We start from the raw sequence: 288,358 nt of genomic DNA on the forward strand, positions 1-288,358 counted from the left end.
TGCTTTACTTTCCTTTACTACTGTTAGTTTTAAGCACATTGCACTGCCTCAGGCAGGTTTTACTTTTTCAAGACTGTATTTTTGCAAAGACATGATGGAAATGAAACAGCTATTTTGTTCAAAAAGGTGTTACATTTGTACTTTCTACGTATCGCATCGCGTGGCATCACATAACAATGTGAATGAAATTGAACTTCGTTTGAAAATTAAGCACTTGCATCGTAATAATCAGGTAGTGAACCGACTTACAACTCGATACGCAAAACAAAGAAACTCGATAAGCTAACCAAGTGCGAGCACAACTCGATAAGCAAAGTAAAGACTTAAAGAGAGTGAAATACAACTTGATAAGCAAATATGCAACAACTCGATAAGCCAATAGGCGTGACTCCGCAAAATCAATCACTAAAGACACTGGAAGTGGAACCAGTCACAAGTTTTCAGCATTTTCAGCAGATGGACAACTCTGAGGATAAGAGAGAAGGTCACCGGCCATTGTCACTAGCCGATCGGCCAAACATGGTGGTCGGTCGGCACTATTTATGGCCGGCCGGTCAAAAATGGCAAGAACCACCAGAATGTTGACACCTGTCCTCCACCCACCTTATCCTCTACAAAAGGCCTCAGCTTCGTAGTTTTTCTCAATTCAACACTGATTTGCTCCAAATGGAAGAGTTTCTTGCCCAGAATCTCATAACGATTGCCAACTTGGACGGCTCGGAAAAGCTGAATTTCTGGGGCTTCGACATAAATTCACTATTCACTCTAAGTCGTACCCCGCTACACTTTTTGTTCCTTCATGCCGTGGCGAGGTTTTAGAACCCGGTAACACATGTCTTTAGCTTTGGCGGGCAAGAGGTATGTCTTACCTTCGAGGATTTCCAAGCTTTGATGGAATCTGAGTGCAATGAAGAAGTCTTGCCTCAGCTTCGTTTCGGCCACGCCCAAGCCTTATGGCGAATGTGTGGGCTCACGATGCACGATGCTCGCTCTTTGATTTGTGAAGGAATGCTGGATGTTCCGAGTTTGATTTGCTGGTTTTCTGATGCCGGTGACCGCAGCGACCATCATTGGCAGGGCTTTCGGCGACACGCCCTCTGTTTGTGCATGCTATCTTACTTTTTGCTTGCCTCAGGCTCCAGAGGGTCTAGTGTCCGGTTGATCGAGGTTGCCCAAGGCTTAAAAGAGGGCAAGAGCTGTATTGCCATGACTCTGGCTGAGACGTTGAGGGGATTCGACACCTTTTATCGCCGAGAGACGACCAGATTTGCGGGGAGTCCGCCACTGCTGCAGGTAATGTTTCCCACCCAATCTCACATATGTATTTGCTCACATCACTCGGCCCTCAAGCTCGATTTTTCTCACAAAATCCTTTTCTCACTTTTCTCTCAACGTACATCTCTCTATTCTTTATTCTCTCATTTTTCATCCCTTCCCAGGTGTGGTTGATGGATAAGTTGCGGGTTATGGACTCTTGCCCAGCATACTCAGGTCGCAGCTACTTCTTTCGGCAATGCCTAGTCAATGCCCTTGATGAGGGCTGGTGGTTCGACTGGATGTGCAGTTTGTCCACAGACCGCATTGCTTGGCGGTGCCATTGGCTCAATCTACCAGCAATGGGCTACAACATGTCCCGGCAGACTGGGATTCAGTTGATTGGCTTAACTCACTGTGTGTTCTACTTCCCATTCCGGTTCCAGCACCAGAGGGAATAGAGTACCCAGCTGCATTCCCAGTCCGAGGTGCGCAGCTTGCTCGGTACGCCACATCGTGGAGGACTAGAGAACTCTTGGCCCCTGCTCCTACTTTCAATTGCACTTTGTCTGATGAGTGCATAGATTGGCTCAATGAAGAGGCACAGATTGGGTCCAGCTTGGCATCAGAGGCTTCGACCAACTCTAGGAGGAGGTGCAAGAGCACCTGACTTATCTATGCCCCGAATTTATTGCTTTATTATTACTTTCAAGTTTTCTTTATGAATGTGATAAAAAAGCAACTTCAATTTGTATGCAAGAGTAGGAGAACTCTGTATTGAAATCAATGAAATTGAAGGTTATGGGTACTGAAATTTTTTTGCTTTGGTCCAAAAATGGTCTAAGTTGTAAAAAGATTAATTTGAACAAAGTCAACTTTTATCAAAACTTTTCAAAACCATTTTCGATATAGATCAGAACTAGACACGCCTGAGATCTGTCACTGAGATGCACAACCCCAGATCCCAGCAACTGGAAAGTTGCCCCTAGTCTGAATAGCACTGTACCGGAGATCACTACCGAAGCTCTTGAATGCTGAATAGACAAAGATGACCGAGGTGATCAAATGGACAAAGTTGATCGGGGAAAAGTTTATGGTTGAACTTCAGGATGAAGTTGCCTATGTATCCCAAAGATGGGAATCAAGCCTTACATAGTTCAGGCTTGGGTTCACTCGAGTATTTTCACTCTCATTTTACGCTCTAACTTTTGCCAAGGCCGCCCTTTGCGGGTTTTCAACCTTGCGAGCTCAGTTTTTGTAATTTTAAATTTTCTATGCTCTAACTTTTGCCTAGGTCGCCCTTTCGGGTTTTCGGTCTAGCGAGCCTCTTAGGGGTAATATTTCTTCAACTTGTCCATATTGATCGGCTGTGAAAACTCTAGGCCATCTAGGTCCATCAGAACCACAGCTCCACCTGACCATATAGATTTGATGGTGTAAGGACCGGTCTAATTGGGTCTGAACTTGCCCCTTGGGTCGTGGATGGGAGCTTGGTTGTCCTTGAGCACCAAATCCCCTTCTTTCAAATTTCGAGACTTAACTTTCTTGTTGAAAGCCCGGGCAATTCTGCACTAATAACCTTGAACATGGTACAGTGCTTTCAGTCTTCTTTCATCAAAGAGCATGAGTTCCTCAAATCTGCTCTACTGCCAATCTGCTTTGGCTATCTGACACTCAGCCAGTACTCGCAAAGACGGAACCTCAATTTCAACAGGTAGAACGGCCTCCATCCCATAAACTAATGAATGCGGGGTCACCCCAGTAGAAGTTCTAATCGAAGTCCGGTAGCCCCACAGAGCAAACGGCAGCTTATCTGGCCAATCCTGGTAGGTTTCCACTATCTTCTATAAAATGCGCTTGACATTCTTGTTGGTGGCCTCAACCGCTCCATTGGTTTGAGGCCGGTATGTGGATGACTTGTGAAAAGCCATATTGTATTTCTCTAACAAGTCAATCAATTCCTTTTTGAAGTGGGAACCATTATCTGAGATAATCTCGTTCGGGACTCCATAGCGACAGATGATGTTGTTCCTGATAAACTTTGCAACGTGTGACGCTTTCAACACAGCATAACATTGGGCCTCAACCCACTTTGTAAAATAATCTATCGCAACCAGGATGAACTCATGCCCATTTGACCCCTTTAGAGTAACAGCTCCGATCACATCAATTTCCCAAACTGAAAATGGCCATGGCGAAGTCATATTGTACAGCTTCGACGGCGGGATATTCATGCAGTTTGCATGGATCGGACACTTGTGGCATCGCCGAACAAAACCGATACAATCCTCCTCCATGGTGGACCAGTAGTAACCTTCTCTGAGAATTTCCGCGCTAGCATTACCCCATTCATATGCGCACCGCATTCCCCTCCATGGATGGCCTCCATCAGGCGTTTTGATTTTTCAGCTTTAACACACAACTTATGCATTCCCAAATGATCTCTCTTATACAATTTACCTCCTCAGATGATGAACTGAACGACCATTCTTCTGATTGCCCTTTTATCCTTGGCATTTGCCCCTGGTGGATACGCCTCTTTCTCCAAGAAGTTCCAAATGTCATAATACCAGGGGTTGTCGTCCTGAACCTCATCTATGGCAACAATTGATTCATATGCTGGCGCAAACTTCTGGTCAATGATGACTGGACGCATCCAGACTCCAAACGGGATGTCTATCATGGAAGATAGAGTTGCTAGTAAATCTGCGAACCTGTTGTTCTCTCTTAGCAGATGAGCAAAGTTTAGCTTCTCAAACCGAGGAATTAACAAGTCCAAGGTCTGGTGGTACATTATCATCTTTTCTTCTTTGACTTTCCAGTCTCCTTTTGCTGGAGACACAACAAGGTTCGAGTCCCCGATGACGTCCAACCGTTTTGCCCCTAGTTCCAGGGCTGCTTCTAGACCAACAATGCACGCCTCATATTCTACTTCGTTGTTTGAGACTTTGAATCAGAGTTTGAATGCTAGAGGGATACGAAAATTGTCGGGTGCTATCAGCAACACTCCTACCCCACACCCGTGCTGGTTTGACGCTCCGTCAAAGTACATCATCCAAGTTTTATCCTCGATGTGCAAAATGGCCTCATCTAGGTATAAGTACTCAACTGCTTCACCTCCTTCCACTGGATGATCGGCTAACAATTCTGCTACTGCTCTTCCCTTGACCGAATTGCGCATCACATATTTCAGATCGAATTCGGAAAGCAACAGCAACCAACGAGCTAGCCTACCCGTAAGTGCCGATTTCTTGAAAAGATATTTGATGGGATCTAACCGTGAAACCAATATTACAGAGTGAGCTAACAGGTAGTGCCGTAGCTTCCTGGTAGCCCATACCAAGGCTAAGCAAGCCTTTTCCAACGGTGTGTAGCGAGTCTCATACTCTAGCATCTTCTTGCTCAGATAGTAGATGGCTCTCTCCACCTTGTCCTCTGATTCTTGCGCGAGCATACAGCCCATTGTAGTCTCAGTTACTGAAAGGTACAATATCAACGGTCTCCCCGGTTCTAGTGGTGACAACACGGGTGGGTTCTGTAAGTATTCCTTGATCTGTTCAAAAGCAGCTTGGCATCGGCCGTCCCACTGGAATTTCTTTCCTTTCTTCAGGAGACCAAAAAGTGGTTCACAAGTCAAGGTTAATTTTGAGATAAACCGTCTTATGAATTGCACTTTACCCAGAAAGCCTCGCACCTCCTTTTCAGTCCTTGGTGGTGGCATTTCTAAGATGGCCTTGATTTTGGAAGGGTCGACTTCGATACCTCTCTGTGTAATCAGAAACCCCAGCATTTTTCCTGCTGTAACACCGAACGTACACTTCTGAGGATTCAGCCGCAATCGAAATTCTCTGATCCTTTGAAAGAACTTTTGCAAAGCGGTGTAGTGGCCCTCTCTTTCTTTGGACTTGACAATCATCTCGTCCACGTACACCTCAACCTCTTTGTGGATCATGTCGTGTAATATCGTGGTCGCGGCCCGTTGATATGTAGCTCCAGGTTCTTCAACCCAAACGACATTACTCTGTAGCAGTATGTCCCCTACGGGGTAGTGAAAGCAGTCTTCTCTCGATCTTCAGGTGCCATCACTATCTAATTGTAGACTTAGAAGCCATCCATGAATGAAAGCAAAGCATGCCCCGTTGTGAAGTCGACCAACTCATCGATATACGGTAAGGGAAAGTTGTCCTTCGGACTAGCTCTGTTCAAATCCCTGAAATCCACGCATACCCTGATCCTGCCATCCTTCTTCGGCACCGGAACGATGTTGGCCAACCAAGTCGGGTATTCGGATACCAGCAGGAACCCTGCGTCGATTTGTTTGGTGACCTCCTCCTTAATCTTGAGGGCCCAATCTGGGCGGATTCTTCTGAGTTTTTGCTTAATGGGTCGGGCTTCGGGATCAAGAGGGATCCAGTGTTGTACAATCTCAGGATCGATTCCAGGCATGTCTTCGTAGGACCACGCGAAAACATCTTTGAAATCTTTTAATAAAGCGACTAAGCACTCGCGTTCCTCCGAAGACAACGTGGACCCGATCTGGACCAGCCGCGGGTCCTTCTCAGTATCAACATTCACAGTAGTGATTTCATCAACTAAAGGTTTAACAAATCTTTCCTGCTCTTGTTCAATTAAGCGTTGCAAAACCGGAGGAATTTCTTCCTCGTCGTTTTCATCAAAATTTTGGAAGTCTGAGTTAATGCAATAAATCAAGGGCACAGAAAAGTACTCAGAAACCACATCCACATCATCCTCATTAAGCACATCCAAATCGTCCGATTCTTCTGTTACAATAGACTCAAAAGAGAAAGAAAAAGACGACCTAGACAGGACTGTGGCATCCAGGTTATCATCCCTAGGATTACCCGACTCAGACTCGGTCGAGCTGGAACCTGATTCCGACTCACAAGACTAGGTGGAATCAAATTCCGACTCACTACCTGACTCGGTGCTACTTGACAAAAATCCCTCTTCATAATGCCAAATGAGAGAGGGTGCGATGGATGTATCCAAAATGTTTGCCGGTAGGCCCGCAGCCGTTTCATTCCCGATCATGGACACCGAGAAGTTATCCCCCAAGCACTTCTGTTCGATCGGAGGATCTGAAAGTAGACATGCCAGCGCTACCTCCATTTCACTTTCGACGTCCTCAAACTCCACTTTCTTGCTCTGCTTAACCTCAACTGTTGGGTCTGTCTGCTCTTCGGCAACATCATCCCTGGATAATTGCAGGTCAAAAAAGATCTCAAAACCTGGCACGCGCTTCATTTCCGTGTTCAGCCACGGCTCTGGGAAGCCACAAAACGGAAAGTCCTCCCCCTCCCGGACGAAGCGTCCGTTTAGGGTACCCTGGATGGGCCGGTGCATTAGCTCAAAAGGCTTCCCTGCCTGCTTCGCTCTGGCTCTCCTAGCCATCTCCTTGCCTTTCCTTATCCAATCCTCTTTGGTGGGCAGATAACCCAAACCAAAGGTATGCAGGTTGTGTGGCACTTCGGACAATGTTGCAACGCCCTTCCGGCCGCTCTTTCTCAATCCCATCCTGGGGATGTGTTGGAGCTTGTTCATGAGGTACACTAATTGAGCACTGACATACAACCCCTCATTAACAGCCAAAATGTTCTGTACAACCTGGGCCTCAGCAAGGGTAAAACCCGACATGAACACATCCTCCATAGCGTGCTCAATTTCCAAAACTGGCATAGATACTTCTGGTGGTAGATGGATCGACGAATTTCCAAAAACAATGGCTACTCCCTTCCCATGAGGGTATTTCACCATCTGATGTAAGGTGGACGAAATTGCCTTTACCTGGTGCAGCCACGGCCACCTCAGGGATAGATTGAAAGTGGCGGGAACCTCTAGGACGTGAAAGTCTATCTCATGCTGTCCCGGGCCAACCTTGGTCTGAATTTTCACTGTTCCCATTACTTCTCTGCTCGTGTTGTCATATGCCCGAATCGCCTGGGCTGCCAACACAAAGTTCGCGATTTTTAAACCGATTGCATATGTAGTTCTTGCCGGGCACACATTGATGGCGGACCCTGTGTCGACAAGTACCACGGGTATCCATTTGTTTCTACACTCCACAGAGATGTAGAGTGGCTTGTTATGGTTCGCACCCTCAGGTGGCAGTTCTTTGTCGGAGAAAGACAACATCAGGGTAGCTCCTCCCGGAAAAACTAAGCCCACCAGCTGTTCGGGCGTGGTGTCTATTGCGAGCTTGGCCTTGTCCATGGCCGATAAGACAGCTTGTCGATGCACTCGCGATGCAATAAGTAATCCCCAGATAGAGATGTCTGCTTGTATCTTTTTCAACTATTTCAGTACAGCCTCATCTTCAAGTTGCTTCTCTTTTTGCTTCTCTGCCTCCTTATCTTTCCCAGATGCCTCTGGCTGATCTAGGTGTGGAGGCTTGAAATATCGTCCACTCCTAGTCATGTGGTCGACTTCACCAATATACCAGGTATCGTCTGGTTGATTGCTCCCCCAATCCTCATCCGTGTGGGCAAGACATAAATCATCATCCTTTCACCACATTCCATCGGCAACCGACAGACACCTGTCCGGCTCCGTTTCTACTGTCCTTTTACTTACAGTATTTTCAGTCCCCTCATGGGCTTTAGCCTTTCTGATTCTCTCAGAATCCTCAAACCTTTCCTGTTCCAACTGCGTCAGTGCAGCCATCTGTTCCATAATTCCCGTATTCAAAGTGCCTAGATCCCGAGCGAAATTCTTAACATCGGTGCTCTCCGGCGATGCGCTCCGATCCTCGGCCCTTCCGACCACAACTGATGTCCTTGCCCCTGACGGGCCCCGTTCCAACTGAATTTCTTCGACAATGTCTGGTAGGTCATCAAGCCACCCGGTAGCCTCTACTAATTCCTCGAAATCTGACCAGTTGACGGCCATGTCCCCTGGGCCTTGTTCGTTGAAAAATTGGAGGTCAGCAAAGTCCCCTTCCACAGCCGCTAAGTCCTCTGATCTCTGATCAAATCTATCCCCCTGTATCACACAAAGCTCTGCCATTTCTGGAAATTTCACACTTGATCTATCTTGGCCTACCAACAAAATGTAGTCATTCGGGTTGTACATCTCTCCGGCAAAACTCCCCGATTCCTCAGACTCTAACTCAACAATCCCATTCTCCTCTGAAATCTCCCCTGTTCCGTCTTCGACAGTCACCACCATTAGTTCGGGTTGGTTTCTGGAGATGTCCAACATGCACAAGTCAGTGCAGTTAGGAAGGAGCACCTCCGGCTTGGGTAGGTGGGATGGGGTGATATATATGCTAGGATCGTAAGACACGACCCCAGTCTGGATAAATTTGATTCTTTTGGGAGGTAGAGCTTGGTGGTGCGGTGGAAGAGGGTTTGTTGTGACATTGGGTTTTTCGGAAGGCACAATCACCCCATTATCAATGAGATCTTGAATCTCATGACGTAATCAGAAGCATTGGTCGGTGTCATGACTGTGCTGTTGGTGAAATGCGCAATATTTGGCTAGGTTGTGGGTAGGGGAAAGTTTTCCCAGCAATGGCCACGGCTCTAGGGGCTTCAAGTGCCCTTTTCTGATTAAAACCCCTAGAGCTTTGGACAGGGGCATATATAGTGGAGCGAAGGTTTTTGGATTTTTGGACGGGTATTTGGCTATTTGTGTATTGCTTCCGGACGCACCAGAGAATGGCGTAGCTGCCATGGTTCTTGGAGGGGGAATGGTGGTGACCATGCTCACTTCCGAGGCTCTTGTAATTGTAGCACCGCTTGGGCCTGCATTAGTGTTGCGGTTAAAGGTTCTCCTGGGTTGCTCTCTGTCATTGTTGATCAAGCCTTGTTTCAAGGCATCCTCAATCTGTACTCCCATCTCATGTAGATCTGAAAAGGTAGGGAAGGGGAGCATGATCATTTTTTGCATTAGCTTAGGCTGGAGATTGCGCACAATCATCCGAATTTGATCTTTATCGGTGGGCCTTAGGGTCATCATTGAGGCCTTGGCCCTCCATCTGGTTACGAACTCCGAAAAGCTCTCCTTAGGCTCCTGCTTTGTCGTCTCGAGATCAGGGGTCGTAATCTCGATTTGCGTGTTATATGAGTACTGTGCAATGAACGCCTCAGCCATCTCATCCCAGTTCCTCTTAACATCATCTTCTAATTTGGCGTACCAGATGGCTGCCACACTCGACAGGGTCCGGTCGAACAAAAATAGCTTCTGTAATCTGGTGAGGCCCATCGGCCTTAAGATATCTGAAAACAACCTCAGGTGCACCATGGGGTCCCCGGACCCATCAAATTGGTCAATATGCGGCATCTTGAATAGGTCCGGCAGCGTCACAGCTGTGTCGGTATACCCGTCCTCAATATCAGGGATGGTCTTGACTCCCTGGGATTTCTTAAACATCTTTTCCAGCTTGCTCAGCTTTAATGCTATGGGGTCCACTTCGAACTCGAAGGGAGAATCCGGTACATTGATAGGCGTAGGCGCCTTGGATAGTTGCGGTAGAATCGAGGGCGGAGCCGGCCCCGTTGGAATGTCTGTATCCTCTTGAATATTCTGGACATTTCGTGTCTTCTCGGGTATCGGAACCCTTGGTGGGGGTGGAGCTTGATGTGAGGCAGATGCCCTAGTTTGCTGCTGTAGCCTTATGATTAACTCTGCTTGTTCAATCATAATCGTGGCCTATTGTTTAGCGAACTCTGCCTGTCGGACAGTGTCTTGCTGCATAGTTTTCATGCTCTCTTGGAGCTGGCGCACCGTCTCCTCTAAGCTTGCCATACTACTCTGCTTTGATTGAATTACCGGTATATATTCCCTTTCTGTGGTGAAAACTGAGGCCTCGGCCTGACTGTCCACTAGTAGGGTTGACCACTGCTTTGGCTATCTCTGCTCGGATACACTGCGTCTTCTCGACCTTCGTCTGATAACCGAGGGTAGAGAATAAAACACTGGTTGTCCGTCGACCAGATCCTCAGATCGATTAAGTCAGCAACCTCTAGTCCAGAGTGCTTGGGGAATATCTGCTGGGTCGGAAGCAATTGTGCTAAACTACCTAGCAAAAAGATAAATAAAGTAATAATAAGGAAATAAATAACTAGACAAACGGACAGGATAACAGCGTAAAATAAACACACAACACACAGTTGGGCATCACAACACACGGTTGATAAGCTGAATACACTGTTCCTCAATACTAATCATTGTCCCCGAATCATTGCCCCAAAAACTGAATCTGATACCCGCAGATAACTGATTCCCGAAATGCTGAACTGGTGCCTGCAGTCCTGATACCCAAATTCGTAAGCTGATACACGCATTCCGGTAGAAGCCAACTCTAAAGCACATAACAGATAAGTGAGAGCCAAAACACCCCTATGTTGGGGTAGGGTTTCCCTGTCCTATTTTGTCAGGAGCTAGGGTTTCACTACGCACGCAGCGGTTTCAAACAACATATAATCGGGTAAGCAACCTGTCCTAGTTTGGAATGGTCAAAAAGGGTGCCCCAGTAAAAATCGGGGTTTGTGTTCCCATACTGGCAGAGCCCGTAACTGGTCAACCTTATGGCACGCAGCCTCAAGCTAACCGCTCAGGAATAGTAGATAGCAAACACTGTGTCCTAGGTGCACCAATGCACATGCAATGCAAAGAAACACATAAGTGTAATTAAAACAAGATATCACGAGTTCGAGTCAAGTTCTCTAAATTCCCAGCAGAGTCGCCAAAAACTGTAGACGTCCCCGAGCGTCCCGGGAGGGAAATCCCGATTTGTTCGTTTGGGCTCACTACAGTTCAGGACTCAATGTCACGGTCCTGTATCTAATCTTGCAGAGTGCAATGCAAGACCGATGAATCATCAACGAGTCCAAATCCGGCAAATCATTTTTGAAAATAGATTTTTTTGAAAGAAGTGCCAAACATGGACTGCTTTGCCAGATACAGAGTCGCCACCTAAATATTTTATTTTTGGGGAAATTAGGAAACCCTGACTCGTGACTAAGGCCACGTGTCCGTCATCACCAAAGTTACCTCGGCTCGGGAACTTGGGTACGATTGGGGAAGGTCACTTCGTGAGCACCCTCGCTCGCCCGATCAAAGATCGGCCTCTACTAACCATGATATCTACTTTTGAAAACATTATGCGTTCTTATTCCGGTTATTAGCCTAGATTTACTATGTGATGCGCACAACATACAAGTATAGACTGGATCGCCTAAATTGGAACAAAACATTTCATGTTTGTTTTTGAAAGCGGTTTGCTACTCGCAAGTAGGCTAAAAATGCAGATTTTGCCACCCTCGAGTGGGCTTAGAAAAGATGGTTTTGCCACTATCTAGTGGGCTTAAAACTCACAGTCAATGCATTGTTCCAATTTAGATAACCCGACCTTCACCCACAGGCATTCATGCAGTTATAACACATAAGCACGTAGCCTCATGGTAAGCATGCTATCATGGCAGACACTCACACGCATGCAAGGATGCTAAAGCATAAAAGCTTACCTAGTACTCCAAGCTAAAATAGAAACTAGTTAGTAATCAAATGCATGATCCTAGTTCATGTTAGCAATTAGGACAGGCTCGGCTAACCTAAAGATGGCATATGAAATGCAACAGATAACATGTATTCAACTTGGAATTGAAATACCATGCAGTTAGTATGATGCGCCAAGCCCGGTGCATGCAATACAGATGAATGGATGCACGCATGCATAACATAAGGTATGCTAATTGAAATATGCCCTAATACTACCCATTGAAAGTAGGTAAGTAAAAAGGAGAGAGAAGTGGGGGTTGGGAGACATACACACACTCACACACACTTATTACACAATTGCCCTCGCTTGGAGGGTCCGAAAGAATAATACAGACCGAATAACGAACCAACTATCCTAGCTAATTAATTATTACAAAACTTCTAATTAATTAACAAATTAATTACAAAAACAGCCTAAATATGAAGCTAAAAGAGACTGTCGCAGCTCTGTCTCGGGATGCGTAGATGATGCATGCTTGATTTGCCTTGCTCGGAAGCCCGCTGCCATGCCATTGTTGCCTCTGTTTGCACTGTCCTATACCTCTGAGGACTGTGAAAACCCTGGAGATGCCTCTGAATTGCTCCCTGAGCATTGTGAGATGCCACCGACCACGACATAAGATCACCGGCCATTGATAAATGGTCATTGACCAATTTTTGAGCCAACGGCTAACTGTTTTTGGTCGGTTGGCACTGTAGGTAGCCGGTCAGTCAAATCTTCCTGCAGAATCCTGTTTTGACAGCAACAGAGGACAGACAAGGCATGGCATGGAATTTTCAAGCAAATGTGTGCATGTCCACTCTCCCTATCATGTTATGGACTCAAGGGGGTGTGGACCTCGATACTCGGGCCACCAATCACGCATTTTGATGCATGAAGGCCAAATGTACCAAGCTTGCAGGTCAATGTAAATGAATGCAACAAAAACACATGAGTGCTATATGCCCTATCATGTTGAGATCAAAGGCATCGGCGACCGAGGATTGAGACGTGTTTCGTCACTTTGAGTACGAACACATTTCATTCCTCATGCATGGTTTGACACCCCAAACCAAGCAAAATGTAATGCATGTATGCAACGTGGCTCACGTATGTACATGATGCTAAGGTACAAAACATGCCAAATGCAATGTAACCTATCATGCAAGTGTGCAATGTTCCAAGCATGCAATGCTACAATGCAACCTAGATAGGCAACTAGGCAAAGTGATAAGCATGTAATAATGCACTAACTACAAGGATGCAACAATCATACAATGTAATGAGCATGCTACAAGATGCAAATGCATGATCCATGGATCTACACTAAGATGAAGGAACCTCAGCCACACCCCAAAACAGTGGCCAAAAGTACTAAAATGATGATGCCAGTCATGCAAAATAGACATGCAAACCAATAAGCCTAAGGCTAAGGTTTGAAAGGCAAGTTTCAAGAGCACTCACATGATGACAAACATGGATGCTTGACTAACATATTAAGCTCTGAAAATGTATAGAGGATGATGCCAAATCAACCATGTCATGCAAGTAAGGCATGCAACCATGACCAAAACTTGAAGCCAACAAAGGGGTCCAAACCATAGCTATGTCAACCAAACCCCAAAGGGCCAAAATGACTTAAAGCAGTCCTAAGGCACTCCAAAACAAGACTAAAGCATGCATAGATCATGGTCAAGACATGCTAAGAAATGGATGCAAAACAAAGGGGGATTTAGGGCCACAAAGAGGGCACTCTATTACAACCACCCCAACCACACGTGGCATGGACTAACCAATGCAAAATCAAAGTTTTAACATACAAAATAATCCCCCAAAACCCACTGATATGGCAGCCCAAAGACTAAACATGGTATCATACACAATGACCAACTCTTGAGGCACATAACTACAAGACTTTCAAGCATTGAAAGAGAGCCAAATGCAAGTGCACAAGCATGGATTATGGATTGAAATATGGTCTCCTATGATGCCAAATCATGAGAATAAGCTAAGTAAAGCATGCTAATGACCCACACACTCAAGGCTCGCAAGCCAAAATACAAAGGGGCTATACCAAACATGGCAAACATGATCAAATCAATACTCAATAGACCTCAAGCATGATGAAATATGACCAAAAGCTTCACAAAGCTAGGCAAAAACATGCAAGCATGATGGTCTAATGGCAAGATGCATTTCTAGGCAAAATAGAGGATACAAGGTAAGTATATTATGCATGCAAGGGGGCATTAATCCGACCAAAAACAGAGGTATATTATGACCAAATATCACCCAAAAACCTTTGAAATGGAGCCAAAAACAATTAAGCATGCATGCTACCCTTATGAGCCAAAAACTTGAACAAATGAGACACAAAGGGAGAGGGGTGTCCCTCCCCTATGAAAGACCTCAAAACCTCTTCTTCACCACTAAAAATCCTCTGGATTTCAGTGGTGAGAAGGCCAATGCACAAAGGTTCCCAAAGCTCGACAAAGAAAGCACAAAAAGGGCCAAACAAGGCCTAAGAGGGGGAGGTCGACCCCCAACACCAAAATGACCTTAATGAAGTATCTTAAACACAAAAAAATAGAACTTTTATATGTTATACACAAAGCTCAAAACAGCATACAAAGGGGGTTAAAATCTAGTGCAAAAATGGGGAATATAAAGCAATGGTGTTACCCTTGGAGAACACTTCAAGAACAGCAAGTCCAGCCCCCTTCTTCTGATCATAACCAGCTCAAAACTCCAAGAACAAACTCTCAAGACCTCAATAACCCAAGTATGGTGTAATACTAGGTGCCTTAGTGCAAAACTAAGAACAAAACACCCTTTTAATCCCTCTAACACACACAAATGAAGAGAGAGAGGGAGATATAGAGAGAGAGTAATGTATATATGCTATATAACTTTGATTTTGCTGAACCTCCTCAAAGGAGGAGGGAGGCCTCCTTATATAGACAAGGCAAAGGCCTAAGCTTCCAAGAGAAGCTAAACAAAAGGGGTCAAGGCTTCTTAAAGAAGCTAAGGCAAAGGGGCAAGGCTTCTTGAGGAAGCTGAGATAGGGGTCCAAGCTTCTTGAGGAAGCTAAGACAAAGGTCCAAGCTTCCTTAAGAAGCTAGACCAAAAGGGTGCAAAGGGTATAAATTCCTCCATACACGTGTATGGAGGACAGGTCCGTGCACTCCAGCTGGCGTGCATAATGCCTTAAAAAGCCAAAAAGGTGGTACCGGTCAGAAAAAGAGTCCATCGGCCAAATAAATGGTCGGCCGACCACATAAAGTGCCGACTGGCAAGAAGACACGGCTGGTGACCTCAAGCCATGGCCGGTGAGGCGTGGGGATTGCCAACAAGACATTCTCTACCTTCCAAAGCAAAAACCAACAAGTGTTTGATCCAACCAAGCACAAGACAACCGAGTTGAGAGATCCTAAGGCGAGGCGCGTAGCCGAGACCTCCGGGAACTCAAAACGAACACGAACATAGATGATCACTAAGTGTTCAAACGGTGACGTCCAGGTCTTGAGGACGGTCAAAAATGGGGTGTCTACAAGACTGTTCTTGATGTTCCTTACACACAGACTCCTTCTGGTTCCGTCACCCAGATTTGTCAGTATTGTCAGAATCGCGGTCTGAATTTTAGTCATTCTCTTCTTCATTGTCCAGTTCGGGATTGTCGTACTTGTCACAAACAAGAGCCTGGTCACTTTGAGCATCACTGTCCTTAGAAACAATCTCGAAATAACCACTCTTCTAGGAACTCAAGAGGGGGTCACTATAAATAAGGGTCTTGGTATAAGCCTGCCTCTCAATCTACTGTTGCTGCCACTGCTGCTGCTGATGATTCCACTCCTCCCATAGATCTATCTGCTCCATATTATTCTCAAAATGATATGAAGGCCATGTTTCAACAGGCACATTCTAGTACCTTTCATAACATTGCCTTGTCCGTCACCCCAAGTAGCTCTTCTTGGTTCTTTGATTCTGTATGTTGTAATCATATGACATTAGATTCCACAGCTTTTTTCTCTTTTACTTCTTCTAGTACCTTACCTATTATTCATACTGCTGATGGCATTCATATGTCTGTTAGTCATATTGGTAGTGTCTCTACCTCCACTGTGTCTCTCTCTAATGCTTATCATATTCCTGCCCTCACCCTAAATCTTATTTCTGGTTTGTGAACTTGGTTTAACTGTTCTCTTCTCCTCCTCTGGTTGTCAGGTTCAGGATCCGCGAACAGGACAGACTATTGGGATAGGGCGTAAAACTGGACGTCTGTTTGAGCTCATAAATCTCATCTATCAATTTCTACACCTACTCCTCAGCATGTCGCATCCACTCCTTCTCTTGATCTTTGGCATTCTAGATTAGGGCATGTTTCTTTTAGTTAGCTACGTACTTTAGTATCTAGTGGCAATTTAAGCTCTGTTTCTTCTAATTATCATAATGATTGTCAATCTTGTCAACTTGCTAAATAGCTAGCTTTGTCTTTTAATATAAGTGATTCAGTTTCAAACTCTCCATTTGTTTAGTTCATTCTATGTTTCGGGACCTTCTCCCAATACCATAATGGGAGGCTCTAGATACTTTGTCAGTTTTGTGGATGATTATTCCCGATTCACTTGGATTTATATTTTAAAACAACGTTCGGAGTTACCTCAAACCTATTGTGATTTTGTTAAAATGATTAAAACTCAATTTGGTTATTCTATCAAAGTCTTCCAATCTGACAATGCTCAAGAATATAAAGAGACTAGTTTTTTTAAAACTTCTTCATGAGTATGGTAACCTTCCCCATCACTCTTGTCCTCACACCTCCCAGCAAAATGGTCATGCTGAACGCAAGCATAGGCACATTCTTGATACAGTCAGAGCTCTTCTCATCTCTTCTTATTGTCCTGAGCGTTTTTGGGGTGAAGCTGCCCTTACAGCTATTTACACTATTAACCGTATCCCCTCTCCTATCATTAACAATGAAACCCCTTATGAATGTCTCCATGGTACATCTCCTTCCTACACAGACTCCGAGTCTTTGGGTGTGCTTGTTTTGTTCTCCTTCCTCCCCATGAACGCAACAAGTTATAACCCCGGTCTCGATTGTGTTGTTTCTTAGGCTGTGGTATAGAACATAAAGGGTTTTGATGTTGGGATCCTATCTCTCACCATCTTCGTATCTCTCATCATGTCATTTTTTAGGAACATCAAATGTTTTCCTCTCTCTCCAAATTCTCTCTTCCTTCAACTTTCACTATCTCATGTTTTATTGATCCTTCCGTTGATCTTTTTCCTGATGATGCTCCTACAGATGCCTTTCCATCCAGTGGTTCTCCGACTATTCCTGATGCTCTTGTTCTGCCTGCTGATCCTGTTCTGTTACCATCTTCTGAGAGTACTGATATTACCTATTCTTCAATGTCTCCTCTCACTTCTAGCAGTGACTCTCCTGAAGCTCCTTTTGTTGTCCTTCTTTCAAAACGGGTCTCTAGACATCCAGGTTATTTACAAGATTATCATTGTTTTTCTACCATTTTAAGTCACCATGAACCTCATACCTATCATGAAGCTTGCACTAATCCTCTTTGGCAGCAAGCAATGGCAGATCAGTTATAGGCTTTACATAAGACCCATACATGGGATATGGTTGCTCTTCCTCTTGGCAAAACTCCTATTGGTTGTAAATGGGTCTATAAAATCAAAACTCATTCTGATGGTACAATTGAACGTTACAAAGCCCATCTGGTTGCTAAAGGCTTCACTTAGAAGTATGGTATTGATTATGAGGAGACCTTTGCTCCTGTTGCTCCTCTTACATCTGTTCGTAGTATACTTGATGTTGCTACCTCACGTCAATGGGGTTTATCACAGATGGATGTCAAGAATACATTTCTCAATGATGACCTGACTGAAGAAGTTTACATGCAACCTCCTCCAGGCTATGAGCAGCCCCTAGATACTGTTTGTCGCTTTCGTCGTGCTCTCTATAGCCTTAAGCAGGCTCCTCGTGCTTGGTTTCCAAGTTCAATACTACCATTACTCAGTTTGGGTTCTCTTCAAGTTCCTATGATTCTGCTCTTTTCATTCACAAGACGCCTCGTGGCATTACTCTTCTTTTGTTTTATGTTGATGATATGATTATTACTGGTGATGATCTTGATGGCATTCATGAGCTGAAACATTTTCTCAACTCTACTTTTGAGATGAAAGATCTAGGTTCTCTTGGTTATTTTCTTGGTCTTGAGATTTCTTCTGCTCCAAGTGGCTTGTATCTCACTCAAGCCAAATATGCATCTGATCTCTTATCTCGTGTTGGTCTCACGGATAGTAAGACTGCTCCTACCCTGCTTGAATACAATGCCCGTCTTACCTCTTTAGAGGGCACTCTCTTTTCTGATGCCACTCTATATCGACAATTAGTGGGTAGTCTGGTCTATTTGTCTGTTACTCGGCCTGATATCTTTCATGCAGTTCATATTGTTAGTCAGTTTTTGTCTGCTCCACAATCTACTCATTGTGCTGTCGTTCTTCGTATTCTTCGCTATGTGAAAGGAACTTTGTTTCATGGACTTCATTACTCTACTCACACTCTGCTTGAGTTATGTGCATATTCTGATGCTGACTGGGCCGATAATAGCACTGATCGTCACTCTATTACTGGTTATTGTTTCTTTCTTGGAAGTACATTGATTTCTTGGCGAAGTAAGAAGCAAACTGTTGTCTCCAGGTCCAGTACTGAGGTGGAATATCGTGCTCTTGCTGACACCACTCAGGAATTTTTATGGCTTCATTGGTTACTTAAAGACATGGGTGTACTTTATCCCACTGCTACTACTCTTCATTGTGATAATCGTAGTGCCATTCAGATTGCTCACATTGATGTTTTTCATAATTGCACCAAACACATCGAGATTGACTGTCATTTTATTCATCAGCATGTCAATAGTGGCATTATCCAACTCTAGTCTGTTTCTTCCGCTGCTCAAGTTACTGATCTGTTTACTAAAACTCATCTTCCTGGTCATTTTCATGAGTTACTTTCCAAACTCCAGTTGGTCTCTTTGAAACCATCTTGAGTTTGAGGGGGGCTGTTAGTAATATATATTAGATTAGGATTACATTATATTTACATTATATAATAGGATTAGGATTATATTACAGAATAGTAGGATTAGGATTCTCTTTCTCCTTCTTGCCTATATATATGGGCCTTTATTGTATTGTATGATATACACATAGTATTATTCAATATACTTTTCTATTTGTCTAATTGTATTAACACTGTCATAAGTGAAGTTCATTTCTATGTGGTTTTCTGTCCAAAGTTCAGTTGTATAACACGTTTGTTCTGTGTATCTTTTGCAGCATATGCAATTGAACAACAAACTTCAGCTTCAGTAAGGATTTGAAGGCATTCCTAAATTTTGTATTTACAACTATGGTTTAAAATATTTGTTGATTTTTTCTCCTTTCCCCCTCTTTGTTTCCATGTAGTTTCCTTTGACCCCAAATCAACTTTCTAAAATTATAAAAAAGACCCCACAATTGTGTCGAGAGTCATCTCCAAACATAGGACACAAGTCTGTGAAGTGTTTCCCATTTGCCCTATGTGACAACCCCGTCATGTATAATATTTTATATTTGGTTAATTAAGGAGATTTGGGATTTTAATTAGTCGTTATCCTAATTTAGTTTGGGATTTATGATAATTGTAGAATCTGATTCGTATATGATTCTATTAAAGATTTATTTTGCAATTAGAAATTAAGGGTCCAAATGGCTTAAGGACGTGAAATTAAGAAGTTGAATCAATTTAATTTTTAATTACGGACCCATTTGGGAGTTTAATTAAATATTTGATTCAGTTTAGTAGAATTGAGATTCGATTACTTAGGTCTGAATTGGAGTTAATTAGGTTAATTAAATTATGAGGATTGAGAATTGTGATTATTACGAATTAAATTTATTTATGGGGTGTCCAATTTGAATATGTAATTTATTGACGGAAATTTGGAGTCTGATTAGAAATTGAAAGCCTAAATGGTTTGAGAAATCAAATTTGATGATGACAATAAGTTTAATTTAATATTTGGAGCCTTTTGGGAGTTTGATTAAAAAAAAAAAATCTGATTCAGATTAATAAATTTAAATATTATTAATTGGGCTCTAAAGGAAGTCAGATTAGACTAATTAAATTAAGTGGGATTTGGGATTAGTCGTGATTGATTTAATTATGTGTTAATCAAGATTTATTAAGACTAAGTGTTGCTTAGTTAAATTAATTTTGATCATACAGTAAATTGTAGAATAATCTAGAATTGGGTGTGTTTGTGGGTGTGTGTGTGTGTTGAGAAAATCTGGATGTGAAAAGAAGGCTGTGTGTGTGTTTATTCATTGTTTATACGTTGTATTAGATAGAGCCCATTGAATTCATTCTTTGACATTCAGGAAAAGAGCTTGAGCCGTAGAGAGAGAGAGAGAGAGAGAGAGAGAGAGAGAGAGAGAGAGAGAGAAAAGGAAGGAACTCAAGGCTTGAGAATTCAAGGAAGAACAAAGGAGAAGAGGGTTTTGTGGGATACCAAAAGTCAAGCAAAAAATTGTGAAAAAATCATCATAAGGTAAGAAATTTCATCCTTGTTTTAGTATAGTTAATATAATCTAGACATAAATTGATTCAAGATGGATTTTTAGAGGATTAAAAATGAAAATTTGAAGATTAATTATTTAAATTGGGTTTTACATATTTTGAGTTTAAGATGATGAAATTTTTCTATTTTAGATCTATTATGATTTGGGTTTGATTGCTGAGTTTTATACTCTCAATTAGTTTCTATGAGTGTTTTACATGTAGAAAAATGATCAATTTGATGGTTGTTTTTGAGATTAAGATTTGGGTTAATCTGGGGTTTGAATGTGATGTAAAAATTGGGAATTTTGGTGTTAGGAAATTTATATGTTGAAATTGACTTGATAAATGGTAGATTGGGTATCTCTATGTTCTATGGAGGAATTTTATAAATGATTGAAGTGGTTTTACTTAAGTTGTTGAGTTTATGAAAATGTTGATTTTTGACTTTTGTAGTTAATTGATGGTGGTATTGTGCATATAAATTGATTGGATATTTAAAAAGTTTATTAACTCAAAAAAATGTACAAAGGATGGGTGTTGTGGAGATTGGATAAGAAGTTTGTTTGGGTGACTTGAAGTTGGAGGAGTTCTTTAGCTTGTCATTCCATAGCATGTCTTATTTAGGATAAATTTTGTAGATGTTGTAATTTTCATTGAAAGCTTTTCCTTAATTTTAGATCCTTTTTACCAATTGTTAGGATTGGAGGGAGGCGTCTCTACACCTCTTGGGAATTAATTCGTAGAGTTTCAATCTATGCTTTTACTAATTTGGAGGTGAGTATACTTACCATGAAAATTTACCTTATCTCTATCTTTAATACAAAGTTTGAAAATATTTTTGAATCAAAGGAAGTAACACATTTCATCATGATATATGTATAAGAAGAAAATCTATAAATTTATTGAGGTCAAATGTTGAGTTTAAATAAATATATGATTTCATTTGTATAATGAAGCACTAATTTTTTATGAGAATTTATTCAAGTTGAGTCCTTCAAAGTTTATGATGATGATGATTAAATGACAATGAAACGTCATGCGAGAGTATTTATTTTTATTGGTCATGTAACCGAATATAGCCTTTGGGGCCACAAGGGCCGAAATGCATAAGGGGTCCTGGGGATCGAAATGTTTTAAGGACCATAAGGGTCGTTGTACATAAGGGGTCCTGGGGACCGAAACATTGAAATGAGAATTGAAGTGCTACCATGGCATGAGTTATGTTCCTATGGTTATGTTTTGAGTAACGGTACCGTCACCACCTAAGTCGCGAGGTAACGCGACCCTAAGGCTATGTAGTGGTTCATATGATGGACATGAAATCTTAATGTATTAAAAAGTTGTATTTTTGTTTACTCTCCTTATTCAAATGTATTTTTCCTGCATTATGAGATTCTTTGGAAAAAAAAATCTTGATAATGGTTTATGCAAAATTTTCTCATTTTTATAAATTTCAGTTCAATTAAACTCGTGTTTATTATCTTATTTTGAACCCAATTGCAAGGAGCAAGCTTTATAACTCCATGGGATTGGTATACTCATTGGGCTCTAGCTCATTCTTTTTTTTAATTATTTTTTTTTTTCAGATTCCTAGACTTTTGTGTGGCTCGCCTCAACTTGGAAGATTAGAGTTTCTGGAGGATCAATTGTGAACATCTGGTAGTTGAGGTTTTGCTTAGGGTCACTCTTGGATGTAGTTTTATCCTTTGTTTTATGTAGGTTGATTGTAAATTTTTGCTTGTGAAGTTGGACGTGTTGATGGATTCACGAATAGTATGTTTTATTTTGGGGGTAGTGGTGCATGGGAACTATCTTAGTAGCATGAGGATATTTTTTGTCTTTGAATGGATCATCTCATATATGTTGGCCAATCGAAGGGTCTTATGCACTATTGGTGATGTGATATAAGAATTATACAGGTGATTATTGTGTACAAGTGTTATAGCGTTGAAGTACACCCTCTTGGTGGGGGTTGCCTTGCCGAGTTTGGGTCGTGACACCCTGCAAAAACATATTAATTAAAAAAACAACATCCTCAGTGGCATGCCCGACATGAGGACATGCGTGCTGGTGCGTGTGTTAGTGTTCGGTACATGTCGGACATGGACACAACACCCATTTTGAAGTGTCCATGCTTCCTTGTTTTGGGTGTAGGATCTTCCTTAATATCATTTGGCACGTGTGTTTTTTGTCATAATTTGTAGATTTTTTGAGATGGGCATTCCAAATATTGAGGTTACTGTAAAAAGTTTCTAAGCCAAGAAAATCAATTCCTGAGGTGCCGTTTGGTAACACTTACGTTTTCAGTTTTCTATTTATATTTACAAAAATTTTAAAAAACTCAAATAAAAACTTGTTTGGTAAATTTTTTATTCATAGATCAGTGGTCTCAGTTTATAAATTTGGCCAAAAAATGTAAACTCAAAAAATGTGTTTCCGTTTTGATTTTTGAGTTTTGAGTTTTTTTTTTTTTTTTACCACCCAGCACTAGCCACCACCCGCCACCATTTTCCACCATCGTCTTCTGCCACCACCACCCACCCCCCATAACCACCTGCCACCACCATTCACCACCCACCTGCCACCACCACCCACCCACCTGCCACCTGTCATCCACCCGCCACCACCTACCACTGCCCGCCACCACCACCACCACCACCCACTCGCTACCACCCATCACCCGCCACAGTCATCCACCCAGCCACCAACACCACCACCATCCATCTACCCGTCACCACCCCCCGCCATCCGCCACCCACCTGCCACCACCACCACCCACCACCCGCCATCCGCCACCCACCTGCCACCACCACCCGCCATCGTTACCCACCCACCCACCCACCATCATCACCCGCCACCTACCCACTACCACCACCCACCTGTCACCACCCATCACCATCCGCCAGCCACTCGCCACCATCCGCCGCCACCACCACCACCACCACCCACTCACTATCACTCACCACCCGCCACTGTCACCCACCCACCATCACCACCCGCCACCTACCCGCCACCACCCACCCTCACCTGCCATCCGTCACCTTCCTGCCACCACCATTACCACCACCACCCACCATCCGCCACTCACCTACCACCCGCCACCACCACCGCCACCACCACCACCCACTCGCTACCACCCACTACCACCCACCACCACCGCCACCACCACCCACTCACTACCACCAATCAACCGCCACTGTCACCCACCCACCGCCACCACTTTCCACCACCGTCTTCTACCGCCACTTGCTACCACTTGTCATTTCTCACTCTTTTTTATATTTTTAAATTTTTTTAAACATTTTGTCAATTACCAAACGCGTTTGCAGTTTATGTTTTTCTAAAAATAAACAAAAAATAAACAATAACAAGTTTATAAAATTTTTATAAATATAAACTGAAAACGTAAACGTTACCAAACAGACCCTCAAGTGATTGCAATGTGAACCCATAATAAAGAGGGATCCAGGTTCATTACTGGAATTATGGAGGATAAGAAACTGAAATTGCTCAAGGGCAACATAAAAAATGGAACAAGGGCTATGGTTTTCGGTGCAACAAATATTTTTTACTGTCTCTAAGTTTGATGCAATTTGTTTTTCCTGTGTACATGGTAGAAAGCCAGAGTTGGCTGTAGAAGGGAAAAAGTCCTATCAACTAGAGCGTTTTTTTCCCCCGATCCAAAGAAAGCTTCCTTGATTCTATATTCCTTCATATATATAACGCAGTACAATTATAACTACCCACAACTCCATGTGGTTACCCTGCACTTGGAAGAAGTAGAAAAAGGAATAGACATAGTGATACTTTGATTACTATGGAGCCCACAAAGGGGTTGTAGATACTGTTGTACAAACATCAGATGTGGGATATTTCACACGCAAACTTGTTGAATTCAAGTAGAAATAAGGGTTACTTTTTGATAGCAGCCAAGGCAAGAATGCCACGAATGGTGGTCATTTTAGTCGAAAATGTTCCCCTATCAGTAAATGAGTTCGACTCAATATTCTTGAAGGAATCATTTGGCTACTAATCTAGCTTTGTATCTCTCTACCGGGAGGACCTATCTGACCTTTGATTCTCTTTTTTCTTTCTTTTCTTGTTCCATCATGCAATAAGCAAGCTAGTCCTTCATTCTTTGCTCAAGTAAGTGAGGAAAAGCCCCTTTCTTTTCAGTCATAGTTCTTATATTTACAAGACATCAAATAAAGAAAAAATCTAATTACCACCTATTTCCAAAACAACTTTCTAGTTCCAAGAGCATGCAATCAAAAAGTCATATGAGACTTATAGATTGACATTACTTTAGTAAAAAGTTCAAACAAAGGCCTAGATAGATGGCTCGAAAACATTAATAATTTCAGATTTGGAATCAGTAGGAAGAATAGGCAAAAACAGGCTTGCTCCAAAGCTGATGCTATCCATTCTCTTCTTGAACACTTATTTTCCATTTCTTGAGAGGGAAACAACATCCTTTTTTAACCCTAGGATTTTTCTTTTTAGTATATTCTTCATCACAAATTTTAGCCATTAGCATTTAGTTCTTCTTCTGCAAACTTAGTAATACTTTTATCACAAACTAAGCTTTGTAATGCTGGTTAATTTTGATTGTGGGCATCTGAAATCATGTTTGATATATATATTGATAAGTCTGAAATCATGTTTAATATGATTTTTCTCATGGTCTTGTTTTTTTGTTTGGTCTGGATTTTAAAAGAAATTCGGTTAAGGAACTTGAGAATGAAATGTGACTTGGTTTTTGTAGTGTTGCTTCCCTAGTCCTTTAATCCTGTAGAGAGAGAGAGAGAGTAATTTGAGCTCACTTCTCTTCTTTTTTTTTTTTTCTTTTTTGCAGGCTTTCATGTGCTTACTGATGTGCCGAAACCATATCGCAAAGCAAATGTATGTATCTATTAGAGTGATTGGCTAAGTTTTGTCATCATGATATTTTTTTTTTGGTCAATGTGTGGGCATCATAGATCATGATCAACTTTAGAATCTATTTCAGGGCACTAGGATTGGTGGTATGGTTGCAGTCTCTGAATATATGAAAGGTGTCACTGATAAGAGTGAAAAATCATGTGAAGTGAAATTTGGGAGCTACTGTTTATGGCGTCAAGAACATAAGGAAAAGATAAAAGAACATTTGGTGAAGAAATTGAAGGACTGACTTTATGTGGCTCGAGCTTACTATCCTAGTATCGCAAAGCTTCCAGCACATGACAAATTGTCCCGTTAATTGAAGCAAAATATTCAAGAGTTTGAACGAGTTCTCAGTGAAACTGACACAGATGCAGATCTTCCACAGCAGTAAGTGACAATCACTCTATGAAATTACCTAATTGTCCATTTATTGATCTAAGCTTACTAAACTCTTGCTTGTTAGTAATGTGACTACTTATTTCCTATAAGTCTTCCTGATGAGTACCATATTAATTGGGCATGCTCCCTAAAACTATTAAGTTTCTCTCATGCTGCACATTGTGCATTTTCTTGTTACTCGAACTTGATATCTCTATTTCAAGCCTTAAAGAAGTGATTGTAATTTTCATGTATATACACAAAAAGCATATTTATTTGTTGTCCTGTCCTTGCCATAGTGAGTTCAATTTACCATGTTGACATATCTATATCATGTCATGTTCATGTATCGGGTCTGTGCTTCTTAGATCCCATCCATGTCATATGAATCGACATGGTTTATATTTAAAAAGCTTCCAGCCACTTGTGAAGTGCCACCTCAGCTTCTGGTCCTCACCATTCTTTCAAATCCTAATTTGCAATATTAATTCTTCTCTTATGCATATTAATTCCTCTGAACCCGAAATTTGGTTGCTTTCAGTCATTGACATAGGTTTCCTTTAATGGTTCAGGAAAGTGGAAATCAAGTTTTTCATGTGCTGATAGATGGACAGAATTACTTTGCCATGAAGCTATGGTTTTCAGAAATACTTACAAGGAAGCTACAATTCAAGTATTGAACAATGATGATCTTAATCTGAATGACCATGATAAGGCAACTCCATTACATCTATCATTGGCTGAGGAATTTCGTATTTCCATTCACAGCATTGATAAACTATCTAGAACTCAAATTAGAACAGAATAGATATATATTTTTTCTCAATCACAATATCTCCTTCCTAAAATATTCTGAACCTTGAAGAAAGTTGTGGTTTTGGATGACGATGTTATTGTCCAACGAGATTTGTCTGCCCTATAGAGCCTTGACATGGAGCGAAAAGTGAATGGTGTTGTGCAGTTCTGTGCAGTGAGATTGGGTCAGCTGAAAAATTATTTGGGTGAGAATATTTTTGATGGAAACTCTTATGCTTAGATGTCTGGATTGAATATTGTTGATCTAGCTAGGTGGAAGGAGTGAGATCTTACATAAATGTTTCGGAGGTTAGTACAAGAGGTGAGTTGCAGTTCTTTTTAGCCTGTCTTCTCTCATATATAAAACCAAACTGAGGTCCTATTAAATGGGGTCGGCTACATAAATCCTTCTTCTCTACGCGGCCCTGTCAAAGGCTATTTCGTTAGTCAAATTAAGTAGATTCATATCTCTATTTACAACACTAGCCAACATTAATGTAGGCCTAACATGTCCCCTAACACTCTCATCTGCTGTTACAACATCGCATCTCTTCACTACTGCCTCTGTTGGTCTTCGTTGAATATGACCAAACCATCTCAATCGATTCTCTCTCAACTTATCTTCTATCGGTGCTACTCCTACCCATTCCCGAATACACTCATTCCCAATTCTGTCTTGTCTAGTCTTTCCATACATCTACCTTAGCATGCTCATCTCAGCCACATTTATCTTATCTACATGTTATTTCTTGGTTGCCCAACACTCCGTCCCATACAACATCGCTGGTCTGATAGCCGTTCTATAAAACTTACCTTTTAGTCTAGTGGGTATTCATTTATCGCACAGTACCCTTGTAGACACCCCATTTTTGACCGACCTTAAAACTCAGATGTCATCGATTGAGCGCTCGGTGATTGTGCATGTTGTGCTCGTTCTGAGGTTTCCGGAGTTTTGGCCGAGAGCCTTGCCTCCGGGCCTCTGAACTCTTTGTGGTTTGGCTCGGTTTGTGGACCAAGCCTTGTTTCTCTTCCCTGAAGGAAGGGAGTGGTCTGTAAACCACCTCTCTGTGGTCGTAGACCACTTTTTGCGCTTGGAGACTAGTTTTCGATTTTCAGAGCCTTCGGCCATGTGCCTTGTCTCGGGACCGCTTAACGTTCTCCGTTTTGCTTGGTTTTTGAACCATGCCTTCTTGCCCCTACCTAGAGGGACACTGTGGTCCAAGAGACCACTTTTGGTGCCGGTAGACTAGTTTTTGAGGTTTCCGGCTGCGCGTTTTGCCTCCTAAACTTTCGTCTTGCATCCGTTTTGGTTTGTTTTTGGTAGAAAACTTGTTTTCCTTGTTTGGAAGGTGATACAAGTGTGGAAGACCAGTATTTCCCCTTGGAGACCACTTTTGTTCCCGCCAGCCGATTTTCTGGTACTGGTTTTCTTGGTCTTTGGGCCACCTATTATGGTCGGCCACCACACCACCACCTTGCTTTCAGTGTGTAGAACACCTTTGCACAGTGGCCGATCACTTCAACTGGTCAGCCACTTTCCAGCTCATTCCTGGAGACATTTTCTTCTAGCTGGCACAGTTGGAAGTCACTAAAACCATCCTCCATACACGTGTATGGAGGGATGGCCTTGGACCCTTAGCTTCCTCAAAAGGATTACACTTTTGTTCTCTATATAAGAGAACCTCCTCCTCCCTCCTCTAGGTTCACAAAAATTGCCTTGAGAGATATAGATACACCCTTGTATCTATCTTGCCCTTTACTTCAGTTTTGTGCTTCAAAAGTGTAGTTTTGTCATACTTTAACACACAAACACACACTCAAACACCATCCTTTGGTTGCTGAGGTGCTTAGGAGCTGGTTTTGGTGTTGTTGGTTTGGTTTGAGCTTGAAAAACCTGCTAGAGTTATGGTTTTGAAGGTGGTCTTCAAGGGTGAGCCTTTAACTTCTTAAACCCCTATTTTTGCTTAAGCTTTTAGCCTTACTTGCATATTGTTTTAAGCTTAATTCTAAACTACAAAAAGTTCTAATTTTGTATGCTTAAGATCTTTATTTAAGGTCACTTTTGTGTTGGGGGTTGTTTACCCCCTCCTAGGCCTTGTTTGGACTTGCTTTTGTGCCTTCCTTTTAAGCCTTTGGGACTACCTTGTTTTGGTCTTCTCACCACTAAAACTCAGAGGAATTTTAGTGGTGGGAAGGGTGTTTTTAGGTCCCAAAAAGGAGAGGGTCATCCCCTCTCCTTGTATCTTAAATACTTGCTTCTTTTGGCTCATGTTTGAGCATGTTTGTTAAGCTTATGTTAGCCATATCTTAGCTTGTATTTGGGCTTATTTTAACATGACATGCCACTTTTTTTACTTGGTTGTGTCACTCCATGCATGCCTAATACACTTGTAGTGTATTTCTCATAAACTAGCTTTGTGTGCTTTATGAAGTAGCATATCATTTTAGCTTGTTTTGTTTCCATTTCAGCATGTTTTTGGTGATTTTTTTCATGTCATACCTCTGTTAGGGTTTGGTTTGGTCACTTGTTGCATGCCTTATGCACTTGTAGTGCAATTCCATGAAATAGCCTAACATGCATCATGCTTTAACATGTCATTCTAGCATGCTTTAGGCTTAACTTCAAGAAGCTTTTGTCTATGTTTTAGCATGCTCTAGCTCTAATTTGTGTTGTTTTTTCCATGCATGACTTGCTTTGTATAGCCATGATTCAATCTAGCTTGTTAGCTTTGTGTATCAAGTCCACTAGCATGCATTACTTAGACTATTTGAATGATTTGGCATCATTTGTAATGTGATTTCCGTCCATGTTTCATGTTCATGCACTTACATTTATCATTCATTCAATGCATTGGAGGGTTTGCCCCATTATGCCTTAACATGAATCATTGCGTATGTCTTCATGCCTAAGCTTGCGACCTATCATTTCAATGTGTTTTTGGGGTTATTTTGCCATGATATAACTCTAATTTTTATTGGTTAAGTCATCTTATGCTTGGTCTCAATAGGTGTAGTGTAATCCACCTTATTTGCCTTCTATGCATCCATGTTTTGGCCCTTCATGTTGGCTTATTTTGGCTTCCTTCCATACATATTTTAGACTCATTTTGACGTGTTCTAGGACTGTTTTCGGTTGCCTTTACCATATGCTTCATGCTTTGTATAGCTGTAGTGCAATGGGCCATGCTAGCCTTATGTTTTGATGCTTCTTGCATACTATCTTTGAGCTATTTAGATGATTTGGTATCATTTAATACTTCATTTCAAAGCATGTAGCATTTCCATGTTCCCATTTCATTCACCCTTTGAGTGCCTCTAAGGGTTGTGCATTTGTTGCCTTGTTTTGGCCTAGTGTGTATGCTTGCATGCCTAGGTCTTTGAGCCCCCATCTTAGCATGTTTTGGTCTTTGTTTAGACCTAATTTAGCTTTGTCCATGATTGGTTCAATCATTTGTGCCATGTATTACATGCCCTTTGTGTAGTCCCTTTAATGGCTTTGTGCCTTAGGCCCTCTCGCATGCTTTACTTGTGTTGTTTGAATGATTTGGCATCATTTCACACTTGATTTCAGAGCCTTTAGTGTTGTCACACTTACATATTTATTGCTTCTTCATCATGCTTCAGAGTTGTGTTCTTAGGCCTAGTTGATGGGCCAATACTTGTGCATGTTTGCCTTGCCCTTTTGTGCCTTTATTCTAGCATTATGGCCTCTGTTTTGGACATGGCTGAGGTCTATCCATTTCGGTTTAAGTCCATTGAGCATTGTGTATGCCATGTAGTTAATCACATTGAGTATGCCATGTTGTTCTTAGCATTGCGCATTATGTATGCCATGTAGTTCATCGCATTGAGTATGCCACATTGTTTGCATGCTTAGGTTACATTGCATTGAGTATGCCATGTTATTACATTGTATTGCTGCATTGTGTATGCCATGTTCTTTGCATTGCGTGTGCTATGATACCATTTGCATTGTGTATGCTAGTTGCATTGCATGTTTGTATGCTTAAGCTGCATTGCATGTTTGCATGCTTTACTTATGTTGCATTTTGTTTGGAATAGGTATTAGTCCAAACACGAGAAACGAAGGACGTTTCATACTTGAAGTGATGAAACGTGCCTCAATTCTCGGTTGCCGACGCTCTTGATCACACATGATAGAGTTCTAGGCATTATGTGTTTATGTGTGCATTCATTTCATATTAAATTGTGCAACTTCGCCTCTCGGCCATCATGCATTGAAATGCGCAATTGGTGGCTCGAGGGTCGAGAACCACACTCCCTTGAACTCATGAAATGATAGGGAGGGTGGTTGTGCACACATATCTTGCAAATACATTGCCATGCCCTTTCTTGCTCTCTGTTGCAGCAAATTGCAGTCTGGCAGCAACAACTGGTCGGCCAGCCAGAAAAACTAGCTGGCGGACCACTTTTTCTGGTCTACAACAAAGATAGGTGGTCGGCCATGGCTGGTGGCTTCCCTAGGTGGTCGGCTACCCTCCCTCAAGTTCCCAAGGTGGAGTTGAAGCCTTCTGGAGCTTGGTGCAAGGTTCTGAGAACAAATGAAAATAGAGGCAAATCGGGGCATCGCATTGGATTTCCGAACGAGGCGACCGGGCATGCATGCACTCCTCTTCCCGAGGACCTCTGTTTAATGCTTTCCTTAGCTAGTTTATTCTTTGGTTCTGTACGTTAAGTAGTTAATGCGTTTAGCTGCTTATTTGTGTTGTAATAGCTAATAAGTTAACTTGTTAGTTAATTAGCTTGTTTTGTAATAATTAGTTAACTAGGATTAGTTAATTAGTTGGGTTGTAATAAGTAGTTTAATTAGCTTGGATTAGCTAGTTAACTTCTTACTCGGTCCCTCCGTCAAGAGGGCCAAATGTTGTAATAAGTATGCATGTGTGTGATGCATGTCTTCCAACCCCCATTTCTTTCTCCCATTTACTTAACCGCTTACAATGGTTAGTTTTAGGGCATATTTTGTTTAGCATACCTTATGCTTGCATGCGTGCATCATTCATCTGTATTGCATGCACCGGGCTCGGTGCATCATGCTAACTGCATTGTATTTTCAATATATTTACTTGAATACGTGTTCAACACCATGTTACCAAGTTGCATTTCACATGACATGATTAGAATAGCCGAGCCTATTTTAGTTGCATTCTCGCATGCGTTGCATTAGCCATCTTAACATGAACTAGGATCATGCAAGATTTCTAACTAGTTCTCTATTTTGACTCGGAGTACACTGTGAGTGTTTACGCTTTAGCATACTGCATGTGTGTTATTGATTACCATGAAAGCATGCTTGCCATGAGGCTAATTGCTTATTTGATATAACTGCCTGAATGCCTGTTGGTGAAGGTTTGATTACTTGAATTGGAACAATTCATTGAGTCCCGAATTTAGCCTACTTGCGAGTAGCAAACTTCAAACCATTTTCAAAAATGAACATGCAATGTTTTGTTCCAAATTAGGCGATCTAGTCTATACTTGTATGCTGTGTGCATCACGTAGTAAGATTAGCTAATTAATCGAAATAAGAGCACATGTGTCTTCAATAACAAAATATCATTTTAGTAAAGGCCGATCTTTGATCGGGGGAGCGGGGGTGCTCATTGCATGACCTTCCCCTCTCGTACCCAAGTTCTCCAGCCGAGGCAACTTTGGTGATGACGGACACGTGGCCTTAGGCACGAGTCAGGGTTTCCTAAATTCTCTCAAAATAAAATATTTAGGTGGTGACTCTGTATCTGGAAAAGTAGTCCATGTTTAGCACTTCTTTATAAAAATCAGTTTTCCAAAACGATTTGCCGGATTTGGACTCTTTGGTGATTTATCGGTCTTGCATTGCACTTTGCGAGATTAGATTTAGAACCGTGACATTGAGTCCGAACTGTAGTAGCTCAGAACAAAACGAGAATTCGCACCCTTGTAGGCGCGGATATCGGAGAGTTCCTGAGGCGTGTCTACCATTTCTGGCGACTCTGCTGGGGATTTAGAGAACTTTACTCGAACTCATGATATCTTGTTTTGATTACACTCATGTGTCTCTTTGCATTGCATTTGCATTGGTGCGCCTAAGACACCGTGTTTGCTGTATGCTATTCTTGAACGGTTTGCCGGTGTAGACACCCCATTTTTGACCGTCCTCAAGACTTGGATGTCACCGTTTGAACACTCGGTGATTATCCATGTTTGTGTTCGTTTGGAGTTCCCGGAGGTCTCGGCTACGCACCTTGCCTCAGGATCTCTGAATTTGACTGTTTAGTGTCTGGTTTCACACCAAACACTTGTGTTTTGCCTTGGAAGGGGAGGGAATGCCTTGTGAGACATCCCCACACACCACCGGCAGTGGCTAGGGGTCACCGGCTAGTTTTTGCTTCCATCGGCAATCTTTTCTGCCGGTCGGCAAATTTTGTTGCCGGTCGGCACTCTTTTTTGTCAAAATAACATTTTTGGGCAGCCGACCACTGTTCATCTACTTTATGTAGATATTTTGTGCCAACTGTGATAGCTGGCACCAACTCTGCCTCCCTCCATACACGTGTATGGAGGGATCTCCCTCTAAGCAAGCTTGTTGTATAAGCTTTGCAAGAGGGAGTTCTATAAGAGGACAAGCCTCCTCTTGGCTCTAGGTTAGAAAGTTTGAAGGCAAAAACCAGAGCTTCCATAGATAGATACACCCTATCTCTATATCTCCCTCTCTCTCCTCCTTTGTGTGTGTTTCTTGGCCTAAAAGTGTGATTTTACCTTACTTTTGCACCATTACACACACTATTACACCTATCTCCGAGTTTGAGGGACTTGGGAGGTTGATTCTTGAGTTTTTGGACTGATTTTGATCAAAAGAAGAGGGCTGGACCATTTGTTCTTCAAAGGATCTTCAAGGGTGAGCACTTTACTTTAGATTCCCCAAACTTGCAATAGTTTTTTACCTATCTTGCTTGCTGATTTAGCTTTTGTGCATAACATAAAAAAAGCTTACATTTTCATGCTTTAGAACTTTCATTAAGGTTGTTTTGTGGTTTGAGTGCAAACTCACCTTGTTAGGCTTTATTTGGCCCCTTTTGTGCTTCCCTTGTGAGGCCTTGTTTGCTTGAGTGTGTTGGTCTTTTCACCACTAAAAACCAGTTGATTTTCAGTAATAAGGAAGGTGGTTTGAAGTCTTGCATAGGGGAGGGACACCCCTCTCCCTTTATTGTCTTATTTCCTTGCATTTTGGCTTAAAGGGTAACATGCATGCTTGCTTGATTTTTGCCTTATTTCAGAACTTTTTAGGTGTTTTTAGGTCATATGTAATCTCTGTTTTTGGTCGGATTTATATCTCTTTGCATGCTTAAAGTACTTGCTTTGCATTGCTCCTTTTGGCCTAGAAAGGCACCTTGTGTTTAGGCCATGATTCTTGCATGTGTAGGCTTAGTTTCATGAAGGTTTTGGCATTGTCTTACCATGTTTAAGGTCTGTTGGCCCTTCATTTCAGCCATGCTTGCATAGTTTGATGTCGTCTCTTTATGTTTTAGCTTGTAAGCTTTGAGCATTTTGACCTCTAGCATGCATAACTATGATCATCCTCATGATTTGGCATCATTTAGGACCCCATTTCAGTCCATAAATCATGCTTGCATGCTTGCGTTTGTGACCTCTTCCATGCCTCGAGGGTGTGCCCTTTTATGCCTGGATATGAGCCTTGGTGCACACACCTCTTTGGAGCCACTTTAGCTGCCATATTAGGACGGTTTGGAGTCCTATTTTGCCTGTAAAAATTCTGTTTTTTTACTTGTCTAAATCATGCCATGATTGGTCTTGTTGTTGGAAGTGAAGTGGCCCTTTTTGTGCCTTAGCCTTGGGACCATTGGATTGCTTGTTGGCATAGGTTTTTGTCCACCCTTTTAGGCACTTTTGGCCGCTGTTTTGGGGTGGATTAAGTTCTGCCCCTTTTATGGTTTGAGGCCCCCTTGCATGCTTGTCTTATGACCATTGCATGATTGCTTCGTTAAGTGTTGTAATATTTTGGTCCCATTGCTTGAATTGTTCGTATTCGCATTGCATTTCGCATGCCTAGCATTGCATACTTGCCATACTAGTTACATAACATTTGGCATGCTTTGCATTTCCATCTCATTGTTGCATTTTGAGCCATGTTTGCATAACATGCATTGCACTACTTGGTTTGGGGTGTCAAACCAAGTGTTGAAGGTTAAGGGGCGTTCATACCATAAGTGATGTAACGTGCCTTAACTTTCGGTCGCCGGGGCCTTTGACTTTGACATGATAAGGCTTTGGTCCTCATTTGTATGTTGCATGCATCTTTACATCAAGTGGCAAACTTGATCCCTTGGGCTATCATGCACCATTGATGGCCCGAGGATCGAAGGCCATGCTTCCTTGAATTCAAAGCATGATAGGAAGCATGACCATGCTTACATGTGCCTGAAATCCCATGCCATACTGTCTGTCCTCTGTTTGCTGTCAAAACTGTCTTCTGCAGGAGGTTTTTGCCGACCGGCATAATTCTGCGCCGGCCGGCAATCTGTTTACAGCCGATAGATCCAAAAACGGCCGGTGGAAGTTGTCCATTGCCGGTGGGAATTTCCTCTAGCCGGTGGTACTCTGCAGTATGCAAGGAACCTGTCCTAGGGCTTTGGAAATTTTCAGAGAAGCAGGGCAGTATAAATAGAGGTGGCAGTGATGTGGTACGGGTTTTTCAGGCGAGCCGGGTTTCGAGCATGCATCATTCGCACATCCCGAGGCTGAGGCTGCGGCCATCCCTTTCCTTTCTTTTTGCATTCTTCCCATTAAGTAAATTAGAAATTCTGTAATAATTTTATTTGCTTATTATTTGGACTGTAATATTTATTTGTGTCCTCCGAACGAGGGCAAATCTGTAATAAGTGTGGGTGAGTGTGTGTATGTCTTCCAATCCCCACTTCTTTCTTCCCTTTTATTTACCTGCTTATGATGGTAGATTAGGGCATTTTTGAAATTAGCATACCTTATGCTATGCATGCGTGCATTCATGCATTTGTATTGCATGCATTAGGCTCGGTACATCATGCTAACTGCATTTGTATTTCAAATTCCAAATTGAATAACGTGAATCAATTGGTTGCATTTCACATGCCATATTTAGGTTAGCCGAGCCTACTCTAATTGCATCTTGCATGTGTGGCATTAGTCAACTTGACATGGACTAGGACACGCATGTTTGCTAACTAGTTTATTATTTTGGCACGGAGTACGATGTAAGTATTTATGTTTTAGCATCCCGCATGCATGTGAGTGTTGCCATGACAGTATGCTTGCCATGCGGCTAAATGCTTATATGATAAATTGTTTGAATGCCTGTGGGTGAAGGTTAGATTGTTTGAGTTAGAGAAACTCGCTGAAATCCGTATTTTAGCCTACTTGCGAGTAGCAAATTCCAGAGTGTTTTCTAAAACAAACGGATATGCAATGCTTATTTCCAAATTAGGCAATCTAGTCTATACTTGTTTGCTGCGCGCATAACATAGTAATTCTAGGCTAACAATTGAAATAAGAACACATAATGTTTTCAAAAACGGGTATCACGGTTAGTAGAGGCCGATCTTCGGATCGGGCGAGAGGGGGTGCTCATAGCTGACCTTCCCCAATCGTACCCTAGCTCCCGAGCCGAGAAACTCCGGTGATGACGGACATGTGGCCTTCGGCACCGAGTCAGGGTTTCCTAAATTCCCCCATAAAAAAAATATTTAGGTGGCGACTCTGTATCTGGCAAAGCAGTCCATGTTTGGCACTTCTTTTCAAAAAAATCTGTTTCTCAAAACGATTTGCCAGATTTGGACTCTTTGGTTCAAGATTAAGAACCGTGACACAAAATCGAGTCCGAACTGTAACGGGGCCCCACGCGGGCGCGTCTACAGCCGGAGGCTCGCTTTGAGAAGCATGCCATAAGGCTAACTAGTTGGGGGCTCTGCCACAACGGGAACACAAACCTCGATTTTTACCGGGGCACCCTTTTTGACCATTCGACCTAGCACATATCGGAATCCATAGTGACTATTCCAAACTAGGACAGGCTACTTACCCGATTGTAGGTTGTTTGAAACCGCTATGTGCGTAGTGAAACCCTAGTTCTTAACGAAACTAGGACAGGGAAACCCTACCCCTCCATAGGGGTGTATTGGCTCTCATTTGTTTGCTATGTCCTTTTAGAGTGTGCCTCTACAGGAATGCATGTATCAGTTTGCAAGTCTAGGTATCAGGCTTGAGGGCAGCAGTATTTGGGGAATCAATTTTATCTGTGGGTACCAGATTTGGATATCAGATTTGGGGCAGCAATTTGGGCACAGTAAACAGTGTTTGAGAACAGTGCATTCAGCTTACAAGTGCCAACTGTGTGTTGTCTTTATTTAAGCCGTTATGCTGTCCATTTTTCTAGTTGTATGTTTCCTTATTATGCTTTATTTATCTTTTTGCAAGGTAGTTTAGCACAATTGCATCCGACCAAGCAGATATTCCCCAAGAACACTGGGTTAGAGGTCGAAGACTTAATCGATCCAGGGATCTGATAAACGGACAAGCAGTGTTTCTTTCTTTACCCCCGGTTACTAGGCATAGGTCGAAAAGGCGCAGTGTATCAGTACAGAGGTTTCCAGATCAGGGGTCCTTAAGGAATCGGGCTTAGATTTCTGAGTCCACTGTAGAGACAGATATACCGGTTGTTCAGTCGGATCAGGATAATATGGCAAGAATGGAAGAAATGATGCGTCACCTTCAGGAGAGTATGCAAGCCATGCAACAGGATGCTGGCCGTCAAGCAGAAGTAGCTGCACGCCAAGCTGAGGTCATGGCCCAACAGGTAGAGTTAATTGCCAGGCTACAGCAGCAGACCGGAGCATCTGCTTCGCACCCAACTCCACGCCCACCAAGAGTTCCCATACTCGGGGAGACCGCTAACGTCCAAGAAAATACGGATGTTCCAACAGGGCCAGCTCCGCCCCCAATCCTACCCCAACTGTCTAAAGCGCCCACCAATCTAGTGGATTCACCATTTAAGTTCGAGGTGGATCCAATGGCGTTAAAAGTGAGCAAGCTAGAAAAGCTTTTCCAGAAGTCTCAAGGCGTGAAATCCATTCCAGATATAGAGGATGGATATACCGACTCGGCTGTGATGCTGCCGAACCGGTTTAAAATGCCGCACATTGACCGCTTTGATGGGTCTGGAGATCCTATTGTGCACCTGCAGCTATGTTTAGACATCTTAAGGCCAATGGGCCTCACCAGACTACAGAAGCTTTCCTTGTTTGGCTGGACCCTGTCGGGTGTAGCGGCCATTTGGTATGCAAAACTAGAGGACTCCGTTAAGAGAATTTGAGAGGAGATGGCTGAGGCCGTCATAGCTCAATACTCCTACAATACATAGATCGAGGTCACAACTCGTGATCTCGAGACCACCAGGCAAGAACCGAATGAGAGTTTCTCCGATTTTGTGACCCGCTGGAGGACTAAAGCCTCGATGATGACCATCAGGCCCGTTGACAAAGATCGGATTCGGATGGTTGTGCGCAACCTCCAGCCCAAGCTCATGCAGAAGTTGATCATGCTCCCCTTACCCACATTTGCAGACTTACATAAGATTGGGGTGCAGATCGAGGATGCAATGAAACAGGGTCTGATTGACCATGACAGAGAGCAGCCCAAGAGGGCATTCAACCGCAGTACGAATGCAGGCACAAGCAGTGCTGTAGCTGCCAGATCTTCAGATGTGGGAATGGTCACCACCACCCCTCCCAAAACCCTTGCAGCTACACCCTTTACTGGTATGTCCGGAAGTAGCTCACAAACAGCCAGATATGCCCCCAGAGGCCAAAGAACCTTCACCCCACTATACATGCCTTTGTCCAAGGCTTTAGGGGTTTTGATCAAGAAAGGGCACTTGAAGCCCCTAGAGCCGCGGCCCTTACTAGAAAAACTTCCTCCTTCCCATAACCCGGCAAAGTATTGTTCCTATCACCAACAACATGGTCACGAAACCAACTAGTGCTTTTGATTGCGTCATGAGATTCAGGATCTCATCGACAACAGGGTGATTATGCCTCCGGAAAAGCCGAATATCACAACCAACCCTCTCCCACCACATAACCAAGCTTCACCTCCCAAACGCATCAACTTCTCGCAAACTGGGGTTGTGTCATATGACCCTAGCATATATATTACCCCTTTCCACCTACCCAAGCCGGAGGTGTTCATTCCTGACAGTACTGACTTGCGCATGTTAGACATCTCCCAAACCCAACCTGAACTGGTGGTGGTGACCATCAAAGATAGAATTGGGATCACTATTGAGCCAGATGAGAATGATCAGTCAGAGCCTGAGGGGTCTGCAAGCTTTGAGTACAACCCGAGCGGTTATATTACTTCAACGGATCAGTCTAGATCGAGAGTAGAGCTCCCTATTGGGGCAGTGATCTACGTAGTTCAAGAGGATGGACCTAATCAAGGGATAGATGACCTAACGGATCTGGAAGAGGACATTACGAATCTCTAATTCTCTGAAGAACAAGATTCAGGGGACGTAACTGTCAACTTGTTTGACATAGAAGGGTCTGCAGAAGTTACTGGGTGGCTTAGTGACGAGTCGGATGTTATTGAGCTGTCTCAGCCAGAACAGGGTCCGTTAGAAACGGAGACATCAACAGTGGCCGGAATGGTCAGAAATCAGAATGGACTGCCGGAGAGCACCGGTGTTTAAAATTTTGCTCGAGATCAGAACAGTTTGAGTACAGAAGATGCTGAGTAGCAGGCTGCGCTGAAACAGCTTGAGCAGGAAAAGATCGAAGATCTGGAGAGGGCTAAAACGGCCAAAGCCCCTGTGGGGACAGAATATGCTGTGAGCACAGGAACGAAATGTACCCTGGGCACAAGAACAGTTGTAACAGAACCAGGTAGCTGCTTGTCGATGGCCGATGGCATGTGGTGGGAAGATGACGACCTATGTCTTGCCCACACTGACGAAGACTGGGGGAACAACCAGCCGGATGATACCTGGTATGTTGGAGAGGTGGACCACATGACCAGAAGTGGGCGGTACTTCAAGCCCCCACACCTAGATCAACCAGAGGCGTCCGAAAAAGACACAGAGGCAGAGAGGCAGAAAGAAAAGTTACTCGATGAGGAGGCTGTGCTGAAACAGCTCAAGAAAATCCAAGCAGACATCTCCATTTGGGGACTGCTCATGGCCTCAAGAGTTCATAGACAGGTCGTCCTTTCTGCAATGGACAGGGCCAAACTATCAATTGACACCACGCCTGAACAGCTGGTAGGGTTAGTCTTTTCGGGGGGAGCTTCCCCGATGTTAACCTTCACTGACAATGAGCTGCCACCTGAGGGCGCAAACCATAACAAACCTCTCTACATCTCTGTGGAATGTAGAGATAAATGGGTACCTGTAGTTCTTGTCGATATAGGATCCATCATTAATGTGTGCTCGTCGAGGACAGCATATGCAATCGGGTTGAAGCCCGCAGACTTTTTACCCACTACCTAGGTGATAAGGGCATATGACAATACCAACACAGAAATGATGGAGACTGTGCAGATTCAGACTCAGGTCGGTCCAAGACATCAGGATATTAACTTTCATGTGTTGAACGTTCCCGCGACCTTCAATCTACTCCTAGGGCGGTCGTGGCTGCACCAAGTAAAGGCAGTCTCTTCCACCCTGCATCAAATGTTGAAATACCCCCACGGGAAGGGGGTGGCCATTGTTTTTGGGAGTTCTTCAATCCATCCGCCGCCAGAGGTGTCTACGCTAGTTCTAGAGATCAAACATGGCGCGGAGGATATGTTTTTGTCAGGATTTACCCTAGTCGAGGCTCGGGTTGTACAGAATATACTGGCTATTGATGAGGGGTTATATGTCAGTGCACAATCTATGTACCTTATGAACAAGCTCCAGCACATCCTCGGGATGGGATTAGGTAGAAGTGGCCGGAAAGGCGTTGCAACATCGGCCGAAGTGCCGCATAACCCATATACCTTTGGTTTAGGTTATCTGCCTACCATAGAGGACTGGACCAGGAAAAACAAAGAGATGGCTGGAAGAGCCAGAGCAAAGCAGGCCGGGAAGTGTTATGAGTTGATGCATCGGCCTATCCAAGGTACCCTAAACGGACGATTTGTCCGGGAGGGGGAGGACTTCTCGTTCTGCTGCTTCCCAGAGCCATGGCTAAATACAGAAAGGCGGCGCCTGCCGGGGTTTGAGATTTTCTCTGACTTGCAATTGTCCGGGGATGATGTTGCTGAGGAGCAAACAGACCCACCAGCTGAGGTTGAGCAGTGCAGGGAGGAAGATTCCGAGAGTGCAAAGATTGAAATGGGGGTAGCACGGCTTGTCTATTTTCAGATCCTCCAATCGTACATGAGTGCTTGGGGGATAACTTCTCGGTGTCCATGATCGAGAATGAAACGACTACGAGCCCATCTTCAAACATTCTGGATGCAATACGATGAGGGATTCTTATCGAGCAGCACCGGGTCAGGTAGTGAGCCAAAATCTGATTCCACTGAGTTCGTAGAGTTGAAATCAGGTTCTAGCTCGTCTGAGTCTGAGTCCGGTATTCTTGGGGGTGACAACCCGGATGCCACAGTCCTGTCTAGGTCGTCTTTTTCCTTTTCCTTTGAGTCTGTTGTAACAGAGGAATCAGGCGACTTGGAAGTGATTAATGAGAATTGTGCGGCTGTGGCCTTCAAGTACTTTTTTGTGCCTTTGATTTATTGCATTAATCAGGACTTTCAAAATTTCGATGAAAACGACGAGGAAGAAATTCCTTCGGTTTTGAAATATTTGCTTGATCAAGAGCAGGAGAGGTTTGTAAAACCCTTGGTTGATGAAATCACCCAAATTAACGTTGGTACTGAAAAGGACTCGCGGCTGGTCCAGATCGGGTCCACGTTGTCTACGGAGGAGCGCGAGCACTTAGTCGCTTTGTTAACAGATTTCAAAGACGTTTTCGCGTGGTCCTACGAAGACATGCCTGGAATCAATCCTGAGATTGTACAGCACCGGATCCCCCTTGACCCAGAGGCCCGACCTGTTAAGAAGAAACTCCGAAGGATCCGCCCTGACTGGGCTCTCAAGATCAAAGAAGAGGTCACCAAGCAAATTGACGCAGGGTTCCTGCTGGTATCTGAATACCCAACTTGGTTGGCCAATATAGTTCCAGTGCCGAAGAAGGACGGCAGAATTCGGGTATGTGTGGATTTTAGGGATTTGAACAAAGCCAGTCTGAAGGACGACTTTCCTCTGCCGCATATCGATGAATTAGTGGACTTCACTGCAGGTCATGCGTTGCTCTCATTCATAGATGGGTTTTCAGGCTACAATCAGATTCTGATGGCACCCAAAGACTGGGAGAAGACTGCTTTCACCACCCCGTGGGGAACCTATTGTTATAGGGTGATGTCGTTTGGGCTAAAAAATGCTGGGGCAACGTATCAACAGGCTGCGACCATAATATTGCATGACATGATCCATAAAGAGGTGGAGATGTATGTGGACGACATGATTGTCAAGTCCAAGGAAAGGGAGGGCCACTACACCGCCTTGCAGAAGTTCTTTCAACGGATCAGAGAGTATCGGCTACGGCTGAATCCTCAGAAGTATACGTTTGGTGTTACAGCAAGGAAAATACTGGAGTTCTTGATCACACAGAGAGGTATCGAGGTCGATCCTTCCAAAATCAAGGTCATCTTAGAAATGCCACCACCAGGGACTAAAAAGGAGGTGCGAGGCTTTCTGGGTAAAGTGCAATTCATAAGACGGTTTATTTCAAAATTAACCTTACCTTGTGAACCACTCTTTGGTCTCCTGAAGAAAAGAAAGAAGTTCCAATGGGACGGCCGATGCCATGCTACTTTTGAATAGATTAAGCAATATTTACAAAACCCACCTGTGTTGTCACCGCCTGAGCCGGGAAAACCGTTGATTCTGTATTTTTCAGTGACTGAAACTACAATGGGCTGCATGCTTGCACAGTAGTCTGAGTACAAAGTGGAGAAAGCTATCTACTACCTGAGTAAGAAGATGTTGGATTACGAGACCCGTTACACTCCGCTGGAGAAGGCTTGTTTGGCCTTGGTATGGGCTACCAGGAAGCTACGGCACTACCTGTTAGCTCACTCTGTAATACTAGTTTCGAGATTAGATCCCATCAAATATCTCTTCGAGAAACCAGCACTTACGGGTAGGCTAGCTCGTTGGTTGCTTCTGCTTTCCGAATTCAATCTAAAATACATGACGCACAAGTTGGTGAAAAGGAGAGCGGTAGAGGAGTTCCTAGCTGATCACCTAGTCGAAGAGGATAAAGCAGTTGAGTACCTATTCCCAGATGAGGCCATTTTGCATGTCGAAGATGAAACTGGGACGATGTACTTTGACAGAGCGTCAAACCAATATGGGTATGGGATAGGGGTGTTGCTGGTAGCACTCGACAAATCCCGCATACCTCTAGCATTCAAACTCCGGTTCAGAGTGTCGAACAACGAGGCAGAATATAAGGCATGTATTGCTGGACTAGAAGCCGCCATAAAACTAGGGGCAAAACGGTTAGATGTCATCGGGGACTCGAACCTTGTTGTATCTCAAGCTAAAGGAGATTGGAAAGTTAAAGAAGAAAAGATGAGAATCTATCACCAGACCTTGGACGTGCTAATTCCTTGGTTTGAGAAGCTGAATTTCGCCCATCTGTTAAGAGAGAACAACAAGTTCACAGATTCACTACCAACTGTATCTTCTATGATAGACATCCCTTTCGGAGTCCGGATGCGTCCGATCATCATCGAACATAAATTCGTGCCGGCCTACGAGCTGATTGCAGCCATAGATGAGGTACAAGATGAGAACCCTTGGTATTACAATGTCTGGAACTTCTTGGAAAGAGAGGCGTATCCACCAGGGGCAAATGCCAAAGATAAGAGGGCAATTCAAAGAATGGCTGCTCAGTTCATCGTCTGTAGGGGTAAACTGTACAAGAGAGGTCATCTCGGGATACATAAACTGTGTGTTGATGCTGAAGAATCCAAGCGCCTGATGGAGGCCATCCATGGAGGGGAGTGCGGGGCGCACATGAACGAGGTGATGCTAGCCCGGAAGATCCTTAGACAGGGTTATTACTGGTCCACCATGGAGGAGGATTGTATTGGCTTTGTCTGGCGATGCCACAATTGTCAGATCCATGCAAATCGCATGAACATTCCCCCATCGAAGCTGTACAACATGACTTTGCCATGGCCATTTTTAGTCTGGGGGATTGATATGATTGGGGCTGTCACTCCAAAGGGGTCCCATGTGCATGAGTACATTCTGGTAGCGATAGACCACTTCACGAAGTGGGTTGAGGCCCAATCTTACACGGTGTTGAAGGCATCGCATGTCACCAAGTTCATCAAGAACAACATCATCTGTCGCTATGGGGTCCCAAACGAGATTATTTCAAATAATGGTTCCCATTTCAAGAAGGAGGTGGTTGACTTGTTGGAGAAGTACAACGTGGTTTTTCATAAGTTGTCTACATATCGGCCGCAGACCAACGGAGCAGTTGAGGCCGCCAACAAGAACATCAAACACATTCTACAGAAGATGGTGGAAACCTACTGGGATTGGCCAAATAAGTTGCCATTCGCTCTGTGGGGCTACCGAACTTCAATCCGAACTTCTACCGGGGCGACTCCGTATTTCTTGGTTTACGGGATGGAGGCAGGTCTTCCTATCGAAGTTGAGGTCCCGTCATTACGCGTATTGGCTGAGTGTCAGATAGCTGAGGCAGATTGGTAGCAAAGCAGGTTCGAAAAACTCATGCTCTTTGATGAAAGAAGGCTGAAAGCACTATATCACGTTCAGGGTTATCAACGAAGAATTGCCAGGGCTTTCAACAGGAAGGTTAAGTCCAGGAAAATGAAGGAAGGGGATCTAGTGCTCAAAGACAACTGAGCTCCCATCCACGACCCTAGGGGCAAGTTCAGACCCAATTGGACTGGCCCTTACATTATCAAGTCTATCTGGTCGGGCGGAGCTGTTGTTCTGATAGACCTAGATGGCCTAGAGTTCTCCCAACCGATCAACCTAGACAAGTTGAAGAAATACTATCCCTGACTGGCTCGCTAGGCTGAAAACCCGAAAGGGCGACCTAGGCAAAAGTTAGAGCATGAAAAATTTGAAATTACAAAAACTGAGCTCGCAAGGTTGAAAACCCAGAAAGGACGGCCTTGGCAAAAGTTAGAGCGCAAAAGGAGAGTGTTAATACACGAGTGAACCCGAGCCGAACTACGTAAGGCTTGATTTCCATCTTTGGGATACGTAGGAAACTTCATTCTGAAGTCCAGCCATAAACACTTCCCTGATCAACTTTGTCCGTGTGATCATATTGGTCATCTTTGTCTATTCTGCATTCAAAAGCTCGGTTGTGATCTCCAGTGCAGTGCTATTCAGACTAGGGGCAACTTTCTAGTTGCTGGGATCCGGGGTTGTACATCTCAGTGATAGATCTCGGGCGTGTCCAGTTGTGATCCATATCGAAAATGGTTTTGAAAAGTTTTAATAAAAGTTGATTTTGCTCAATTTAATCTTTTTACGACTTCGATCATTTTTAAACCAAATGGAAAATTGTCAATACCCACAACCTTCAATTTCATTGATTTTGGTACAGAGTTCTCCTACTCTTGAATACAAATTGAAGTTGTTTTTTATTACATTCATAAAGAAAAATTGAAAGTACTGATAAAGCAATAAATTCGGGGCATGGATAAGTCTGGTGTTCCTGCGCCCCCTTCCAGAGCTGGTCGAAGCCTCTGATGCCAAAGTAGGCCCAACCTGCACCTCTTCGTCAAGCCAAGCTATGCATTCATCAGAGAGAGTATAATTAAAAGTGGGAGCAGGGGCTTGGAGCTCTCTCGTCTTCCATGCTGTGGCATACCGAGCTAGATGTGCGCCTCGGACTGGAAATACAGCAGGATACTCTATCCCTTCCTCCGGGCGAGTCTGATCATGTCCGAACTGGCGTCGGAATCGGCGCGGGAAGTAAAGGACACAGTCTGTCAAGCAGATCAACTAAATCCCAAGCTGGCGAGTCATGTTGTGGCTCATCGCCAACAAATTAAGCCAAGGGCAGTGCCAAGCAATGTCAAGGGCGGACAGACTGCACATCCACTTATACCACCATCCCTCATCAGGGGCATTGACTAGACGTCGTCGGAAGAAATAGCCGCGAGCTGAATATGCTGGGCATGAGTCCACGACCTTCAATTTATCCATCAACCATATCTGGGGAGGGATAAAAGTGAGAGATTAAAGAATAGAGAGGTGTACGTTGAGAGGAAAAGTGAGAAACAGGTTTTGAGAGGAAAAACCGAGCCTGAGGGCCGAGTGATGTGAGGAATATACGTGAGTTGGGGTGTGAAACATTACCTGCAGCAGTAGTGGACTCCCCGCGAATCTAGTCCTCTCTTGGCGATAAAAAGCGTCCAAACCCATCAACGTCTCAGCTAGTGTCATGGCGATACAGCTCTTACCCTCTTTCAAGCCCTCGGTAACCTCAATTAAATGAGCGCTAAACACTCCAGAGCCTGGGGCAAGCAAGAAATGTGACAACATGCACAAGCAAAGCACATGTCACTAGAAACCCTGCCAGTCATGGTCGCCACGGTCGCCGGCATCAGAGAACCGATGAACCAAGCTCAGAATGTCCAGCACCCCGTCACAAATCAATAACCGAGCGTCATGCAAAGTAAGCCTGCACATTTGTCCTAAGGCTTGGACGTGGCCGAAGTGGAACTGGGCATATCTCTTGTCCGCCAAAGTTAAAGGCATGTGTTACCGGATTCCAAAACCTTGCTGTGGCATTAAGGAACGGAAAATGTAGCGGGGTGTGACTCAACGTGAATAGTGCATTTATGCCGAAGCCCCGGAAGTTCAGCTTTTTCGAGCCATCTAAGTTGGCGATCCAATTTGTAAGATTTTGGATGAGAAACGCCTCCATTTTGGTGCAAAACTGAGTTGGAATGAGGGAACCACGAAGCTGGAACCTTTATAAAGGATAAGGCATTGTTTGAAGGACAAGTGTCACAAAACTAGAGGTCCCTAGACCAACTAGTCGGCCGACCACTTTTTCTGGTCGGCCAGCCAGTTTTTCTGGTCGGTCAGCTACTTAACTGGTCTGCAGAACAAGAAACTGGTCGGCAGGCTCCTATGGTGGTCGGCCATGAGCAAAAAGGGCTCTGCAGCCTTTTCCTTGTCTCAAGAAGAGAGTCTTTAGCTTTCCTGTGTACTGAGAGTGCTGAAGGTCTGAGTTTACCTATGTTTCGGATGCATTATGTGGCTTAGTTTGCCTAAAATGCATTTGCTTATCGAGTTGTTGCTCTTTTCTTATCGAGTTGTTGCTTATTTGTTTATCGAGTTGTCGCTCATTTGTTTATCGAGTTGTTGTTCATTTGTTTATCGAGTTGTTACTCTTTACTCTTCGAGTTGTTACTCTTTACTCTTCGAGTTGTAAACTTATTAAGTCTTGTTGTCACTTATTGAGTTGAGTTGTTTAGTTTGTTGTGTTGGTTCATTACTTGACTTGGCAATACACAATGTTCAATTTCCATTCAATCTCATTTTTTTTGGGTGCAAAATGATGCGATGCGATCCTTAGAATACAAATACAACACTTTTTGAACAAAAAGCTATTTTCATTCCATCATGATTCCTTTTTACAACATTTTACAATAGGGTACAAGTTTTGAAGAAAATAAAACTGCCTAAGCTGTACAATGTGCTACAACTACATGTAAAAAGAAAAATAAAGAAGGAACATCTGCATCAGTGCTATCAAGCTCAAGACCGACAGGCTCTCTTCATCCTCTTCGGCCGAGCAGCCTCTGCACCACCACCATTTGAATCGGAGCCACCATTCTCGGAATCCTACTCGGCGTCACCTCCGTCCTCAGAACCGGAATCGGAATCATCATCCCTACCTGCAGATGTCTCTGACAGTGGATGCGCTGACTCCTCCTCCTCGCTAGACTCCTCTTCCTATCTAGCAGGTGCTCTACGGCCGCGAGTCGAGGCCCCTCTCCTAGTTGCTCGGGAAGGCCTGGATGGCCCGGGTGGTACAGGTGCGACCTGAAAAGACAATTTGAATACATCAGCCAAAGTATGTACATCAAATGTAAGAATGGTGCATAGAATGAGTGCATGCAGATATAGTGTGTGAATGTGTTGTGACAGATGTGCTCTACAGATGTAGTGAATCAGTATAGTGAAATGTTCAGGTTTTCGTATGTCATCAGAAGTATGATAAATGCAAAGAAACTGGAAAATACCGGAATACTGTAGGAGTGCAGCAACGTCTCCCTCTGCAAGACCATCCTCTCAAGTGAGGCCACCACTCCGAGCAACCGCTCAGTGTACTCTCTGGGAGGCTGCAGATGCAAGTTCAATTCATCAGTGAATGAATGAATGTCTAAATATCTGAGGGATAAATAAAAATAAAAAAATAAAAAAAACTGTGGAGCATACTGGTGATGACTCAAGGTCGCTGACATATCAATGATTGGGCAATGGAGGCTCCAACGGAATCTAGTAAGATGCCTGTCGACGCACCGTCGGGCTTTGCTTCTACAGTTCACACTCAAATGTCACGGTTCTAAATCTAATCCCGCAAAGTGCAATGCAAGACCGATAAATCACCAAAGAGTCCAAATCCGGCAAATCGTTTTGGAAAACTGATTTTTAAGAAAGAAGTGCCAAACATGGACTGCTTTACCAGATACAGAGACGCCACCTAAATATTTTATTTTGAGAAATTTAGGAAATCCTGACTCGTTGCCTAAGGCCACGTGTCCGTCATCACCAGCGTTGCCTCGGCTTAGGAACTTGGATACGATTGGGGAAGGTCATCTATGAGCACCCCCGCTCGCCCAATCGAAGATCGGCCTGTACTAAGCATGATATTTTGTTTTGAAAACATATGCGTTCTTATTCCGGTTATTAGCCTAAAATTACTATGTGATGCGCACAACACACAAGTATAGACTAGATCACCTAAGTTGGAACAAATCATCTCATGTTTGTTTGTTTGAAAATGGTTTGAAGGTGTTTCTCGCAAGTAAGCTAAGACGTAGATTTGCCACCCTCAAGTGGGCTTAGAAAACATGATTTTGCCACCTCAAGTGGGTTTAAAACTCGTATTTTGATGAATTGTTCCAATTCAAGTAATCCAACCTTCACCCACAGGCATTCAGGCAGTTATATCATATAGTTAGCCTCATGGCAAGCATGCGGTCACGTTAACACTCACACTCATCTAAGATGCTAAAGCATAAAAGCTTACCTAGTACTCCGAGCCAAAACAATAGCTAGTTAGTAATCAATGCATAATCCTAGCTATGTTAAGATACTCAATGCAACACATACAAAAATGCAACTAGAATAGGCTCGGCTATCTAAGAACGGCATGTGAAATGCGACAACTCGAAACACATATTCAAGTTGGAATTGAAATGCTATGCAGTTAGTATGATGCGCCGAGCCCGGTGCATGCAATATAGATGAATGATGCAAACATGCGAGCATAAGGATGCTAATTGAAACATGACCTAAAACTAACCATTGAAAGCAGGTAAGTAAAAGGGAGAAAGACGTGGGGTTGGAAGACATTCACACACTCACGCACGCTTATTACAAAATTCTCCCTCTCGACGAAGGGTCCAAATAAATAATACAAATCAACTAATTAACTAACTAACAAGCTAATTAATTAATTACACAACCAAATCAAAATAAATAACTATTCTAAGTTATTAAAACATTGAAATGGCCTCGAGACGAGGGATAAATGCATGAGTGGATGGCTTCGCTTGGAAATCCATCGCCATGCTCCATGTTGCCTCTATTTGCACTGCTCTGTACCTCTAAAAATGGTGCCAACTTCTGTGACACTTCTGAACCACCTTGTGGGCATGCTGAGAGGCCATCAGCCAAAAGACAGGGCCATCGGCCATGGGAAATTGGTCATCGACCAAATATAAGGATATCGGCCAAATAATGTTAGCCGACCGGCACTGAGTATAGCCGATCGGCCATCTCTTCCCGCTAAATGCTTCTTTTGCTGCAACAGAGGATAGCTAGAGCATGGCAATACATTTGCAAGACAATGTTTGCAGCTACACCCCTTATCATGTTTGAGACTCAAAGGAGTGTAGTTCTCGACCCTCGGACCACCAATCACGCATTTCAATGCATAATGGACAAAGGAGCCAAGTGTGCAATTTGATATCAAATGAAATGCACAAAAACACACAAGGGGTCCCAACCTCTATCATGCTTGATCAAGAGGCAAGGCAATACACACACAATGCGATGCAACCTAAGCATGCAAGCAAACATGCAAACAACTCAAGCATGCAACAACATGCAACAATATCATGCAATGCAACTAATATGCAATAGACATACAACCTATGCATGTAAAGATGCATGGCATAGGTATGTGACAACAATACCAACAATAAGCATGAGACAACATGTAATCCAACAAGTGTGCAAGATGGATGAATATGCAACAACATATCAATTAGCAAGCATGTAACAACATGTAATGTGCCAAGTATGCAACAAGCATGCAACAACATGCAAGGCAAGCATGCAACAACATGCGAAGATGGACTTAAACTAAAATGGACAGCTCTCAAACACACCCAAATCAGTGGCCAATAGTGCCGAAATGATGACTTGAAAAGTAAGGAAATGCATGCTCATGCGTTGGCCCATGACTTAAGTATAATAGCACAACTCTCAAATATGATGAAAAGGTGACAAATGTGAGAATGTAGCAATGAAGTAAGCTCTGAAATTACATTCCAAAGGATTCTAATTCATGCATATATGACAAATAAAGCATGCTAGTGGACTCAAAGCTTAAAACTAACCAAGGGACTTGCACCATGGCCATAACAAGCAAGCCCCAAAGGGCCAAGGTGACTTAAAGCAGTCCCAAGGTAGGCCAAAACAAGGCTAGAAATATGCTTGAACAGGGTTAACTCATGCTAGAATGGAAGGCACAAAACATGACGCATACAAGGCCAATGAGGAGGATTGCACTACACCTACCAAAACCAAGCATGGGATGACTGTACCAACAAAAATCAGAGTCATGGCATGTCAAAATAACACAAAAAATGCACTGATACCAAGTCAACACATGCTAGAATAACAAACTCACCCATTAGGCATGCAAGACTAGTAAAGAGGACTTACACTACAAGCGTAAGAAGCAAATGAGGGATGCTCTAACCAAGTAAAAACAGAGCTATATCATGGCAAAATAGGACCAAATACACACTGAAATGGTGACCCAAAAGCCTAGGCAAGACGGCATACACAATGACCCATTCTTAACGCATAAAACACCAACTCTTCAAAGCATTGAAAGAGTGGAAAATGTGAGGGCATGGAAATGAAACATGCTCTGAAATATCATTCCAAATGATGCTAAATCATGCAAATAGCCTAAGCAATGCATGCTGGTGGCTTGAAAACTCAAGGCTAGTGAGCTAAAATGCACTATGGCTATACAAAGCATTGCATGCATGACCAAAATAACATAAATCAGACCTAGAGCATGCTAAAACATGACCAAAATCTTCTCAAAGTCAAGCCAAAATCATTCTAGAATGATAGTCAAAAACATGATGCATGTTAGGCTAGTGTGCAAATTTACACGACAAGTGTATGGAGCATGCAATCAACAACCAAACCAGCTTAAAACAGAGTTAGAGAAGGCCCAAAAAGTCCCAAAAACATGCTTGAAAAGAGCTAACATAAGCCACAAAAAGATGCTACTTTATATAGCTAACAAGGCATGGCATGGAGAGACAAGGAGGGGAGGCTATCCCCTCCCATTTAGGACCTCAAAACATTTTTACCACTGAAATCCAAGTGGTTCTAGGGCCACGAAAAGTTGTTTTGAAAGGCCTTAGATGATGGCTCAAAAGCTATACAAGCTAAGAAACAAAAGGGAGAGACAACCCCCTAGCCAAACAAGGCTTAAACCAACACTTTTAGGACTGAAAAACAGAGATTTTCTCAGTTCAAAACCAAGCCAAAATCAGTTTAAAAGGGTGGCAAAATAAGCATGAAAAGTTGGCCAAGAGAGAGTACAAAATGAGCTTAAAAGAGAGAGAGGCTTACCCTTAAAGCACAGCTGCAAAACAGGTCCAAACTCTGAGCTAAAACTAGCTTTTGGAGCTCAAAATGATCCTCAAAGAACCTCAGCCCAATGGTGGTTGAGTTTGATCAAGGATGCCTAGGCAAAGGTGAGGTACATCTTCAAGTATACCTCTTGCATGCACACAAGGTCAAGAGGGAGAGCAAGCTTTAGTGAAAAGCTAAACTTTTGCTCTGAAATTTCTAGAGAGAGAGAACTTTTCTAGAGAGAGAGGCTCCTAAAACTTGTTCAAGAAGTTCCCCCTTGGAAAATGGGAGATATATCATCATATATAGCAAAAGCAAGACTCAAGGTCGAAAATATCTGATTTGGGACAGGTGGCACAAGCTGGAAACAGTTGGAGGATAAATATCTATCAATTCTGGGCTTTCCGGACACTTATGGTTAACCGACCATCTTTGGTGCCGATCGGCCACCATTTTTGGCCGATAAGGTTCACTTTTGGCCGACTCATAGCTGCTGAGGTCAAATTGTGGCCGATGGACCTCCATAGAGGCCGATGGAAAAAATCAACCCTAGTCCCTGACTTGAAGCAAGCCTAATTCCTTCATCTGGACTCCTTTTACAGGTCATTCTTGAACCTAAACTGTAGCCCCGGAAGTCTTCTTTCCAAATTTGGAAGCCTCACCTCAAACTTCCAAGTGTGCTAAGAGATATCCCTCTTTTAGTGAAGGTTGCTCAGTTTCAGTCCAACTGGAATGATGCCCAACTTCAACCAATCATATCTCCCCCATCCGGACACGGCTTTAGGAGATTCTTAAGTGAACAATGAAGCCCTGGAAGTAAGATTTCCAACGGTGGTGGCCTCATAGTTGAAATCCAAGTATTCCAAAGGATAGGCCTGATTTAGGGAGGGCTGCTCGAGTCTCTCTTAGCGATTCATACCCAACTTCTTCCTCAGCTAGGTTTCTTCCCTCTTCTCCTCTTTTCTTCAACTCCAAACCCCTAAACAAGGTGTTTTGAAGGATTTTTCAAAGATTTCAACTCCCTTTCATTCATTTCCACTTTGTCCTTGCTCGGTTTACCGAAAAGCGCAACGTTTGACAAAATGGGAGCCTCAGAACATCATAGAAACTTTATTTCAAAAATATTTTGAAAAATAGGGTTTTAAGGTCTAAAATCTTTTGATCAAGATGGGGTGTGAGGTTTGGATTTGACTCTCTCCTTGCCGAAGAAATCGAACTTTTGCTCTGCACATCTTTCACCATCAAGTAAGCCATTAGTAGAGCCTAAGTCTTAAGGTCGGTCAAAAATGGGGTGTCTATAGTTGCCCCTCTTTGACAGAACTCGAAAGTCATAAGATGACGGGAGTGAATGTCAAAGCCTAGAGACGACCCATTTTTCACAAGGCCAAAGACTTAGACAAGCATATAAGATAACAAAGATATGCGCCCGCAGGCTGGGGCAAGATGCAAATGACATGCACAATGCCGAACATAACTTATGATCATGCCAAGAGAGCTGTGATGAAGCAATTATGCAAAATAAATGCAACATTTTAAGCGAATGCTATACAAGCAAATAAACACGAACCAAACTACATCTCATGTAGAAAGAATGTAAGAAAATTATGCAATCTTAGTGAGCATGTGCGATAGATACACAAAGCGAGCGTGTGATAGATACACAAAGCGAGCGTGTGGTAGATACACAAAGTGAATGTGTGTGATAGATACACAAAATGAGCGTGTGATAGATACACAAAGTGAACATGTGATAGATACACAAAGTGAACATGTGTGATAGATACACAAAATGAGCGTGTGATAGATACACAAAGTGAACATGTGATAGATACATGAAATGAGCGTGTGATAGATACACAAAGTGAACATGTGATAGATACATGAAATGAGCTTGTGATAGATACACAAAGTGAACATGTGATAGATACATGAAGCGAACGTATGATAGATACACAAAATGAGCGTGCGATAGATACACAAAGTGAACATGTGATAGACACATGAAGCGAACGGAGTGTGATAGATACACTTAGCAAACAAAGTGTGATAGATACACTAAGCAAACATGTGGTAGGTGAATGAAGTGTGATAGATACACTAAGAGTGAACACAAAGTGTGATAGATGCACTAAGTGAACAAAGTGTGATGGATACACAAAAGGTGAACACAAAGTGTGATAGATGCACTAAGTGAACAAAGTGTGATGGATACACAAAAGGTGAACACGAAGTGTGATAGGTGCACTAAGTGAACAAGTATGATAAATACACTAAAGGTAAACACGAAGTGTGATTGTAGACACCCCATTTTTGACCGTCCTCAAGACTTGGACGTCACTGTTTGAACACTCGGTGATTATCCATGTTTGTGTTCGTTTGGAGTTCCCGGAGGTCTCGGCTCGCGCGCCATGCCTCAGGATCCCCGAATTCGACCGTTTAGTGTCTGGTTTTGCACCAAACACTTGCATCTTGCCTTTGAGAGGCAGGGTGGGGCTTGTAGACCATCCCCACCCATCACCGGCAGTGGCTAGATGCCACCGGCTAGTTTTTGCTGCCACCGGCAATATAGTTTGCCGGCCGGCACTCTTTGTTGCCGGTCGGCACTATTTGTTGCCGACCGGCACTCTTTTTGGCCAAGATGGAATTTTTGGCCGGCCGATTGCTGTTCATCTGCTTTTACAGATATTTTTAGACAGCTGTATTGCTTTTGCTCCCCTCCAAACACGTGTATGGAGGGATCTCCCTCTTGCAAAGCTTGTCTTGTAAGCTTTACAAGAGGCATATAAAGAGAGCTTTTAGACATTTTTGGGAGCAAAAGACAGCCATTGTTGAGCTCTTGTTCTAGGGTTTGGGTGAGATACATTTTCTATCTCTCTTTCCCTCCCATTTGTTCACTAGGTGCTTTGTGTCTTACTATTCCACACAAACACCTAGTGTTTCACCTTCCTCTTGAAACTAGGGTTCTAAGGGCTTGTTCTTGAGTTTCTTGACTGGTTTGGAGCCAAAGGAGGCCATTGGAGCATCATTTGTGAAGGAGGCTTCAAGGGTGAGATTCTAGTCTTTTTTTTCCCATTCTTGCATTAATTTTATACCTATCTTAGAGCATGTTTGGTTTGTTTTTCATGCTTATATATCTATAATATAACATGATTTTAAGTTGGTTTTGGAACTCCATGCATGTTTAGCATAGTTGCCATGTAATGCCTTGTTTATGCCTTAATGTGCCTTAGGTTGTTAGCCTTTGTTGGAGCATGTTTTTGGCTTAGTCTTGTGAAGATTATGTGCTTATCTTGACATGTTTTAGCTCTGTCCATAGTCGTTTGGGTTGATCTTTGCATGCTTGACATAGCTCCTTTGTATTTGGGCTTGTTGGCCTTGAGTATGTGCATGTGTAGCATGATATCTTTGCATTGTTTTGGTGATTTGGGGTCACTTTATATGTTATTTCAGTCCCATTTCCATGCTTGCTTGATTGCCTTGCATGCATCTTTAATGCCTCATAAGCATGTGTTGCATGCCCCATGTTTCGGCTATTGTGTATGCCTTTGTATTTGGGCCACTTAGATGCCATCTAAGGAGTCCTTTGGCCTTGTTTTAACATGCTAAAAATCTGTTTTTAGTTGTTTAATGCATGCCATGTTTGGTCTTGCTAAGTGTAGTTCAATCCCCCATTGGTTTGCTTTGAACACTTGGACTATTTGTTGCATGTTTTGGCTTGATTTTGTTGCTTGGTTTGGCACCATCCTAACATGATTTCAAGGCTTATAATGCATACTAATTGTTCATGTTTGTCCCTTTCAAGTGTGCTTGAATGTTGCTTGATTTGTGCTTAAGTGTTGGTCCTTATGTGCATGTGTGTGTGTGTGCCATTTAGTCCTCACTCTTTAGCACTTTTGGCCACTGTTTTAGGTCTATTTTAGAGCTGCCTAATTCATGTATAAGTCCATCTTTCCATTTATTTGCATTGCCATATGTATGCTTGTATGCTTGCATAAATGCTTTGCCATGCCATGTTGCATCCTTAGCTTGTATGCCTAGGTTGCATTGCATCTTGCATGCATTCCTTGTTCCTTGACTTGGTGATAGGAATTGGGCCTTATTTGGTTTGTTTGGTTTGCATGCATTTGAAATCAAAGTTGCATACTTGGTTCCTTGGGCCATCATGCATGGAAATGCGTGATAGGTGGTCCGAGAATCGAGACACATGCCCCTTTGAGTCATTACAATGATAAGGGACATGGTTGGTGCATACATGCCTTGAATTGTGTTGCCATGCTTTGTTTTGCCCTCTGTTGCTGTGAGTTGCAGGTTCTGCAGGAATACTCTGCCGACCGGCAGTGTAATGTGCCGACCGGCACCATTTTCTCTGCCGACAGATTCAATTTTGTGCCGATGGCCATACCACACTGCCGGTGGCAATTTCAATCAGCCGGTGGTGATCCTCTCTGTCCAAGGGATCAGTCCTGAGGCTTTGGCAGCCTCCAGAGGAGGAAAGGAAGGAAAACAGAGGCAGCCCATGCATGGTGGCACGCTTCCCGAGGTGTTTTCCTGTTTTAATTAATTTATTTAATTCGTTAATTAAATTAGTTAATTTGTAATATTAATTAGCTTGCGTAGTTAATTAATTTGTAATATTTATTCGGTCCCTCCGAGTGAGGGTAAATCTGTAATAAGTGTGTGTGGGTGGTGTGTATGTCTTCCAACCCCACTTCTTTCTTCCCTTTTATTTACCTGCTTACGGTGGTAGATTAGGGCATGTTTAAATTCAGCATACCTTATGCTATGCATGCGTGCATTCATGCATTTTGTATTACATGCATTAGGCTCGGTACATCATGCTAATTGCATTCGTACTTCAAATCAAAAAAATTGAATATGTGATAATTGTGCATTTTCACATGACATGTCTAGGATTAGCCGAGCCTATCTTAGCGACATTTTGCATGTGTTCCATTAGCCATTTTTAACATGGACTTGGATCATGCATGTTTGCTAACAAGTTCTTTGTTTTGGCACGGAGTACTATGTAAGTATTTCCGCTTTAGCATATCACATGAGTGTGAATATTGCCATGACAGCATGCTTAACATGTGGCTAGATGCTTATGTGTTAAACTGTTTTGAATGCCTGTGGGTGAAGGTTGGGTTGTTTGAGTTGGAAAAACTCGTTGAAATCCGTATTTTAGCCTACTTGCGAGTAGCAAATTCCAAAGCATTTTCAAACCGAACGGATATGCAATGTTTATTTCCAAATTAGGCAATCTAGTCTATACTTGTTTGCTGTGCGCATAACATAGTAATTCTAGGCTAATAATTGGTTTTAAAACACATAAAGTTTTCAAAAACGGACATCACGGTTAGTAGAGGCCGGTCTTCGGACCGGGCGAAAGGGGGTGCTCATAGCTGACCTTCCCCGATCGTACCCAAGCTCCCGAGCCGAGACAACTCCGGTGATGACGGACATGTGGCCTTCGGCACCGAGTCAGGGTTTCCTAAATTTCCCCATTTTAAAATATTTAGGTGGCGACTCTGTATCTGGCAAAGCAGTCCATGTTTGGCACTACTTTTTCAAAAATCTGTTTCTCAAAACGATTTGCCAGATTTGGACTCTTTGGTTCAGATTAAGAACCGTAACACAAATCGAGTCCGAACTGTAGCTTAGCGAGGTCCCTCGCGGACTTGTTACAGTTTCTGGCGACTCTGCTGGGGAATTTAGAGAGCTTGACTCGAACTCGTGATATCCTATGTTGATTTCATTTATGTGTCACTTTGCATTGCATGTGCATTGGTGCGCCTAGGAACACAGTGTTTGCCATCTGCCATTCTTGAACGGTTTGCCGGAGGCTTGTCTTGTCAAGGCATGTCCATAAGGCTGACCGGCTATGGGCTCTGACAGCATGGGAACACAAACCCTGGTTTACCGGGGCACCCTTTTTGACCATCCGACCTAGTGCATATTCAGATCCGTAGTGACCATTCCAAACTAGGACAGGTTGCTTACCCGTTTATAGGTTGTTTGAAACCGCTGCGTGCATAGTGAAACCCTAGCTCCTGACAAAATAGGACAGGGAAACCCTACCCCAACATAGGGGTGTTTTGTTCTCTTTACTTGCTATGTGCTTTTAGAGTGTATCTCTACAGGAACGCATATACCAGTTTGCGAGTTTGAGTATCGGGCCCGAAGGCGCCAGAATCAGTATTGTTGAGAATCAGTTATCAGGAATCAGTTATCCGCGGGTATCAGATTCAGTATTTTGGGAATAGAAATCTGGGAACAGTGATCAGCAGTAGGGTACAGTTGTTTGGCTACACCCGTGTTTGATCAGTTTGGGCTGAAATGCTGTCTATTTTTCTTTCAGTTCAGAGAGTTGCAGAGTTGATACAGAACAGCCAGTGTCTCCCCTTTGCTGAGGCAAGATTTATGGCGACACAAAGTTCAGAAGAAATTGTGGTTATGACAGCTGCATTGGAGCAGGGAACCGCTCCGCAGAGTGAGGCCAACATCAGTATGTCATACCCGCCTAGGTCACCCGTTGTGCACCCGGTTTGGGCTCCCCAGTTATACCAGGCTCGTGAGCCCACCACCTTCGAATTAATGGGGATGATAGGCGATCTCCAAAGGTCTGTGGCAGACCTCGCCTATGGAATATCGACTTCACCTCCAGCGGTGCCATATGCCGGGAATTTTGTACCACAGGAGCCCCCGCTACTGGGGCGGATTGTGATAGAGCTCAGCCAGCCAGAGGTGGCTTCCGGCTATAGCCACGACATGCCAGCACCAACCCCGACCCTTGATCAGGCTGAGGCTAGAGGAAAAGACAAGGCAAAGATAGATGCCGACCCCATTGAGCAACTGCTGTGGGCAGTCGAGGCTCTGAAAGTCAGAGGGATGAACAAGCAACAAACGTCTGCAATAGTGACCAAAGCTGTGGATGATGCTTTCCCCACTCCGATCAAAGGCAGTTCAAGCCAGGCAGAAAACCGGGATGGGCCCCGTCATGCCCAGACAGTTCCTGTAGTTCCCAACCCTGCACCGGGAAAGGTTCAAAAGGCCAAGGCAGCGCCAGCTGATCCTTTCGCCAGCGCATCTGGCAAGAATCCTCAAACTGCAAAGTACCTGCCCCGAGGGCGCAGGGTCTTTCACGACCTCCACATGCCTTTGTCTAGGGCATTGCTAATATTGGCGAAGAATGGGCATCTTAAGCCTTTGGAGCCCCGGCCACTCCTGAAGAATCTCCCCGCCACTCATGATGCTACCTTGTACTGCGCGTACCACCAACAGTCCGGTCACAGCACCGATGGATGTTCCCGCCGTCGTCATGAAGTGCAGGATTTGATTGATAACAAGGTTATCCTACCACCCACCTCGGGCAAGCCCGTCACCACTCAGTTGTTGGATTTCGAGGGCTCAGATACTGCGAGTATGTGAAGTGAAACGCCTGCGGGCAACATTTGGTGTGTTTTTGAAGCGTCTGGCACGCATTTTTGAGCATCGGTGAAACCGAGTTTTGTAAATCCTGACTTGGATATCGAGTCAGTCTTTTGTTTTGAGTCTGTCTCTTTGTCTTGAGTCAGTCTTTTGCTTAAGGGTGTAGACACCCCATTTTTGACCGACCTTGAGACTCAGTCGTCACCAGTTGAGCGCTTGGTGATAGTGCATAATGTGCTCGTTCAGAAGTTTCAGAGTCTTAGCCGTGAGCCCTGCCTCCGAATTTCCGAACCCTCTTTTGTGCCTTGCCTCGGTTTGCGAACCAGACTCAGTTTTCTCTGTTTCTTTTCCTGAGGGGAGGGAGAGGTCCCGTAGACCATCTCTCAGTGGCCGTGGGCTACATTTTGTGGCCGCAGGCCATTTTGCCCATTTCGGAGTCCGGTTTTCGGTTTTTCGGGACCGTTGGCCGTGTGCCTCGGTTCGGGACCGCCTAACCACCTCTGTTTGTTCTGATTTTTGGCATACATCTTATTTTCTCCCTTTTGAGGGACACTGGGGTCTGAGAAACCCACTTCGTGGCCGAACGCCACTTTCAGTGTTTAACGGGCAGTTTCCGGGACCCCGAACTGCGTGTTTTGGCCCCCGAACGTTCGTTTTGCATCAGTTTTTGTTCATTTTTGGCAGGTACCTCTGTTTCATCACTAGGAAGGTCATGGAAGGGTGGGAGGCTAGTAATTGTTTCAACAACCAATTTTTTACTCCTCCGGCACCCTCCGACGCCCGTTTTTCGCACTTCCGGGCCAATGTTGAACACCTTGGAGCCATTTTCTTCAAACCCAAACCACATATTTGTGATGTACACACTTGGGAGGATCCTAAAAAGTGGTGGCCGGCCATTAATTCAATTTGACCCTTTTGAACCCCTCCTTCCGGGCTAATGTTGAACACCTTGGGGCCATTTTCTTGAACTTTGAACCACATATTTGTGATGTACACACATGGGAGGACCCTAAAAGTTTATGGCCGGCCATTAATTCCTTTTGACCCTTTTGAACCCCTCCTAAAATTGGCTTGTTCTCTCTCCTGTTTTAGAATTTCCAAATTCGAACCACAGGGTTGTGAAGAGGAGACCTGGGAGGCCACCAATATGTGGTGGCTGGCCACTAATTATACTTGACCCTTTTGACCCCTAGCTGGCCGGCTAAGGGGGGTGGCTGGCCGGCCACCTGCAACAAAAGTAAGGGGCCGGCCTGCTTCCTCTCAACTTGCACTTTACAGCTGTGCAGCTGTTTCCCCCAGAAAATATCCCAATCCGGGGGATATTTTGTGGGGGAAAGCTTACCTCCTTTTTGCCCCACCTTTACACCCTCTTTTTGTCCATATAACCAGCTGGTGGCATCACATTTGGGGGTTAGAAAATTTGTTCTTCAAGCCTCAAGATCCATATCTCCCTCCATCCTTCTCATTTTCCTAAAAAACCTTAAGTCCTACATCTTATTTTCTTCATCACCACCAAGCTCTACCACCACCACTTCATTTCTAGCAACAAGGAGGGCTTCTCAAAGGCTAAAGGAGCTGCAAATTGCTCCAAGAAGCAACAAAAGACTTGTCTCCAAGGGTGAGTTACCATTTTCTCTTTTTTGAGCTTTTCTTTGCAATATTTCTTAGCCTCTCCTCCTTATACATTCAAGCTCTGGCCCTAACTGAAATGGGCCCTATTTTGAGCTCATTTTCACTTTTTATTAAGGGCTCAACCCTGTTTGAGCCCTCCATGATGCACTTGCTTCATTGATCCTCTCATATGTCATAATCTTGCATGCTATTTTTGGCCCATGGGTAATCTGTTTTTGAGCATGTTGTAATCTGTGAATGTGCTTATTTTGGGCCCTTCTTCAACATTGTTGAAGGGCCCCTCACCATTTGATGCCTCCATGTTATACTTCCCTTTATATCCCTTATTTGGCCCCATTTTTGCATAAATTGGTAGCCCCCTTTGCTTTTGTTTTTGGCCATTTTACAGTTCTGAAAAAGTGCTTATTTTGGTCCATTATTCATGTTTCGTTTAGGTCCTTTCATGGTTTGGGGCCTCCATAGGTCACTTCATGTTATATCTCTCTTTTATTCCCCATTCTTGCATGTTTAGTTAGCCTACCATGCTTTTGTTTTTGGCCATTTTACAGTTCTGGAAAAGTGCTTATTTTGGTCCATTCTACATGTTTTATTAAGGGTCTTTGGCTGTTTGGTGATTATTTTGTATACTTCATGTTATAGCACCTTTTTAGCCCCAATCTTGTGCTCATTTTTTTAGCATGTTTGTATACTGATTTTGAGGCTGCCATATACTGTAAATATTCATATTTTTGGTCCCTCTTCAGTGTTGTAGAAGGAAAATTTTCAGTTTGGGTTTTGCTTATATCACTTGCTTCATTACCCCTCTTTTGGCCCCTATTCTTGCATGCCATTTTTGCCATACCTATGCTTGCTGTTTGGCCATGTTTATAACTGTGAAAGTGCCTTTTTTGGGACTTCCTAGCTTCTGTCTTTGCATTGCATGTCCATATTGTGCATGTTTGGCATAGCTATAGGTCATTTCGGGTGCCTAAATTCGCATTTCGGGACAATTCCATGCATTTCATGTCATTTCGCCTCATTTCGGGACTGTTTTCCCCCATATTTTACTGCTGAAATTCCATTAGAATGATTGCTATCATTTCCATGTCATTTCATCACATTCTGCCACCGCCTCGGTTTGCGTGCCCGTGTGCACGCATTTCGAGGCACCCCTTTTTTTTTATCCGACGGCATCCTATGTGAGTGTGGTTGAGGCTCACTCATGTTGGTATAAGCCCATATCATGTTTTCATGTCATTTGCATCGCATTCTATCATTGCCTCGGTTTGCGTGCCCATGTGCACGCATTTCGAGGCACCTCATTTTTATCCGTCGGCATCCTATGTGAGTGTGGCTGAGGCTCACTCATGTTGGTATAAGCCCATATCATGTTTCCATGACATTACATCGCATTTTGCCACCGCCTCGGTTTGCGTGCCCGTGTGCACGCATTTCGAGGCACCCCATTTTTATCTGCCGGCATCCTATGTGAGTGTGGCTGAGGCTTATTCATGTTGGCATAAGCCCATATCATGTTTTCATGTCATTTCATTGCATTCCGCCATCGCCTCGGTTTGCGTGCCCATGCGCACGCATTTCAAGGCGTCTCATTTTCATTGCATTGCGTATGTCATTGCCTCGGTTTGCATGCCCGTGCGCACGTATTTTGAGGCACCTCATTTTTATTGCATTCTGTCATCGCCACGATTTGCGTGCCCGTGCGCACGCATTTCAAGGCATCTCATTTTCATAGCGTTCTATCATTGCCTCGGTTTACGTGCCCGTGTGCACGCATTTCGAGGCACCTCATTTTCACGCATTTCGAGGCATCTCATTTTCATTGCATTCTGTCATCGCCTCGGTTTGTGTGCCCGTGCGCACGCAGTTCAAGGCGTCTCATTTTCAGTGCATTCTGTCATTTTCTCGATTTGCGTGCCCGTGTGCACGCATTTCGAGGCATCTCATTTTCACATCATAGTGCATACTAGGTTGTATTTTAGATCACGTTCTGTATTTTCTCGATTTGCGTGCCCGTGTGCACGCATTTCGAGGCATTTCATTTCCATAGCATTGTATATGTTAGGATTGTATCTTAGTTGCATTTCATGCATATCATGCATATTGCATCATGTCCGGAATAAGAGTTAGCCCGGGCACGGGAAACGAGGTACATTTCGTACTTCGAGTGACGGAATGTGTCTCAATTCCCCAGTCACCGACACTCCGGATTATCCATGATGGAGTTAGGTTTTAGCTGTAGTTTCATGCGCATTCATCCTATATTGAGTTGTGCATTTCGACTCCTCGACCATCATGCCTCGGTATGCGTGATTGGTGGCACGAGGTTCGAGACATGCATATATCTGTGCAAATACATTGCTATGCCCCTTTCCTGCTCTCTGTTGCAGCAAAATCAGGAATCAGCAACTTTTTGGGGCTTGGCACGCATTTCAAGAACAGGTGTAAACAGAGGCTAATTGGGGCATTCTGGTGGATTCCTGCGCAAGGCAACCCGGACATGCATCATCCATCAGAAGCAAGGCAGTCCCTGGCTTGCACGCCAGTTTTTATTTGCTTTCTTAGTTAATTCAGTAATTAATTAGGATTTTGTAATATTTTGGACTGTAATGTTCTTTTATTCGGGACTGTAATATTTGGACTGTATATTTATTCGGACCCTTTGCGCGAGGGCACAACTGTAATAAGTGTGCGTGAGTGTGATGTATGTCTTCCAACCCCACGTCTTTCTCCCTTTTATTTATCCGCTTATGATGGTTAGATTAAGGCATATTTAAATTAGCATACAGTATGACAGCATGTTTGCATTCATTCATCTGTATTGCATGCACCGGGCTCGGCGCATCATACTAATTGCATTGTACTTTCAATTCCAAATTGAATACATGTTAGTTGTAACATTCCATATGCCATCTTAGAAATGCCAAGCCTACTATAGTTACATTTTGCATGTGTTGCATTAGGCATTTTTGTATACTTAGGATTCATGCATGATTTCTAATGTAGTTTCTGTTTTTGGCTTGGAGTACTCGGTAAGTTTTATGCTTTAGCATCCTTGCATGCGTGTGAGTGAATGCCATGATAGCATGCTTACCATGAGGCTATGTGCTTATCTAATATATCTGCCTGAATGCCTGTGGGTGAAGGTTGGGTTATCTGAATTGGAATAAATCATCAAATGTTTCAAGCCTACCTGCGGGTAGCAAACCATTTTCAAAAACAAACATGAAATGTTTCGTTCCAATTCAGGCGACCCGGTCTATATTCGTATGCTGTGCGCATCACATAGTAACCTAGGCTAATAAACCGGAATAAGAACTCGCAATGTTTTCAAAAAATTGATATCATGGTTAGTAGAGGCCGGTCTATGATCGGGCGAGCGGGGATGCTCACGAAGTGACCTTCCCCAATCGTACCCAAGTTCCCGAGCCGAGGCAACTTTGGTGATGACGGACACGTGGCCTTTTGGCACCGAGTCAGGGTTTCCTAAATTTCCCAAAATAAAATATTTAGGTGGCGACTCTGTATCTGGCAAAGCAGTCCATGTTTGGCACTTCTTTCAAAAATCTGTTTTCTTAAAAACAATGTGACGGATTTGGACTCTTTGGTTCAGACTTAGAACCGTGACAATTTTAGAGTCCTGAGCTGTAGTGACCCCAAATGAACAGAACGGGACTTCATCCTCCCGGGGCGTTCGGGGACGTCTACAAAGGGTCTGTCTTGTTGTATCGAGTCAGTCCCCGTTGTATATAATACCTGGTGATTCTGGGGTTGTTGTCCCGAACACCGTTTTGTTTTGTAATTATCTGTTTTTGTTTTGAGTCTGTTTCTGCCGAGGGGCCAGTTATACCAACAAATCTGAATGAAACAGCTGTTGCTATCTCAAACTTCATGCTTGCTTTCAGCATAAGTGCCAGAGAATTTGATTGGGCTGACAGTACATCTCGCCTGCTCTCCTGTGCGCCAAACTCATTGCATTAACCTAAGATTTTCAAAAAACAAACCTTTTGAACACTGCGGTGATAAAAACGAAGAGGAAGGAATTCCTCGGGTTTTGTAAAATTTTGATCATTTTGAGAGAAAGAGAGGCGTGCTAAGCCTTTTTATGAATAAAGCCATGCTTGTCGGCGCGAGTACTGAGAAGGATCCTGGCCTGATCCAGATTGGTTCCACACTATCTTCGGCGCGAGCGATTTGTCGCTTTCTTAAAAGCTTTCAAAAACAAATGTTTTACACGGCCCTGCGAAGACCTGTGTGGAATCGCTCTTGAGATTGCACAGCCTAGGATCGCTCTCAGCCTCAAGATTCAACCCGTTCAAACTTTGAACCCGTTCAGAATGTTCAGAAAGTTCAACGGACAAACGCCGTGAAAGGTCTGTATGGCCAGTTTCGAAGTAGCCCTCGAGTAAGAGGCACCAAAAGTCAAGTCAGAAGGAGTGGATCTCGCCAAAAGAAGCTCGTTGAGCAACCGTGAAGGGTTCTTCTGCAAATCAGTGCAACAGCCGTTCTCCTGGACACAGAGAGGCTTCAATTCCAAGAAAAAAAAAACCATTTGGCATGGACTCGCTACACTTTTACCCTTTGAGAGGCTCGCTGGGCCGAAAACCCGGAAGGGCGACCCAGGCAAAAGTTAGAGCAAGAGAAAAAAGAAAAAGACAAAAAAAAGAAAAAAAAAAGAAAAGCAGAAAAAAGAAAAAGCAACAAAAAAAGAAGAAATAGAAAATGAAAAGAAGCTCGCAAGGTCGAAAACCCGCATTGGGCGCCTTGGCGAAAGTGAGAGCCAAACAAAGTGAAGGTTAAAATACCCGAGTGTACCTTAACCGGAACTACGTAAGGCTTGATTCCCATGTTTGGGATACGTAGGCAACTTCATCATGAAGTCCAGCCCCCAACGCTTTCATAAGCGTCTCAGTCCATGCAATGGTTTCGATTTCATCCCCAAAGTCCAGTGGCCAATATCCTCCAAAGGCGACTGTGTCCATATATTTGTTGTGACCGTCTTCGTTATCTCTGTGTCCAAGAGCTCGACCACCGCCAATGAAGACTGTCTGCGGATTGCTGCGGCACCATCCAAACAACTGGCAACTTTCCGTTGCCACGAGCCACTGTGACCCGCCTTCCAAACTAAGGGCAACTTTCCGTTGCCTCCCACCCCCCTTCAAACCAGGGGCAATTTTCCATTGCCTCCGATCCGAGGTTGCGCATCTCGAAGGGTAAGTTCTGTGCTTGTTGAGCATCAGCTGTTTGAAAAATAGTTTTTGAAAATTTTTACTGAGGTTGACTATCCTCTCGAAAACTATTCCATTTTCCAAAATCGGACCATTGTCTTGGACCCAAAAAGGAAAACTTTCAGTGCTTGCAACCTGACTTGCATGATTTTCAAATCAAAAGTCAAACAAGTATGTTAATCTAACTCTCATATTGGTCAAAATTGTTTTAGTAGAAAACAAAATAAAAAATGGTTAAAATGATGAACTAGGGACACAGTCGAGCCAGGCGTTCTGTCTTTCCCCCGTCATCGACGTACTTGCCAGAAGAGCGCTCTACCCGCCAGAAGAAATAGCTGTGAGCTAACGGCATCGGGCGTGAACCCACACCTTTCTATTTATCCGTCAATCACCCCAGGGAGGGATGAAAAATGAGAGATATGAAGAATAGAGAGGTGTAAGTTGAGAGAAAAGTGAGGAAAAGGGTTTTGAGAGAAAATCCGAGCTTGAGAGTCGAGTGATGTGAGGATCACAAATGAGAAAGGGTGGGAAACAATACCCAGATTGAACTGGCTCCTCGTGGTCCGAGGTCTCCCATCTTCGTTTACGCGTCTGTGTGCCGTGTCTCTTTCATTTGACGGTCTCGTCTTTTGTTTTGAGTCTCTCCCGAGCGTGTCTCGTTGTGTTTAGGTCGTGTACCTCTTTGTTTGAGTCCTCCCCGCTGTGTTCAGTGGTAGGCTCGATATCCCGGTTTAAAAAAAAAACCTCATTCGATTTCAAAAATCGTTTATGCTCAGAATGCTGTGCCATTCTCTACATTTGAACGCATTTGGACTCCAACCGGTTCCATCTTTGAGGTCCGTCCTGTTAGATTGGGCTGTTTGTTTGAGAATTGCCGTGTGCAGAATGAAACGAATGCTGTGTTATGGGCTGTGTGCAGATTAATCCCCAGTAAAGCAAGGGCTGTGTGTCCAGAATCAGGCAGTGGGTTGCTTGGGTTATTTTGCTGTTGGCTGTTTAGTTATCTGATTATTATAGTGCAAGTGTTTAATTTTCAGACAACCAATCAGTTCCATTTACATTGAGGTGTAACATGATGAGATGCAATGCAATATATGAGATATGTAAATGTAACACTTTTTTAAGCAAAAATCTGTTCATTTCATAATCTTTTTCAAATGTACAAGTTTTGGAAACAAAATCTGCCTGCGGCAGTACAAGGTAATCTATCTACCAACAAAAAGAAAAGTACAAGAAAGAAGAAAGATAACAAAAATCTGCATCTCTGTCGAGCACTCCGAGGGCTGTCAGTCCGTCCTGGTCCTCTTCCTGGACGAGGGTCCAAGAGCATCATCAGCATCGTCGTCAGAGCCCGAGCTAGAACCGCCTCCGGTCTCCTCCGACGACGACTCGGACTCCGCCTCGGCCTCCGCCTCTGACTCCTCGTCGTCGTCATCATCCGGGACTGGAGCTCGCGAGCTACTCCCGACGTGAGTACGCCCTCCCCTGGTACGGGGAAATATCCTGCCCTCCTCATCTCTCCTCCGAGCAGGGACAGAAGGTCTAGCTGGAGCACCTCCTGCCATGGGAATCTGGAAAGGAGGCTGAAAAGTACACGAAAAGGAAATGCATCAGTATACTGTAGGCAGTTTATCAGTGTAGGGATGCCGTGAGCAGTTTATCAGTGCAGAATGCAGTGTGTGAGTACAGTGTATGAATGCCGTGAGCAGTTTAACAGTGCAGAATGCAGTGTATGAGCACAGTGTAAGAACGCCGTGAGCAGTTTATCAGTACAGAGTACGGTACAGAATGCAGTGTATGCAGTGTGTCAGATGCTGTGAGATCAGTGTATCGGGTGTTGTGCCGTGCATCAGATTATGCAAATCAGTGTATGAATGGTTTGAGGCCAGTGTCAGAAGGACATACCGGTATGCTGTAGACGGCTAGGAGATCAAATGTCCGCTGGAGCATCCCCATCATCGAGGCATTCATCGCCAACGACTGACGGGTGTACCCAGAAGAGGCCTGCAAAAGTATCAGACGCATCAATATTCTGTGGAATATCAAGTAAACTGAGATGAATGACTGTACAAAAATGCAGTAATACGTACCGGAGGTAAGTCGGGGACATCAATGAACTCGTGACCAGCCGGTGGAGGGGCGAAGGGGATCTGATAGGTCAACCCACCCTGCCCCTGGAAAGTCAGTACAGCAGGCAGGGCAGGCCAGCCAGCTCCCCCTCCTCCCTGCACTCCGCCCCTACCACGGACCCGGGCCCTCTTCGAAGATCCAGCCCCTACTCCCGCTCCGGCCCCAGCCGCCGATGCTACAGGCCTGGCCCCCTCTGCTCGACGGCCGCTCAAGGTACGCATCAGGTACGTCCGCACGTACTCCGGGTAGTCGCCGGTGCCTCGGAAGCCGGCCTCCTCCCAGCCGATGGAGTAATCATCCAGCTGCTCAGTGGTGAGCCCCTCGGTCTCCCTCATCTCTGCAGGAGGGTGAGCCGGGACTATCTGCTCAGGTAACCCGCGGGTCTGGCGTAGAAAACGCTCCCCCAGGTACCAAGCCCGACAGACCGGGCCCTCAAGCAGAATCCGGAAACGCGAGGTCTCCTCAGCACCAGGGAACCGACCCCACATCGCCGACGGCAAGGAAGCCCATGGCCGCCAAGTGATCTGAAAGTGACAGACAGTTTGTTATCTACTGTTATTGAAACATGCAGTGGGAAAGCGAAGCTAAATGAACTAAAAGAAAAGCATACCTCGGTCGGGGTGATGGTGTCAAAATATCGGCGGAAGAAGCCGAATGTCTCCCGTGGTCGCCGGGTGCATCTCCCGTCGAAGCGACTCGAGAACGGGACAGCCGGAGGAGGCTCCGCGACTGGTACGGGTGCAAGCCTAGGGAAGTAGGCGTAAACCCACAACTGCAAAACAGATGTCAGTATGACTATCAGAAAAAGCAGAATATACAGAATGAAGCAAAAATGGCAGAGCCGTGTGTTGTGCAGTGTATTGTGTACAGTGTACAGTGTGAGCAGTGTACAGTCAGTGTAAAGCAGAATGTATGTGTGTGCCGTGTGTACAGTATACAGCAAGTATAGAGCAGACCACAGTGTGTGCAGTGTACTGAGTACAGAAAGTACGAGACAGGATTGAAAAAGTGGAGAAGAAATGTACCTCCCAAGCCCGCCAGTAACCTCCAAGTAGCTGGCCGCTGCCGCGAGAAGCCGAGCTCATATATCCGTACAGGGTGGCCAGAGCAGCGCCGCCCTAGTCATAGTGCAGAATATCCCGGACGTCCACCAGTGCGCTGAGAAGGCAGAGAGGCACGGTGTTCGCCCGGTCGGCGAAGATGGTAGTCCCGAACAGGAACATGAGGAAGCCGCGAGCATACCTCTCCTCGTCCTCTGGGGTCATCTGCACCTCCTCCAAAACGGGCTGAACCCTGAACTGTGTCTCGAACCAGGAGTACCGCACGAAGCCTGGACGAGCTAGTGGTGGGGCCTCCCCCAGTAAATGGACCTGAGCGGCGGTCCACTCATCCATGTCGGTGTCGAAGGGGATCGGATAACCCCCTACCCCGATGCCTGTGAGCATCGAGAAGTCATAAGGGGTCATCGTCATGTCCCCTACAGCAGAAAAGTGGAAAGAATCGGTGGTGTCCCACCACCTCTCCGCCAGAGCAGCAACAAGAGGTCTGCATGTGGACAACCTAGAGAGCCCTCGGCAGAAGGTGCCGAAGCCCGCTCGGTCCACGATGCGCTGGACCGCATCAGGGAGCTCATCATACCATTCCCGTGCACCAGTATTCCCATACCCGCGAATGGTATGGGAACCCTCCTGCAAACAGAAAATGACAATTGCAAGACAACATTCAAAATGCAGTTTTGAAAGGACAGATATGGCATGTATGCAAGTTTGTCAGATTCAGGAAAATACCAGGTGCCGGTGTGCTTACAGTAAAATACGTGTGCTGTGTCAGCATGTTTGGGTGTTTCAGAACAGATGTAGCATATGTGCAAATCTAACAGATTCAGACAAATACTGGGTACCAGTGTGTGTGCAGTAGAATACAGTGAGTACAGTGTGTTTGAGTGATTCAGGGCTAGTGCAGTGTGTGTGCATGTGTCAGTCTCAAGCAGATATCAGTTGTATGTATGTTTACAGTCAACTACGGTCTACGGCATATCAGATTTCAGCAGTTAGAGAATACGACTAACTATGGCAGTTTTGTATCCTACATTGCAGAAAGTAAAGCAGAAGATGAAAAGTTACCTCGGAAGTGCTGAAAGACAGATGGGAGGTAGGCACGCGTAGTAGTAGCTCAGGCGCCACATACCTCTCAAAGCTCCGGAACTGACGCAGGCCGTCTGGGGGCAGAACGTGGATCGCCGGCCGGTAGGTCGCCGGGTCGAACGGGCGCTCGCTCAGTGGTAAGAGCTCGACCCCGGGATCCATCTCGTGGTCCGGGGGAGTCCCGCCACGTGGAATGTCGTCCGCCATGAAGAGAGTGGTGTGAAAATGGCCCGAAAAAGGAAAACCGAGTCGGAATACGAAGAGTCAACCGGAAAGTCAACTCCCGAGAAGGTCGGAAATGGCCGGGAAGGCCGGAATGTGAAAGGGCACGGAAATGAAGAGGAAAGTGAGGGGAACAAACCCCGAAAAGGCGAGAACGCCAAACGAGGTGTAACAGCGCCCGCGGAGGGGGGCCTCGTTGCTACAGTTCGGACTCCCGATTTTTGTTGTCGCGGTTCTTAATCTGAACCAAAGAGTCCAAATCTGGCAAATCGTTTTGAGAAACAGATTTTTGAAAAAGTAGTGCCAAACATGGACTGCTTTGCCAGATACAGAGTCACCACCTAAATATTTTTAAAATGGGAAATTTAGGAAACCCTGACTCGGTGCCGAAGGCCACATGTCCGTCATCACCGGAGTTGTCTCGGCTCGGGAGCTTGGGTACGATCGGGGAAGGTCAGCTATGAGCACCCCCTTTCGCCCGGTCTGAAGACCGGCCTCTACTAACCGTGATATCCAGTTTTGAAAACGTTATGTGTTCTTATTCCAATTATTAGCCTAGAATTACTATGTTATGCGCGCAGCAAACAAGTATAGACTAGATTGCCTAATTTGGAAATAAACATTGCATATCCGTTTGTTTTGAAAATGCTTTGGAATTTGCTACTCGCAAGTAGGCTAAAATGCGGATTTCAACGAGTCTTTCCAACTCAAACAATCCGGCCTTCACCCACAGGCATTCAAAACAGTTTAACACATAAGCATCTAGCCACATGTTAAGCATGCTGTCATGGCAACATTCACACTCATGCGATATGCTAAAGCGGAAATACTTACATAGTACTCCATGCCAAAACAAAGAACTTGTTAGCAAACATGCATGATCCAAGTCCATGTGAAGTGCCTAATGCATCGCATACAAAATGTTACTAGAATAGGCTCGGCTGTCCTAAACATGTTATGTGAAAATGCACGATTATCACGTATTCAGTTTGGGAGTTGAAGTATTGATGCAGTTAGCGTGGTGTACCGAGCCTAATGCATGCAATACAAATGCATGGATGCACACATGCATAGCATAAGGTATGCTAAATTAAACGTTCCCTAATCTACCATCGTAAGCAGGTAAATAAAAGGGAAGAAAGACGTGAGGTTGGAAGACATACACACACTCACGCACACTTATTACAGGTTTGCCCTCGCTCGGAGGGACCGAATAAATATTACAAATTAATTAACTACGCAAGCTAATTAATATTACAAATTAACTAATTTAATTAACAAATTAAATTAATTAATTAAAGCAGGAAAACGCCTCGGGAAGCGCGCCACCATGCGCAAGCTGCCTCTGTTTTCCTTCCTTTCCTCCTCTGGAGGCTGTCAAAGCCTCAGGACTGACCCCTTGGACAGAGAGGATCACCACCGGCTGATTGAGATTGCCGCCGGCAGTGTGGTATGTCCATCGGCACAAAATTGAATCTGTCGGCAGAGAAAAGGTTGCCGGCCGGCACCTTACACTGCCGGTCGGCAAATAAAGTCTGCTGGACCTGCAACTCACAGCAACAGAGGGCAAAACAAGGCATGGCAGCACAATTCAAAGCATGTATGCACCAACCATGTCTCTTATCATTGTAATGACTCAAAGGGACATGTGCCTCGGTTCTCGGACCACCAATCACGCATTTCCATGCATGATGGCCCAAAGAACCAAGTATGCAACTTTGGTTTCAAATGCAATGCAAACCAATCAAACAAAACTCCCAATCCCTATCACCCAAGTCAAGGGACAAGGAATGCATGCAAGATGCAATGCAACCTAGGCATACAAGCTAGGAATGCAACATGGCATGGCAAGGCACTTATACATGAATTAGGCAACTCTAAAATAGGCCTAAAACAGTGGCCATAATGACCAAAACAAGAAGCCAAAACACATGCACACTTACACATGATGGAAGGCCTACACTTGGGCACAATTTAAACAACCCTCAAGCACACTTAAAAGGGATAAACAAGAGCAATTATCATGCAACATAAGCATTGAAATCATGTCATAAAATGATGCCAAATCATGTTAAACAAGACAAGCAAATGCATGCAAGCATGGTCTAAGTACTTAAGGCAAGTCATGAAGCTTTGAAGCATGTTTATCACAACAAACATGGCATGCATTAAGCAACCTAAAACAGGTTTTTAGCACCTAACATAAGGCCCAAAAGACCACTTAGATGGCATCTAGATGGCTCAAAAACAAAGGCATGCGAAGGCACCAAAACATGGAGCATTGCAACACATGCTTTCAAAGCATTAAAGAGGCATGCGAGGCAATCAAACAAGCATGGAAATGGGACTGAAATGGCATATAGAATGATCCCAAATCACCAAAATAATGCAAAGATGGCATGCTACACATGCACATACTCAAGGCCAACAAGCCCAAATACAAAGGAGCTATATAATGAATGCTAAAATCAACCCAAATACTTATGGACAGACCTAGAACATGGCAAAATAAGCACATAATCTTCACAAGACTAAGCCTAAAACATGCTCCAACAAAGGCTAACAACCTAAGGCACATTAAGGCATAAACAAGGCATTACATGGCAACTATGCTAAACATGCATGGAGTTCCAAAACCGTCTTGAAATCATGTTATATTATGGATATATAAGCATGAAAAACAGCCTAAACATGCTCAACACACACTCAAACATAAGCTTCCTTTAGAGGCCAAAACATGCCCTTTTCAAGGACAACAAGGAGAGGGGGTGGCCCTCTCCTTCTTGGGACTTCAAAGAATCATCTTCACCACTGAAATCCCTCAAGATTTCAATGGTGAAGAGACCTCAACACCAAAATCCCGGAGCTAACACAAAATGGCTCAAAATGAGGCCTTTTGAGGCCTAAGGGTGGTCAACAACCCTCAAACAACAAAACACTCTTAATAAACAATAAAGAGGGCCTAAAAACAGAACTTTTTTATGTTATACAATAAGCACAAAAACAGCTCTAAGATAGGTATAAAATTAATGCAAGAATGGGGAAAAAAAAGGACTAGAATCTCACCCTTGAAGACCCCTTTACAAATGGTGCTCCAATGGCCTCCTTGAGCTTGAATCCAACACCAAAATCTCAAAACACACTCTTTAGAACCTCAGCTCCAAGAGGAAGGTGAAACACTAGGTGTTTGTGTGCAATAGTGAGACACAAAACACCTAGTGTACAAATAAGAGGGAAAGAGAGATAGAGAGTGTATATCTAACCCTAACCCTAGAAAAACCAGAGCTTGGTCTGTATTTTCCTCCCTCAAAAATGTCTAAAAGCCTCTTTCTTGCCTTAGAGAGAGACTCTCTCTATATGCCTCTTGTAAAGCTTACAAGACAAGCTTTGCAAGAGGGAGATCCCTCCATACACGTGTATGGAGGGGAGCAAAAGCAATACAGCTGTCTAAAAATATCTGCAAAAGCAGATGAACAGCAATCGGCCGGCCAAAAATGCCATCTTGGCCAAAAAAAGTGCCGGTCGGCAACAAATAGTGCTGACCGGCAACAAAGAGTGCCGGCCGGCAAACTATATTGCCGGTGGCAGCAAAAACCAGCCGGTGGCATCTAGCCACTGCCGGTGGTGGGTGGGGATGGTCTACAAGCCCCACCCTGCCTTTCAAAGGCAAGATGCAAGTGTTTGGTGCAAAACCAGACACTAAACGGTCGAGTTCGGGGATCCTGAGGCAAGGCGCGCGAGCCGAGACCTCCGGGAACTCCAAACGAACACAAACAAGGATAATCACCGAGTGTTCAAACGGTGACGTCCAAGTCTTGAGGACGGTCAAAAATGGGGTGTCTACACGAGGCACCGAAACGAGAATGTGATCGGTCGAAAACGTCCGAAACGCGAAGAGAAACGCGAATCCGACGACGAAACGGGCATAGAACGCGAAGAAACGGAGAAACGGGGAAGACAAAAAGCTCTAGAGAGAGAGAGCAAGGGATTTCGGCGTGGAGGAAATGAGGAAATAGGGCTTGAAGCCCTATTTTATAACACCCAAGGTGAAAAGTCAAAACTGCCCCGCATCAGCAACTGTTTGCCGGTCGGCAACGTTTTGTGCCGGCCGGCACTTTTTTGTGCCGATGGAATTGTTTTTGTGCCGATGGCCAACCGGTGGCCTCATCTTTCGGCCGGTGGGGTTCCCACGGCCTTGTTTAGGCCATATGAGAAGTTCGTGGTCTTCATAGCTCAAGAAAGTGCAAGAAAGTGCATCTCCGACATTCAACCGGCCTCCGTTTTGACTTCGGGCCGTGTCTCTAGTGCGTGGCACTCGAATTCATGCAAGGTGTATCCTTTTTGTATCCTTTTTTTAAATTCAAAAGTTGCCCCATGTGTGTTTCACGAGTTCATCACACTACTTCGGTGCATTACATTGCGCTGTCATGCGCCACACATTGGCATTGTTATGCACGTGTTACATGCGGTGCAACACGCACCCCTTTGCATTATCGTGCACATTTCTCATGCATCATCATTGCATTTCCATTCCATGCATTGTCATGCATTCTGGAATACGGGCGTTGTTGCGCATTTAAGCCCATTTACATTCCGTGTGGCATGCATGTCGCACTTAGCATTGCACTGTTTTGTGCATTTCAAACCTTGCGCTGTTCTGCGCATCGCACTGTTTTGTGCATTTCAAACCGTCGCACTGTTTTGTGCATTTCAAACTATCACACTGTTTTGTGCATTTCAAACCATCGCACTGTTTTGTGCATTTCAAACCGTCACACTGTTTTGTGTATTATATTTCACTCGCGCTATCTTGCGCACCTCGCTTGTACTTGTAGGTACATTGCATTGTTTTGAACACAAACCGGCTTCGCGTAGCGTATAAGTCCAATTGTCAAAATCTTCTTTCATATCATTTTTGCATCTTATGAGGCATGCGTGGCTCATTTTTATCATCTTACATTCCGTATAGCATGCACGTCGCACTTGCATCATGTGCATCTCAAAAAACAAAAAAACAAAAAAAACAATCATAGTGCATTGTCATGCATTTGCATTGTAGTTTGCATGCATTCATTGCATCGCATTCCGCCTATGGCTTGCTCCTTTCCAGGTTGAGCTTGGTCTGGTATGTGCCCTTACTTTTCATGTTAAAACACAGTTCTGCATGTGTATCGCGCCGATTCCACGCTGATATGTTGGTTGAGGGTTGCGGCATCTTTTCTGTGTTACACATGGCTCGTATGTGTACATGCCTTTCCTAGGCAAGATTTGGTTTGGCTTGCGTGCCATATCCATTGTAAACATCCATCCCATTGCATATTTGTAGATATTGCATTATAGATTGCATGCATTCATTGCATCGCCTTCCGCCTATGGCTTGGGCCTTTCCAGGTTGAGCTTGGTCTGGTATGTGCCCTTACTTTTCATGTTAAAGCACAGTTCTGCATGTGTATCGCGCCAATTCCACGCTGATATGTTGGTTGAGGGTTGCGGCACCTTTTCTGTGTTACACATGGCTCGTATGTGTACATGCCTTTCCTAGGCAAAATTTGGTTTGGCTTGCGTGCCATATCCATTGTATCCATATCCATTTCATTGCATATTTGTAGATATTGCATTGTAGATTGCATGAATTCATTGCATCGCCTTCCGTCTATGGCTTGCGCCTTTCCAGGTTGAGCTTGGTCCGGTATGTGCCCTTACTTTTCATGTTAAAACACAGTTCTGCATGTGTATCGCGCCGATTCCACGCTGATATGTTGGTTGAGGGTTGCGGCACCTTTTCTGTGTTACACATGGCCTGTATGCGTACATACCTTTCCTAGGAAAGATTTGGTTTGGCCTGCGTGCCATATCCATTGCCATCTTCCTAGCATATCCATATATATTACATTGTAGTGTAATTTTTGCATCCGGCATTAGAATCGTAGTCCTTTCTCCAGCGGGTCGTTTCCCCACTTGTGTCATTCCACCCAATACTTGTTCTTGTGTCTGTCTATAATGCTCATAGTTCAGTTGACCGTTCTATGGTAGACAGACTTGTTATCTCCATCAATCTATTTGACATAGGTATGGTTTCGAACCGCTCGTGATTGGATCGTGATTCAATTGCTTTGCATGTAGCTTGCATTGTTTCAATTACATTGCATCTTCATTTGCATTGTTTATACATTATTTTGTATATATTGCATTTCGTTTTGCATCCATTTTGCATTGTCATGCATGTTGCTAACAATATTGTACCTGTTAAGTTTGTTTTCTTTGCAGGCACGACATTGTATGTACGGTTCATTTGAGGCTGGTGCAACCAGACGAACCGCACAGGTATTGTATCCTCCGAGTGAGAAGTATTGAGAATTGCTTAATTCTCTTACATCCTTCCTACATTGTAGTGTAGTTTGGTGTATGCTAGCTTAAAATTGTCGCATGTTTGCTTCATTACAGCTTTCTTTGCATAATCATAAGTTATGCTCGGCTTCGTGCATTGTCTTGCATTTTGCCCCTGCCTTCGGGCGCATATCTTATTTGTCTTGTATGTTTGTCTGAGTCTTCGGCCTTGTCAAAAATGGGTCGTCTCTGGGCTTTGACATTCACTCCCGTCATTGTTATGACTTTCGAGTTCTGTCAAAGAGGGGCAACTGTAGACACCCCATTTTTGACCGTCCTCAAGACTTGGACGTCACCGTTTGAACACTCGGTGATTATCCATGTTTGTGTTCGTTTAGAGTTCCCGGAGGTCTCGGCTCGCGCGCCATGCCTCAGGATCCCCGAATTCGACCGTGTAGTGTCTGGTTTTGCACCAAACACTTGCATCTTGCCTTTGAGAGGCAGGGTGGGGCTTGTAGACCATCCCCACCCATCACCGGCAGTGGCTAGATGCCACCGGCTGGTTTTTGCTGCCACCGGCAATATAGTTTGCCGGCCGGCACTCTTTGTTGCCGGTCGGCACTATTTGTTGCCGACCGGCACTCTTTTTGGCCAAGATGGCATTTTTGGCTGGCCGATTGCTGTTCATCTGCTTTTACAGATATTTTTAGACAGCTGTATTGCTTTTGCTCCCCTCCATACACGTGTGTGGAGGGATCTCCCTCTTGCAAAGCTTGTCTTGTAAGCTTTACAAGAGGCATATAAAGAGAGCTTTTAGACATTTTTGGGAGCAAAAGACAGCCATTGTTGAGCTCTTGTTCTAGGGTTTGGGTGAGATACATTTTCTATCTCTCTTTCCCTTCCATTTGTTCACTAGGTGCTTTGTGTCTTACTATTGCACACAAACACCTAGTGTTTCACCTTCCTCTTGAAACTAGGGTTCTAAGGGCTTGTTCTTGAGTTTCTTGACTGGTTTGGAGCCAAAGGAGGCCATTGGAGCATCATTTGTGAAGGAGGCTTCAAGGGTGAGATTCTAGTCTTTTTTTTTTCCCCATTCTTGCATTAATTTTATACCTATCTTAGAGCTGTTTTTGTGATTATTGTATAACATAAAAAATTTCTGTTTTTAGGCCCTCTTTATTGTTTATTAAGAGTGTTTTGTTGTTTGAGGGTTGTTGACCACCCTTAGGCCTCAAAAGGCCTCATTTTGAGCCATTTTGTGCTAGCTCCGGGATTTTGGTGTTGAGGTCTCTTCACCACTGAAATCTTGATGGATTTCAGTGGTGAAGATGATGCTTTGAAGTCCCAAGAAGGAGAGGGCCACCCCCTCTCCTTGTTGTCCTTGAAAAGGGCATATTTTGGCCTCCTAAGGAAGCCTATGCTTGAGTGTGTATTGAGCATGTTTGGTTTGTTTTTCATGCTTATATATCTATAATATAACATGATTTTAAGTTGGTTTTGGAACTCCATGCATGTTTAGCAGAGTTGCCATGTAATGCCTTGTTTATGCCTTAATGTGCCTTAGGTTGTTAGCCTTTGTTGGAGCATGTTTTTGGCTTAGTCTTGTGAAGATTATGTGCTTATCTTGACATGTTTTAGCTCTGTCCATAGTCGTTTGGGTTGATCTTTGCATGCTTGACATAGCTCCTTTGTATTTGGGCTTGTTGGCCTTGAGTATGTGCATGTGTAGCATGATATCTTTGCATTGTTTTGGTGATTTGGGGTCAGTTTATATGTTATTTCAGTCCCATTTCCATGCTTTCTTGATTGCCTTGCATGCATCTTTAATGCCTCATAAGCATGTGTTGCATGCCCCATGTTTCGGCTATTGTGTATGCCTTTGTATTTGGGCCACTTAGATGCCATCTAAGGAGTCCTTTGGCCTTGTTTTAACATGCTAAAAATCTGTTTTTAGTTGTTTAATGCATGCCATGTTTGGTCTTGCTAAGTGTAGTTCAATCCCCCATTGGTTTGCTTTGAACACTTGGACTATTTGTTGCATGTTTTGGCTTGATTTTGTTGCTTGGTTTGGCACCATCCTAACATGATTTCAAGGCTTATAATGCATACTAATTGTTCATGTTTGTCCTTTTCAAGTGTGCTTGAATGTTGCTTGATTTGTGCTTAAGTGTTGGTCCTTATGTGCATGTGTGTGTGTGTGCCATTTAGTCCTCACTCTTTAGCACTTTTGGCCACTGTTTTAGGTCTATTTTAGAGCTGCCTAATTCATGTGTAAGTCCATCTTTCCATTTATTTGCATTGCCATATGTATGCTTGTATGCTTGCATAAGTGCTTTGCCATGCCATGTTGCATCCTTAGCTTGTATGCCTAGGTTGCATTGCATCTTGCATGCATTCCTTGTTCCTTGACTTGGTGATAGGAATTGGGCCTTATTTGGTTTGTTTGGTTTGCATGCATTTGAAATCAAAGTTGCATACTTGGTTCCTTGGGCCATCATGCATGGAAATGCGTGATAGGTGGTCCGAGAATCGAGGCACATGCCCCTTTGAGTCATTACAATGATAAGGGACATGGTTGGTGCATACATGCCTTGAATTGTGTTGCCATGCTTTGTTTTGCCCTCTGTTGCTGTGAGTTGCAGGTTCTGCAGGAATACTCTGCCGACCGGCAGTGTAATGTGCCGACCGGCACCATTTTCTCTGCCGACAGATTCAATTTTGTGCCGATGGCCATACCACACTGCCGGTGGCAATTTCAATCAGCCGGTGGTGATCCTCTCTGTCCAAGGGATCAGTCCTGAGGCTTTGACAGCCTCCAGAGGAGGAAAGGAAGGAAAACAGATGCAGCCCATGCATGGTGGCACGCTTCCCGAGGCGTTTTCCTGTTTTAATTAATTTATTTAATTCGTTAATTAAATTAGTTAATTTGTAATATTAATTAGCTTGCGTAGTTAATTAATTTGTAATATTTATTCGGTCCCTCCGAGTGAGGGTAAATCTGTAATAAGTGTGTGTGGGTGGTGTGTATGTCTTCCAACCCCACTTCTTTCTTCCCTTTTATTTACCTGCTTACGGTGGTAGATTAGGGCATGTTTAAATTCAGCATACCTTATGCTATGCATGCGTGCATTCATGCATTTTGTATTACATGCATTAGGCTCGGTACATCATGCTAATTGCATTCGTACTTCAAATCAAAAAAATTGAATATGTGATAATTGTGCATTTTCACATGACATGTCTAGGATTAGCCGAGCCTATCTTAGCGACATTTTGCATGTGTTGCATTAGCCATTTTTAACATGGACTTGGATCATGCATGTTTGCTAACAAGTTCTTTGTTTTAGCACGGAGTACTATGTAAGTATTTCCGCTTTAGCATATCACATGAGTGTGAATATTGCCATGACAGCATGCTTAACATGTGGCTAGATGCTTATGTGTTAAACTGTTTTGAATGCCTGTGGGTGAAGGTTGGGTTGTTTGAGTTGGAAAAACTCGTTGAAATCCGTATTTTAGCCTACTTGCGAGTAGCAAATTCCAAAGCATTTTCAAACCGAACGGATATGCAATGTTTATTTCCAAATTAGGCAATCTAGTCTATACTTATTTGCTGTGCGCATAACATAGTAATTCTAGGCTAATAATTGGTTTTAGAACACGTAAAGTTTTCAAAAACGGACATCACGGTTAGTAGAGGCCAGTCTTCGGACCGGGCGAAAGGGGGTGCTCATAGCTGACCTTCCCCGATCGTACCCAAGCTCCTGAGCCGAGACAACTCCGGTGATGACGGACATGTGGCCTTCGGCACCGAGTCAGGGTTTCCTAAATTTCCCCATTTTAAAATATTTAGGTGGCGACTCTGTATCTGGCAAAGCAGTCCATGTTTGGCACTACTTTTTCAAAAATCTGTTTCTCAAAACGATTTGTCAGATTTGGACTCTTTGGTTCAGATTAAGAACCGTGACACAAATCGAGTCCGAACTGTAGCTTAGCGAGGTCCCTCGCGGACTTGTTACAGTGATAGATGCACTAAGTGAACAAGTATGATAGATACACTAAAGGTGAACACGAAGTGTGATAGATGCACTAAGTGAACAAAGTATGATAGATACACTAAATGAATGAAGTGTGGTTGATACACTGAAGGAATAAAGTGTGATTGATACACTAAATGAAGAGAGTGAAGTGTGATTGATACACTAAATGAATGAAGTGTGATTGATACACTAAGTGAGTGAAGTGTGGTTGATACACTGAGTGAATGAAGTGTGATTGATACACTGAGTGAATGAAGTGTGATTGATACACTAAAGCAAATGGAGTGTAATGGATACACTAAAGAAAATGGAGTGTGATGGATACACAAAAGGTGAACACAAAGTGTGATAGATGCACTTAGTGAACAAAGTGTGATGGATACACTAAGGGTGAACACGAAGTGGGATAGATGCACTTAGTGAACAAAGTGTGATGGATACACTAAATGTTAATGTGTGTAATGGATACACAAAGTGTTAATGTGTGTGATAGATACACAAAATGTAAATGTGTGTGATGGATACACAAAGTGTTAATGTGTGTGATAGATACACAAAATGTTAATGAAGTGTGATGGATACACTAAAGGAATGATCTTAAATGGAACTTCTTTGAATAAACCGTACATACAATATCGTGCATGAATGAGAAAGAATCTTGATAGGTACAATGCAATACAATGCATGATGTTTAAGGAAACATAGAGGTGCTTTAGAAAGCACCTCATGAGATGAGTGGCGATGAACCGCTCTACTCTGATGGGGATCCCCCCTTGTGTTCTTCGAACACTTCCCTTGCATTCTTTGAGCTCTTACCTTCGACTCACAGTACAAAGGTTCTGATATGCTGACAAGGATTCTTCACGTAGAACACTTTGGATGCCGCCTTTCTTCCTGACCATATTCACAACTTTCCCTATTCTCCAACGGGGTGGCAGACTAGGTTAGTTCAGTATCCAGAATTGAGGCGCGCACACGCTATCTCAACCTATGGGGCTTCCATATAGATTTCAAGCCGGGGACACACCCCTGGGTATTTAAACCAGACTTTAGTCTCAGAAATCCCGAACCTTTGCATTCTAGGCATCAGCCATTCAAACTCTAGTGTCCACCGTCGCAGTTGGTCTCCTAGGAACTCATTGCAAACACAGCCAAGATAACTTTGGCAGGGAATGGTACTCAGGGAGAACACTTCTGATTGCCATTCTGTCTTGAAGCAAACTTGATCTTGAGCTTGAGGTAGAGGCACACTCATATTTCGGAGCATTGACAAGGCCCTGAAGAGGTACATCCGGAGTACAATCACGGAATTTTTTGAAGTTGAAACACACTCAGATGCTCCAAATTTTCCCTCTTTTCTTTTGCTTTGCAGTCTGGAACCTATATAGCTTCAAATAGGTCCTGGTTTTACTATTCTCACATGACCTAGGTTGAACCCTGCAGTTTTATGAAAGAACAAATCCTGTTTTGCACAAATGTAGAGAACGGCACGGCACTCTGAACACAAAACGATTTTTTTGAAATTGAAATGAGTTCTTAACCGGGTATTGAGCTTACGACTGAACACAGTGCACCAGGACTCAACAAAGGGAAAGACAAGGTAAACAACCTAAACACATCTATTAACACTTGAAACGACTCAAAACAAGAATCGAGACAAACAAAACACAAGACTCAAATGTGCACAGGGAGCTTGTTCCTCTGGATATTGTTTCCCACCCTTTCTCATTTGTGATTCTCACATCACTCGGCCCTTAGGCTCTGTTTTTCTGAAAAAGCCTTTTCTTCACTTTTTCTCTCAGTGCACATCTCTCTATTCTTCAATCTCTCATTTTTTATCCCTCCCCTCGGTGGTTGGTGGATAAACAAGAAGTTGCGGGCTCTTGCCCCTAGCATTCCGCTAGATTCTTCTTCTTCTGCTCACAACAGTGAACTTCTCCCACATAGGGATTCCGGTGCGACCAGATGTGTAGCAGATCTGCAATTGACATCGGTTGACGATGCACTTGGCCAGTTTGGATATGATCAGACATGTCCTAATGAGGGAGTGGAATATCCTGATCCATTCCAATTTGTGCTTCGCACGTGGCTTGAAACCTCGCTGCTTGGAGGATGTGAGAGCTTTCTGCCCTTTTGTTGTTAGCTTCAGTTTACCCTTTTCTGGCAGGTAGAGTCCCCTTTCTGGCAAGTAAAGTGCCCTTTCTGGAAAGTATGTTGACAATGGGGGAAAGACAGAACACCTGACTCAACTGTGCCCCTAGTTCACCATTTTGACCATTTTTTGTTTTGGTTTTCTACTAAAACAATTTTGACCAATATGAGAGTTAGATTAACATACTTGTTCACTTTTCTGATTCAAAATCATGCAAGTTAGGCTATGAGCACTGAAAATTTTCCTTTTGTTAGGGTCCGAGAAATGGTCTAGTTTTGGAAAAATGAAATAATTTTCGAGAAAACTAGCCAACCACAGTAAAAATTCTCAAAAAAACTGTTTTTGCAAACGTCGACTGCTTAACGAGCACGGAACCTACTCTTAAGATGCACAACCTTGGATTCATAATAATGGAAAACTGCCCCTTATCTGAAGGGCACTGCATGGCAACAGAAAGTTGTCCCTTGTTTGAATAGCAACGCGGCACATTGTAGGGCAATGGAGAGTCGCCCATTGTCTGAATGGCACCGCAGCGCATTGTAGTCAATCCTCTGAGTGACAAACACAACCAAACTCTCAGATATATAGAGAAAATTAAGATGATCAAAACCATTGCATGGACACAATCAATTTGGAAGTGTTTATGGCTGGACTTCAGAATGAAGTTGCCTACGTATCCCAAACATGGGAATCAAGCCTTACGTAGTTTGGGTTAAGGTACACTCGGGTATTTAATGTCACACCCCAAATCCGGGCATGACCGGCCGTGGCCCACAGGGACTCGGACCTCGTCTAAATGATGAAATGCAAGATATGTAACTCGAGAAACAGCAGTGTTAAGAGATGTCTGTAGATCTTGTCAGATAAAGATGGATGGTAGAAATTTTCCAGTGGATTTGATTTCTTTAGAGATGAAGGATTTCGACGTGATTTTGGGGATGGATTGGTTAACGAAGCATCATGCCTCTATTGATTGTTTTAGAAAGAGGGTAGTTTTTGTTATGCCAGGGCAACATGAGTTTTTCTTTCAGGGAGATGGAAAAGGGTCTTCTGTTTGTTTTGTTTCTTCCCTTCAGGCTAACCGAATGTTGAGAAAAGGGTGTCATGGTTATTTAGCTTGTGTAGTGAGTACTGAACAACCAGAGCAGAGGTTAGAGGACTTTCCTGTAGTGAGGGAATTTGTTGATGTTTTTCCAGAGGATCTACCTGGTCTTCCTCCAGACCGTGAGGTTGAATTTTCCATTGACTTGAACCCTAATACAACACCTATCTCTAAAGCACCCTATAGAATGGCACCGTTGGAGTTGAGGGAGTTACAAACTCAGTTACAGGAGTTGCTAGACAAAGGTTTTATTAGGCCTAGTGTTTCACCTTGAGGAGCACCTATGCTGTTTGTGAAGAAAAAAGATAGGTCTATGAGATTGTGTATTAATTATAGAGAACCGAACAAAGTCACAGTGAAGAATAGGTATCCTTTGCCACGCATTGATGATCTATTTGACCAGTTACAGGGAGCTCAAGTATTCTCTAAAATTGACTTGAGGTCAGGCTATCACCAGTTGAAGGTAAGGGATGAGGATGTTCCTAAGACTGCTTTTAGAACCCGTTACGGGCATTATGAGTTCTTGGTGATGCCTTTTGGTCTCACAAATGCACCAGCCGCATTTATGGATTTAATGAACAGAGTATTTAAGCCCCAACTGGATAAATTTGTGGTAGTATTTATTGATGACATCCTAATTTATTCGAGAAGTAAGGAGGAGCATGAGCAGCATTTAAGGGTAGTACTGCAGATCCTTAGGGAGAAGAAATTGTATGCAAAATTTAAGAAGTGTGAATTCTGGTTGAGCAGTGTATCCTTTTTGGGTCATGTAGTGAGTAAAGATGGGGTATCTGTGGATAGCACGAAGGTGACAGCAATTGTTGATTGGCCACGACCTACTTCTGTGACGGAGGTACGTAGCTTTCTAGGGCTTGCTAGGTATTACAGACGATTTGTGAAAGGATTTTCCCGTATTGCTTTGCCACTTACCAATCTCTCCAAGAAATGGGTAAAGTTTGAGTGGAATGATGATTGTGAGCGTAGTTTCCAAGAGTTTAAACAAAGGTTGATATCAGCTCCAATCCTTGCCTTACTTATAGGTGGTGGTAGTTTTGTGACTTATAGTGATGCTTCACAATGGGGTTTAGGATGTGTGCTCATGCAGCATGGGAAGATGATTGCTTGTGCGTCATGACAGTTGAAAATACATGAGAGAAACTACCCCACGCACGACTTAGAGTTAGCAGTAGTGATATTCACTCTTAAGATCTGGCGGCATTATTTTTATGGAGAGTCATATGAGATTTACACTAATCATAAGAGTTTGAAGTATATTTTCACACAAAAAGAACTAAATTTGAGGCAAAGAAGATGGCTTGAGTAACTAAAAGATTATGATGTGAATATTTTATGTCATCCGGGGAAGGCATATGTGGTTGCAGATGCCTTGAGTAGGAAGGTCGCAGTTGGAGATGTAGCTGCTTTGTCTATTGAGAGTTGTTTGGTGGAAGACATGAGAAGTTTGAGGCTTGAGGTTGTTACGCCTAGTGATAGGGCTTATTGTAGTCAATTGAAAGTTCAGCCGACCTTGAGAGAACGGATTCGTTTAGCTCAGGAGATTGACCCCCAGTGTGAGCGTATTAAAGGAGAGTTGGCAGAGGGTAAGTATGTAGATTTTGTGGTTAGTGATGTTGGGTTGCTTAGATTCCGTAGCCGAATAATTTGTGTTCCTGTTGGTGGTGATTTGAGGAAAGAGATTATAACGGAGGTACATAGTTCTAGTTATAGCATTCATCTTGGAAGTACTAAGATGTATTGGGATCTTTATGAACATTTTTGATGGAATGGTATAAAAGGAGATATTGCAGAATTTGTGGCTCAGTTTTTGGTGTGTCAACAAGTTAAACTAGAATATTAGAAACCTACGGGGAAACTACAACCCTTACCTATACCAGAGTGGAAGTGGGATCATATTAGCATGGACTTTGTATGTTGGTTCACCTCGTATTAGTAGTAATCACGATGCAGTTTGGGTTGTTGTTGATAGATTAACCAAGTCAGCACATTTTATTGCAGTACAGATGACCTATTCTCTAGCTTGATTTGCACAGTTGTATGTGAAGAAGATTGTTAGATTGCATGGTACACCTGTGTCAATAGTGTCAGATCGGGACACTCGTTTTGTGTCTAAGTTTTAGGGTGCGTTACAGTCAGCTATGGGCACTCAGTTAAATTTTAGTTCAGCTTATCAACCTTTGACAGATGGGGTATCGGAGAAGACTATTCAAATCCTTGAGGATATGTTGAGGGCTTATGCTTTGGAGTGGAGAGGTAATTGGGATGATTATTTGCCGCTCATGGAGTTTGCGTATAATAATAGTTATCATTCTAGTTTGGGAGTAACTCCTTATGAGGCTTTGTATGTGAGGAAGTGTAGGTCTCCTTTGTATTAGTATAAGATTGGTGAGAGGCAAATGTTGGGACCTGATTTGGTGGAGGATGCTACACGGAAAATTATCACCATCAGATAGAGATTATTGACTGCTCAAAGTAGACAAAAAAAAAAAGTAATGCTGATCATCGTAGGAGAAATTTAGAGTTTCATGTTGGGGTTATGGTATTCTTGAAAGTATCACCATGGAAAGGAGTCATCAGGTTTGGAAAGAAAGGAAAGTTGAGTTCTAGATACATTGGACCGTTTGAGGTATATTAGAGAAGGTTATTGAGGTTGTGTATTGTGTTGTTTTAACCCTAGGTTGGCAGGAGTGCATAATGTGTTTCACGTGTCTATGCTGAGGAAATATGTGCATAGTCCGTCGCATGTGATAGATTACGAACCGCTTTAGATTAGAGAAGATTTTTCGTATGAGGAGATGCCTGTTCAGATTTTGTATTCGGAAGAGAAAATGTTGCGTACAAAGACCATTAAATTGGTTAAGGTACTGTAGCGTAATCATCTAGTTGAAGAGGCAACTTGGGAATGCGAGGACGGGATGCGCAAGAAGTGCCCACATCTATTCTCATGATTTACTCAGGTTAGTTTCGAGGACGAAACTTTTTTTTAGGAGGGGAGAATGTGAGAACCCGAATATAAAAATTTAGTAAATAATTAAATAATAATATTACAATCTCAAATATTTTGGTGGTGAATTCTAAGGTGCAAATTAAATATTATTGGAGGATCTTTTAATTAGTTTTTAAACCTAAAATAAATTTATGGTGAAAGTCTTTAATTTAGAGACAAGGTTTATTATAAAAAAAAAAAAAGAGAGAGAGAGAGAGAGAGAGGAGGGTGTGACTTGAACTCTAGACCACAAAGTTAATATATAAGACTCCTACCATTTGAGTTGCATATAACTTATATATATGTTTTGTATATTTATCTATTTATTTGACCTATGTATGCCCACCACTAGTATAAAATAAAATAAACACAAACCCTACTCTATTATTTGTTCACCACATAGGGCAACAACACAGCAGCCACGGGAGAGGGTTTGAGAGAAGGAAAAAAAGAAGAAGATGTTGCAATCAAAGAACTTTTGGGTGTGTTGTGTTGTGTTGTGTGTGATCATCAAAGGTTAGCCCTCCTAGGTTTTCTTCTTTTCTTTCTTTGTTCTTCATCCTCATTCTATAATTATTTTATTCATTCATGGAGAGGTTGTAGGTTTATGTATTGTGTATATAGATATCCTATTAAGAAACTTGAGGAGCTAAATTTATGTGTAAAGATTGGGTGTAATTTTCAGTCCAAAAATTCTGTGCAAAGTCACAAATTTTAAAAATCAAGAAACCATATCAAACGGATGAGTTTTAATCTGAAATTTTTACAGTAGATCAATTATATATTGAATTGCATATCTGAATGTTTTCATAATTTTTGGGAGTCAAAATCCATATAAATTGTGGTATCAGAGCTATAGTTTATCGAGTTACATATCTTGCATTTCATCATTTAGACGAGGTCCGAGTCCCTGTGGGCCACGGCCGGTCATGCCCGGATTTGGGGTGTGACATTTAACCTCTCTTTTTACGCTCTAACTTTTGCCAAGGCCGCCCTTCTGGGTTTTCAACCTTGCGAGCTCTGTTTTTCTTTTCTTTTCAATTCTTTTCATTTCTTTTCTTTTTGCTTCTTTTTTTTCTTGTTTTTCAAACTTTGCATTTTTTCTTTTCTTTTCTTTTTTTTCTTGCTCTAACTTTTGCCTGGGTCGCCCTTCCGGGTTTTCGGCCCAACGAGCCTCTCAAGGGTAAAAGTATAGCTTTGTCCATGTCAAATGGTTTTGGGATCTCGAAGCCATCTAAATCTAGGAGAATGGTTGTTGTTTGCTGATGATGTAGAAGTCCATCCAATGGGGGCTGAATTTGCCCCTAGTGTTGTGGATAGGAACTTAGTTGTCCTTCAACAATACTTTCTTCTTTCCTCCCTTCTGGGATTTGGCATTCTTGCCGATCTTCGTTAGCTTGAGAAACATCCCAATTTTGACTCTTCGAGCAGGCCTAACATTTTTGTCCCTAGTTTGAGGGGTGCTTCTGGTCTAGCTTCGCAAGCTTCCTTTGATCATATCTGACCTTCTTGCCCTTAGTTCATGGGCTGCTTCAAATCTGGCCATACAGGCCTCACATTGTGGTTGACCGTTGAACATTCTGAATCCAAGTTCAAGGTTTGAAAGCAAGGGGTCGGGTCTCAAGGCTGAGAACGATCCTAGGCTGCACAATCTCAAGAGCAATTCCACACAGGTCTTCGGAGAACCACACAAAACATTTTTTGAAATCTTTTAAGAAAGTGACAAATCGCTCGCGCTGAAGACAGTGAGGAACCAATCTGGATCAAGCCAGGATCCTTCTCAGTACTCACACTAACAAGCATGATCTCATTCATTAAGGGCTTAGCACGCCTCTCTTTCTCTCAATTGATCAAATTTTACAAATCCCGAGGAATTCCTTCCCCTTTATTTTCACCACAGTGTTCAAAAGGTTTTGAAAAACTTAGGTCAATGCAAAGACTTGAAGGCACAGAAGAAGTAGGTGAAAATGCCCTGTCATTTCATTCAAACTTATGGCACAACCCACACAAGGCAGAAGCAAACACAAAAGTATGAAAGGCATTGTTGTTTCATTCAGATCTATTGGCACAACTGGCTCTAAGGCAGAAACAGACTCAAAAGAAAATGAAAAGACAAACACAAAACAAAATAGTGATATCCGAGGCAACGCCCCCCGGAATCACTCGACTCCTATGCAGCAGGACTAACTCGATACAACAAGACAGACCTAACTGACAGAGTTCAAAAGAGACTGACTATATACAAAACAACAAAACTAACTGAAAACCTAAGTCAAAAAGTACAAAAACTAACATTCGCAAATGCTCAAAATAGTGTGTGCCATATGCCACATCTGGAGTAAATCGAGCGCCATCTGCAGGTGGTTCATTCTCCCGATCACATAGCATTATCCCCCCACAAGTTCATTGATCGAGTGCCGATAGACTTTGCAAGATTGGTGCAGCGATGACCCTGTTGTCAAACAGATCTTGTACATCATGGCGCAGATGAAAGCAACTGTCAGTGTCATGACCAGTTTGTTGATGGTAGGCACAGTACTTAGTCTGGTCATGCTTTGGAGGAAGAGAATCGGGTAAAGGCCGTTGTTTCAATGGTTTCAGGTGTCCCTTCCTGAGTAAGACCCCCAGAGCCTTTGACACAAGCATATAAAGCGGGGTAAAAACCCTTTTAACTCGGGGTGGGTATTTGGTTGTTTGAGAGCTACTTCCGAACGCACCGGTGAATGGGATGGCTATTTTTGATGTGGTGGTGGTGACCATGCCCACTTCAGAAGATCTTGCAGCTGCATCACCACTGGTGGTCGCATTCGAACTGCGAGAAAATGCCCTCTTGGGCTGTTCCTTCTCCTGGTCAATCAGGCCTTGTTTCATTACGTCCTTGATCTGCACCCCGATCTCATGTAAATCTGCGAAGGTGGGGAGGGGGAGGATGATCATCTTCTGCATGAGCTTGGGCTGGAAGTTACACACAACCATCTGAATCTGATCCTTGTCAACGGGCCTGATGGTCATCATCGAGGCTTTAGCCCTCCAGCGGGTCACAAAATCGAAGAAACTCTCCTTTGGCTCTTGCCGGGTTGTCTCAAGATCACGAGTTGTGACCTCGATCTGAGTGTTATAGGAGTATTGAGCTATGAAGGCCACAGTCATCTCCTCCCAATTCTGTTTCACAGAGTTCTCCAATTTCGCATACCAGATTGCGGCCATCCTAGACATGGTTCGGCCGAATAGTGACAGCTTCTGGGCCGTGGTCAAGCCCGTTGGCCTCAAGATATCAGAAAACAGGTGGAAGTGCACCATTGGGTCTCCAGAGCCATCGAAACGGTCGATATGTGGCATTTTAAACCGGTCCGGCAATGTCACCGCTGAGTTGGTATAACCATCCTCTATATCTGGAATGGAATTCACACCTTGAGCCCTCTTGAATAGCTTCTCGAGCTTACTGACCTTTAGGGCGGTTGGGTCCATCTCAAATTCAAACGATGTATCTATTGAAAAGGCCGGTGCCTTTGAAATCTGTGGTAGAACTGGTGGCAGAACTGGTCCTGTTGGGGCGTCCATATCTTCCTGGACATTTGCAGTCTCCCCAAGTGGTAGAACTCTAGGTAAGGGTGGGGGTGGATGTGAAGTAGATGCTCCAACTTACTATTGTAGCTTGGCAATTAACTCTGCCTGCTGGGCCACTACTTTTGCTTGACGTCCAGCCACTTCTGCCAGGCGGAAAGCATCCTGCTGCATGGCTTGCATAGTCTCCTGGACCTGACGCATCATCTCCTCCATTTCGACTGTAAAGTGTGGATTTGACTGAACAAGTGTGTATCTCCTTTTTGAGGTGGAAGCAGATATCTCAGCCCAATTACGCACAGACGAGGTGGATAATGACCGTTGAACTGGAGACTGTTGAACTGGTGATCTATGCCTGACTAGCCTTTTTACCCTGCCTCTGGCGAAGGAATACTGATTGCCCTTGAACTGAATCTCTGACCTGACAAAGTCTATCAGCACAAGTCCAATGTACCCGAGGGATATTGGAGCCTTCTGAAGCTATGGTTCCAGGACTACCATGCAAAAGGGAAAATAGGCAGCATCTCAGCCCAATTTCACCAAAACAGATATGAGCAAAGCTAAATGACTGTGCTCTCCACTGAATTATGCCCCAAATTCTGCCTGTAAACTGATACCCTCAGGTAAAATTGATTCCCAAATATTGGTGCCCTCAAGCCTGATACCCAGACTTGCAAACTGATACATGCATTTCTGTAGAGGCCAACTCTAAAAGCTCATAATCAAGCAAATAGGAGCCAAAACACCCCTATGGAGGGGTAGGGTTTCCCTGTCCTATTTTGTCAGGAGCTAGAGTTTCACTACGCACACAGCGGTTTTCAAACAACCTACAATCGGGTAAGCAACCTGTCCTAGTTTGGAATAGTCACTATGGATTCTGATATACACTAGGTCGAATGGTCGAAAAGGGTGCCCTGGTAAAAATCGGGGTTTGTGTTCCCGTCGTGGCAGAGCCCGCAACCGATCAACCTTATAGCACGCTTCTCGAAGCAAGCCTTCGGCAAACCGTTCAGGAATATCATACGACAAACATGGTGTCCTAGGCGCACCAATGCAAATGCAATGCAAAGAGACACATAAGTGTAATCAAAACAAGATATCATAAGTTCGAGTCAAGTTCTCTAAATCCCCAGCAGAGTCGCCAGAAACTGTAGACGCGCCCTTAGGCTTTGCTTCTACAGTTTGGACTCAAATGTCACGGTTCTGAATCTAATCTTGCAAAGTACAATGCGAGACCGATAAATTACCAAAGAGTCCAAATCTGGCAAATCGTTTTGGAAAATTGATTTTTAAGAAGAAGTGACAAACATGGACTACTTTGCCAGATACAGAGTCGCCACCTAAATATTTTATTTTGGGGAATTTAGGAAATCCTGACTCATTGCCTAAGGACACGTGTCCGTCATCACCAAAGTTGTCTCGGCTCGGGAACTTGGGTACGATTGGGGAAGGTCATCTATGAGCACCCCCGCTCGCCCGATCGAAGATCGGCCTGTACTAAGCATGATATTTTATTTTGAAAACATATGCGTTCTTATTCCGGTTATTAGCCTAAAATTACTATGTGATGCACACAACACACAAGTATAGACTAGATCGCCTAAGTTAGAACAAATCATCTCATGTTTGTTTGTTTGAAAATGGTTTGAAGGTGCTACTCGCAAGTAGGCTAAGACGTGGATTTGCCACCCTCAAGTGGGCTTAGAAAACATGATTTTGCCACCTCAAGTGGGCTTAAAACTCGCATTTTGATGAATTGTTCCAATTCAAGTAATCCAACCTTCACCCGCAGGCATTCAGGCAGTTATATCATATAAGCAGTTAGCCTCATGGCAAGCATGCGGTCATGTTAACACTCACACTCATGCAAGATGCTAAAGCATAAAAGTTTACCTAGTACTCCGAGCCAAAACAATAGCTAGTTAGTAATCAATGCATGATCCTAGCTATGTTAAGATGCCTAATGCAACACATGCAAAAATGCAACTAGAATAGGCTCGGCTATCGAAAAATGGCATGTGAAATGCGACAACTCGATACACGTATTCAAGTTGGAATTGAAATGCTATGCGGTTAGTATGATGCGCCGAGCCCTGTGCATGCAATACAGATGAATGATGCAAACATGCGAGCATAAAAATGCTAATTGAAACATGACCTAAAACTAACCAATGAAATCAGGTAAGTAAAAGGGAGAAAGACGTGGGGTTGGAAGACATTCAAACACTCACCCACGCTTATTACAAAATTCTCCCTCTCGACGGAGGGTCCGAATAAATAATATAAATCAACTAATTAACTAACTAATAAGCTAATTAATTAATTACACAACCAAATCGAAATAAATAACTATTCTAAGTTATTAAAACATTGAAATGGCCTCGAGACGAGGGATAAATGCATGCTCGGACGGCTTTGCTTGGAAATCCATCGCCATGCTCCATGTTGCCTCTGTTTGCACTGCTCTGTACCTTTGAAAATTGTGCCAACTTCTGCGACACTTCTGAACCACCTTGTGGGCATGCTGAGAGGCCATCGGCCAAAAGACAGGGCCATCGGCCATGGGAAATTGGTCATCGACCAAATATAAGGATATCGGCCAAATAATGTTAGCCGACCGGCACTGAGTATAGCCGATCGGCCATCTCTTCCCGCTAAATGCTTCTTTTGCTGCAACAGAGGGCAGCCAGAGCATGGCAATACATTTGCAAGACAATGTTTGCAGCTACACCCCTTATCATGTTTGAGACTCAAAGGAGTATAGTTCTCGACCTTCGGACCACCAATCACGCATTTCAATGCATGATGGCCAAAGGAGCCAAGTGTGCAATTTGATATCAAATGAAATGCACAAAAACACACAAGGGGCCCCAACCTCTATCATGCTTGATCAAGAGGCAAGGCAATGCACACACAATGCGATGCAACCTAAGCATGCAAGCAAACATGCAAACAACTCAAGCATGCAACAACATGCAACAATATCATACAATGCAACTAATATGCAATAGGCATACAACCTATGCATGTAAAGATGCATGGCATAGGTATGTGACAACAATACCAACAATAAGCATGAGACAACATGTAATCCAACAAGTGTGCAAGATGGATGAATATGCAACAACATATCAATTAGCAAGCATGTAACAACATATAATGTGCCAAGTATGCAACAAGCATGCAACAACATGCAAGGCAATCATGCAACAACATGCGAAGATGGACTTAAACTAAAATGGACAGTTCTCAAACACACCCAAATCAATGGCCAATTGTGCTGAAATGATGATTTGAAAAGTAAGGAAATGCATGCTCATGCATTGGCCCATGACTTAAGCATAATAGCACAACTCTCAAATATGATGAAGAGGTGACAAATGTGAGAATGTAGCAATGAAGTAAGCTCTGAAATTACATTCCAAAGGATTCTAAATCATGCATATATGACAAATAAAGCATGCTAGTGGACTCAAAGCTTAAAACTAACCAAGGGACTTGCACCATGGTCATAACAAGAAAGCCCCAAAGGGCCAAGGTGACTCAAAGCAGTCCCAAAGTAGGCCAAAACAAGGCTAGAAATATGCTTGAACAGGGTTAACTCATGCTAGAATGGAAGGCACAAAACATAACGCATACAAGGCCAATGAGGAGGATTGCACTACACCTACCAAAACCAAGCATGGGATGACTTTACCAACAAAAATTAGAGTCATGGCATGTCAAAATAACACCAAAAATGCACTGATACCAAATCAACACATGCTAGAATAACAAGCTCACTCATTAGGCATTCAAGACTAGTAAAGAGGACTTACACTACAAGCGTATGAAGCAAATGAGGAATGCTCTAACCAAGTAAAAACAGAGCTATATCATGGAAAAATAGGACCAAAGACACACTGAAATGGTGACCTAAAAGCCTAGGCAAGACGGCATACACAATGACCCATTCTTAACGCATAAAACACCAACTCTTCAAAGCATTGAAAGAGTGGAAAATGTGAGGGCATGGCAATGAAACATGCTCTGAAATATCATTCCAAATGATGCCAAATCATGCAAATAGACTAAGCAATGCATGCTAGTGGCTTGGAAACTCAAGGCTAGTGAGCTAAAATGCACTATGGCTATACAAAGCATGGCATGCATGACCAAAATAATATAAATCAGACCTAGAGCATGCTAAACCATGACCAAAATATTCTCAGAGTCAAGCCAAAATCATGCTAGAATGATAGTCAAAAACATGATGCATGTTAGGCTAGTGTGCAAATTTACACGACAAGTGTATGGAGCATGCAAGCAACAACCAAACCAGCTTAAAATAGAGTTAGAGCAGGCCCAAAAAGTCACAAAAACATGTTTGAAAATAGATAACATAATCCACAAAAAGATGCTACTTTATATAGCTAACAAGGCATGGCATGGAGAGACAAGGAGGGGAGGCTATCCCCTCCCATTTGGGACCTCAAAACAAGCATTTTACCACTAAAAATCCTTTGGATATCAGTGGTCCTAAGGCCATGAAAAGTTTTTTTGAAAGGCCTTAGAAGATGGCTCAAAAGCTATACAAGCTAAGGAACAAAAGGGAGAGACAACCCCCTAGCCAAACAAGGCTTAAACCAACACTTTTAGGACTGAAAAACAGAGATTTTCTCAGTTCAAAACCAAGCCAAAATCAGTTTAGAAGGGTGGCAAAACAAGCATGAAAAGTTGGCCAAGATAGTGTACAAAATGAGCTTAAATGAGAGAGAGGCTTACCCTTGAAGCACAGCTGCAAAATAGGTCCAAACTTTGAGCTAAAACCAGCTTCTGGAGCTCAAAATGATCCTCAAAGAACCTCAGCCCAATGGTGGTTGAGTTTGCTCAAGGATTCCTAGGCAAAGGTGAGGTATATCTTCAAGTATACCTCTTGCATGCACACAAGGTCAAGAGGGAGAGCAAGCTTGAGTGAAAAGCTGAACTTTTGCTCTGAAATTTCTAGAGCAAGAGAACTTTTCTAGAGAGAGAGGCTCCTAAAACTTGTTCAAGAAGTTCCTCCTTGCAAAATGGGAGATATATCATCATATATAGCAAAAACAAGACTCAAGGTCGAAAATATCTGATTTGGGACAGGTGGCACAAGCTAGAAACAGTTAGAGGATAAATATCTATCAATTCTGGGCTTTCTGGACACTTCTGGCCGACCAACCATCTTTGGTGCCGACCGGCCATCATTTTTGGCCGATAAGGTTCACTTTTGGCCGACTCATAGATGTTGAGGTCAAATTGTGGCCGATGGACCTCTATAGAGGCCGATGGAAAAAATCAGCCCTAGTCTCTGACTTGAAGCAAGCCTAATTCCTTCATTTGGACTCCTTTGCAGGTCATTCTTGAGCCTAAACTGTAGCCCCAGAAGTCTTCTTTCCAAATTTGGAAGCCTCACCTCAAAATTCCAAGTGTGCTAAGAGATATCCCTCTTTTAGTAAAGGTTGCTCAGTTTCGGTCCAACCGGAATGATGCCCAACTTCAACCAATCATATCTCCCCCATCCGAACACGGCTTTAGGAGATTCTTAAGTGAAAAATGAAGCCCTGGAAGTAATCTTTCCAACGGTGGTGGCGTCATAGCTGAAATCCAAGTATTCAAATGGATAAGCCTGATTTAGAGAGGGCTGCTCGACTCTCTCTTAACGATTCATACCCAACTTCTTCCTCAACTAGGTTTCTTCCCTCTTCTCCTCTTTTCTTCAACTCCAAACCCCTAAACAAGGTGTTTTGAAGGAGTTTTCAAAGATTTTAACTCTCTTTCATTCATTTCCACTTTGTCCTTGCTCGGTTTACCAAAAAGCGCAACATTTGACAAAATTCGAGCCTCGGAACATCGTAGAAACTTTATTTCAAAAATATTTTGAAAAATAGGGTTTTAAGGTCTAAAATCTTTTGATCAAGATGGCGTGTGAGGTTTGGATTTGACTCTCTCCTTGCAAAAGAAATCAAACTTTTGCTCTGCACATCTTTCACCATCAAGTAAGCCATTAGTAGAGCCTAAGTCTTAAGGTTGGTCAAAAATGGGGTGTCTAAAACGCCCCATACTCCCAGCCTGTCAGCTCAGTCAGAAGATCGGGCCACCCAGCATACTGGTAAATCGAGGGCATCCTTCTAGCCCTGCCCCTCGATATGCTAGCCCTGCTAGTGGAAAGGATATCTGTAGCTCGAGCGCGACTCGATGATGGAACGTCAGCAGCTCTCCTCGTAGGGGTACGGACACCTGTCAATGGGGGCATCAAGTATGTATGGCGATATGTCGCGTACTCCCCCTCCTCCAGGAAAAGAACTACGTCAGAACCCAACATAAGGTCATCGACCTCCTTAGGAGTGAGCTTCTCTATGGACCGCATGTCTAGTGGAGGCGGTGAGGGGATCTCCTGCTCGGCGTTGCCCATTGTCTGACGCATGAAGCAATCCCCAAGAAAGCAGGCTCTGCCGACTGGTCCCTCAAACAAAATCCTGTACTGGGAGGCGTCCCATGCCCCAGGGAACTGGAACCGAGCATACCCTGATATGGCTATCCATGGCTGCCAAGTGATCTACGGATAGCAAGTGCATAAACTGGTTAGATGTCATAAATATGCAGGATGAATCAAAGCTGAAAGCATGAAGAACTGAGAGTTCTGGTTTACCTCGGTCGGCCGCATTGTGTCAAAGAACTGCCTGAGGTATGGCAGAGTCTCCCCAGGCCTGGGTCGGCAACGACCCTTAAATCTGCGTGAATAGAGGATCTCAAGAGGTGTCATAACCTCCAGCTCAGAGGCGAGCATCAGGAAGTATGCGTAAACCAACAGCTGTGAAAGGCAAGACAGTGGCGGTCAGAATACAGAATGTATAGAAAACGCAGAATGCTGAGTGCAAAATGCAAATACAGAATGTATAAAAAACGCAGAATGCTGAGTGCAGAATGCGAATACAGAATGTATAGAAAACTCAGAATGCTGAGTACAGAATGTCGAGTGTAGAATGCTGTTGTAGACGCACCCTCAAGGGCTTCATGCTACAGTTTGGACTCAAATGTCACGGTTCTGAATCTAATCCCGCAAAGTGCAATGTGAGACCGATAAATCACCAAAGAGTCCACATCCGGCAAATCGTTTTAGAAAACTGATTTTTAAGAAAGAAGTGCCAAACATGGACTGCTTTTCCAGATACAGAGTCGCCACCTAAATATTTTATTTTGGGGGGAATTGAGGAAACACTGACTCGTGCCTAAGGCCACGTGTCTGTTATCACCAAAGTTGCCTCGGCTCGGGAACTTGGGTACGATAGGGGAAGGTCATCTATGAGCACCCTCGCTCGCCCGATCAAAGATCGGCCTGTACTAAACATGATATTTTGTTTTTGAAAACTTATGCATTCTTATTCTGATTTATTAGCTAGAATTTACTATGTGATGCGCACAACACACAATTATAGACTAGATCGCCTAAATTGAACAAAACATTTCATGTTGGTTTATTTGAAAATGATTTGAAAATGCTACTCACAAGTAGGCTAAGACGTGGATTTGTCACCCTCAAATGGGCTTAGAAAACATGATTTTGCCACTCTCAAGTGGGCTTAAAACTCGCATTTCAATGAATTATTCCAATTCAAGTAATCCAACCTTCACCCATAGGCATTCAGGCAGTTATATCACATAAGCAAATAGCCTCATGGCAAGCATGCTATCATGGCAACACTCACACTCAAGCAAGGATGCTAAAGCATAAACACTCACCGAGTTTTCCAAGCCAAAACAAAAACTAGTTAGTAATCAATGCATGATCCTAGTTCATGTTAAGATGGCTAATGCAACACATACAAAATGTAACTAGAAGTAGGCTCGACTATTCTAAAATGTCATGTGAAATGCAATAATTGATACATGTATTCAACTTGGTATTGAAATACAATGCGATTTGTATGATGCACCGAGCCCGGCGCATGCAAGACAGATGAATGATGCAAACATGCATAACATAAGGATGCTAATTGAAAATGACCCTAAACTAACCATCAAAAGCAGGTAAGTAAAAGGGAGAAAGACGTGGGGTTGGAAGACATTCACACACTCACGCACACTTATTACAAAATTCGCCCTCTCGACGGAGGGTCCGAATAAATAATACAAACCGAATAAATAATCAACTACCCTAGGTAATTAAATATTACAAAACCGTTAACTAATTTAAACAAATTAACTAAGCTATGAAACTAAAGAGGCCGCCGCAGCTCCGCCTCAGAATGATTGAATGATGCATGCTCGATCGCCTCGCTCGGAAACCCGTAGCCATGCCACATGTTGCCTCTGTTTGCACTGTTCTGCACCTCTGAAAATTGTGCAAGTCTCAAGGATGCTTCTGAATCACCTTCTGGGTGCTGTGAGAGGCCATCGACCAAGTGGAAAGTCCATCGATCAAGGGGAACTGGTCATCAACCAATAACGGGGCTCTCGGCCAGACACATTTAGTCGATCGGCATTGAATATGGTCGACCGACCATCTATTCCTGCAGAATGCTCCTGTTACTGCAGTAGAGGACAAACAGAGCATGGCAATGCATTTTCAAGACAATGTTTGCACAACCACCCTCCCTATCATGTTATGAACTCATGGGAGTGTAGTCTTTGACCCTCGGGCTATCAATCACGCATTTCAACGCATGATGGCCAAAGGAGCCAAGGGTGCAAATGAATATGGAATGAATGCACAAAACACATGAAGGCCTCACACTCTATCATGTTGGATCAAGAGCGTCGGCGACTAAGGATTGAGGTACGTTTCGTCACTTCAAGTACGAACGTTTCTCGCTCCTCGTGTTTGGTTTGACACCCCAAACCAAACACAATGCAATGCATGCAAGTATGCCAAATACAATGCAACATGGAAATGTAATGTTATGCAACCTAAGCATGCACAAGGTTAAGGTAACAAGCATGCCAAATGCAATGCATCCTAATCAAGCATGTAACAAAATGCAAACTAGCAAGCATGCAAAATGCAACATAAACGTACAAACATGCAATGTAATAGGCATGCGACAATGGTACCAATAACAAAGATGTGACAACATATAATGCGATAAGCATGCAACGACACACAAACCGCATGATCCATGGCCTTACATTGAAAATGGATAGGCCTCAGCCACACCAAAAACAATGGCCAAAATGCTGATGTGATAGAATGAAATGCACAATGAGCATGCACATGCAATGGTCCAAGAGTTAAGGCATAAGGTCACAACACCCAAACATGAGTGAGGGGTGACAATCATGGTAGTATGGTGACACCATAAGCTCTGAAATTATGTTAAGAGTGATGCCAAATCGAACACATGACACAAGCAAGGCATGCTAATGGACTTCAAGTTCAAAGCTAGCCAAGGTACTTGAACCATGGCCATATCAACCAAGCCCCAAAGGACCAAGGTGACCCAAAACAATCCCAAGGCAATCCAAAACAAGGCTAGAACATGCATGGGATGAGGCCAAAACATGCTAGAACGGTGAGCACAAAACAAGACGCATACAAGGCCAAAAGGGGCAATTACACTACACCTATTACAACCAAACATGGCATGACTTAGGAAACCAAGATTAGGGTTATGGCATGTCAAAGTAAGCCCAAAAACTCACTTAGATGGCATCCCGAAGACCTAAGCATGATGGCATACACAATGGCACATTCATGAGGTATAAAACACAAACCCTTCAAAACAATAAAGGAGTGACAAATGCAAGTATATGAGCATACTATATGGACTGAAATAACATTACAAGTGATTCCAAATCACTAAAATGAGCCAAGTAAAGCATGCTAGTGACTTGGACACTCAAAGCTAGCAAGCTAAAATGCATGGCAGCTATACAAAGCATGGCATATATGGTCAAAACAACTCAAATCAGAGCTTAAGCATGTTATAACAAGACTAAAAGCTTCATGGAGTCGAGCCAAAATCATGCTAGAAACATGGCTTAAAGCATGATGCATGTTAAGGAAAATCATAGGATTACAAGACAAGTACATGAAGCATGCATGGTATGTCTAAACCAAGTCAAAACAGTGATATATCATGGCAAAACAAAGCCTAATATATGCTGAAATGAAGCTAAAACAAGCTAAGCACACATGCTACAAACATAAGCCATTTATGCAAGCTTTCAAGACAACAAGGAGAGGGGATGACCCTCTCCTATTTAGGACACCAAAACCACCTCTCCACCACTGAAAATCCTCTGGATTTCAGTGGTGGAAGGGTCATGCAAAGCTCAAAGCAAGGGCCAAAAGGGATGGCCTAAAACAAGGACTAACAAGGCCTTGGAGGGGGGTAAACAACCCCAAACCTCAAAATGACCTAAACAAAGATCTAAAGCACACAAAATCATAACTTTTATCAGTTATAAACTAAGCTTAAAATAATAAGGAAGAATGGCTAAAAGCTTAAGTAAGAAAAGGGTATCTAAAGCAAGGAACTTACCCATGTAGAACCTCTTCAAGAACAAAGCTCCAGCAAGTTTTCTGAGTTCAAACCAACCCAAGAACTCTGAAATCAACCTCAAGAGACCTCAGCTCCAAGAGGATGGTGTTCTAGTGTGTGTTTGTGTGCAAAAGTAAGACAATACTACACTTTTGAGCACAAAGGAGGATCAAACCAGGGAGTATAGATACAAAACTATATCTAACTCTCCTCCCCTCATCTTTTTGAACCCCTGAGGAGGGAGGAGGAACTCCCTCTTTATAGAAGTTCAATCTAAAGCTTCTAAGAGAAGCTAAACAAAGGGTGTAAATCCTTCCATACACGTGTATGGAGAGGGTTAATTGTGGATGCCAGCTGTGCCAGCTGGCACAAAATATCTGCATAAAGTAGATGAACATAGTTCGGCCAGCAAAAATGGTCGATCGACCAACACAATGGACGGCCGACCAAAAACAGTGCTAATCGGACAACGCACTTGGCCGATGGCAAGAAAAAAGGGCCGGTGGCCTCAAGCCTTGGCCGGTGGGTTGAGGGCATGGTAAAAAAGCTGCCCTCTTCCCTCAGAAGCAAAAACACAAGTGTTTGGTTCACAACTAAGCACAAAACAGACAAGTTGAGAGATCTTGAGGTAAGGCGTGTAGCCGAGACCTCCGAGAACTCAAAACGAACACGAGCATGGAATGATCATCGAGTGTTCAAACGATGACGTCCAAGTCTTGAGGACGGTCAAAAATGGGGTGTCTACAGCTGTGTGCAGCATGCAGTGTACAGATATTGAAAATCAGAAAATGTAGAATGCTGAGTGCAGAATGCCGAGTGCAAAATGCTGTGTGCAACATGCAGTGTACAGATATTGAAAATCAGAAAATGTAGAATGCTGAGTGCAGAATGTTGTGGGCAACATGCAGTGTACAGATATTGAAAATCAGAAAATATAGAATGCTGAGTGCAGAATCCTGTGTGTAGTGTACAGATAATGAAAAGCAGAAATATAAATCAAGAGGGCAGAATGTACCTCCCAGGCTCGCCAGTAGCCACCTACTATGGTCCCTCGCTCACAGGAGGCCGTGCTCATGTACCAATAAAGAGTAGCGAGGCCAGCGCCACCCCAATCAAAGGCCGGACCTGTGATAGGTCTACCAGAGCACTCAGTAAATACAGTCCAACAGTGTTCCCCCTGTCGGAGAACACTGTGGTCCCGAGGAGGAACATCAAAAATCCCAGGGCATACGGCTGTATGGCCTCATAAGTTTTAGGCATAAACCCTCTGTATCGCTCAGCAAACCAGGTGTACCTGACCCTGCCTAATGATCTGTCGGTCGGCAGATGGGCCCCGAGCAGATAGGTCCAAGTTGCCTCTCGCTCACCCATATCGACATCGTATGGAACCGGCCGGCCTGCCACGTCAAGGCCTGTCAGCATAGAGAAGTCGTACGGGGTCATCGTCATGTCCCCGGTGGCTGAGAAATGGAAGGAGTTGGTGGTGTCCCACCATCTCTCTACTAGTGCACCTAAAAGGGTCCTGCTCGCTGGATGACGCGACAACCCCGCACAGAATGGGCCAAACTGTGATAACCCTGTTCCGTATTATGTTAATTGGTCTTTATTATGAATGTGGTTACGTGTCTAATATGATTTTGTGTGCCATTTATGTGAATATATGTGGTTTTAAATTTTTATCTGTTCACCGTAGGAAAATCTGTTTGACTTTCTGCTTTGAAAATTAAATTGAAGGCCTTATCGGCGACCAAACTCGAAATCGACTACGCCATTGTGATTAGCGTAATTTTTAGACCCTATAGTGAAATTTAATTGAAAATTTATTCGGATCAAAATAATTAGATTCAGAACGATTAATTAAGTGCTCCATTATTTAATATTAAAATAATGTGATTAAGATAGGCTATATAAGGGCCATTATATGTTCAATCCTTCTCTTTTATTCAATTTGGCTGATGTTAACTCTAAGAAGAGAGAGAGAGAGGGTCAGCTAGAGAGGGAGAGAGGGAAACAATTGAAGTTTGACCTTGAAGCTTGAATAATTTGAGGACCAACTCAAGATTTAACCATAAATTGGGGAGATTGAGATTCTAGGTGAGTAATTGATTATGAATTCATGAGTTTAATATTGTAATTTTGTGAATTCAGAGTTGAATGGTGATCAAGAACAAGGGTTGTGTTGTATTTGATAAATTTGAAGTCAATAGATGCATGCATGAAAGAAATTGCTATGGATTTCCATGTTTGAGCATAATGTGTGTGATCCTTGTTGAATTTTGATTAAAGTCCATGTATTTGATCATCTCTTCACCAACTAAATTGAGAGTATTGAGTATATCCCACATTCAAGTACGAATCATGGAGGTGTGAGTCTTGAATGTTTGAATTTAGTATGTTTGTGATGAGTTTGGGACAATTTGAGTCATGCATGTAATTGATTCATGAAATTGAGCTTCATAATGTAATGAATTTGGTGTTGGACCATGTTAGTACATGTATATGTGAAGTTTGAGCCATAATATGCAAGATATGTTGATTTGAAAGTTGAATTTGAGCTCAAGAACAATTCTAGATTTTTTAGAATTTGGGATGTCCACTCGAGCGGGGAAGGCGCCGCTCGAGCGGGAAATGTGAGCTCCCAGAACTTTTTGCAGACATGATGTCCGCTCGAGCGGGGAGCAATATGGAATGACCTTCAGCTCGAGCGTCCGACTTCACGCTCGAGCATAAAAGTGAGGAAACCAGTACTTTTGCAGACCTAATGGGTCTGCTCGAGTGGGAAAGTCCACGCTCGAGCGGGGACCCCTGTTTCTGAAATTTGGTAAATATGTTTTGTGTTTCATTTTCCGTTCTCTTTCACTTCTAAGTACTCTTAGGCATGCATTAAGCATTGTAAATGAGTTAAAAGGATAAGAATGAAGCTTAAAAAGGAATATGTAAATTAAGAACGGATTGATTTGTTTGTGACCCATTGTGTTCATGGAATGTGTAGGGTCGAGCTCTAGGGCAAATCATCCAGCCGATCACTGTGCGTAATATCTTATTAAAGATATCAGAAGTATGTTATTTGTCCAATTACTTACTTCTATGTAAGTCTTATAAGTTCGTTAATTCGAATGAAAGTATGAATGGGCCAAAGGCCAGTTTGACATGAATGAAATGATGAATGGGCAAAAGACCAGTTTGACATGAATAAAAGTATGAATGGGCCAAAGGCCATTTTGACATGAATGAATAAATGGACCGAAGGCTAGTTTGACATGAATGAAAGAATGAATGGGACGAAGGCCAGTTTGACATGAATAAAAGAATGAATGGGACGAAGGCCAGTTTGACACGGATAAAAGAATGAATGGGCCAGAGGCCAGTCTGACATGAAAGATAGAATGAATGGGCCAAAGGCCAGTTTCACATGAACGAAAGAATAAATGGGCTGAAGGCCAGTTTGACATGAATGATATGAATGAATGAGCCAGAGGCCGTATGACACGAATGAATTGGGCTCGAGGCCATATGATGTGTTTGGAACCGCAGTCACTTGACCTATATTTATGTATATGCTAGATAGAAATACGAATTGGGCCTAAGGCCGTTTGAAGCACGTTATTCTAAATACCGCTTGTGTAACTTCTTTATTTGATATTATTCACTGGGCTTTCGCTCACACTCATTCATGTGTCTGTAGGTGAGCCAAGGAAGGTCCAAACCCAGCCTCAGTGAAGTTTGTGTGGAACAACCAAGGTTTTATAGAGTCAGCCCTTACGTCTCACGGACGAGACTTGTCTTCACCCTTTTGCTATCTTGTTTTTTTTTTGTCATGTTGGCGAGGACTTTAAATATCGTTTGTATATAGTTTTGATTGGCTGACCTAGACTTGAATGATCCTGTATGTACATAACTTTGTATTAGTACATATTTTGATGTACATATCTTGATGTGAGTTATTAACATGTATATGTGTGGCTTGTTATGACGTGCCATGTAAGCACAGCTCTATGGACATAAGTTTGAAATTGCTTCTATTTGGCTCCTTTACTCTATTGAGTTATGTCTGAAATGGCTTGAGGCCGTAGGTAATCCCTTGATTACTGGCTGGTTATGTCCTTAATCCATAGGGGCGGGTTCGGGTCACGACAGAGTAGTATCAGAGCACGAGTTAATAACTCACACGCTTGTCCAAATGAGTAATAAGCGTCTAGAAAAGATCTAGGATGCATTCATGTGATGAGTATGAATTTGAAAGCATCGAGAATATGCTTAAATGTTCTAATATGAACGATTATGTGCTATAAGTTTGTGATTTGCGTGCATTGTAAATTATTTGAATATGTATGCTCTTTAGTATAATGCAAGTTTAATCAGATGGTGAGAAGAAGAGGTGATGAGATAGAGGAGTCCTCTACTGCCAGAATGGATAGAATGGAAAGATTGAATCAGGAAATGGCAGAAACATTGAGCCAATAACAAGAGTGGCAACAACAGTGGCAGCAACCACATCCTCCACCTCCACCTCCACCTCCGGCACCACCCGTGCCAAATAATTAGAATGATGACTGAATAATAGCTTTCACCAAAGAGTTTAAGAAAATGAAACCACCACAGTTCCATAGGGGATTAGATCCGTTGAAAGCTGAAGCATGGGTCCTCGGCATCGAAAAGTTGTTTGAAGTGTTCTCGTGTTCGGAGACACAAAAAGTACTTCTAGCCACTTTTATGCTAGAAGATGAAGCAAAAAGATGGTGGATGTTAATGCATGAGAATCATAAGGATGTTAACTGGACCAAATTTTTCGAAATTTTCTATGATAAGTACTTCTCACAATGTGTTCGGGACAGGAAAGTATCAGAGTTCATGGAACTTAGGTAACACAGTATGACTGTAGCTGAGTATGAGGCCAAATTCACTGAATTGGCCAGGTTTGCACCACATGTGATTGATACCGATTATAAGAAAGCGAGGCATTTTGAAGGTGGACTTCGAAGTGACATTTTAGAAAGGGTGAATGTCTTGAAGTTGGAAACCTATATTGGGATGCTAGACTGGGCCATAATATGAGAAGCTAACATAGCTAGATAGGCTAAGTCAACAACTGACTGGAAAGGCAACAAAAGGCAAGGCTTCTTCTCAAAGAAGAAATTTTTGAAAAAAAAAAAATGAGCTCCTCAAGTACTTCGAATTCTTCCTGAGATAGATCTCCTGTGTTCAATAGTTGTAGTAAAAGGTATCGTGGGTTTGTTACCATGTGTCAGGAGCCTGTTTCAAATGTGGTAAACAAGGGCATATGGCCCGAGATTGTAATCAGAACAGTGGGAAGATAGCTGCTAGTTCCACTGCATCGATCCCAAAACTGGGAAATACTATCAGATCTACTACCACCAGAGATACCGTGAGGCAAAGGAGAGTCTTCGCGCTTGTTCTGGGCGATACATGGAATGTTAACGCAGTTGTCTCAGGTACTATTTCTATATGTAATCAGGATGCTTTTGTGTTAATTGACTCCGGATCAACCCACTCTTTTGTGACATGTGCATTTGTATCTAGACTAAGTAGACCTCTAGAATTATTGCCATATCTGCTATGTGTATCTGCTCCATCCGAGGAATCTGTGTTATGTGAATCTGTATATCGTTTTTGTGACATGCGTGTTGGGAATGCCATTTTGTATGCGGATTTGCTGCCCCTGAACTTTAGGCACTTTGATATAATTCTGGGCATGGATTGGTTAACCAAATATTATGCCACCATTGATTGTGTAACAAAACAGGTTATGTTTAGACCACCAAAACAGGAAGAAATTATATTTGTGGATAACGGGGTAGTACCTCCACCTTACTTAATATCTGCAATGAAGGCATGTAAACTGATCAGGAAAGGGTGCCAGGGTTATTTGTGTTATGTGTTGTCTGAACAATCTGTAAATGTTGAATTGAATAGTATCCCTATTGTTAGAGAATTTCCAGATGTGTTTCCAAATGAACTACCAAGGGAATTGGTGGACAGGGAGATAGAGTTTACAATTGAGATTATGCCAGGCACCCAGCCTATTTCCAAAACTCCCTACAGAATGGCTACTGCTGAAATGAAAGAACTAAAAAAACAGTTGCAAGACCTACTTGACAAAGGATTTATCCGACCTAGTACTTCACCATGGGGTGCACCGGTGTTATTTGTGAAAAAGAAAGATGGAACCTTGCGCCTGTGTATTGACTATCGAGAACTGAACAAGGTGACAATAAAGAATAAATACCCTTTACCTCATATTGATGACTTTTTTGACTAGTTGCAGGGATCACAGGTGTTCTCCAAGATTGATTTGAGATCTGGGTATCATTAGTTGAAAGTAAAGGCAGAGGATGTTGAGAAAACAGCGTTTAGAACGAGGTATGGTCATTATGAATTTCTTGTTATGCCATTTGGGGTTACTAATGCTCCTGCAGCATTTATGGACTTAATGAACCGAATTTTTAAAACCTACCTTGATGAATTTGTTATTGTTTTTATTGATGACATTTTGATATACTTCAAGAATAGACTTAAACATGAACATCATTTGAAAATTGTCCTGCAAGTACTTAGGGAAAGGAAATTATTTGCTAAACTAAAGAAATGTGAGTTTTGGTGGGATGAAGTTGTTTTCTTAGGGCATGTTATCAACAAAGAGGGGATTTCAATGGACCCACAGAAAATAGAAGCAATTGTGAATTGGCCTACACTAACTAATGTGACAGAAGTCCACAGCTTCATGGGCTTAGCCGGGTATTACAAGAGGTTTGCGAAAGACTTTTCAAGGATAGTTGTACCTCTTACCCAGTTGACACGCAAGGGGCAATCATTTGAATGGAGTGACGAAAGAGAATCTGTCTTTCATGAACTAAAAACGAGACTGACCACTGCACCAGTATTGACATTGCTCACAAGTACGGAAAACTTTGTAATTTTCAATGATGCATCCTATAAAGGTTTGGCTTGTGTACTAATCCAGAACGGAAAGGTTATTGCTTACACCTCCCGACAGTTGAGACCACACGAGAAGAACTACCCAACACATGATTTAGAATTGGCCGCAGTTTTTTTGTTTTCAAAATCTGGCAGCATTATTTATATGGGGCAAAGTGTGAAGTCTACACGGATCACAAAAGTCTGAAATACTTCTTTACATAAAAGGAGTTGAACATGCGACAGAGGAGATGGCTCGAACTGATAAAAGACTATGATCTTGAGATTCAGTATCACCCCGGGAAAGATAATACAGTTGCTGATGCCTTGAGCAGAAAATCAACAGGGAGTCTGGCTTGTTTGCTTACTGAATAGAAAGAAATCTTGCAAGATTTTGAGAGGTCTGAAATTGAAGTGGTGTTGTGTGAACAGGGCAGATTGATAGCCGCTATTTCAGCTGAACCGGCAATCATTGAGAAAATTAAACAGAAACAAAAAGAGGTTGAATTCCTCAAGAAAGTGATTGATGAATTTGAGACAAGTCCAAAATCAAAGTTTAGTGTTGAAAATGAGGTCTTGAGGTTTCAAAACTGAATGTGTGTCCCAGATATTCCGGAACTAAAGAAAAGGGTTTTAGATGAAGCTCATAAATCAGTGTTTGCTATGCATTCGGGTAACAATAAAACGTATCGGGATTTGAAACAAAGCTATTGGTGGCCTAAAATGAAAAAAGAAATTGCAGAATATGTGTCCAAATGTCTTCAATGTCAGCAAGTTAAAGCTGAACATCAGAAACCGGGCGGTCTACTTCAACCTCTCCCTATTCTTGAATGGAAGTGAAAGCATGTGACTATGGATTTTGTTGTTGGTCTACCTCGAACGCCTCGAGGTATGGATTCTATTTGGGTTGTAGTTGATAGACTAACTAAATCTGCACATTTTCTACCAGTTAGAACTACATTTAATGCTTATAGATTGGCTACTATTTATGTTGATGAGATTGTCCGTTTACACAGAGTTCCGGTATCTATTGTGATGGATAGAGATCCGAAATTTGTATCTCGATTGTGGAAGAGTTTGCAGGAAGCTATGGGAACAGAACTGAGATTTAGTACTGCATTCCATCCGCAGACAGATGGGCAATCAGACCGGACCATACAGACGTTAGAAGATATGCTAAGGATGTGTGCCTTGGATTTTCAGGGGAGTTGGGAAGACTATTTGCCACTTGCAGAATTTGCATACAATAACAGCTTCCACTCCAGCATCGATATGGCACCATACGAGACTTTGTATGGTAGAAGGTGTAGATCACAAATTTGTTGGACAAAAGTCGGGGATAGAGCTTTACTTGGGCCTGAAATTGTGCAAGACACTTCTAAGAAGATCAAAACCATTCAGCAAAGGCTCAAAACAGCTCATGCAGATGTTCGGAGAAGACCTCTTGAGTATGAGGTTGGTGACCATGTGTTTATTCGTGTGACTCCAATGAAAGGCCAAGTCAGGTTTGGAAAGAAGGGCAAGTTGTCGCCCCGTTACATTGGGCCGTTTCAAATTCTAGAAAGGCTTGGTCCAGTTGCCTATAGAGTTGCTTTGCCACCGGGGTTTGAGCAAATCCACAATGTGTTTCATGTGTCAATGTTGAGGGGTTATCTGCGAGACCCGTTTCATGTGATTGATTATCACCGGGTAGCTCTTGACGAAAATATGGAGTACGCCGAATGGCCGGAACGAATCGTTGACTGGCAAGTGAAACAATTGAGAAGCAAGTCCATCCCAATGGTGAAAGTGGAATGGAAAGAATACTATGGGACGGATGCCACATGGGAAAGAGAGGATGAAATGCGACTACGCTACCCATATTTATTTATCGACGAAGATAAATTAAGTTTGGATGACCAAACTTCCTAAAGGGGGGAAGACTGTGATAACCCTGTTCCGTATTATGCTAATTGGTCTTTATTATGAATGTGGTTATGTATCTTATATGATTTCGTGTGCCATTTATGTGAATATATGTGGTTTTGAATTTCTATCTGTTCACCGTATGAAAATCTGCTTGACTTTCTGCTTTGGAAATTAAATTGATGGCCTTATCAGCCACCAAACTCGAAATCGACTACGCCATTGTGATTAGCGTAATTTTTAGAGCCTACGGTGAAATTTAATTGAAAATTTATTCGGATCAAAATAATTAGATTCAGAACGATTAATTAAGTGCTCCATTATTTAATATTAAAATAATGTGATTAAGATAGGCTATATAAGGGCCATTATATGTTCAATCCTTCTCTTTTATTCAATTTGGCTGATGTTAACTCTAAGAAGAGAGAGAGAGGGTCGGCTAGAGAGGGAGAGAGGGAAACAATTGAAGTTTGATCTTGAAGCTTGAATAATTTGAGGACCAACTCAAGATTTGACCATAAATTGGGGAGATTGAGTTTCTAGGTGAGTAATTGATTATGAATTCATGAGTTTAATATTGTAATTTTGTGAATTCAAAGTTGAATGGTGATCAAGAACAAGGATTGTGTTGTATTTGATAAATTTGAAGTCAATAGACGCATGCATGAAAGAAATTGCTATGGATTTCCATGTTTAAGCATAATGTGTGTGATCCTTGTTGAATTTTGATTAAAGTCCATGTATTTGATCATCTCTTCACCAACTAAATTGAGAGTATTGAGTATATCCCACATGCAAGTACAAATCATGGTGGTGTGAGTCTTGAATGTTTGAATTTAGTATGTTGGTGATGAGTTTGGGACAATTTGAGTCATCCATGTAATTGATTCATGAAATTGAGCTTCATAATGTAATGAATTTGGTGTTGGACCATGTTAGTACATGTATATGTGAAGTTTGAGCCATAATATGCAAGATATGTTGATTTGAATGTTGAATTTGAGCTCAAGAACAATTCTGGATTTTCCAGAATTTGGGATGTCCGCTCGAGCGGGGAAGGCGCCGCTCGAGCAGGAAGCTATGTAGGATGACCAACAGCTCGAGCGTCCAACTTCACACTCGAGCGTAAAAATGAGGCAACCAGTACTTTTGCAGACCTAATGGGTCTGTTCGAGCAGGAAAGTCCACGCTCGAGCAGGGACCCCTATTTTTGAAATTTTGTAAATATGTTCTGTGTTTCATTTTCCGTTCTCTTTCACTTCTAAGTACTCTTAGGCATGCATTAAGCATTGTAAATGAGTTAAAAGGATAAGAATGAAGCTTAAAGAGGAATATGTGAATTAAGAACGGATTGATTTGTTTGTGACCCATTGTGTTCATGGAATGTGCAGGGTCGAGCTCTAGGGCAAATCATCCAGCCGATCACTGTGAGTAATATCTTATTAAAGATATCTGAAGTACGTTATTTGTCCAATTACTTACTTCTATGTAAGTCTTATAAGTTCGTTAATTCGAATGAAAGTATGAATGGGCCAAAGGCCAGTTTGACATGAATGAAAGTATGGATGAGCCAAAGGTCGATTTGATATGAATGAAAGTATGAATGGGCCAAAGGCCAACTTGACATGAATGAAAGTATGAATGGGCCAAAGGACAGTTTGACATAAATGAAAGAATGAATGGGACGAAGGCCAGTTTGACACGAATGAAAGAATGAATGGGCCAGAGGCCAGTCTGACATGAAAGATAGAATGAATGGGCCAAAGGCCAGTTTGACATGAATGAAAGAATGAATGGGCTGAAGGCCAGTTTGACATGAATGATATGAATGAATGGGCCAAAGGTCATATGACACGAATGAATTGGGCCCGAGGTCGTATGATGTGTTTGGAACCGCAGTCACTTGACCTATATTTATGTATATGCTAGCTAGAAATACGAATTGGGCCCAAGGCCGTTTGAAGCACGTTGTTTTAAACACCGCTTGTGTAACTTCTTTATTTGATATTATTCACTGGGCTTTCGCTCACGCTTATTCATGTGTCTGTAGGTGAGCCAAGGGAGGTCCAAACCCAGCCTCAGTGAAGTTTGTGTGGAACAACCAATGTTTCGCAGAGTCAGCCATTACGTCTCACGCAAGAGACTCGTCTTCGCTCTTTTGCTATCTTGTTTTATTTTGTCATGTTGGCGAAGACTTTAAATACCGTTTGTATATAGTTTTGATTGGTTGACCTAGACTTGATTGATCCTATACGTACAGAACTTTGTATTAGTGCATATTTTGATGTATATATCTTGATGTGAGTTATTAACATGTATATGTCTGGTTTGTTATGACGTGCCATGTAAGCATAACTCTATGGACATGATTTTGAAATTGCTTCTGTTTGGCCCCTTTACTCTGTTGAGTTATGTCTGGAATGGTTTGAGGCCGTTGCTAATCCCTTGATTACTGGCCAGTTATGTCCTTAACCCATAGGGGCGGGTTCAAATCATGACATAATGGTATCAAAGCACTCTGTCATGACCCGAACCCGCCCCTATGGGTTAAGGACATAACTGGCCAGTAATCAAGGGATTACTTACGGCCTCAAACCATTCCAGACATAACTCAATAGAGTAAAGAGGATAAACGGAAGCAATTTCAACTTATGTCCATAGAGCTGTGCTTACATGGCACGTCATAACAAACCATACATATACATGTTAATAACTCACATCAAGATATGTACATCAAAATATGTACTAATACAAAGTTATGTACATACAGGATCATTCAAGTCTAGGTTAGCCAAACAAAACTATATACAAACGGTATTTAAAGTCCTCGCCAACATGACAAAATAAAACAAGATAGCAAAAGGGCGAAGACAAGTCTCGTGCGTGAGACGTAATGGCTGACTCTGTTAAACCTTGGTTATTCCACACAAACTTCACTAAGGCTGGGTTTGGACCTCCCTTGGCTCACCTACAGACACATGAATGAGCGTGAGCGAAAGCCCAGTGAATAATATCAAATAAAGAAGTTACACAAGCGATATTTAGAACAACGTGCTTCAAATGACCTTGGGCCCAATTCGTATTTCTATCTAGCATATACATAAATATAGGTCAAGTGACTGCGGTTCCAAACACATCATACGGCCTCGAGCCCAATTCATTCGTGTCATACGGCCTCTGGTCCATTCATTCATATCATTCATGTCAAACTGGCCTTCGGTCCATTCATTCCTTCATTCATGTCAAACTGGCCTTTGGCCCATTCATTCTATCTTTCATGTTAAACTGGCCTCTGGCCCATTCATTCTTTCATTCGTGTCAAACTGGCCTTCGACCCATTCATTCTTTCATTCATGTCAAACTGGCCTTTAGCCCATTCATACTTTCATTCATGTCAAACTGGCCTTTAGCCGATTCATACTTTCATTCGAATTAACAAACTTATAAGACTTACATAGAAGTAAGTAATTAGACAAATAACATACTTCAGATATCTTTAATAAGATATTACTCACAGTGATCGGCTGGATGATTTGCCCTGGAGCTTGACCCTACACATTCCACGAACACAACTGGTCACAAACAAATCAATCCGTTCTTAATTCACATATTCCTCTTCAGGCTTCATTCTTATCCTTTTAACTCATTTACAATGCTTAATGCATGCCTAAGAGTACTTAGAAGTGAAAGAGAACGGAAAATGAAACACATAACATATTTACAAAATTTCAGAAACAGGGGCCCCCGCTCGAGCATGGACTTTCCCGCTCAAGCGGACCGATTAGGTCTACAAAAGTACTGGTTACCTCACTTTTACGCTCGAGCTGAAGGTCATCCTACATAGCTCTCCCCTCAAGCGTGAACTTCCCCGCTCGAGCAGACATCATGTCTGCAAAAAGTTCTGGGAGCTCGCATTTCCCGCTCGAGCGGCGCCTTCCCCGCTCGAGCAAACATCCCAAATTCTGGAAAATCCAGAATTGTTCTTGAGCTCAAATTCAACATTCAAATCAACATATCTTGCATATTATGGCTCAAACTACACATATACATGTACTAACATGGTCCAACACCAAATTCGTTACATTATGAAGCTCAATTTCATGAATAAATTACATGCATGACTCAAATTGTCCCAAACTCATCACCAACATACTAAATTCAAACATTCAAGACTCACACCTCCATGATTTGTACTTGCATGTGGGATATACTTAATACTCTCAATTTAGTTGGTGAAGAGATGATCAAATACATGGACTTTAATCAAAATTCAACAAGGATCACACACATTATGTTCAAACATGGAAATCCATAGCAATTTCTTTCATGCACGCATCTATTGACTTCAAATTTATCAAATAAAACACAATCCTTGTTCTTGATCACCATTCAACTTTGAATTCACAAAATTACAATATTAAACTCATGAATTCATAATCAATTACTCACCTAGAAGCTCAATCTCCCCAATTTATGGTCAAATCTTGAGTTGGTCCTCAAATTATTCAAGCTTCAAGATCAAACTTCAATTGTTTCCCTCTCTCCCTCTCTAGCTAACCCTTTCTCTCTCTTCTTAGAGTTAACATCAGCCAAATTGAATAAAAGAGAAAGATTGAACATATAATGGCCCTTATATAGCCCCTCTCAATCACATTATTTTAATATTAAATAATTGAGCACTTAATTAATCGTTCTGAATCTAATTATTTTGATCCGAATAAATTTTCAATTAAATTTCACCGTAGGCTCTAAAAATTACGCTAATCACAATGGCGTAGTCGATTTCGGGTTTGGTGGCCGATAAGGCCTTCAATTTAATTTCCAAAGTAGAAAGTCAAATAGATTTTCCTATGGTGAACAGATAGAAATTCAAAACCACATATATTCACATAAATGGCACACAAAATCATGTTAGACACATAACCACATTCATAATAAAGACCAATTAGCATAATACGGAACAAGGTTATCACAGCCCTACCTCATCCACAATATATCGAATGGGATCTGGGAGCTCCACGTACCACTCCCTCGCGATGATAAACCCGTAACCTCGTGTGAAACGGGAAGATACTTGCGGGTAGAATGAACAGATGTAATCAGTTTCAAAAGAAACAGAATGTTGTGTTATGAACTGTGTGTTCAGATTGAGCAGTGTTATATGCCGTGTGCAGAATAAACAGAATGCTGTGTTATGAACTGTGTGTTCAAATTGAACAATGTACTATGTTATGAGCCGTGTGCAGAATAAACAGAATGCTGTGTTATGGATTGTGTGTTCAGATTGAACAGTGTACTACGCCGTGTGTAGAATAAACAGAATGTTGTGTTATGGACTGTGTGTTCAGATTGAACAGTGTACTCTGTTATGAGCCGTGTGAAGAATAAACAGAATGCTGTGTTATGGACTGTGTGTTCAGATTTAATAGTGTACTATGTTATGAGCCGTGTGCAGAATAAACAAAAGCTGCGTTATGAACTGTGTGTTCAGATTGAGCAAAAAAAATTGCATTATGAACTGCGGGTTTAGATTGAGCAAAAAGTGCGTTATGAACTGTGTTCAGATTGAGCAAAAATAACTACGTTATGAACTGTGTGTTCAGATTGAGCAGTGAAATGAGCTGCATGCCCAAATGTGCTGCATGCCCAAAATGTGCTGTGTGTCTAAAATGAGCTATGTGCCCAAATGTGCTGTGTGCCCAAAATGAGCTATGTGCCCAAATGTGCTATGTGCCCAAAATAAGCTATGTGCCCAAAATGTGCTACATGCCCGAAATGAGCTGTGTGCCCAAAATGTGCTACATGCCCAAAATGAGTTGTGTGCCCGAAATGTGCTGCGTGCCCAAAAGAGCTGCGTGCCAAACGAACAAAGTGTTGCATAGTGAGCTGCATGCCAAATGAATGGAATACTATTTCGTAAGCTGCGTGCCAAGTGAGCAAAGTGTTATGTTGAAAGTTGTGTGCCCATATGAACAAAATGTTGTGTGCGAATCGTGTTCAAGAATGAGCAGAAATGTTGTGTATGTAAATGTGTTCAGAACGAGCATGCAAAGTACATTGCAGAAAATACAAAGATGAAGTACGCACCTCTCGCGCATGATGAGATAGGTGAGACTCCGGCTCCCGTAGTAGTAGGTCTGCGGGTGCTCGGGGCGCAAAGTTTGTAAAATAGTGAAAGGTGCTAGGAGGAAGGATGTGCTCCTACAGGTGGTACTCCTCTGGGTCGAAAGGCCGTATCCTTGGCGGCAACGGCATAATGTCAGGCTCATCCTCTACCCGTGCAGAACCTCTTCCGTGGCAAATGTGACCAGCCATCTGACAAAAGATGCGAAAATGAGCAAAAATGAGCGAAATGAGCCAAAATTGCAAAAAGTCTACAAAAGTCAACTCTCGGGAAGAGAAAAAGTCAACAAAAGTCAACGCCCAGGAAAAGATGCCAAACTTCGAGACAAACTTACCTCAAGTGGTGAATATGGAGAAAGAAGCTCCAAAAACAAATTCTAATCGGTTCAAAATGTAGAGAATTGAAAGTTTTCGCGAAACAACTTCGCGTGGGGCATTGGAAAACGTGTATAAAGTGCAGATCTGAGAGGAAAAAGAGTCTAGGGAGGAAGACAAATGTACTTCGGCCTTGGAGGTGTGATAAAAAGTGATTTGGAGTTGTGTACTTAAAGATCCGGCCTTAAAAGGACAAAACTGCCCCTGTTTTCATAAACTGGTCGGCCGACCAGTTTTTCTAGCTAGCCGACCACTTTGGTGGTCAACAACTGGTCGTCCATGGTTCTGGGTGGTCGGTCACCCTCCTGGATGATCCTCAGGTCTCCATTGTTCTCTCTGTGTGTTTTGGTGATGATTGAAGTCCTCGGCCCTCGAGAAAGTATAAGGAAAGTACACTTTCGGCTCAGAAATGTCCCCGCGGGAACTCCAAATTTAAGTCTTCGATGCGTGGCTCATCGTTACTCGTCAAGAGCAAGGTGTATCCTTTTTAAGTGCGTCGTGACCCCTGAGAGGTAAATCGGAGGTTCCGGTTGAATTAATCTCGTTAAGGCTTATGCTTCTTTAATCGACTTTTGGTTTCAAACATGCTTTTGAGGTTGCACTAAAATGCATTTATTATGCTCATTTCTCTCGCATTATCACCCACGCTTTGGTTGCTTTGTTATGCACCCATATTTTGCCTACATTGTCACGCACACTCCACTTGCATTGTTATGCACCCCTTTCACCCACGTTGTTACGCACACTTAGGTTGCATTGTTTTGCACACCACTTTCCTTGCATTGTCATGCACACTTCTCGCATTGTTATGCACACTACTCGTTGCATTGTTATGCACTCTACTTGCATTGTCACGCATGTTTTACTCGCATTATTATGCTCACTTTGGTTGCTTTGTTATGCACCCATACTTTGCTTACGTTGTCACGCACTTTTCACTTGCATTGCTATGCACCTTTCCATCAGCATTGTGTATGCATGCATTTATCTCGCATTGGAATTGCATCTTGATGTAATGTTGAGTATGTGCTTCTAACAATATTGTGCCTGTTAAGTTTCTTTCTTTTGCAGACACGATATTGTATGTACGGTTCATTTAAGGCTGGTGTGACCAGATGGTATTGTATTTACTCCGCGTGAGACAGCGAGAATTGTATAATTCTCTTACATCCTTTCTGCATGTAATGTAGTTTGGTTCATATTTATTCACTTGCTTAAACTGTTGCATTCATTGTGTATAATTGCTTCATTACATCTTTTTCGCATGATCATAAGTTATGCTCGGCTTTGTGCATGTCATTTACATTTTGCCCCAGCCTAGGGATGCATCTCTTTGTTATCTTGCCTGTTTGTTTAAGTCTTTGGCCTCGTCAAAAATGGGTCGTCTCTAGGCTTTGACACTCACTCCCGTCACTTCTCGACTTCCGAGTTCTATCAAAGAGGAGCAACTGTAGACACCCCATTTTTGACCGACCTTAAGACTCAGACGTCATCGATTGAGTGCTCGGTGATTGTGCATGTTGTGCTCGTTCTGAGGTTTCCGGAGTTTTGGCCGAGAGCCTTGCCTCCGGGCCTCTGAACTCTTTGTGCTTTGGCTCGGTTTGTGGACTAAGCCCTGTTTCTCTTCCCTGAAGGGAGGGAGTGATCTATAAACCACCTCTCTATGGTCGTAGACCCCTTTTCATGGTCGTAGACCACTTTTTGCGCTTGGAGACTAGTTTCCGATTTTCGGAGCCTTCGGTCGTATGCCTTGTCTCGGGACTGCTTAACGTTCTCTGTTTGGCTTGGTTTTTGAACCATGCCTTGTTGCCCCTGCCTAGAGGGACACTGTGGTCCGGGAGACCACTTTTGTGGTCGTAGACCACTTTTGGGGCCGGTAGACTAGTTTTCGAGGCTTCCAGCTACGCGCTTTGCCTCTCAAACTTTCATCTTGCATCCGTTTTGGTTTGTTTTTTGTACAAACCTTGTTTTCCTTGCTTGGAAGGTCATACAAGGGTGGGAGACCAGTATTTCCCCTTGGAGACCATTTTTCTTCCCGCCAACCGGTTTTCTGGTCAGACAACTGGTTTTCTTAGTCTTTGGGCCACCTTTTCTAGTCGGCCACCACACCACCACCTTGCTTTTAGTGTGTAGACCACCTTTGCACAGTGGCTGACCACTTTTTCTTCTGGCCAGCCACTTCAACTGGTCGGCCACTTTCTAGCTCATTCTTGGAGATATTTTCTTCCAGCTGGCACAGCTGGAAGTCACTGAAACCATCCTCTATACGCATATGAAGGGATGGCCTTGGACCCTTAGCTTCCTCAAGAAGCTTACACTTTTGTTCTCTATATAAAAGAACCTCCTCCTCCCTCCTCTAGGTTCAGAAAAATTGCCTTGAGAGATATAGATACACCCTTGTATCTATCTTGCCCTTTACTTCATTTTTATGCTTCAAAAGTGTAGTTTTGCCATACTTTAACACACAAACACACACTCAAACACCATCATTTGGTTGCTGAGGTGCTTAAGAGCTGGTTTTGGTGTTGTTGGTTTGGTTTGAGCTTGAAAAACCTGCTAGAGTTATGGTTTTGAAAGTGGTCTTCAAGGGTGAGCCTTTAACTCCTTAAACCCCCATTCTTGCTTAAGCTTGTAGCCTTACTTTCATATTGTTTTAAGCTTAACTCTAAACTACAAAAAGTTCTGATTTTGTATGCTTAAGATCTTTGTTTAAGGTCACTTTTGTGTTGGGGGTTGTTTACCCCCTCCTAGGCCTTGTTTTGCCTTGCTTTTGTGCCTTCTTTTTAAGCCTTTGGGACTACCTTGTTTCAGCCTTCTCACCACTGAAGCTCAAAGGAATTTCAGTGGTGGGAAGGGTGTTTTTAGGTCCCAAAAAGGAGAGGGTCATCCCCTCTCCTTGTGTCTTAAATACTTGCTTCTTTTGCCTCATGAAAGCATGTTTGTTAAGCTTATGTTGGCCATATCTTAGCTTGTATTTGGGCTTATTTTAGCATGGCATGCCACTGTCTTTACTTGGTTTTGTCACTCTATGCATGCCTAATACACTTGTAGTGTATTTCTCATAAACTAGCTTTGTTTGCTTTATGAAGTAACATATCATTTTAGCTTGTTTTGTTTCCATTTCAGCATGTTTTTGGTGATGCTTTTCCATGTCATACCTCTGTTAGGGTTTGGTTTGGTCACCTGTTGCATGCCTCATGCACTTGTAGTGCAATTTCATGAAATAGCCTAACATGCATCATGCGTTAACATGTCATTCTAGCATGCTGTAGGCTTAACTTCAAAAAGCTTTTGTCCATGTTTTAGCATGCTCTAGCTCTGATTTGTGTTGTTTTGGCCATGCATGACTTGCTTTGTATAGCCATGGTTCAATCTAGCTTGTTAGCTTTGTGTATCAAGTCCACTAGCATGCATTTCTTAGACTATTTGAATGATTTGGCATCATTTGTAATGTGATTTCAGTCCATGTTTCATGTTCATGCACTTATATTTATCATTCATTCAATGCGTTGGAGGATTTGCCCCATTATGCCTTAACATGAATCATTGCGTATGCCTTCATGCCTAAGCTTGCGAGCTATCATTTTTGGGGTTATTTTGCCATGATATAACTCTGATTTTTATTGGTTAAGTCATCCCATACTTGGTCTTAATAGGTGTAGTGTAATCCACCTTATTTGCCTTGTGTGCATCCATGTTTTGGCTCTTCATGTTGGCTTATTTTGGCTTCCTTCCATACATGTTTTAGACTCATTTTGACATGTTCTAGGACTGTTTGGGGTTGCCTTTGCCATATGCTTCATGCTTTGTATAGCTGTAGTGCAATGGGCCTTGCTAGCCTTGTGTTTTGATGCTTCTTGCATACCATCTTTGAGCTATTTAGATGATTTGGCATCATTTAATATTTCATTCCAGAGCATGTAGCATTGCCATGTTCCCATTTTGTTCACCCTTTGAGTGCCTCTAAGGGTTGTGCATTGGTTGCCTTGTTTTGGCCTAGTGTGTATGTTTGCATGCCTAGGTCTTTGAGCCCCATCTTAGCATGTTTTGGTCTTTGTTTAGACCTAATTTAGCTCTGTCCATGATTGGTTCAATCATTTGTGCCATGTATTGCATGCCCTTTGTGTAGTCCCTTTAATGGCTTTGTGTCTTAGGCCCTCTCGCATGCTTTACTTGTGTTGTTTGAATGATTTGGCATTATTTCACACTTGATTTTAGAGCCTTTAGTGTTGTCACACTTACATATTTATTGCTTCTTCATCATGCTTGAGAGTTGTGTTCTTAGGCCTAGTTGATGGGCCAATACTTGTGCATGTTTGCCTTGCCCTTTTGTGCCTTTATTCTAGCATTATGACCTCTGTTTTGGACATGGCTGAGATCTATCCATATCGGTTTAAGTCCATTGAACATTGTGTATGCCATGTAGTTCATCGTATTGAGTATGCCATATTGTTTGCATGCTTAGGTTACATTGCATTGAGTATGCCATGTTATTACATTGTATTGTTGCATTGTGTATGCCATGTTCATTGCATTGCATATGCTATGATACCATTTGCATTGTGTATGCTAGTTGTATTGCATGTTTGCATGCTTAAGTTGCATTGCATGTTTGCATGCTTTACTTATGTTGTATTTTGTTTGGAATAGGTGTTAGTCCAAACACGAGAAACGAGGGACGTTTCATACTTGAAGTGATGAAACGTGCCTCAATTCTTGGTCCACGACGCTCTTGATCACACATGATAGAGTTCTAGGCATTATGTGTTTATGTGTGCATTCATTTCATATTGAATTGTGCAACTTCGCCTCTCGGCCATCATGCATTGAAATGCGCGATTGGTGGCTCGAGGGTCGAGAACCACACTCCCTTGAGCTCATGAAATGATAGGGAGGGTGGTTGTGCACACATATCTTGCAAATACATTGCCATGCCCTTTCTTGCTCTCTGTTGCAGCAAATTGCAGTCTGGCAGCAACAACTGGTCAGCCAGCCAGAAAAACTAGCTGGCGGACCACTTTTTCTGGTCTACAACAAAGATAGGTGATCGGCCATGGCTGGTGGCATCCCTAGGTGGTCGGCCACCCTCCCTCAAGTTCCCAAGGTGGAGTTGAAGCCTTCTGGAGCTTGGTGCAAGGTTCTAAGAACAAATGAAAACATAGGCAAATCGGGGCATCGCATTGGATTTCTGAACGAGGCGACTGGGCATGCATGCACTCCTCTTCCCGAGGACCTCTGTTTACTGCTTTCCTTAGCTAGTTTATGCTTTGGTTCTGTACGTTAAGTAGTTAATGCGTTTAGCTGCTTATTTGTGTTGTAATAGCTAGTTAGTTAACTTGTTAGTTAATTAGCTTGTTTTGTAATACTTAGTTAACTAGGATTAGTTAATTAGTTAGCTTGTAATAAGTAGTTTAATTAGCTTAGATTAGCTAGTTAGCTTCTTATTCGGTCCCTCCGTCAAGAGGGCCAAATATTGTAATAAGCGTGCGTGTGTGTGATGCATATCTTCCAACCCCCATTTCTTTCTCCATTTTACTTAACCGCTTACAATAGTTAGTTTTAGGGCATATTTTGTTTAGCATACCTTATGCTTGCATGCGTGCATCATTCATCTATATTGTATGCACCGGACTCGGCGCATCATACTAACTGCATTGTATTTTCAATACATTTACTTGAATACGTGTTCAACAACATGTTACCAAGTTACATTTCACATGACATGATTAGAATAGCCGAGCCTATTTTAGTTGCATTCTCGCATATGTTGCATTAGCCGTCTTAACATGAACTAGGATCATGCATGATTTCTAACTAGTTCTCTGTTTTGGCTCGAAGTACACTGTGAGTGTTTATGCTTTAGCATACTCGTGTGTGTTATTGATTACCATGAAAGCATGCTTGCCATGAGGTTAATTGCTTATTTGATATAACTGCATGAATGCCTGTGAGTGAAGGTTGGATTACTTGAATTGGAACAATTCATTGAATCTCGAATTTAGCCTACTTGCGAGTAGCAAACTTCAAACCATTTTCACAAACGAACATGCAATGTTTTGTTCCAAATTAGGCGATCTAGTCTATACTTGTATGCTGTGTGCATCATGTAGTAAGATTAGCTAATTAACCGGAATAAGAGCACATGTGTCTTCAAAAACAAAATATCATGTTAGTAAAGGCCGATCTTTGATCGGGTGAGCAGGGGTGCTCATTGCATGACCTTCCCCTCTCGTATCCAAGTTTCCTAGCCGAGGCAACTTTGGCGATGACAAACACGTCGCCTTAGGCACGAGTCAGGGTTTCCTAAATTCTCCCAAAATAAAATATTTAGGTGGCGACTCTGTATTTGGCAAAGCAGTCCATGTTTGGCACTTCTTCATAAAAATCAGTTTTCCAAAGCGATTTGCCGGATTTGGACTCTTTGGTGATTTATTGGTCTTGCATTGCACTTTGTGAGATTAGATTCAAAACCGTGACATTGAGTCCGAACTGTAGTAGCTCAGAACAAAAGAAGAATTCGCGCCCTTGCAAGCGCAGATATCGAAGAGTTCCTGGGGCGCATCTAGAACCCTAGACGCACTTCTCCACTTATACCATCCCGCCTTAATCCTATGGGCCACATCCGCATCAATCTCCCCCACTGTTGTGATAATTGATCCTAAATAACGAAAATGTTCACTCTTAGACAGTTCTTGGTTCTCAATCTTCACTTCTCATCTGTTTTCATTCTTACTGTTACTAAATTTACACTTCATGTACTATGTCTTAGTTCTGCTTTCTCGGAATCCTTTAGATTCAAGAGCTTTTCTCCAAATCTTCAATTTTGTGTTAACTCCTTCTCTAGTCCCATCCACTCTGCAAAAAGCATACACCATGGCATGTCATCCTGAATATTTTTCGTCAACTCATCCATAACTAAATCAAAAAGATAAGGACTTAAGATAGATTCTTGGTGTAACTCTACAATGATAGAAAATTCATTTGTTGCTCCAGCAGGCGATCTAATAGGAGTCACCACCCCTTCATACATGTCCCTAATTACATTAATGTAACTTTTTGTCACCCATTTCTTCTCTAACACCCACCATATTATATCCCGGGGCACTCTATCATATGCTTTCTCAAGGTCGATAAACACCATATGAATGTCTCTTTTCTTTTCTCTTCTCTATACTTTTTTATTACTCTCCTCAAAAGATAAATCGCCTCCATTGTTGACCTGCCAAACATAAACCCAATTTGATTCTTTGATACCTCTGTTATATCTTGCAATCGGCGTTCCATCACCCTCTCCCACACTTTCATTATATGACACATGAACTTGATTCCTCTGTAGTTGTTACAATTCTAGACATCTCATTTATTCTTATAGCACTAAAATACTCTTCCTCCACTCATCTGGCATGTTCCTAGTCAACAAAATTTTGTTAAACAACCTAGTCAACCAAGCAACCCCCTTTTTACCCAAACACTTCCAAGCTTCAATAAGGATATCATCGGATCCTAAAGCCTTATTTAATTTCATCTTCTTAAGTGCAATCTCCACTTTAAAGTTCCTAATCCTGCGATAAAACCTATAGTCTTGGTTTATCGCATTACTGGTTGTTTCTTCCCCTATTGCCGTACTTCCATTTTTCTCATTTGATAGTTTCTCAAAATAATTCTTTCATCTTTCCTTAATCTCTTCATCCTTCACCAATACCTTAGAATCCTCACTCTTGATGCACTTAACTTGATTAAAATTTCTTGTTTTCCTCTCCTGTATCTTAGTAAGTTTGTATACCCTCTTCTCTCCCTCTTTATTGTCTAGTTTAGTGTGTAGGTCATCATAAACTTTCAACTTAGCCTCTCTCACTACTTTTTTGACCTCCTTATTAGCCAATTTATAGCTCTTAAGGTTTTCCTCAGTTCTATCCTTCTACCACTTTTTAAAGAACTCTTTTTTTGCCTTAACTACCACTTAAACCTCTTTCCTCTACCACCAAGTTTCCCGAGAGCTGGGTCCCGTCCCTTTCGACTCTCCAAGCACTTCCCTTAAGATTCTCCTCATACAATTGGCCATCGAGTTCCACATAGTGTTAGTATCATCTTCCAAGTCCCAAGTACCTTCATTGTCCATTATATTCTTAAATAATTCTAGTTTATCCCCTTTTAGGTCCCACCATCTCATCCTACGACGCCCACCACCCTTTCTAACTTGGTATTTCCCTCTAAAACATAAATCTAGTACCAAAATCTTATGTTGAGAGGTCAGAATTTCTCCAAGAATCACCTTAGAATCATTGCATTTTAGGCGGTCCACTTTTCTCACTAAGAAGTAATCTATTTGGCTCTTAACTGACCCACTCTTAAAGGTTATCAAATGCTCCTCCCTCTTCTTATACATAGTATTGGCCACCATAAGGTCAGAAGCCAATGTAAAATCTCTAATATTTTCTCCAGCCTCATTTCTGTCACCAAAACTGTATCCACCATGCACCCTTTCAGAGCCTAGTTTATCTATGCCTACATGGCCATTAAAATCTCCAGCTATAACCAGGTTCTTTCCTACAGGTATCTTCTGTAAGATCTCATCCAGTTGCTCCCAAATATCCCTCTTAGTTTGATCATCTAATCCTACATAAGGGGTGTATGCAATAATAAAGTTCACTATATTCCCTCCAATAACTAGTTTAACTAAAATAATCAGATCCCCTTTCCTAATGACCGCCACTATATTCTCCACAAGACCCTTGGCAATTATGATTCCTACCCCATTCCTGCGTCTATCCTTACCACTATAATACAGTTTAAAACCGGTATCCTCAATTTCCCTAGCTTTCTCACCCGTCCATTTAGTTTCTTATACACAAGCTATACTAACTCTCCTCCTAATCATAGCATCTACCAATTCCATCGTCTTACCAGTTAAGATTCCTATATTCCAAGTAGCTACCTTAAACCTGTAGTCTTGGACTAGCTTCTTTACCCACGCTTGACTAGAAAAACGCGAGAACCTTTGCCCATTTTTCACCGCACCCAGGCGTCAATGCGGCACCCCATGCTCACTTTTCGAAACACCCAGAGGTAGGCACAACGCATCACTTGAGGGGAACGACATAGCATTTAAACGATTCAAAGTAGGATTTATTGTCATAAGGGATCCGAGGAGCTTTTTTACGTGTTGGCTGTCGGCTACCTAACACACAACCCTCCTCCTTAACCTGGGCTTGGGACTAGCGGAGTTGTTAACAACCCCGGCGGAGTTCTTCTCTCATATATATATTTTAATTAATTTTTTTAACTGCAGTTGTGCTGGGATTTTTTTTGAGGTTTGAAAGCTATTTTAAATAATATTTCTTCTTTGTCCTTTTGTGTGTGTGTGTGCGCGTGTGTGTGTGTATGTGTGTGTGTTTGTGTGTGAGAGAGCTCAAATTGGCTATATTGAGTTTATAGAATAGTCACCAATCTGAGTTGGACTTGTATTTTATTATGTGTGGCCTTAGAATATAGGAATCCTTGTAAGACCATGAAGGAGCTTGTTTTTGTCACAAGACATGGTAACATAGGGTATTTTGTTTGTTTTTTGTCACAAAACATTTACTGCCTTTTCTAGTTAATCTTGTTTCTTAGTTGAAGGAAAGTTGCTCTTTTAGAAGATGTATTTTTTTGGTTTTTAGTGTAATAATCATTACAATTATACCACTTTGTTAAATATTCCATAAATGAAACTGTTTATAGCATAAGCCAATGGCCCTATAGGGTCAGCCAATTTAGTTTTCTGACCTTTTTCTGTTATTCCTCTTGACATGTGAACACCGGGCTGTTGGAAAATTGGTTTTTATATGGCTTATTTTGGGCCAACTTTGAGCCCAAAATGGAGCGGGCCCCAAATGTCTTTTGGGGTGGGTCCGAAAAGGTGAAGTGTTCCTTGCCGCGTGGCAAGTCACACGATGAAGACGGTTCGTCAAAACCATTTATGAGTGAATGGGAACTTGACGTCGTTTTCAGGTTCGTAGAATTGAACATTTAAGTTTTAAATGTGGGTTTCCTTGTGTGGCTTGTCCCACATTGAAACTTTAAGAGAGTTTTGTTGAGTATATAAGCTCTAGCCTACAACACTTGGGTTGGGCCCCAAAAGGCACCCCAAGTTTGTAGAAGGAAGAAGTTATGGACAAAGTAAACCTTAGCCCAAACCACCACACACGCGCGCCGCCACCGCAGTTTGTCCGGCCGAGCCGAGCCGGGTGTGGGTCGGGTCAGTTCTTGTATTAATTTTTTGGACAAAAATTCTTTTGAATTTTTTTCAAAAATTAATTGCGGGAAAATTTAATTAAATTCAAATTTGAATTTAATTTGTGTCCTAAATTCTTTCCTTATTAGGTCCATGACAAAACAGGTTCAAAAAGTCCATAACAGATTCAGTTTTGAGCAGTTTCTAAACAGATGACTAACTGCTGCAGTTATCTATTGAAACAGTGCCTGATCTGTTTGAAATTCAAACTATACTTGTATAGTTTGAAAATGCACCTGTTCAGGTTGTTTTCATACATGTTCGGACAGCATTTTGTGCCTATAAATACTTGACACTTCTAACAGTCTTGTGTATCCGAAAATCAGTCTGAAGATCCCATCTTGTGCTGTTCAACTTTTATCTTTGGTGCATTATTCTTCATATTAGTTTTAGAATAAATTTCAGAGAGTTAGAACACATATTTGGTTCGCCGTTCAATTTGTTTTGGAGTGCTACTACAAATTGGTTAAGATCATTGTATCTTGGGAGATAGACGCCATATAACCGTAAGCACCGTAACGGGGCGAATCTGTCTTTAGGACAGAGTGTCACACACTAGACTTGGTCTTTTATTTTTCATTTGGTTCGACAAAATAAATTCAGTAAGTTTTATTTTATTTTATTTTGAATTAGTTTCTATTTATTTTATTTACACAGAAGATTATTCCGACAATCTTAAGACAAAATCGAATTATTCCATTTACAGAATTTTTCGTTTGTTTCCCTTTCTCTTTCTTATTTTAAGAAAATTATTTTCTGTGAATTTACAAAACAATATTCTGGTTAGAAAAACAAATAGTGATTATATGCTATTTGACAGATAGTAATAATATACTGTCTATTTTCTTTGACAACTAGTAGTAATATATTGGTGTCATTAACAATTCAGAATATTTATTTGTGGAATTTTATCAGAAATTAATTTTGATTTTTAGAAATTATTTTCTGAGTGTTCATTAATTAAAATTCTATTTCAGTATGTTAATTATTGAAGTGTTATAGAAATTTAATTTTCTGTGTGAAATTAATTTGGTTAAATAAAATGTTATTTTATTTCCAAATTAATTGGAAAAATAAAAGTTATATTCTTGTTTCTTTTATTTTTACAGAATTTAATTATGTGAATTTGGATTAATTTTCTGTATAGTATAAAATTATAATTATAATTTAGAATTTATGGCTACTGAAACTGGTCAAACTAATGTTCAAACCAGTACTGGTATGGTAATTGCCATCACGCCAACCCCTCCTTATGTTGGGACTGTACCAGTGAATCATGGTGAAAAATCAGAGAAGTTCTTAAGAACAGTTTTTAAAAATGGCAAAAGAAAATGCTATCTAAAGGAGGGGAAACTAAGAAGTATAAATTTAATGGCAACTGTTAAATCTGTGACAAAGAGGGACATCAGGCCAAAGATTGCTGTAGAAAAGGCAAAAGCAAAAGAAGAACAAGTAAGAAATCTGCTCAAGCCCATATGACCGAAGTGGACAATATTTCCAATGGTGTAGATGACATCAATCTTTCTACAGTTGTTTCCGAGGCAAATCTTGTTAGAAATCCTAAAGAACGATGGGTGGAGACTGGTGCTACACGCCATATCTGTGCCGACAAAAAGATGTTCACATCTTATTCTATAGTGGACAATGGTGAACAACTTTTTATGGGCAACTCCTCAACTTCCAAAGTTGAAGGACAAGGGAAGATTGTTCTCAAGATGACATCTGGAAAGGAACTCACTCTTAACAATGTGCTGCATGTACTGGACATTCGCAAGAATCTTGTTTTCGAATCTTTGTTGAGTAAGAATGGGTTTAGGCTAGTATTTGAGAGTGATAAATTTGTACTTACTAGAATAGGATGTTGTTGACGTCCCCGAACGCCCTGGGAAAATTCCGTTTTGTTCATTGGGCTTACTACAGTTCGAACTCAATGTTACGGTTCTTAATCAGATCTCACAAAGTGCAATGCGAGATTGATAAATCACCAAAGAGTCCAAATCTAGCAAATCGTTTTGAAAAACTGATTTTTAGAAAGAAGTGCCAAACATGGACTGCTTTGCCAGATACATAGTCGCCACCTAAATGTTTTATTTTGGGGGAATTTAGGAAAGCCTGACTCGTTGCCTAAGGCCACGTGTCCGTCATCACCAAAGTTGCCTCGGCTCGGGAACTTGGGTACGATTGGGGAAGGTCATGCAATGAGCACCCCCGCTCGCCCGATCAAAGATCGGCCACTACTAAACATGATATCTTGTTTTTGAAAACACATGCGTTCTTATTCTGGTTTATTAGCCTAGAATTACTATGTGATGCGAACAGCATACAAGTATAGACTGAATCGCCTAAATTGGAACAAAACATCTCATGTTTGTTTTTAAAAGCGGTTTGCTACTTGCAAGTAGGCTAAAATGCGGATTTTGCCACCCTCAAGTGGGCTTAAAAAACATGGTGATTAGCCACTCTCAAGTGGGCTTAAAACTCGCAATCAATGAATTGTTCCAATTCAAGTAATCCAACCTTCACCCAAAGACATTCAAGCAGTTATGTCACATAAGCAAATAGCCTCATGGTAAGCATGCTATCATGGCAGTCACTTACACTCATGCAAGGATGCTAAAGCATAAACACTTACCGAGTACTCCGAGCCAAAACAGAAACTAGTTAGTAATCAATGCATGATCCTAGTTTATGTTAAGATGGCTAATACAACACAGGCAAAAAAGCAACTAGAAATAGGCTCGGCTATTCTAAGATAGCATATGAGATACTACAGATAACATGTATTCAACTTTGGAATTGAAATACAATGTAGTTAGTATGATGCGCCGAGCCCGGTGCATACAAGACAGATGAATGAATGCAAACATGCGAACATAAGGACGCTAATTGAAACATGCTCTAAAACTAACCATCGTAAGCTGGTAAATAAAGGGAGAAAGAAATGGGGGTTGGAAGACATGCATCATACACACGCACACTTATTACAAAATTTGTCCTCTCGACGGAGGGTCCGAATGAATAATACAGAGCCAACTAACTAATCTAGGCTAATCTAATTAAACTAGTTATTACACAACCAGAATGAATAACAAATTACAGCTAATTATTACATAACCCTATCAATTGACAAATTAACTAAGTAAGCAGTTGAACTAGCATGGAAACTACATAGAATGGGCTGCATCAGCTCTGCTTTAGATGACAAAAGATGCATGCATGCTCGAATCACCTTGCCGGTAAATCCATCGCAATGCCCTGTAGACGCGCCCGCGGAGGGGGGGACCTCGCTGCTACAGTTCGGACTCGATTTGTGTCACGGTTCTTAATCTGAACCAAAGAGTCCAAATCTGGCAAATCGTTTTGAGAAACAGATTTTTGAAAAAGTAGTGCCAAACATGGACTGCTTTGCCAGATACAGAGTCGCCACCTAAATATTTTTTATGGGGGAATTTAGGAAACCCTGACTCGGTGCCGAAGGCCACATGTCCGTCATCACCGGAGTTGTCTCGGCTCGGGAGCTTGGGTACGATCGGGGAAGGTCAGCTATGAGCACCCCCTTTCGCCCGATCCGAAGACCGGCCTCTACTAACCGTGATATCCTTTTTTGAAAACTTTACGTGTTCTTATTCCATTTATTAGCCCAGAATTACTATGTTATGCGCACAGCAAACAAGTATAGACTAGATTGCCTAATTTGGAAATAAACATTGCATATCCGTTTGGTTTGAAAATGCTTTGGAAATAAACAAGTATAGGCTAAAATACGGATTTCAACGAGTTTTTCCAACTCAAACAATCCAACCTTCACCCACAGGCATTCAAGCAGTTATAACACATAAGCATCTAGTCACATGTTAAACATGCTGTCATGGCAACATTCACACTCATGCGATATGCTAAAGCGGGAATACTTACATAGTACTCCGTGCCAAAACAAAGAACTTGTTAGCAAACATGCATGATCCAAGTCCATGTTAAGTGCCTAATGCATCGCATACAAAGTGTTGCTAAGATAGGCTCGGCTAACCTAGACATGTCATGTGAAAATGCACAATTAACACATATTCAGTTTGGAATTTGAAAATACATATGCAGTTAGCATGATGTACCGAGCTCAATGCATGTAATACAAATGCATGGATGCACGCATGCATAGCATAAGGTATGCTAAATTAAACGTGCCCTAATACTAACCATTAAAGCGGGTAAGTAAAAGGGAAGAAAGACGTGAGGTTGGAAGACATACACACACTCACGCACACTTATTACAGATTTGCCCTCGCTCGGAGGGACCAAAATAATAATACAAATTAATTAACTACACCAGCTAATTAATATTACAAATTAACTAATTTAATTAACAAATTGAATAAATTAAATAAAGCGGGAAAACGCCTCGGGAAGCGCGCCACCATGCGCAAGCTGCCTCTGTTTTCCTTCCTTTCCTCCTCTGGAGGCTATCAAAGCCTCAGGACTGCATCCTTGGACAGAGGGGATCATCACCGGCTGATTGAAATTTCCACCGGCAGTGTAGTATGGCCATCGGCACAAAATAGGGTCTGTCGGCAGAGAAAATTGTGCCGGTCGGCACATTACACTGCCGGTCGGCAGAGTATTCCTACAGAACCTGCAACTCACAGCAACAGAGGGCAAAACAAGGCATGGCAGCACAATTCAAAGCATGTATGCACCAACCATGTCTCTTATCATTGTAATGACTCAAAGGGACATGTGCCTCGGTTCTCGGACCACCAATCACGCATTTCCATGCATGATGGCCCAAGGAACCAAGCATGCAACTTTGGTTTCAAATGCATGCAAACCAATCAAACAAATTAGGCCCAATTCCTATCACCAATTCAAGGAACAAGGCATGCATGCAAAATGCAATGCAACCTAGGCATACAAGCTAGGAATGCAACATGACATGGCAAGGCACTTATGCAATCATGCAAGCATACATATGGCAATGCAAATGGATAACGAGATGGACTTATACATGAATTAGGCAACTCTAAAAAGGCCTAAAACAGTAGCCATAAGTGCTAAAGAGTGAGGGCTAAATGGCATACACACACACATGCACATAAGGGCCAACACTTAAGCACAAAACGAGCAATATTCAAGCACACTTGAAAGGAGGAATCATGGACTAATTAGCATGCAACATAAGTATTGAAATCATGTTAGGATGGTGCCAAACCAAGCAACAAAATCAAGCCAAAACATGCAACGAATAGTCCAAGTGTTCAAAGCAAATCAATAAGGCATTGAACTACACTTAACATGACCAAACATGGCATGCATTAAACAACTAAAAACAGATTTTTAGCATGTTAAAACAAGGCCAAAGGACTCCTTAGATGGCATCTAAGTGGCCCAAATACAAAGGCATACACCATGGCCGAAACATGGAGCATTGCAACACATGCTTTCAAAGCATTAAAGAGACATGAAAGGCAATCCAACAAGCATGGAAATGGGACTGAAATAGCATGTAGGATGATTCCAAATCATCAAAACAATGCAAAGATGGCATGCTACACATGCACATACTCAAGGCCAACAAGCCCAAATACAAAGGAGCTATATAATGCATGCAAAGATCAACCCAAACGACTATGGATAGAGCTAAAACATGGCAAGATAAGCACATAATCTTCACAAGACTAAGCCTAAAACATGCTCCAACAAAGGCTAACAACCTAAGGCACATTAAGGCATAAACAAGGCATTACATGGCAACTATGCTAAGCATGCATGGAGTTCCAAAACCAACTTGAAATCATGTTATATCATGGATATATAAGCATGAAAAACAAACCAAATATGCTCAACACACACTCAAGCATAGGCTTCCTTAAGAGGCCAAAATAGGTCCTTTTCAAGGACAACAAGGAGAGGGGGTGGCCCTCTCCTTCTTGGGACTTCAAAGCATCATCTTCACCACTGAAATCCCTCAAGATTTCAGTGGTGAAGAGACCTCAACACCAAAATCCCGGAGCTAGCACAAAATGGCTCAAAATGAGGCCTTTTGAGGCCTAAGGGTGGTCAACAACCCTCAAACAACAAAACACTCTTAATAAACAACAAAGAGGGCTTAAAAACAGAACTTTTTTATGTTATACAATAATCACAAAAACAGCTCTAAGACAGGTGAAAAATCAATGCAAAAATGGGGGAAAAAGGGACTAGTTTCTCACCCTTGTAGTCCTCTTCAACAATGGTGCTCCAATGGCCTCCTTTGGCTTGAATCCAACACCAAAGCTTCAAAACACACTCTTTAGAACCTCAGCTCCAAGAGGAAGGTGAAACACTAGGTGTTTGTGTGCAATAGTGAGACACAAAACACCTAGTGTACAAAATGACAGGAAAAGAGAGATAGGTGAGTGTATCTAACCCTAACCCTAGGAAAAACCAGAGCTCTCCTCTGTCTTCTCTCCTCAAAAATGTCTAAAGCCTCTTTTTTGCCTTAGAGAGAGCTCCTCTCTATATGCCTCTTGTAAAGCTTACAAGACAAGCTTTGCAAGAGGGAGATCCCTCCATACACGTGTATGGAGGGGAGCAAAAGCAATACAGCTGTCTAAAAATATCTGCAAAAGCAGATGAACAGCAATCGGCCGGCAAAAAATGCCATCTTGGCCAAAAAGAGTGCCGACCGGCACAAAACAGTGCTGACCGGCAACAAAGAGTGCCGGCCGGCAAAATATATTGCCGGTGGCAGCAAGAACCAGCCGGTGGCATCTAGCCACTGCCGGTGATGGGTAGGGATGGTCTACAAGCCCTACCCTGCCTCTCAAAGGAAAGATGCAAGTGTTTGGTGCAAAACCAGACACTAAAAGGTCAAGTTCGGAGATCCTGAGACAAGGCGCGCGAGCCGAGGCCACCGGGAACTCCAAACGAACACAAACATGGATAATCACCGAGTGTTCAAACGGTGACGTCCAAGTCTTGAGGACGGTCAAAAATGGGGTGTCTACATGCCCCGACTCGCCTTTGTTTGCAATTGATCTCACAAACTTGCACAAAGCTCCAGAGAGATGAAACTCCACCCTAGGAATCTGTGGGAAGGCTGCCGACCAGCTATTGGCCTTGGAGACCACCTGTCAACCACCTTTTGTGGTGAAAACCAGAAAAAGTGGTCGGCCTGCCACTAAATCTGGTCAGCCGACCAGTTTCTTCTCCTGGTTTTTGGTTTTCTGCAACAGAGGGCAAGAGAGAGGCATGGCAAAGTATTTTGTAACAAATGTATGCACAACTATCCTCCCTATCATTACATGAGCTCAAGGGAGAATAGCTCTCGACCCTCGGGCCACCAATCACGCATCTCGATGCATGATGGTCGAGGAGCCGAATTGCACGACTCAATGTGAAATAAATGCACATACAAGCACCTAATGCCAACAACTCCGTCATGGGTAATCAAGAGTGTCGGCGACCGGGAATCGAGGCACGTTTCATCACTTCAAGTATGAAACGTCCCTCATTTCCCGTGTTTGGGCTAACTCCTATCCCAAACACAATGCAAGAAACAATGCATGCACAAATGCAACTCTAGTATGCAATCTTAATGCAATGCAACTAACTCATGCAAATATGCAAGGGATATCATGCAAACATGCAACTAGTATACACAATGCTATGAACTAACAATGGCATACTCAATACACATGGCACTTAGCATACACAATGCACGTGGAAACTAACACACATAATGAAATGAACAAGGCATACGCAATGCAATGATCAATCATGTGACAACATGGCATACTCAATGTTATGAACTACAATAGCATACTCAATGCAAAATGGACTTAAACCGAGATGGATAGGCCTCAGCCATGTCCAAATAAGTGGCCAAAGATGATGAAATCAAGGCAACAACACACATGCAAGCATGCACAATGCAAGGGCTCCAAGCCTAAGGCACAAGATAAAACTTGTGATATCCCTGTTCCGTAATATGTTAATTGGTCCTTAATATGAGTATGATTATGCGTTTAATATGATTTTGTTTGTCATTATGTGAAAATATGTGGTTTTGAATTTCTATCTGTTCACCGTAGGAATATCTGTTTGATAATCTGCTTTGGAATTTAAATTGAAGGCCTTATCGGCCACAGAACCCAAAATTGATTACGCCATGTTGATCAGCGTAATTTTTAGAGCCTACGGTGGGATTTAATTGAGAATTGATTTGGATCAAAATAATTAGATTCAAAACGAATAGTTAAGTACCCAATTATTTGTTATTGATATTTTTTTATTAGTGGGACTTACCTTAAAGGCACTATACACTCAAAATCTCTCCTTCTTATCATTTGGCTGATTTTTGGCTCCAAGAGAGGGAGGGGGGTCGGCTTTAGAGAGAGAGAAAGGGAGAGAATTGTGCAATTTAGCTCAAAGCTTGGTGATCTTGAAGATTATTCAAGAATTTGCTATTGATTGGAAAAATTGAGCCTCTAGGTAAGCAATTGATTCTTGAATTCATGAGTGTAATGTGTAATCTTGTGTGTTCAAAGTTGATTAATGGTCAAGAACAAGAATTGAAATGAAATTGAGTTGATCATGTTGAATTGAAGGTCAATGTTGCATGCATGTATGTAGTTGCTTTGAATTTGCGTATTTGAGCACCAAATGCATGATTTATGTGAGTTTTTAGTTGAAGATTATGTTCTTGACAACCTCTTCATCATATAAGTTGAGAATGAGAATAATATACCACATGCATGTGCAAATTACAAGGGTGTAAGTGTTGAATGCATGAAATTGTTAAATTGGTAATGAGTTTGGTGGAAAATGAGCCATGCATGTGTTTGAGTCATGAAATTGAGCTCCATGTTGATGTGTTTTAGTGTTGGTACCATGTTAATACAAGTATATGAGAAATTGGAGCCATAATATGCAAGGAATATGGTTGGAATGTCGAATTTGAGCTCAAGAACACATTCTGGAAAACCTAGAATTTTGATGTCCGCTCGAGCGGGGGAACCGCCGCTCGAGCGGGGATTTCGAGCTCCCAGCATTTCCTTGCAGACATGGTGTCCGCTCAAGCGGATAAGTTCACGCTCGAACGGGGATCTATGTAGGATGAACTTCCGCTCGAGTGTCCGAGTTCACGCTTGAGCGTAAAAATGATACATCCAATACTTTTTGCAGACATGGCGTCCGCTAGAGCGGGGAAGTTCACGCTCGAGCGAGGAGCCATGTAGAGAGGCCTTCCGCTCGAGCGCCAGAGTGCACGATCGAGCGTAAATTCGACATATCCAGTACTTTTGCAGGCCTCAAGGGGCCGCTCGAGCGGGGAAGTCCACACTCGAGCGGGGACCCTGTTTCTAAAAATTTTGTATGATCGTTCTGTGTTTCGTTTTCCGTTCTTTTTCACTTGCAAGCACTCTTAGGCATGCATTAAGCATTGTAATTGAGTTAAAGAGATAAGAATGAAGCCTAAAGAGGAATATGTGAATTAAAGAACGGATTAAATCGTTTGTGACCCATATATGTTATATGATGTGTAGGGTCAAGCTCCAGGGCAAATCCACAAGCCGATCACTGTGAGTAATATCGATATTTGAAATTTGTCATTTGTCCAATTGCTTATTTCTTTATAAGCCTTATGAGTCTGCCAGTTTGAATTATGGACAAATGTTTGATATGAATGAATAGATGGGCAAAAGGCCGTTTTGACATGAATGGATGGGCCAAAGGCCGTTTTGACATGAACGAATGGGCCGAAGGCCGTTTTGACAGAAATGGATGAGCCGAAGGCCATTTTGACATGAATAGATGGGCCGAAGGCCGTTTTGACATGAACGAATGGGCCGAAGGCCGTTTTGACAGGAATGGATGGGCCGAAGGCCATTTTGACATGAATGGATGGGCCAAAGGCCATTTTAACATGAATGGATGGGCCAGAGGCCGTTTTGACATGAATGAATGGGCCGGAGGCCGTTTGACATGAATGGATGGGCCAGAGGCCATTTTGACATAAATGAGTGGGCCAGAGGCCATTTTGACAGGAATGAAAGATAAATGGGCCAAAGGCCAGTATGTTTGAAACCACAGTCACTTGACTTAAATTGCGCCCAAGGCCGTTCGAAGTATGTTGTTCTACATATTGTTTATATCTTCTTATTTGATATTATTCACTGGGCTATCGCTCACGCTCATTCATGTGTTTGTAGGTGAGCCAAGAGAGGTCCAGACCCAGCCCCAGTGAAGTCTGTGTGGAACAACCGAGTTTTGCAGAGTTAGCCCTCACGTCTCACCCATGAGACCCGTCCTCGCTCTTTTGTTGTCTTACTTATTTTGTCATATTGGTGAGGACTTTGTGTATACCTGTATATAGTTTTGATGGGTTGACTTAGACTTATATGATCCTGTCTGTACAGAACTTTATGGTACTCTTTTCCGTTGTGAGTTATTAATGTTTATATGTTTGGTTTATTTGATGTGCCATGTAAGCACAGCTCTATGGACAAAGTTTTAAATTTTGCTTCCGTTTGGCCCTTTCACTCTGATGAGTTATGTTTGTTTTGCTTTAAGGCCGTAGGTAATCTCGCGATTACTGGCCGGTTATGGCCTTAACCCATAGGGGCGGGTTCGGGTCATGACACAACTCTCCAAGAGCATTGAAAAGGTTAAACATGGAATGCAATGGCATATGTTCCAGCTCTGAAATGGCATACAAAATGGCTCTGAATCATGCAAACAATTCATGCAATGCATTTTGAAAGACTCAAGCACCAAAACTAGTGAAGTGCATCATACTAGAGGTATGCAATGCAATGTCCAAATGACCAAACCAACCCCAAACAGACCCTATGCAGGCCAAAATAGTAGCAAAAATAAGTTGGGATGATGGCTTGAAAGGCACAAAAATGAAGCTCATGCAATGGCTCACAAATAGGGCATACAAGCACAACTCTCAAATACATTGAAGGAGTGATAAACATGAGAATATGGCAACCTTATATGCTCTGAAATATCATGCTCAATGATGCCAAAACATGAAAAACACCTCAAGTTAAGCATGCAAGGGACCTCAAAACTCGAAACTAGTCAAAACTATTACACTACAACCATGCCTGGCAAGCATCATTCGACCAAGGGATCTCAAAACAAAGCTAGGGCAACCAAAAATATGAACAAAATCATGTTGGAGCATGGCCAAAATATGCTAGCATAGTGAGCCAAAACATCATGCATTCTAAGCTAGTGAACATGATTTGCACTACAAGCATATGAAACATGTGAGAGGCTACCAAACCAGCTAAAAATTGAGTCATGGCATGCCAAATGATGCCCAAAAATCCACTGAAACATAGTTAAAACATGCTAGAATGGCATGCTCCTATGATAGGCCAAAAGGGGGTTACTCTACACATGCAAGAGGCAAACTCAAGGTGACCAAACCTGTAATAACCTGACCCTTGTATGTGTTTCTGGCATAATGTGAGGAATGTGAGGCATCTATATTCTTGGAGGATTCGGAGGATTCTACCTCCGCCTGGCTAGGTAAAAAATAAAAAAAAATAATAATGAAAGGAATGTGAGGCATGTAGATGGGATTAGATCAACGGAATTGCATAGTAGAAGTGTGGTAAGAATTCGAGTTGAATGGTAAGACAATTTATATGTCCATGATTAAGTGAAATGTGTGTTATTGATTGTTATTGTTGGATTAATAGATATCTGCGGGAAATGATAATAATATGATTGTGCTTTCTAGCACCTGTTTAGGTGGACTGCTTACATCTTAAATATTGATAACTGACTGCAAGAATTAAATCCTGCTTATGTATATTCACGACTTAAGATTGAGAAATCATTTCTGTAATATATTTCTGTGAAAAAAAAAAATGCCAATGTTGGACCTTGCCAATGAGTCCTCTACTGCTTAGTTGGAAGTTATAATGCGAACTATTTTGCATGACATTGTGAATGTTGTTAGAAACAAATGGTGATGGGGGGGTCTTCCATGTTGATGATGGGTTAACGAGAATCTACCTCCTCTTGCATGTTTATATAAATTTGTATAATCCACACTACTTGGTTCTGCATTGATGTACTATCATGTTGAATTTATCTTACCAAGAATTCTAACTCTGATATTAGTTGGTTAAGTCACTTTATCGTTATACTGTTGAATTTTTAGCTATTATGGAACCCAAAGGGATGTGGTTACTGTATACTTAATGGAATTATGACCCTATAAACGGATCTGATAAAACCTACGTATGAGGAATAATTGGATACCTTGTTTAAGTTAATTGATTGGGCCAGTTGACTAGTCTATAATTTTTGTAGGGTTGTTTGTTAACCCACTATAATTATAAATTGTGAGTATGAAACCATATGGTGGATCTTGTATCCTACAGTAAGGAAAGGAAGGAAGAATTATTTGCACAGTTGAACACCGAGATGATTAAAAAGAGGTCAAATTAATTTGTGCTGTAACAAGAAGAAATACTTGTTAAAGAAAGATGTTACACCTTATGGTTACAACTGATTAGGCAAGCATGATTTTAAATTTGATTTTTGGCTTTGTTTTTGAGTGATTCCCCTTTGCACGAAATGATGGTCGTTCTATTTGTACCTACTGCTCAGACTTGAATTCATGGCAGTGTAACTAAGTGTTTATAATAATATGTCTGTATGAATTTGTAAAACTGTATGATGCTCGCTTTGGTATTATCAAAACTGTTTGATTTGGAGTATGATTCTTTCTGTAATACTATACTTAAAAGTAATGTTATGAGAAATCAACGATGTGTATCTGTTATACTGACCTTGTCAAGGACTATTATATTATTTTATTTTGAACCAATATAATGGTATAATTTTAATATGCTTTTAGAACTAGGGGAATACTACAAACAAATTATGAAGTTAGGGGCTACGAACTTAAGTGATTTAATTGGGACTATTGAAATAGAAGTATACTTTGTCTAATAGGCAAAACCTTGTTGGTAGGCTCTAATGTCTGATTTCATTATGCGTAATATGATTTGAATCTACCCATATCATGAATTTCTTTTAAAAATACATATAACCTTACTTGATGATTTACTTTGAGTGAATTGTTATGCACGAGTTACCCAAGGAATTACTTAACTGAACAAGTTTGAACATGTACCTTCTAATGAGAATTGAGTATGAACTATTAATGCTGCGTGAATCTGGTAATGAGCATAGTAGAGCACGTTTTGTCATTGTGAATGAGATTAACGTATACTATGAGAATATATGAAGTATGTGCTTGAAAGAATGGTTTTATCGTGTTTTATACTTCGGACTTTATAAATTATGCGTTTAAGGGAATGCTAACTATTATGTTTCCGTGTTTGAAAATGGCATATTTTTACACTTGAATATTGATGCTATGAAACTCATTGTCGAGAAAATAGTATGACTATAAACCCTACCTATAGGAGATCTTATGCTTTGAGTATGCTGCAATGGACTCTTGTAGTTTCATCATGTGCAACACATGATCCTATGAATTTAACATAAGGAGTTGTTTTTCTTTATTTCTACACACCTGAAATAGACATCGAAATGACTAGTTGGATAAAACTATGAGATCCCTATTATGTTGAGAACTTTTGAACAACTGTGGTAATATCGGGTTAACCTGTGAATTGTTCGAACTGAGGAATTATGTGAGCATCTATAACAGTAGTGTACAATAGTGTGAGACTGAGATTTCTAATCTATTACATGGTAAAATAAGTTTGAGGGACCAAACTTATTTAAGGGGGAGAAAATGTAATAACCCGACCCTTGTATGTGTTTCTGGCATAATTTAGTCCCTTGTTCTGTGCATTTAAATGATTAATGTGAAATCTCTCGAGAAATTTAGTTTAAGCACATGGCTCTTATAAATTGAAACCTCTATCTGTTTGGTAAGGAAAGCATCTATCACAATTATAATGATTGAATCAGAAATTGGAAGCCTTAGAGGCTTAATTACCTGAAATTGATTTTACATCTGAGATCAGCATAATTTTTAAGTAATAATAAGAATTTTTGTAGAAATTTGATTAGGGATGATTAAACTGATTAAATTTTGTCTTTACTCACTTTTAGTGTAACGACCCCAAAATTCGTATTAAATATTACCTTTACGGCCTTACGGGTTAATGCATTTTAATTTAATGATATGTGTTTAAATTAAAGAATTAACTGTTGAGCCACAACTTTAAAATTCAAATTATCGACCTTTACGGGTTCAGAAATCACAATTGAGGACTTGGATGTGTTAATTGAAATTTTTAGAACTATTTGGGAAACTTAATTGGAAATCTAATTTGTTAGATTCGTTAATGTACGTTTGGGTGGTTAACTTGGTACTGCAAATTGAAGGCCTTAGATGCTTCAGAAACCAGAACATGGGGCATATTTATTATCATCATAATTTTTAGAGTCATCTGGAAAGTTTAATTTAAATTTAATTTTGCGCGATTCGTAAGGCCACGTTTGGCTCTCCCTTGTGTTAAGCTTAAGTATGTGATATATACATATATGGATAGGTCATGTGAGTTGGGGGTTTTATCATTTTGAAGTCAAATAAAATATCTAAGGGAGACGAAGAGAGAGAACCGTGAAAGAGAGATAGAGAGGGAAAAAGGATCATCCATGGAAGCTTGGAAAATTGAAGAGATTAAATGGGAAAAACAAGGAATTAAGTTAAGGTATGTGGCTTCAACTATTATCTTTGTAAATAATGCATATACTACATGAAATCAATGATGGATTTGGGAAAAATTAATACGCAAATGAACAAGTGTGTTGGGTTATGAATGAAATGAGTTAAGCTCAAGGAATTGAACCTTGATTTCTTTAAATTTGCTTGATTTGGGTTCAATCTTACGAATGATTCATGGAATACCAAGTTATGGTGTGAAGATCAACCATGTGTAAGATGTATTTGTATGATTTTGGGGTATATATTATAAAAGCTTGATTATATAGAAGATGAGACTTGAATTTCTATTTTTGAGGCAAAGATTGATTTGTTTAAAATGGAATTGCACTTGATTGATGTTAGTTTATCATGTTCTGAGATAATTTTACATGTTTTTGAGTGATTTATGTTAAGAACCAAGTTTAAAAATGGAAAAAGCAAGTGTTGGAGAAAAAAGAGCCATTTTTGGACAGCAAACTGCCCAGAGCCGCACGTGCGGCTCTGTTTCCCACACGTGTGGGAGACAGCTTTGTCTAGCCAACTTTGAATAAGTATATCTTTTTCCTCGGGACTCCGTTTTGAGTGATTCTTGAGCCTAAAATCAATCTCCGGAAGTCTAATTTCCAATAGCGGTGGTCTCACTCCCAAATTATATATACATAAATAGTTATGCCCAAATTAGTGACAACTGTTCACTTTTTGTCAACAAGTTTTGTACCATTTCTTCACCTAAACCATTTCCCATCAACTTCTCCTGTTTTCTGAGACATGGATTATAACTTATTAAGGAATAATGAGCTTGGTACTGCCATGGATAATTGATCGAATGATCAAAGAGAATAAGTAAAGGATCGAGTATAATCTCATATTATGTGTTGTGCACTGTGCTGTAGGTCGAAACGAGGACACCGTCCCATTGCTACCGGGAGCCGATCACTGTGAGTAGCAGTACAGAAATGTATATTTTATTTACTGTTGATAATTATTGTCACTAACACTCTGTTCTTCGTAAGTGGTACACAAACATGTATAACGATTGGAAATCAGTGTGAACTTATATGAACATTGAAAGATTTGCGCACATCGGTATGACTTTGGAATCCTTTTGGTTTGTCAATAACAAATATTAACCCTCTATTATTTATCAGCATACTACGCTACTTCTTAAAGAATAAATGGAACTTATGTTCATCCTTGAACAATGGTATCTGTATGAATCCAAGATTATTTTGTTGTGTTACGTATGGACCCGAGGTCGTTTAGAATCTACAACCTGAATGCAAAGGTTTAACGTCATTATGTAACCCACGTTAGAATTTAAATTGTTCTTTCTTTGTTAAGCGTACTGTAATGACATGATATAGCAAGAAATGCTCTATTTTATGATATGTTACGTTTTGAATTAATGAATGATTGTCCATATATATATATATATATATATAAGTATTCATGGCATCCTTAGCACAAGGCTCTTACCCGGGGGTAAGAATACCATGGTCTTATGGCCCTTGCTCGGGGTAATAATACCGTGGTTCAAGTATATGAATTTGTTCTGTTTATCTGTGCCAGTTATGCTATGCTCTGACATGATATGGATGGTTCGGTCTTTAAGACCTAATGATTTCTGGTATGAAACAAAGTGCTGTACGGAACTAAGTGCTGCAATGCGAGCCACCTCTAGAATCCGTACGAGCCACCTCTTGAGTCCATACATATGTGAACTGGGCTTAAAGCCGATGTGAAAGTTATGAGGCCTATGGCCGTTTAGTGAAAGTTATAAGGCTTATAGCCGTTCGGTAACATCTGTGAGGCCTATGGCCAATTTGTGACATCTGGGCCTGTAGCCATTCTGTATGATCTGTTAGTATGAAACAAAGTGCTGCACAGAACTAAGTGCTGCTATGCGAGTCACCTCTAGAATCCGTCCGAGCCAACTCTTGAGTTCATACATGCATGAAAAGGGCTTAATGTCGTTCTGTTTAAGGGCTGAAAACCATAGGCCTAAGGCCATTCTGAAAATAATTACAGGATAAAGCTAACTATATGTCCTCCGCCTTTATACATGCACATTGTAATTCAAGTTAATTGTTAAATTGTTACGTACTACTATTCACTGAGTTTGGCTCACTTTATGTTATGTCTATTTCTGTAGGCACTCCACCTGGAGGTCAATCTCAACCCAAGGCATCCGTTCCTCTTTTGTCAACCTCAGGGTGTCCAGGCACTTAGATGAAGGCAACTCATTTTACGGAGTTTTGCTAAACTTTTGATTTTATACCCTGATTGTCTGTCTAAAAAGGAAGTGTGTATAATCCTTTTACCTTTCAATGCTTTTGTTATACGCCCAATCTTGAGGGCTGGTTCTGTATATGTATGTGTATAAGCATATAGCTAAATTCTCAGATGCACGTCACTGTATGTTTATTTGCCTTATGTACCGTTAGTGATCCTGGCATGGTAGTTATAGCTCAATGGAGATGGTTTTCTGTTATTTTAAAATATTAATGCTTCCGTTCAGGCCCCATATCTCATATATATATCAAGTTAAATGTCCGTTTCTGAAATGGTCATGCTCAAACTTTTAGGGGCGGGTTTGGGGCGTGACAAAACCAACCCTGGACAAAGTCTAGGCAGGCCCCAAAAGTCACCAAAAAGGGCCTGAACCAAGCCTTGGAAGTATGAAAATATATGCTCCTTTGATAGGCCAAAAATGCAAGTAAATGAAGCAAGAAGAGAGGGGGTCACCCCTCTCTGATTTAGGGCCTCAAAACTACATGCCAACCACAGAAAATCTACTGGATTTCAGTGGCTAAAAGGGCAAGCAAATATTAAATCAAAGGCCTTATGGCATAGCACAAAACAAGGCCAAATAAAGCATGCAAGAGGGTAGAAGACCCTTAACACCAAAAGGGCCTTAAACAAACATGTTAAGTACGCAAAAATAAAGCTTTTTTCAGTTGAAAGTTAGGCCAAAATAAGCATGTAAATATGGCTAAGAGTGTAGTCAAAATAGAGCTTAAAAAGGGAAAAAAAGAGGGTTACCCTTGAAGCACTGCAAAACCAGCCCAAAATTTGAGCCAAGACCAGCTTTTGAAGCTCAAAATGATCCTCAAAGAACCTCAGCCCAATGGTGGTTAACTTTGATGAAGGATGCCTAGGCAAACTAGAAGCATTTCTTCACTTTCAAGCACTTCTATGCACAAAATGGGAAAGGGAGTGGAGTATATAGAGAGAAGGGCAGAGATTCAGCCCTAGAAGTTGTAGAGAGAGAGAGACCTTTTAGAGTGAGAAGCTCCCATGCTTCTCCAAGAAGATGTCCTTTGAAAATGAGAGATATAGCCTCATATATAGCAAAAATGAGAGTTGGCTTGAAAATATCTGTTTATGGGACAGCTGGAGGTTGTGGAAGACAGCTGGAGGATAAATATCTGAGTTTGAGACCTGTAAACCACTTTTCTAGTCGACTGACCACTTTTATGGTCGGCCGACCACTTTTTCAGGAGAAAGTGGTCGGCCAGCCACCTTTTCTGGTCGGCCAGCTAGTTTTTCTGGTCGGTAGGAAAATTCTGCTTTTTAGGTCCAATTTCAAATAGCCATAACTTCTTTTTAGGTTATTCTTGTGTCCAAATTGAAGCCCCGGAAGATAGCTTTCCAATGGCACCAGCCCTGTATCAAAATTCCAACTGTGCAAAACGTTATGCCTGTTTTGGTGAAGCCGCACAATTTTGGTCCTACCCGAATTCATGCCGAACTTCTCCCAAACTAGTTTTCTTCTCTCCTTTCCTCTTTTCTTCAACTTCAAACCCCTAAACAAAGTGTTTTGAAAGATTTTCAAAGGTTTCATCTCTCTTTCCTTCATTTCTACTTTGTCTTTGCTCGGTTTACCGAAAAGCGCAACATTTAACGAAATGTGAGCGTCGGAACATCGTAGGAACTTTATTTTCAAAACATTTTGAAAGAGAGGGTTTCTGTCATGCCCCAAACTCGCCCCTAAAAGTTTGGGCATGACCCACTCAAAAACGGACACTTAACCTGGTATACATTACATACGGGGACTGAACGGAAGCATTAAGTATAATAAGATAACATGAAATAAAAAGAACTATATCCATTGAGCAACCACTATCATGCTAGGATCACCATCAGTGCATCAAATGATAAATATTTACATACACATATACAAACCCCGCCCCTTGTTGGGCGTATAACAAAACATTGAAAACTTAACATATAATAGACAAGCAGAGTGCAAGCTAAAACTTAGCAAAATTCCAAAGAAATGATCAGGCTTCACCCAAATGCCTGGATACACAAAGATTGGTGAAAGGTAGGCGAGCATCGAGGGTTAAGGCTGACTTCCATACTTGCTACCTACAGAAACAAATAACATACAGAGTGAGACAATCTTACTGAATAATAGTACTTAAACAATTCAATGCTTAACTTGAATTATGATACGTATCAATGCTTATATAAATAAAGAGAGCATATGATTAATTTGATTCTGTCTTATGTCCAGAATGGTCTTGTCGGTTCACAATTTCACAGATTGGCCCTCGGTACAATGGTTCACACATTCACACATTAGCCCTCGGCCTAACAGATTCTTAACTTCACAAATTGGCCCTCGGCCTCATAGGTTCATAACTTCACAAATATTCATAATTTCACAAATTGGCCCTTAAACAGAACGGCATTAAGCCCAGTATGGCATATAGCCCTTTTCATGTACGTATGAACTCAAGAGGTGTCTCGTACGGATTCTAGAGGTGGCTCCCACCAAAGTGTAGCACTTAGCTCCGTACAGCACTTTGTTCCATACTAACAGATCAGACAGAATGGCCATAGGCCTCATAACTTTCACAGAACGGCCATAAGCCTCATAACTTTCACATCGGCTCTAAGCCCAGTTTACATATGTATCGACTCAAGAGGTGGCTAGTATGGATTCTAGAGGTAGCCCCCACCAAAGTGTAGCACTTAGTTTTGTACAGCACTTTGCTCCATACTAGATATCATCAGAACAGATTAACTCCAGCATCATACAGAAATTACATACATTCTTTCCATTATTCACATGAATTAGCATCGGTAATATAGGTTTAACAGAACGTTACTAATAATTGTTAGCCCCAAACTCGCCCCTAAAAGTTTGGGCATGACCCACTAAAAAACGGACACTTAACCTGGAATACATTACATACGGGGCCTGAACGGAAGCATTAAGTATAATAAGATAACATAAAATAAAAAGAACTATATCCATTGAGCGACCACTATCATGCCAGGATCACCAACAGTGCATCAAATGATAAATATTTACATACACATATACAAACCCCGCCCCTTGTTGGGCGTATAACAAAAACATTGAAAACTTAACATATAATAGACAAGCAGAGTGCAAGCTAAAACTTAGCAAAATTCCAAAGAAATGATCAGGCTTCACCCAAATGCCTGGATACACAAAGGTTGGTGAAAGGTAGGCGAGCATCGAGGGTTAAGGCTGACCTCCAGCCTCGCTACCTACAGAAACAAATAACATACAGAGTGAGACAATCTTAGTGAATAATAGTACTTAAACAATTCAATGCTTAACTTGAATTAAGATACGTATCAATGCTTATATAAATAAAGAGAGCATATGATTAATTTGATTATGTCTTAAGTCCAGAATGGTCTTGTCGGTTCACAATTTCACAGATTGGCCCTCGGCCCAATGGTTCACACATTCACACATTAGCCCTCGGCCTAACAGATTCTTAACTTCACAAATTGGCCCTCAGCCTCATAGGTTCATAACTTCACAAATATTCATAATTTCACAAATTGGCCCTTAAACAGAACGGCATTAAGCCCAGTATGGCATATAGCCCTTTTCATGTACGTATGAACTCAAAAGGTGGCTCGTACGGATTCTAGAGGTGGCTCCCACCAAAGTGTAGCACTTAGCTCCGTACAGCACTTTGTTCCATACTAACAGATCAGACAGAATGGCCATAGGCCTCATAACTTTCACAGAACGGCCATAGGCCTCATAACTTTCACATCGGCTTTAAGCCCAGTTTACATATGTATGGACTCAAGAGGTGGCTCGTACGGATTCTAGAGGTGGCTCCCACCAAAGTGTAGCACTTAGTTTCATACAGCACTTTGCTCCATACTAGAAATCATCAGAATAGATTAACTCCAGCATCATGCAGAAATTACATACATTCTTCTCATTATTCACATGAATTAGCATCGGTAATATAGGTTTAACAGAACGTTACTGATAATTGTTAGCCCCAAACTCGCCCCTAAAAGTTTGGGCATGACCCACTAAAAAACGGACACTTAACCTGGTATACATTACATACGGGGCCTGAAAAGAAGCATTAACTATAATAAGATAACATGAAATAAAAAGAACTATATCCATTGAGCGACCACTATCATGCCAGGATCACCAATAGTGCATCAAATGATAAATATTTATATACACATATACAAACCCCGCCCTTTGTTGGGCGTATAACAAAAACATTGAAAACTTAACATATAATAGACAAGCAGAGTGCAAGCTAAAACTTAGCAAAATTCCAAAGAAATGATCAGGCTTCACCCAAATGCCTGGATACACAAAGATTGGTGAAAGGTAGGCGACCATCGAGGGTTAAGGCTGACCTCCAGCCTCGCTACCTACAGAAACAAATAACATACAGAGTGAGACAATCTTAGTGAATAATAGTACTTAAACAATTCAATGCTTAACTTGAATTAAGATACGTATCAATGCTTATATAAATAAAGAGAGCATATGATTAATTTGATTATGTCTTAAGTCCAGAATGGTCTTGTCGGTTCACAATTTCACAGATTGGCCCTCGGCCCAATGGTTCACACATTCACACATTAGCCCTCAGCCTAACAGATTCTTAACTTCACAAATTGGCCCTCAGCCTCATAGGTTCATAACTTCACAAATATTCATAATTTCACAAATTGGCCCTTAAACAGAACGGCATTAAGCCCAGTATGGCATATAGCCCTTTTCATGTACGTATGAACTCAAAAGGTGGCTCGTACGGATTCTAGAGGTGGCTCCCACCAAAGTGTAGCACTTAGCTCCGTACAACACTTTGTTCCATACTAACAGATCAGACAGAATGGCCATAGGCCTCATAACTTTCACAGAACGGCCATAGGCCTCATAACTTTCACAAAACGGCCATAGGCCTCATAACTTTCACATCGGCTTTAAGCCCAATTTACATATGTATGGACTCAAAAGGTGGCTTGTACGTATTCTAGAGGTGGCTCCCACCAAAGTGTAGCACTTAGTTCCGTAAAGCACTTTGCTCCATACCAGAAATCATCAGAATAGATTAACTCCAGCGTCATACAGAAATTACATACATTCTTCCCATTATTCACATGAATTACCATCGGTAATATAGGTTTAATAGAACGTTACTGATAATTGTTAGCAAAAGGTAACACATTCCAGAGATACGGAGATACCATAGGTCCCATAAATAATGTACATACATTTCATTTATTCGTTGTGAATCAATATAGCTAGCTTGCAGATAATAGAGTATCCATAACATTTAGTAATGGAAGACGCATGTATCATGACAGTATGGTCAATAGAGACAAAATAATTCATATCAGAACGTGGGTCATATAACGGTGGTAGACCTTTGTGTTCATATTATAGGTCCTGAATAACCTTAGATTCATGTATAATACAACCGAATAATCTTCGATTCACACAAGTACCATCCTTTCTGGATGAACATAAGTTCCATTTATTTCTTAAGAATGACGTAGTTTGCTTATCGATAACAAAGCGTTAACGTTCGTTAGTGACCGAGCAGAAAGGTTCCAAAGTCATACCGATGTATGCAAATCTTCCAGCATTTATACAAGTTCACACTGATTCTCAACCGACATAAATGTTAATGTAATCATTTACACAGAACAGAGCGGTAGTAACCATAGTCATTAACGGTAAGTAAAATGTACATTTGTCGTACTATTACTCACAGTGCGTGGATGGAGCGATAATCCCTCCCGGTAGGTGCCCTACATATGCATGCCATCCAAGAATTAGTTCGCTTCATTTTTAAATTATTTCCTAACTTGTTTTACTTCGAATAAGTTTACAAACATCAAAAAGCATCAAATACTGATTTCAAACATATCAGAGGGTCAAGCACGTAAAACGGAGCAGACAAGGTTTCCCGACATGGGCCGCACGTGCAGCCGTCCCCACCGCACGTGCGGACATGTACCGCACGTGCAGTCCTTCCTCACCGCACGAGCGGCCATAGGCAGAATGCAAAATCTCATTTTTTTCTCTTGCCCGCACGTGCGGCCATGACCTCCGCACGTGCGGCCGAGCCCCTGTTTTGGCAGTCTGAAACTCACACAAAACCCAACTTAGAGAATACATAGCAAGGCTCAAAATAGATCAATTTAACACAAGTTTAAAGCTCAAAATCACATGAAAAATCAATCATAAATCAACTTAGATTCTTAATCACTTTGAATTCATGATTCACAATCCAATTCCATGGAGTTTCCAACTTCCTTCCATAAATATACATACACTTAGCCATTTGTTTACATAGATGATCTCAAATGACTATTTAAAGAAATAAAATGTAAATCCTCACAAAATGGGTCAAAATAATTCCAAATCCATCAAACATAAGAGACATCACTCCAATTAATCACTTAATACATGTTTGACCCATATTATAAACCCTAACTTACATAACATGGAGGAATTACTTTTCAAATCAAAGAGAGGGATCAATTAGAATAGATTAAACATACCTTGAGTTGAATTCTCTATAAACCCTCTTAATTTCTTTCCTAATTCCTTCCTTGTGGGACTCTCTTCTCACTCTCAAATTTCTTCTCCTCTCACTCTCTCTAGGATAATTTCTAAGTCAAATGGTAAAGAGGACATAGATAGATATAATAGGTGAATAAGACAAAAATCAATCGTTTAATCATTCCAAATTGAAATTTCACAGAAATTCATATTATGACTTAAAAATTATGCTGATCCCAAATGTAAAATCAATTTCAGATAATTAAGTCTCTAAGGCTTCCAATTTCTAAGTCAAACATTATAATTGTGACAGATTTTTCTCTTATTAAACAAATATGCATCCATACCCATAAGATTCACTGAATTAAATTCAATTTCACATAAAATTTCACCATAGGCATTTAAATGCTCAAAATAAGGGATTGAAAATATTCCAGAAACAGATACGAGGGTCGGGTTATTACAGTTTCAAGGTCTAAAATCTTTTGATCAAGATTGTTTTGGTCCAAAAGGGGTATGAAGTTGAGATTTGACTCTCTCCTTGCCGAAGAAACTGAACCTTTGCCCTGCGCACCTTCATCACCGAGTAAACCATTAGTAGTGCCCAAGTCTTAAGGGCGGTCAAAAATGGGGTGTCTACAGATGTATGTAGGAAAATATTACATGTCTGATGGCCTTTTCAAATTAAATGTAATGACCGTTGTACCCTCAGTTATTAATAAAAATACATCTTCGTCTTACTTGCTTGAGTCTTCAAATTTATGGCATGGTAGACTAGGACATGTTTATTATGGATCTTTGCGTAGATTAATTAATATGGAATGTTTACCTAAATTTGACATTGATTCAAATCATAAATGTGAAATTTGCGTTGAGGCAAAATTATCCAAAACTCCTTTTCATTCAATTGAAAGAAGTACAGAACCACTTGAATTAATTCATAGTGACATTTGTGATTTTAAATCAATTCAAACTAGAGGTGGGAAAAAATATTTTATCACTTTTATAGATGACTATACTAGATATAGTTATGTTTGTTTAATTCGAACCACGGATGAAGCTTTGGAAACTTTCATTCAATATAAGAATGAAGTTGAAAATTAACTTGGTAAGAAAATCAAAAAACTAAGAAGTGATAGAGGTGGTGAATATGAATCACCTTTTGGTGAATTTTGTAAAGAACATGGAATAATTCATCAAACCACCGCTTCTCACTCACCTCAACAAAATGGAATTGCTGAAAGAAAAAATAGGACTTTAAAAGAAATGATGAATGCCATATTAATAAGTTCTGGATTACCTCAGAACTTGTGCGGGGAAGCAATACTTTCTACTAATTATATTTTAAATAAAATACCCCGAAAGAAAGTGAATCAAACACCTTATGAAATGTGGCATGGGAGAGTATCATCCTACAAATACTTAAAAGTGTGGGGGTGTTTGGTTAAAGTGGCTATTCCTAATCCTAAAAAGACTAAGATAGGTCCTAAGACCATTGATTGCATTTTCATTGGTTATGCCAAGAATAGTAATGCATATCGGTTTTTGATTTATAAATCAGAATATACCGAAATGTATGTAAATACTATTATTGAGTCTCGGAATGCATCTTTCTTTAAACATGTGTTTCCGAATAAGATTGGACAAGAGACTAGTAACAATAAAAGATCTCATGATGCTATTACTAGTCAGGATCAAGAACATGATCAAGAACAAGAGTTAGATCAAAATGAGGAAGAAGAACTTAGGCGTAGTAAACGTGCTAGAACCTCAAAATCTTTTGGTCCAGATTTTCTAACATATTTGTTAGAAAATGAACCTTTAACTTTTAAAGAGACTATGTCCAGTCCTGAGGCTCCTTTATGGAAAGAAGCTATCAATAGTAAAGTTGAATCCATATTGCAAAATCACACTTGGGAATTGGTGGATTTGCCACCAAGTTGTAAACCTCTTGGGTACAAGTGGATTTTCAAAAGAAAATTGAAAGCGGATGGATCAATTGACAAATACAAGGCAAGACTTGTGGTCAAAGGTTTTAGACAAAAAGAAGGCCTTGATTACTTTGACACATACTCACCGGTTACTAGAATAACATCTATTAGAATGCTAATCGTCATTACATCTCTATACAATCTAGAAATTCATCAAATGGATGTGAAAAACGCTGTAACAAGCCCGCGGGGGACCTCGCTACAGTTCGGACTCGATTCGTGTTACGGTTCTAAGTCTGAACCAAAGAGTCCAAATCCGGCAAATCGTTTTGAGAAAATAAATTTTTGAAAGAAGTGCCAAACATGGACTGCTTTGCCAGATACAAAGTCGCCACCTAAATATTTTGTTAATGGGAAATTTAGGAAACCCTGACTCGATGCCAAAGGCCACGTGTCCGTCATCACCAAAGTTGCCTCGGCTCGGGAACTTGGATACGATTAAGGAAGGTCACTTCGTGAGCACCCCCGCTCGCCCGATCAAAGATCGGCCTCTACTAGCCATGATATCTATTTTTGAAAACATTGTGAGTTCTTATTCCGGTTATTAGCCTAGGTTACTATGTGATGCGCACAGCATACAAGTATAGACTGGATCGCCTGAATTGGAACAAAACATTTCATGTTCGCTTTTTGAAAATGGTTTGCTACCCGCAGGAAGGCTTAAAATGCAGATTTTGCCACCCGCAGGTGGGCTTAGAAAAGATGGCCTTGCCACTATCTAGTGGGCTTAAAACAAACAGTTGATGATTTATTCCAATCCAAGTAACCCAACCTTCACCCACAGGCATTCAGGCAGTTATATCACATAAGCATATTGCCTCATGGTAAGCATGCTATCATGGCATTCACTCACACGTATGCAAGGATGCTAAAGCATAAAACTTACCGAGTACTCCAAGCCAAAATAGAAACTACATTAGAAATCATACATGATCCTAAGTATACAAAAATGCCTAATGCAATACGTGCAAAATTGCAAACTATAGTAGGCTCGGCTATTCTAAACATGGCATATGGAATGCTACAGCTAACATGTATTCAATTTGGAATTGAAAATACAATGCAGTTAGTATGATGCGCCGAGCCCGGTGTATGCAAAACAGGTGAATGATGCAAACATGCTGTCATACTGTATGCTAATTGAAATATGCCCTAATCTAACCATCATAAGCGGATAAATAAAAGGGAGAAAAACGTGGGGTTGGAAGACATACAACACACACACGCACACTTATTACAATTATGCCCTCGCGCAGAGGGTCTGAATAAATATACAGTCCCGAATGAAAGAATATTACAGTCCGAATAATATACAAATTCCTAATTAATTAATGAATTAACTAAGAAAGTAAATAAAACTGGCGTGCAAGCCCGGGATTGCCTTGCTTCTGATGAATGATGTACATTTAGGCTGTCTTGCGCGGAAATCCACCGGGATGCCCCAATTAGCCTCTGTTTAGCAGTTATCCTTGGAAAACGCGCCAAGCTCCGAAAAGTTGCTGATTCTTCATTTTGCTGCAACAGAGAGCAAGAAAGGGGCATAGCAATGTATTTTCACAGATATATGCATGCCTCGATCCTCGTGCCACCAATCACGCATACCAAGGCATGATGGCCGAGGAGTCGAAATGCACAATTCAATATAGGATGAATGCACATGAAAACACAGCTAAAACCTAACTCCATCATGGATAATCCGGAGTGTCGGTGACTAGGGAATTGAGATACATTCCGTCACTCGGAGTACGGAATGCACCTCGTTTCCCATGCCCGGGCTAACTCCTATTCCGAACATGATGCAATATGCATGACATGCATGAAATGCAACTAAGATACAATTCTAACATACACAATGTTATGAAATGAGATGCCTCAAAATGCGTGCATGCGGGCACGCAAACTGAGAAAATGCATGAATGCGATCTAAGATATAACCTAGTATGCACTATGCTGTGAAAATGAGATGCCTCGAAATACGTGCACACGGGCACGCAAATCGAGAAAATGACATACACAATGCAAATGATATGAAATGCGATATGGGCTTACACTAACATGAGAGAGCCTCAGCCACACTCACATAAGAGGCCGATGGATGAAAATGAAGTGCCTCGAAATGCATGCACACGGGCACGCAAACCGAGGCGATAACATACGCAATGCAATGGCATGGAAATGGCATATAAAATGCAACATGGACTTATACTAACATGAGAGAGCCTTAGCCGCACTTACATAAGAGGCCGATGGATGAAAATGAAGTGCCTCGAAATACGTGCCCACGGGCACGCAAACCGAGGCGATGACATACGCAATGCAATGGCATGGAAATGGCATATAGAATGCAACATGGACTTATACTAACATGAGAGAGCCTCAGCCGCACCCACATAAGAGGCCGATGGATGAAAATGAAGTGCCTCAAAATGCGTGCCCACGGACACGCAAATCGAGGCAATGACATACGCAATGCAATGGCATGGAAATGGCATATAAAATGCAACATGGACTTATACTAACATGAGAGAGCCTCAGCCGCACTCACATAAGAGGCCGATGGATGAAAATAAAGTGCCTCAAAATGCGTGCACACGGGCACGCAAACCGAGGCGATGACATACGCAATGCAATGGCATGAAAATGGCATATAAAATGCAACATGGACTTATACTAACATGAGAGAGCCTCAGCCGCACTCACATAAGAGGCCGATGAATGAAAATGAAGTGCCTCGAAATGCGTGCCCACTGGCACGCAAATCGAGGCAATGACATACGCAATGCAAATGACATGAAAATGTGATATGGGCTTATACCATCATGAGAGAACCTCAGCCACACTCACATAGGATGCCGGTGGATGAAAATGAAGTGCCTCGAAATGCGTACCCACGGGCACGCAAACCGAGGCAATGACATACGCAATGCAATATGGCAAAAATGATATGCAAACATGCTAATGGAATTTCAGCAATGAAAAGTGGGGGAAAACAGCCCCGAAATGAGGCGAAAACACACCCGATGCATGGAATCTCTCCCGAAATGCAAAATTAAGCACATAGAATGAACTATAGCTATATGAAGCATGCATAATTGGTACATGGAATGAAAAGACAGAAGCAAGGCAGCCCCAAAATAGGCATTTCACCAGTACAAATCATGGCCAAACAGCAAACAAGGATAGGGCAACAATGGCATGCAAAAATAGGGGCCAAGAGAGGGCAATGAAACAAGTGGTATATGCAAAGCCCAAATTGAAAAATTCCCTTCTACAACATTGAAGAGGGACCAAAAATAGGCACATTTACAGAACTATAAAAACCCTAAAAACAAATATAGATATGGCTAAGCTCTTATGCAAGGAAATGGGCCAAAAGGTGGCCAAAGAGGCAAGTGGTATATGCACAGCCCAAACTGAAAAATTCCCTTCTACAACATTGAAGAGGGACCAAAAATATGCATATTTGCAGAACTGTAGAAACCCCAAAACAGTATACAAACATGCTAGAAATGCAATGCAAAATGAGGCTCAAAGGTGGCTATAACACAAAGTCTACAAAATATTCCACAAACGGCCAAAGACCCTTAATGAAATATGAAGAATGGGCCAAAATAAGACTATTTTTAGTACTGTAAAAAGGCCAAAAACCGAAGCATGATAGGCTGCCAAAACATGCAAAAATGGGGACCAAAGAGGGAATATAAAGGCAAGTGTAGCATGGAGGTCCCGAACAGTGTTGAGCCCTTCTTCAATGTTGAAGAGGGGCTCAAAATAAGCCTGTTTTTAGTTCTGTGAAATGCCCCAAAATGAAAGCATAATGGGCTGCCAAAGCATGCAAAAAAATGACATTCAAGGAGGATATTGAAGCAAGTGCAACATGGGGGGCTCAAACAGGGTTGAGCCCTTAATGAAACATGAAAATGAGCTCAAAAAAATTCCCTTTTCAATTTTGGTCGGAGCTCAAATATACAAGAAAGAGAGGCTAAGAAATGTTGCAAAAATGAGCTAGAAAAGAGGGAAAGTGAACTTACCCTTGAAGACTTGACTTTGGTTGCCTCTTGGCTTGAGTTTGTGGCTCCTTAGGCCTTGGAGAACACCTTCAATCTTCTGGAATGGAGGATGGAAGGGTGGGGGGTGGTGGTGTAGAAGGAATGGTGGTGTAGGACTTGGAAGTTTTTCAAGGAAATGAGAGAGATGAAGAGGGATTCTTGTATTCAAGCTTGAAGAGCAAATTTTCTAACCCCTATCACCAATGCCACCTGCTGGTTATATGGACAAAAAAGAGGGAGCAAAGGGAGGCAAAAGGTGGGGGAAAAGTAGGCAAGTTTTCCCCCACAAAATATCCCCCAGATTGGGATATTTTCTGGGGGAAACAGCTATACAGCTGTAAAGTGCAAATTGAGAGGATCATAGCCGGCCAGTTTAAAAGGGAGAAAAAGGTCAACCACCAGATAAGTGGCCGGCCGGCCAGAAAAAGTGGCCGGCCGGCTAGGTCAAAGGGAAAAAAGTGGCCGGCCACCCCATAGGATGAAGCCCCAGAAGTTAGCTTTCCAATGGCGCAAACCTTGCATTAAAATTCCTCCTGTATAAAAAGTTATGCCCTTTTCCGTGAAGCCGTGCAGATTCGGTCCAACCAGACTTCAACCAACCACATCTCCCCCCCCCCCGGACTTGGACTTGGGAGATTCTTGAGTGCAAAATGAAGCCCCGGAAGTAAGCTTTCCAATGGTGGTGGCCTCATATCTTAATTCCTCTTGTGCAAAGAGTTACGCCCGTTTCGGTGAAGCCGCGCAGATTTTTCTCCTTCCCGGATTCATGCTGAACCACTTTTGACCAAAAAGAAGTTGGCTTTTCAGCAAAATTGCTGGCCTCCTACCCTCCTACAAGCTTTCTAACAGTGAAAATAAGGTCTCCACCAAAAATGAGCCCAAACCGATGCAAAATGAAGGTTCGGGGGCCGAAACGCGCAGCCCGAGGCCCCGAAAACTGGCTGTTAGGCACCGGGAGTGGTGTTTGACCACGAAGTGGGTCTCTCAGACCTCAGTGTCCCTCAAAAGGGAGTAAATAAGATGCATGCCAAAAATCAGAGCAATAGGAGATGGTTAAGCGGTCCCGAACCGAGGCACACAGCCTAACGGCTCCGAAAACCGGGAACCGGGCTCCGAAATGGGAAAAATGGCCTACAGCCACAAAATGTAGCCCACGGCCACTGAGAGATGGTCTACGGGACCTCTTCCTCCCCTCAAGAAAAGAAACAGAGAAAATCGAGCCTGGTTCGCAAACCGAGGCAAAGCACAAAAAAGTCCGGAAGTCCGGAGGCAAGGCTCGCAGCCGAGACTCTAAAACTTCTAGACGAGCACGATATGCAGTATCACCAAGCGCTCAACTGGTGATGTCTGAGTCTTAAGGTCGGTCAAAAATGGGGTGTCTACAAACGCTTTTTTAAATGGTGAGTTAGATGAAGAAATTTATATGGAACAACCAGAAGGTTTTTCAGTTCCGGGAAAAGAAAAGAAAGTGTGTAAATTGGTTAAATCATTATATGATTTAAAACAAGCACCAAAGCAATGGCATGAGAAATTTGACAAGGCAATGATGTCAAATGGATTTAAAATTAATGAGTGTGACAAATGTGTTTATATTAAAAATACAGACAAAGGTTATGTCATTCTATATCTTTATGTAGATGATATGCTCATCATAGGTAGTAATAATGACATGATTAAAATTACCAAAAAAATGTTGAATAAACATTTTGACATGAAAGACATGGGCATTGCTGATGTAATTCTTGGTATAAAAATTACCAAAACATCAGAAGGATATGTTTTGTCACAATCTCATTATATTGAGAAAATACTTGACAAATTCAGCAAAGATGATGATCATCTTGCTAGAACACCTGTAGATGTTAATTTGTTTCTATCTAAGAATGTACAGGAAAGTATTTCTCAATTAGAGTATGCTCAAATTGTTGGAAGCTTAATGTACTTGATGAACTGCACTCACCCGGATATTGCTTATGCAGTAAGTAAATTAAGTAGATATACGAGTAATCCGAGAGTAGAACACTGGAAAGCAATTATAAGGGTTCTAAGATATCTCCGATTTACTCGTAACATTGGGCTTAATTATATTAGATATCCAGCAGTACTTGAAGGATACTGTGATGCAAATTGGATATCGGATATTAGAGACTCAAAGTCCACCAGTGGGTATGTTTTTACTCTTAGTGGGGCGGCTGTATCTTGAAAATCTTCCAAACAGACTTGCATTGCTAGGTCTACTATGGAATCTGAATTCATAGCTTTAGACAAAGCTGGGAAAGAAGCAGAATGGCTTCGCCACTTCCTTGAAGATATTCCAATATGGCCAAAACCGATGCCTGCTATATGCATACATTATGATAGTCAATCAGCAATTGGCAGAGCACAGAGTCATATATATAACGGTAAGTCATGACACATTCGTCGTTGACATAGCACCGTGCGACAACTACTCTCCAATGGAATTATGTCCATTGAATATGTGAAGTCTAAAGACAACATAGCGAATCCACTAACCAAAGGGTTAGCACGAGAGCTAGTTGAGAATTCATCGAGGGGAATGGGACTAAAGCCTATTAAATAAGAGTTACCACAACGGCAACCCAACCTAGTTAACTGGAAATCCCAAGATCTAGGTTCAAAGAGACAACGAGTTGTAAATGACTCAGAAGGATCACTAGGGAGTCCAACTCCTACCCATTTCTATGATGAAATAGTGATGTCTGCAGCGGTTTAGGTTAAGTAATACTTTTAATGATTCTTATATCTAGATAAACCTAGTGAAGTATGGCAGGATACTCTTCATAAGAATCACCTATGTGAGTGTGAACTGGGCCGGTTCTATGAGATTTGTGAAGGGCTACAATTCTCTAGAGCACTCATGAAAGACCAGGTTGTTCAGGACCAAAATGAACACAATAGTGAGAGTTAAACAGTGTCTAGGGATATACTGTGTGAGTTCTATTATCTTATTTTACACAAACGGCTGACCAGTTCAAGACATCATGTTCACTGGTTAGCTAGTAAATCCGATAGTGTCTCACAAGGAAAGGCTCAAAGCCAAAAGCTACCTATTCTATATAGAATATTTCTAATTTCTGCACTCTCTGTAATTAGATCATGTTGTTGCATTTTCTCTCCGTCAAATTCCTTTCATGTGGGGGATTGTTGGAAAATTAGTTTTTATATGGCTTATTTTAGGCCAACTTTGAGCCCAAAATTGAGTGGGCCCCAAACGTCTTTTGGGGTAGACCCGAAAAGGTGAAGTGTTCCTTGCCGCGTGGCAAGTCACACGGTGAAGACGGTTCGTCACAACTATTTATGAGTGAATGGGAACTTGACATCGTTTTCGGGTTCGTGAAATTGAACATTTAAGTTTTAAATGTGGATTTCCTTGTATAGCTTGTCCCACATTGAAACTTTAAGAGAGTTTTGTTGAGTATATAAGCTCTAGCCTACAACACTTGGGTTAGACCCCAAGGGGCACCCCAAGTTTGTAGAAGGGAGGAGTTATGGACAAAGTGAACCTTAGCCCAAACCACCACACACGCGCGCGCCGCCGTGCCGTGCCGAGTGTGGGTGTGGGTCGGGTCGGTTCTTGTATTAATTTTTTGGACAAAAATTCTTTTGAATTTTTTCAAAAATTAATTGCGGGAAAATTTAATTAAATTCAAATTTGAATTTAATTTGTGTCCTAAATTCTTTCCTTATTTGGTCCATGACAAAACAAGTTCAGAAAGTCCATAACAGATTCAGTTTTGAGCAGTTACAGATTCGGTTTTGAGTAATTTCTGAACAGATGAATAACTGCTGCAGTTATCTGTTGAAACAATGCCGGATCTGTTAGAAATTCAAACTATACATGTACAGTTTGAAAATGCACCTATTCAGGTTGTCTTCATACCTGTTCGGACAGCATTTTGTGCCTATAAATACTTGACACTTCTAGCAGTCTTGTGTATCCGAAAATCAGTCTGAAGATCCCATCTTGTGCTGTCCAACTTTTGTCTTTGATGCATTGTTCTTCATATTAGTTTTAGAATAAATTTCAGAGAGTTAGAACACAGGTTTGGTTCGCCGTTCAATTTGTTTTGGAGTGCTACTACAAATTGGTTAAGATCATTGTATCCTAAGAGATAAACGCCACATAACCGTAAGCACCGTAGCGGGGTGAATCTGTCTTAAGGACAGGGTGTCATACACTTGACTTGGTCTTTTGTTTTTCATTTGGTTCGACAAAATAAATTCAGTAAGTTTTATTTTATTTTTGTTTGAATTAGTTTCTATTTATTTTATTTACACAGAAGATTGTTCCAACATGGGCAGCATCTGAGCACAGGAGTGAAATTCTTTCAAGCTGCTACAGAGCGTGCGAGCTTGCTTTGCCTTTCAAGACCTAGTTCATGCTCTTGATGATATCCGGGCGTTGTCGGGGCTGGGTCATGATTATGGTCTGGATATCGAAGCCATTAAGAAGGCTGCAGTGTTGCATTTTAATGGGAATATGAAACCTTGGATTGAACTGGGCATTCCAAACTATTGAGGTTAATGGAAGGAGTTTTTAAGCAGAGAAATTCAATTCCCGAGTGATTGCAATGTGAATGCATAAAGAGGGATTGTGGTTCATTACTGGAATTATGGAGGATCCAAGCTGCAAAATTCTGGGAGCAAAAGAATTTTTCCTGAGCTGGTTGGTTACTGGGGTAATGGATTCACTGCAGGAATTTTGGCCATTAGCGACGTTTAAAAAACGCCACTATAAGCCATAAAAACGCCGTTAAAGGATAAAGTGGCGTTTATAACTTTCGTCGCAGATACGGCCGCCGTCTTTAGTTTATGACGTTTATTAAACGTCACTAATGACTTTAGCCGGCGCTTTTTAAAACGTCCTAAATGCTTATACATCCGTAACGTGAAATCCGTCACGGTTAAACGCTGACGTCATATGACGACATTTAGTGACGTTTTTCAAAAACGCCATCTTTTCTCCTTATTATTTAAAAAAAAATTCCACTACTAATTATGGGGGAAAAAACAATATAAGTAACTTTCATTTATGAAAATAATGCTTCTCAAAAAGAAAAAAAAAACAAAAAAAATTAGCAAAATACGGATTTAATTGTCAAATTGCACTATTAGCTAAATAAGATCAAATCTGAAAGTTAAGGATTCTTATATAGAAGCGCATAAACAAAAATAACCAAACAAGTTTAATTCCTCTTCCAAATGACTACAATTTTACATTTGAGAAACACAAGAACATTGTAACATTTCCTAGCTGTTTATATTTAACCACAAACCATACCCCAAAAAAATGTTAATAAAACCATTAAAATATTAGAAAACTCATTCATGGGCCAATGCTTATTTCAAGGAACAGCTGGCCAATGCTCCTACAAAAAAACACTGGAATCAGTCAAAAAAATAGAGAAGCTAACCTAAAAATAATAAATAAAAAGTTAGCAAATTATAATTATTGCCAATAATAAAGCTAGCAAAAAATAGGTTTAAAACTCTTCACCTCCACCACCTGCAAACACCCATATTCAAAAAAACTTCACGTTCATCACATAAATATATTTACTCATAAGAGTGAAGGACCATCATAATCTGTATGAAGTTCAGGCTGGCATTCAGGAGGAAGTTGCCTTCTAGCTAAAATTTCTTCATCTGGAGAGAACATACATGCCTCAGTAGATATCAATTCAAGAAAACAATACAATCTAATTTTTGCCCTTTCAAAATGGGGCATATATCAGAGATCAATTCTTCAAACTAACAAAATAAATATTGATTTATTACTGAAATCTGTTCCTCATTAATGATTTCAACTGGTTCATACTACGATGATCCAAACAAAAATTAATGAGTAGGACAATAAAGAAAGAACAAAGCATATAGAGAATGAGATGAGGGTTTGTATGTGTTTTATGTTGTGTGAACATTTGACAGTCAAGCAGAGCATAAAATGTGTACCTACCTACCTGTCTCCTTCACCCCCAAGGTTTGTGATATTTCAAGAGAGAATGTAATTTGTAAAGCATTCAATTTTATACACTGAGATGAGGGTTTGTATGTTTTGTATATTCCATTTCCTGCAAATACAATTACTGGTATGTTTTCGTGTTCTCAATAATGTAATAAATATATAATATATATAGGTATTTGACTTACTCATGCCTCTGTGGTTTCATGTATGCCAAAAAGGTGGCCATATGTGGCAAGGGTCAAAGGTGAAGGAGAGGGACGGAAAGAGACGGAGAGAGGAATAGAGGTGGCCGATAGTGGTAGTAGGGTCACAGATGACGATGGAAAGAGTAATAAAACAGGTAAGAAAATCACATAATACTTTAAAATAAGCGAATCAACCAGGAAATCATTCAATAAATTTAAAATAAAGTGGAGACGGATGCACGGATGCACGAGGAAGCAGAGAAGGTGCAGAAAACCTCCATTCATTGAAATAAGTGAATCAACCAGTTACACCAATGCACAACCAGATACTTTGTTAAAAATTGAGTAGTATACAATGTCATGAATGCAGAATACATTCCTATGATACAGTCATCGGCAAGAACTCAAGACTCAAAAGTCAAATGAATAAGGACTGTTTGGTATGTAAATAAATGGGATTGAGATGTCCATAAAGAAAATTTCAGGCACATTTCATCTAGTTGTGTATCTATCCTGTATAGTTAGCAGACAATAGCCATAGAATACTAGAGAGTTCAGAATCTCACCATGAATGAGAGAAGGCCAGTAAGTATGCTACATTTAAGACATACAAACCCTAGTCAGCATCAGACGCTAGATTAAATGGTTACAAACAATGACATCTGTTTTTTCATCAATGACAATGTATTACCTTGATACAGACCACATCGGATTCCAACTTTCTGGATGAACTGAAAAATGATAGAAAGGAGATGAAAATAAAATCAGTTTATTAAAAAGAACAGATGATTCCTAGATGATATTTAACGGCACTTACAATCACTCATAGACAAGCAGAGTTTCTTTTGTGTCATAAATCGTCCATTTGGAGTAGTCATACTACAATGGAACCAAATGTAATTTTCAGTTAAAGAAACCTAGTGAAAATGTTAAAAATAAAAATAAACATGAAGCTGCTAAAAAGTATCAAAAAAAATTTTCCCGAAAAATTTAAGCAGACAGAATCCACAACACATGATTCCTGGAGGTTTAAAAGCATGTACCTGCAATTGAGGGTCCAAGAGCAATTATGCAGGCCCCAGTCAAAGTTGCCAGGTCAACTATCTGCAAAACAATTGATCATAGTGTCATCAAAACTTAAAAGACAAACTGAACTTTCTAAAATAGAGCAAACTCTTCCAAAAAGAGTTAGGAAAATGAACCACCAATTGATTTTTCAATTTCCACAAAATAAGGAAACCCATTTAAACTCTGAAGGGCAGGTATTGTACTTGTATTGTTGTCCTTATTGTCATACGAAGCCCATTATTGAAACCTGCCCTTCAGAGTTTAAATGGATTTCAAGGCCTTTCTTTGATCTGCCCTTATTGTCATACGAAGCTCCCAATATCTTCCACCTTGATCCCACACTGGCATGACGGCATCATTGTCTTCCGGCAAATCAGCTGCCCAGTTCGGTATCTCCAATGTGTACGTAATGTCTGTGTGGGAGAGCACCTTACCAAAGCAATAGTTTTCCATATCCTTTCTTGAATTGATTCTCCAAGACCTAAACAAATTAAGGATGTGATCAATTAAATGTATATTCGAAGAATAACTTAAATTAATCCAAAAAGAAAGTATACAAATAATAAACAAAAATGAAATTATAAAACAGAACAGAATAAAACAGGTCCTCCCACCCCACAGCCCTTTAAGAACTTTCAGAGAGAGAGAGAGAGAGAGAGAGAAGCATTACCTTTACTTACTCTTATCTCTGAAACTTGTGTCCAAGCTCAGACAATGAGGTGTTTATATAGAGGAAAGACAAAAAGAGTGGAAGCTACTGTCAATGTCATTGTTTTTTATCAACAAAAGAAGAATTTTTATTAATGAAGATCAAAATACAAGTGCAATCACAATAAAATTTAACAATCCCAACTATGTCAACATCAAAAAGCAAGTGCAATCATATGCCACCACTAAACTGAAATGATTGGTGAGGAACCAATCAAGCAAACAAGACTAAAGAAAACCAACCAAAAGCCAAACAGTCCCCAATCAAAGATACAAGATAGAAAAACAAAAGAAGACCACCAATACCAATGAGTTAATGTTCTTCTTGATTAAGAGCGTTAAGATAATATTATATTATTATCCTAATGAATATTAGACATGAATGGTTGGTTACGGTCGTTCTCATTAATGCAATTAGAGTGACTGAGGATGTGAGACTAGTTTTTGTTTGGGTTGTTGCAATAGTTGTTAGTATAGCTTATTGTCAAAGTTCGTTGCCCGCACTTGTAATTATTTATCCATATAAACTCTGAAGGGCTCTGGTATTACATAACCGAGAACTCATGTTTCAGAATACAGATTAATTTCCACAAAATAAGGAAAATTTAAATAAACCAAACACAATAAATCTACAATTTTGCTAAATAAAGTGCATTTGTCATGATGTTTATATACCTGCTCTACACCTTGGTTACAGGCATATACCAAAGCATCTGCCAGTGTAAGTCTGCTTTCTGCATCAGTGTTGTTGATCATAGTGTCACCAATTGATTTTTCAATTTCCACAATTCTAAAATGGCATGTCTCTATTTTATCCATATAAACTCTGAAGGGCTCTGGTATTACATAATAGAGAACTCATGTTTCAGAATACAGATTAATTTCCACAAAATAAGGAAAATTTAAATAAACCAAACACAATAAATCTACAATTTTGCTAAATAAAGTGCATTTGTCATGATGTTTATATACCTGCCAAAAATAATCACATCGGAAGGCAAACCCACAAGAATGGATTTTGAGAAGCAAGGAGGGAAAATTCTACATATTGTATATTCAACGGCTAGAGGAATACCCATTCCCTAAATACAGCTGTGAGTTGTTGCACAAGACCCATCTATTATCCCTCTTGGGTATCTCCGTCAAAAGTGAGAAACTCTATAATTTTTGCCCTAATTTTTTATATTGTTGTTGAACTTGCATAAATATAAGAAGGAAAAACCACCTCTCATGTGTACCAAACAAGCATCTGAGATATCATTGAATCCCAAGCTTAGTACTTTATTCCGTAGCCCTGCAGAAAACATGACATGAAAAAGGTTACTTTTTGCTGTGAAGATTGTTTCAATGTTTTCCTGGTGCTATTAGAAAGTGGAGTATGTATCCCAATTTAAAAGACAGTCCATTATTCTTAAATCAGGAGGGATACAAAGTAAAGTTTATATATAACCTACCTGAAAACTTTTCACACCCATCGTCAGACAAATTACATCTACTTAGGTTCAAATATAGCAGGGCAGGAATAGCTGCATGTATAGAACAAATGGCAATCAGATTAATACCAAACATGAATAACTTATACTATTATTAATCATAGTATATCACAAGAAATCCTTCATTCATCACCAGCATTTACCACGTTAAGTCAAAAACATTTAAGCAGAAAATCAAAAAAATTAACAATCAACTCCTTTGAAAATCAGAAGTCAGCTTCCAAATAGAAAACATTACTGAGAAAGTAATTTTTTTTCATTTTCTCAATAATCCAATGCATTACACTTCCAAATATTTTTATTGTGCTTTGATCCACAAAATGTTTAAATTTTCAAATGGAAATCCTGGATTTGCAATAAACTGCTAGTCTCCTACAAATCCAAAATCATATCTTTGAGTTACCTTTGTCAAGATATTTTCTTAAGTTTAGACCATAAAACAAATAATACTCATGAAATATTTATTGTTTCATAGCACATACCCTTCTCTCAAAATGCAATATTTATCACAATATCCAGTAACATAACTACAATGGCGATGGCTCAGAGGAGAAGAAAAGGTAAAAGTGAACCTGCAAGAGAGTCCAAGCATACCGCAGTAACAAGGCAACCTTCCATGTTCAATAGAGAGAGCTTGTGCAAACCTGCAATGCACACAGATACCAAATATTTCAGTGAAAAAGTTATAGAATTTGCCATACCAAGAAGAAAATGAAACCAAAACTGACCACGACAAGTTCCTAAGGGAAGCATTATCAAACCATTTAAAGGAAAAAAAAATCAAGGATATTGTTTCGAATGAAAAAATTCAAATCTCAAACAAATATTTTTGAATGACAAATTTCAAACCTTAAACATATATTTTTGAATGAGAAATTTTAGATCTGAAACATATGTTTTTGAATAAGAAATTTCAAATCTCAAAACATATTTTTGAATGAGAAATCTCATATCTGAAACATATGTTATTGAATAAGAAATTTCGAAATCCAGTAGGAAGAGCGAGGAAGATAGTGAGTCATGTGTTTGAGACTAGATCTGATGGAGCAATAGAGGGGGAGAGAGAGAGAGAGAGAGAGAGAGAGAGAGAGGATAAGACCTGAGGGGCGGTAGCGACGGGAGGACCAGACCTTAGGAGGATTACCAGAAACCCAGTATTCATGATCTCGTCTCCTCCTCTTGCTTCGACTCGACCGGTCTCGGTCTCGATCCCTGTCTCGATCCCGATCCATGATCTCGATCCTTTTTCACTCCTCAGTCTCGTAACCTCGCGTTCCTGCAACTCAACCGGTCCATCTTTCTCTGCAAAATCATCAGAATCAGAATCAAGAACAACAAAAAATCGTCTGGAAATTTCAACCAAATCGATTCCAAAATCGATGGATTTAGAATTAAATCTGACCAAGTAATCGTAATCGAACTGGTGAATCTCTCAAGAAGCATGAGAGAGACGGAGAAAACCCTAGATCTAGGACGGAGAGAGCAAACGATAGAGAGAGAATGATAGAGACGGAAAGAGAAATGGGGAGACGGAGCACTGTTATAAAGTGAAACGCGTGTTTAACGGGTGTATTTTAATCTAACGCGTGTGTTTAACGCGTCTTTCACAACGTTTGTCCAAGAAACGATGTCTAAGAAACGTTGTTATAGCCAGCTTTTCTTGTAGTGATTGCAAGGAGGCAATAGCCGTGGTGAAATTTGACACAGGTATTTCTTTCATGAATAAACAGGATGAAAATTGTCTACTTCTGACAAGGCAGGAGGGAGAGTTCTAGTGGTGGTTATTAGTTGCAAGCTTATTTGGACAATTGGTGAGCGGTTGACATGCAATATTTATCTTAGAAGGTGCAGGGAGCCAGAGGAAGAGCCTAGTTCTCTGCTTTAGTTTTTGCTATATGTATAAAAGCAAAGTCGGGGTTATGAATTCCTGTACATGAGAGGGGGTGGTTGCACGGTTTCCCGTAGAATCAAAGGCCATATTGGATAGATGAATGATTGTTTGGTGAGAGAACAAATAGGTTGAGTTCCTTCCGAGTTTTTTTTTTTTTTTTTTTTTTTTTTTTTTTTTTTTTTTTTGGCTTGGCAGTCAGAAAAGTAATATATTGAGTTATCTTTTGAAATTGTATCCTTTCAAACATTTGTGCATAGTGTGACGGAGGGAATCCCTGTTGGCACGGATGCATCCAAGGATATGTATAGTTTAGTAGCCTCATATTCAAAAACTATTTGCGCATAGAAATCAAACGAATTACCAATGCATCTGAACCAACATATGCAGGAGGAATTGAATTCCTCTCTTCCTGGCGTGTTTTTGGATTATTTTATATTCCAAAATTCCTTTAATGGCCTAAAACTACATATTTTTTCGAAAATTCACCTTGATTTTCATACTTGGTTTTAATCATTAATCATCCAACGGTTAGGATTTCATCTTATCCAAATTTAATGGTTCATATTTTTTTAGATACTATACATGAAAACCTATATTGAGCTGCATTTTGATATTCTTTTTCTGTATATAATAAAAAGCTCACCAAAGTGAAGATGATATGACTATTTGTTCCTGGATGAATTTTATCGATTTTTCACCTCTATGTCTATTTTTCCATCTTTACATATATTCACAAATCAAATATAATGTGTAAGATTCACCATGTTCAGCATATGGTGTAGTTCTTTATAATGGTCATGTTCAAATATAATAAGAAAATACCAATGCAAACATGGAGTCCAGGCTGAGAAAAATTGAAAAAATAGTTTCCAAACACAAAAGGCTTCCCCCGATAAACCAATCATGAAGATGAAGATGAGTCCATGCAATCAGAGTGATGCATTGCATTTGCATAGATCCAGGTGACTACCGCATGTCAACAAATTGCATTCGGGATATGCATACATCCGGGTGACTGTCAACTATCAACAAAACATCGAACGTGGGTATGTTTAAGAACACATAAAGTTAGCAAAAGTGGAAAAAAGGAAAAGAAAAATATTATACAGAATAATAAATTTTACAAACTTTTTATTAACTGATGTGTCTACCATAATAAAACTTTAGAAACTAGAACATGACTTATTTTATTAAGGGTATAACTTCTCTCACGTTTAAGGTATAACTAGACTCTGTAACAAAAAAAAGGTATAACTAGACTAAACAGTCCATTTACCCAGATGATAGTACATCAGCATAAATAGCAATCAAAGGTCCAAATTCAAGGAGACCCACTTCAAACGTGAGTTCCTCTCAATATGACATTACTTTTCACTTATTGAGACAACATATATATGCTAACGCTGTATGAGCTTTCCCATTTTGTGCACATGAGCTTTCCTCTCAAATTCAACTGAAGCAAGATAACCAAAGGCCCCAAATCATGGTTGGAACCCACGGCTTTAATCACATGCAGAAGTCCCAAATAAATAAGGAAAACCGTTAATTTCAGCATACGAACATCAAAAAGCTTCCAATGCTTGAGAAAATATGACCCCTAAAATTATTCACAATAATGTGACTACTCCGCATCATTCATTTAAAAATTCAACCACATCTCAATTTAAGGTCATATTGTAAGGATCCCTAACATTTCTCATTAATTAATAAGGGCGTTGAAGCAGTTTAGAGCTACTCAACATTTGATGGGAGATGGTGTTTGTGTAAGTTGTGAAGTGGAAATTAAGGGAAGGGCATTGTGGTCCTCCACCTCCAGGCAGATGCAGTGAGCAAGCAGAGGTCCTTCCAACCAAGCTTGAGGGTGCCGTTTTCCTCAACCAGGGTGTATCCTCCTCCAATTCCATCATTGGATGCAGAAGAGTTATTATTATTATTAGGGAACATTCCAAGTAGGAGGGTGGCTTGGGCTGTTGCTTTTCCAGCTAGTGAGATCCCCTTGAAGCCGCACTGCTGAAGCTTCTCCCTCCAATAGTAACAGCTACAGTCATCCACACTATTGATCCTGGATCTGGGTAGTCCCCCAACTGCCAGAATGTTCCGAATCTCCCTTGATAGCAGTTGTTGCTCCACCACATGCCTCTCTTTGCTCTCCTCCCCGTAACTTGCCCCTAGTGAGTCGAACATTGCTGAGTAATAGTGTATAGCCTCCACAAATCTTTCCAAAAACGACCCTGCATGCCTTAGGTCCTGCTCTACCACTGTCACCACTTTTGGTGCCAATCTGATATTATCATCATGATGATTTAATATCATGTTACACCCGCCCCCGCACACAATTAGGCATGTTAATTAGTGGCCACAACAGAGGAGGATAACAGCACACACGACTAACTTATAAATCAACAAACTCGATAAGCAATAGTAGAACATAGGTACACATATTGATATGTTGGAATCAAAATGACACAACATATAATTTGAAGACAAAATTTGATTATATTGTGACTGCGTATAAGACTTCACTAGTAGTAAAATTCGAACTTTACATAATTTTTTTAAAAGAGATTTATTTTAAAATGATAATTTTAAATTCAAAAGCATGGTTAAATATTTGATGTCTTTATATTTAGTCATTGGATTATAGCACAACAACACAATTTTATTTGTTATATCATTTTTTACTTTTAAACAGAAAGAGATGGGGCTCACATTAAAAAAATATGATTATATACAACATTTATGAAACCCACACATCTATGCTAAAAAAAAAAAAAAAGGGTAAGAAATGTGGTTATAAGTAACATTTTGTGGGTTGTAAAGAAAAAAGAAAAAAAAAACGTGGAAGTAATTGCATTATTACCTCTGGAAAAGCCATAGGGCATTGGTGTCGGAGCCGGTGACATCGTAGAGGGAGTGTTGCAACCAGTGGATAGCAACGGCATCCCTCTTGCTCACATTCAGCCTCTCCGGATCCAAGTTGCCAACTTTGTCTGCAACCGGAGAGAACTCAAAAGGGAGTCCCAGTTTGTGGGCGAAATCGGACAAGTGCTTGCCTGTGGCCTCCAATGAGTCCATGGAGGTGCCCAAGCCAGTGAGGCGAACGAAAGGGGGTCCCCCGGGACGAGATGCCAGGACATGGAAGAGTCCCGGCCATTGCATTCCTTGCATGATGTCGAGGTCTATGATGTGCACCCTGTCCTCCCTCTCCAAAGCTTCCTGTATGGCCTGGTTGGCAGTGAAGTGCGAGAACTTAACCAAGGGGCTGATCCCGTTGAACACTTGGAAGGCCGACACCATCTGCTGGGTCTGGGTCTGGGTCTGGGTCTGGTTACGTGGCACTAGCGTCTCGTATATCCCCAAGTAGGAGTTCACCAGTCTTGCTGACATGGCTTCTGAGAAGTATGCGGCCACCCTCTGCGCTGACGTCCCCACCGGCGTCGACATTTCAGAGATCTCCAGCAGCATCTTATTCGCCTCCTCAAAGTTATCTGCTGCTACGGCATCCGCACACTTGAGAAGTAAGGTCAGGAGATGCAGACCTTCTTCGTCCCTCTTATGCTGCTGCTGACGTCGTATTTCTTCCTTTTTCTTCAGTCTGGTGGTGGTGACGATTGCAGTTGACTGCTCCACTTGACTCGATGAGGAGGAGATGACCGGTGGTGGTGGTGCAATGGAACAAGGGCTGGTCATCGGATTGCAGCAAAGGTGTTGAGTCTGTTGAGCATTTCCTGAGCTGAAGATGGTGTTGGGGGAGGTCATCGTCGCTGGTAGTGTTATCCCCATGTTCAAGTATTGATTCATGGCATGCGAAGTGACAGTATCCGGAAGGTGATAGGACAAGTTGTCAAGGCCGCAGCCAGAGCCTATATAGAGTTTAAACCCGGAAGAACCCTGCTGCACCTGCCCTTGCTGGTTTTGATGGTGGTGGTGGTGTATATGTACTTTACCTGCTGCATTCTTCTCCGCTGCTGCCTCCTTTATGCTCTCCCCCTCCGAGTAATCGGGCAATATTGGAATTGGATCCGTCAAAGGCAGATCTGACAGAGACCAGAGCCTATACTCGAGGAGGGCAGCGAGGTTAGGGTTGCAAGGGTGGATGATCTCTCTCACGTTCTGGATGAGCTGAGGTATCGAGACGTGGTGGTTGTGGTGGTGGTGGTGGTGGTTGGTGGTGCTGTGGATTAGATTCTTTATGATGTCATCGATCCATGCAGTCGCCATGGTGTACTCCATCTCCATGGAAGCACTAGTAGCACTAGTACTAATAATAGGAGGAGGAGGAGGAGGAGGAGGAGGAGGAAGAGGACTACTAGTAGTAGCAGCAATACTAAAGGGTGCAACAACAACTGCGGCAGCAGATAACTGCTGCTGCGCATCCAGAGGAGAGTTGGTGTTTTGAGCTTTTTCAGTTTCATTTTCAGGTGGGAACAAGGGCAGGCCGGAGAAGACACATATGGAAGGGGTAGTCTGGGATTGAGATTGTCGCTGACGATGAGGAGGTGAATGTGGGGGTTCCAATTCCAAGTAGGTGTAGTAGGTCAACCCGGTTGTGGTGGAAAATCCAGACCCTCCTGATGACAACGTCACGCTCGGGTGATTGGCGGAAGAAGGTAGCATGGTGGCGGTGGTGACAGTGGCAATTGCTCTGAGCCAACACACAAGAAATGTTTTAGTGAAGACAAATTTATTGCGGCAGGCTGCGTTTTGAAGTGCAGATTTTTTCAAGAAGTTTTTTATTTTTTATTTTTTATTTTATTGTAAAGCTGCTTCCAGAGGAAACATTTACTCGCATTTTATGGAATGGTTGAATTTTGGATTTTCTACCTTAAAAGCCATGTTGGTTAAAAGAAAATTAAAAGAATACAGTCCATCATATCATTTCTTGGGATAAAATAATCAATTAAATATCAAAAGTCGTGCCCCAATACTAAAAGAATATCCCAAAAAGGTATAGAGGATTTAGGAATGGCTGGTTATGTCTATGAAAAATGGAACATCGACAAATGGTTGTCAAAAAAAATACTGAATAAAATGAAAGATGACGGGTATGTCATGTAGTGCATTTCACTTCATAAGCCAAACTTTAAGTCATACTTTATTGGCTTTTATTTTGATAAAAATAACAATAATTTGGGCAACAATAATTTTAAAATAATTGATTAATACTAGGTATAATTTAGGATCTAAAAGTATATTTTCTTCTTGTCTTAGATTTATTTGATTCACACAAAAGAACACTTTACGTGAATTACAGAATTAATTGAAACACTTATAATTAATCTAAACACTCCATCATGCAAAGGAGAGGAAGAAAAAATCAGTAATTTGCATTGTGGAATGTGTAAAATAATAGAGCACTAGCCACTTTGACAAAGTAGGCCACCACACCAATCACACTAGTAAGTGTGCTTTTTGTACCCCTAGCAATTAAATAGCATTTAATCACCAATAATATAAGATGAAGATCATCGACGGTTTTGTCCGGTATGCTTTTGTCACCCTCCTCACCCCCACTTAAGATGGCACAATTTCATTTGTCTTGGGTTGGACACTAGTGACTGTCAACTCAGCATTATAGGTTACGGGTAATGTTAGGGATATCAAATTTTCTACTAAATAAATGATCAAATGTCTCACATGGGTGTGGGGTCCGTAATTTTGTGGACCCCACACCCATGTGAGACATTTGGTCATTTGTTTGGTAGAAAATTTTGGACCTCTAACATTTTCCTATAGGTTACTGTAGTGGCGCAAAAAATAATACCTTACTAATAATGGGCCAATTTAAATAAAGAGCTCCATCAAGTAAATATCACACCTCTATTTATAAAAGGGAGGCATTGTATGGAATGAAGGTATACCTCATATCTCTGCACCACACAAGTATACTCACTCTCATCTGTTTTTCATCTTCTCTATTTTATTCAAGTTGATAGCTTTATCATTAGAGTGTCTCTAGCCGACAATCCCGATTGGATGGCACCGACTTGCTCATTTTTACAGATCTACAGGGGCAAAGCTTATCTCTTCGTTAAATTTCTACAACCCATGTGAGATGATTTTCTAGATCTCATCAATTAGCATCATCTGTAGGAATCATCTGCAAGAGTTCAATGAAGAGAATAGCAAACATGTTATTAGACTTGACATTCTCTCTCTAAAAGAGGTTTCAACAGCACAGAAGATCAAGGCAAATTGCCGAAGAAATGTTTCGGCAAGCAAAGTCACTCAACTCCCCGGCCAATGAAATTTTGACAAGATACAAGCAAGTTATCGAAGAGGTGCATCGGCAAACCAAAGAACTAAGTAGAGTTGCTAACCAAGTGCTTCGGCAAGCGACAACGCCAAGAGAATCATCACCGCTAACCAAGAGCACGATCTGCCGAGCACAACAATCAAAGGGTCTATCATGCCATTTAGCAATGGCACTGCCGATCAAGAACAAAAAGACCAATGGACAGGATGAGCACCATTATGCCCTCACCGAACATGCATACTCTTTGCCGAGTAGAAATGATGTCGCCAAGTCGACATCGTTATGCTAAGGACGTTAGAAACATTCACTTCAACATTCTCTCCGCCGAAATGAAGTTCCGAAGCATCATTTGCCAAGAGAATTGAACTTTACTTAGCAAACAAAATATATATACCTCTGAGCATACATGCATTCATACAATCATTCATTCATTCAGAAAATGTCACGACTCAAACCCGCATCTATAGGTTTAGCGTCGTAACCGACCAGTAATCAGGGATTACTAAAGGTCTGCTTAACAGTGAATAGTAATAAGGGTTGACGGAAGCCAATAATAATAAAATAAAACCGTTCGATGAGTTGGGGGACTTACATGGAATGAAACAACTTTAAACAAAACATATGAACAAAAACATTTACATAACCTCGGGAATTAAATCTCATTAACAAAATTTAACAAAACAAAAGAACTTATACCAAGACTTCATAACATTAGATCACAATTGCAAAATGGGTGAATGTGAGATCCAGAATATAAAAATAAAGTAAATAATTAAATAATAATAATTTTACAATCTCAAATATTTTGATGGTGAATCCTAAAGTGCAAATTAAATATTTAGAAGGCCTCTTAATTAATTTTAAAACCTAAAATAAATTTATAGTGAAAGTCTTTAATTTAGAGGCAAGATTTATGTATAAACAAAAATAGGAGACCAATTAGTTAGTATATTTTGATCTAGTAATAGTTTTATTTTATTTAAATTAATGGAGAGAGTAAATGAATTAAAACAAAAAGATAATATTTTAGGACCTTTTGTTTAGATACATAATGTAACCCTAAGTTGCCTAATACAATGTAGGGCAGCAGTAGCAGCGCCACGGGAGAGAGAGAATTTGAGAGAAAAAAAAAAGAAAAAAAAAGGTTGCCAACAAGGAAGGACTTTTGGGTGTGTGGTAGGTTTCTAACTTTCTTCTTCTTTTATTTTTGTTCTTTATCCTTATTATATCATTATTTAGTTCATTGATGGAGAAGTCATAGGTTTATGTATTTTGTGTATATCTATATACTGTTAAGAAATTTGAGGGGTTAAATTCATGTATAAAGAATGAGTGTAATTCTTAGTGCAAAAATTCTGCACAGAATCACAAACTTTAAAAATCAAGAAACCATATCAAATGGATGAATTTTAAACTGAAATTTTTACAGTAGATTAATTACACATAGAATTTCATATCTGAATTTTCTCACATCTTTTGGGAGTCAAAATCCATATAAACTAATGCGTTCAAATCTGTCCAGAAAACTGATTTAAAATAGTAAGTTCGGAAGCATCGTTCTCTTTGGGTATAGATCCGAAAATTATCAAATTACTGTCATTAGAACCGGTTACGAGTCTAGTTTTGTACATTTTTGGCTTTGCATTGATTTCTCATGTATACTAAGAGAACCATTAATTTCTTTAAAGTGCTGCAGAAAACAACCTGTTTAGATATAATTAATTGTAGATAATTATTTTGATAAAAAAATCAAGTGAAACCAATTGGGTTTGAAACTTAGGATATATTAGTTGATATCTAGAGGGTCTTGGAATTTTTCGAACAGCGTGGAGTAGGTTTTGTAATTTTCAAAGTTAGCGAATAAATTGAAAAAACTTGTTTAAAATTCTGTTTTATCTTAAAGTTACTTTTAATTAAGTTTCTATTTGAACCCATGTCTTGGGTAATTTTAGACCTTGAAGAACATGAGATTAGGTAATATTTAAAAGTAACGGTGAGTTGGGTTAAGCCGTGTTAGTGCGCTTTAATTTGGGGTTACTTAGTTCTTATTCTTTAATATTTTTAAATTAGTAGTGACGTGTAGTTTTTATACTTAACTCAGGACACTAGTTGGACTTTCATACTCTATTCAAGGATTATATTATTCCGTTTTCAGGTGAGTAGTTGCATGCTACATATTTTTATAAATTTTCACCTACCCTAAACTATTGGAAAACTAAATTGTTGTTTCAGGACTAAACTGTTTTGATAAATTATTATATTATTGATGGAATTAAATTATTTCTGAAACATGTGTAAATTTGGCATACTGTGAACTATTTGTTATGGTCTCATATTTATAATGGTGAGCTACCATGTTTTGTGAAACTGAATTGTATTGATTATCGAGATCATATGTATATTTTAGTCCAGGGAAATTATTTCACTATGTGTGGTGACTCTGGCCACTAGGAAACAGATCCGGGTTGGGCCGTGATGACTCTAGTGCTCAACGATTGTAAGGAAAAGACCTAGGCTAGACTAGGTAACCTTCAATCAAATCGTCTTAGAGAAAAGGCCCAGATTGCCACCCTAAGGATGACTCTTAGTTGGTATTAGATCCAACGGGGCTTATAGCCTTGAGAACTGTGTGGCATGTTACTTGTTATTCTTGGTACCCAGAAAATTATTGGTGTTCATGTTGTAATCTGTTTTAAGTGGAAAATGTCATTTATCATTTTCTTGAGAGACATGAGTATTTTAACTGTTGCACTGTGAAACCTTCTTTTTGAAACAAATTGTCTTTACCAAACTGTATGCCAATCTAGTTTCTATGATATATATATCTTATTTTGGAATTGAACCATGTTTTTAATACTATATTTACTATCCATGTTGCTACTCACTGAGCTATCAGCTGATTTAGTTGTTTATCATTTTCAGGTGTTAGAAGGACTTAGAGTGGACTCATGGCGTAATGGGGACTCAATTGCATGGACTTCTAGGACATTCATTTATTTTGTTTTAGATTGTTATGTCAAGTTTGTGCATATTTCTTTTTATTCTTGTTGAGATTCATTTAGGATTATTTTGATATGTGGAATGTTTATATCCCATAAATTTAGATGGTATTGATTACGGTTGGTTTTTCCGTTTATACTTGTGGCATGTCACTGGATTGAGTTTGGTTATTTATTACTGGACTTTTGTTTAGTTGTTCAATGTGATTATGGATTCGTGTTTAGGCTTACATGTGCCTTGGGCTAAGGCCTTGTGGGCCACGGCCTATCATACCCGGGTTTGGGGTGTGATAGTGAATTCAACACTACCCAAAAGCCTTAGCATGTGACAATTTGGAACCTTGCAGTGAGGCACGGTAGTTGGCTTGACAAAACAGGGTTCAGGTTGACGCCACCTAGTCCTGTCCTGTGCTTGATCACCTACATACATTTATAAAACAGTGAGTTAGAGTCCAGTGAATAATCTCAATGTAAAGTTGTTAAATAGATAAAATCCATAGCTTATCAATTCAAAACACTACCATACAAACCTTCAGAGAACTTTACATAGTTAACACTTAGTGCAGTACATTTCCAAAACATTCTTAACCCCTTGATATAATTCCAAACGAAACGTTCACAACGAAACAAAACAGTTATCATATATGGTCATTAAACCGTTCAAAGTTACATACTGTACGGGGAGCAAATATTCCGGCAAGGCCGTACTCCTTTCTTCCAAGCTCCGTTTCTGTCCGATCACCTGTAAGCAAATAACGGTGAGCTACCCGGCGGTGTGTGGCCGGAAAACCCCTCCGACGATCAAGTTAGAATACACACACCTTAGGATAGAGAGAGAGAGAGGAGTTGTTTGAGTGTAAGAATTTCCTTACAAAGTGTTCCTGTCCCACGTATGGGGGGCGCAGACATGCTTATATACCCTTATGCGCCCCAAATCTACTCCTATTGGTCTCTCGACACGTGGCTCTGTTATCCCATCTGTCAGCACAAATCTTGCTATACATCACCTAACCCAACTGCCAGCCTACTCTGCTGGGAGCACGGCAGCCGGGCAACATTGTCTCGGCTATCAACGGCCACACCGAACATGCCCAAGTGCAGTTGATGTAGTTTCCTACTACCGGGCTTAATTCCAGCCGTGCTCAACTGTATTCCGGCGAAGCTGAGCTGGAGGTTGGTGACGCCGGTCAACCAAAGACCTTCTCGGCCAAGCTCCAAGCACCGGCCTTCCTACCGAGTTAAGGTGCGTGCATTACAACCTTGCAACGCGTGAGCCGGGGAGCCTCATCTAGGCTGTTCCTCCACCTATCCAGCCTTCGTGGAACCGAGATCAGATAACTCGGTTCCACATGGGCTTTGCCATTACTGAGCAATATCACGGCCTGATCTTGGAGCCCAATACCTCGGCCCAAATCTGCTCGGCTAACGTCACGGCCCAATCTCAGATCATAAATCTCCCTCTCAATTGCCCCTTAATTCCGTCCGCAAAAGCGTGACTGGGATTACTTATTTCAACCGGGATAACACTTCCTCGGTCCTCAGAATGCGAAATGGCAACCGGGCTAGTTGACATTCCTGTCTGCAAACTTGCCCGTTATACTCCTCGGTTGACGTCCTCTTCTCCAAAAGCAGCCCGGTTGACTCAACTCTTCAACCTGTCTCTTCAGTTCTGACATCGTCATAAATGGGGACACGTGGCGGGCTGCCATTGGTTCTCGAGCAGCCAACCCGCCGTCTTGCCAAAATTTGAATTTGGGCGGTCTCGTCTCCTCTATAAACATCCCCTCCTCATCTTCCTTGAGCTCTTACCGACTCACTACCATTCCAAGCAACCCAGAGCTCTTGCTTCTCCTCTGCCATTCCTGAACTCGCGCTCGAAGAAGAAGCATCCACTGCTCCATATTGGTAAGCCCTCCAACCCTTGTTATTGTTATTTTCCTTGATATTTCACACAATAGGGCAATAAAACGTAGTTCTTAGGACATAGGCCATAGAAATCGTCCCAAACTTCCCACTGTTCATGGTGTTCTTCATTTTCGCTGATGAACTTCGAAGAACTGGGGCGGACCGGGCTCCAGGTCTTTGTTTGATCCAAAAAACCATCCCGACCAAGCAAATAACCTGTTAGACTTAACCATAGCAAGAACCGGGATAACAAAGGTCTTGGCCGCTCAACTGGGCTAAAATCTGGTCTGCTTGGGCGGCCGAGCTCCTTGATTAGCCTTTACGACCGAGGTGGTTTGGCACCCTAGACGACCGAGCTAAAGTCAAGCTCGCTTTGCGCGACCGCGCTCCCTCTTACACTTGCCCTCCTTTCCCTATAGAGTCCAAGGGGACCACTGACCATTCCTGAGGCTCCCAAAGACCGAGCAGCCACAAATCACCTAACAGTGCCAAACCACAGCCGAGCTAAATTAGCCGGTCGTAAATGGGAAAATTTCGCTTCCTCGTGGATACTCCAGCTGCGTTAGCTGCGTTCAAGGAGGAGTACGGCATCCCGGCCGACGTCCACCTTAAGCTTGCAGAAAAAGAGACCACGCCTTGGGGCAGAACAGAACAATGCCCCTTCACCGTGCTATCCATCGTCGAAGGAGGCCTCCGCTTCCCACTCAACCCACTTATCACTGAGTTCCTCCGCCGCACCGGGCTGGCACCCACACCAGTGTCCACCAACACTTACCGAATTATCAACGGCGTCCATGAATTGAACAACCGGCTAGGCACCAACTTAGGTCTAGCCGAGATATTAAGGCAATACACGATGGGTCACACCGGCGACGACCTAGCCTATTATTTGAAAATCAGACCGGGCAAGGAGAAAATTGTAACCGGCACCCCGGATAAAGACTTGCACGACGACGATTTTTTCTGGGTGTTGGGCAATTACGAAACAGCCGAGGTACCGGGCTGGTTTATAAGCAAGAACTTCGGTTCCTCATGTAAACCGCTCAAACTTGCTCAGTCAGCCTACCTCCTTTATTCTGTAATTAACCAGTTTTCTTGTTTTTTTCGCAGCCATCCAAGCCTTGCAAGCCAACTATCAATTTCCCAACGTAGAGGCAATTCGGACCGTGCTCCGCCATCGCCACCGAGATTGCAACGAGCTGCTCGGTTACACTCCAACCTACAGATACTCTGCTCCCCGCCGGAGTAAAGTTACAGACTTTCTCCGTGCTCCATCACCTCTTCCAGATCCAACTCTGCCAGACGTTCCACTAATCCGGTTGATAGAAGAGCAAGAGATGGCCAAACGAAGCCGAATCAAAAACTTGCTCACCGCAACGTCTGCCGAGGTACCGAACGTCGTCACCCACTCTCTAGCCACCGGTCAGTCAAGGGGCGCCGTGGTCGCCCTAGCTTCTCAAGCTGCCGGGGAGTCAAGCCAAACAATACGCCGAGCTGGCAAAAGAGCTCGCGCGGACCCGTCTGCCGAGCTGATTACCGAACTATCCACTGAGCAACCTACCGTCACAGCTGACCCAACGCCGGCATGGAGACCGCAGCTCAAGCACCGGGGAAAAGAGATCAAGGCAACGGCTTTCGTCAAGGGAGACAAAGAACATCTTCTTGCCTTTGATCTCTCCAAAGCCCTTCTCCTGCCGAGCGACGTGGTTGGCAGTGACCACGTTCCTGACACCCGGCTGGTGAAATCAGCCGTGAAGTCTATGACCAGGGTAAAAGTCTCAACCTTCTACTTCCAATTTTCACTAGTGTTTGCACGGTTTCTTCTTCTCTGATCAAGTTTCCCTTTTGCAGGCCATCCAAAAACAACACTTAGTCATGAAGCGCATCCACCGACTTCGGCAAAAGGCAGCCGACACTGACGGCCAAGTCCAAAGCCTCCAAGCCGAGCTTGGCCGGGCAAAAGCATCTCTCCAAATCGCCAATGCTGACAACAACAGGTTGCACGATCAGCTTGACGAGGCCAAGAAGAAGCGCGATGAGCTCCACGCCGAGCTGGACGCTCTGAAAAAGTCAAGGAAGAAGGACTGCCGAGATGCAAACAACGCCGGCTTCCTAGAAGCCAAGGGAAGCTACAAGAAGCAGGTCTTCGCTACCCAAGACATCTACTTCAAAGTGGGTTGGAAGTCTGCCTGCAAGCATCTCGGTCAGGGTCCTGATACTGACGTCTTTGCCACCCCGCCGCTTGCTTCCCTGCCGGCCTACCTCGTGCCATATGCCAATGACGTCTTCAGTGCATTGCAGGCTGAGGCCGAGGAAGGGCTTGAAGAGGAAGAGGCCGGGGAAGATACTGACGGAGAAGAGAAACCAGAACAGGAGCAGCCCGGCCGAATTGAGCCCGGTGTTGAAGACCGATCTCCAGCAGTGAAATTGGAGACAACTCAGGATGATGAATTCACCAATCTCTCCCCCTTAGCTTAGTTTTTTCTTTTTTCTATTGCTTTTTTTGCTTTGCATATGTAACCGGGCTCTCTGGCCCTCCTTTTGTATTAACTTTCTATCATTGAAAAGCTTTAATTGCATCAAGTGTTTGCACGGTTTTCTCGAACTCTATCTTTAGCAAAACATCTCGGTTTAAATCATGAAGTTGCACAAATCCCCAACTAGCTTGACCGGAGTTAACATCTCGATAAATTTAGTAAAATTGAGGAACTTCTTCAACCAGAATAAACATCTCAGTGGGAACAACAAAGTTGAACAAATCACTAATTCTTTCAACCGGACTAAACCGTCATGGTTGAGCATGCCTGAACTGAACAAAACATCTTGTATAACCGGAATACACCATCTCAGTTTTAATTCTGATAGAATTGAACAAACCATCAACTCCTTCAACCGGAGTAGGGCATCTCAAACCACCAACTCCTTCAACCGGAGTAACTTATCTCGGTTGGGAATACGTAAGTTGAACAAAACATCAACTCTTTCAACCGAAGTAAATCATCTCGGTTGAGAATACTGAAGTTGAACAAAACATCAACTCTTTCAACCGGAGTAGGGCATCTCGGTTGGAATCTTTGAGTTGAACAAACTATCAACTCCTTCAACCGACGTAACTCATCTCGGTTGGGAATACTTAAGTTGAACAAAACATCAACTCTTTCAACCGGAGTAAATCATCTCGGTTGAGAATACTGAAGTTGAACAAAACATCAACTCTTTCAACCGGAGTAAATCATCTCGGTTGAGAATCTCAAGTATTCAAAGCAATCAATCAAAATGCTAAGGCAAAGATGACACTTCTATATATTGACAAAAAGAATTACATTCTGCAGTGTAAGGTAAAAAATTCCTTTGCACAAAAAGAAAACAAAAGCTAGAAATAGTACAGTTTGAGGTTGGCCGCATTCCATGGCCGGGGTATTCCTCTACCATCGAGATCCTCCAAGTAGTATGCCCCCTTGCCCGCCAGACCGGTTATCTTGTAGGGTCCTTCCCAATTTGCCCCTAGTTTGCCTTCACCTGGCACCAGGGTGTCGCCCATAACTTTCCTCAAAACCCAATCGCCTACTTTGAACGGTCTGGAGTGCACCGTTTTATTGTACTTCCTTGAGAGCTCTTGTTAGTAGGCAGCGATGTGGATGAGAGCCTTTTCCCGGCGTTCTTCCACCAGATCCATTTCAAGAGCAATGGCCTCGGTGTTTAGCTCGGGTTTAAAATTTTCATTTCTGAGAGTGGGCATGCCTACTTCCAAAGGTATGACCGCCTCTATGCCATAAGCCAAAGCGAATGGAGTTTCCCTGGTAGAACGCCGCGGGGTAGTTCGGTATGCCCAAAGGACGCTGGGAAGTTCCTCGGCCCACTTTTCCTTGGCCTTCTCAAGTCTTTTCTTCAGTCCGTCAAGAATAGTCTTGTTTGACGCCTCGGCTTGACCGTTGGACTGTGGGTAAGCCGGAGTGGAGTTGTAGAATTCAATCTTCAAATCTTCACAAAACCTTCTGAATAGGCGACCGTCAAACTGGGTGCCATTGTCAGAGATCAAAACTTTAGGGACGCCGAACCGTGTTATCACATTCTGCCAGACAAACCGCTTCACGTCTTTCTCCTTGATTGTTGCCAAAGGCTCGGCCTCAACCCACTTGGTGAAGTAGTCGGTTGCCGCGATGAAGAACTTCCGGTTGCCTGGTGCTGTTGGGAGCGGCCCCACTATGTCTAATCCCCACATTGCAAAAGGCCAAGGGCTGGTTAAGGGAAGAAGTTCTCTAGCCGGCTGACGGATCTGGTGTGCAAACTTCTGGCACTTCTCGCACTTGCGAACATATTTCTGTGCGTCGGCTTGCATGCACGGCCACCAATAGCCTTGCGAAATAGCGCGGTAGGCCAAGGACCTGCCCCCTATGTGACTGCCACAAACGCTTTCGTGGATTTCGTACAAGAAGGCGTCCACGCTACTTGGGTGCACGCACTTCAGATAAGGACCGGTGAAGGACTTTTTATACAACGCTCCAGATGGAGAGAGCCAAAACCGCTCTGATTTCACCCGAACTATGTGCGCTTCTTTCTTGTCTGCTGGCAGAGTCCGATCTCTGAGAAACAGGGTTATAGGGTCCATCTAGGAAGGACCTAGCGCGGCGCAGAATACTTCCGTCCGCCCAGTTTCTTCAATACTGGGTCTCAGTAGGAATTCAATCAAAAGGGGGTTGGAAAATGAGCGGTCGACCATAGAGGCCAGGCCGGCCAGCTCATCTGCCCGGTCATTTTCTTCGCGGCCGATCTGTTGGACCCTGATCGCCTGGAATCGCTTGATGTGGTCCCTGACCAAAGCTTGGTACTTTGTCATTCTGTCGTCCTTTGCTGCATAAATCCCAGCGACTTGGTTAACCACAAGCTGGGAATCACTGTAAACCATTAACTCAGATGCCTGCATCTGAAGCGCACTCTTGAGACCGGCCAAAAGCGCCTCGTACTCGGCCTCATTGTTGGATGCTGGAAAGCCAAGGGTGATAGAGTGTTCAATTGTCAACCCATCTGGTGATATCAAAAGAATACCTAGCCCGGCGCCGTGACGGTTCGAGGCTCCATCAACAAAAAGTTTCCACATCTCCCCCACGAAGAGCTTCCAGCATTCTGAGGGGTCCTGAGAGGCTTGAAGGTTAATAGGGTCACGACTACTCGGCTGTTCGGTTTCAAGTTTTGTGTTGATTGGTTCCAATGCAGTCACCCTTGATGATTCGGCACCGGACTTAGCAAGTTGATCTGCAATGCTCAAGTCCGTAGGCGAATCACCAGGTTGCGGTATTATGCCGGCCGCAGGTTCTGAGCTGTGTGGTTCCATTTCTTCCCCCCTTGGTGATGTGGAACCGGACTGAGCAGGTTGATCGGTGATACTTAACTCCGTCATCGCATTACCGGGTGGTAAAACCGTACAAACTGAGGGTGCTTCAGTGGTGCGCGCAAACTCCGCGTCGCTACCTCCACCAACTGGTTGTATCTCGGGTGGTTTTACATGCACCTCATCATCTGCCGCGGTAATATCGACCGGGCATACCGGATGAGTTCCAGGTGAGAATTCGGCAACGAAGTTGGCCAAAGTCTGGGCTTTGATGGCAGTGCGCGGCTGGAACTTCACATCAAACTGTCCCAACTCGACCGCCCACTTAAGAATCCGACCGGAGAAGTCTGCCCACTCGAATAAAGCTTTGAGGGAAACTCGGTCAAGACGATGACGGTATGTGCATGGAAATAGTGCGCCAGCTTTCTTGAAGCCATCATTAATGCCAAAGCAAGCTTCTCCAACGGCAAGTATCTCGACTCTGCCGGTAGCAAAGTTTTGCTGACATAAAAGATGGGGAGGTGCTTGATTCCTTCAGCCCGGACAAGCACCGCACTGACTGCATGCTACGATACGGCCAAATAAAGATAGAGTTCTTCTCCAGGCTCCGGTGTGACCAACAGTGGGGCTGAAGACAGATACTCCTTGAGCTCGACCAAAGCTCGGTCACATTCTTCATCCCAGGAGAACTTTGATTCTAAGGACTGAAAGAAAGGGCGGCAGCGATCTGATGACCGGCTTATAAATCGATTAAGCGCGGCGGCCATTCCGGCTAGATGCTGTACGTCTTGCGCCGAGGTAGGCTGTTTTAACTCTTGCACGGCTTGGATTTGTATAGGGTCTGCTTCGATACCTTGGTTCGTGACTAGGAATCTCAAAAATTTTCTGGATCCCACGCCGAAGGCACACTTAGACGCATTCAGGCGTAGCTTGTGCTTTTTGAGAATGGCGAACATCTCGGCCAAGTCGGACAAATGATCTGCCTGATGCCGGCTTTTAACCACCATATCATCAATGTAAGCTTCCATCGTCCGGCCCAGCAAAGGAGCAAACATCTTGGTCACCATCCTCTGAAAGGTTGCCCCGGCGTTCTTCAAACCAAAAGGCATGACTCGGTAGCAGAAGAGTCCCCTTGGTGTAGTAAATAAGGTGATTTCTCGGTCGGGGCCATGCATGGCAATCTGATGATAGCCGCGATAGGCATCCAAGAAACTTAGCCTGTTATGTCCAGCCGTCAAATCCACAAGCTGGTCAATTCTAGGCAAAGGAAAGCTATCTTTCGGACAAGCTTGGTTGACGGTTTTGTAATCAACGCAAACCCGCCACTTCCCATTCTTCTTCGGTACCACCACTGTATTTGAGATCCACCGAGGATAGTGCACTTCTTGAATTGCTCGTGCCTCCAGCAAATTCTTGACTTCCTCCGCAACTACCTCGGCGTGATGCAGCGCCGATCTCCTTGTTCGCTGAATGACTAGCTTGGCTCTGGGGAAGACATTGGGATGATGGCAAATAAAACTTGGATCGAGGCCGGGCATGTCGTAAGGCGACCATGCAAAAACTTCGATGTTGGCCATCAAAAACTCAACCATCTTGGTCCGTTCTGTGGCTGTAAGGCTTGAGCCGAGCAAGAAGAACTTATCCGGCTGCTCTGTATCAATTCGCACCTCCACCAATTCCTCAACAGCTTTGTCATCGGCCTTGGTGCCCACATCATCCAAGACACCCTGGTCCTCCGGTCCCTCAATCATTTGAACAAATCCTTTGGCAGCCCGGCTCCCGTTGACTGCCACGAAGCACTGCTTTGACATGACCTGATCGCCCCAAATCTCCTCGATTGCCCCCATAGCCAAGGGGAATCTCATTACTTGGTGAAAAGTCGATGCCACGGCTTGCATAGCGTGAAGCCACCCCCTTCCAAGGATCAAATTATAAGTAGATGGCACCTGTAACACCCAGAACTCCACCTGTTGGACCACGGATCCCGCTTTGACCGGCAGGATAATCTTTCCCAAAGGCCACTCCGATTGTGAGTTGAAACCAACCAATGGCGATGTCGCCGGGGCCAAATCCGTATCTCGGAGCTTGAGCTGTTTGAAAGCGTCGTAGTACATGATCTCAACCGAGCTTCCCTGATCGATCAAGGTCCGTTTGACTTTGAAATCTTTGACGCGAAGTGTAACTACTAAGGCGTCATTGTGCGGTGTCTGAATGCGCTCCAAGTCCCTTGAGGAGAAACTGATCACATCTTTCGCTTCCGTCTTCCCCCTCTTGAGCGCAGGCTGAACTGACAAAACTTCCCTCATGTGCTCTGCCTTCTTGATCATACCACAGAGCTCGTAAACACGCGTCGGTTCCACTATGCTGTGGATGACATTCACAACCCCTTGAGGAGGTACATATCGGTCATCCGGTCCCCGTGGATCAACCGGAACCTGATTTGCCTTAACGCCCTCATCAATGTAAAGATCCAGGTGCCCGGTCGCGACTAGCTCTTCCAAGTGTTGCCTCAATGGCAAACAATCCTCAATCCGGTAGCCTCGCTCCCGATGAAACGTGCAACAATACCGCGGATTGTAGCCCTTTTGTCCATCGCCCAACTTAGCAGGAAACGGGACATACTCTTCGTCTCGGATTTCACTGAGTACGCGATAGATCGGAATCTTGAAGACCGTGGTTATGCCAGTCCTTGCCTTCAACCTTCTGTTTGCCTCCGCTACGTCATCTCGGGGGTAGTCATCCCGATCATTCCGACGTCCTCTACCCCGATTTTTGCGATTCAATCCACGGTCCAATTCCTCTACTCGGTCACTTGAGCGGCTGAACTCTTGCCCAACTGCGTGCACTTTGCCTGCTGTCTTCTTTTCTGTTGCTACCGGAGTTGCTTTCACGGTAGATGCTGATGCATCATCCTCGACTCGGATGTGCTCATTGATGCGCTGCATGAGCTGGCCCATGGACGTCGGTTGGTGCATGGCAAGCGAGTCCCGCAGTCTATGTCCGACCGGGAGACCACGCTTGTATTGTGTGATTACAAGGTTGACCGGGCAATCTAAGATCTCGTTGAAGGTCTCCCAATATCTAGAGTTGTATGCCTTCAATGTGTCGCTCGGTTCCATCTTGACACTCAGTAGGTGATCGACTTCCTTTGGTGTTTTTGTGTTGGTTTTGAAGCGCGTAACAAAGGCTTCGGCCAGCTGATGCCACCTCTCAATACTCCCCTCCGGCAGCCTTTCAAACCACTTCAAGCCTAGTTCGCCCAAACTTGACGGAAAGATGAGGCACATAAGAGCGTCATTCCGCCTATGTCCGGCCATGACCTGTCGAAAATGACTTACATGCATGTAGGGATCGGTTTTTCCGTCGTAAAGCGTGAATTTTGGCTGGTGGAAACCTGCCGGAAGCGGTGTTGTTTCTATTTCCAGGGAGAAAGGGGTGGCACTTAACCTGGCCAAATCTGAATCCACTAGGAGTGGCGCTGCTTGGCGGGGTAGAGGCATTCCGACCTCCTCGCTGGTGTGAACCCCGTAGGACAACCGCTGGAACGCCGGTATCCTCTGAGTTTCGCGCCGGCGAGCCCGCTTCTTTAGGACCACCCGCAAATCCTCCGAATGAGCGGAGTAAGAGTACCTCGACATCGTCACTGGACGTGAGGGCCGGTAAGTGCTATCTTGCGCGCTAGACTTCTCTGCATGCACGTCGGAATCACCAACCTGGTAACTTCTGGTAATAAAAATGGACGGAGTGCGTCGCTGACTCTGACCGCCTGAACGGCGGGACGGGGTGCGCTCACTGTGGTCACCCACTCCAGCTACACCCTTCCCTTTGACATGCCGCTTGAGCTCCTCCATCTCTGCCGCCATCCGCCGGATGACCGCGTCTTGGTCCCTCAACTTGTGTTCCAAACGTCGAGCATGTGATTCTCTCCGCCGCCGATGACCGTCTGGACTTCGTGAATGACCATAACTTCTTCCGCGCTTATCCCGCACATCTCCTGACTGTCCTCCGGTGGGTGTCTCCAAGTCCGCCATTGGAAGGATGGCGGGATGTCCCTCTCTCCTTCGAGTGAATTCCGGGGTGGCTCCGTCGATAGCAGACAACGGAAACTCATCGTTGTTCGCCATGGACGGCGATCAGACGAGCCTGGAAGACAAGTTTTGTTTGTCAAGCTTCCCACAAACAGCGCCAATTATACGGGGAGCAAATATTCCGACAAGCCCGTACTCCTTTCTTCCGAGCTCCGTTTCTGTCCGATCACCTGTAAGCAAATAACGGTGAGCTACCCGGCGGTGTGTGGCCGAAAAATCCCTCCGACGATCAAGTTAGAATACACACACCTTAGGATAGAGAGAGAGAGAGAGGAGTTGTTTGAGTGTAAGAATTTCCTTACAAAGTGTTCCTGTCCCGCGTATGGGGGGAGCAGACATGCTTATATACCCTTCTGCCCCCCAAATCTACTCTCATTGTTCTCTCGACACGTGACTCTGTTATCCCATCTGTCAGCACAAATCTTGCTATACATCACCTAACCCAACTGCCAGCCCACTCTGCTGGGAGCACGGCAGCCGGGCAACATTGTCTCGGCTATCAACGGCCACATCGAACATGCCCAAGTGCAGTTTATGTAGTTTCCTACTACCGGGCTTAATTCCAGCCGTGCTCAACTGTATTCCGGCGAAGCTGAGCTCGAGGTTGGTGACGCCGGTCAGCCAAAGACCTTCTTGTCCAAGCTCCAAGCACCGGCCTTCCTACCAGGTTAAGGTGCGTGCATTACAACCTTGCAATGCGTGAGCCGGGGAGCCATATCTAGGCTGTTCCTCCACCTGTCCGGCCTTCGCGGAACCGAGATCAGATAACTCGGTTCCACGTGGGCTTTGCCATTACCGAGCAATATCACGGCCTGATCTTGGAGCCCAATACCTCGGCCCAAATCTGCTCGGCTAACGTCACGGCCCAATCTCAGATCATAAATCTCCCTCTCACGTACATTTCGTGGTATTAGCAAAACAACCACAATGGATCAATGACATGGGCATAACGACCACTATGGATCGACATATACATAACGATCGTAATGGATCGACAAAGACAAGACAACCTCAATTGGTCGACTTAGGCATAACAACCACAACGAGTTGACGTATACATAATGACCACTATGGATTGACTTAAACATAATGTCACACCCCAAATCCGGGCATGACCGGCCGTGGCCCACAGGGACTTAGCCCAAGGCACACGTAAGCCTAAACACGAATCCAATCATATTGAACAACTGAACAATAGTCCAATAATAAATAACCAAAACTCAATCCAGACATGTCACAATTATAAACGGCAAAATCAACCGTAATCACAAACCATCCAAACTTATGGGATATAAACAACCCACATATAAAAAAAATAATCCTAAATGAACTTCGATAAGAATAAATATAAATATGCACAAGCTTGACATAACACTCTAAACTAAAGGAATGCCCTAGAGGTCCATGCAATTGAGTCACCGCTATGCCATGAGTCCACTCTAAGTCCTTCTAACACCTGGAAGTGATAAAAGCTAAGTCAGCTGATAGCTCAGTGAGTAGCAACATGGATAGTAAATACAGTTTTGAAAACAAGGATAAATTTCAAAATAAGATATATATCACAGAAACTAGATTGGCATACAGTTTGGTAAATACAATCTGTTTCAAAAGAAGGTTCCACAGTTCAACACTTAAAATACTCATGTCTCGCAAGAACATGATAAACAACATTTTCCACTTAAAACAGATTATAACATGAACACCAATAATTTTCTGGGTACCAATAAAAACAAATAATCTGCCACACATTTCTCAGGCTATAAGCCCCGTTGGATCCAATACCGAACTAAGAGTCATCCTCAGGGTGGCACCTGGGCCTTTTCTCAAAGACGATCCGATTGAAGGTCACCTAGTTGTTTTTAAAGGTCTGTTCCTTACAATCGTTGAGCACTAGAGTCATCACGGCCCAACCCGGACTAAATACAGTGGAATAATTTCCCTGGACTAAATACACACATGGTCCCAATAATCAATACACATCAGTTTTGCAAAACATGGTGGTTCATCATTATAAACATGAGACCAAAACAAATAGTTTACAGTATGCCAAGTTCACACATGTTTCAGAAATAATTTGATTCAATTGATAATATAATAATTTATCAAAGCAGTTTAGTCTTGAAACAACAATTTGATTTTCCAACAATTTAGGGTAGGGAAACATTTATAAAAATACGTAGCATGAAACTACTCACCTGAAACGCAATAATATAATCCTCGAATAGAGTATGAAAGTCCAACTAGTGCCCTGAACCAAGTATAAAAACTACACGTCACTACAAATTTAAAAATACTAAAGAATACGAACTAAGTAACCCCAAACTAAAGCGCACTAACACGGCTCAACCCAACTCACCGTTACTCCTAAATATTACCTAAGTTCATATTCCTCAAGGTCTAAAATCACCCAAGACATAGATTCCGATCGAAACTTAACTAAAAATGACTTGGAGATGAAACAGTGTTTTAAACAAGTTTTCCCAATCTATTCGCTAACTTTGAAAATTACAAAACCCACTCCACGTTGTTCGAAAAATTCCAATAACCTCCAGATATGATCTAATATATCCTAAGTTTCAAACCCAATTGGTTTCACTTGATTTGCTTATCAAAATAATTTTTTACAATTTATTATATCCAAACAGGTTATTTTCTGCAGCACTTTAAAGAAATTGATGGTTCTCTTAATATACACGAGCAATCAATGCAAGGCCAAAAACGTGCGAAACTAGACTCGTAACCGGTTCTAATGACACTAATTTGATAATTTTTGGATTTATACCCAAAGAGAACAACACTCCCGAATTTCCTGTTTTGGACTGGTTTTCTGGACAGATTTGAATACCTCAATTTATATGGATTTTGACCCCCAAAAATTATGAACAAAAATCAGATATACAATTCAGTATGTAATTAATCTACTGTAAAAATTTCAATTTAAAATTCATCCATTTGATATGGTTTCTTGATTTTTAAACTCTATGGTTCTGCACAAAATTAATGTTTTACACATGAATGTTTGAACCTTAAACATTATATCTAGACCTATACCAAACAAGGGCACCAGTCCACTGCCAACAAAACACACAAAAGATAATGCCACATCTCTTCCACAATGAGAATCATGCAACCACACAACACTTGTTCTTCCATCATTATTTCCCATGACCCAGGTTTGATAAACTAGAATGTCCTTCACACAAGCCCAAAAATTACTAGATGCTCAATGAATAATCCTTGCGGTTTCATGAACTCAACTATGGAAGATAAAAATAATAATAATAATAATAATAATGATAGAGGTGCAATTAAACAGTTTACTTACCCAAAGTATTGATTACCCAGAGCCGAATGCTAAATTCCTCTTTCTCTCTTTACTGTTCACCACAGCTTTGTTGCCTCTCTCACTAAATCTCACGGCTGCTGCTAGGAACCCAAAGGGCTGTTGTTGTTTTGAAAAGTAACAAGAGAGTTAGGGTTTTGTAGGTTTTGTATATATTTTATTTTATACTAGTGTTGGGCAACATAGGTCAAATAAATATATAAATATACAAAACATATATATAAGTTATATGCAACTCAAATAGTAAGGGTTTTATATATTAACCTTGTGGTCTAGAGTTCAAGTCACACCCTCCTCTCTCTCTGATGGTGATAATTTTAATTTTTTTTTTTTAATAATAAATCTTGCTTCTCAATCAATGACTTTCACCATAAATTTATTTTAGGTTTTAAAAATTAATTAAAAGATCCTCTAATAATATTTAATTTGCACTTAAAGATTCATAAAAAAATATTTGAGATTGTAAAATTATTATTTAATTATTTACTTAATTTTTATATTCGGGTTCTCACACATAACAACCACAATGGGTCGACGTATACATAATGACCACAAGGGATCGACACAAGCATAACAGAGATTTCTGAAAATCAAAGCATGTGTTCATGGGCATCACATTCAATATTCAAATTCAATATTCAAAAGGAAATCTCAGTCATTCTTATCCAAAGCTCACTTTCGGAACATGTCACATCATTCACAATTCAGAGTTTCAAGGCATAACTCAACGACTCTAACATTCTTAATCAAACACTTATCGTATCAAGCATGACATAACATAACATAGGTTTCACAAATTATTAAGCCATTTCAGAGTAATTCATATACGAAAAAATCTTTTCAAAGAGATTACTTACAGTGCTTGGCCGAATGATATTTCTTGTGCAAGTGACCTATACAACACATTTAAGCACAACATCTCAAATTACATTTAATTCGTTCAGTTGATTCAAAGCCTACTCGATTCATTCAGTACTTATTCGTTCGATTATAACTATTCATTCTTTTATTTCTTTTATTTTCATTCATTAATGTGCATCGTGTTCATGAGATACATATGCACATGAAAAACACTTGAAAACCATGCAAACGAAGGCTCAGAAGTCAGAATAATAGAAAGAAAACAAAACCGAGCCTGCCTTGTTGGTAGCACGTGCGGTGGCCTTGGCCGCACTAGTAGCAGGAAAACAGAATGCAATTTTGGCAAAAGAAACTTGGCCGCTCGTGTGGTGGCCTAGGCTGCTCGAGCGATTTAGGTTGAAACGTTGTAACGATCCTAATTTTCTTAAGTCATTATTTATTATTATTATGGTTATTATTATCTCATTTTATTTTTGGCTTTATTAATTGTGTAGGTCACATGAGAATTTAATGTGATATTTAATGAATTTAATGTGGTAATTAATTAATTTAATGTGTTATTTAATTATATATAATTAATCTAAATATTTACATATTTATATTTGTTATATAAAAAAAAAGGTGTTATATATATATATATATATATTTAATCTTATATTTATATTTATATATATTATAATTATGTTGTATTATATAATATAATATATTATAATAGGCACCGTTTGGGAAGGGATTTTGTGGGCTTTTTTTGCTATTTTAGCCACAAAAGACAAAACAAGCTATTTTAGCCACAACAAACAAAACATCACATCCAACCCATAATCATTATACTCTTCTCTCACAAAAAAAGTCAAAAAGCCAAAAAGTCTTTCCCAAGCCAAGCTTTTTAGCCTAGACTAAAATAGCCAAAAAATCTAAAAAGCCAAAAAGTCAATCCACCTCCCAAACCAACCCGTAGAATAGGATTAGGTTTTAATCTAAAGAAATGAAAGGAGAAAACAAAAGTAGAGGCAGCAGCCGTAGGAGAGAGAGAGAGAGAGAGAGAGAGAGAGAGAGAGATTAATCAAAGAAATTGAGAGAGAACAGAGAGAGATGCCGAGTGAGAAAAAGGAAAAGGACGAAAAGGTTAGGGTTTTGTTTTGGCAACTCCATTAGTTCTTTAAATAATTTTTTGATCTTTAAAAAAATATTGTGAGTATAAAACTCACTTCCCTTGATTTATGTTTAATTCATTATTTTTATTTATTTATTTTTATTTATTTAATGTTAGTTTGATTTTGTATTTATATAAAGATGATAGATTGATTTTAATTATTTTAATTAGTTGTGTATGAAAGGTTTAGGGTTTTTAGATAATTGATTGATTTTAATTATTTTGTTTAGTTGTGTATGTAAGGTTTAGGGTTTTTAGTTGATTGATTGATTTTAATTATTTTGATTAGTTGTGTATGCCAGTTTTAGGGTTTTTATATGGATTTATTTTATGGTTGTAATCACACTCATGGTTATGTGAAATTAAAATTAATTAGGAACCCATGGATTGTTGTTTTATTTGAGTGTTGGTGAGAAAGAGTGTATAAAAAAAGTGAGGATTATGAGATTTATTTGAATTTCTTAGGCTTGGCATTGTTATGTTTGTTCTCAAAAGTGAGATGTTTTGTATATGTATATTGTTGCCTCGTTCTCATGAGTAGACGAGTGCTTTGATTTACGCTCATATGTATATGCTAACCATCCGGGGAGTGTGGGTCAAACTCGGGACGATATCCCCGTGCAAGTTTGGCTTCGGAGCAGTGTTAGGTATACGGGAGGCACATGGGATATATGTGTAGGCCGAAAGTGGAGACTGAAGTGGTGGAGTTAAGGTACAAAGAATTTAATCATGAGTTTATTAGTATAATGTGAATTGTATTGATTTGTACATCTTAAAAAATAGTAAACGACCTCGATAAATTATGAAATTTGAGAAGAGACATGTATACGTGATTTTAGGCAACTTTTGTGTTTTAACTTTTTATTAAAAAGATCGATTAGAACTTATAATCGGATAATCTTAGATATTATAGTTTTGATTTATTTTAGCAATGCAGATTTTAGAGGCTGTTTTAATCCATGAAACGAGCTCATTTTTTTTGGTTGCGCGTAAAATGAAGTAAAACATTATTCTTCACACTTTTTCATGTTTTGAACTTTTCCAAAAAGAATCACCTTAGGGCAGTTTTGTTCGTTTTCAGCTTCAGTTTTTTCGATTGAATTCCGTCTAGGTTTTTCTATCAAGTTTTTCTCTCAACCTGTTCAGTTTCTGTTAAATTCGTTCGCTTTGTATTTTAGGAAATTTTATTCTGTACAACTTTCGTTCTTTAAGTTTTGGTCTATTCGAATTATTTAAGCATGAAACAGTGCATTTTTATACTTTCTTAACAAGTTACTTATGATTAAATTATACTAATTTTATTTTGTTACAGGATGGTGGGTCTTACTAACTTTTTATGCAGGGCTGATTCACCATATTTTTATTTCTATTTTGTTTATTTTATAATCAATTTATATTTCGTTGTGTGAGGATAAGAAACTAAATGCCACCGTATATCGAGAAACTACACATACGTCTCGGTGCGGTTGGAACTACTTGTCTTGTCTCATAACAAGAATTAAATGAATTTTTGTTTGGGTCTAGTGGACACATGGGTGTTAAATCTTGTACTCATACCAGTATACCTGTATACTGACCCGTTTTGTCTCTTGGCAACTCGGTTGCGTTCTGTTTGAGCGCAGCCGAGCTTCCTTTGCAGGATTAGTAGAGGCTACGATAGTGATGTGGAATTACTATAGTTGTTGGACTTGTCGTTTGGACTTCTTTTGTTTTCTTGAGCTTAGGGTTGATATTAGCTTATGTATTTATTATTATTTTTTTTTATGACTTTAGTATTGGGATATTTTGGCATGGTTTGTAACCGTACATTATTTAAGTTATTTTGACTATGTGTTGTTACTTTAATATTTGAGGTATTGGTTAGTTATGAAATTATGGTAAATGGTTTGGTTGGCGTTTAGTTTTTTTGTTTCACCCCTAGGATTTGGATAATGGAAAATTATTGGGGTTTAGTTTTAATTTAATATTTAATTGTCCGAATTTTGGAACGGTGACAAATGCAGTTTGAAGTTTTGTTGTAAAATGGCACTTTCTCCTTTGCAAATTCAACTTCAATGTTAAACAAAACAAGGCTCAAAACTCTTCAAAAACATGGTGAATACAATATTTCCAACTTCAACCAAAACTCATAACTTCAAAACAAACTCATTTTCCATCTCAAAGATCAAACTTAAGAATTGAATAGTGAAATCAAAAACTATGCATGTGATAAGTTCCAAACCTTCAAAATTCATGGAAGTTCCCTCTCTTTTGGAAAATTCATGCAAGAAACAAATGATTGAACAAGAAGAATGCCATGAATGCCAAATCTTGAACTATGTCAATTTCTCTCCTTAACCTCATGTGAGTTCTAAACAACAATTTACACCACTCAACTTTTTAATTCAACTTAGATTCAAGGAGGTAAGGATGGATTCTTACCTTAAATGGTTAATTTGGTGAAGATTTGTACAAATCCCCTTCTCTTCTTCTTCTTGAACTCTAGGGTTCCCTCTTTCTCTATTTGTCTCTAGAACTCTTCCCCTCTCTCTCAAATATCTATCTCTACAAATCAAATCCCACTAAGGCTCATATATATGTCCAATTAATTCATTCTAAATTAGATTTTTACAAAACTTCATATTAGACTCTAAAAATCATGCTGATCACAAATATGTACTCTGTTTTGGTTTCTAGCGCCTTTATGGCCCTCAATTTCAGTTTAAAGTTATAATTTCAACAGATCTTCCAACAACCAACAGACATGAATTCAAATCCTTATATCTTACACCATTATACGTGCAATGTCACAATAAACACATAATCAATGAACACATAAGGATGCAATTTGATGACTAATTAATCAGATGCAATTTAATATTAATCTTATGGTTTACTGATTCAGGCAGGTTCAATTTCCATTCTCTATATATCTATTTACAGTATCACATGGCAAACAACACATAACACATAATTAACACATAACCACATAATCATTGCAACTCACATGATTGACTTAATTAACTACGGAGGTGGTTGTTACAGAAAATATTCTTTATCATGCAATCTAACATCTATTTGAACAATATAACTCGGTAATAAAAACTCTCATTCTTTCTACCGCAAACAATGAAAGTTTTTGGGCAATTGTGGTGGCCCAAAAAATACTACCTTATTAACAATAGGCCAACCCAAACAAGGGAGCCCATTAAGTAAATATCACACCCCCATCTATAAAAGGAGGGCATCCCATGGAATGAAGGTATGCCTCATATCTTTGCACCACACCAGCACACTCACTCTCTTCTGTTCTTTATATTCTCTATTTGATTCAAGTTGCTAACTTTATCATCGGGGTGTCTCCGGCCGGCAACCCCGATTAGGTGTCATCGATCATGCTCATCTTTGCAGATCTACAGGGGCAAAGCTCATCTATTCGTTGGATCTCTACAATCCATATGAGTGGATTTTCTGGATCTCACAATTACCTTCCCCAATTACTAGTAATCATATTTCCTCTCCATTTTTTATCCTCATACTCTCAAATACCCAAAACAAATAAAAATAAATTTGTATGAGATTTAAAGTAAAATGTGATTATCAATACTCTTCTTTGTTTAGCGGCCACACCATAGTTATCCCAATACCTCCTAAATTAATAAAGACAAACTTAAAGTGAAATGTTACATAATTTGATATCCTCCAATACAGTTACAACCTTATACTAAGATCAATTGGTAGTATTGACTTCGTAATTCCACTATTGTTTTCCAATTTCTACATGGGCACACCTTTTTCTTCTTCTTTTTAATAAATGAATCCGTAAATTGTATATGTTTACATCTTATGCAAATTTGGAAACCTTGCCTTTTATTTATCTTGTTTCATTTATTTACACTCCGTTTGGATGGAGGAATTTGGTGAAAAAAGAAAAGAAATTATGAGAATAAGAAACCCCTACATTTATTTGGATGGTTAAATAGGTGAGAAATGATGAGAGACGGTCTCACCAAACCCATGTTTTGTTTCTCACCAAAAACGGTGAGACTTGGTGAGAAAGAAATTGGGTTTAATAAAAATTTTCTAAAATACCCAAATAATCCTTATGAAAAACATAACTTATTAATATGGAAGGTTATTTTGATAAAATAAAATACAACACTTTCCTTCTTATTTTTTTTCCTTATTTACTCTATCCAAATAAGATATGTGAGAAATTACATTTTATTCTCTTTTATTCATGCAAAAATAATGATGAGAAATTGTAAACATTTTTTTTCTTTTTTACCTAAGTGAAACTAACAATAATTTCTTTTCTCACTTCAATTCACGATCCAAACGGAGAGTTAATGAGCCCATTATTCTCTCAATATAGTGACACTCTAATGCCTCGACTTCTTTTCTTTGAAGTGAATTGGACAAGACGATGGTGCACGTTGTATGCTATGCCACGTTCTTATTTCTCCATCCTCCTCCTCCTCCTCCTCCTCCTCCTGTCTTTTGTCCCAATTAGGTTGGTTTTGTGGAAGAGAAATTTCCAGCCGCATGCTATTGAGCTTCAACCGGTTGTGTAAATTTATTGTTATGTTCATTCGTTATTGGATAAATTATATTATATTACATTGCTAGCTTTCTAATAATAGACAAATCACAAGACTCTCACACTAAGGTCTTGTTTGCAAATACTAAATAAGTTTACACTTTTTATCTTTTTATTTTTTTGAGTCATATCAATCAATATCTCTTCTTTATTTTTCTATACATCTTTTATAAAAAATCAAAAAATATAATTATTTAAAACATCTCAAACAATTTCTAAATTAGGATTGGATAAGCCGACTTTGCCCTATAATAACTTATATACCCTTGGTTTGGATCCAACTTTTGTTACTTGGTTTGAAATGTTGATTTCAGTGACATAGGTTAAAGATGAAGATATATGTTGGGAAGTGGCTGACATGCATTGATTCATGTCTGCACTTCTCTGTATATTTTTGACTTTATACTGTGAGATGCATCCAATCACTTTTTTCTGTATGTTTGAACACTACCGTTTTGTTGTGTGTGCATTGTCTTGTCTTGTATTACTATTATTATATAATAATACAACAATTATAGAGCTTCCAATGTTTTGGTACGACTTTCCCGTCCTTTTCCTATCGACGCAGATTTGAGACAATCGTTTCCCCTCGTGATTATATTTTAACGTAAAGCATCTTACCACTCTCTCTTCTTCACGTGCCCTGTCCTGTCTTGCCTTCATTTTTAATCACTACTGTTTTAGCATCTTTATTGAAAATATTAAAATTATGAATGAAAAATGTGTTAAAAGAATGTAAAAAAAAAAAAAAAGTAATTATTAATTTAACGAGTGCATGAGTACTCTACCTAACAAATTAAAATGTGTTTAATTAGCAAGAAAATCATTTGAGTGTGTGGCTTTTTTCTTTGTTGTTTCATAATTTGATAGTTGGAAGGGAAGTATGGCAAAACAGGTTCAATAACTAAAAGCATAAAACAGATTATGAAACTGCGAGATAGGAGATTAATAATGTGGTGACATTCCCAAGGGTTTAATTCTAAGGGGGAAGAGACAATCACTTAATATTTTGCAAGGGTGAAGAGGCTAGTTCCAATTGGTATTAATTTAACAATTAATAATTAACTTTTGCCAATAAAAAAAAAAGTTGGAGATATAAACGTATTTTTTTTGTACACTACTTAATTAGTAATACTATGGCAATATTCTTGTTTATTTTGTAAGAGTATTGCTATTAGCTTCCTATCAATTATTTTGAACCCCTATTTCTTTAGACCCCCACTTATAAATTCTAAAACCCTTAAATTTTCTTTTCTCCCCCTAAATAATATCAAAATTATCCTTGTAAAAATATATGCACCTATTTAATTGAATGCACACCTCCACACCCCAAAAAGTCACTCTGTTAAAAACCTAACAAAACATACGAAGGTGATTACTACTTCATCTCCACATACTTGTTCATGACCTGAGAAAATAAATGTTCAGTTACCTATTCCCAAAACAAATAAACAATGCTTGGGCCTGTGTTTCTAAATTTCGGTCATATATTTGAGAGTTCAGTCCCAAAAAAATTACGAACAATTTTTATTGTTTTTGTCATTTTTTTCAAGAAACTTATCCATATAAGGTCAATCGCCTTTGAGTTAAGAACACTATCAAAACTATGAACATCCTCTGAGTTTTTACTGTTATACTCCTCTCATCTCATGGAATAGTGGTTATCGAAAAAACTTTCACTCGTTGTCATTATCGAAGAAATGTAGGTAATCAAATAATTGCCACCGTTATTGCCGAAATATTACTACCAAAGGATTTTCAAAGTTTTGATGGTGGATAGGTTTTGAACATGAGATTTGAGAAATATGGATGCGTGGTAATAGAGGTGGGTGTGTGTGGTTTTAATTGTGAGATGGAGTATCACGACCCGAACCCGCCCCCGTGGGTTAAGGACGTAACCGGCCAGTAATCACGAGATTACCTACGGCCTCAAACTGTTCTAAACGTATTTTAACAGAGTTAATGGGGGCCAAACGGAAGCAAAATTAAAAACTTTGTCCATAGAGCCGTGCTTATATGCACATCAAACAAACCATACTCAGATACGTTAATAACTCACATCAAAAGTACAGTTTCACAAAACTCATTACAGACAGGATCGTCCAAAACGAGTCAACCTATAACAGACTATGTACAGACATGCACTAGGTCCTTGCCAACAAGACAAAACATAGGTACATAGTAAAAGGGCAAGGATGGTCTCATGCGCGAGGCACAAGGCTGACTCTCCCAAAACTCCTGTTGTTCCTAGCAGACTTCACTGGGGCTGGGTTTGGACTTCCCTTGGCTCACCTACAAATACATGAATGAGCGTGAGCGATAGCCCAGTGAATAATATCAAATATAACAGTTACATAACAATATGTAGAACAACATGCTCCAAACGGCCTTGGGCCCAATTCATACTTCTGTTTAACAGCAAAATATATATAACTATACGAAATGCAAGTCAAGTAACTGTAATTCCAAACATTCTGGCCTTTGGCCCATCCGGGTTTCCATTCATGTCAAACGGCCTTCGGCCCATTCATTCATGTCAAACGGCCTTTGGCCCATTCATTCATGTCAAACGGCCTTTGGCCCATTCATTCATGTCAAACGGCCTTTGGCCCATTCATTCATGTCAAACGGCCTTTGGCCCATTCATTCATGTCAAACGGCCTTTGGCCCATTCATTCGTGTCAAACGGCCTTTGGCCCATTCATTCATGTCAAACGGCCTTTGGCCCATTCATTCATTTATTCTTGTCAGACTTTTGTCCACAATCCCAATTAACAACTCATAATATTTATAGGGGAATAACAATTGGACATTGACAAGTTTTCAAATATTGATATTACTCACAGTGATCGGCTTGTGGATGCGCCCTGGAGCTTGACCCTACACATTTCATGAATACAAAAGGGTCACTAACAGTTCAATCCGTTCTTTAATTCACATATTCCTCTTTAGGCTTTGTTCTTATCTCATTATCTCATTTACAATGCTTAACACATGCCTAAGAGTGCTTACAAGTGAAAGAGAACGGAAAACGAATCACAGAATGCATGAACAAAATTCCAGGAAACAGGGTCCCCGCTCGAGCGTATGATTCTCCGCTCGAGCGGACCCTTAAGGCCTGCAAGGTACTGGTTGCACAAAAGATGCGCTCGAGCTGAAGGTCCGTCTACAAAAATCCACGCTCGAGCGTGAAATGTCCCGCTCGAGCGGCCATCCAACTCTGCAAAAATGCTGGGAGCACGATTTTCCCGCTCGAGCGGCCATTACCCCGCTCGAGCGGACCTCAAAAATCTGGGTTTCCCAGATCGTGTTCTTGAGCTCCAAATCAGTTTTCCATCTACATTTCTTGCATGCAATGGTTCAAATTACACATTTACACATGCTAACATGCTACTAATGCAGATTACAACATTAGGAAGCTCAATTACATGAATTATCTACATGCATGTCCCAAATTGTCTCAAACCCATCATCAACATGCTCAAATTCAACATTCAAGACTTATACTCCCATGATTTGTACATGCATGTGGGAGATGCTCATCATTCTCAACTTAGATGGTACAAATGGTGACTACAATATGAGCTTTACCCAAAACTCCACATGAATCATGTGTTTCAAGCTCAAACATGCAAATTCAAAGTAATTCCTTACATGCATGAGTTCTAAGACTTCAATCTCAACAAAAATCAACTCATTACATGTTCTTGATCACAAACAACCCTTGAACTTACAAATTACAAGTAAGAGTTCATGAAATCACTTACCTAAGAGCTTCAACACTCAAGCTCTAGCCAAATCTTGAGCTAGATCTTCAAATTCCCAAGTCTTGAGCCCAAATTACACAAATCTCTCCCTTTTTCTCTCCATGGCCGGCCTCTCTCTCACTCTCAATTGTCTAACTCAGATTTTGAGTTTTAAGAGAGCTAAAGGAGAGTGCAATACAAATATACAACAAGCCCCACTAACAAATATTTTAATATAAACTAATGGGGTACTTAATTTCTCAATTTAATCAGTTTAAATTGACCAGAATCAAATTTCAATTAAATTTCACCGTAGGCCTTAAAAATTATGCCAACCACAATGGCGTAATCAATTTCGGGTTTCGTGGCCGATAAGGCCCTCAATTAAATTTCCAAAACAGACTACTCAAACAGATATTCCTACGATGAACAGATAAAATTTCAAACCACATATTTTCACATAGTGGAACACAAAATCATATCAAAATACATAATCACATCATGTTAAGGACCAATTAACATACTACGGAACAGGGGTGTCACATGGAGTGTCCCAAAATTATTGATGTCATTTTTAGTAGTTTCATGAAGTTATTATTATAATTAAAAAAAGTTGAAAAATGAAAAGTCTAAAACAATTAATGGAGTGCTAATAGAAGCACTATTTTGTAATCTTTGGATGAGGATTAATATGTGAAATTTCATAAAAATGCCCTCGTTCAATTGGCTATAACATAAAATTGGGCAAGTCTCAAACTAATAAAATCTGGCAAGTACAAACTAATAAATGCCTGAAGAACAAATCTGGGCGACTTTATTGTTCCTCCTTTATCTATGTGATTGAAAAAAATAAAACAAACAAAAAATTGAGACAGAGCTTTTAAATTTTTACCCCCCTTCTGTGTTTTTGAGGCTGAAAACAAATCAAGACTTGTATATACAATTCCTAATTAACACAAATAAAAGATTGTAATTACTGGTATAAAACTCACATAATAAAACGAAAAAGACTAAAAAAATTCAAAAAGTCTAAAAAATTGGACCCATAAGAAACAAATTCGCAACACACTATCAATACACAATCCATAGATAAAAAATTGAAGCATCAATCGCCAAACAAAACTCTAATCATTACATGCATATCAACGGAGAAGAGAGAGAAGATTGATTGAGATGAGATGTCGTCATCTCCTTGCCTCCAAGGAAACCCATGGTATATTGTCGCGCTTCTATTTGCCAACGATAAAGAAGTGAAAATACAATAATATGACTGGCAAATGAGATTTTTTTTTTTTTTAATCGATAAAAAAACCTTTATTGATAGAAACAAGCATACATAAAATATGGATAACATTTATCAAGTGAAGGCAAAGAGCAAAAAAAATTACGGAGCTTCCCTTTATCCCAACTAGATTGGCACCAAAAAAAACACCCTATCATATGCTAACTCAAACAAAATGGTTGGTAAGAAACCAAGCTCAAAGAGCCAAAAAAAACCACAACCACCTCAAGAGCAGTCAAACAAAACTAACAACAATCAAGCAAAACAAAACACCTGCAAAAACCAGAATTGCTAAGCACCTCCACCCTACCACATTCAACTCATGAAGACCCAATGCAACTGCTCATGAAGACCCAATGCAACTGCTGACTTGCTTAAAGTTAAAAACATCATCATTAACTGAGAAATTTATACTTCAACAAATGAGATGTAGGGCAAGAGTTGAAGGACAAATTTGTATTTCAACACTAGTCGGCAATTTAATTTTTCAATTTTATGTCCTCCCAGAATAATTTAAGTTGACTCGACTGTGCACTACTACAAAATTATAAATAGACCACACTTTTTATGTGTGATATATTAAGTTTTGTCAAAGCGTGATATTTGATAATATAATTAAAAATGGTCATTTTTAATTACACATTTTAAGTGTCATTAAAAGATGATAAATATTTAGATTATACTTTTTACATGTAATAATAAATATTTAGATCACACTTTTTACGTGTGATGTATAACTAATAAAACATGTGATTAATAATGAGATAAGATCACACGTTATATGCATTTTTCATCACAATTAATCTGTGATAAAATAAAAGGCTCGACATATTTGAAAAATAATCAATATTATTTTCTTACGCATTTGAAGAATGTAATACACAATATATATACTATCCTTTGAATTACAACCACATATTGAATAGAATAACATCATATATTTCATAAATGAAAGTTGAATGTTTAAAAGTATATATAAAGGAATTAATAAAAAAATTTAACCGTGATTACATATATTAAAAAAATGAAAAAACTTGAAACACAAAGCCCTTGAATTCTTTGATCATATTTTGCATCTCTCCTAGTAATTTGTGACCTAAAAAATGAAAACACAAATTAATTGAGAGACAAAATTTGCCTCTTCTTTAGAAATTACGAATGAATTTAAACCAATAAAAAAATAAAACATAACGAAGGAAATTCATGAACATCAAAAGTTACTTGGAATTTCCTGTACAGAGAAAGAGAATGGATTGAACCCATACAAAGGTAGAGAAAGGTTGGAATTTCCACCACTAATTCTTTCAACTTGATGTCAATCTTATCAACCATTCCACTATATCAAAAAACCACCCATTATTAATCCCATCAAAGACTTGGCCACATTGGATCAGACCCTCCTCTCACTCCAAATTAGCCCTCACCATTGGCAAACTCCTGAGTAGACCAATCAAGGAAACTGGTTAGAAGAGATCATTAAGTCTATAACCATGTGTTCACCAACTGTGAAACCAATGAAGGATTGAAAGTTCAGCCTGTGTCACCTATGAAACAAATTAAGGGTCCAACTACGCCACTATCATTAACTTGAAAAAACTTCACTGCGAAAAACTAAGGGAAATAATTTTCACTGATAGCTTGATATTTATCACAAGAATGTAGCATGGTACACCGTACATGCACTACAACAAAATGTACATTCGGCGATTAAAATTGGCGACTAAAAAAATTTAGTCGCCAAAAGTTGTAGAATTGGCAATCAAAATTTTTTTTAGTCGCTAAAAGTAAAATATTTTTAGCTACTAATTTTTTTAGTCGGAGTATATTGATTTTTGGCGACTAAAAAAAATTTAGTCGCTAAAAATACTAGAATTGGCGACAAAAAAAAATTTTAATCACCGTACATTGACTTTTGGCTACTAAAATCATTTTGTCGCCGAATGAAAAATAAAAAAATTATTTTTTTTACCTTTGACGGCCAAAATTTTGATCTCCAAAAGTTTATTTTCAACGACAAAAAAAAAATTTTAGTCACCGTATATTAAGTTTTGGTTACTTAACCATTTAGTCACCAAATGAAAAATAAAAAAATTATTTTTTTACCTTTTGGTCACCGAAAGTTTATTTTCAGTGACAAAAAAGAATTTTAGCCACCAAAAAACTAAAATTTTGGAGGGAGGCATTTCAAATATTTTTGAGGAATTTATAAAATACTTTCAACGACAAAATATTTTAGTCGCTATTACTCCATCTTTGGCTGCAAAATAGTTCGTCGTTATTTATTGTTATTTGGCAACAAAAAATTTAATTAGTCGCTAAAGGTTGCAGTATTTATTTTAGAAGGAAACAAATTATTTTTGGCGCTCGATATATTTACACACTGTTCTGCCTCTCACACACACGCGCGATATACACTTCTGTCTCAGACACTACCAAACCTCACCTCCACTCACCACCAGCGTTCACCACCGACGCTCGCCACCGTCGCACTTCGCTACCACCACCTACAAATCACCATCGCCACATAATCACAAGTATTTTTCTCTCTGTCGCTCTCGGGCTCTCTTCATCTCTGTCACTCTCAGTCTCTCTCCCTCTCTATCAATCTCGCTCTCTCCATCTATGTCCATCTCGGCCTCTTTCTTTCTCTCTCTCTCTCTCTTGGCTCTACTAGTTTCAAGTATATATATTGAACTCAATTTGTTCACGACATTAGCGTTTCTTTGGTGTCAGCAAATGAAGATGGGCTTATGGGCCCAATGGGTAGAAGAGGCACTTTCCAAGTTGGAATCTCTGAAACTCCTCCGTTCTCTCAGACCCATTCACCTCCCCATCAATGAACAATTGAAACCCATTGATACCCAGATGAAGAATGCTTCAAACTACAATGAATTCGAGGTGTTCGACAGTTTGCGGCAATGGGATAGGGCATCTGTTGAAGTAGTGATTGCTGATAGCACATTTCAGAGACGGGTTCGTGAGATTCCGAGTTGTGGTACGGTTAATTTAATTGGATTTCATTTTGTTTTCTTGTGTTTCATCTTTTTGTGGGTTTGTTTTGATTTGAATGAGTTCTAAGTTTTTGAATTCAGCACATTAACATTGTTTTCATTCAATGTTATTTGTGGGAAAATTATATGGTGATGTATGAATTATGGTCTAAATTATGGATCATGTGGTGCCTTGTTATGAGAATTTGTGGTGAACGTGGTTATGAGACTTTATGGTGATATTTTTTATTATTATTATTATGATTCAATTTGATTTTGGTTATGCCTCTTTGTAGTGTTTGTTTATAAACCGAAGAGGTGTTGGTTATGAGCTTTTGTAGTTTTTTGTTATAGACTAAAGTGGTCTTGGTTATTATGAGTCATTAGTGGTGTTTTTGTTTATGAACTAATGTGGTTTTGGTTATGCTCACCAAGTGTATGTAAAAATGTCATAGAGAGGTTTTGAGAACTGGTTTGTGGACTGGGTCACATCTATGGCTTCAAAGAATTGCCCACCATTAGATATTTCAAGTATGTACTGCCCATATCTCAATTCTACAGATATCATTGCCTTAATTTTCCATTCGTCTATGTTACATGCAAATGAAATTCTAGTCTTATTGTATTGAGTTAATATTTATCATGGAAGTCCATGGTAAGCATTCCACCATTGATTTGTTCTCACCAAATTTGCAACCAGTGAAAAAGACTTGTTCTTGAACCAACAGTTTAAGAATAAGAATTGCATGGACAACTATGCATTACTATGATAATTCTTTTTACTTGTTCAGTTGGGACATGTGTAATTGTGCAAGTATGAGGTATGAGGTTTAAGACTTTGATATACATTGATGGTTGCGCATCACTACAAAACGCCATTTTGTAGATTTTTTTTGTTACTTTTACGATTAGATCACATACTATTGCACTAGAATTCTTGTATTACTGCAAGGAAAATGGTGGCATTCGTTGTTAAAGCTCTTTAATTGATTGTGAAGTCTTGAGCTTACCACAGGTCTTTTAATCTAGGCCATTGGGTCAAAAGGATATCTCCAAGAAAAAGGTAGGGGTTCAAGACCCTTTAACTTCTTAATAGAAGTGTTATTATGATAATGTAATCATGTTTTTGATGATACCAACAGGACAAAAGGCCTCAAGATTTAGTTAGTGCTGAAGTCATTGTATTGTAGACCTACTTTGAAGAAATTGATTGTAAATTATGCATTTTGTTTCAATGTTTCATAAATTGCATTTATTAAAATTTATTTTTGTTTATCTTTTTGGAGGATGGGGAAAAATTATACATAATGTTGTTTCTTTAATATATCCTTCTCACAAAGTATTTAATGCCTCTCCAATTACAATAAGGACCCAACTCTAATGCAATGAAAATGATGAATATATAAAAAATTAAGTTCTCCATCAATGCTAAGTTTTATGCAGAGTAATGTTCAATTCTATCAATGTAATTGTTCATTTTTCTAGTCTCATGCCTTTTATTCATGACTTCTTTGTACAAGATATTCGTGCATTTGTTCTGTAACAGGGATGGGAATGTACCTGTTTCTTTTATCCGAAAGTACCTAATGAGGAAACTAGATCTTACAAGCGAAGATGAGGTAAGTGAATCATCTTTCCTATTTTGCAAATACTATAATTTTGTTTATTAATCTAGTAAGATCTTGTACAAAAGAAAATGAATCAAAGTCAGAGGTTGTAAAGTTCTGTTTAATTGCTGAGATGTGTAAAAATCTTTCTTTACCTTAGAAGCATTTGGTTTGGCTATTGTGAATGGCAAGCAGATTATATTTTAATGTGAATAGTTAGTTTGTGTTTGTGTGTGTTTGCAAACAACATAAAGAATTAGAGACAAAGGAAAATTTACAGTTACAAAACATAATTTACATTATTCTACTTTAGATCATAAATTATGATTATTGTAATTGTTCGACATATACAATCTTAATATTAATAACTGGATTCAGACAGATTTAGACTTGTCAATTTAGCTAGAAGACAAAAAAAAAATTCTTTTTTCAAGTGACTAGCAGATATTGCTATTTGCGTGGAGGCAATTCTAGCACTCATATTATTTGCTATTTTCAAGTGACTATGAGACATTTCTTTTTTGACACCAACACTTTTTCTGCAGCAACAATACTTACCATCAATGCACGGTTATGACACTCTTGTTTTGCTACTAACTCAAGCGTCTTAGATCACAATACCTAAAATTAATACCTACAACAAAAAAATGCAATATAAAACTAATACCTAAAATTTAGAGGATGATTAGGTATAAAAAATCTATATTGTTTCTTCTTTTACCATGCCCTGTTAAAACTACCTTTTTGGCAACTGGTGTTGAAATTGCTAGTTCTCTTTAGAATAATGTTGTGCTAGCTGTATCCTTGTTACTTAATAATTTCTCAATTGTTGCTTACTCAAGGCTCCTGTGGTGGGACAGGAGTAATAGTAAATGGTATTGATGATTAGCTAGTTATGCTTATTTGGTGCTTTGGACAACAATTAAATCCTAGAACTTGTTCCACTCATTGCTCTTTGGTGCTGAAATGATGACAATGTGGTTAGAATTTTAGACAGTAACTTATATGAGCTCACCTGATAGAGCTTTTTTATTAGCTATTTTGTTTCTCTTGAAATCCATTTTCTCACAAGGTAAATAAGGCCAGTATGGATGGTACCTCTCCTTACTTCATATATTAATCTTTAGTAGTTTTCAGTATTTTGAACTTTTGTACGTCTCTTACTAGGATTTTAAATGGATCCACACCCCCAGTTAGAATGTGTTTTCACCAACAGAGAGTTTATCAACATAAATCACTTATATTGTTATTTTTTAGATGTTAGCTTAGACTTCATACTTTGATATTCTAGCTAGGGAATCAATCAAATAAGCTCTTTAAAGTTCAAGGAGTTTATGTATGCCTTTATACATCTCTAATTGAAGTCCAAAACCTTCTTTCCATTATTATTCCACAGTGGAAGCTTTATATTTCAAGCTACTTGTATTCCTTATATATCTCTCATCACTGTTCCTTTTGAGCCTTTCTAAAACCCTTTTCACTGAAATTTTTAATTTGATCTTGTGAGAACACATCGCACACTTCTCTTTGGTAGGTAAAATTCTATAAGAGTTGAGTTTTAATGACTAGGGCCAAACATTCCCTTTGCCAACATGCCCGACTGTTGATCTCTCCACTCATGTATCTGAACCTCGCAAGAAAAACTTGTTTTTGCAAAGTTTATACAAAGAGGTGCAGGATAAATCACATATGACAAATGGTAACAATAACGGGAAGCATGCTTTTCATAGTGACATTCAAGATAAGAATATAGCTGAAGCTCTAGAAAATGATATTGGACAGATTTTTCAAACGTTCACTATCGTCCCCAGAGTCTATACGAATATAATGATTTTCATATGATTCTTTGTTTTGTATGGAATTATTATTTTAGATTGGAATATACTTAGTTTGTATGGAATTTGACATTAAAAGTTATTCCTTTTTGAATGATTGGAGGTGAAATGGATACAAATTGTGAAATGATTGATAATATATATTGTTTTGTTTATATACATGGTATAGGTTGCACGGAATACGTACAGATTATGGACAAATTAAAAAAAAAATAATATCATGTTTTTGGCTACTAAATAATTGGTAGCCAAAAAGGAAGTAAATATTTTTAATGACTAAATAGTTAGTAGCTAAAAAAAATAAAATGAAAAAAAAAACTTTTGGCTACTAAAATTTTTGTAACCAAATAAATAAAAAAAAAAAAAGGATTTTAGGTGACTAAATTTTTAGTAGCTAAAAAGAATTACACTTTAGGCGACTAAAACATTTAATAACTAAAAAAAATAAGATGAACAAAAAGACTTTTTGGCTACTAAATAAATTAGTCGTTGTAAATAATGTTAGTTTTGGCGACTAAATGTCTTAGTCGCTAAAAATGCAATATTAATTTTTTTTGAAAGCTTTTGGCAACTGATAGATTAGTCGCTAAGTCAACCTATCAATGACTAAAGTTTTTTTGTCGCCAATACCTTTACTTTTGGCGAATAATTGTTTAGTCGCCAATTTAGGATTTTCGGGGACTAAATTTTTTTTAGTCGCCAATACCTTCCCCGACAATCTTCCCATGACCAAGCCGGTGACCAAGCTATTTAGTCGGGAACACTTTTTGGCAACTAAAATCTGAATTTTGGCGACTAAAAATTTAGTCGCAAAAAGTACAATTTCTTGTAATGATTAATTCATTGAAATACAAGTGTCCACTAAATGAGAAGGAAAAAAGAAAAGGAAAAGAATAAGAGCAAAGACAAGAAGAACAAGCAAGACAAAATAAAGAGCACTCACAGGGGATCTATCAAAGGAGCCAAACTTGAAATATCTTTTGAAGACGAAGGAAAAAAATGATCAAAGAGTTGATGCTCAACTGGCATACCTGCGATTTAAATATTATCCAATCAAAATGCCTCAAAAGCTATATCCCTTGCATAGGTTTTTATTTCCATAGTATATATGTGCTTCCAACACATGTCCAATGAAATACTTGAGGGTCAATAAAGGAATTATAGAATATATGCACGTGTGATAAAACAAAAAATGGAATTAAAAGGTTGATGTTTTCATTTCCATAATATAAGTGCTTCTGACACCAATCCAATGATTTTTTATTTTATTTTATTATCAGTAACAAAGATATTAAAATCGATGTTTATTCATCTAATTTAATATTAAACATTGATAAATTAGTAAACTATCATCAAAATCATTAACAAAAAACCACCAATACAACAAAATAATATTCAGAATAAGAAATAAGTCTAACCTCAAACTTCAAAACCAAACTAACTTGGAGACAAATTAATCCTCAACTAAAATTAATATTGAATAATTAATACAAAATAAAAAAAGTTACCTGACTCAATTTCTTCATATTCTGCAGTAGAGACTTGGACGGGTGCAGGAGGGTTTCCACCATCACAGAAATCATCACTTGTATTTCCCTGGTACATTATCTATTACAAAATAAAAATATTTTAGATATTTAAAACTGAGAAAGCATGTGATATTTCAAATTAATTTTTAGCAATATTAAAATTAGTTTGTCCACCATGAATGCAATATGAACTAGTTCATGGTAACTTTGAGGAAATTGACCAAATGAAATATTTTTTACAAATATTTTTTTTATATATTTTAACCAAACAGCCTACAAATATTTTAAGATAAACTTCAAAGCATCTTCAACATATAAAGAACATATAGCGATCCCGGGTTTACCCTTGTTGTACAGTGATCCGGACATGTGTCCGTGGATGTTGGTAGTGGTTTATTATCTTGTTTGCATCCTCTTTACTTTGTATATTGAGTTATAGGATGTGTTGGGCAGGTTTGTTTCAGGTTGGTTGTGTTTGAGAGCCTAGTGTTGCTACCCAGATTTTTGGCCCTTCGCTCGAGCTAGGAGTTTGTCGCTCGAGCGAGAGTGAGGTTCGTGTCTGGTGGGTCGAGCCAGGGTGGCTTCGCTCGAGCGAGTGTTGCGTCTGGTTCTGGACCTAAGAGTTGCCTTTCTTGGCTCGAGCGAGCTTCCTTCGCTCGAGCGGTCTGGGTTTTTCTTCGCTCGATCGAGAACTTCTTGGCTCGAGCGAGAGTTTCTGTGTCTGGTCGCTCGAGCGACAAAGGCTTCGCTCGAGCGAGCGTGTTTTATATCAGCGGACAGTAACGATTTTGAACTTCAGTTTTTCACTTTTTTTTTGATCAAACCCTAAATCCGAGACCCTCTCTCTCTAAACTTACATTCTCTCTAAGGATTGATCTCTCTAGAGTGTGAATCTACCCTAGGATTTTTGTTAAAAAGATAGAGGGCGTTGAGAGCTTTGATTTAGGCCAAGTTTGGCATCTACTAAATAATACAAAAAGTCAAAAAGTCACTATCCTATTTAAGTCACATCATCTCATTTAAATCACATCACCTCTCTAACACATCACATCAAACCCAACCCATATAAGCCAATAAGTCAAAAAGTACACTTTTTTAGAACATCCCAAACCAACCCTTAATCTGAAAAAGTTTGGATTTGGAGCAAGTTGATCTTCGAGTCTTCATCTCCTTTTTGGCTTAAACTTCGAGGTAGGGATATCCTACTCCTCTCTATGGATTTTGTCTTTAAATTTTGGTATTTTGAGATGTTGGGGTTGGTTTGGTAATTTTGTGAAAGTTTGGGGCTTTTGTGTAATTTTACAAAAGTTGGGGTTTTATTCATAATAAACCTAGATGCATGTTTGGAATAGAGAAATGGAATAAATGTTAAATCATTGATGAAAATGGGACCTAAGGGTTGAAATGTTAATTATGGGAATTGACCTAATTACATTGTTTAATTAATTGGGATAATTAATTGTGAGGAATGAGGAAATGAAATGTTGATTGAATATCCATTGTGCATTTATTTTCTGTTTAGAAATAACTGTTTGGGCTATCGGTGGAGGATAGTCGTGATTGTTGTAGACAATGCATGATGATTAGGCAAACGGAAACTAATCAATGGAATGTGTCATGGAACTTGACGGTTGATAGAATACATTAACTGTATGTATTGGGTGATTGTATATAGAACCATTGTGTTTGTATACGTTATGTGTAGAGGAGGAGATGGGTGATGTACTCCGCGGTTTAGGGGAAGATAGGGGATGTACCTCTAAACCGGATAGTGTTGGGAGAAGATAGGGGATGAACTCCGTAGATACAGCTCATATGCTTGTCTAGAAGTGAAGATAGAGCTTATATGCTTATCTTTATGATGTGTGGATATAGCTCATATGCTTATCTGTGGATATTGTGGTTATACATATCTGTTGTAGAATGTGGATATAGCTTATTTGCTTATCTGAGAATGTGGATATTGTTGTTATACATATCTGTTGAGTATGTGGATAGAGTTTATATGCCTATCTGTTGAAAAAGGGAAAATGAAAGGTAACTTGGGCTCATAAGTCGTATGACATAAATATGTGATTTATGTGAATGTATCAGTGTTGGCCATCTATCAATTGCTAATCTTTTAGTCATTGTTCATGGTTGGTTTAGTATATTTCTACTGGGCTGTGGCTCACCCTATATGGGAATATCATTTTCAGGTGCAGGAAGCATGCTACCTCCAAGGACATAGCTTGGGAGGCTAGAGGCGGACATAATGTTGTCGTTTTACTTTTTGATGTATTACATGTAAATACAAGCCAAGGGCTTAATGTGTATGAGTTAGCACTCTTTGTTGTAACCAAGTGTTAACTTGGAAAGCTGTAAGCCTGTAGGGCATTTGCTTTTGTTGTTAACATGTAATACTTTTTGTAATGAAACCCTGTTAAATGAAAGAATGTGGAACTTTTGAATATCAACGCATGTCTTATTTGTTGGGTTTAATGTTATTATTTTGAGGGCGTTACAGAACAGATTTGTAACAAGTCAAGAAAAGCAATATCTGATGTCATAGCATTATATATTTTTATTCCAGGCTGTTTCAAGTAACACCAAATCAAGTAAACTTTAAAGCAAGTCATCAAGCCACTGGTGTGGCGCAGTGGTCAACCTCAAGCTTCAGCACCGACCAACTACAGTGCTGTCAAACAATCAGAGACCGTCCTCGACAATATGAATTGAACTCAGTGAGGGAGACAAAAGCAGAGAGAGAGAGAGAAAAAAGAAAATAGCAAAGAGAGAGAGAGAGAGAGAGCAAATAGAAAGCAAAAAGAAACTTACCGAATAGGCCAGCAGCGAGGCAATCTAAGAGGAGACGATCGACGGTGACCAATAGGGCTAGCGGTGGCGGCGACAATCGGCGACGGCAGCGATTGGCAACGCTAGTAGCGGCGGAGGCGTTCGGTAAGGTGAGGAGCATCAAGAGGCAGACAGAGTTGAATGAAATGTTTTGGGGATATGAATTAGGTTTGATTGGAGTTCAAAAAAAAAATTAGGTTTGATTGGGAATTGATTGTGTGTGTGAAAATGTATTTACAATTACTTTGAATTAGAATATATATAATCACACTTATTTAAAATATGTGATTAAGAAAATATATTACCTCACTCATTAAATTAAGTGTGATTAAAAAATTATTTTAATTTTTTTAATCACACTTCTAATAAAAGTGAGATATTTTTAATTCTTCTTATAGATCTTTAATCACATATTAATTAGAATATGTGATTAAAAAATATATATATAATCACATTTAATTAAAAAATGACATAAAAATAAATATTATCATACTTAATTAAATCAAGTGTAATTAAAATATTAATTTTTTTTTATCATACTTTTAATATAAATGAAATATTTTTATTTGTCAAAATATAATTTTTGACTATTTAAATAATAGTAGTGAGATTAACAATTCAGTAAAAAATAAGCTAACCAATCAAGCTATATGGCAACCAAGAAGTTGGATTGAATTTTCACTTACAATTCAATCCCACTCGTGAGTCAACCAAACAAACATAGCTATGTTTAGCAAAGGAGCAAATATTGTTCTGTATCATAAATTATTTACGGTATTATTGGTCTTTGTGTAAGAAAAGAATAATGCTTGGGACCTCCTTTTGGGGGTCACCCCTTCACTCCTTTGCCACGTGGCAGGAGGTGATTGGTGGAGTAGGAAAAAAAAGAAAAAGAAAAGGTAACCAATGAGAGATAGAGGGGGTCAAAGGGAGTGGAAGAAAAATGGGGGATGAATCATTACTTGTAAGAAAATTGGTGTGAAACAAATATTGATCCTTATAAAAATTCGGAAAAAAATGCATCTAAGTGAAAATAATTATATTTTTAAGGACACGCAAGCCGAAATGAGTAGTAAGTGTCTCTTATCCTATTATACACATTTTATATTTTATATATTTTTAATTATGTTATTTTTTATTTAATTATGACTAATTTTTTTATTTAATTATAATATTATTTTGAGATATTTGATCATAACCTTTTTTTCGTGTTTGGTTATGACTTCTCTTTTTTTTTTTTAATTATAACTTAAAAAATATAAAATTATATTTTTTAATTCAAAAAGTATGTACCACAGTCTTTCCCACTAGTTTTACTTGCACATCTATCAATGTGTAGTTATTTTGAAATGTTCATATTTAAATGCACTTTTTAATTTTAAAAAATAAAAATAAAACTTATATTACTCATAAAAATACAAACAAAATTAAATTAAAAGACCACCACTTAAGTGGCATTCCACCTAATTATCCACCTCACCTTTCTACTTACCAAACAATCTAACTCATCTTTCCAATAATTTCAAGTTTCATAAATCACAAAGTGACTCTAAACTTTAGTATAATTTTATAATTAAGTTTTTAAGTTTAGAATAATTTTGTAAAATTTAATTTTCACTTGTAAGACATTGTGAGATCCTCAATCTCGGTATCAAAGCCTAGAAATTGAATCTAGAAAAAATTTTAAATATGAAAATTCAATATTTAATACAATATATAATGGATATAAAAAAAATTATACATCTTGATCACGAAAATAGTAAAACTGAAACCACATGACTATTAATAGTCTAATAGATGTGAGTAAAGAAATTTTAAATATTTGCAGAAATCAAAATATCATGATTACTAAAATATCTAAAGGGTTAAGAGAAAAAAAAATTCTCTTAAAAATCAAAAAGAAAGTTTTATTAAAAGATTTGAAAAATTTTCTTATGATTATTGAACAAACTGCAAAAGATAAAAAAGATCGGGATAGTAATGGTACATTCGCACCAAAAAATCCTATAGAAGGAATATCTTCAGAAGATCTTGAAAAAGATTTGAATCTATAAATAGATAATTATGAAAGAAAAATTGCTTAAAAGATCAATAAATGATTCTATTGATCCAGTGGAGTTAAAAGAATAACGCTATCAATCAGAAAGAAAAACCTGAAGTATTCGAATAAACAAAACATTTTGAAATTTCAGTTTTGGAGAAATCTTGATTTTATGAATATGTAATAACCCGACCCTCGCACATGATTTCTGTTATATTCTTAGTCCTCGATTGATACTTTTAAATGCTTACTGTGTAGTTTCGTGAAAAATTATGATTAAGGAAGTGAAATCCATGTCTATGAACGTCTATCTGTCTCACAAGGAAACTATCTGTCACCATTAACACGTTTGAATTAGAAATTGGAAGCCTTAACAGCTTAATTAGCTGAAATTGATTATATATCTGTGATCAGCACAATTTTTAAGTAATATTAAGCATGTTTGCGAAATTTTAATTTTGGAATGATTAAACGATTCATTTTTGTCTTATATGCCTTATTTATGAATATATACTTCTAAGACTTCATGAACCTTGGTCAAAAACAAAAGAAAAAAAAACGTGAATACCATTTTGGGGGAGAAAAGAAGAGAAAGTGAAGAAGAGAAATTGGGGGAGAAGGGGATTCAACAAGAAAGCTTGGCAAAATTGTTAGAGATGTAGGATTGAATTCAAGGTAAGCTCAAATCCTTCTTATTATGGCTACTTGGAGTTTGTAATTTATGTGTATGTTTGATTCATGTCTAATTCATGCTTGATTAATGAGGGTTTCTCTCAATTGGTTGCTTAGGCATCTAGATTGGGTGTGGTATGAAATTTTACTTCAACCTACGGTTTTCTATCATCACTTCATGGAATTATGCATATATCATGTGTTATGTTTCAAGGATATGAAGAACTTGAATCCAAGAATGGAGTTAGAGAGAGAGATGGCTTGTTGAAGCTTCTAATCTTGGTTAATTTATTATACTCAGGGTAGAATCCATGTTATAGTGATGTTAGGTGGGAATATTGCATTAACCTAACATTGGGTTGCATGTAAAGAATGGAGTGAATACCAAGTTGGGACTCGAATGGAGGTTCAGAATTTCAGAATCTGCTCGGTCCGCTCAAGCAGCGGAAAGTCCGCTCGAGCGGGAAAAACCACCTCTCAGCAGTTTTGTGCATTTTACAGTCCGCTCGAGCGGACAAAGTGGCGCTCGAGCAGGAGACTCATTTTCAAGAAAAATTAAATGTTTGTTCAGTTTTGAGTGCTTGCCTCTCTGGTATTTTTAAAATATTTTACAGATGATTTTAAAGTGGTTGTAAATGCATGCAAGGTGTAAGACTCAGGAAATACTTTTTTTAAAAAAAAAGAAACTAATGTAGTAATTGTGTGCAGGGCACATTCCAGAAGGAAGCAACACGCCACCTCAACACTGTGAGTAGTAGTACCTATATAATGTTATGCAATCATGTCAATGTTTCAAGGCATGTAAGGCAATTATGTTAATGTCTCAAGCATGTAATGTATTTATGCATATTTAGGATATGTTAATGTTAAAGCATGTAAAGAAAAGCATTTACAATGGCTATATGCCATTTTCAAGGGCCTCGTGCCACAAGTTTCAAGTGTATTTCAAGGGCCTCGTGCCACAAGTTTTAAGTGTATTTCAAGGGCCTTGTGCCACAAGTTTCAAGCGTATTTCAAGGGCCTCGTGCCACAAGTTTCAAGTGTATTGCAAGGGCCTCGTGCCATATGTTCAAGGGCTTCGTGCCATCATGTTTCAAGGGCTTATAGCCACATGCTCATGTCACAGGATTAGGCCTAGAGCCAGTATGAACTAAACGCAGAATCAGATAAACCAAGTGCATGCTACATCTTTTTATGTATTGATGTATTTAAATTTCAAGATAGACGTCGTTCATTATGTATTACTACTCATTGAGCCCGGCTCACTCTCTATTATGTCCATTTCTGTAGGTCATCAGTCAGGGGGTCAATCCTAACTTGACGCTGTCCCTTTTATCAACCTTTACATGTCCAGGCACCATAACAGGCCATTTGTTTTTGTGAAGCTGCTAAGATATGGGTTTACTTTTGAGAGCCATCTACGGATGTTGTACATAACTTCCATATTCCTTTTGTTATACCCAATTATCGGGCTAGGACTGTAAATCTATATGTTTGTACATGATATCCAAGGATATAGTTTTAAACTTTATCCGCTTTTGACGATATATGTAATGCATGAGATCCTGGCATATCAGAAATAGCTCAATGAAGTATGCTTGTATTATGTTAGATTAATATTTTATGCTTCCGATAAGGCCCCGTACGGTATGTACATTAGTTTTTATGTCCGTTTTTGCATAGGTCATGCCCGAACCTTTAGGGGCAGGTTCTTGGGTTGTGACAGTGGTATCAGAGCACGAGTTGCTATCTCACACACGAATCCATTGAGCAGTAGGGTGTCTAGAAAGGATTTAGGCCTCATGCATGACATCCTAAAAATATAAGACAAGTTCGATGGCAACATTAAGTGCACTCTGATAATGCTAACTATGTCGCACTATGTCAATAGTATTTAATTAATTGTTGTGTAGATCATGGTGAGAACAAGGACAGAAGATGTGGAAGATGCCACCTCAACACGACTGGATAGGATGGAAAGGATGCTTATGGAAATGGTAGAGGCTTTGCGGCAACAACAGCAACAGCCTCACCAACAACTACCGCCACCACTAGTACCCCCACCTGTAGTGCAAGATTTTCACGCTGAAGACCGAACTATCACTCTCACTAAGGAGTTTAAAAAGATGACACCGCCAACTTTCAAAGGAGGAATAGAACCGATGAAAGCTGAGGCCTGGGTATTAGGCATAGAGAAGTTATTTGAAGTCTTTCCCTGCACCGGAGCTCAAAAGGTACAACTAGCTGCCTTTACTCTTGAGGACGAGGCACGGAGGTGGTGGATGCTTACGAGGACAATCCATCCAGGGTTAACATGGGACAGATTTCTGGGGCTGTTTTATGATAAATACTTCCCCCAAAGCATGCGGGACAAAAAGGTGACTGGATTCGAAACTCTCAGACAAGGGAACAAGACTATTGCTGAATATGAGGCCCAATTTGTAGAGTTAGCCTGGTTTGCACCGCATATGGTGGACACGGACTATAAGAAGGCACGAAAATTTGAAGAGGGCTTACGGGGTGCTATCTTGGATCGAGTCAACATGTTAAAGTTGCCTACCTACGTAGATGTGCTGGAGAGGGCTGTTATAGCTGAGGGAAACCTTGCTGCTCAGAACCGGATTGCCGAATGGAAAGGAAAGAGGCAAAATAATCAATGGTCAAAGGGAGCGGCTACTCCACCAAACAAGAAACAAAACTCAGGGACTTCGAATACTTTTGCCCCTAATCAGGGTACGATTCCTGTTTGTTCGGAATGTGGAAAGAGGCATCATGGGATATGCCAATGGAAGTCTGGAGCCTGCTATCAGTGCGGCAAAACGGGTCATTTGATAAAGGATTGCCCACAGAGGAATCAACGAAATGGTAACAGGGCTGCTACTAGCTCAATAGGGTCTACACCAACTACTAACACCAAGGCATCGGTCAAACCTAACAACAATAAAGACATAGCGAGACAAGGCAGAGTGTTTGCATTGGTTCCAGGAGATGTGCAGAATGCAGCAACAGTGGTGTCAGGTACATTTATGGTTCACGGTCATTCTGCTTCTATCTTATTTGACTCTGGCTTTACTCATTCCTTTGTGTCAAAGTTATTTGCACAAAACTTAGATAAAACCGAAGAAACACTATCTTATATGTTATGTGTATCTTCACCTATGGGAGATTCTATGCTTTGTACTTCTGTTTATTGTGGTTGTGAACTCGAGCTTGGGGATGTCCGGGTATACGCCAATCTGTTACCTCTCGACATGACTTATTTTGATATTATTCTGGGAATGGATTGGTTGGGTGAATATGGTGCAACTATAGATTGTCTAACTAAACGAGTCAGTTTCCACCCTCCGGGACAATTAGAGTCTACCTTACAGGGGCATGGTGTAATTTCTCCACCTTATTTGATCTCGGCAGCAAAGGCATGTAAATTAATTCAAAGAGGGTGTCAGGGGTATTTATGTAGTGTTTTGAAGGGGCAAGTAGTGAATGGAACTATTGACATGATCCCAATTGTGTGTGAATTTCCGGACGTCTTTCCTGAAGAATTACCAGGGCAGTTGATAGACCGTGAAATTGAGTTTACCATTGAAGTAGCACCAGGAACTCAACCCATTTCAAAGACTCCGTATAGAATGTCGCCAGTTGAGATGAAGGAATTGAAAATGCAGTTGCAAGATTTATTGGACAAGGGGTTCATCCGTCCGAGTGTGTCTCCATGGGGTGCACCAGTTCTGTTTGTAAAGAAGAAGGATGGAACACTCCGGCTTTGTATTGACTATAGGGAACTTAATAAAGTCACAATCAAGAATAAGTATCCATTACCAAGGATTGATGACCTATTTGACCAGCTGCAGGGGGCACAAGTCTTTTCCAAGATTGATCTACGGTCTGGGTACCATCAATTAAAGGTCAAGGCTGATGATGTTGAGAAGACAGCTTTTCGAACCCGATACGGTCATTATGAATTTTTGGTTATGCCATTTGGAGTTACTAACGCGCCAGCAGCTTTCATGGATTTGATGAACCGCGTTTTTAAGCCCTATTTGGATGAATTTGTGGTGGTCTTTATTGACGATATTCTCATATATTCGAAAAATGCAGATGCTCACGAGAATCATCTTTGTGTGATCCTTCAAACCCTCCGGGAAAAGAAATTGTATGCAAAGCTAAAGAAATGTGAATTCTGGCTACTAGAGGTGGCATTTCTGGGACATATCATCACGAAGGAGGGAGTTTCTGTCGATCCACACAAGATTGAGGCAATCGTAAATTGGCCAACTCCTACTGATGTGACTGAGGTGCGTAGTTTTATGGGGTTAGCCGGTTATTACAGGAGATTTGTTCAAGATTTTTCTAAAATTGTTGTGCCACTTACACAACTAATACGAAAGGGAGTTGCATTCGAATAGTTAGAGGAACGAGAATCTGCTTTCCAGGAATTGAAGACAAGGTTGACAACAGCACCAATTTTGGCCTTACCATCCGGAACAGAAGGATTTGTAATCTGCAGTGATGCTTCGCACAAAGGGCTTGGTTGCGTACTTATGCAAAACGGAAGAGTCATCGCTTATGCATCTAGGCAGCTGAAACTCCATGAGAAGAATTATCCCACGCATGATCTGGAGTTAGCAGCAGTAGTCATTGCTTTAAAGATATGGAGACATTATTTGTACGGTAGCACCTGTGAGGTATACACTGATCATAAAAGTCTCAAGTACCTTTTTTCTCAAAAAGAATTAAATATGCGGCAACGACGGTGGTTGGAACTTCTGAAAGATTATGTCCTACAGATTTACTACCATCCTGGTAAAGCCAACACAGTTGCAGATGCGCTCAGTCGGAAAAATATGGGGATTTTGGCAGATATGGCAAGTATGGTTACAGGACAAAAGGACTTGGCAATTGAATTGGATAAGGTGGAATTGAACCTTGTGTTACATGGTCAAAAAGCCCTGATAGCAGCGATAGTAGCACAACCAACCTTACTTGAAGAGATTAAAGTGCACCAAATGAAAGATGAAACTTTGAGGAAGATACATGATGAGTTCGAAACAAAACCAAAACCGGGATTCGGTGTAGTAGGTTCAGTGCTCAAATTTCAAAACCGACTATGTGTTCTCAATGTGAGGAGTCTTAAACAAAAACTGATGGAAGACGCATATACCTCAAGGTTCTCAATGCATCCAGGGAGTACTAAAATGTACCGAGATTTGAAGCAGAATTTCTGGTGGCCAAGTATGAAGAAGGAGATTGCGGAGTTTGTCTCTAAGTGTTTGCAATGCCAACAAGTAAAAGCGGAGCATCAAAGACCTGCCGGATTATTGCAACCTCTTCCCATCCCAGAATGGAAATGGGAACATTTGACCATGGATTTTGTTATGGGGTTGCCACGGACTCCTCGAGTTATGAATTCAATTTGGGTCATTGTGGACCGATTAACTAAGTCCACCCACTTTTTGCCGGTAAAAACTCAGTATAATGCAGACAAATTAGCAGGAATTTATGTAAATGAAATTGTGAGGCTTCATGGCGTTCCAGTCTCAATTGTGTCAGACAGAGATCCTAAGTTTGTTTCTAGATTCTGGCAAAGTTTACAGGAAGCAATGGGTACAGAATTAAAGTTCAGCACGGCTTTCCACCCTCAGACCGACGGTCAATCCGAGAGGACGATACAGACTCTTGAGGATATGCTCTGAATGTGTGTACTAGATTTTCAGGAAAGTTGGGAAACCCATCTACCGTTGATAGAATTTGCGTATAATAATAGTTACCATTCGAGCATAAACATGGCACCTTATGAAGCTTTGTATGGAAGACCATGCCGTTCTCCCGTGTGCTAGGCTAAAGTTGGAGACAAATCCTTACTAGGGCCTGAAATTGTTCAATTGACCATTGAAAAAGTTCACGTTATTCGGGAAAGGTTGAAAACTGCTCAAAGTAGGCAGAAAAGTTATGCTGATAACCGACGGAGAGATTTGGAATTTGACATGGATAGCTATGTGTAGACGTCCCCGAACGCCCCGGGAGGGTTAAGTCCCGTTCTGTTCATTTGGGGTCGCTACAGCTCGGACTCTTAAATGTCACGGTTCCTAATCTGAACCAAAGAGTCCAAATCCGGCAAATCGTTTTGAGAAACTGATTTTTTGAAAAAGTAGTGCCAAATATGGACTGCTTTGCCAGATACAGAGTCGCCACCTAAATATTTTATTTTGGGAAATTTAGGAAACCCTGACTCGGTGCCAAGAGGCCACGTGTCCGTCATCACCAAAGTTGCCTCGGCTCGGGAACTTGGGTACGTTTGGGGAAGGTCACTTCGTGAGCACCCCCGCTCGCCCGGTCATAGACCGGCCTCTACTAACCATGATATCAATTTTTGAAAATATTGTATGTTCTTATTCCGGTTATTAGCCTAGGTTACTATGTGATGCTCACAGCATACAAGTATAGACTGGATCGCCTGAATTGGAACAAAACATTTCATGCTTGTTTTTGAAAATGATTTGCTACCTGCAGGTAGGCTTGAAACATTTGATGATTTATTCCAATTCAGATAACCCAACCTTCACCCACAGGCATTCAGGCAGGTATATCAGATAAGCACATAGCCTCATGGTAAGCATGCTATTCATGGCAGCACTCACACGCATGCAAGGATGCTAAAGCATAAAGCTTACCGAGTACTCCAAGCCAAAATAGAAACTCATTAGAAATCATGCATGAATCCTAAGTACACAGAAATGCCTAATGCAACGCATGCAAAAATGCAACTATAGCAGGCTCGGCTATTCTAAGATGGTATATGAAATGCTACAGCTATCATGTATTCGATTTGGAATTGAAAGTACAATGCAATTAGTATGATGAGCCGAGCCCGGTGCATGCAATACAGATGAATGAATGTAAACATGCTGTCATACTGTATGCTAATTTAAATATGCCCTAATCTAACCATCGTAAGCTGGTAAATAAAAGGGAAGAAAGACGTGGGGTTGGAAGACATACATCACACTCACGCACACTTATTACAATTATGCCCTCGCAGAGAGGGTCCGAATAAATAATACAGTCCAAATATTACAGACCCGAATAAAAGAATATTACAGTCCAAAATATTACAGAATCCTAATTAATTAACAAATTAACTAAGAAAACAAGTAAAACTGGCGTGCAAGCCAGGGACTGCCTTGCTTCTGATGGATGATGCATGTCCGGATTGTCTTGCGCGGAAATCCACCGGAATGCCCCAATTAGCCTCTGTTTACACCTGTTCTTGAAATTCGTGCTAAGCCCCAAAAAGTTGCTGATTCTTCGTTTTGCTGCAACAGAGAGCAGGAAAGGGGCATAGCAATGTATTTGCACAGATATATGCATGTCTCGATCCTCGTGCCACCAATCACGCATACCGAGGCATGATGGCTGAGGAGTCGAAATGCATAACTCAATATAGAATGAATGCACATGAAACTACAGCTAAAACCTAACTCCATCATGGATAATCCGGAGTGTCGGTGACTGGGGAATTGAGACACATTCCGTCACTCAGAGTACGAAATGTACCTCGTTTCTCGTGCCCGGGCTAACTCTTATTCCGGACATGACGCAATATGCATGATATGCATGAAATGAAACTAAGATACAATCCTAACAATATACAATGCTATGGAAATGAAATGCCTCGAAATGCGTGCACACGGACACGCAAACCGGGAAAATACATGAATGCAATGAAAATGAGACGCCTTGAAATGCGTGCACACGGGCACGCAAACCGAGGCGATGGCATACACAATGCAATGAAAATGAAATGCCTCGAAATGCGTGCACACAGGCACGCAAACCGAGGCAATGGCGAAATGCTATGAAAATTGGGTGCCTCGAAATGCGTGCACACGGGCACACAAACCGAGGCGGTGGCAGAATGCGATGAAATGATATGAAAACATGATATGGACTTATACCAACATGAGTGAGCCTCAGCCACACTCACATAGGATGCCGGTGAATGAAAATGGGGTGCCTCGAAATGCGTGCACACGGGCACGCAAACCGAGGCAATAACGGAATGCGATGGAATGACATGAAAACAATGATAGCAATCATTCTAATGGAATTTCAGCAGTAAAATATGGGGGAAAACGGCCCCGAAATGAGGCGAAATGACATGAAATGCATGGAATTATCCCGAAATGCGAATTTAGGCACCCGAAATGGCCTATAGCTATACCAAACATGCACAATATGGACATGCAATGCAAATACAGAAGCTAGACAGTCCCAAAAAAGGCACTTTCACAGTTATAAACATGGCCAAACAGCAAGCATAGGTATGGCAAAAATAGCATGCAAGAATAGAGGCCAAGAGAGGGGTAATGAAGCAAGTGATATAAGAAAAACCCAAACTGAAAATTTTCCTTCTACAACACTGAAGAGGGACCAAAAATATGAATATTTACAGTATATGGCAGCCTCAAAATCAGTATACAAACATGATAGAAATGTGATGCAAAATAAGGCTCAAAAGTGGCTATAACATGAGGTATACAAAATAATCACCAAACAGCCAAAGACCCTTAATAAAACATGTAGAATGGACCAAAATAAGCACTTTTCCAGAACTGTAAAATGGCAAAAAACAAAAGCATGGTAGGCTAACTAAACATGCAAGAATGGGGAATAAAAGAGAGATATAACATGAAGTGACCTATGGAAGCCCCAAACCATGAAAGGACCTAAATGAAACATGAAGTATGGACCAAAATAAGAACTTTTCCAGAACTGTAAAATGGCCAAAAACAAAAGAATTGTAGGCTTCCATTGCATGCAAGAATGGGGAAGAAAAGAGGAGTATAAAGGTAGGTACAACATGGAAACCCCAAATGGTGTTGAGCCCTTCTTCAATGTTGAAGAGGGGCTCAAAATAATCCTAATATCAGTTTACAACATGCTCGAAAATAAATTGCTCATGGGCCAAAAATAGTATGCAAGATTGTTACATATAAGAGGATCAATGAAGCAAGTGTGTCATGGAGGGCTCAAACAGGGTTGAGCCCTTAATGAAAAGTGAAGATGAGCTCAAAAGAGGGCCCTTTTCAGTTAGGACTGGAGCTTGAAACAAAAAGCAAGTGAGGCTTACAAATGAATCAAGAAAAAGGGTCAAAGTGAAGAAAAGGTTACTCACCCTTGAAGACTCAAACTTTTGTTGCTTCTTGGATGAATTTGCAGCTTCTTTGGCCTTTGAGAAACCTTCCTTGTTACTGGAAATGAGGTGGTGGTGGTAGAGCTTGGTGGTGTAGAAGGAATGATGCTTAAGGACTTAAGGTTTTTCAAAGAATTGAGAAAGATGAAGATGGAGTTGTGTATGGAGGCTTGAAGGAGAATTTTTCTAACCCCAAAATACTACAAGGCTTGCTTGCTATATAGGCCAACAAGGGGGTGTAAAGGTGGGGGAAAAGGAGAGTAATATTCCCCCACGAAATATCCCCCAAATAAAGATCTTTTCTGGGGGATAAAGCCTCATAGCTGTAAAGGGAACAGTGCAAGGAATACAGCCGGCCTGGTACTTTTGTTGCAGGTGGCCGGCCGGCCACACCCCCTAACCGGCCGGCTAGGGGTCAAAAGGTTCAATGAGATTTTCTGGCCGGCCACCAACTGATGGTGTTCTCCTATGTGTGTATAACACAACCATGTGGTTAAAAGTCCAAGAAAGTGGGTCCAAGGGGTTCAACATTAGCCCGGAAGGAGGGGGTCAAAAGGGTCAAGTTGAATTAATGGCCGGCCATGAACTTTTAGGGTCCTCTCATGTGTGTACATCACAAATATGTGGTTCAAAGTTCAAGAAAAATGGTTCAAGGGGTTCAACATTAGCCCGGAAGGAGGGGGTCAAAAGGGTCAAGTTGAATTAATGGCCGGCCATGAACTTTTAGGGTCCTCTCATGTGTGTACATCACAAATATGTGGTTCAAAGTTCAAGAAAAATGGTCCAAGGGGTTCAACATTAGCCCGGAAGTGCGAAAAACGGGCGCCGGAGGGCGTCGAAGGATGTATAACTGGTTGCTGCAACAATTGCTGGCCTCCCACCCTTCAGTGACCTCCCCGATGATAAAACAGAGGTACCTGCCAAAAATGAACGAAAACCGTTGCAAAACGAATGCTCGAGGACCAAAACGCGCAGTTCGGGGTCCCGAAAATGGGCTGTTAAGCACCGAAAGTGGCGTTCGGCCACGAAGTGGGCTTCTCATCTCCCAGTGTCCCTCAAAAGGAAGCAAATAGGAAGTATGCCAAAAATTAGAGCAATAGGAGATGGTTAAGCTGTCCCGAACCGAGGCACACGGCCTGATGGCTCCGAAAATCGGGAACCAGACTCCGAAACGGGCAAAATGGCCTACGGCCACCAAATGTAGCCTACGACCACTAAGAGATGGTCTACAGGACCTCTCCCTTCCCTCAAGAAAAGAAACAGAGAAAACCAAGCCTGGTTCGCAAACCGAGACAAGGCACAGAAGAGGGTTCGGAAGTCCGGAGGCAGGGCTCACGGCCGCAACTCTGAAACTTCTGAACGAGCACATTATGCAACATCACCAAGCGCTCAATCGGTGACGTCTGAGTCTTAAGGTCGGTCAAAAATGGGGTGTCTACACTATGTTTTCGTGAAAGTCACTCCGATGAAAGGGCACCCAAGATTCAGAAAGAAAGGTAAGTTGACACCCCGGTACGTCGGTCCTTTTCAAATTCTGGAAAAAGTGGGTCCGGTAGCTTACCGAGTTGCCCTTCCACCACATATGAGTCAAGTGCATAACGTGTTTCATGTCTCTATGCTTCGTGGGTACCTTTCGGATCCGTCACATGTTATTGACTACCACCAAATTGAGTTGAATGACAAGTTGATTTATGAGGAAAGACCAATTCGCATTTTGGACCGACAAGTAAAACAACTACGAACCCGTGAGATTCCAATGGTAAAAGTTGAGTGGCAAGAACATTACGGAATCGACGCAACATGGGAAAGAGAGGAAGAAAGGCAACATCAATACCCACACCTGTTCCAACCCTAAGGTAACCCAAGTTTGGAGGACCAAACTTATTTAAGGGGGGGAGAGTGTAATAACCCGACCCTCGCACATGATTTCTGTTATATTCTTAGTCCTTGATTGGTACTTTTAAATGCTTACTGTGTAGTTTCGTGAAAAATTATGATTAAGGAAGTGAAATCCATGTCTATGAACGTCTATCTGTCTCACTAGGAAACTATCTGTCACCATTAACACGTTTGAATTAGAAATTGGAAGCCTTAACAGCTTAATTAGCTGAAATTGATTATATATCTGTGATCAGCACAATTTTTAAGTAATATTAAGCATGTTTGCGAAATTTTAATTTTGGAATGATTAAACGATTCATTTTTGTCTTATATGCCTTATTTATGAATATATACTTCTAAGACTTCATGAACCTTGGTCAAAAACAAAAGAAAAAAAAACGTGAATACCATTTTGGGGGAGAAAAGAAGAGAAAGTGAAGAAGAGAAATTGGGGGAGAAGGGGATTCAACAAGAAAGCTTGGCAAAATTGTTAGAGGTGTAGGATTGAATTCAAGGTAAGCTCAAATCCTTCTTATTATGGCTACTTGGAGTTTGTAATTTATGTGTATGTTTGATTCATGTCTAATTCATGCTTGATTAATGAGGGTTTCTCTCAATTGGTTGCTTAGGCATCTAGATTGGGTGTGGTATGAAATTTTACTTCAACCTACGGTTTTCTATTATCACTTCATGGAATTATGCATATATCATGTGTTATGTTTCAAGGATATGAAGAACTTAAATCCAAGAATGGAGTTAGAGAGAGAGATGGCTTGTTGAAGCTTCTAATCTTGGTTAATTTATTATACTCAGGGTAGAATCCATGTTATAGTGATGTTAGGTGGGAATATTGCATTAACCTAACCTTGGGTTGCATGTAAAGAATGGAGTGAATACCAGGTTGGGACTCGAATGGAGGTTCAGAATTTCAGAATCTGCTTGGTCCGCTCGAGCAGCGGAAAGCCCGCTCGAGCGGGAAAAACCACCTCTCAGCAGTTTTGTGCATTTTACAGTCCGCTCGAGCGGACAAAGTGGCGCTCGAGCAGGAGACTCATTTTCAAGAAAAATTAAATGTTTGTTCAGTTTTGAGTGCTTGCCTCTCTGGTATTTTTAAAATATTTTACAGATGATTTTAAAGCGGTTGTAAATGCATGCAAGGTGTAAGACTCAGGAAATACTTTAAAAAAAAAAAGAAACTAATGTAGTAATTGTGTGCAGGGCACATTCCAGAAGGAAACAACACGCCACCTCAACACTGTGAGTAGTAGTACCTATGTAATGTTATGCAATCATGTCAATGTTTCAAGGCATGTAAGGCAATTATGTTAATGTCTCAAGCATGTAATGTATTTATGCATATTTAGGATATGTTAATGTTAAAGCATGTAAAGAAAAGCATTTACAAGGGCTATATGCCATTTTCAAGGGCCTCGTGCCACAAGTTTCAAGTGTATTTTTAAGGGCCTCGTGCCACAAGTTTCAAGTGTATTTCAAGGGCCTCGTGCCACAAGTTTCAAGTGTATTTCAAGGGCCTTGTGCCACAAGTTTCAAGCGTATTTCAAGGGCCTCGTGCCACAAGTTTCAAGTGTATTGCAAGGGCCTCGTGCCATATGTTCAAGGGCTTCGTGCCATCATGTTTCAAGGGCTTATAGCCACATGCTCATGTCACAGGATTAGGCCTAGAGCCAGTATGAACTAAACGCAGAATCAGATAAACCAAGTGCATGCTACATCTTTTTATGTATTGATGTATTTAAATTTCAAGATAGACGTCGTTCATTATGTATTACTACTCATTGAGCCCGGCTCACTCTCTATTATGTCCATTTCTGTAGGTCATCAGTCAGGGGGTCAATCTTAACTTGACGCTGTCCCTTTTATCAACCTTTACATGTCCAGGCACCATAACAGGCCATTTGTTTTTGTGAAGTTGCTAAGATATGGGTTTACTTTTGAGAGCCATCTACGGATGTTGTACATAACTTCCATATTCCTTTTGTTATGCCCAATTATCGGGCTAGGACTGTAAATCTATATGTTTGTACACGATATCCAAGGATATAGTTTTAAACTTTATCCGCTTTTGACGATATATGTAATGCATGAGATCCTGGCATATCAGAAATAGCTCAATGGAGTATGCTTGTATTATGTTAGATTAATATTTTATGCTTCCGATAAGGCCCCGTACGGTATGTACATTAGTTTTTATGTCCGTTTTTGCATAGGTCATGCCCGAACCTTCATAGGCAGGTTCTTGGGTTGTGACAGAATATCTTTGGAGATAATGAAGAAAAATCTTCTAAGAAAGTAATAAATTTAGGAGAAAAAGGACCATTAAAAACTCATATAAAATATGACTTTATTCCTAAAATTGCAAAAAAATGAGTCTGTTACTAAATATGGAATATATCTTGATCTCAACTATGTAACTAACATAGAAGAGATTATAGATAATTGGTCTCAAGCAGTAAGAATTGTAGTAGTTGCACAAGCTATAGATGCAGGAGGTCTGTATACTTTTGTAAAGGCTACTCTAAGAGGTCAAGCTACAAAATTTTGGGATACTCTATCATGATAACATAAAAGCTCAGTGGTTAGCTTTAACTATTGCTGAAAAGAGTATCATGTTTGTGGTAGATAACCTTAAACGAAAATTTTGTCGAACAATCCTTAGCCAATTGGGAATTCAAGAAAAAATAACATTTATAAATCTAACTAAGAAACGAATATGTGATATGTGATATTTTGAAAACTTGTGAATACAAAAAATGATTCTATAAATTAGACCTAAAAGATACTATTCATTGGCAAAAATAATTTATAGCTAAACTTCCTAAACCATAGGATGAACTATCTTAAAAAGAGTTTGAAAGGCTATTAAAAAATAATCATATCTGTGATTCTTTAGGTGGAAGAATAGTTTCTATATGAGAAATTATAAAGAAATATTGTGCAGAAAACAAAGTATAAAAGATATGAAAAATGTATATATGGATTATAGCTATTGCTCAAAGACCGAATATATGGTAGGAAGTTATGGTTGTGACAAAAAATCCAAACCATTGGTTAAGAAGAAGAAATTTGTCAAAAAATAAAAAAAATGTCAGAAAAGAAAATTTAATCCTCATAAAGAAAAACCAAAACCTTTGGATAGATATATTAGAAAAAAATCTAATAAATTCACAAAAGATAAAAAGCCTCCATGTCCAAAAGGAAAATCTCCTGAAGAATGCAAATGTTGGATTTGTGGAGAAAAAAGACATTTCGCAAACAAATGTCCGAACAAACCAAAAAAACATGTTAAAAAATATTATTTTTTGAAGAAAAATATGAGCCAGTATGGGAATACGAAATAGAATCTAACGATGAAGTAGAAGAATTTATGTCAGAAAATGAATCAAAATTTGAATATAGTTTTGATGAAAACGATGAACAAAGCTTAGAGGAAGTTTTAACTGGAACTATTTTTATGATGAAAATAGATTAAGATGATGAGAATGAAATGATCCTTCTTAAGAAAGGAGAAAGTAAATCATTTGAAATTGAACAATTGAAAAATGTCAAAAATTCCAATTAAGTAAATTTATAAAAACTCAATCTTCAAACTTCGAAAATAAACTGAATATAGAAATCTTTGAAGAAAGAATTTCAGTTTTTAATACAGAAAAAAAAAATATATGTACATATACCATTATTTGATATGAATAAGATCAAACAATATCGAAATAAAAAATATAATTACATTCATTTAGGACTTATACAAGTTAGTATATGTCCTTTATTTTCAGGCCGAAAAGACATTCTTGTGTTAACATGTGTCATGGATAATAAATAGCATAACTTTGAAAATTCTTTAATCAGAGGAATTCAAAGTAATTTGTATAATGGACCAATTTGGTTTACTATCAAACCAAATTATTTTTTGGCATTAGAAGATGTTGGTGAAAATACCAGAAAAAAATATATTTTATTGATAAATGATGCAAAGAAAATGAGATACAAATAGATCAGGCTGAGGCACGGATATCTCGTTTTCTTTAAGGAGATCAAGCCCACTGCGGTAGGAAGAATCCAAATACTGATGCAGCAGTCACAAAACTATGGCTTGTCCTCTCCAGGATACAACAGCCCGACCACTTGTCATATGGTTCAGGCCAACTCTGCACAAGATAGTGAACCCAAAGCTCCACCAAGAAAAACACCCTTCTTTGCTAGCAATCTTTCTTGTATAGAAAATAGTAGATGAGAGGAACTATTTATAGGCTACTAGGACCTTGCAGTTGCACCAAAAATAAAGACCATTAAATAAAAGAAAATGGAGAGACTCCATATAATAAAGAGAAAATGGTTACACCAAAATAATGACCATTAACCAAGTTCATAAATTCTATTTAACTTTCATTCATGACCAAGAGGTATGAGAGAAGGATATAATTTAGAAGGATATAATTTAGAAGGATATGACCATTAGCCAAGTTCAAGTCCTTATAATTTAGAAGGATATAATTTTTTTTATAAAATTTAAAACAAAAAAAATTAATAGCGATTAATAATTTGAACACATGTGTTTAACACAAATTATATTTAAACCAATAATATCATGACACATGTGAATATTGAGCTCATTCTAATCGTAGTAATATAATTTGAAGAAGAATTCATAATGGAGAGATTATGACATATGAGAGAAATTACAATAGAGAGATCATGAAATCAATGAGAGAAATTACAATGGAGAGATTATGAAATATTTTTGTTATCTTTCCATTTGAAATCCATAAATTAAGGGATAATTATTATTTTCAGAATAATTAAATAGGTATGAGAGAAGCTGAAAAGGGGGGATAATTATTATTTTCAAAATAATTAAATAGGTATGAGAGAAGTTGAAAAGGGTATCTATGGAAGAAGTCAAAAAGACTTGGGAGAAGTTAATAAGTGTTGAGTTTTTTTATTGGGCATTGATTCAGACCCCCTTAAAACTCCCACCCCCACCACTCCCACGCACACATGGGGGTTGGGGATTGGGAGAGAAGGAAAAAAAAAAAGTTGACCAATAAAAAGCAAAGGGGGTCAAGGAGGTGACCCCTAAAGGGGGTCTCAATCTTTATTCTTTTTTATTTTTTTAAATCAAAAAATTAAGAAATTAAGATTAAGGTATTAGAGCTCCCACAAAACTTGTGAGTTAGAAACCCCTCTTCCTTATATAATATATAGATATAGATAGATAGATAGACAGATAGATAGATAGATAGATAGATAGATAGATAGCTATAGATATAGATATAGATATAGATAGATAGATAGATAGATTGATATATGACACATACCATCTATATGACACAAGGACCAAAGTACCGGGACAACTGCTGCAATTTGCTCTCATCTAAATTAAAGGGATTTAAAAAGTAAAAAAATTATAATATTAAAAAATGTTCACTAAAAAAATATAGATTAAAAATTAAAAATTAATTATTGAAAACTCCATACTAAATAAGGTAATGTTTTCTATTATTTTTGAAAATTAAAAAATTATTATTAATTTTTCCTTTGTTTTTTTTCTTCAAAAAAAAATAGCTACATTAATTATCTCTCTCTCTCTTTTTTTTTTTTTTTTTGTGGAAAGGGGTTTTGACTTGCGATTTTTCTAAAATGGGTGTTCTAGACGGAAAGGGTAGAGTTGGTTCAGACAATAAGAAAAAGTTTTTATTCAAGAGGTGCCTTCACTATGTGCAAGAATAGTCGATTTTGCATAGGGTGCCTTCTTGGATAATAGCTTCAATACTGGCATGCATGAAGGGCTTAAGTGTGAGACATATAAGAGGGGCTTTAGTGCAAAAATAGAAGAAATGGTTTACCGAGTGTCTTCTTGCTTCACGACTTCAATACTTGTGAGAGAGGAGTAGGCTCAAGTACGAGAGAGAAATGAGGGTTTGTAGGAAGTGTCTTCTTGGGTCACAACTTGAGCGTCCGTGCACATGAAAATGTGTGATAAGGGTCAGAGTGTGTCTTTTGGGGTCACGATTTTAGTGTTCCGAAACACAAAACCATAGCATATTAACAAAGAGAAATAATTAGTGATAAAATATTTTTGTCTCCTTAAATACAAGAACAGAGAATTTATTATTTGTGACGAAATATTTTTGTCTTCCACAACATAACCTTATGAGACAAAAAATATATTCGTTGCACAATCAATCAGAATTTATTAGTGACGAAATATTTTCGTCTCTAACAACTTATTCTTCCGAGACAAAAATATATTTGTCGTCTATTTAATAGAAAGATGAAATGACATTATCCGCATGATGGAGTGTTCGACACACCCCTAACCCGCCCTTAGAAGTTTGGGCATGACCTATGCAGAAATGGACACTCAAAGGGGCCTGAACGGAAGCATTAACATCATGATAATATATAAGAAAGTATGACATCCATTGAGCTCCTACTACCATGCCAGGATCACAGACACTGCATAAGACGAATGGAGCTAAAGAGATACACAATTGAGCTAATATGCATATACAGATCCAGCCCCAAGGTTGGGCGTATAACAAAAATATTATGTACATTATCCTAAGCCAATAACTAGAGTACAAGCCATAGTCTAGCAAAACACCACAAAAATATACGGCTTCGACCAAGTGCCTGGCTATGCTAGGCTAACAAAAGTGTGATGGTGTCAGGACTATGACCGACCTCCAGGTTGATTACCTACAGAAACAGACATAACATAGAGTGAGCCAGGCTCAGTGAACAATAGTACATAAATGATTCGATGCTCAAGTTAAATTATAATACATATAATACATTTCAAAGCGTAAGTGAATGCAGAAATCATATGGTTAATCTGATTCTGTACAAATTTTCAGAACAACCTTGCCGGTTCACAACTTCGCAGATTGGCCCTTGGCCTGATGGGTTCACAGATTCACAAATTGGCCCTTGGCCTCATAGGTTCTAGCTTCACAAATTGGCCCTCGGCCTCATAGATTCATAACTTCACAAATTGGCCCTCGGCCTCATAGACTCACAACTTCACAAAATGGCCCTCGGCCTCATAGGTTCATAACTTCACAAATTCTTTCGATGTTTCCATAATGTCACACTTATTCCCAAGTAGCATACATGTTAACATAATTTCTTATGAAGAACATAACGTCAATAACAATAATTATTAACGTGATTAAAGATACACCGATAGAACGATTACTCACTGTGTTGTGACGGGGCACTAGTTCCTCCTAAAGAGTGTCCTACACATACACAAAGATACAAATTTCCCTTTTTTCTTGTTAAATCATCTCTTGACTCGTTTTACTTCGACTGAATTAACGAACATCAAAACAACATCAATTGCAGATTTCGACAACATTAGAGGATCCAACACGTAAAATAGAGCAACCCATGTTTTCCAACTTGGGCCGCACGTGCGGCTGTGAGCCCCGCACATGCGGCAAGGACTCCCGTACATGCGGCAGTGAAGCCCGCACATGCTTTTTAGACAGTAGTTGAATGCCCAAAATTCCTCATTCCCCGCACGTGCGGCCATGACTCCCATACGTGCGGCTGGGGTTCTCGCACGTGCGGCGATTCTGCTCAAAACAGTCTGAAAATTCCTTCAAAATTTCATTTTTTTTGTAGGTATGTTTAGAGCCTCAAACCTAATAATAAAAATCTAGTATAAGGTCCCAAATTCATGTGAATAGGGATCAAAATACATACATCAATTGAGTATAAGTTAGATCATTAATCTTAAATTCATTAACACACCCACTCTCATGAGATTTCTACATATAGACACATATACACAAAGCCTTGCCACATAATTAAGTTCAAGCAAGTCAATTGAAGGATAGAGTGTAGCTTCTCATAAATACTTGAAATTGAGTCAAAACATTCAAAAGTAAGGTTATCTTGCCAATTCCTTCTTACACACACATAGCACCACAATCCAACCCTTAAGTGACATGATTATGAGGATATCTCACACAAATTAGGAAAGAAGAGTTGTAGGAATCAATTAAGATAAACATCTACATACCTTAAGCTTTCCTAACCTTCTTGATGCTTTTCTCCTACTACCTTTCAACTCTTCTCTCCCCTAATCTTTCTCTCAGGAGCTATTTTTCAACTGAAGCTTCTAAGTCAATGTTAGGCATAACTATATATATATATATATATATAAGGTGAGTAAAACAAAAATCAACCATTTTAATCATCCCAAATCAAATTTCTACGAACTTGCTTATTATTACCTAAAAATTATGCCGATTCCAAATATAAAATCAGTTTCGGATTACCAAGCCTCTAAGGCCCTCAATTTCTGATTTAACATTCTAATTGTGACAGATACTTTCCTTACCAAACAGATACAGGTTCAATTCATAAGATATATGTGCTTAAACTTAATTTCTCAGGAAGTTTTCACCTTAAGCATTTTGAAAGCACAGAATAAGAGACTAAAAATATATCAGAATCACATATGAGGGTCAGGTTATTACAGTGTTTATTGGTGACGAAATATTTTCGTCTTCCATAACTTATCCTTCCCAGACAAAAATATATTTGTCGCCTAATAAATGGAAATATGCAACGACATCGTTTAATAAGTATGGAATTTATTGGTGACGAATTACGTTCGTCACAAAAAAAAAAATTATTTTGTGACAAACATGTTCGTCTCCAATGAGTTAAAATAATTCGTGCCAATGCAAATGAAATTGGCACCTCATTTTTGCAGACGGAATTTTGTTTTTGTCTCCTATACTTTTGAGAAAAATTAAAACAAACGACAAAATTAATATTTCGTCATCTTTGGGTTAAATTTTAAGACAAAAAAAAATTTCGTCACCAAATTTTGTCATAATAGTCTAGATTTCTTGTAATGACTCTACAAAATCAAAAGGAGAGCCTAAATTCACTATGAATTAATGCAAGACATAGATCTCTACATTATTGAAAAATAGGCAGAAGTTCACGTGACAAATCAAGCCAAAAAATGCAAGTATCCTTCAGAATACTCACATGAAAAACAAAGCTAAAAAAGGCTCATATGATAGAAGAATCAAGAAAGAAGAAGCCAAAAGATAGCTCACATAACGTATACAACCAAGCAGACACAGCAAAGTAGATCATATGGTGAATGAAGATAAGAGAGTAACTAAATAAAACCAAAGTGGTAGAGATAACACTACTACGTTATTAGTTTCAATAAATCAGAATGTAAAAAGTTTATATTCTTGTTACAAGAACATTATCTTTTGATTTTATGCATTTCAATTCCGAAGTTGAAGTCCACCATTTATCTATAAAAGGGTGTGGCTGCATTTTGTAGAAGTAGAATCATATAAGCGAGCAATCTTTTTATCTTTCTTGTAATCTTTGTAATTTTTCAAATATTCTGTTAAAATCCACCTACTCTCCACCTACTTCACCCACTTAAACCTACTCCACTAAACCTAACCCACTACACCACTACCACCTCACCTACTCCACTAAACCTAACCCACTACACCACTACCACCTCACCTACTCCACTAAATCTAACCCACTACACCACTACCACCTCCACTTCACCTACTCCTTACCTACTACACACTCACCCTCTTCTATATATAGGAATCATGAATCATTGTAATAGACATCAATATATCAATCAATAATAATACATACAATTTATTCTCTCTCTTTCTCTATACATTATTTCTTACATGGTATCAGAGCTGGTTTAAAACCTAGTATTTTCGCTTCCCCGGCGGGCGGCAACCTCACCTTAGCCGCCCGCCGGACCTCAACCTATTCCGCTGATAAAATCAACAAAGATTTGTGCAACTGTAGTCATGTGTGAGGCTGATGGAGAAAAATTCTTCACCTCATATGACGAGACAGTCTGGAACTGGAAACACTGCAACATTCTGCTCTGGAATTCTGCAGCAGCTAGATTATAGCTTGGTTGAGTGCCAAGCTTTGGTTCTTCCACCCACTCTTGAACTTGCCCAGCAAAGTGTGAAGGTTCATGCTTGTGTTGGAGGGACTAGTGTGCGCGAAGATCAGCGCATTCTCTCCAGTGGGGTTCATGTTGTTGTTGGTACTCCTGGTCGTGTGTTTGACATGTTGCGGAGACAATCACTTCGCCCTGTTTACATCAAAATGTTTGTCTTGGATGAAGCTGATGAAATGCTGTCACGAGGTTTTTAAAAATCAGATCTATGATATTTTCCAGTTGCTGCCACCCAAAATCCAGGTTGGGGTGTTCTCAGTTGCTGCCACCCAAAATCCAGGTTGGGGTGTTCTCTGCCACAATGCCACCAGAGGCTCTTGAAATCACCAGGAAATTCATGAATAAGCCTGGAAAGAGAAAAAGCTCATGCTAGGATTTGCGAAGTGATTCGCTGCAGGAATTTTGGCTTTGGATGAAACCCTTACCATACTCCACTCATTCTCTCCAACTGTTCTAACTTTTTATTTTTATTATTATTATTATTATATCAAATAATCAATGCACTCATGTTCCCCACTAACAGTGTCCACTTTTGACCCAAACCATTTTCAATCCATCATTTCTCCTTCACCTTTTGCACTCCACTCACCGACTCTCTCTCCACTTTATCACATGGGTTTGTCCCTCTCTCTCCTCCATTTGATTTCAAAAATCACTTATTTTTATTTATTTTTTCCAAGTCACTTTTCCTCTTTTTTAAATACCCCACTTTATTTTGAAACAATCGCACTGATGTTTTTCATATAATCCATCTATAAATATTTTTTATCTATTTTCTTTCTCCCTTGTTTTCTTTCATTTTATTTTTATTTTTTCAACAAAACACTCCCAAAACAAAAACAAAAAACAAAAAAAAAAAAAAAAAAAAACAACAACATTTTACAAACTTGTCATTTCTTCATGCCGGGGATCAACCCCGATCAGCATTTTACACCATAAAAAAAAAATAAATAAATAAATAAACTAAAAATAAAAAAACACAAAACAAACCAAAACACAACCAACACAAATCGGAACAGTGGGATTTTTCTTCTCGCCTATTCCGCCGGTCTTTTCTTCTTGCCACCGTCTTGGGCGGCCCTTGCCGGTGTTGCCTCCGTGTTTTCCACTCCACTGGGCATGATCACTACTCCCTGCTCCTCCACTGCAGCATATGGCAGCCCTCCAAATCGGAACATAAAACTGGCCTTCCGCTTCAGCTCCTTGTTTTCCGCCTTTAGCACACTTATCTCTGCTCGCGCATCCTTATACATGCGTTGGAGCAGAGCCAGTTGGGCGTTTAACTGCTGCACCTCATTTGTCCTACTCTGCAGCCGGTTCGACAAATTTGTAACCGCAGTCATGGTTTCCACACATGACTTCAAGGTATACTGATTGGCCTCCACATCCGACTGCACCGCCATTTTTTGCTCCACCGACCGCATCGGAAAGTTCAACGGAGCAAAACCAGAGGTGTTTGGTTGAGGTTCACTGGCCACCGCACCAGTTATTTCTCTTGTGGACTCGTTCAGTTCTGGAAAGAGCGTGAGCAGACCACGGGAAGAGGAGGCCATGTTCTGGGTAGCTGGACGGGAAGAAGAGGCCATGTTGCTGAGTGTTTCAGAGACGGGTTGGTTACAGAGTATTACAGAGTTTCTTTCTCAGCAAAGGAAGAGTTGTTTTCAGAGGATTTTCAGAAGTTTTTTTGTCTGCCTCAGCCTCAGCATCAACCTTGGTTAAATAGCGAGGCAGCCACGCGTATCGCGCGCCACTTGACACCAGACGACAAACGGGCGCGCCAGTCCAGGCACTCACGTGCCTCGCCATCATGTCCGGCACATCTTTTTATGACTTGGGCTCGCCTTTTGATGGCACGTCTTTTTATGGATTGGGCACGCCTTTTGATGGCACGCCTTTTTATGGATTGGGCACGCCTTTTGATGGCACGCCTTTTTGAAAGATTGGGCACACCTTTTGAGGGTGCGACTTTTTAGGGGTCCGACAAGACTCTGTAAACTGTCCCGACATTTGATTCCGGTTAGCTTTTCCAAGGGTCCGACAAGACTCTGTAAACTGTCCCGACATTGATTCCGGTTAGTTTCTACATGGGTCCGACAAGACTCTGTAAACTGTCCCGACATTGATTCCGGTTAGTTTCTACAAGGGTCCAGCAAGACTCCGTAAACTGTCACAACAACTGTCACCACATTGTCTGCTACAACGGTCCGACATGACCCCATAAACTGTCTTCTACATCGGTCTGACACCGCCATCCAGTGTCCTCTACACCGTTATGACACCACCATACAGTGTCCTCTACATGGTTATGACACCCCCATACAGTGTCCTCTACAACGTTATGACACCACCATCCAGTGTCTTCACCAATGGTCTGACACGACCATACAGTGTCTCTTATCCTCTTTTCTTTTTATGTATTTTCTTGTTTTGTTACTCTCTCCAAACTCAAGTTGGTTAGTTCCTATCCCCCTTGAGTTTGCGGGGGGCTGTTAAAATCCACCTACTCTCCACCTACTTCACCCACTTAAACCTCGATAAAAGTTTTTCATTTCCATATATGCTTTGTTTACTATCTTTTAATTTTTTGAAAGTCTGAGAGTAGTGATACAAAGAGATTACACTTTCTACTCATTGAAAGACTTGAAAAGTATTTGCAGCAAACAAAATAATGTGGGCATGAAAAAGCAAAATCTTAAAATAATTTTATAAATAATCAGTGTTTTCTATTTTAATTATAAATATTATTAAAAAAATTTCACATCATTTATAAAAAATATTATTTTATTTTACGTCATCGTACATCATTCACTGTGGCTAATTATTAGTGCACCATTTAGAGACGGCTAGATTGGTGGTTACCTAGCATCACTCATTTGTTGAAAGTTCAAAATAAATAAAGTGCATTTTCTAGGAAAAGAAAGATCTGTTGGAAAATTGGGTTTTATATGGCTTAATTTGGGCCATCTTTGAGTCCAAAATTGAGTGGGTCCCGAACATCTTTTGGGACGGGTCCGAAGAGGTGATGTGTTCCTTGCTGCGTGGCAAGTCATACGGTGAAGACGGTTCGTCAAAACCATTTATGAGTGAATGGGAAGTTGATGTCGTTTTCGGATTCGTGGAATAGGAAATTTAAGGAAGTAAATGTGGGTTTCCTTGAAATGGGTTGTCCCACATTGAAATTTTAAGAGAGCTTTTTTGTGTATATAAGCTCTAGACTACAACACTTGGGTTGGGTCCCAAGAGGCACCCCAAGTTTGTAAAAGGGAGGAGTTTTGGACAAAGTGAACCTTAGTCCAAACCACCACATGCGTGTCTGCGCGCCGCCGCTGCCGTCCGTCTGGCCTAGCCATGCCAAGCGCAATTGTGGGTCGGTTCTAATATTAATTTTTTATACAAAATTTATTTGAATTTTTAATGAAATAAAATTCAAATTTTGAGCCAAAAAACTAGATTGATTTTCTGTCCATTTCTAATCCCAAATATAACAGTCCAAACTGTTTGAACTTTCGGACAGATTTATTTCTAAACTACCCAGGCAGTTATAGGTTCAAGTCTGGACAGTTTCCAAACTGCCAATCTGTTGAAACAGTTGTAGAACTGTTTGAATTTTGAATCAAATCTGTTCAAAACAGTATCACACCTGTTCATTTCCTCAAAGCAGCTGTTCAGGTCAGATTTATTGTCTTTAAATACAGCCATGATTCCAGCAGTTTAAGCATCCGAAAAAATCATTCTGCAATTTATGCTTTTGCTGTCCAGATTTTATTTAGTGCATTATTCTTCATTCTAGTTTTAGGAAAAATCAAAAGAGAGTATAGAACACATGTTCGGTTCGCCGTACAAATTTGCTTGGAGTGCTACTACAAATTTGTGAAGATTATTGTATTCTGGAAGATAGACGCCACTCAACCGTAAGCACCGTAGCGAGGCGAATCTGTCTTAAGGACAGAGTGTCACACACTCGACTTGGTATTTTATTTTTCATTTGGTTCGATAAAATAAATTCTGTAACTTTTTATTTTATTTTGTTTGATTTAGTTTCAATTTATTTTATTTACACAGAAGATTGTTCCAACAAGATCAAGGGTGGGTTTGTTGAGTGATTTAAATTCGCATTCCCATTGCCATTGGTTGGGAGGGAGGGGCGGGCAGTGGTTAGTCGGAAATATGATTGAATTGGAGGTTGATTATGTTATGTGAAGACTTGGTTGATTAGATGGATAGAGGTGTGACAGGGCTGGTCATGAGGTGAGGCGATTCAAACTATCGTTTTTGGTCTTTAATTTTAAACAAATTTAGGATCTTCAACTAGGAGAGCATATTGTGTCGTATTATTACATAATTATTTTAATATTAGTTTAATTTATTTATTTTCATGTTGTCGTATGTTGTTATTTTGTTTCGTATCTAATTGATATTTAATGTAAAAATTTTAACTTTTGATTAAAAATAACTTAACAAGTGTGTGGAGAAATTAAAATTTTTCTCATTAGTCGAATTTTATAAAATTTATTTCTACTAAATGAAATTATTCATATAATGTTTGATTTTAATTCAATTGTATTTTTCTAATTAAAAAATTGTACCTTATTACTATATATTTTTTACTAGATTGACTCTAAAATAGATAACAAAAAAAATACACATCTTAAATGAAAAAAAGATATTAGCCTTAATTATTATTTTACATATTTTTTATTCAATTAGATGGAGTTAAATAAAAGATTAAAAAAAATTGTCACAGCATCCCTCAGTGAACATTAAAATATATAATTAATAATTTATGTCATTGAATCGTTTCATATTTGGATTCATGTTGAAAAATAATCAACCCTAACTTGTTAATTTTATATATTGCTTGAGTTGTGTTGAAAATTCTCATTCTTACCCCTAATTAATTTTAGTTATTATAGCATTGATAAACTAAAAAATAAATTTTGTTAAATTGTAATGCAATAAAAATAAATTTTATCCTTTTTAATTTATTCAAAAATATATATATATATATATATATATTTTTTTTTTTTTTTTTTGGGAAAATGATATAGGAAGGCCCAATTTAAAAAATTTGCCTTACGCCTAACAACTCAGGGCCGGCCCTGGGGAGGGGGAAGGGTTCTAGGGGTCTCCGCCTTCTGGGGGCTAGGAGGAGGAGGAAGAAGAAGAAGAAGAAGAAGAAGAAGAAGAAGATGATGATGCGTACGGGTATTATATACATGGATGGCTGCTTCGACATGATGCATTGCACTACTGCCCAATTGGTCGTTGGCGTCCTCAGCGATCCCCAATTTACTATTGCCTAACAAACAGAGGCCCTCCCGTACGCCTTCTCTCTCTCTCTCTCTCTCTCTCTCGAAACATTTATTTCTTCAATTCGTTTCGTATCATCAGATTTTATATTTTGAAATGTACCTCTAACAAATCCGAATTCCTACTATCTATCTAGCTATCTATTTGATTGATTAATTTGTTCCTCTTTTTGTACCCTTGCCATTATTCATTTTCGTTTTCATTTTTTTTTTAATTTAATGCTGGATAAAATTGCTTGCATTTGTTAACTCGGCAACACAGATGTGTGTGTTTTCCCAGTTCCATTGATCATTGCACTTGAGTTGAGTCTGCCTTTGTTAAAAGCCCATCTTCACTCCTCTTTTGTACATGTGGTAATTGATCTATGTTGTACATGGCCATATCTTCTCAGACATTTTTCTCTCCTTTGATCTTTGATTGATGCCATGCCACTGACTAATGCTTCTAAGTTTCCTGAATGTATTCATTTTTATTTTTTTGGTATCATATCTTATCTTGTAATACCACTCTCTTATCGTAACATTCTCCTCATAGCTACACATTATTTGAATAGATCTAAGTGTTGTGGACAGTGGATCCACATTTGGTGATCTGATATCCGTATATTACATAATGTGCAATGATCCAGAGTTTGGGAGTAGATTTCAGTGTTCGACCAGATCTGTTTTTCTTTTACTTTGGCATATCTGTGTATATATATATATATATACATGGATCGAATCTAACTGAACTGCGTTTTCCTTTTTCATTCAGAAACGCTATGAGAGCAAGGCAGAAAGCAACAGAAGGTATTACGAGGATAACAAGGATGTCACTGGTGATTAACTGATCCTGGAAGAAGGTATGGTGTAATGCCCATTCATGGGCAGTCTTTTGAGTGCCTATTGCATTAGTTTTACTGAGATGAATGGATTTATTATACTACTTACTTAGCATGATACATATAGATTTCTCAATAGGGTGGGTGTGACATGTTTGAGACCCAATTTTGAAGAATAGGCCTAGTTATGGAGCAAATATCTGTATTCTATTTGTATTCGTTGGACTCCTTTCTTGGAATTGAGTACAAGATCACAAACAACTTCTGCATTCTAATAAAAAAAAACAAAGAAGCATGTTCATGATACTGGAAGGTTAGCAGATAGTATGATAGACAGCCTTTTTATGTTAGCTTCATAATTATTGTCTTGCCTTTGTTCTTCTGCATGCACATATTTAGGTGTGTGTACTGAAGTTGAGAAAAGATAAAGAGATAAAGTTGCAATGTAATGTAAATGATGCAAGTAGACATGCAAAAGATGCTCGTAAAAGGGACAAGAGAGTTGCAGGCCCAAATATTCATGTTTATTAGATATATCCATCAAGTAATAATTATCTACAAGATGATACTATATTTGACAGTACTAGAACAATTCAGTTTTGTGTGAACAATTATATCTCTACTATATCTATATTTCTATGCAAATATATATGAATGAAGCTATGAAGAAGATATATAATGGTCCCCTCCCAATGCCATGGAATCGGCAAATATTAATAACAGAATCGAATTTTGAAGTAATCCTAGGGATGGGAATTAAGGAAGAGATTGTGTGCAGTAGGTTATAGCAAGTGCAGCCTTATATATGTTGGTATTTTTAAAGGGCAAGGGGAGAGAGAGAGAGAGAGAGGCAGTTGTTAGACTTAGACTTAAGCCTTGGACTTAGACAGTGGAACAAGAGATACAGTTGCAGGTCTTGGGTACAAAAGCGCAAACCCCAAAGGGCTTGTTAGGAAGCTGGCAATCAATGCCAAAACAGCAAGGCATTGTGACACAGGTTTTGGGATCTACAGCACCGGCTACGCAGCACTTGCATGCCAAGCACAGCTGGAAGGCTGCCATCCTCCGCCTCTGGCCCTGAGTAATACTGTTGTTGGCTAACGATAACACAAGTTCAACTGCCGTCCTATAATCAGTTGGGCCTCCCTTCACCATCATGGGCTGCAATATTGTTGATTTAACTCCGACTCCGATGAGTTCAGCAGGAGGCGCTGGTGGTGGGTTAATTGGCATCTCCTCCAAATCCCCTGCATCTGCATGGGCAACCTATATATATGTTAAAATGTCAATCAAGTACTGAAGAGAAATATATGTTGTGAGCTTTGCTCAGTTACCCAGACTGATGCTGAGGTGCGCTATGAGGAAGAGGAAGAAAAGTAGCACCGCAGATATGGTTCTGGTTCTGGCATGATTGATTGCTAGGAGTAGCCGTCTATTCATGATTTTCACTCACTACTTTTCCAAGCACATTCTCACACAGAGATGTGTGTGTGTGTGAGAGAGAGAGAGAGAGAGAGAGAGAGAGAGAGAGAGAGAGATTTCTGATTTAATTTGTGTGGTGGAAAGTTAAGGAGGCAACTCTCTATAAGGTGAAGTTAATGAATCAAGGGATATAGATTTTTTGTCATTCCGGATATTACAACAACCAAGTGAGATCAGATAGAAATGTATGTGGACGTGCTTAATTGTTGCCAAAGCTTCCCTTTACTTTGATCAGTTGTACATTATTTCATGGATATACTACACTAATTTCTCCCGTGAATTAAAATAAATATAATATAAGAGGTTGTTTGGGATATCTTAAATAAGTGCACTTTTTGTCTTTTTGGACTAAAAAGGTGAGGGAAAAAATATGGATGCTTGTGTTAACTTTTTGACTTTTTATGGAAAAATGTGTATTAAAAAATTGTACAAATGAGTGTGTAGGGAAAAATTAGGATTGAGAATTGTGATAATTTTTTAACTTTTTGAGTAACTTTTTGACTTTTTAGTTTTTTTTCAACTTGTCAAACTTGGCCTAATTGTCCCGTTAATTTGTGATACTATATAATCCTCCTTAATATTTAAGAAAAACTTTAATAATTGGCAATACAAAGGCGTGCAACTCAAATAGGTTAAGAGGTCGTTAACGTACAGTCCAAGTTATGCTGAAAGTTGTCCAAGCCCGACTAACTTGGGGGTGTTTGGCAAGAAAAAAAATAGCCTAGTTTAGGCTAAAATTCACAAAAAGACAAAATAAGCTAAAATAGTTAATAAGACAAAATATCACATCAAACCCATAATCATTTCACTTTTTCTCTCACAAGCATCACATCCAACTACAAAAAAATTCAATCATCTTCCCAAACACAAAAATTTTAGCCTACTAAAATAGTCAAAAACTAAAATAACCTACTAAAATAGTAACTTCCCAAAGGAAGCCCTTGTTTTGGTCTTCTACTTAATTCATTTGAAAATCTTAATCCTAAACTAACCCACTGACTCCCTCCCACCACCTCTAGCCACCACACTCACCACATCTAGACACCTCCCCGCCAACACATACCAGTGCACCATCCCCATCTCTACACCACCCCCTTCCTCCTCCCTGACCTTCCCCACACCACATATTTATATTTTGGTTAGTTCTTCATCTAATCCAATTGAAACCCAATCCGCTACTACTAAGTCATCTTCATTCCTAAATGTCAATGCCACTTGTTTTCAGGCATGCATACCGTGGGTGTGGTTTCTAAAATCCTGCAACCCACACCCTTCATCCATTCGTTCTAAATATTGGCTGAATTGCAATTGAGGAAGAAAGTCCCTTCTTATTCACTTCTTTTTTCATCTTTCTTCTGCTTCCTTTTGTTAATTGTTAATTGTATAGCTTTCTCTTTTCCTTTATGCTTTCGGTGGTAGTGGGTCATTTGGTATCCAATGTACCATTCTTCTCTCTATAAAGAGAGAGTTCATTACTCTTTGTAATTAATACAAACAAATCAATAATACATCATTTATAACATGGTATTTATAACATGGTATCAGAGCTAGGTTAACAACCTAGTCATTCTGCTTCACCGGCGGGCGGCAGTCTCACCTTGGCCGCCCGCCGGACCTCTACACATACCTTCTCTCCCGCTGTTTTGATTCGGAGTTAGCAGAAGCATCACATATTGATCCACACACTGCCATACACACAGACACCACAACACACACATGGGCTGAGGGCTCTGGCTCTCTTTCTCTTCAGAAGGAAGCTAGGGCATAGAAAAACACTGCGATTTTCTGTAGGGAAGATCAGCGTCTGCTTCACCGGCCATGATAGAGTTCTTTGTCCATCGTCATTTCCGACCCACTCGACGATCTGGGTCACTCCTTCTGCTACGTCAGACCCGACCCGAATCATCTTTCTTCCTCCACAGTCCACTCGGAGGAGACCACACTTTCCGATCAATCTCCGGCGCCTCCGTCAGCGCCAACACTTCAACCCCTCTCTCCACAGCCTTCGTCGATCTCTACAGCTACAACAGCTTCGATCGAGCCTCGGCTTTCGAGAGCCGGCAAAAAGGCAACACTGAAAGTACCTCCCAAGCACGGGCCATGCTCTCACCTGAGTCTAGACAAAGCCCATGCCCCAAATGTGACTCAAATCCTCTCCGAAGACCAATCCCGAGTCAACATAATTCACTTTCGCCTTAGCTCCAACTCAGCACAAAACAATATACTGAACTCCTCCAAGGCCACTCTCCCAGTAAACTCCGGCGCCTCAATCGGCACCGGTAACTTCATCGTCACCGTCGGACTCACCCTCCTCTTCAACACCGGCAGTGACCTCACTTGGACTCAGTGCCAGCCATGTCTCGTCTCGTTCCGACGATCGTCGTAACCCATCATCAGTCTCACCCTCATGCGGACCACCTCAGGCATCGATGGCCTCTGATCCGGTACAGTCGATACACCCGCCATCGCGATCTGCCAGCGTTGCACCATCTCTTCCTCGATGTTTTGGTATCTCATCAGCTCCACATCAAAAACCTTAGCCGAGACCATCAACTCACACACCCAGCATCAACAACTCACGGCAGTCCAGCAACCTGGCCAATCATGGCCATCTCTCTCTCTCTCTAGAAATTTATTCGGTGAGGATTAGTGTGCCTAACGTGGAGGGGGCAAGTCTCATCAAAATGTGAAACCCTAAAAAGAAGTTCCCACTATATCACTCTCTAATTATTTTTCTTTCTTTGCTTTTTCGTGGGCCAGAGAGTACACCACTTTCTTTGTTTTTTTTTTTTTTTTTGCTTTTTCGTAGAACTCAACAAACCACACCACGTTCCCACCACACCATTTTACCTTTTTTTTAATTTTATTTTATCTTCCATTTTACTTAAAAAAAAAAAAAAAAAAAAAAAAAAAAAAAAAAAACAGACGAAGAAGAACTGCTACCACACTCATTTTATTCATGTTGGGGCTCACCCCGATCACCATTTTACAACAACACACAAAAAAAAAAAAAAAAACACAAAAACACAAACCAAAACAAAACACCCACACCCACAGTGAGATTTTTCTCTACTCTACTGCAGGTCTCTTCTTTTTGCCTCCGTCCTGGGCGGCTCTTGCCGATGTTGCCTCCGTGTTTCCCACTCCACTGGGCACGATCACTCCACCCTGCTCCTCCACTGCAGCATATGGCGGCCCTCCAAATCGGAACATCACGGTGGCCTTCCGCTTCAGCTCCTTGTTTTCTGCCCTTAGCACGCTTATCTCTGCTCGCGCATCCTTATACATGCGTTGGAGCAGAGCCAGCTGGGAGTTTAACTGCTGCACCTCATTTGTCCTACTCTGCAGCCGGTGCGACAGGTTTGTGACCGCCGTCATGGACTCCACACATGTCTTCAAAGTATACTGATTAGCCTCCACATCCGTTTGCACTGCCATTTTTTGCTCCACTGACTGCATCGGGAAGTTCAACGGAGCAAACCCAGTGGTGTTTGGTTGAGGTTCACGGGACACCGCCCCAGTTCTCTCTCCTGTGGACTCGTTGAGGTCGGGAAAGAGGGTAAGCAGCCCGCGGGAAGACGAAGCCATTTTTTCTGGGCAACAGAGTGTTATAGAGAGTGTTACAGAGTATCTTCTCAGCAAAACCTTCTCAGCAAAACGAAGAGTTTTTCAGAGGATTTTCGCCAATTGTTTGTCTTCGCCTCTGCCTCAGCTCTGTCTTGGTTAAATAGCCGAGGCAGCCACGCGCATCGCGCGCCTCTTCTCGCCGACAAACTGGCACGCCTTTTCATGGCACGCCTTTTGATGCATTCGGGCACGCCTTTTGATGACACGCCTTTTGAGGGTGCGGGCACACCTTTTGAGGGCACGTCTTTTGAGGGCTCGATATCTACATCCATGTATATCTTTTGGGCAGCCTATCTACACACTCATACAGTGTCTTCTACACCAGTCAGCTTTATCAATCCCTTTGTTTCAACCTCAAATAGGTTTCTATCTTCACACCTATTTGAGTTTGAGGGGGGGTTATACACAGTATCATGTTCAAGCCACCTCATGGCGCACTCCCTAAGTCGCCCCCTTGGTGCACCACCACAATTTGCTACAACGGTCCGACATGACCCCGTAAACTGTCCTGCTACATCGGTCCGACATGACCCCGTAAACTGTCTTCTACAACGGTCCGACATGACCCCATAAACTGTCCCGACATTGATTCCGGTCAGCTTCTACATCGGTCCGACATGACCCCATAAACTGTCTTCTACAACGGTCCGACATGACCCCATAAACTATCCCGACATTGATTCCGGTCAGCTTCTACATCGGTCCGACATGACCCCATAAACTGTCTTCTCCAACGGTCCGACATGACCCCATAAACTGTCTTCTACATCGGTCTGACACGACCACACAGTGTCTGCTACAACGGTCCGACATGACCCCGTAAACTGTCTGCTACAACGGTCCGACACGACCATATAGTGTCTCCTATCCCATTTTTAATTGTCAGCTTATTTTTCTGTTTTGTTACTCTCTCCAAACTCAAGTTGGCTAGTACCTATCCTCCTTGAGTTTGAGGGGGGCTGTTAATTGTTAATTGTATAGCTTTCTCTTTTCCTTTATGCTTTCGGTGGTAGTGGGTCATTTGGTATCCAATGTACCATTCTTCTCTCTATAAAGAGAGAGTTCATTACTCTTTGTAATTAATACAAACAAATCAATAATACATCATTTATAACATGGTATTTATAACACCTTTTTCATTTTATCATATACTACTACTCTGTTGTTTAACTAATGCTATCTTTTTCCTTATCCTAATGCTCTGTACATATTTCTTGATTTGCTCCTTCCATTTTCTTCACTTTAACTAGTGTTGCTGTAAATTGATCTTTCCTTCCATTTCTCTCTCTTCCCTCCCCCCCCTCTTTTCTTGTAGATATATATATATATATATAATTGTTTTAAGTTCATATAATTTTTAAGATGTTCCCTTTTTTTTTTGAATTTAAAAATAAAAACATGTACATCCCATTTTATCTAATCTAATCTAATAAAGAGAATCTAATAACATGGACAAACCTTGTTTGTACCAAGATACAAGGTCATCTTATTATCTATTTCTTGCTATATTGAGAATGGGTTACAATTATGGATTTGAGTAAAGATGTAAAAAATAAATAAAATAAAAGAAGAAGGAGGAGGAGGAGGAGGAGGAGGTGAAATGTAAATGAAAATGTGAAAGTAATTGTTTTTTTCAAAGATTTTTTTTTTTTTAGATAGACTTATTCGAAGAACTTGATAACAAGTTGTAGCATATGATTGGAAATGGTGTTAGTGAGAATGGAATCATTTGTGACGGTGGAATCTAGGAATTGCGTTTGGATCTCGCACGGCGGGGCAATGACTTGGTGGTGGTGCGTGTCACTGTCCACCACTTCTCTCTCTCTCTCTTTCTCAACGCTTTTCTGATGCTTTGTTTCTAAATGTGAAGAGTAATTAATCCCTTTTGGGAAAGTTCTACTTGACACCCATTCAATACATCCAAGTTCTACTTGACACCCATCCAATACATCCATTACTCCCACCTTTTTCTAAATAAAAATTGATGTGTATCAGAGAGAATGCCAGGGGACAGATGCTGATTCCTAAGAGCATCTCCAACGGTAATAGGCATTTTACCTATCTAAATATTACTATAAAGTATATATTTTATTTTGCCTATCAACTATTTCATGTTTCTACTCCAACCATGCTCTTTATTTTAGCTATTCATCTAAATACTATTAATTTTATAAAATGCCACATCAGCAACAAAGATGGAGGGAAATGATCCTAATGGTTAAATATATTTTGCCTAGTCTTGAAGGCTAGCTACATGTAGCTAGTGAATGTGAGTTGAGCTAAAATGCCTAATCATATGCCTAGTGCATTGGAGTTGAAAAAAATGAGTTATACTAGGCATTTTAACTAACAAGCATGATATGCCTAGTGGGTTGGAGATGCTCTAAACCGTACGTTCTTTAAATGAAGTGAAAAAAGAAAAGAAAAAAAAAAAAAGAAATGAGAGAAGGAATTGGTATCTTTTCTTTTTGTTTAAGTAATTTAGGATAAATTATAAATGACCCTCTAAAGCTTGCTTAAAATACAGATTATTTTTTGTCATTTAAAAAATTACAAATACTCTTTTTTGTCAAAACTTTTTATTTAACAGAATTAATTGAAAAAATGAAATTCCTAACTACTCTTCTATACAGGAATAAAAGTACTTGAATTATTAATTGAAATAAATTTATAACATTATTAAAATTGTTAAGTAACTTGATGATTTATTAATAAATGGAGTTATTCGTTATGAAATAAAAAAAATTAGGGGCGAAATGTAGTTTTTAAAACTACGGGGGTAATTCGTATTTTAAGTAAATCTTAATAAGTGTATTTATAATTTATCCAATAATTTATTAGAGAGATGAGGAGAAAATAGTAGATTATTTTTTGCTCTTTTTTTAAAAAAAAATGAAAGGAGAGAAATTTATAACTACCAGAGTAAACAAAACAAAAATAGAAACCACTTTTTAAGTAGAGATAAAATTGATAACTATTAGGGAAAATTGGTCTAACGTCCCTCTTCCAATTTTAGTAATGGAAGAGATCCATAATATTATATTGTGATGTCTAAGGTCCCTTAACTTCCACACCAATATATCACAGAGAAAATTAACTCTCTCAAGTCAATCTTTTTTCTTTTCTTTTCTTTTCTTTTCTTCTTTTTTTTTTTTTTTTCTGTTTGAACTCTGTCTTCTTCGCGGAGGCAGATCTTGAGTTGGACCGTGCCATGGGGGCTGCCGGAGGGGCGCTTTAGATCCAAGTTGCGGGTGGCACACTCGCCAGAGCCGACGTCGCGGAGGGGGAGGCGGACAGAGCCGATGAAAGGCTTGGTGTTGTCTTTGGCATTGGCGTGGACCAGGTCGAGGTGGAAGGTGGAGTCCTGGATGAGAGAGTTGAAAGGGATGATGAGTTTCTGATCCCAGTAGGGATAGATGTCGCCATCGTCGTCGACCTTGGTAGAGCATTCGTTGTTGGGCTCAACCCACACCACGGCGCCATCTTTCTTATCTTCCATTTTCTCGAACAATTATGTTTCACAAAAGCACGCCCTAGCAGGTGTAGAAGGCTTGAGTTCACGAGAAATGGACAATTGAAGCTTGCCGGAATCAAAATTCTGTGAAGTGTTCTCGAAACCGTCAACATCTGAATACGAATAAGAATCATCTATATACTTACTAAAGCTCCTCATGGACTTGAGTTTCCCAGAAAATCCTGAATTCTTTTCTCGAAACTCTGGATTTTTCTTCATAGTCGTCCCAGCCGAGCAAACAGCTCCCATTGTGCTTAGATTATCCAGAGAAATTTCGAATTTCTCTGGAGAGAAATTCCGAAGTACAGAGAAATTTGGTGGACGAATCTGCAACGCTTTGTCCTTGTTTTACTTGATTCTCCCCATCATCATACAAGCATTCAGCCTTTGTATTTTCCCACCCTGCCATAAAATATCAATATCAGTTCTGGAGATAAATTCAGAATTTCTCTGGAGATAAATTCCGAAGTCAGAGAAATTTGGTTAAAACACATTCCGAAGTTAGAGAAATTCAAAATTTCTCTGGAGAGAAATTCCGAAGTCCAGAGAAATTTCTCTGGACCAATTTTCTCTGGATCAACTTGAGGAACCTTAGACATTATAAAAATATTGAGTATCCTTTATGCTGTAAAATCTTAATACCAGGGACTTTAAAAAAAATTCCCCTAACTATTAAGTATTAACTCGTTTTCTATCTCTTCAACAAAAAATGAATTTAAAAAATATATATATTTCTCCATTTTTATTATATGTTATGCAAACAGATAATTTTAAGACGTTGAGAGGGTGTTTTTTTTTATTTTGTTTTTTTGTTCTTCTAAAATCAGCCAATCCAAACACAGGTTGTGAGGGATAGGGGAAAAAAAAACATTGGGAGTGGAATGGGGTTGTCTTGTGGATATGCTGAGGCCATCGTTGATTGATATTTGGATTGATTAATGTTAATATATTTTTTTTTTTTTTGAACTTGATTAATATTAATATTGGATAGTGAGTAATACAAATATAATATTGGGGTTGTGTTTTTTTTATTTTATTTATTATTATATTGTTTTATCAATTACTAATACAAATATATAGATCTCATCGTCTCGATCAATAAAAAATTTTAAAATAAAAAAAAAATAAAAAATAGAAGGGTATCAAGTGATATATATCTCCCCATAGCACACGGAATTGGTCCATCCAATATCCATTGCTCATCATTTCATTGCTCATCAAGTGATGCATACAATCACAAGGGGACGAATTATCAGTGTGGTTTTTTGTTGGCATAGATAATAGGATAATTGATAGCTGACAACCATATGAATATGTATGAGTAATGAAAAAATTATAATCTTGACCAAATTATGTTGATCTCTTTCATAATAACGATAATTATGATATTATTTTTAGATATTATATATATCTATTTATATTGATGTCAAAATGACGTAATCATCATCTATCTTTTTTAATTGTATTGTTAAAAGCATTGATAGAGAGAGAATAAATTGTATGTATTATTGATTGATTGATATGTTGCTATATTTACAATTCCTATATATAGAAGAAAATGTGGTAGTAGGTGTAGGTGGTAGGTGGAGTGAAGTGGAGGTGGTAGGTGGTAGGTGGAGTGGATGGTATGTTTACATTTTACAATTTATAAAAATAAGCTGACAAATAAAATTAAAAATGGGATAGGAGACACTGTATGGTTGTGTCAGACCGTTGTAGAAGACACGGTATGGTCGTGTTGGACCGTTGTAGCAGACAGTTTACGGGGTCATGTCGGACCGTTGTAGCAGACACTGTGTGGTCGTGTCAGACCGTTGTAGAAGACAGTTTATGGGGTCATGTCGAACCGGTGTAGCAGGACAGTTTACGGGGTCATGTCGGACCGTTGTAGAAGACAGTTTACGGGGTCATGTCGGACCGATGTAGCAGCTGACCGGAATCAATGTCGGGACAGTTTACGGGGTCATGTCAGACCGATTGTAGCAGACACTGTGTGGTCGTGTCAGACCGTTGTAGAAGACAGTTTATGGGGTCATGTCGAACCGTTGTAGCAGGTTGTGGTGGTGCACCAAGGGAGCGACTTAGGGAGTGCGCCATGAGCGACTTATACATGATACTGTGTATAACCCCCCCCTCAAACTCAAATAGGTGTGAAGATAGAAACCTATTTGAGGTTGAAACAAAGGGATTGATAAAGCTGTCCAGTGTATAAGACACTGTATGAGTGTGGAGATAGGCTACCCAAAAGATATACATGGATAAAGATATCGAGCCCTCAAAAGTCGTGCCCTCAAAAGGTGTGCCCAATCTTTCAAAAGGCGTGCATCAAAAGGCATGCCACCAAAAGGCGTGTCATCAAAAGGCGTGCCCAGTTTGTCTGGCGTCAAGAGGCGCGCGATGCGCGTGGCTGCTTCGGCTATTTAACCAAGACGGAGCCTGAGGCCGAGGCAGAGGCAAAAAACCTGCAAAATCCTCTGAAAAACTCTTCCGTTTCTGAGAAAGAGACTCTGTAACACTCTGTTGCCCAGAAAATGGCGTCGTCGTCCCGTGGTCTGCTCACTCTCTTTCCCGACCTCAACGAGTCAACAAGAGAGATAACGGGTGTGGTGGCCAGTGAACCTCAACCAAACACTTCCGGTTTTGCTCCGTTGAACTTTCCGATGCGGTCTGTGGAGCAAAAAATGGCGGTGCAAACTGATATTGAGGCCAATCAGTATACATTGAAGTCATGTGTGGAAACCATGACGGCAGTCACAAACTTGTCGCACCGGCTGCAGAGTAGGACAAATGAGGTGCAACAGTTAAACGCCCAACTGGCTCTGCTCCAACGCATGTATAAGATGCGCGAGCAGAGATAAGTGTGCTAAAGGCGGAAAATAAGGAGCTGAAGTGGAAGGCCACCGTGATGTTCCGATTTGGAGGTCCGCCATATGCTGCAGTGGAGGAGCAGGGAGTAGTGATCGTGCCCAGTGGAGTAGGAAACACGGAGGCAACACCGGCAAGGACCGCCCAGGACGGAGGCAAGAAGAAGAGACCGGCGGCAGAGTAGAGAAGAAAATCCTGCCTGTGGATGTGGTTGTTTTGCTGTTTGTTTTTTTTTTTTTTTTTTTGGTGTAAAATTGTGATCGGGGTTGATCCCCTGATATGAATAAAATGAGTTTGGTGTGCAGTTCGTCTTCTTCGTCTGTTTTTTTTTTTTTTAATGTAAAATGGAAGATAAAATAAAATAAAGAAAGGTAAAAGGGGGTGCAAAAGGGGAAGGAAAGTTGTCATGGGCGGTGGTGTAATGTTTAAAAATAAAAGATAAAAAATAAAAGAACGGTTTGAAAAATTAGGGATGGTGTGTGAATCTGTGAGTTGATATGGTGTAGTATAATGTGGTAGAATATATTATAATGGGGTGGTGGGAACGTGGTGTTGTTTGAAGAATAAAAAAAAAGAAAATGGGTCTCTTTATGCATGTCACGCCCTCAAAAAAATAATATTAAACCCATCAATATAAACATACATTTATATACAAAAGATCCACATTCCCTCAAATAATCAGAGTACTTCATTACAAAAGTATTACACGTTAACAACAAAAGTAAATGCCCTACGGGCTTACAGCTTTCCAAGTTATCACTTGGTTACAAAAGAGAGTATTAACTCGGTTACACATTAAGCCCTTGGCTTGAAATTACATGTAATACATCAAAAGGAAAATAAGGCAACAAAAGTATGTCTTGTCCCTAGCCTCCCAAGCTATGTTCGTAGAGGCGGCATACTACCTGTACCTGAAAATGATGTTCCCATATAGGGTGAGCCACAGCCCAGCAGAGATATACTAAACCAACTATGAACAATGATTAAAAGATTAGCAACTGATAGGTGGTTGATACTTACACTTCCATTTACATCTTATTTCAATTCCATGACAACCAAACCTATGTTACAATTCACCTTTCATTTCTTATTCAACTTTGAGTTTGAAAACGGGGTTCAGTACTCTGGCCAAAACATTTTGATGAGATTATAGTTCATCACTAGAACATTTTCAAAATTCACGGTGGATACACATTTTGGTGTTGTATCAATAACACATAAACTACTTCCATACTTCACAAACGATGATGATATACATTTTAATGCTATATCAAATCAAACAGACTTTTCAATAGATAAGCATATGAGCTATATCACTACTACAACAGATAAGCATGTGAGCTATATCAACATTCCAATAGATAAGCATATCACACATCAACAGACAAGCATATTAGCTGTATCCACACTTCACTAGACAAGCATATGAGCTGTATCTACACTTCACTAGACAAGCATATGAGCTGTATCTACACTTCACTAGACAAGCATATAAGCTGTATCTACACTTCACTAGACAAGCATATGAGCTGTATCTACGGAGTTCATCCCCCATCTCCTCCCAATCCTATCCGGTTTAGAGGTACATCCCCCATCTTCCCCTAAACCGCGGAGTACATCCCCCATCTCCTCCTCTACACAATGCATATAAACACAAAGGTTCTATACACAATATAACGCATGCAAACACAGAATCACATACGCAATCAATCAATACATAAAGTTAATGCATTCTACCAACCGTCTACACATAATGCATATAAACACATTGGTCATATACACAATCACCCAATACATAAAGTTAATGTATTCTATCAACCGTCATACTCTATGACACATCCGATTGATTAGTTTTAGTTTGCCTAATCATCATGCATTGTCTACAACAATCAACACTACCCTCCACCGGTAGCCCAAAGCAATTATTTCTAAGCGTGAAATAAATGCACAAATGGATATTCAATCAACATTTCAATTCGGTGAGTGATAAATAATTTAACTACACCCTTTTTCCCATACATTCCCAATCTCAACAATTCCATTTCATTTCCTCATTTCTCACAATTAATTATCTCAATTAATCAAACAATGTAATTAGGTCATTTTTCATAATTACCATCCCAACCCTCAGGTCCCATTTTTATCAATGATTCAACATTTATTTCATTTCTCTATACCAAACATGCTTCCAGGTTTATTATAAATAAAACCCTAACTTTTGTAAAATTACACAAAGGCCCAAACTTTCTCAAAATTACCCAACAACCCCCGACATATCAGAATGCTAAAATTCAAAGACAAAGCTCATAAAGAGGAGTAGGATATCCTTACCTCGAATGATGGGGCTCAACGAAGGAGATGAAGAAACGGAAATGCTCCAAATCCCGAAATTTTCAGATTAAAAGATAGCCCTCTACGATCAACACAACTTTTGTAAAGGCCCAAGGTGAGAAAACAACTCCTACTAGATCAAACCTAAGAGAAAAGTTAGGGTTTTAGAGTGAGGTGCTCTTCAATGGAGGTTTTGAAAAAGTAAGAGAGAGAAAGGAAATCAAAAAGTGATCAAAAAAGTGATTTCACGGACTGATATAAAAATAGGTCCGCTCGAGCGTACAACACCTCGCTCGAGCGTCAGACACAGGTTCACGCTCGAGCGTCCCAAGATCCGCTCGAGCGCCGGATGCACTCTCCCAGAATTTTCTGCAGATGTCCAAAATGCTGAGAGAAGGAAATTCACGCTCGAGCGTCCAAACTGCCGCTCGAGCGGAAAGGCAGCAACAAAATCCCACTCGAGCGTCAAATCTCCGCTCGAGCGGAGAGACCAAAACCTGGGCAAAAATTCTAAGTTTTAAAACACGACCAACTTATTCCCAACTTGCCCAACACAACCCAAAACTCTAATTAAAAGAGTAGGGGATAGAAATGAGGATAAGACAACAACGAATCTACGGAACCGAGTCCGGATTACAGTTAAACAACAACAGGAAATACCGGGATCGCTATAATGCAGGTGCATGTCGGCTAGTGGAGGTAAATATTAGTAAAAGAAAAAGAAAGGAAAAGAGAGGGTGTAAAGGGAGAGACAGAAAAGAAAAGGGGTTTGGTTTTACGAGGAGTACTCTGCAAGAAGGCATGAGAGGCTAAAGAGGAAGAAGGGGGAAACAGGGATTGAGAAGAAGACTGTATGATCTCGGTGTTAAAGTCGAATCTGCGAAGAGAAGGGACTCGAAGAGGTTCGGGGGATTGAGAAAAACAGTCCCATCTACACCGGTGATGACGGGTCGGACATAGAAGCAACGGTATTTGCGGAGAAGCATGACCAAGAAACCCATTTTGCCTGGGAATTTCGAGAAATCTGTGGCCGACGGTGATCGGAAAACTGTTGCTAGAAAGAGGTCGGAAAAGAATGTGGGTGTGCTGATTGTTGCGACAATCGTGGTGGCAAAACTGACATCTGCATTCGGAATTCCGAGATCTGGAAAACGGCGGCTCCCTCCGGTGGTGAAAACGCGGTGGCCGGTGGTGGGAGGGCTGGTCCGATTCTTGGGAGGACCGGTGGTGATGTGGAGGGAGGAGTATCCGAAGCAGGGGAGTGTGTTCACCTTGAAGTTGTTGAACAAGAACGTCACTTTCTTCATAGGACCGGAGGTATCTGCTCATTTCTTCAAGGCTTCGGAGTCCGATCTCAGCTAGCAAGAGGTCTACCAGTAACGGGAAGACGAGGGTGGAAAGTTGATAAAATGGTGAGTGTACTCAAGAGAGAGTGTTTCGGCGATGAGGCGGCAGGTGGTGTTGGTCGCCGGTGACAACGACGGCACCTGGAGTGGAGGACGGACTGACTTTTGTGTCCGTCGCGGTGGGAGCAAGCGATGCAAATCCGAAGGGTGTGGGAAGAGTGCACAAGGTAGCACTGATTTTTGCAAGGCACACGGAGGAGGTAAGAGATGCTTGTGGGGCCAGCCTGGCTCGGAATTTGGTCAAGGTGATGGACTCTGTAACTCGTTTGCTAGGGGAAATACTGGGTTATGTACATCACACGGTGCTCTTAGTGCAGGACAAACGAGGTCATAGGAAGCAGTAGTGGTGGGATTCCTTCATCAGAGAAGAGAGAAGAGAGCAGCTATGGAATTTGTGGCAGCGGAGTGAAGGTATATGTAGAGGTCCGGCGGGCGGCCAAGGCGAGGCTGCCGCCCGCCGGTGAAGCAGAATGACTAGGTTGTTAACCTAGCTCTGATACCATGTTAAGATAAATTGATAGACAGAGATACAGAGAGAATGAATTATGTATTGATTGATATGTTGCTATATTTACAATTCCTATATATAGAAGAAAATGTGGTAGTAGATGTAGGTGGTAGGTGGAGTGAAGTGGAGGTGGTAGGTGGAGTGAAGTGGTGGAGTGGATGGTATGTTTACATTTTACAATTTACATTTTACATTAACATGTATATTGGAAAAATTAGTGAAACATCTCTCTCTAATTTTGTGTAATAGGAGAATTTCAATTTTTTTTTTTTAAGCAAGGGTCCCTCAACATGTTTACCTGAAAAATTCGACTCAGAGAAATTTTGCTAGACTTAGAGAAATTTAGGTCCCGATTCAAAGAATTTTCAATTTTCACAGAGAAATTTCTCTGATATGATCACAGAGATTGAAATTTCTCTAAGTTGGGCAAAATTTTCTCTGAATCAAATTTTCTCTATGAAAGTATTGAGGTACTTTAACTACTATGAAAATACTATATATTCTTTATCTTATAAAATCTTAATATCAGAAATCTTTAAAAAAAAAAAATCCCTATATTATTTATATATGAAAGTGTATTTAATATTTAGATGTAAAATAATTAATAGTAAAATTAAGTATTTTATTTTTGTCTAATAAATGAAACTATGTCATCAGTTTCTCATCTGTTGACCTAGTGATATAAGAGGGAAGGAGTGTTATAGAAGTTGTATAATATAAAGAAGCATGGTATAATTATAATAAAAAAAAATATGAGATTAATTATAATTTCTCAATTATCATTAGGAGATCATTATAATTATATATTTTTTAAAAATTATTTTAGATGAATTTTCGTTTGTTTTAATGAATTTGTTTTCATATTTTATTCTTATTTTTTCTTTCTTTTTAGATCCATATGCATCTAACAAATCTCTTAATAAATGACCCGTTTTATTAATAAATAAATCATACTCACATAACAAATTATCAATTCTATTAATAAATGACCCATTTTATTAATAAATAAATCATACTCACATAACAAATTATCAATTTTATTAATAAGTAAATCATTAAGTTAATTAATAATTTTTGATGATATGAAAAATATCTTTTAGTTAATCATTTTGTTAACAAATAAAACATTAAATCAATTAACAGTTTTTAATAATATAAAAAATATTTTTCAACAAACAATTTTGATAATTTATTGTTACATAGGAGAGTAGTTAGATTTTTTTTCCTCGTGATTATTGTATTAAATTAAAATTTATAACAAACAATAGGAGAGTATTAATTTGTAATATTATAGAACCAATTCATATTTTAAATAAATCTTATGGGTGTATTTGTAATTTGCTAAAAGATAAAAGATTTATGTTTCATAATTGACCAAGAAAATTTGCGTAATTATGAAGAAAAAAAATTCACTCATATTAGTGCCAACAATATTGTGATATATAGGTCACCATTAATAAATTATACAAAATAAAAGGACAAAATAGGAAAAAATAAAAAATAAAAATAAAAAAAGCCACAAGCAGGAAAGGAGAGGCTTTAAATGGATCTTAAGAATTAGGTTGGACACCTCATTACTTTAAACACCCCAATAATAATTTCAAATTTTATTTATTTGTTTGGACACTCCAAATAATACATATCCTAACTCTAAAACACCTAAAAACCTATACAAATTTACTTTGTACACCCTAATACCCATATACAGAGAAACAAAATTAAAAGAGAATTTCAAGTGACAAAAAGTGTTCATCCAAGATGAAGAGGGATTCTAAACGACGAAGGTCTCCTCCCACTACAATAGTTCTAATTTCTAGTATTATAGGACCGATTCATATTTTAAACAAACCTTATGGGTGTATTTATAATTTGTTAAAAAATAAAACATTTATGTTTCATAATTGACCTAGAATGTTTACGCAATTAGGCAAAAACCAACATATTTCATAATTGATCAAGAATATTTGCGTAATTACGAAAACAAATATTCACTCAACATATATGCTACCATTAGTAAATTATTCAAAATGAAAGGCAAAACCGAGAAAAAAAAAGACGAATCTCAAGCAGCTAAGTGATTCTTATATATATACTAGTTGAAAAAGGCCCGTGCAAAGCACGAGCTACTATTAAAGTATATTTAAGTTTTGTATTTTGATAATTTTTTAAAAATTAAAATATTATTCTATGAAATTAAATAGAATAAATCATTATTTATATGATAGAATTATGTGGTATGATATGTATTTTTTTTTTATTTGTTATAAACTCAATGATGTAGACTCCAATTCTATTACCATATCATTTTGGGTGAATTTATGAGTCTTTAATATTTCTTCTGAATTTATAAAAAAAAAAAAATTATGGTGTGTAGGTTTTCTCAACAGATAAATATAAAACAAATATTAAGATAATTTTTTCATTTAAAAAAATTACTAAGATAATTTACTGAACTAATAAAGAAGCAGAGAAAAATACATATATATACAAATGACTAATTTTATTAATACATAAATTATACTATCATAACAAATGACTAATTTTATTAATCATTAAGTGAATTAACAATTTTTAATGATATAAAAAATATTTTCTAGTTAATCATTTTGTTAATAAATAAATTATTAAGTCAATTAACAATTTTTAATGATATGAAAAATATTTTTTAATAAATAATTTTGATATTTTTTTATTACATAGGAGAATAGTTTTTTTTCTCTGAGTATTGTGTTAAATTAAAATTTATAACAAACAAAAGTTGTAACTTCTAATATATAAAACCGATTTATATTTTAAACAAACTTTGTAAGTGTATTTGTAATTCATTAAAAAATAAAATATTTATGTTTCATAATTGATCAAACCACTTTCATAATTGTCAAAAAATGTAGTTCAAAAAACAAAATTAATAATTGATCAAAAATGTTTACGTAATTAGGAAAAATTCTGTTGCATAATTGACCAAGAATATTTTGCATAATTATGAAAAAACATTCACTCAATATATAGGCTAACATTAGTAAATTATTCAAAAATAAAAAGGCAAAATTAAGAAGAAAAGACAAACCTCAAACAGTTAAACAATTCTTATATATATACTAGTTTAAGAACGTCTGTGTAAGGCATGGTCTATTATTACAATATATTTAAGTTTTGTATTTTGATAATTTTTTTAAATTAAAATATTGTTTTATGAAATTGAATAAAATAAATCATAAGATATATAATAGAATTATGTGATATGATATGTATCATTTTTTGATTTGCTATACAATCAATGACGTAGACTCCAATTTTATTAACATATCATTTTGGGTGAATTTATGAGTCTTTAACATTTTTTTTCTTCTAAATTTATGAAAAAAATAAAATTATGGTGTGTAGCTTTTCTCAACAGATAAATATAAAAGAAATACTAAGATAATTCTCCCATCTAAAAAAACTACTAAGATAATTCACTGAATTAATAAAGAAGTAAAAGAAAATATATATATATATATATATATACAAATAACTAATTTTATTAATATATAAATCATACCATCATAACGAATGACCAATTTTATTAATAAGTAAATCATTAAGTAAATTAACAATTTGTAATGATATGAAAAATTTTCTTTATTTAAACATTTTGTTAATAAATAAATTATTTAGTCAATTAATAGTTTTTAATGATATGAGAAATAATTTTCAATAAATAATTTTGATAATTTATTCAGCAATGATTTAGACCACTAATTTTGGTGCTCTAATGGAGCACTAATGACATGGCAATGAATTCAAAAAAAAAAAAAAAAACAAATCAAGACCAAAACATCACATCATTGTGGGTGGAGCCCACTGCCAACTCATTAGAGCTACCTTTAGAGCTCAAAAATTAGAACTCCAAAGCATTTTTCTAATTTATTATGGGAAAATCGGTCTAAGGTCTTTATCCAACTTTTAGTAATGGATTAGGTCCACAATGTGTTCTTTTGTAGTATAAGGTCCCTCACCCCATCCCCTCTCCATCCACGTTGTCCTGAGCTTGATCACCGCTGGCTCCAAATCCCCAACCCTTGACCAGTTGCTCTCCTTCCTCAACTCCAAATCCTGCGACGAACTCAACTCTCTCTCTTCTCAGCTCGTCTCTGTCACGACCCCATTCCGCCTCTAGTAGAATGGTACCGTGATGGCCAGTAATCCGAGATTACCGAAGGCCAACTTTCAAAATTCACACACAATCAGAGTATACATATGGGGCTTACAAATGCAGAAGTAATAAATTCAAAGCTAAGTAGTCCATAAGAGCAGTGCATAAGTTAAATGGAATGGCATACATCTTCTCATAACTTTAATACAACAAAATGAAGTACAAAAATACATATTGACCAAAAGGCTTCTCAGCCATCAAATACAAAATACAATGAAATACAACTAAGAAGCATAATCTTCAAGATGCTGCAAAAGTGCAAAATCCAAAACAAGTGGCAAGTACATCTAGGCGTCACCGCCGTCCTACTCGTCACCTACATATATATATAGAGAGGGATGAACTTAGATACTCAGTGAATGGTATAAATAATAAAGGGGTTTGCATGACTAGTATTCAAGATCTTTATCAAACGATACATGACATAATTAGTGCAAGTCAAGGGATGAACCAAGTCCATCTAGCAAATCTTTCAAGCTTCAAGGGATGCTTATTAGCATCATTATAGTACAAGTGATGACATCTCAGGCAAACAAACCCACGCGGTAAACCGTCAGTGGCAAACAAGGCAAGACAAGGCAAGACAAAGGAGATATCTCAATTCAATGGTGCAGTTGCATTATAGTCCCCTAGCACTAAGGACTTGTGCTACAAATGCTTAGAGTCCCCTAGCACGTACGGACTTCCAAACCTTGTGCTGCAAATGCTTAGAGTCCTTTAGCACGTAAGGACTTTCAAGATTGTGCTACAAATGCTTAGAGTCCTCCAGCACGTAAGGACTTTCAAGATTGTGTTGCAAATGCTTAGAGTCCTCCAGCACATAAGAACTTTCCAAGAATGTCATCAAAACAAGATAATGCATATTTTTTAACTAGGAATAACCATTTATGCTTACAAATACTTTTCAAAACAAAACAAGGCTTTTATCAAAGCATTATAACATAGCTTTATTAAAAATATCACTCACATAGCTCTTCAAACGTCAGGGTCAAGGCAAGTCCAAGTCCTACAAACACATGGCAAAGTCTATTGAATACACTTTCAAACAAGTTTCATATGCATGCAGATGATCTCGGCATTCCTCAAAACTAAGTCAAATCAAACAAAACACAATTTCTTATCTCGGGAAAACATGCTGGGCAACTACCAGGTCTAGGCCGAGGTCCCACACCTCCTTGCCGAGGTGTGGTCCCGATGGCCACATTCAAGGAAATGAAGTCGGGAAAATCTGGGTTTCCCTCTCTTGAAGAACATGACGAACATGAAGAAGAAGAACATGAACATGAGGAAGATGAATGCAAAGATCATAATTTGCTATTACAAAATTTGAGATTTCATGCTATGAATTCAAAAACATGGACCTGGGTACCCATATTCAAGGATCTTGTGAGAACAAACACAAAAACATGAATCTTAATGCAAACTTTCGGATCAAACAAGACTTTTTCTTCAAGAACACATGAACACTATTTTCTCTTTCTAAAACCAATCTTTCAATCAATGCATGACGTGTAGAACAGGTTCGATCGTGCAATGCAGTTAGATGATCAATAAGAACAACAAGAGTAGTTTAAGATTCTAACCTTAGAACTCGAATCTACTAGTTCAAACTCCAAAGATCAAGCTTGGAAGTCTACTCCCTCCCTCAAGAACTCCTTCTTCTTCCTAGAGTCTCTCTCTCTAAAAGACAAAGATGTGATACAAAAATGACATGTTTCTAGCTCTGCCGGCTGACTTAACCCTCTGCAGGGGCACGTGGCAGCGGCTGGTTGGTTCTCCTCAAAAAGTGACTGAGTGAAAAGACAAGACTATGACAAAGTGTACTAAACAAGCTAGGCGGCAAGAGCACTCCGACAAGTAACGACATCGGCTAACAACAAGACTTCGGCAAGCAAGGGGCAAGGACATCGGCTAGAAAGGACAACACTTGGCCTACCTGTGCCACACTTTGGCCTAGATATGCCACACCTCGGTCTAGGTCGTACTAATCCAGGAGTAAGGTCACTGGGTTCAAGGGTAACATCTCGGCCTAGATAATGCATATCTTGGCCTCGGCGATGAACACCTCGGCCAGATAGTGACATCTCGGCCAACATGTCAGAGCGAAGGTGGAGTCAACCAAAGTAAATTCCAAGATGGTCTTAGATGCAAGAGGTTCAAAACTGACCTAGGCTTAGGGTGACCTCAGCTAAACCCACACCGAGCAAGGTACAAAGCATGCTGTAACACTTAAGCGAACAAGGACAAGACTTGAAATGCAAGCCTAACAAGACAGAATCATATGAATGCATATGAGTATGGTTAGGACAGTGTGAGGGTTATTACAGTCTCCCTCGTCAACTGTGGAAGTTGGGAAGAGAGTATCATCCATGATTCCAAAAGGTAGCCCTTACTGTTCTGAAATATCGATTCCTGCAGAACCAACCGAGCCCCTTTGGATGGAAACTGGTGCTTCGGCTGATTGCAGCTCCTTCATGAAAGCAGACCCAAAGTGTGTTTCAAGTGTCAGATTCTTCCCAGAATGGGGAATACTATCGGCCTTTTCCTCTCTAGAGTTGTCAGGGGCAGTGCCAATAATTGCACCTTCAGAAATATGTAGTTTGTCAAAGGATCTGCTGTCTAGATTAGGGGATTGTGCGATATCACATGCTTCCGTCTGTGCTTGGAGGGACTCCTCCTCAGAATACTGTTGTTTCCATTGCCCGGGATTCTGCTTTTTCAGACTTGAATCGGAAAGGGGGTTATTCATCCAATTCATTGGAGTCTAGGTTACTCACCTCTATAGTCAATCCTGCTCCCTCTGATTATTCTAATACACACAAACTGGTTCTTTTATACACGTCAAACCCAGAGAAAATTCAAATTTCTCTGGGTTCAACCCAGAGAAAATTCAGTCCAACAACCCAGAGAAAATTCAGACCAACCAAACCAGAGAAACTGTGAAGAAGGCTATGCCGAAGCTGAAGGAATAGAGAAGATGGCCAATTTCCTTGAGTTGTGGCTGTTTGAAGTGTAATGGATGATTATAGCCACCCTGAAGGGCTTTGAACTAGAAATATATGTATTTATCTGTCTTTTGGTTTTGTTGTGTGAAAACCTCCTTGCATGCTTCTGAGATTGCGACTAACTAGTGTCTCTGGATTGGTGAACTTCAACTGCATCTGTATACAGTGGCTATATCGGTTAGGTACTGCATTAAAAAATTATTCAAACATCTGGAGAGGTAATATTGATATAGCTAGTTATCATGCATGTTCATGAAACTTCCAAATCCTCTTGTAAATTTGCAGTTCTTATGTTGATTGATATGCTATACCTACTATTCCTCCTCTGTTATAAATCCTTGAATTTTACAAAATTGTCTTTTAAAAGTATACACACAAACTGGTTCTTATATACACGTCCAACCCAGAGAAAATTCAAATTTCTCTGGGTTCAACCGAAAGAAAATTCAGTTCAACAACCCAGAGAAAATTCAGTCCAACCAAACCGAGAGAATTTTGTAACTTGTTGTTGAGAGCAGGTGGGCGAAAGCTCATGTGCAAAACCAACTTGAGCAGTCCGATGCTGAGAGGAAACGGGCATCTGTTCATGATAGAATGAGGGTACTTGTTACTTACGACGATCTGATTGGAGAGGAGGATCCAAAAGACAAATCAACCTGATCTGGGAAGAACTGCATGTTTCTGTGGTTCGAACAGTTTTGTGAATTTTGGTTCTCCAATTTAAATTCCTTTCCAGCATTCTCTTTCTCAGCTACCAAGGTAATAGAAGACATATTTTGCCTATTCTCCAAGAAAGGAGGTGTTTGTGTTTGGAACTTTGGATTAGTGCTTTGCTTCCAACTGTCAAAATTGAACTGCTTATACATACTCTCTCTCTCTCTGATTGTTGGGTTTGATTACTTGATTGTCCCCATCATCATTACAAGCATTCAGCCTTTGCCCTTTATAATCATTTCCTTCCCAAAATTGTCATCAATCTATTCTCAACATTTTCATCTCAAAGAATTTCTTTGGACTATAATTTCTCTGGGCAGAATTTCTCTAGACCAGATTTCTCTGGATCGAATTTTCTCTGGATTGAAATTTCTCTGGATTGATGTTAAGGGACCTTAGACATCATGAAAATAGTTGATGTCCTTTATACTATAAAATCATAATATGAGGGACCTTAAAAAAAATACCCCATTTATTATTGTATAGGAGAATTTGTAACAGCCCCAAAATGCATATCGGAAATTATCTTTATTTAATTATGGGTGAATGTGCTTTAATTTAATTATATTTGTTTGAATTGAGAAATTATCTATTAAGTTACAACTTTGAAAGTGAAATTGCCGACTTGAATGGGTTCAGAAACCGAAATTGAGTACATGAATATTCTAATGGGAATTTTTAGAGTCCCATTTGGGAAGGTTAATTAAAAATTTATTATGTTTGATTCGTTAAGGTGTGTTTGGGTGGCTTAATCTCAACTTTACACTGCAAATTGAAGGCCTTAGAGGCTTCAGAAACCATAACGGAATACATAATCATAATTAGCATGATTTTTAGAGCCTATAGTGAAATTTGGCAAAATTGCGGTTCTTAATGAATTGATTGAGTTTAATTAACATAAACCTTAGATTAAGCTAACGTAAGTAGACTAGCTTAACTTATGTATGTATATGAGAGCCTTAGGTGTTTAGGCTAAAAAATATCTTCTGGAGAGATAGAAGCAAGAGAGAGGGAGAGAAACAAGAGAGTTCTAGAAGTGTAGAAGGAAGGCTTGGAGATTGAAAAGATTAAAGGGGGAAATTCAAGGATTTGAGCTAAGGTATGTGAATTCAACTTAGATACTTCATCTATTGCATGAAATCAAGAGGAAATGTGAAGATTAAACCCCTAAATAAGCTAGGGTTTTGAGTTATGGGTTCTTAGAGTTAATAGAACTTTATTTCTTTTGAGTTTGTTTGATTTGAGTTTAATATGAAGAAATAAACATGAGATAGACTCTAGATTTTACATGGAACTAGTTGAGTGAAGAAATTCAACCATCAATTTACATAAAAATGAAACTTTATGTTGAAAACTTTGAATTCATGGAAGTTAATATATTGATTTTGGAATCAAAGCAAGTTGATGCAATTGAGCATGAATTGCCCTTGAAATATGTTGGTTTATCATGTTTTAAAGGAAAATTACATGAGATCTTGGCTTGAAATTGGGTTTGAAAACTCACACTTTGATGAATTTTCGAACTGTCTGATTTTGCCCAGACCGCACGAGTGGAACATGAACAAAAATAAAGAATTGTATTATTCCTAACCCACCACTCAAGCTTGCAAAGGCCACCGCTCGAGTGGCCCAATCACCACACGAGCAGTCAAAGTGGGCGCACGTGCGGCCAGCCTTATTTTAGCTTATACCTGGTAACTTCAAATAGGCATTTCTCCCTCATTTGGACTCATTTTTAGATGATTCTTGAGCCTAAATTCAAGTCCCGGAAGTCTAGTTTCCAATGATGGTGGCTTCACATCCAAATTATAAGTAAAAAAAATAGATATGTTCAAATTAATGAAGGTAGTTCACTTTCTGTCTACCCGTTTCATGCTATTTCTTCTCTTAACCCAGTTTCCTTCTGTTTCTTCCTATTTTCCTTGATATGAATTATGACCCATTGAGAACTAATGAGTTTAGAACCAACATAAATGATTGATTAACCAGCAAACTAAGGGATCGGGTCATTTGATTAAGAAAAATTAAGATAAGTAAATTTGATCAATGAAGTAATTCTATGTTTCGATATGTTGTGCTATGTGCATTGTGATTGCAGGTCAAGATTCGAGGACCGGTCAACCATTTCTAGAAACCACTGTGAGTAATAATATTGTAAAGATATGTTCACTTGTATTATTTTGGTACGTAAATGTTGTGACGTTTTGAAATCATGTTTTCGTCGAATGAATGAGCTACAAGAATTGTAATATGAAATATGGATATGAAATGTGAACCATTCTGTTGTTATTGGGCCTAAGGCCATTCTGTTATTATTAGGCCTGTGAAAACCCACATTTTATTATTCTTAAAAGAAAATAAATAAATAAATTAATTAATTAATTTTATCCAGAGTCTATCTGAAATATGTATTAGTGTAAAAGTTAGTTTTAAATTAACCCAATTCAATCACTAACAAAGATATTAATAAATAAATAAATAAATAATAATTTTGTATGTGTTCAATATTTGTTATTTAAAAATTATTTTATTAAGGATTTATTTTAGAATTAGAAATTGAACGTCCAAATAGCCTAAGGAGGTGAAATTGAAGGCCTTAAAGGTTTGAGAAACCAAAATTGATGAGCTTAATAAGTTTAATTTGATATTTGGAGCCTTTTGGGGATTTGATTTGAAATCTGATTCATAATGATAAATTAAACAAAATTAATTGGGCCTTAATGGCAGTCAAATTAGACCAATTAAATCATGTAGGATTTGTGATTAGGTTTGATTAATTTAATTATGTGTTAACCAAGATTTATTAAAATTAAGTGTTGCTTAATTAAATTAAGCAAAAAAAAAAAAAAAAACACAAAAACAAAAATTGAATTATGTAAGAGTCTAGAAGTGAGATTGTTTATGGGTGTGGGTGTATTGAGAAATCTGCTGTGTGTGTGTTCATGTGAGTAATGTGCTGGAGCCTCAATAAAATGTGCTAGTGTCCATGTGCACACGTCATGTGTAATGGAAGAATGAGGTGTATGTATTGTGCATTGTGCTGAGAGTGTATATCACTTGGTCAGAAACTTTTCAAAGTCAAAAAGAAGGGGGCCCATCTTGCTATGTGTATATTGGAAAATTCAAGTACAAAGAGAGAGAAGTGGGCGTGTATATGGCTCAATTTTCTGGCGAGAGCATTTCCAAAAAAAAAAAAAAAAGAAAAGAAAAGAAAAAAAAAAGGGTTTAAGAGTTGAGACATTGTAGAGAGAGAGATTTCAAAGCTTAGAACTCATGTGCTGGAAATGGTAAAGAAATGCTAAGGAAAAAGCTTGGGAAAGTGAAGGATTAAAGAGAAGTTCAAGATTTTGTCAAGGATTCATTAATTGAAGATTTTAGGTAAGGAAATCCTCCCAACCCTCTCATTTTTTTTAATTTGTTAAAATTTTCAGATTTTATTCATATGATAAAATGACTAATTTATAGATAGAAATTTTTATATATATGTATGTAAATTTTGTGATGTGTATATCAAATATTTGAATATATTGATAGTCTTAAAATCATTGTATTATTGTGAAAATAAGCTTACATGTGTAGTTCATACCATTATAAAGAGGATTAAAGAATTTATTTGGTCCTTAAATCTGTCAGAAAATTTGTACGAATTTTTAGACAATTTTTTACTCAAAATTTGAAGAATATTTATTCTACAAAGTCGTTGAGAATGATGACTGGTTCATCCACAAAATTTTTCAACAATTATGGAGTTTTGTATGAATTTATACAGATTTTTAACCAAATCTGGAGCTATAGGCATATTTTACTATGTGTTTGAAAAATCATTAAGAATTTTATATTAAACCAAATTTGGTAATTTCTAAAAAAAAATGAAATTTGAGAAGTCTAGTTTCATAATAAATTTTTAGATCATGGAATCGATTTATAAATTTAAGTATGGAGTTAATTTAAGAAAATGTGATAAATTTGTGTCATAAATTTTCTTGGAATTTTTTAGAATTATTTATAATTTATTTTTGAAAAATTCTTTCTGAAAAATGACCATAACATGTTTATTGAGTATTTTGTAGATTTATATGTATTTTAGAGTTGTATAAGTAATTTATTTATAATTTTAATTACGAGTTATGCATTCTGAAAATTCTGGCAGATTAAGGAGGAATAAAAAATTATCTCTTCAATTGTTTATTTGGACTAAAATTTAATATTGTGCTAATCTAATCTTGTAGATTAAAAATCCATGCATGTGTGTGATTATGATTTATTTCTTTTTGGTATCTACATTATTATTTCATACCATAGTTTAAATAAATTGTTTATTTAAATTTTGTACAATTGTTTATTATTGTGTGACATATGTAATATTTTATGTTGGGATTTTAATGAGTTGATATAACATTATTGGTAATTAAATTTTGAATTATTGTGAATATCTCAACAAGTAAAGAAACACGAAATTTAACCAATGATACATTAAAATGTAAAAGTGATGGGGTGAACCCGGTTTAGAATCTTGCGCGAGTGAGTTGCGAACCCTAACGTGGCACGGGAAGGTATTTCAGCTCTTATCGGTGGAGGCGATATAAGGTTGGTGGTGCGGGTGTCACAACATAGACCACTCCCTTGGGGCAGACCGTGATGTCACGACTCGGGTAGGTAACCCTGGTGCGTGGGCATCATTGGTAGTTACAGTAAGTAAAATTTGAATATTTGACCAAGGGGGAGTTAGAATTGCCTGTGGCCATTGCTTAGTGGTTGAGTGGAAATAATGCTCCGCGGGGAGTTATTTAAATTTATCTGATAAACTAAATCTATGAAAATTTAAAAAGAAATGTGGGCATATTCCTTATGATGAAATACTGCTTCCGTTTGTTACAATTTTTTTATTATTTGATTTATTATTATTTATTGTTGTTATTTCAACTGATAACATTTATTTTATGCTTACTAAATGTTACTGGTTATGCTATTACTACACATTATTCATAAATTGTGAGTATTATTATCGGGGTGGGTATTTTTGGATTGTAGTATCTTATTGAGCTCGTCGCTCACTGGCATTCCCGTTGCCCTAGCGTTTTATGCCAAGTGCCGAAGAAATCGAAGGAAACACCAAGGCCTTGTAAGGCGACACTCAGCCTTGGTTAGCTGGAAGAGTGCCCAAGTTCCATGAACCACTTCCTAAAATTTCTAGTTTTTCTCTAGTTTTCTTTTTATATTTGTGTCATTTCTGTTATGTACTAAGACTAAGTTGTGATGTAAGAACTTTAAATTCTGGGTTGTTAATTAATGGATGTTAGTAATATTGGTGGCAATATTAATTTTAAGTTTCTAAATCTTATTATGATGTCCTTAAATTTTGGGGCGTCACAGGCCCAGGGTCGTTCTGTTATTATTGGGCCCGAGGCCGTTCTGTTATTATTGGGCCTGAGGCCATTCTGTTATTATACTGGACCCGAGGCCGTTCTGTTATTATTGGGCTCGAGGCCGTTCTGTTATTATGCTGGGTCCGAGGCTGTTTTGGATTGTGTTGGTAAAAAGGACATACATGTATTACGTACATATTCTGCAAGGCACATGCTCATTTATGTCTTCATACATTATTTTTATTCACAGAGCCTGTCTCATTCTATATTCATTATGTTTTGTAGGTGATCAACTTGGAGACCAACCTTAGGTCAGCGTCAGGAGTTCTTTTATGGGCCTGTTATGTCAAGCCACCCAAGATGTGCCTCTGTGTCAAGGCTTCAATTTTGTATTGTTAGAGTTTTGTTTTTTTTATTGAGTCTTATGTATATGTGTGTGAGATATATGAGATTTGTATATGAATATAAATTGCTAGTATGTCTACATGTTTTTAATTATTCTAGTTATCATGTATGCACAAGCTCAATGGACATTATTATTTGTTTTGCTTCCGGTTTAGGCCCCGATATGATTTGAATAATTTGAAATTTTGTCTCTAAGGCCTGAGTACAGGCTAGTCATGCTCCAAACTTTTAAGAGGCAGGTTTGGGTCATGATAGTTGGTATTAGAGCACAAGTTAAGATCTCACATACATAACCATTGAGCATTAGAGTGTCTAGAATGCATTTAAGTTGCATGTATTTAGTAACGAAGTGATATGTTGTGCATTTCGAAAGATGTATACGAGCTTGCACAATAAGGTAAGTATTGAGATTGAGAATTAGAAGTCCTCATGGACTTTGGATAATAAGAGAAAATCAAGATGTGTGTTTCATAGACTGAGTCTTGAGACTAAAGAAGATTTGATAATTGTAATGAAATGGGGATGGGTTTATGTATGATATTGAGGCTAAGATTATGAAAGATATGGGGTAATGGTGTTACAAGGATATCAAAATTGGTAAGTATAAGCGTGTTCGTGGAAACATGATGTGGGAAGAGATTAAATATTGGCTTCTATACGGGTTACATGTGGAATTAGACAATGAGAAATGTTGGGAAACAGGGATTGTTATTAATCAATAAAGTGAATAGAACTATGGCAATTGAGACGAGTATGGGACTATAGTGAGTGAGAGTTAGGAAATGGTTTGATAGGAGAAGTAGAGATGAAGAAATTGCCCCACCCATATCTTTGTATGATTGTATGTTTCATGTTTCATGATTAAGTACGTGATACTATGTGCTACGTTGTAGTTAGTAAATGATACCCCACGTATTATCGGCCTGTATCTTGTGACCCTAGAGAAATAGGGATGAAATGGAAGTTGAGATCTTGTTGAGAAAACTGCATAAAGTGGAGAGCATATTTACAAATATGATGAAACCTATGTGAACGTGTCATGAGAAGCCACAAGAGAATCAAAGGATGTGTTAGGAGGTTTATGGTATGAAAGATCAGTGAAAATATATTTAATGAATGCACGAAGTGTTACGTTGGAGTTAATGTTCCTATGTATGCTCGAACGACTATTGGAAAGTGTAGATTTCTTTTGAGTGAATTGAAACTTGAGCTAAAATGCTAAGACACTTAGGGACACTTCGATGTGGTAAGGTCGATATTTCACCTGTTTGAGTTAATTGTGAGCAAAATGTTCATCTAGAACCCATTCGTTTATTTGACTCATTTAGTTGTAGAATAAGTTAATCATCAGGCTAATAGCATGTGTTAAGAGTTTCTTTATTACTCAAAGGATTTATTTTATTGGAAATGTTATATGGATTTGATTTAATGCCTTTATGTAAAATATTGGAATAAATGATAAGTAAATATTATTCGCATGTCTAAGTAAGTTATTTGTGACTTTCGACTTTCGGACCCACTTAATTGATTTATCAATATGGCATATAAGCCGTATGGGAACGACTATTTGGCCTATTGTAGCTAAGAAATTTGTGGACCAAGGCTTGAATTTGATATTAAGGTTATATTCGATGTTTAGTCTACTTTGAAGTTATTGAAAACAAAGGAGTGGATAGCATTTGAGGTTGAGCTGCAATTATTGGGGGATTATGTGAATTAATTGGAAATATGTGGATAGTAAAACAAAACCATATGAGTTTATAGACAATGTGTTTTGTAATTTGCTACTGTGAAGTTGACTTTGTGATCATTATGACATTGCAGGATAATTTTCAGTGACTAAATCAATTTGGGTTAACAACCTATACATAAATGATAATGAGTTAAACTCCGGTGATGAGAAAATCAAATGGTAAGAAAGGTACTTGAGAACAGGAATAGAATAAGGAAAGTGTAAGAAATGTTAAGTGGAAAAGCTAAGTATAAAACTGACAAGGACTGCGAAAGAAAATTTTGTGGTAGAAGTAATCGATATGTATATATATATATTGAGTGGAGACAAGAACACTTGAACCTAAATTTGGTTGTTAGACAATTTAGACCACATTTATCCAATGTGTTATGAAAATAACTAGACTGGGGATACTTTGAATTACCACAACCATTAATATGAATACTTAAAGCATTAGTGAACAAAAATCTATAAAGTAATTGAGTCAGAACCTATTTGTTCATTTTGGTCCAATTGTTGTAGGATGAATGTACCGTTGGGTGCATGATTGAGTAGTGAATATTTCTTTATTCTTTGAAGAATTATAATATTTGGGACTGTTTGTGGACTAATAGAGTTGAATTATGATTGAATACTACTAGTATTATACTGTTTTGAATACTTGAAGAGAATTAGATTATAAACACCCTTGGGGGTTAAGTTTCTACCATTTGGGGTATATGACTTATAGATCAATAAATTGGAATGTACGAGGTTTGTGAATAATAAGATGATGTTTTGATGTCACTGAGTATTATTATCAAATTGGGTTACCAATTGGCCAGTAAAAGACGAATTAATTGTGATTCTTGAAAAAAAAATGTCATTGAGATTGATTGCATAGGACTGTGAACTGTTAAATGATTAAAGGATGTTGACTATCTGAGACGGAACTGGACAATGATGCGAGGCTGAGATTTCTGAACTGGATTTGTGACAAGGTAAGTTAAGTTTGGAGGACCAAACTTTTTAAGGTAGGGAGAATGTAACGGCCCCAAAATACGTATAAAAAATTATCTTTATTTAATTATGCGTGAATGTGCTTTAATTTAATTATATCTGTTTGAATTGAGAAATAATCTGTTAAGTTACGACTTTGAAAGTGAAATTGCTGACTTGAATGGGTTTAGAAACTGAAATTAAGTACATGGATATGCTAATGGAATTTTTTAAAGCCATTTGAGAAGGTTAATTGACAATTTATTATGCCTAATTCGTTAAGGTGTGTTTGGATGGCTTAATCTCAACTTTACACTGCAAATTGAAGGCCTTAGAGGCTTCAGAAACCAGAATGGAATACATAATCATAATTAGCATGATTTTAGAGCCTATAGTGAAATTTGGAAAAATTACGATTCTTAATGAATTGATTGAGTTTAATTAACATAAACCTTAGATTAAGCTAACCTAAGTAGACTAGCTTAACTTATGTGTGTATATGAGAGCCTTAGGTGTTTAGGCTAAAAAAGTATCTCCTGGAGAGATAAAAGCAAAAGAGAGGGAGAGAAACAAGAGAGTTCTAGAAGTGTAGAAGGAAGGTTTGGAGATTGAAGAGATTCAAGGCCAAAATTTCAAGAATTTGAGCTAAGATATGTGAATTCAACTTAGATACTTCATCTATTGCATGAAATCAAGAGGAAATGTGAGGATTAAACCCTTAAATAAGCTAGGGTTTTGAGTTATGGGTTCTTAAAGTTAATAGAACCTTATTTCTTTTGAGTTTGTTTGATTTGAGTTTAATATGAAGAAATAAACAAGAGATGGATTCTAGATTTTACATGGAACTAGTTGAGTGAAGAAATCCAACCATCAATTTACATGAAAATGAGACTTGATGTTGAAAACTTTGAATTCATGGAAGTTAATATATTGATTTTGGAATCAAAGCAAGTTGATGCAATTGAGCATGAATTACCCTTAAAATATGTTGGTTTATCATGTTTTAAAGGAAGATTACATGAGATCTTGGCTTAAAATTGGGTTTGAAAACTCACACTTTGATGAATTTTCGGATTGTCTGATTTTGCCCAGACTGCACAAGCGAAACATGAACAAAAACAGAGAATTGTATTATTCCTAACCCACCGCTCAAGCTGCCAAGGCCACCGCTCGAGCGGCCAACTCACCGCACGAGCGGTCAAAGTGGGCGCACGTGCGGCCATCCTTGTTTTAGCTTATACCTAGTAACTTCAAATAGACATATCTTCTTCATCCGGACTCCTTTTTAGAAGATTCTTGAGCCTAAATTCAAGCCCCAGAAGGCTAGTTTCCAATGGTGGTGGCTTCACATCCAAATTATAAGTAAAAAAATAGATATGTTCAAATTAATGAAGGTTGTTCACTTTCTGTCTACCCGTTTCATGCTATTTCTTCTCCTAACCCAGTTTCCTTCCGTTTCTTCCTATTTTCTTGATATGAATTATGACCCATTGAGAACTAATGAGTTTAGAACCAACATAAATGATTGATTAACCAGCAAAGTAAGGGATCGGGTCATTTGATTAAGAAAAATTAAGTTAAGTAAATTTGATTAATGAAGTAATTCTATGTTTCGATATGTTGTGCTATGTGCATTGTGATTGCAGGTCAAGATTCAAGGACTGATCAACCATTTCTAGAAACCACTGTGAGTAATAATATTGTAAAGATATGTTTGCTTGTATTATTTTGGTACGTAAATGTTGTGACGTTCTGAAATCATGTTTTCTTCGAATGAATGAGCTACAAGAATTATAATATGAAATATAGATATGAAATGTGAACCGTTCTGTTATTATTGGGCCCGAGACCGTTCTGTTATTATTGGATCCGAGGCCATTCTGTTATTATGCTAGGCCCGAGGCCGTTTTGGATTGTGTTGGTAAAAAGGACATACATGTATTACATACATATTCTGCAAGGCACATGCTCATTTATGTCTTCATACATTATTATTATTCACTGAGCCTGGCTCATTCTATATTCATTATGTTTTGTAAGTGATCAACCTAGAGACCAACCTTAGGTCAGCCTCTGGAGTTCTTTTGTGGGCCTGTTATGTCAAGCCACCCAAGATGTGCCTCTGTGTCGAGGCTTCAATTTTGTATTGTTAGAGTTTTGTATATTATTGAGTCTTATGTATATGTGTGTGAGATATATAAAATTTGTTTATGAATATAAATTACTAATGTGTCTACATATTTTTAATTATTCTAGTTATCATGTATGCACAAGCTCAATGGACATTATTATTTGTTTTGCTTCCGCTTTAAGCCCCGATATGATTTGAATAATTTGAAATTTTGTCCCTAAGGCCTGAGTACAGGCCGGTCATGCTCCAAACTTTTAGGGACGGGTTTGGGTCATGACAGAATTGGTTTTTTTTTCTCCGAGTATTGTGTTAAATGAAAATTTATAACAAACTGTAGTTGTAATTTCTAGTATTATAAAACCTATTCTTATTTTAAACAAACCTTATAAGTGTATTTGTAATTTGTTAAAAAAATAAAAGATTTATATTTCATAATTGACCAAGAACGTTTGCGTAATTACAAAAAAAACTTGTTTTATGATTGACCAAGAATGTTCACGTAATTACGAAAAAACCTATTACATAATTGACCAAAAATATTTGCGTAATTATGAAAAAAATTTCACTCAACACATAGACCATCATTAAAAAATTAATTAAAATAAAAATATAAAATTAGAAAGAAAAGATGAATTTCAAACAGTTAAACGATTCTTATATATATGCGTGTGCGCGCGCGTGTGGATATGTATTTAAGAATAAAGATTGGGATTCTAACATTTCATTGTAAAAAATGAAATTGGTGAAGCATGTGGAATTGGATTAGATTGAGTTGGGTTGAGTTGCGAGACTCATTAGTCACAGCAAGTACCTTCTTAGGCTCTGTTTATTTTTAGAAGTAGAATAGAGAGAATTAATAATTAGAGAATTATTAGTGATGGGATGGACTGAGGGTTGCTACTGCCCCTTGCTGTGTGGTTTCGTGGAGGTATTTTTTTTATTGTATTTTGATAATCTGAACCGTTATATTGTAAGATTTGTCGATTATATCATTCATGTAAAAAATCAAGTTAGTCAGATACCTATAACTCCATGATCAACTCCTAATTTTTTAAAAAAGATTATTAAAATCGTGTTAACTATTTTTTTTTTTTTTTTGAAAAACAAGTGTGTTTTTTTTATGAGACTACAAATGTCCAATTTACTTATTTTTTGCATAAATGATCTATTCGACGAACCTTAAAATATAAATGGTTCAGATTATCGAAAAAGATTTGGGACACTCCTCCGAAAGGCCTCACAGCAGCCTACTGTGCCTTAAGGTAGAGCAGAAACCCAATTCCCTGATGGGATTGATAGTGAGAGAATTAGTAAAATTATATTTGTTTTGATTATAATTGTTAATGTGAAGATTATTAAATTATTTTTATATAAAATAATAAAATAAACAAAATTATGATTTTTTCTTAACAAAAAATACAAAATCATTAAACATTAATGTTAAGAAAAAAATGCCCAAAAAGTTTAAAAAAAAAAAAAAAAAGACACAAAATTGCAATTGACTTGTTGGACGTTCCCCGGACGACTGGTCACCCCCTAAACCAACGGACTATTTTGCTAATATCATCTCCCAGTCCAGATTCATAATTCGAATCACTGAGACCTTTCATAGTCCGAAGAGATTACAAACCCAGAGTTCCAAAACTAAAACAAACATGGAGTTGCTTCACTGTTCATTCATCACAGTCTACTCCAAACTGTGATGGCGGAAAATAAACGGCCTTTTTGGCATTTTGAATTGCTAGTAAACATTTGGATAAAGATTAAAAGTTCTATAAAAAAAAATTTTAAAAAAAAAAATCTAGAGGGAGTTTTAATAGTAAGGCCAATTTTGGCATATTGTAAAAAAGTTAAAAAGTCTAAAAGTTACACAAAAAGTTTAAAAATTATCACTATTCATCAAAAGTCAACAATTACGGCTACACAACTTTCAATCCTAATTTTTCCCTACAAATCAATTTTACAATTTTTTATTACACATTTTTTTCATAAAAGTCAAAAAGTTAACCCAAACATCCATATTTTCTTTCTCAATTTTTTAATCTAAAAAGACAAAAAGTACACTTATTTAAAACATCTCAAACAACCCTTAAATTTCATTGTAATATAATATTTTAACCTATATTTTTATTTTCTTTTTTAACTTTTCCACGTGACTTTTGATTAGAATTGTACTGTACGAGCTCCGTATCACTGCCATAAACATTTTGGACAAATTACATATACCCCTTGAAGTTTAGTAAAATTATAGATATTTCCTTAAAATTTGAGAAATTATAGATATTCCTGAAGGTAATATTTGCATAACAAATTGAGAGGGTAATTTTTGGGAAAAATTGGGCCGAACTGTGAGATGGACTTTATGGCCCAAAGTACGAAGGACAGGATAGAAAGGCCCAATAGAAATGTAAAAGTTACTCCGGCCCAGGTGAGGTAAAATTACTTCGCTGCAATAAGATGTAAAGCCACTCCGGTCCGGGCAACTTGGAGTTAGGTCGGTCCCAGTAATAGTCCGGTTGAGACGTATTGAGGTTAGAACAGCCAAAACACTGCTACTCGGTAGCTCGGTCTTGGAGTTGTGCCGGTCGCAATTTGTTAGTTCGGTCCAGTCGTGTTATGGGTTGAGCAGAGGAGAACCGAGATGAGGAGTAAAAGCATAACCGAACTAAGAATAGTTCGGCCTAGTCAGTGGCTCTGCATAGCCAAGCTTATTTCGGTCATATCGTAGTTCGGCCAAAGTAAGAACCATCCCACTTGGTTTAAGCAGTGGGGGGGTGTAAAAGGATAAGCATTATCCTTAGGAGTATGAATCCTAGGAGGACTCTGCATGGAGGAATAAGAGTCCTACTAGGATTGTGCCACACGAAACTTATAAAAAGCTCACAAACATCACCTTGGAGGAGGTAACAGAACAACACAATTTTGCTTTCTGAGAACATAGAGGTTTGTCTATTTGTCAAGTTTATTGACTTAGGCATCGGAGAGGTTTCCGGCACACACCCGTCGGCTAGCTTACGTTTGTGTTTTCAGGTGATAAAGCGACGTCGTACGGAGGAGCGTGGACTTGGTCAACAGGATTATACGAGAAGGCGTATTTCTTTCCCATACAATTGGCGCCGTCTGTGGGAAAAACAGATAGAACAAAACCTCTTGATTAAAGCTTCTCCCCTTGACATTCAATGGCACACATTGAAGAATTGCCGCAGTCCGCCGTCGACAGACTAACTCCAGAAGGGGGCGCAAGGCGTGAAGGATTACATTCTGTCCCTCCCATGGCGGACTTGGAGCCCCAACGACATACCTCCAGGAGGGATGCTAGGGGAAGACGGACTCACAGCCCCCGTCAATCCCATTCTCAAAGTCTCGACCGGCAAAGACGAAGGATTGACCCTCAAGCTCTGGAAGATCGCGTGAAAGAGCAAGATGAATTGATAAGAAGGATGGCGGCGGACATGAAGGCCTTGAAATGCCAAATGAAGAAAAAAGAAGTGGCGACAGGAGAGGGGCACAAAAACAAGACGCCCCCTCGCCACTCAGAAAATCGTAGTAGGAATACTACACCCTCGCAAGGAGAGAGCAGAAGCCTCAGGACAGGCGACACTCAATCCTGGTCTTCCAAAACTCGTCATTCCAGGTCTAAGAGGACGAGATCTGAGAGATCATACACTGAAGGAAGCATATATTGGCCTTCACATTCGCACCAAACCAGATCTAGACAGACAGAATTACCCAGATCATCCGACTTACGAACCGTGCTCAAAGAGAAAGCACGATGCAAGGAGGATGCCAGGGCAAGGGATCCACACAGAGTTTCTGCCTTACAGCGGTTGGCTCCTCGGATGCATGGAAGCGTCGAGGTTGGAATGCCAATACCACGCCCAGCCTATGAACCAACGGACAAAGCATTGGCAAGGCTGCAGACTTCGCCGTTTGTTCCAGCGATTGAAAACGCGCCCCTACCATCAGGCTTCCTTCAGCCGAAATTCACTACATATGAAGGGAAGACGGACCCGTATTCACACTTGAGCCACTTTCACCAAGTCATGGCTGTGTACAGGCGAAACGAGACCTTAATGTGCATACTCTTCCCATCAAGCCTTGGCGACCTAGGCTTGACATGGTTCGAAAAGCTTCCAGAGGGCAGCATAGCCTCCTGGGCTCAATTGGCAGAAGCATTCGTAACAAGGTTCCGAACAAATACTAAGACACCGGTGGAGATAGACCAATTACTCTCCATCGACATGGGGGATAAAGAGACCCTTAGATCCTACAACAGTCGCTACTGGGAGACATTTAACCAAATTGGAGACTGTCCCACCAATCTTGCCATTGCCTAGTATAAAAGAGGCCTTCCAGTCGGGAACAGACTAAGGGACTCGATTACCATGACGCCACCCCTCACCATGAAGGCCCTGATGGAAAGAGTGCATCAGCACATCAGGGTAGAAGAGGATGGCGCGCGTGCCAAGGCAAAATCTAGTGCGACCGCAGTACCAGAAAAGAAAACCTCAGCAAAGGTCAACGCGGTAGATCGGCAGAATAGAAACGGTCGTGGAAGACGAGATAATGGAGAAGACCCAGACAAAAGATGGTTGAGAATCCGCACTGCCATAACAACGGTGTTCAAAAAACCGATATATCGGATCCTGAGCGAAATAAGGGGTGAGCCTTTTGTCAAGTGGCCAACCAAGCTAGGTGAAGCTCAGAAAGACTACGACGACAGATCACGGTGCACCTTCCACAAAAAAAAGGGGCACCGAACTGAGAATTGCACGCCGTTGAGACAGCACTTGGAAGAGTTGGTAGCAGCTGGTCACTTGGACAAATACATTGAAGGAGGGACACAGCCAGCCGCCCAGGATCATAACAACCCTAATAGAATGCCAATCGACGCCCCACCTCAAGGCATTATCAATGTGATACATGGAATCTTTGAACCTGAGCATGTATGCGAGCTCAAGGGATCAATCAAAAAGGCTGAACACTTTAGAGAAGTACAAAGTGCCCAACCTGCCTTTAAGAAGGGGAAGACAGAGGCAACAAACGTCATGTCTTTCTCAGATAAAGACTTAGACCGAATATACTGCCCCCATAATGATGCCCTGGTCGTCACTCTCCGAGTCAAGGATTTTGACGTCAAGCGGATTCTGATTGATCAAGGTAGTTCATGTGAGATCATGTACTACGAAACATTCAAACAGTTAAAGCTGCAAGACAAAGACTTGGCGCCTGCCGTCTCTCCCCTGATTGGGTTCAACTCCATGCCAGAATGGCCCGTTGGTAAGATAATTCTTCCGGTCAGAGCAGGAACCGTAACAAAACAAGTGGAGTTCTGGGTATTGAAAGTCCCCTCTACTTACAACATCATTTTGGGCAGAACATGGCTGCATGCCATGCGATCGGTGGCATCATCCTACCACCAAGTAATGTGGTTCCCCAACGACACCGGTATAATTGAAGAAGTCTATGGGGATCAAATCATGTCAAAACAATGTTTCGCCACGGTGAATGGCAGCCGCGCTGCCAAAGGGTACGTTCATTCTGTGGAAGAACCAGAAAGTAATGAGCTATTCGCAGACGTCGGCAAAGAGGCTGATCAAAAAGCGGTAGAGGACTTGGTGGAGGTAAAAATAGATGAGAAGAACCCGGATAAGTTCTTCTTGCTTGGCTCGTCATTGTCCAGCGCTGAGAGATTAGAGGTCTTGGAATTCTTGACCTCTAACATCGAAGTGTTTGCCTGGACGCCCTACGACATGCCAGGCATTGATCCAAACTTCATCAATCACCAACTCAACGTCCACCAATCCGCCAGACCAGTCATTCAGCGCACACGCAGATCGGCACTCCACCACGCCGAAATAGTGGCGGAAGAAGTAGGCAACCTACTGGAGGCAGGAGCAATAAGAGAAGTGCACTACCCAAAATGGATCTCCAACACAGTCGTAGTGCCAAAGAAAAATGGCAAATGGCGAGTCTGCGTTGACTACAAAACAGTCAATAAGGCATGCCCAAAAGACAGCTTTCCTCTACCGCGTATAGACCAACTGGTGGACCTAACGGCGGGGCATAACCGACTTAGCTTTCTGGATGCATACAGAGGCTATCACCAAATCGCCATGCATGAACCAAACCAGGAGGTCACATCTTTTACAACTCCAAGAGGACTATACTGTTACAAGGTCATGCCCTTTGGCCTGAAAAACGCAGGGGCAACATTCCAACGGATAGTCACCAAGATGTTTGAACATTGTTAGGCAAAACAATGGAAGCTTACATCGACGACATGGTGGTCAAAAGCAAGGATGAGAATGACCATCTTAAAGACCTAGGCGAGATGTTTGAGATCCTGAAGAAGCATAAGTTGCGCCTCAATGCGTCCAAGTGTGCATTCGGAGTAGGATCTGGAAAATTCCTGGGCTTCCTCGTGACCAACCGAGGTATAGAAGCAGACCCCACTCAAATCAAGGCAATCCAGGAGTTGGAGAGACCAAACTCAGTCAAAGAAGTGAAGCATCTTACCGGCATGGCAGCTGCGCTCAATCGGTTCATAAGCAGGTCATCAGACAGATTACGACCATTCTTTCAAGCTTTAAAAGCCAAGTTTGAGTGGGATGAAGAATGCGACCGAGCTCTGGAAAGCTTGAAAGAGTACATGTCTTCCCCACCACTGCTTGTTACTCCAGTACCCGGTGAAGAACTCTTTTTGTACCTAGCAGTCTCTCAGCACGCAGTTAGCGCAGTGTTGGTTCGTGCAGAAGGAATACAACACTTGCCCATCTTTTATGTCAGCAAGACATTGTTGGGAGCCGAAACAAGGTACTTGCCCTTGGAGAAACTAGCATTAGCATTAATGATGGCATCCAAAAAATTGGCACACTACTTTCATGCCCACACCATAGTCGTCCTCACAGCTTTTCCACTAAAAGCTTTGTTTGAGAGGGCGAACTTTTCTGGGCAAATCTTAAAGTGGGCAGTAGAGTTGGGACAATTCGACATCAAGTTCCAACCCAGAACCGCAGTAAAGGCCCATTCTTTGGCAGACTTCGTCGCAGAATTCACTCCTGGTAGTCATCATATCTGCCCAGTCGACCTAACTGACACGACCGAACTAGGGATGGAAGTTAACGCCGGAATAGCGCAACCCCTAGCAGTTAGCACTCAGTCAGACTCCAAGGCAGACCAGACTAAAGACAGCAAGGAAGAAGCAAACCAAGACTCACTAACAGCCCAACTAGATGGCGAGGAACAGACAACAGGCATGGACCTTGAAGAAAACACCATTCTTGACCCCACGACATCATCTGACCCCTCCACTTGCTGGAAGTTATTCGTTGGAGAGATGTGGAAACTCTTTGTGGATGGAGCATCCAACCGGCATGGTGCAGGACTTGGCATAGTCCTCATCTCTCTAGACGGCCTGGTTGTAGAGCAAGCAATCAACCTTGGCTTCCCAGCATCTAACAATGAAGGAGAGTATGAGGCGCTTCTCGCAGGGCTCAAGTCAGCATACTACATGAAGGCCACCGAACTAATGGTATACAGTGACTCTCTACTGGTAGTAAACCAAATTTCTGGCGAATACGAAGCAAAGGATGACAGAATGGCCAAGTACCAAGAGCTGGTCAGAACAGAGATCAAGAAGTTTGATGTAGTAAGGATAGAACAAATTGGCAGGGAGGAAAACAGCCGAGCGGACGAACTAGCAGGCCTTGCCTCAATGGCAGATACATCCATCCCTCATCCATTACTCATCGACTTCTTACCAAGACCAAGCATAGAAGACCCCGAAGCAGAAGAGGTATGTTACGCAGAATTAGGCCCCTCTTGGATGGATCCCATCATCCTGTTCCTGAAAGACGGCATCCTACCAGAAGAGAAAAAAGAAGCCAACAGAATAAGAGCGAAGTCGCAGCGATTTTGGCTATCTCCATCTTTGGCATTATACAAGAAGTCATTCTCAGGGCCTTACCTAAAATGCGTTCATCCCAGCAAAGTGGAAGCATTCTTGTTCGAAATACACGAAGGAATGTGCGGAAGCCATCAAGGGGGAAGATCTCTAGCTTACAGGGCCATTTCGCAAGGATATTGGTGGCCATATATGCAGGCAGACTCAGAGAAATATGTGAAGAAGTGTGAGAAATGCCAAAAATTCGCGCACCAAATACATCAACCAGCAAGAGAACTCCTACCATTAACTAGCCCATGGCCTTTCGCAATGTGGGGCTTGGACATAGTAGGACCACTTCCAACAGCACCCGGCAACAGGAAGTTCTTTCTCGCAGCAATAGACTACTTCACAAAGTGGGTGGAAGCAGAAGCATTGGCGTCAATCAAAGAAAAAGATGTAAGGAAGTTCGTTTGGCAGAATATCATCACTCGGTTTGGCATACCAAAAGCCCTAATCTCAGACAATGGTACTCAGTTCGATGGCAGAATCTTCAGAAGCTTTTGTGAAGAGTACAAGATAGAATTCTACAATTCTACACCGGCATATCCTCAAGAAAATGGACAAGCAGAAGCATCTAATAAAGTCGTCTTGGATGGACTAAAGAAAAGGCTAGACAAGGCAAAAGGCAAGTGGGCAGATGAACTCCTTCATGTTTTATGGGCTTACCGCACCACACCTTGGCGATCGACAGAAGAAACACCATTCTCCTTAGCTTATGGAATGGAAGCAGTAATCCCACTAGAAGCTGGCCTCCCCACAATTCAAAGTGAAAATTTTGATCCAGACTTGAATGGAGAAGCCATAACATTGGAACTTGACCTGGCGGAGGAAAGAAGAGAAAGAGCACTGGTTCACATCGCCTCATACCAACGAGAGTTAATCAGAAAATACAACAAAACAGTGCATCCAAGACAATTCAAGATCGGCAATTGGGTACTACGCAAAGTAATGGGAAACACCATGATCCCAGGAGATGGCAAATTAGGGCCAAATTGGGAAGGTCCTTACAAGGTGGTTGGGTTAGCAGGCAAAGGGGCATACCACCTAGAAGACAAGGACGACAAAGCAATCCCTAGGCCATGGAACACGGCCAATCTCAAGTTATTTTACTTTTAGCTTTTCTTTTTCAAACATATGTAATTTTTTCCTCCTTCAATAAAACAAGCAATTCTTTTCAGCACGAGTTGTTCTTTGTAAAAGTTAGCTTTAGTGAAGATTAGGTATATTGCAAACATTATTCTAAGTTAGCTGGAAAAACTAACTTAGAGGTTGGCTGGATTAAACCAACACCTTCCTAAGCCCCGGATAAAGGCTGCAGGACGTTTGGTCGGACAAACCAAACACTATTCTAAGTTAGCTGGAAAAACTAACTTAGAGGTTGGCTGGATTAAACCAACACCCTCCTAAGCCCAGGATAAGGATCCAGGCTGCAGGACGTTTGGACGGAATAACCAAACATTATTCTAAGTTAACTGGAAAAACTAACTTAGAGGTTGGCTGGAATAAACCAACTCTTGTTTCTCTTCAGCCGAAGTAAGGGTATGGCTGAAGAGTGGTTGGCTGGAATAAACCAACTCTTGTTTCTCTTCAGCCGAAGTAAGGGTATGGCTGAAGAATGGTTGGCTGGAATAAACCAACTCTTGTAGCTCTTCAGCCGAAATAAGGGTATGGTTGAAGAGTGGTTGGCTGGAATAAACCAACTCTTGTTACTCTTCAGCCGAAGTAAGGGTACGGCTGAAAAGAGGTTGGCCGGAATAAACCAACTCTTGTTTCTCTTCAGCCGAAGTAAGGGTATGGCTGAAGAGTGGTTGGCTGGAATAAACCAACTCTTGCAGCTCTTCAGCCGAAGTAAGGGTATGGCTGAAGAGTGGTTGGCTGGAATAAACCAACTCTTGTTACTCTTCAACCGAAGTAAGGGTATGGCTGAAGAATGGTTGGCTGGAATAAACCAACTCTTGTTTCTCTTCAGCCGAAGTAAGGGTATGGCTGAAGAGTGGTTGGCTGGAATAAACCAACTCTTATTACTCTTCAGCCGCAGTAAGGGTATGGCTGAAGAGTGGTTGGCTGGAATAAACCAACTCTTGTTACTCTTCAGCCGAAGTAAGGGTATGGCTGAAAAGTGGTTGGCCGGAATAAACCAACTCTTGTTTCTCTTCAGCCGAAGTAAGGGTATGGCTGAAGAGTGGTTGGCTGGAATAAACCAACTCTTGTAGCTCTTCAGCCGAAG

General features: G+C 40.2%; 3 protein-coding genes, 5 long non-coding RNA genes and 1 pseudogene across 27 annotated transcripts; 6 read left to right on the forward strand and 3 right to left on the reverse strand.

Annotated features, from left to right (window-relative positions):
* Positions 1-19,653: 19,653 nt before the first annotated feature.
* Positions 19,654-22,317, forward strand: LOC114273031 (uncharacterized). The gene is made up of 3 exons (XR_014363377.1): positions 19,654-20,370; positions 21,080-21,155; positions 21,968-22,317. It is a non-coding gene; the product is annotated as an uncharacterized LOC114273031 (long non-coding RNA).
* A 1,549-nt stretch (positions 22,318-23,866) lies between these two features.
* LOC145820854 (putative galacturonosyltransferase 7) lies at positions 23,867-160,873 on the forward strand (annotated as a pseudogene).
* Positions 160,874-161,470: 597 nt separating this feature from the next.
* LOC114312926 (uncharacterized) lies at positions 161,471-167,386 on the reverse strand. Of its 11 annotated transcripts, none has more exons than XM_082918924.1 (12): positions 167,176-167,384; positions 166,873-167,075; positions 166,346-166,417; positions 165,735-165,806; positions 165,506-165,574; positions 164,956-165,116; positions 164,243-164,329; positions 164,007-164,053; positions 163,548-163,608; positions 163,322-163,383; positions 163,196-163,235; positions 161,803-163,098 (listed from the first exon to the last, which is right to left on the reverse strand). In XM_082918924.1, exons 2-7 carry the CDS (start codon positions 167,003-167,005, stop codon positions 164,327-164,329), a joined length of 510 nt encoding a protein of 169 aa, XP_082775050.1. In that variant the 5' UTR covers positions 167,006-167,075; positions 167,176-167,384; the 3' UTR covers positions 161,803-163,098; positions 163,196-163,235; positions 163,322-163,383; positions 163,548-163,608; positions 164,007-164,053; positions 164,243-164,326. The 11 variants fall into 11 exon arrangements, with proteins under 11 accessions (XP_082775041.1, XP_082775050.1, XP_082775046.1 ...); XM_082918920.1 differs by having other exon boundaries at positions 161,804-163,098; positions 164,243-164,266; positions 167,176-167,385; XM_082918919.1 differs by having other exon boundaries at positions 161,804-163,098; positions 163,776-164,053; positions 164,243-164,266; positions 167,176-167,385.
* Positions 167,387-168,826: 1,440 nt separating this feature from the next.
* LOC114318807 (protein SCARECROW) lies at positions 168,827-172,424 on the reverse strand. Its single transcript, XM_028265772.2, has 2 exons — positions 170,525-172,424; positions 168,827-169,945 (listed from the first exon to the last, which is right to left on the reverse strand). The coding sequence occupies exons 1-2, from the start codon at positions 172,279-172,281 to the stop codon at positions 169,447-169,449; spliced, it is 2,256 nt and encodes a 751-aa protein (XP_028121573.2). The 5' UTR covers positions 172,282-172,424; the 3' UTR covers positions 168,827-169,446.
* Positions 172,425-204,123: 31,699 nt separating this feature from the next.
* On the reverse strand, positions 204,124-214,505 carry LOC145822290 (uncharacterized). 9 transcript variants are annotated; one of them, XR_014363382.1, is made up of 5 exons: positions 213,984-214,505; positions 211,146-211,245; positions 210,581-210,668; positions 204,471-204,642; positions 204,124-204,301 (listed from the first exon to the last, which is right to left on the reverse strand). It is a non-coding gene; the product is annotated as an uncharacterized LOC145822290 (long non-coding RNA). The 9 variants fall into 9 exon arrangements; XR_014363380.1 differs by having other exon boundaries at positions 204,427-204,642; XR_014363385.1 differs by having other exon boundaries at positions 204,471-208,436.
* Positions 214,506-218,630: 4,125 nt separating this feature from the next.
* LOC145820856 (uncharacterized) lies at positions 218,631-222,407 on the forward strand. Its single transcript, XM_082917462.1, has 5 exons — positions 218,631-219,692; positions 219,807-220,444; positions 220,813-220,867; positions 221,121-221,946; positions 222,055-222,407. The coding sequence occupies exons 1-5, from the start codon at positions 218,631-218,633 to the stop codon at positions 222,405-222,407; spliced, it is 2,934 nt and encodes a 977-aa protein (XP_082773588.1).
* Positions 222,408-237,315: 14,908 nt separating this feature from the next.
* LOC145822291 (uncharacterized) lies at positions 237,316-239,504 on the forward strand. Its single transcript, XR_014363387.1, has 2 exons — positions 237,316-238,037; positions 238,075-239,504. It is a non-coding gene; the product is annotated as an uncharacterized LOC145822291 (long non-coding RNA).
* Positions 239,505-242,829: 3,325 nt separating this feature from the next.
* On the forward strand, positions 242,830-244,230 carry LOC114304853 (uncharacterized). Its single transcript, XR_003644170.2, has 2 exons — positions 242,830-243,114; positions 243,858-244,230. It is a non-coding gene; the product is annotated as an uncharacterized LOC114304853 (long non-coding RNA).
* A 25,858-nt stretch (positions 244,231-270,088) lies between these two features.
* Positions 270,089-273,525, forward strand: LOC145822292 (uncharacterized). Of its 2 annotated transcripts, none has more exons than XR_014363388.1 (2): positions 270,089-270,949; positions 273,223-273,525. It is a non-coding gene; the product is annotated as an uncharacterized LOC145822292 (long non-coding RNA). The 2 variants fall into 2 exon arrangements; XR_014363389.1 differs by lacking the exon at positions 273,223-273,525 and adding an exon at positions 272,603-272,928.
* The last annotated feature ends 14,833 nt before the right edge of the window (positions 273,526-288,358 follow it).

This window comes from Camellia sinensis, chromosome 3 (assembly GCF_055761805.1).
Source record: "Camellia sinensis isolate YWXY chromosome 3, ASM5576180v1, whole genome shotgun sequence".
NCBI lineage: Eukaryota > Viridiplantae > Streptophyta > Magnoliopsida > Ericales > Theaceae > Camellia > Camellia sinensis.

Coding starts and splice junctions, on each gene's coding strand:
- LOC114312926 (XM_082918915.1), bottom strand. CDS start 167,005: ATGGATCGGGATCGAGACAGGGATCGAGACCGAGACCGGTCGAGTCGA. Junction 165,807..166,345: donor ATGCTTGGACTCTCTTGCAG/GTTCACTTTTAC, acceptor CTATACATGCAG/CTATTCCTGCCCTGCTATAT. Junction 165,575..165,734: donor TGGGTGTGAAAAGTTTTCAG/GTAGGTTATATA, acceptor TGTTTTCTGCAG/GGCTACGGAATAAAGTACTA.
- LOC114318807 (XM_028265772.2), bottom strand. CDS start 172,281: ATGCTACCTTCTTCCGCCAATCACCCGAGCGTGACGTTGTCATCAGGA. Junction 169,946..170,524: donor GCCCTATGGCTTTTCCAGAG/GTAATAATGCAA, acceptor TGATAATATCAG/ATTGGCACCAAAAGTGGTGA.
- LOC145820856 (XM_082917462.1), top strand. CDS start 218,631: ATGGTGAGAACAAGGACAGAAGATGTGGAAGATGCCACCTCAACACGA. Junction 220,445..220,812: donor CCATGGGGTGCACCAGTTCT/GTTTGTAAAGAA, acceptor CGAAAAATGCAG/ATGCTCACGAGAATCATCTT. Junction 221,947..222,054: donor GCAGAATTTCTGGTGGCCAA/GTATGAAGAAGG, acceptor TTCCCATCCCAG/AATGGAAATGGGAACATTTG.